The 288,358-nt window shown below is 40.4% G+C and overlaps 5 protein-coding genes and 2 long non-coding RNA genes across 22 annotated transcripts in view; 6 read left to right on the top strand and 1 right to left on the bottom strand.

The window, feature by feature from the left end:
• Positions 1–29,616: 29,616 nt before the first annotated feature.
• On the top strand, positions 29,617–79,048 carry RAP1B (RAP1B, member of RAS oncogene family). Of its 2 annotated transcripts, XM_036456652.2 has the most exons (8): positions 29,617–29,757; positions 68,235–68,317; positions 69,306–69,374; positions 70,570–70,626; positions 71,318–71,458; positions 73,368–73,511; positions 75,184–75,300; positions 77,716–79,048. In XM_036456652.2, the coding sequence occupies exons 2-7, from the start codon at positions 68,261–68,263 to the stop codon at positions 75,268–75,270; spliced, it is 555 nt and encodes a 184-aa protein (XP_036312545.1). In that variant the 5' UTR covers positions 29,617–29,757; positions 68,235–68,260; the 3' UTR covers positions 75,271–75,300; positions 77,716–79,048. The 2 variants fall into 2 exon arrangements, with proteins under 2 accessions (XP_036312545.1, XP_036312547.1); XM_036456654.2 differs by lacking the exon at positions 71,318–71,458.
• A 6,755-nt stretch (positions 79,049–85,803) lies between these two features.
• On the top strand, positions 85,804–87,332 carry LOC118729251. The gene is made up of 2 exons (XR_004991165.1): positions 85,804–87,022; positions 87,227–87,332. It is a non-coding gene; the product is annotated as an uncharacterized LOC118729251 (long non-coding RNA).
• A 2,151-nt stretch (positions 87,333–89,483) lies between these two features.
• LOC118729252 lies at positions 89,484–90,128 on the top strand. Its single transcript, XR_004991166.1, has 2 exons — positions 89,484–89,522; positions 89,876–90,128. It is a non-coding gene; the product is annotated as an uncharacterized LOC118729252 (long non-coding RNA).
• A 4,606-nt stretch (positions 90,129–94,734) lies between these two features.
• NUP107 (nucleoporin 107) lies at positions 94,735–144,095 on the top strand. 5 transcript variants are annotated; one of them, XM_036456633.2, is made up of 28 exons: positions 94,735–94,884; positions 96,425–96,516; positions 97,462–97,548; positions 98,173–98,288; positions 101,857–102,001; positions 104,570–104,673; positions 108,514–108,641; positions 114,333–114,381; positions 121,391–121,462; positions 121,866–121,954; positions 124,379–124,454; positions 126,662–126,775; positions 129,896–129,986; positions 130,136–130,212; positions 131,610–131,669; positions 132,503–132,648; positions 132,767–132,815; positions 134,770–134,839; positions 135,155–135,273; positions 135,937–135,975; positions 136,298–136,448; positions 136,766–136,878; positions 137,686–137,788; positions 138,262–138,422; positions 139,462–139,587; positions 141,529–141,642; positions 143,245–143,412; positions 143,736–144,095. In XM_036456633.2, exons 1-28 carry the CDS (start codon positions 94,877–94,879, stop codon positions 143,841–143,843), a joined length of 2,775 nt encoding a protein of 924 aa, XP_036312526.1. In that variant the 5' UTR covers positions 94,735–94,876; the 3' UTR covers positions 143,844–144,095. The 5 variants fall into 5 exon arrangements, with proteins under 5 accessions (XP_036312526.1, XP_036312527.1, XP_036312529.1 ...); XM_036456634.2 differs by having other exon boundaries at positions 97,468–97,548; XM_036456636.2 differs by lacking the exons at positions 121,866–121,954; positions 124,379–124,454.
• A 5,385-nt stretch (positions 144,096–149,480) lies between these two features.
• Positions 149,481–163,579, top strand: SLC35E3 (solute carrier family 35 member E3). 2 transcript variants are annotated; one of them, XM_036456650.2, is made up of 5 exons: positions 149,482–150,100; positions 150,952–151,062; positions 155,974–156,132; positions 160,722–160,804; positions 163,329–163,579. In XM_036456650.2, exons 1-5 carry the CDS (start codon positions 149,699–149,701, stop codon positions 163,513–163,515), a joined length of 942 nt encoding a protein of 313 aa, XP_036312543.1. In that variant the 5' UTR covers positions 149,482–149,698; the 3' UTR covers positions 163,516–163,579. The 2 variants fall into 2 exon arrangements, with proteins under 2 accessions (XP_036312544.1, XP_036312543.1); XM_036456651.2 differs by lacking the exon at positions 150,952–151,062 and having other exon boundaries at positions 149,481–150,100.
• Positions 163,580–195,353: 31,774 nt separating this feature from the next.
• On the top strand, positions 195,354–213,673 carry MDM2 (MDM2 proto-oncogene). Of its 9 annotated transcripts, none has more exons than XM_036456647.2 (12): positions 195,354–195,365; positions 197,700–197,707; positions 197,821–197,905; positions 199,021–199,095; positions 199,644–199,777; positions 201,376–201,425; positions 204,305–204,372; positions 204,495–204,591; positions 205,535–205,695; positions 207,776–207,931; positions 208,545–208,622; positions 212,434–213,673. In XM_036456647.2, exons 3-12 carry the CDS (start codon positions 197,825–197,827, stop codon positions 213,010–213,012), a joined length of 1,479 nt encoding a protein of 492 aa, XP_036312540.1. In that variant the 5' UTR covers positions 195,354–195,365; positions 197,700–197,707; positions 197,821–197,824; the 3' UTR covers positions 213,013–213,673. The 9 variants fall into 9 exon arrangements, with proteins under 9 accessions (XP_036312540.1, XP_036312541.1, XP_036312537.1 ...); XM_045588230.1 differs by lacking the exon at positions 195,354–195,365 and adding an exon at positions 196,879–196,993 and having other exon boundaries at positions 197,608–197,707; XM_045588229.1 differs by lacking the exon at positions 195,354–195,365 and adding an exon at positions 196,886–196,998 and having other exon boundaries at positions 197,608–197,707.
• A 12,440-nt stretch (positions 213,674–226,113) lies between these two features.
• CPM (carboxypeptidase M) overlaps positions 226,114–288,358 on the bottom strand; it is a 79,476-nt gene continuing 17,231 nt past the window's right edge. The window contains exons 3-9 of one of the 2 annotated variants that reach the window (XM_036456649.2): positions 258,679–258,776; positions 247,553–247,725; positions 244,995–245,179; positions 243,775–243,945; positions 239,809–239,961; positions 231,626–231,774; positions 226,114–230,060 (exon numbers count right to left, since the gene is read on the bottom strand). In XM_036456649.2, coding sequence (XP_036312542.1) covers positions 229,818–230,060; positions 231,626–231,774; positions 239,809–239,961; positions 243,775–243,945; positions 244,995–245,179; positions 247,553–247,725; positions 258,679–258,776 — 1,172 coding nt within the window. In that variant the 3' untranslated portion in view covers positions 226,114–229,817. Of the gene's footprint in view, positions 230,061–231,625; positions 231,775–239,808; positions 239,962–243,774; positions 243,952–244,994; positions 245,180–247,552; positions 247,726–258,678; positions 258,777–288,358 lie in introns of both variants that reach the window. The other variant, XM_045588234.1, reaches the window with a different exon arrangement.

The raw sequence follows: 288,358 nt of genomic DNA on the forward strand, positions 1-288,358 counted from the left end.
CAGCCTACAGGCTATTTCTTTAGCTACCTATCCCCAATGATCCTGTAAGCCTTTTTTTTTAAATAAATATTTTTACTGGTTTTTAAAGAGAGAAAGGAAAAAGGAGAGGGAGGGTGAAGAGCAAGAGGGAGAGAAACATCGATCGGCTGCTTCCTGTACACACCCTAACAGGAGATCAAACCCACACACCAGGCATGTGCCCTGACCAGGAAGCGAACCAGCAACGCTTCAATACACAAGATGACACCCAACCAAGTGGCAAGAGCTATAAGCCATTTTAAATTTTGCAATACATTCCACTCTGTTTCTGCTAGCTAGAGTTGATTCTGTCCTCTCAATAGTGACCAAGACTTCCATTTAATACATTGTTCATCAGACATACTATCATTGAAAATTTCTTTCATTTTTTTTCTTTTTTTAAGGCTTGGGGAAGTGGGAGGAAGAGGGCAATGGGGAAAAGAGGACATGTGTATACTTTCAACAATAAAGATTTATTTAAAAAGAAAAATAAAATTACTTTCTTTACCCTATCACAATTATAGTACACATATTTGGCATCATTTAATGGTCTGAATACACAATAATTTAATTTCCATTTAAACTTAGAAAGTGCATTGTCAGAAATTGACAAATCAATATAGAGATGGGATTGTTTCCTGGATTTTTGGTGTGATTAGCTTACTGGGAGACCTACTGAACCTACTCATCTCTGGTTATAGTTCTCAGATATCCTGAAGTCACAACATACCTTGAATTTATGCAGTGCTTTTATAGTTGTAAAAATGCTCTTATAGTTATTTTTACATGCATATCCTCGGTGAAAATTCACAACAATTGCAAAGCAGAAAGGCGAAAAAGAATAGTCACATCCATAGTTAAAATGAAAAACCTAACCCTTCAAGGGGCATAAGTAATTTTCTTTAGGTATCCTAGATAAAAGGTAGAATCAGGGCTAGGATGCAGCACATCTGTCTACTAGTTCAGTGCTCTTTCTTGAGTACTTCTCTAAAGCATGTATATTCTGCAGTCTCCATACATATACTGTGACATGGATCACAGCTGCTAATTAATAGCTATTCCCTTTTCTCTTTTAGAAATTAAACCCCAGAAACAGGGGATATCTGTAATACTATAGTATATTTTTATTTAAAAATATTTTTTTTAAAGAAATAAAATTCCAGTTTGATTGGAAGCAAAAATACACCTATTTATGAGATTATGTTTCTCATTGTCTCTTAAGCCTAGTAGGGCTGTGTGAATAAATTCCAGTCAATGAAATATGAGCAGAATTGTGAAGTGCATGCCCAGGCTACTCGCTCAGTGGTTAGAGCATTGGCCTGTGGACTGAAGGGTCTAGGGTTTGATTCCGGTTCAGTGCAGGTATGTCGGTTGCAGGCTTGATCTTTGGCCCCAGAGGGTCGGGTTGGGCAAGTATGGTAGGCAACCAATTGATTTCACACCAATGTCTTTCTCCCCCTCCCTTCTATTCTCTCTAAAATATAAAAATGAATGGAAAAAGTATTCTCAGGTTGAGATTAACAAAACAAACAAAAAGATGTGTGAATGTTTATGGAAAATGCTGATAAAAAAGAGCTAACTCAATTGGGAGAAGAATTTTTGTATTCTTCTGTTTGGAAAAAAAAAAATGTTTTTAGTTTTTGTTAGTGTGAGCAAGGTTCTCTCCTGGGCCTTCACTGTATCTGGGTCACCTCATGCACATCCCTGGGTTTAGTGCTCACCATTTTATACACAGTGGACTCTTTTTAAAAACATATTTTATTGATTTTCCACAGAGAGGAAGGGCGAGGGATAGAGAGTTAGAAACATCGATGAGAGAGAATCATTGATCAGCTGCCTCTTGCACAACCCCTACTGGGGATGTGCCCACAACCAAGGTACATGCCCCCGACCAGAATCGAATCTGGGACCCTTGAGTCTGCAGGCCGACACTCTATCCACTGAGCCAAACCGGTTTCAGCCACAGTGGATTCTTGATCCCATACTTCCCACCAGGCAATTCCTCTGAGCCATGCGCCTGCTTCCCAATCACTTCCCTGGCACTTTCCCTTGGGTGTCTTTAGGCACCTCAGACCCACCGTGTCCCAAAATGAACATCTTTTTTCTCAAATCCTTCCTGCAACCTGAATCCAGGTGTGATGGCAGGTACTCAATCAGCCATATTGAATCATGACACAAGAAGTCACTTTCTAAGGATGGAGTAGCAAAAAGTTAGAGAGAGCCTGGGTCAGTGACTTCACAGAGATGTGCTGCTCCTGCACTTCTTACCTCTGCACTGTTTTGTGTGTTTTGTTTTGTTTTTTACAAAAATATAAATAAATATCTATCTTGTTTAAGCTACTATGATTTAAGGTTTTCAATTATATGCAACAGATCTTAATCCTACCCTGATACACATCATTTTCCCAAATTATTTCTATTTTAAGGTTATGTTCTTTTAAATAAATGCTCTCACCAATGAGTAATAAGAGAAAGGAGTCATTATCTCAAGATAATAGCTGTCCCAAGTTACAGTCAACCTTTGGACATATTGTTAGATCTATATTAAATTTTCAAGAGTAAAAGCTAGATTCTCCTGCATGCATCCTTAAGAATAAAAACTTGAGTTGAGTCAGTGTGTTTTACATATTATATATTCCTCTCAAGCGGGGTACAGGAGTACTTACAACATAGGTAACCTTGTGTTTGGGTAGTTTCTTAGCATAGTGCATAGAAACACCATGTGGAGTCCACCTAGGTTCATGCCTAATATAGAAGCACTCTTGGCCATTGACCTCTGGGGCCTGCTCTCAGATCTGTTAAGCTGAGGACCAGTGATTCTTGCTGAGAGCTGGAAAGGCAAACGAAGATCTCTCCATCTTCCACAAGATTCTCTGGGCATCACACAGAGGTTTGGCTTGGAAGCTACATTTGACCACAGTGCTCTCGGTTCACACACCTTTCTTTGTACCAGCTCTCTAGGAGTTCTTAACCTATTTTGTTCACACACCTTTCTTTGTTCCAACTCTCTAGGAATTCTTAACCCATTTTGTTCCATGTACCCCTAAGAGGATTGCAAGCCAATTACATTGAAATACAATTATCAACATATCTTTTGAATTTGACATATGTGATTCTTTACTAAAACATTAAATTTTAAGGTGTTGCAGTATGTCTAATAATTACTATGAATTTAAAGTAGAGAGGAGAGTAAATGATATTTTGTGACATCAGTAACAACTGTAATATAAAAGGAAAATATATATAATTTCTATTAGAGTCGGAATCATGGTATTATCAATAGGTAATGTGGTTGTGGTTTGTGGCCTACATTTATAGGGGAAGAAAATACTAAAATAGTGCTACAGATTGGTAAAAAAAAAAAAAAAAAAAAAAAAAAAAAAATCAATATGTGGATTTTTCCCCATCAGGTTCATGGGCCCCTTAATTCTGAACGCAGATGCCTAGAGAGTCTACAAACCCCAGTTAAGTCTGTGAATCCTACCTTAAATCATAAGAGAATTCTGCATCAGAGACCACATAAGAATTCTGGTTTGTGATGATTAATGCCTGACAGGATTGGTCCTGTATTTTAGTACCTTTCACAGTTCACAAACTTTATGATAGCTGTACTGCGTGGATATCTAATTCCAGTCACGGTCATCCAGAAAGGCCTAGGTTGTAAAATGTTAATTTCCCTGCAAATGACAAATGACACCAGATTGCAGTTATAGCCAATGCATGGGTTAAAGGAAAAATGAACTACCAGCTAGCCCCTTAAAGATCTCTCCAGTGGAGGACTGAGACCTAGGAAAGAGGCTATACCTCTACTCTATACAGATGATGTTTCGGCAGATCCGCAGATAAAAATCCTCAGTCTCAAAGGCCTTATTTGAGACATCCTTCTGAATACTAAAATCAAGTGCAAAACTAAAAGAAATACTAATAAATTCCTTTGAAAATTCACCATAAACATTAAGCTCTACTCTCTCTCCAAAATCCAATTTAGTAAAAAAACTTTCTATAATAAAGTGGTGTCTTATGAGAACAATTTAAGGAAATATTTCTGGTATTTTTGTCTACTATTAAAGAGACATACACAAGTAAAATCTGATGGAGCGCTCATCACAAAGTATATGTTTTGACATTTTATCAAAACCGTAGGAGATTTTTAAAAAACAACCTCAGTGTTATCCATAAAAACAGACTATACCCCAGCCTTGGAGTAATAGTTGAAGCCTATATTCAAATCAGTTCGGTGAAATTAAGAAAAATAAAGGGAAAACATTTCTGATTTAGAAGATAGTTTCAAGTGGCCCACAATTGGAGGGTAAAATTAACTTTTAACAAAAAGATACATTCTGCTGAGACAATTCATTATTATAAATATCATTAATAGATGCAGAAATCTTACAGAAAATGTATATGTCCTGGCAATTCTAAACACAAAATACTCCACACAGCACCAGATTTAGAGTCAGAGAAACCTGTCTTAAACCTTGGCTCTGCCACCTACTTCACTGTGTGATCCTGAAGAAGTTACTTAGCCTCTCTGATCCTCAATTTTTCTCATCCTTGGAAATAATAACTGCACCTGTTTCTTATACTTGTGGTGAGAATTAAGTAAGTAAATAACTATAAGACACCTAGAACAATGCCTGGTATACCTAAGCACTATATATTTTTATCATGGAAAAAAATTTTGTGAGGATTGAATGTGGTACTGCCCACAAAATTCTTGGCATAGTGTCTGGCATATAGTTAACATGCAATAAGTGGCAGTTTGCATCAGAAATAATGGAAGTATCAGTATTGGCATTTGATAATGTTGGAACCAGTATTGATGTCAGAATTAATAGAGTAAAACCTTACCCTTTGTGACAGCATAGTTGACCTGGAGAGCATTATGCTAAGTGAAATAGAATTAATAGAATATTGCTATTAGTAAAGTGTGGGCATTGCTATTGGTTTGGCTATCAATACTGGGATCAGTGGAGTATGACCTTATGCTGGAATGCATGCCATAGTGGGAGCTCCTCCTCAACATGCTGTTGCTCTGAGAAGCTCTTTTCCTGCCTTGCCTCAAAAAAATGAGAGCTTGGACCCACCATCCTCCCTTGAGCATGTCTTAGAAGTGGATTTCAAACCAACAATTCCCTGTCTGTATACAGCATGGCCACCTACTCAGTGCCATTGTCTTTGGGTTCGGCAATAGGGCCATGCAGCCCTAATAATACAGTTCTCTTAATGGCAAGAATATCTTACTGGCAAGGAACTAAATATACCCGAGACCGTTTTACTGACTTTGGTCCTTACAGCCACCAGCCCAGTTCTGAAAAGGCCAGCTATTTCTGTGTTCAAGCTGGATTCATTAAGAAAAATATTAATAGCCCAAAAATTTACTCATTTGTTAGCTGTGAAAAAAAAAGTCCCATAAAATCCCATTACCTGGAATATCTAGAAATAAGATCTGGAACAGAGATTGCCCTGGAAACCGTCCATAACTCACCAATCAGCTCTACCAGGTCATGAAGAGTGTCCTGGTTTCCATGACCACCTTGGGGATTCTGAGCTATCTCATGTTGGCCAAAAGAAATGTGCTCATTATAATGACGATCTTAGTCACCATTAATTAAATGCCTGCTGTATGCCGGGTATCTTTCCTAAAATACCCCTATTTCTCACAACAATCCTGTGAAGAAGGCATTATTATCTCCCATTAGGGAGCAAAGTGACAAAGTCCCAAATCTGAAACAATTGGCCCAAGGTCACTGGGTTCCTAGAGGGAAGAGCTAAGATTCAAGGCCGATCTTCTCAGCTCCAAAACTTACTCCATTCTCCACTTGAAGGGCCATCGCTATTCAGGAGCAAATGTCTCTTCTAATTCCAGGGTCAGCTGAGTAAGAGCAGCAACTCTGAGCTAGCACATCAGCGCTGACAGCATTGCTGGTGGTGGCAGAAAAAAAAAGAAAAGAAAAGGAGAATAGAGAAAGAACAGTAAAAATGGCAACCTGAGTGACAAAAGGAACAGCGAGGCGGCCAGAGCTGGAACGGCAGTTGTGAGAAAGCTACGGTTGTCACCAGGCCCAAGCCATGCAGCCCAGAGGGGGCCCAGAGTGAATGGCAGAACTATGGGGAATGCCAACCTTGCTCTTCCCGGTGCCCCACTTAGATACACCCACGCTGACTGGGTGACCCGAATAAAGACCGAGCATAAGTACCAATTAGGCCCCAGCAGCCAGGTGCTGGGGAAATGTCACTAGGTGACAGAGCAGCTACACTGCTCCCAGACACAGGCAGAGCGTATCCTCATACTTTTGAAGAAATATTCACCTGCTCCTGCAAGTCATCCTGAGCCTTTCTCTGCAAAGGGATTTGCACAAGTCATTTCTGGGCGAGCCAGTTGAGCCGCCTCACCCCTCCAGGAATTATGTACTTGAGGGACTTGATCAGATTTAAATGCCCCCCCGTGGGGGGGGGGGGGGAGTTGTGTTTTTTGTTTTTTTTTGTGGTGTTTTTTTTGTTTGTTGTTGTTGTGTGAGGGTTTTTTTTGTTTTTTGTGTTTTTGTTTTTGGGGGGGGGGGGTTGTGGGGTGTTTTTTTTTTTTTTTTTTTTTTAGGTAGAATAGGAAGAGATGTGAGGGAAAGAGAGGTTCCAGGAAGATTTTGCAGTGCCCATGAGGTTTCTCTTAGAATCATACCTCCTCTGTGCATTTACACCTCTCTTTCTCTGGGCACATTTTCTCTTCATCCCTGCTATCTGGCTGACCAAAGTTCCCCTCCACGGCCCCAATAAAGGTTTCTTCTCCCCTAAAACTCCCACCACTCAAAAATGTACCTCTTTAAACATCTCTTCCCTCACTTCCCCACCTTCCTCAGAAGTCCCTTTCCCTCAGTTTAAGGATCCAAAAAAAAGCAATTTGATTAAACACATCTATTCCAGGTGCAAATGAAAGATATCCTACCTCAGGAAACCTTCCAGATAGATGTGTGGTAGAAAACAGTGAACACTGTGGAGAAAATACCTTTGAGCAGAGAGCCTTTCCCTGGAGCACATCTCATGCCCTCCTGCTGGGAGGAAGAGACGGAATTGGAACAGCTAAGGCTTTCTCCAAAGACTGCAGGAATGATTGTGCAGCCGCGTCTTCTAACCTGGCTGAGGTAGGGGTGCTCCAGCCAGGTGTTCTTTGCGGCCCTCAGCGCACCCATGCAATGACCACCAAGCCTTAGACATCAGAGCATAGTGATAATAGAAAATGGGGCAGTCTCCTGCTCTTCTTCGTTTTATTTTCGCCTTTTTCGTGGCTTGGTTGTTCGAAATAATTACAATGACCCTTAATATTGCTACTTACCATTTATGCCTTGTTATCTTGATGCACAATAATAATTATGGCTATCGTTAAATATATGTCTAACTTTACTAGGGTGTTATTTGACTGGAATTCTAAACTCTGTTCACAGATACTCCTATTTCATAATTTATTGCTCAAGTGGTGTAATCACCCGCTCACAACTTTAAAAATATTAGGGGAACCATTAATTAAGAGCCAGGTTCTAGTCCCAACTCTGATTATAATTAGCTGTGTGATTGTGGGCAATTCCCTTTGTCTCTTTGGGTCTCAATTTCCTCCAACATAGAATGAAGTCGTTGAACTAAAAGGCTCTCTAATTTACCATGCCTTTCTAAAATTCTGCAATGTTGTGATTACACTAATACTGAACATTCTTTAATATTATTAAGTAGATTTTTTACCTCAAAGGAGACATACACAAGCTCAAAAATGATTATAAAAGCTGCCTGTGTTATGTTAGCCTTCCATTTCCTGGGTATCACATCTGTCCTAAATGCTTCTTCAGGCATTTCGCAAAACATGCTCTCATTTAAACTTAACAAACATACTATTACTCACTTTAGAGATAAGAAAGCAAACTCAGGCTGTCAAAGTCAGCAGAGCTGGAATTCAAGTAACTGAAATCTGACTCCAAAGCCTGTGTCCTTCAAGTCACATTGTGATGCCTCCAAAATAATTTTGCATAATGTAAATGAGGTAAGAGATTGGTTTGAGTCTATCCTAATTTTAAAATACACCTTGTGATTTGTGTGTGTGTGTGTGTGTGTGTGTGTGTGTGTGTGTGCTTGTATTTTCCTCTTCTCTTTTCTCTTTTCTCCTTCTCCTTCTTATTTAGCTAAAATTTCCTGTAAAATAACTTTTTTATTATGTTTCTTTCTCATAAATTAAAAACTTGAGTGGCTATAAATATTCTTATTTCTGGAATCAATTGGTTGTTGAATATCTGATAAATTCAAATGTACTGGTTTATCCTAAAAGTGAATAATCATACAGAAAATGTCCTAAAGTTATTTCTATGCAGAGAAAGGATTTGGAACTAGATAGATAAGTTTAAATACCAGTCCTGCTGGTGAAAAGTTCTATGACTTGGGGTGGTTTACTAAACTTCACTGGTCATGAGTTTAAAAAGATGCAGTAATGCCTGCCTCACAAGATAATAATGACTGAAGGTGCTACAACAGTAAGAATGAAGGCTGATGAAAGGCCAGGCACTGTGCTAAATACTTTGTTGTATTATCTAATTAGCCCTGACAATTGCATATGAACTGAGTCCTATAATATAATTATCCTCATTTAACAGATGACAAAACTAAAGATACAGCAAGATTAAGTAACTTGCCCAAATCATGTAGGTAGAGAGTGGCAAGGTCCAGATTTCAATCTATCTTCAGGACCTAAACTCAAAAGTAAGATGCCTGAAATAGAAACTTGATAAAGGTATATTTCTTTCACCCCTAGAAATGTTTAAAGAAATTTGTAATAAAAAACTGCTCAACACATTATTTGATAAAGTGAATTTAATTTCTAGCCTTAAAAGTCCTAGATTTTGCAGAGAATATTGCATCTGAATGTTGGAAAGTATGGAATGACCTACTTTAAGCAACAAAGCTTTAAATAAGTTCTGTTTTAAATAGAGTACCCTAGAGTACTCACCACAGAAATTGCCAACTATTTATCAAGTGAGCTAGCTGTGTGTGTGTGTGTGTGTGTGTGTGTGTGTGTGTGTGTGTGAGAGAGAGAGAGAGAGAGAGAGAGAGAGAGAGAGAGAGAGAGAGAGAGAGAGAGGAAGATTTCACCTACTGGTTTTGTTTCTTCTGATATTGACTTTCGTTATTGCCTTTGTCTTTGATACCAAATAATTTAGTCTAAATTTGACCCTTGAGCTTGAACACAGTATGAATCAAGATTAGTCCATTTTAGAGGGAAATATTTAGACATCTGAGACTCTTATTAGATTTCTAATTTTATAACTTGATTTTTATCAATAGATACAAGTCCCACAAAGGAAAGGAAAGAAAGAAGGAAGGGAGGGAGAAAAGGAGAGAGAGAGGAGGTGGGGAGGAAGGAGGGAGGCAGAGAAAAAAGGAAGAAGAAAATGAAAGAAACTTGAACTAAAACAAAAGATATAGCCACAAATATCCAAGTCAATAGAAGAATATTTCTCAATTAAATTAAAAAGATAAATGCCTAAAGATGTTCATCAAATACTTTAAAGATAAAAATAAATGAAATCTTACTGAGACAAGAATACACTGTTCATATATTTATCTCATATATTAAAATGCAGGTATATGTTTTGTAGATCTGAGGGTAAGAGAGCAGGACGTGTTTTCAGTGGCAATAAAATGTACCACTTAGTAGGAATTGGGAAGGGAGACTGCAGACTTGTGGATGTGGACAATTAGACAAGCAATGGACATTTCATCACATGGAGAAAGCCAGAGGTGTCCCTTTGGTTAGAAATCACCAGTTCTGGGCTGTTTCACCCCTGCTGCTTAAGTTCCTGTGTGGTTTATAGTAAATTACTTAAATTCTCTTAATGCATCAGAAATGAGGATACAACCACAAGTAATCCATCTGAAACTCAATCTAGAAAAGCAGTTTGAATGAAATAGTGACATGATTTTCCATTTCTATTTGACTAAGTTTGTTTTCCCTGGACTTAAGGTGGGTGGAGGCTAGACATGTATATTACAAATATGGTGAATTGCTCCATGTTTGTGGGGAGTAAGAAGAGATGTAGGTAGATAATTCTTGCTAATGGTTCTTCTCCTGGGGTTATTCTTCATGTTCTAGGGAAAAACTGTGTGGAAGGAAATAGGAAATTCATTGAGTAAGGGTGTTAATCAAGAACAAAATTAGCCGGGACCGGTTTGGCTCAATGGATAGAGCGTCGGCTTGGGGACTGAAGGGTCCCGGGTTCGATTACGGTCAAGGGCATGTACCTTGGTTGCGGGCATATCCCCAGTAGGGGGTGTGCAAGAGGCAGCTGATCGATGACTCTCTCTCATCGATGTTTCTAACTCTCTATCTCTCTCCCTTCCTCTCTGTACAAAATCAATAAAATATATTTTAAAAAAAAAAAAGAACAAAATTAAAGCTCTAGGAAATTGCACAGCCTACATCTTCAATTTTGTTTTTCTGACTGAAGTTAGATATTAAAAAGTAAAAATACTAATTACTGTGAAATTCAACAGCAGGAAGGAGAGAGCAACCAAACTGATCACAATTTTTTTTTCATTTAAATCAGTTTGTTAATTGGGTTAGAAGCCTATTGCTGAAAGGTTTATTTTTAGTTGCTATAAAATTTTCCAGTGCTTCTTTCAGACTGGAGTCAAAAGAAGAGAAAACGCTTTTTAAAATAACAAAAGGTTAAAATTTATGTCACACTGGCAGCTTTGTTCTACAGAACAGAGAGTTTGATTTGAAGACATCAGACCTATGTTCTCTTCCTTGTACAACACAACTAGCCTCTGGCTTCTATCGGAGGAAGTTTTACCTTTCCCAGCGTTAATGTACTGCAGTTGAGTCTTTATATTTAAAACATGTACCACAACCTCATACGTATTAATTTCAAGCTATTTACCAACTCACTGTTTTTTTTTCTTCCATGAATAATGCATGTGAGAATGAAATAAATGGATTCAGTCTCTTATTTCTCCACCAGTAAAAACAAAAATGAAAAAACATACCGTTGAGCCGAGACCGGTTTGGCTCAATGGATAGAGCGTCGGCTTGGGGACTGAAGGGTCCCTGGTTCGATTCCGGTCAAGGGCATATCCCCAGTAGGGGGTGTGCAAGAGGCAGCTGATCAATGATTCTCTCTCATCGATATTTCTAACTCTCTATCTCTCCCTTCCTCTCTGTATAAAAATCAATAAAATATATTAAAAAAAAAAAAAAACAAAAAAACATACCGTTGAGAAACACCTTTCCAACAGTTAGTCACATGACTGGGACGTCACTAGTGATCTATCTTCCAACATTTCAATTCTTCCATTTCTCTTAAGTTCTCTTAAGACCCATCTCCTTGTCTACCTTGTGTTGTCACAGTTCTATTTGTCTTTATTCCCCTTGGTTAAGTCTTAAATTCCTTGAAGCACTGTCTATGCTTATTCCATCTTGATGTGCTTTTTAAAATATTTTTATTGATTTTTAGAGAGAGAGGAAGGGAGAGGGAGAAGGAAAAACATCAATGTGAGAGCACAAAATCGATTGGCTGCCTCCTGCTCACCCCCTATCAGAGACAGAACCGGAAACCTAGCCATGTGCCCTTGACCGGGAATTGAACTAGCAACCTCCTGGTGCCCAGGATTAAGACCAACTGAGCCATACAGGCCAGGGCAATTATTCCATCTTTGATTACTCCACAGGGCCAACCTTGGCGTCTTGCAGTCAGTGTATACTCACTATGTTTGGCTAGCATTTTTTTTTTTTTTTACAAGAGGGATTATCCTACTTTATAGGTAAGAAAGTTGAAGAATAACAAGACTTGCCCAAGGTCATACAGTAAAGGAGAAAGTTTCAATTTGCAAGGTTGCTTCATGGTCTTTATTATTCTATTAAATAAGCCAATAAAATTATCCCCAACATTAAGTATCAGAGAACGTTAAGTGAAACCTTCCAGATTTAGCTGGCTGCACTTGCATGACTTTGGCCCATTCATTGTAAAGCCGCAAACCTCTGAGGTCAGTAAAAGCTTTATTTTTAGTTTCACAGGGATGTTGGATTCTACTTACTCAAATCTGCCTCAAAGCATGATGTTGTCAAATGTCAGTTGTCATAAGGTGGATGTGGCTGGGCTGCTCTAACCAGTATTTGATGGAAGGCTTCCAAAAAGTCCAGGTAATGCAGGAAGTGGCAGGTGAGTCACGGTGAGTAGTTTTCATTCTGAATCTTTCTCCACTAAACTCCTCAGGACAGTGCTAAGAAAAAGGCTGAGCCACAGCAGTCTGACGATGGCCTTTTAAAGTTAATGCCCCTTCTCATTCTCTAATCCAAGGGTGACAAGCAGGCTTCGTCTTTTGTGTTAATTGCAGCTGGTTGGTAGTGGGGCCTGGGAGGCTGAGCTGATGGAGATGCTGAGCCCATACCTGGGTTCAGTGTTGATGGGAGCTTAATAGATAGCTGGTGCTCTGGGCGTGGGTGTGCCAGCCATGGATTTGTTAGCCCTGACCTCACAGGAAGTGCTTTTGGCTAATCCTCCCTTGAGGATATTTTTTCCATTGATTTTTAGAGAGAGTGGAAAGGAGGGAGAGAAAGTGAGGGAGAGGGAGAGGTAGAGACAGGGAATATGTGCCCTTGACTGGGAATTAAACTAGTAACCTCCTGGTGCCCAGGATTAAGTCCAACCAACTGAGAGAGGGAGAGAGGGAGAGAGAAAGAGAGAGAGAAACATCTATGTGAGAAAGACATATAATTCGTTGCCTCCCAGAGGTGTCCCCACAGGAGTCAGAGATCAAACTGCAACCCAGGTATATGCCCTTAACTTGGAATCGAACCTGCAATCCTTCAGGCCCACACTGCAATCCTTCAATCCCACTGGGCAACACCAGCCAGGACATTAAGTGCTTTCAATGGTGGAAATCTAAAGAGAATCTGGAGGAAAGGAACTACCATAGCATTCCAGTATGACTGACCTATTTAAGTAGAACAGACTCTGTGGCATCCTGCAAATTACTTAGCTCAAGAAACTTCAGACTCCACCACATGCAGGGCCAGTTTAAGCAAGAAATACTATCCAGCAGATATAATGTTCTTATGAGATTTTAACTCATATAATCTAAAGCATGGGGTGGGGGAGATGTTTGTTACATTCTTTTATTTTTGTTTCAAATATTTGTATTGTTTCATTCCAAAGTAAAAGTTGAGACTCCATCTTTTGGTCCTAGTTATAAATTGGCTAATTACTTACTGTTATTTTTTTCCCTGTTGAGTCCCAACTAGACACATTATTTTTTTTTAAATATATATATTTTATTGATTTTTTACAGAGAGGAAGGGAGAGATAGAGAGTTAGAAATGTTGATGAGAGAGAACTGACCAGCTGCCTCCTGCACACCCCCCACCGGGGATGTGCCCGCAACCAACGCACATGCCCCCGACCGGAATCGAACCTGGGACCCCTCAGTTCGCAGACCAATGCTCTACCACTGAGCCAAACCGGTTTCGGCTAGACACATTATTTTTTAATTTCCCTTTCTAAAAACAATGTTATCTGATGTCATTGTCTTGCTACCACATACCACGGAGCTGAAAATACCCCCCAGAGCTGAAATCAAGCAACCTTGATTTACTATGTATTCACAGAAATATAATATAAATATTTGAGAAACTAATGAATTCTCTCCTGTACTTTACAGATCTGATGTATGCTTCCAAACAAGTACTGGAGGCATATTTTCATAAAAAGACTCATAACTTGCATTTTCTTCTTTTTAATGTATGGAGATGTTGGAGGCACCCTGACAACAGCAGAGCCATAGCTGCCACCACCAGCGTTCCTGTAGCCACCTGTATGATGCTGGTCGTTAAAAAGGAGGCTGCTTCAAAGCCCGTCACTTTGGAATCTGCCAAAGCGGCCATTGCCAATGGATGCGCACCATGCCCGGCAGCTGAGAGCTCCTTGCCTCCACTCTCAGAGCTGCAGCACAGTCACAGGATCACCTGGAATGCAGCCTCCAGAAAAGCAAGGCCAGACTCAGAAAACCTGGGGCGTCGAAAAATGTGGCCAGTGCTGGGCCTTTTGCTGTCATCTAACAAAAATGCTAAGCTCTGTAAGGGTAAAGATCATAACTTTTCTTGCTCATTTTCACATCCCTAATATCTAGCACAGTGTATGGTACAGAGCTGGCACTCAAGAAATCACTGTTGAATGTGTAGCTGATGGATGGATGGATGGATGGATAAATGAATGAATACCGTTCCCACCAAGTGCTTTATGTTAACATGTTAGCATGAAACAAACAACAAAACCACAGATGGCTGCAGGCAGGGAAAACATTAGATAATTTGACACAGGAAGTGACTCTCAAGCAAATTATTATTCAAAATAAAAAAAGAAGAAGAAGCCTTTTTGATGTAACACTCGACCTGAAAGTTATTTTCTTCCTGTGAAGATTAGGGCAGTATAACCCACTGAAACGAGAGAAAAGAAATTCCTAGGCTTTAGCAGGCAGCTGTAGAAATCAACACTGGAGAATTTTCCTAGGAGAATGGTTTCTTACAGTCCAATAATGCTTGAATCTGTACAATAGCAAAGAGGAATGCACATACCTAGAGCTACTATATAAAGTTCATAAAAACTCCGACCCAGACTCTCAATGCAGAATACTCTTATATGCCATTGTCTATACATAATTTATCAACCCTGAAAATAGAAAGTCACCACTCTAGGGTGGATCAGTGAGGGAGATACGACGGGACTGGGTATAAAATGTTATGAATCAAAAAGAGTAGTGCTGGACTGCCAGAGATTTACTGTTATTTTTAGCAATAGTTTTGTATTGGTAATGCAGTCAAAATGAATATGGGAAAGAAACAGCTTATGAAAGTATAATTTACATACCATAAAGTTCACCTGTTAACAAGTATACATTTCAATTTCATAGTAAATTCATGAAGTTGTACACCCATCACCACAATCTAGTTTTAGGACATTCCTATCACTCTCAACATTTCTGCTTTCCCCATTTGCAGTCAATCCCCACTCCCAGGTCTAACCCAGGCAATTAACATTCTGATTCTCTGTTTCTGTAGATTTGCCATTTCCAGAAATTTACCGTATTTTCCGGCGTATAAGACGACCCCCTAATTTTACAGTTAAAACATAGGGTTAGGCCTATATTCGCTGTATAAGACTACCCCCCACTTCCAAGGCAACACCAACATGTACACTGTGTTCTAGTAAAAAGCCTGCTCAGATTGGCCAGAGTCAGAGAGGCGGTCTATTAAAAAAAGAACTGGTGTTGCCTCGGAAGTGGGGGGTTGTCTTATATACAGCAAATATAGGCCTAAACCTATGTTTTAACTGTAAAATTAGGGGGTCGTCTTATACTCCGGAAAATACAGTAATATAAACAGGATAATTCAAGATACAGTCTTTTGTGTCTGTCTGATTTTGTATGATGTTTTTTGAGGTTCACCAATGATGTGCATATATATCAATAATTTGTTTATTTTCATTAAATAGTATTCCATTGTATAATACTCATTTTGTTTAATCAGTCAGTAGGCATTTTTATTGTGTCCATTTTTTTTGCTATTGCCCCCCAGCTGCCCCCCTGCTGGTCAGCCTGGTCACCCCCCAACTACCTCCTTGCTCACCTGGTTGCTCTCTAACTGCACACACACACACACACACACACACACACACACACACCCGCCAGCCTGGTCACCCCCAAACTGTTAGGAAGGAAGTCAGACATCTGGAAGATGTCCAGTCACCCAGTCTAATTAGCATATTACCCTTTTATTAGTATAGACTAGAGGCCTGGTGCATGAAATTCATACATGGGGGGCTGTGTTCCTCAGCCCAGCCTCCACCCTCTCCAATCTGGGACCCCTTGAAGGATGTCAGATTGCCCATTTAGGCCTGATCCTAAATGGGCAGTCGGACATCACTCTCACAATCCAGGACTGCCGGCTCCCAACTGCTTGCCTGCCTGCCTTCTTGATTGCCCCTAACAGCTTCTATCTGCCAGCCTAATCACCCCCTAATCACTCCCCTGCCAGCCTGATTGATGCCTAACTGCTCCTCTGCCAGCCTGTTTGCCCTTAAGTACCCTCCCCTACAGGCTTGGTCCCTCCCAACTGCCCTCCCCTGCTGGCCATCTTGTGGTGGCCATCTTTTGTCCACATGAGGGCAGTCATCTTTCGCCACATAGGGGCAGCCATCTTGTGTGTTGGAGTGATGGTCAATTTGCATATTATTCTTTTATTATATAGGATTAGATAGGATAGAGGCCTGGTGCATAGGTAGGGGCCGACTGGTTTGCCCTGAAGGGTGTTGCAGATCATGGGGCATGGGGCAGCCTAGGTGAGGGGCCTGTGGTGGTTTGCAGGCCAGCCACGCCCCCCTGGCAACCCAAGCGGAAGCCCTGGTATCTGGGATTTATTTATCTTCTATAATTGAAACTTTGTAGCCTTAAGCAGAGGCTAAGGCAGGCCAGCGCAGGCGCAAAGCTTGGCTTCCTCCATTGCTGGGGAAACCCAAGCCTTCCTCCTGCTCTCTCTGTGGCTGCAGCCATCTTGGTTGGGTTAATTTGCATACTTTCTCCTGACTGGATGGTGAGTGTGGCTTGTGGGTTTAGCGGAGGTGCAGTCAATTGCATATTACTCTTTTATTAGATAAGATGAGTCTATAAACATTCTTACACAAGTCTTTTTGCGAACATATAATATTTCTTTCTCTTATATATATATACCCAGGAAAGAAATTGCTGGGTCACATGCAAAATTTATGTTTTACTTTTTAAGACATTGCCAAACTATTTCCAAAAGTGGATGCACCATTTCACATTCTCACCAATAATGTGTGTGCACTCCAGTTTCCCATATCTCCTGTACTTAATAAAGTCAGTTCTTTGGAGCACAGTCACACTAGTGAGTTTATTGTGATATCTCATTGTGACTTCTATCTTGCATTTTTCAAACCAAGGATGTCAAGCATCTTTTCATGTGTTTATTAGCACATTTTTGGTGAAATGTCTTTTAAATCTTCTGCCCATTTTTAAATTAGGCAATTTGTCATCATATTGACTTGTCACAAGCTTTACATCAGATATATGATTTACAAAGATTTTCACCTACTGTGGCCTATTGTTTATTCTCCTTTTTTTAAAAAAAAATAGTTCATTTCTTTAAATATAATAATTCTCTCTCTTCTCTCTCTCTCTCTCTCTCTCTCTCTCTCTCTCTCTCTCTCTCTCTTTCTCTCCCCTCTCGCTCTCTATATCTCTTTTTGTTAATCCTCACCCAAGGATATTTTTTCCATTGATCTTTCATAGAGAGTGAATGGGAGGGAGAAAGACACAGAGAGAGAAAGATTGATGTGAAAGACACACATCAATTGATTGCCTCCTGAACACACCCTGACTGGGGTCAGGGATCAAGCCTGCAACAGAGGTACTTTCCCTTGACCAGAATTGAACCCCACGACCCTTCAGTCTGCAGGCCTATGCTCTAACCATTGAACTAACTGGCTAGGGCTGTTCATTCTCTTATGACATCTTTTGAAGGGCAAACATTTTTCATTTTGATAATGCCCAATTTATCAATTTTTTTTTTCTTTCATGAACTGTGCTTTTTTGTGTTGCATCTATGCTTTTCCTTTTTTTTGGTTTGGTCTTAATTTGCTTTATATTTTTTGTTTTACTTCTTTTCTTTATATTTTATATTCATATACTAATATTTCTAAAGTTGCTGTACCTATATTTATGTCTAAATTAAACATAATCAGTATTTCACAACAAAGCGTTTATCTAATTATGCCCCTCTTTCTTTCATAAAATTACATGTTAAAAGAGCCCTACTGGGAATTTTTGCAGGCGTCTTCAAACTACGGCCCGCGGGCCACATGTGGCCCGCAGAGGAGTCTGATCTGGCCCACCAGGTTTTTTGGGCAGTGAGCGCAGCCGAGGTGTTACAGTAGGAATTAGTAGTTCATATAGTCCAGCCCTCCAGCTCTCTGAGGGACCGTGATCTGGCCCCCACTTTAAAAAGTTTGAGGACCCCTGTAAGTGAGGTGAGCCCATGTGACAATTTCAATAAATATTATGATGCCTCAAAGGCCAGATAATAATAGTGATTTCTCAAGGGCTTTTCTGTGTGCCAGGTACTATCTTGAGCTCTTTGCTGGTATTAACTCATTCAATATTAATGCTCTCCTGTAGTAGGTACTATTATTATTACCATTCTAGAAGTGAACAAATAGGCTCACAGATTATTTAAGTAAATTGCTCACAAAGTGGCAGAGTTGGGATTTGAGCTCAGGCCATCTACTATCCTGTTTCCCCGAAAATAAGACAGTGTCTTATATTAATTTTTGCTCCCAAAGATGTGCTAGGTCTTATTTTCAGAGGATGTCTTATTTTTCCATGAAGAAGAATACGGTACACATTTATTGTTAAATGAAAATAAAGGAAATTTATTACCTGTATACGGTACGGTAGTACGGTAGTTGTCAACACAAATCAGACAAACTGTGAATCCTACAGTATCAAGAATGTATTCATTTTTTCAATGACAATCATGTCATCATCTTCTGGAACATCATCATAACAATCCAATTCCTGAATTTCCTGGTGAATTTCTTGTGACTCCATTTCTTTCAGAATCAGTGGACCAAATCTCTCATGTTTAGCCTGGGGGGGGGGGGGGGCTTATTTTCAGGGGGATGCCTTATATTTCACTCAGAAGGAAACCTGTAAGTAGGTCTTATTTTCGGAAGATGTCTTATTTTTGGAGAAACACGGTAGTAGCTCATAAGCCTTCACTCTTAATCATTGCCTCTAAGCAACTTCCCCTACAGAATGACTCTCCAAATAAGATCTGTTTCTCTGTGTGGGTGTGTGTGTGGGTGTGTTTGTGGGGGGAGGGGGGAGTTCCCTAACATAATGTCATCCCAGCTCTTCTCTGGAAACTGCCTGATCTGTCCCTGGGGAGGGTTCCTGTTTCTGTTGTGTGAACTTCCCACTGCACTATCTCTTCCCTCCCTGCAACACACAACCATTGCTGATTAAGCCATCTGTGAGCAATGTAAGCTGAGCATATGTTGTCACTCTCACTTGAGGCTTAAGAAATAATGGAATTGCCCAGCTGGCGTGGCTCAGTGGTTGAGCGTTGACCTATGAACCAGGAGGCCATGGTTTGATTCCCTGTCAGAGAACATGCTCAGGTTGTGGGCTCAATCCCCAGTGTGGGGCATGCAGGAGGCAGCCGATCAATGGTTTCCTCTCATCTTTGATATTTCTATCCCTCTCTCTCTCTTCCTCTCTGAAATCAATTTAAAAATAGACTTAAAAAAGAAATAATGGAATTGGGAGCCAACTCAAGTCACTAGATGGCTAAAGGCTGGGATCTCTATCAGCTGCCACTGCAGTCCCAGGACTTTTCATGGCTTCTCCCTTCCTGAGGCCTGGCTGTTCTATAATTCCATGGTTCCCCCTGAGACACTCCTGTATTATTCTAATAAGAGCTCAGGTTGGTATCTGTTACTTGCAGCCAGCAAACCGTCACTACTACAGGAGGCCATGGTGGGGCTCACTCTGTCTGCCGGTGTCCACAGGCCGCCCATCTCCACATGGGTTTCAGGACCCTCCCCATACCCGCAGGCCTCACTGAGCCCTCACTGAGCACTGGTGACACTTGCTTGTCAACTGTGTCTTTGAGGGATAGGCTTTCTGGGAGACAACTCGCTTCTCTGATAAACTAAATTGTGCTAATGAGAGAGAGCTGGAAGAAACCTCAGGTAGCAAGTGTAAACTGTAACGCGGGATTTCTGAAGACAATAGCACTGTTGTTTTCCAAACCAAGGGGCTTTAGCAGTGGCTATTTTGGCTATTTTCGTACAGAAAAGAGAGGAGTAATAGGGGCTGTATTGTGCCCTTCATTCACGTCCTTCTTTCCTCCTAGCAGAGAGTGAGCTGGTGAGCAAAGAGCATCACTAAATTCCATTAGTGACTGCTATAGCTCCAGAGAGTGACTTCAGAACTGGAAGCAGCTCCAAAGTGACACTAGCTCCAGTGACAGTAACAACAAGTTTTGTTTGGGGCATGTGGTTTGAGAGGAAAGAGCTTGGGCACTGGAGCCAAATCAACCTGTGTTCAAATTCCAGCTCGCTGCACAATCAAGCAACTGCTGGGCCCATTTCCTCATCTTTAAAATATAGTTGATGATAGTAGCAACAATGAAATTTGAAGACTCATTTGTACAAAGCCTGGCGTACTGTCTCCCGTATATTATTCAGGTTTACCCTTTTCAAAAAACAGCAACTCCACCACTCCTTCCTCCTTCTATTGTTCCTCTCTCTCTCTCTCTCTCTCTCTCTCTCTCTCTCTCTCTCTCTCTCTCACACACACACACACACACACACACACACACACACAAGCACAAGATAATTCTCAAAAGAATCATAATTCTGAATATAAAACTCAGAAGTTTCACAAGTAGATTTGTGTAATTATTCAAGTCAGATAATACATGTTCAGCGCAGAGCTTTCTAAAAAAACCATGATCTAGGCTAGAGGAAATTTTCCTGTAGTTGCAATTTGGTGTATATCTCTTGGACAATGCAGCCAATGTTCCCAAACAATTGGAAAGCTATCTAAAGTTTCTGAATACTAAAAAAATCACTTTTTTTTGTGCTAATTTTCCAACAGTTGCAAAAAAAAAAAAAAAAGTGGCTGAAAATTTCACTTTCCAAACATAAAGGTATATTTTCCTAATTTTTTCAATACCTTTGTTTTTCTCCACCAAACCTCACAAACTCATCAGAATTTCATGTCATTCATCAGTTATCTCTAAATCTGCTACCTTCTTAGCTGATGTGGATACTGAAATCACCCACTGAAATAACATAATAAAGAGATGTGGAGAGCGCCTGGGAAGGCACATGGGCATTTCTTTAAATTGTCAGCTGAATCCAAGGCAGTCGGCAAAGCCACGCCCTGGAAACACATTCTGCCAAAAAGCAGAAGTGTTATCAGCTGGACCTTCATTTCAGCTCAGGTGCCAGGGTGTGGGTTTTATTATGTAAATCCAGCCTAGCACCAGGAACGAATAGGAAAACCTACTGGTATTTGGGGTATGAAATAAACACGCTGCTGCCTCGGCTCTGGGTTATTGTCTCTCCATCAGAAGAGGGCAGTGGTCCCACCCGGTCCCAGCTTTTTCCTTCTATCTTTCTGTCTGTCTCTTTTTCATTTTTCTCAATCCCCAGCCGCCCCTGCTCAGGAACTGGACCTGCTCTCTAGCCCCACTGAACGTGGAAAAGAGAGAAATATTTACAAAGGGATCTAAATTTGTAGTGAATTTCTAAAAACCCGTAGGAAAATCTACCAATGTAACCTTTAAAAGTAAATCCAGATGTAAATAAATAATAATGAGATCATAATGGCTAACATTTGAGTGCTGATTATGTACAAGGCAATGTGCAAAGGATTTTAAATAGATTTTTTGATTTAATCATCACAAGTCTATAAGTGCATACTATTCCTATTCCAATCTTTTTAGGTGAAGAAACTCAAATTTAAGATGTGGAAATAGCATGGTTCTCAGAGCTAGTAAGTTATGGAGTCGGAATTTGAACTCTGCCATCCTGACCCAGAACCAAAGTTCTTACCCAAGACATTTTTAAATTGTAGTAGAATATGCGAAACCTAAAATTTACTCATTTAATGATTTTTAAGTGTACAGTTTTGTGGCATTAAGTACAATTATATTGTTCTGTAACCATCCCCATCATTCATTTTCAGAACATTTTCTTCCTCCCTAACTAAAACTGTTGCCATTAAACACTAACTTCCCATTGCCCCCAGGCCCTCCCAACAACCATTCTACTTTAGTCTCTATGAATTTGAATACTACTTCATATAAGTGAAATATAATATTTTTCCTTTTGTGGCTGGCTTATTTCAGTTAGCAAAATGATTTCAAGGTTCACCCATGTTGTAGCATGTAACAGAATTTTTTCCCCCTCTAAGGTTGAGTAATATTCCATTGTAGGTATATACCACATTTTGTTTATCCACTTATTCATCGATGAAGATTTGGGATGCTTCCACCTTTTGGCCCTTGTGAATAACAATCCTATGAGCATGAGTGTAACCAATATCTATTCTAGTCCCCACTTTCAATTCTTTGGTGGATATACCCATTAACAAAGATATTTTAAATACTTTTCTTCTCTTAGCTATTGTTTGTGTTTTGTTTGCTTTTTATAAATGTCTCTATTCACAAAGCAATTAAAGATGCATAATATTTAGGGAGATGCTTGGGTCTTCTTAAGGCTTAAGACTTAAGCTAGTATATGGAGAACGACGGGAGGAGGTTGGGCTGGCTACGTATACAGCTTGGGTAAATGTAGGCACAAAGCAGGCTGACCGATAAAGCAGACAAAATTTTTCAGGCCAAATATATTTTAAATATAATTTCTCTCCCTCGGCTAACATGGCATTTTGACATGCTTTTTTAAGCATTACGGACATGAAAAGCCACTGAAAATTTTAGATAGAGACAGAAGGGGAAAGGAATACTAGTTTTTAAAAAATGTTGTGGTTCTGAGGTCTACTGAAAAGCCGGAAGGAAATGCATATGCACATTAGTGATGTGAAAAGCATCTTTAAAAAGGCAAAAAAGATGTAATTTAAAAAGAAAAAAAAAATGGTCAGAGTCATCTAGAGCAGGACACTGGGAGATAAATGCCCTTAGAAGGCTGCTTCTGCCACTGTTACACTTTTATCAAACTTCTGCCAGTTTTTATCAGAGTCACTTTTAGTAATTATTTTCTCAAATAATTACCTTAAGCCACAATAACCTACTGCCCCTGACGTACACCTGAGTAGGACTCTTTTATTTTTTTATCTGGATCAAGCGTCTACCAGAATTGTCCTTTGGTAGTTTTTCTCCTATTTAAACCAGTAGCATGGCAGGGGAGAGGGACCATGAGCCCTTGGGAAAGAGAGACCTGGGCTTCAATCCTGGCCCTGCCGAACACTGACTTTATAGTTTCATATTTTTTATTTAGACTCCCTTAATCTGTTCCCTAACCTGAAAACTGGGATAAAAATACCCAACTCGGATGATATTTTAAATGGATCATATGAGATAAGTTCCTAGTATATGCTTAATAACTGCACTTTTTGCCTGGATTTTGGGATGAATTAATAGTTTTCAATCTATTGTCCATATTTTTTTTACATAATGTAAATATCTGAGAGGGAGGTCCTTACTTTCTCAGTCTTGTATGTATAAAGACATGTAATGTAAAAGCTATAGGTTTTTGGAAGAAGAGGTAGCCCAAAAAAAGAGGTGTTGGGGGGAGGAAAGACAAATAAACAAGAGTTAACAAAAGTTAGTAGACATGTTGAAACTGAGTGATGTGTGCATTGAATTCTTCTATGTATATTTGAAATGTTCCACTATAAAAAAATTCTTTTAAAAAATTAAGGCCAGTATTGATACAATGGGTAGGAGGAGAAGCAAAAGTAAAAGTACATAAACCAACTAGACTATGGAAATGAAGAAGTGGTCATATTTCAATGATTTTTTATAAATAGAATCAATAGGATTTGGTAAAGCTATGTAGCGTGCAGTAAAGGGAAGTGTTCGATTTCCGTTTTAAAGAGCTGGTGCCATTCACTGAGGTGAGGATTTCTAGGGAAGAGCAGGTTTAGAGGAGGCCAGCCCAGAAAAGCTTCCAGGAGGCCGTTGGCTCTAAGCATCTGGAGCTCACAGAGAAGTCTAAACTGCAGATAGAGATCTGTGAGCCCTTGGCATTTGGATGACATATAAGAGCCTGGGGAAAGACTAGAATAGCCCAGAAGAAAGTATGCAACAAGGAAAGGGACCAGGATCAGGCTCTGTGGGACTCCCACCCTTACAGGTGAGGAGGAAGAAGAGAAGTACGAAGACCGTAGGAAAAAAAACAGCCATTGAGAAGAAAATCACAAGAACAAGGTGCTATGAAAACTGAGGGAACAGTGTTATAAATGCTAATTAGTAGTAGTTGAAATCGTACTTTTTAGTATCAATGGATTACAATAGGCATTTTTCAGCTTCCCTAATAATCAGCTCATGTTTTAAAATACGCATGCTATAAACTGTATAGCATTGTTTCCATTGCATAAATATTTTCAAATTACAAGCTACTTCAAAACATAACCAAACTTTGAGGGCTGACATAAGCAAACTAAAAGGAAAGGTTAACAAACATTTGTTGAATGCTTACTATATTTGCACAAAGTTTAATGGAGCCAACATTTATTGAGAACTTTTTAGACAATGATAGCTAACGTTTGCAGAGTGTTTACGTTGTGGTGGGCACTATCCTATTTGTGCTGATAACTCTTTTAATGCTCACAATAATCCCATCTTGTAGGTTATATTATTGTATTCATTTTACAAATGAGCAAACAATGGAGCCAGAAGTAAATTACCTAAAATAAATGGAGCCTGTATTTGAACACTTGTAATCTAATTCCAGAGCCAATCCCCTTAATAGCTACTCTGATGACTTCCAATTTTTACAACTTGTCTCTCTCCCTCTTTTTTTTTTTTAATGTAAAGCCCTACCCTATAGATATTATGTGCATTTATCTTAAAGATTTCTAAGAAAACTTGGAAAGGTTAAAAAATAAAACAAACAAACAAAAAAACTGCCAGAGGTCCCAAATCAACTGTAATCAGTTTGGAGAATCCTAATCAAGATTAGCAAAACCTTCCCAAACTGCATTTTATTATATGTCTAATATGCCAGATAGTATGATAGGTACAAAGAAGTATAAAATATGGTTTTTGTTCTCAAGGATCTCAGGATGGAGGGAAGACAAAAGCAGCTTAAATAAGACAAGTTTGCTAAGTACCAAATGAGTGGTACAAACAATTACTATTAGGGAAATTTTGAGAAGCAAGAAACCAGTGTCTGGAACAATTACTAACATTTAAATAAATACAAAAGAGAGAATAAATGTCTGCCTGCCAGTTAGCATTTATAAAGGAATAATAGGGCAACAGCGTATCTTAATACAAATTTCAACTCTGCCCATATATTTATATATGGCCTTGGTCAATTAGCGTTCTCATAGAAACTTACCTCTTAGAATTTGGTAATTATTATTGAAGTATGTGATTCACACACAGGACTTGGAAGGAGTAACTGGGACTAGAAGCTAAATACTGTCATCATGGTAAGGTCTGAGGGGATGCCGAACCTGGAGAATCTTTGGCAAAGTTTTATTGGCTGTTTGATTTAGGGACAGGCTAGATTCTGGAAATACTTTTATGTAGCTTTTGAAGATTTCCTTAATTTAAATTTCCTTTGACTATGTCATGACAAGGGGTATTTTTGTTAAGTTGGTTCTTCCAGGGGTGTTCTGCTTTGACACTCTTTTACATGATGTTTCTGGAAACGTCATTTTCATTTGTATGGTTTTTTTCAGACACAGCTTAAGAAAGGGGGACATTTTAAGTATTAACTGTTCCTTATATCATAGACATTAGCAATGACAAAATTATAGAACTGCTAGATTTATTTAATGTGGTTTAGGCAGGTCTGGTGGCCAAGCCTACAGCTGCTGAAATAGAGTACAGCAAGAATTTGAAATATATCTTGAGACAAGTAGGCAGTTATTATACTCAGTAGAAAACATACTATGTTGCCTCATTTTTCTTATATATATATAAGGAGTTGGTTTTCCCAAGACAGAAATCTTAAAGGAAAACAAAATAGCCTAGTAACATATGAGTTCTGAGTTCCTTTCCTATAATAGTAGTAGTATAATTATGATCTTACCTGGTCCCTCGAATGATTAAGTGCTAGAATTTTTTAAATAACTGCAAGAATTTGACCAAAGACTCTGACCAAGAAAACAGAATGTATTTAACTGGGGATTTAAGCCATGATTTTTCCTTTTTTTTTTTTTTTTTTTTTTTTTTGCATAAACAAGCAGTCTTCTTATCCTTCTCAACTTCCAAGTCTAGCTATGCAGGGTGCTGCAAAGGAATAGAATTATATTTCATACTATATACTAGATATACACACATATGCATGTATATCATGACAAATATAGCTAGTGTATACACATACACATATATATGAATACACACATATGCATAGACACACAACAGAGGGAAAACCAGTAAGAAAATGCCTTGAAAAAATCAATTTTCAATATTTTTTATGAATGAAATAACATAATGTTTAAGATTAATAACTATCAATCCTACTGATAACCATGCTTAAATGATGCTAAATAGCATGACTCTCATTAATGCCAATAAACATTGTTAATTAGAAAAAATTATAACTTTGGGTTCTTTTAATCTAATTTTGGATTTGCAATAAGATCTTTGCTTAAATGGACTTTTCAAATGAAACAAATGTGGTATAGATGTTATTTGAAATAAAACTATTAAGGAGGCAAATAACATGAATAATCAGAAATATTGTATCAGATTAAATACATCAAGAATTCTGGGTGAACACACTATTAATTCACTTCCCCCAAAGGGGAAAAACTACTGTTGAGCTTATTCTAGTCCCAGGGGCTAAGACATTGCTATGTTCTATATTTTATCTTAAAACAGTTTTGTAAGGCAGAGGTTATTATCCCACGTTATATTTGAGAAAACTAAGTTTCCACATGATTAAAGAATTTGCCCGATAGCACCCAGCTAATATGTGGTGGAGCTGAAGACCGGCTCTAGTGTTCACTATTTCAAAGTACCTTAGAAACAGAAAATTCAACGAACCCATTTTGGTTGCCTATTAGGTGAAAAGCACCAGGCCAAACATGAAAACTATCATCTTAATCTCATGGATTTTTTTAGTACCAGCAACACCAGCTATATCATTTGAGAGACCTAGGGCAAAATAAAAAAGCAGGTCTCTTTTCAAAATCATTAAAAATTTCAAGATGCTGACATCAGAGCATTAAACTGGTCATGGAGCCTTCCTAAGCCCAGAGCTTTGTCACAGGCCCATGAGATTAGCCCTGAGTGCTGGAGGGCAAACAATGGCCTCCTCGCCAAATCAAGCCTGCTGCCTATATTGGTTCCGCCATGAGCTAAGAACACTTTTCCCATTTTTAAGCAGTGGTTTTCTAAAAGAAGAATATTTGTGACATGTGAAGACGATGTAAAATTCAAATTTTAGTGTCCACAAATGAAATGTTATTAGAATACAGCTACACTCATTCTTTATGAAGCCTATGGCTGTTCTTGCACAAGAAAGGCAGAGTTGAATATTTGCAACAAAGACCATTTTGCTGGCCCACAAAGCCTTACATATTTACGATCTGACTCTTTACAGAAAAAGTTTGCAAACTCCTGTTCAGGTAGAAAACAAGTAACAAAGAAAAGGAGCCCTAGAGTGGTATGGGGATGGTAAACAGAAGAAACCACGTTAGATTGGAAATAGCAGAAAAGATGCTCTTTCTTGGAGAAAGTGACTAAATAATAGGCAGGGGTGGGAGAGGCATTCCAGGCAGCAGAAATCACCTCTACACACCAGACAAGTGGGAAAACACTATATATCTGGGCAAGATGAAAAGTCCACTCTCGCCGAAACCGGTTTGGCTCAGTGGATAGAGTGTCGGCCTGTGGGCTGAAGGGTCCTGGGTTCGATTCCAGTCAAGGGCATGAACCTTGGTTGGAAGCACATCCCCAGTGGGAGGTGTGCAGGAGGCAGTTGATCATTGTTTCTCTCTGATCGATGTTTCTAACTCTCTATCCCTCTCTCTTCCTCTCTGTAAAAAAATCAATAAAATATATTTTAAAAAAAAGTCCACTCTCTCTGAAAGACAGTTTTAAGTGAAAGAGAAAAGTAAGACACAAGAATTTTAACGTTATTTTGGTAGAGCAGGAAGTAAGTGAAAGCTCTTTGAGGAAGAGCCCAGTAAACTTGAATATAATGAATCTGGCGATGGTGTGTATAGAAGGGATCATAATAGGAACAGAGCCAGGACCAGAGCAGAGACCCAATGGCAAGGTTGGAAGGTAGGGTTTAAGTCTAGGAGTTGAGAAGTAGTGCCAACCTAAGCAAGTGTGATCTTAATAGGAATTAGTTATTATTTAACAGATGGGCCAACTGACTGATGGTTTTAAGAAAAGGCAAAGAACAGTATCAAGCTGGAAAACTAGGTAATCTCAAATATGGTAATACAATTAACAAAAGAAAGGACAGGAAACTGGTTTGGTGACAAAATGATGAGTTCAGTTAGCACATGACCAGTTCAGGTTGCCAGTGCAATATCCTGGTCAAGATTTCAAGGAGATAGGAACAAGGGGCTCAAACCCAAAAGTGATTCAATGCTAAGAGATGTAGATTAATAGTTTTATACAAGTGTAATGATTTCCAGTGTAACAGAGGAAAACAAATGTATATTAAATTAAAATAAACTACTTTACACTCTCTCAAATTCTAAATAATCCTGGCTTCAATCTTTTAAAATTGACTCTGAAAGGAAAAAAAAAAATGTCTTGCCTAAGGGAAAAAAACATCCAGGGACATCCCCAGTTGGGGGTATGCAGAAGGCAGCTGATCATTGTTTCTCTCTCATCAATGTTTCTAACTCTCTATCACTCTTCCTTCCTCTCTGTTAAAAAATCAGTAAAATATACTTAAATAAAAAAAGAATAACACCGGGCTCATGAACTATGAACTAAGCAAAAGTTAAGTCTTCAATGACACCCCCAACTCCTACTATCCCTGCTCTCTTGCTCTTTGCATCTCTTCGTCCATCAACACCTTGCTTCCTAAAACCTTGCACTAAGAGTAGTTGTATTTTAGGCTTTTCTCTAAGAAAGCCTAAATAAGTCCCCGCCCTTTTTGGAACAAGACATTTCTGGAACAGAAAGTACCTTCTGTTGCCCAGTACTGTAGTCAGATCATAAAACCTACCTGTGGGTAATCCTTTAAATTGCATCCAAGTATGCAATTTATCTTATTCCCATAAACAGTGATTTAGGTACAGAGCACCAAGTTGTTTGGGATCATCGACTTGTTAACTTGAGTTCAGCAAAGTGATTTGGAAAGAGTTCACCCAGGTTGAGACACCCGTGGATAACATACTTGCCTACTCAAAGGAAACCCCATTTCCAGAATGACAAAGACTGTGCCCCTGGCCTAGCGCCTGCAGGGAGCTCTAGAGGCGTGTGACACTGCGCTCTCCGTGACTTCTCCAGCCTCCCTCCCCAGCACAAAGGGGGCACCCACTGCTGGGTGACGTAGGTGACTGAACTCCAGTTTGCACCAAAGACACCTTTTGCGTTTTGGAGGGCTCCTGTCCTTAGCCCATCGCCTTACACTGAAGCGCTGGGGCCCGGAAGCCAACAGGCGAAGGAGGGAAACACCGCGCAGGAAACTGCGCGAGGGGCGCCCAGCAGCGTGTCCAGCCGGCGCCGCGGAGGCGCGGAAGCCCCGCCCCCGGCTCCCTTAGCCCCGCCCATCGGCCCCGCCCCTTCCCGGGCCGCGTACCCGCGCGCCCCGCCCGCGGACGGAAGCGAGAGCGAGACTGAACGCCTGACGTCAGGGCGACACGGCCAAACCTCGCCCAGAGCCAGGCGTGGACACCAGCCGGAGCGGCGGCGGCAGCGCAGGACCGCCGTGGCGCCGGGAGCAGCGACCCGGAGGGAGCGCGACGTGTGGGGCGACGCTGGCCACGGGGACCCGCTGACTGACAGCGTGAGAGGTGCGCGGAGGACGTGCGCGGCCGCCGAGGCAGGGGAGCGGCGGCGCGGCAGCCCCGCGGGGCGGGGGCCCGGGCGCCGGCTGAGGAGGGGAGCGAGTGGGGTGCGGCGCGGGCCGGGCGGGGCGGTCAGCGGCCCGCGGCCGGCGGCGATCGCTGTCGCCCGGAGCGCGGCAGGTGTGCGGGGGGCCGGGCGCCCGGCGGGCGGGCGCGCCTGCCTCTCGGGCCGGCGGGGGCTAGTCGCTGCCGCCGCCTCCGCCGCCGCGGGGGAGCAGCGCGCTTTTGCGGAAGGGGTCAAATGTCTGAAATATGGCGGAGGAAGGGAGAGCCCAGAGAGAGCCCGAGGACCCCCCCCCCCCTTCCCCTTTACCGCGCCCGATCCCTCCTGCCCGCGGCCGCCGCCGCCGCCGCTCGCTCCCCCGGCCGGGCTCCCCCGCCGCCGGCTCCCGGAGGACTCGTCCCCGCCCCCGGGCCCCCTCGCGGGCCGCCGCGGTCCCTCCCGGGTGTGGGTGGAAGTTAGAGCGGAAACCAGAAAGTTGTCTTTTGCGAAGACTCCGCTTCCCCCTCCCCAGCCCGGAGCCCGGACGGGGGACGTTCCGGGGGGGAAACCACTCCCCGGCGCCCCGCGGGCTCGAGCCTGACCGGGGAAAAGTTTGCCTGGACCGGGGCTGCTCTGCTCCGTTTGTTGCGGGAAGTGGCTGGAGGGCGGCGGCGGAGGGAGCCCCACCTAGTCTGGCAGCCGCCGCCGAGTTGAGGGAAAAGCTGTTAAAGGGGCCTTTCCCTTCGTCAGCAAGAGGAAATCTCTCTCTCTCTAACAGTGGAGGGAGGAAATCCAGGAAGTTTGTCCTCTTTTTACGCCATCTCCAAAGTGTCTGATCCTAAAAACGGACTGTCAGCGCCTTGAATTTTATGTTAAAGCTACCCCCGCCGTGAACCGGGCCTTCAGGATATTTCCTATGGGGGAGAAAAAAAAATACAAAACACAAACCTGATGGCTTTCGGAGAAGAAATCATCCTTGCTAGTTGAGGCAGATGATTTGCTTTCCCATTCTCTCTATTAGTTTGGGGGGAAGAAAAAAAAAATATATATATATACACACACACACACACACACATATATATATATGTATATATATATATATATATTTTGCCCTGTTTCTCATGAGCATCAGCAGTTGTTTTACAGTAACGGGAAATCGCTTTTTTTTTTTAAACGGGTAGAAAGTGTACCCTGAAGGTTGACTTTAATGTTTTAGAATTATCTCAGTCGAACTGGATTTTAGTTTTGCCAGTGGTATGTAACATAGATGGAGTGTTACAACTTAAAGCTTCTTGTAAATTTATTTTTAACCCTCTTTTTTTTGTTTTGTTTGTAATTAAAATGCTGTTTGGACTTGCTCAACAGAACCTTATCTTAGTAAGGAGTAACTTATAAAAAGGGAAGCTGAGCATTTAACTTCAAGTTCGCATCACTCCCAAAAGCTGACTCTTTGAATAGTACTTGAGTCACTATAGAGTCATGGGACTTTTTTCTTAAGGCCCGGAAAAAAGCTATTGAGATCATCCAGTCCCACCCTCTCATTTTATGGAGGAGGAAACTGAGGCCTAGGAAACAGAACTAGTCAGTGGTCCTGCTGACTTTTAGGACAGGAGTCTATCCCTAATAGGGAACCTAGAGGAAAAAAGGGGACATTTTACAGAGGATGGCATTCCCATCACACCCAAGGAAAGGTGGGTGCCTCAGTCAAATGGTGTGGGAGCACCACTTGGGTGATTTAATTCCCACGTATTAAGAGAGGACATTGCTACTCAGGAAATGAAATCAGTTTAAGGGCACAGAGCCCTGAGTGATAGTTTTATTTGATAGCTTTAAATCTCTGCACTATACGGTGTTTTCTCCTGCCATTTCTTGTTCGGCATTCACAATAAATTGTGAGGCTGCCCTATCTGAGGAGTCCCCAAAGTAAATCTTGGAAATACATATAGCTAGTTTGATTTTGGCATGTCATGTACCAGGATACAACCAAAAAGCCTAGTAAGAAATTGGCATAATTTTTAGATGTGGTATGGGACATAAAAAGTAAGCTCTTATCTTTTGCTTCCCCCACCCCCACCTAAAAAAGTCATCTCTTTTCCTGTCTATGACACATATCACTTCCTACCGTCTGTTATCTTTATATGTATTTTTGTTACGTATTCCACTAAATTGTGAAGTCCAAGGACAGGATGTGTTTCTTGTATGCCCCAAAGTACTGGCATGATACCTTGCACATAGAGAATACCAGTTTGTTAAATGTAAGCACCATGAGGGTAGGAACTTCATTCCTTTCATTCTCCACTGTATTCTTAGTTCCTATAACCTTGCTGTGCACATACTACTTAGCATTTAGATTTAGGGATTAATTGTAATGAACTTCAAGAGAGGATATTTGAGAGAAAACCTTGTAATCCTTCAAAAAGAAACATTTCCACAATGGCTTTGGAAAACAGTTCTTTACTATAGAATTTTGATATTTTCTCTTAGATATATAAGGAGAAGGAGGCCCCCATAGTAAGGACCTGTCTGTGTAGGAGGGCCTTGCCAAGTGTAATAAAGAAGTGGTCGTAAAAAAAAACCTTGATCCATGTACATAAAAATCTTACTAAATGTATCTTCCAATTTAATTCCTGGTTGGTAGGCCTGTGCATAGATTGAAAACAAGCTAACTAATTATACATGTTGTTTTAAATATAAAGTCTTAAGATTTGGATGAGAAACTGCTCATGTTCAGTTTTCTTTGTCTTTTAGTTGTAGGTGCTTGATAAATATCTGTAAAGGGAGTAAAATTAATCAGTGAAACTGGATCTGATACAAAGAGGATTTGGCTGATTTTACAAAGGTGTCATTTCTATACCCCTTCCCCCAAAGTTTAGTTTAAATAGACAAATTTATTATTGAATATCAAGATCTTACTGATATGCACTCATCATTTTCCTTAAGACTTAATGTTTTCCTGAGTGTGTATTGGTAGAAGGGTAGATATTGATCTATAATGTCTAGATTTAACTGGCACCAGGAATAGTTTAGTATTTATGAAATAAATATTCAAAAGCTGGTTTTTTTTCCATTATGACAATGATGTCACATGTTCAGTCTAGAAAAAAATATTGACCTTAAACTTTGTAAGGCTGTATAAGGTTGTGACTAAATAATGCCTTGATTTCCCCCCCTACTATCATTTATAGGACTCTGTGCTAGGTCTTAGAGATTAGAGTCAAGTTTTACTGTCTACCTTTCAAATTGAATTTCTTTTAGAAGTTAAGAAACAGACATTTGGCTAATGTAATGATTCATTGTAACATTGGAGAAGTTTTCCAATAAACAGGAGTACTTACCATGGCTTACCCTTGTGCTGAAAGCCTAATGTTTTTCCTGTCTTTGATATTTTGCACATTTATTGAAAGAGGATTAATTACCTTTTGAGGGCTAAAAACCTTTTATTAATTCTCTGGAAATTTCTTGAACAAAATGGAAGCAGTAGCTACACAGGATGAACTTATACATTTGCAGTTAAGGTTGACTTGATATATATACAGAGTGGGGCAAAAATGGGTTTACAATTGTGAATATTCGAAACACCATGTTTATTCTTGTATCACTATTTATTACTAGAAGCCTGGTACATGAAATTTGTGCCACCCCCTGCTGGCAGTCAGGGCCTATCAGCTGCCCACTGGGGCCTTCTTTCATCCCGCATGCCCCCTGGAGGTCAGCATACGTCAGAGCAAGGGATAAAACTCCCAGTTGAACTCCCGAGGGGACACTTTGCATATCAGCCTTTTATATATGTTTATATATGCACGAAATTCATGCACAGAGGAGGGGATTCCCTCAGCCCAACCAGGGACCCCTTAGGGGATGTCCAACTACCAGTTTAGGCCCAATCTCGCAATCTGGGACCACTGGCTCCTAACTGCTCATCTGCCTGCCTGCCTGATCACTCCTAACCTCTCTGCCTGCCTGCCTGATCGCCCCTAACTGACCTCCCTGCCGGCCTGATCTCACACCCAACTACTATTCCCTGCCGGCCTGATCTTGCCCCCAACTGACCTCCCCTGCCTGGCTGATCTCACCTCTAATTGTCCTCCCCTACTGGCCGGTTTGGTTCTGATTGGTTGGTTTCTATGCCAGTCATTGTCAAAAGCTTCTCCTCCTAGGCAACCATTTCACCTCACAGCTCACCCAGATTTGGTTCTGGTTGGTTGGTTTCTATGCTAGTCACTGTCTCTGGGGCTGATCACTAGCAGGGTCTCTCCCCCACCCCCACAGAGGCAGGCCCAGAGAGAAACAGGCGCAGCTGCTGGCAAAGCCCAGAAGGAAAAAGAGGCAATGGCTGATCAACAGCTGCACCGAAGGCTGCGGATCAGACCCTGCCTCTCTCTTCAGGCCTCTCTCTGGGCCTTATCCTCAGCCCCCACAACAGGCAACCCAGCACTGACTGCAGGACTGACTCCCAGTGTTCAGTCACGCCTTTGGTCAATCGTTATGGACCCCGAGGCTTTTATATATTAGAAAGGATTGCATTTTCATTTCAACTGTAAACCTCCTTTTGCCCCTATCCTGTATAATCTGTGACATATTTTATTGAACCTAGTTGAGCACTGATTTGTAAAACCAATCCCTTTAGTCATAGATTTCTATTATAAAGAAGAAAGGTTATGAGTAACTTTCGTGCTGCCTTTAAAAAATTTGAAGTCACTTTTTAAAATGTACCTCTAAAAAAAGGATACATCCTAACAATGGTTGTTTATTCCTGATGTTAGTCAAATTAAGGGTACACAGCAACTGATTATTATTTCAGTAGCAATTTAGAAAGAACTTTGCTTTGCTTCAGTAGAGTATCAAAACATTTTAAACTCTGTTTCCCAGGAACCTAAAAACTTATAAAAGGAAGAAGTGAAAATTCAGGAGAATGAATATACCAGGTTTTTAAATAATATTTAAATTATTTATCAAAAATAGAATACATACAACATGAATTGCAGAATTTCAGTCTGGTCAGTACAATATTCTAGAGTATTACCATGCTTTAAAAAATTGTTTGATTTATATGATGTGCTTGAGTACTAGGAATATATTCACTTTTAAATTAAGAATTTTAGTCTTTCTATTAGAGAGTAATTTTCTGGTGTTCTTATTTGAATTTTACATTGAGCTGGTTCCTTAAGGTTATCTTTGTAGTTATGCTATTTTATCATTTTGTAGTCCTGTCACTACATACACACACTGTCAGTGAGACTTTTTGAATTTAAACTGGATTCTGATCTTATGAAATAACTTGTTAGGTAATCTTTTTCAGTGTTGGGGGATTAAATGGGTTTTAATGTACAAGTATACTGAATAAAGATGATAAAGGAAAAGAGCATCTATTAAAAGCAGTTTTAAATTATTTTGATCACTAAACTGCTGTCTTAGAATCATCATTTTTACCAGTGAGCTGATTGCCCCATTGGTAATCTATTGGTGGATTAGCTGTATCTGTTGCTTCTTAATCTTGTTGGAAGGGAAAAAAGATGAAAGAAAATCTGTTTTGTTCATTAATAGCAGTTTTTGGCCAAAGCTTCTGGAGAGGAAATGGAAAATGTTATGTAAAATAAAATTCCAATTATCTGTAGCTTCTAAAATTTATCCTCATTTTTATATTTTTGAAGTAACTTTATCCTAAAAAAGGGGGGGGGGGAAATTTGTGTGACTTTGTAAAAGTTTTAGTTAATGGGACTGAGATGACTAATAAAAACTACTAATGATGATTAATAATTCTTTTCATTTAGTTAATAGATTTTAGGTGTCAAAATCATATCTATATTTCATCCAACTGTTACCTACTGGTATGCTTTTAGATTATAGTGAGAATATTACTGTTACTACATAGTTACTGCTTCTAAGATTAAAAGTTATTAGTGATATTAAGCACCCTAGCAACAATAGCAAAACTCAGGAACCTTTCAAGAATCTTGAATTTTGTACTATATAGATAGTAAGGAAGGATAGGGATGGAGTATATAAATGTGTGTATTATTTTCTTCGGCTCTTGAAATTTTGAATTTGTATTGGTAAAACTGATTGAGTTTTTAAATATGTTTGTCTTTCTAGTTTTCTTATTAAAGTGTTTAGAATATGAAAAAGTATAAAGAAAATTAATATCACTTGGAATACTACCAGTACAATGAATTTTTAGGGCAATTTGTATTTCCCTTTCTGAATCTTTCCTACCTCCTTGCTTCCTCAGTGGGAAAGAAGACACATACTAGAGTTGTTGAAGATTAAATGGAGTATTATTCACAAACTAGAGGCCCAATGCATGAATTTGTGGATGGGTGGGGTCCCTCAGCCCGGCCAGCAATTGGGCTTGTCTTGCCCAGGTTGGTGGGTGGTGGGGGGAGTGGACTGTGGGAGGTTAGCCAGCCAAGGGATGTTGGCTTTGGGAGCGCACTGACCACCAGGGTGCAACTCCCGTGTTGGGCATCTGCCTCCTTGTGGTCAGTGCGCATCATATTGACCTGTTGACCAGTTCCGTCAACTGGTCATAACAGTCACTCAGGCTTTTATATAGATAGATGGTAGGTAGGTAGGTAGGTAGATAGATGGATGTTTACTAAATATGCTAATATAGTATTACTTTTTATTATAATGTTCTTATTGCCCTGTAGCATTGCTACTCCCAGTTGAAGTTTATTTGGTTATTTGATTTTAAGATTCCCATTAAGATATGAATGAAAAAAATTATGATTGTGAAAAGCTTAACAAATAAATTATCTAGCTCAGTGATTTTCAAAGGTGGAAGGAATCCTGGAGATTGCCTAGACATTTTCAGGAAGTCTGCAAGTACAAAACTATTTTTACAGTAATACTGGGACCAGTTGGTTATAGTTCAGTGGTTGAATGTCAACTTATGAACCAGGAGATCACAGCTGGATTCCAGTCAGGGGCACATTCCTGGGTTATGGTCTCAGTACCCCAAGTAGGGTGTGCAGGAGGCAGCCAATCAATGATTCTCTCTCACCCTTTCTCTTTGAAATCAATAAAAATATATTTAAAAAATAATAATACTGAGATGTTCTTTGCCTTTTCCATATGTTGACATTTGTACCAATGGTACAAAAGCAATGGTGGGTAAAACTTCTGACACCTTAGAATAAGTCAGGTCAGAGCACCACACTGTGAGTAATCATTATATTCTTCACTACCATGCACTTACAATTTAAAAAGCAAAAACAGCTTTCACTGGTTTGGCTCAGTGAATAGAGCTTCACCCTGTGGACATGGGCTTAATCCCCAGTGGGAGGTGGGCAGAAAGCAGCCATCAATAATTCTCTCTCATCATTGATGTTTCTATCTCTAGCTCCCTCTCCCTGTCTGAAGTCAATAAAAATGTATTTTAAAAAAATTAAAAGCAAAAACAAAACTTAAAATTTTTGCCTAAATGCAGCTTTAAAAAAAAAAAAAATTCTTCACCTGAGGATATATTTTCCACTGCTTTTCAGAGAGTAGATGATAGGGTAAAGGAAAAGGAGAAGAGAGAAAGTGAGTGAGCAAGAGAAACATTGATGTGAGAGAAAGACATTAATTGATTTCCTCCCCCATGTGTCCTGGCCAGGCCAGGGATTGAACTTGCAACCCAGGTATGTTAAGCCAGACCCTTTGATGCTTGGGCCAACACTAACCAGCCAGGGGGAAGAAGTAAACATTTTTTAAATTAAATCTCAACACTTGACAAAATTCGAAGTATGCTTAAAACACTTTTTGTTGTCATTGTTGTCTCCAGGAAAAGCATTTATGTGATTATTTGAATTGCAAGTTGGACTGGCCATTTTTTTAATGAACACCATTTTTACTTGAAAGAATCCCTGACAAACTATAGTTATTTGGATTTGGGTATTAGGCTGACGTTTTTCTCAAAAATAAAGTGAGCCTGTTGCTTTCAGGAAAAGATTGATAGTATTTATGGCCAGTGATAAAATTAGAGGCCACTACGCTCTTGACAGCTTCTTGTTATTTAAAAGATTCTTTTGATGATGTTGGTGATGTTAATGAGTATGTTTTTGTTTTTAACACAATGTAATGAAGTGTATCAGTATTGGAAGATCTATGTAACTCTGTGAACCAGTATTTTCCAAGCGACTAAACATAATATTACAAAATCATGCTTAGATGAGAAATTTTTCCACAGTTCTACCTAGACCAGTGGATTTTAATGTTAAAGAGAATATCATTGGTACCGTTTCTTAGTTCAATATATTGCAACCAGTTGTCCAGTTTTGGTGTAGTAGTAAAGGAAAACATCCACAATTATCTGGAAAGGCTAATAAAAGATTCTGTCTATCTGGTTATTCACTTTTTTCTTTTTATATTACTCATTTTTTCCATGCTATGCTGAATGTCTAACATCATTTTTAAATTTTATTTTATTTGTTTATTTACTTATTTTGAGAGGAAGAGAAGAATAGGAACCATGGATATAGGCGAGGCAGTGTTTTCATGTGCTTTTATCTTGAAATCTTATTAACATAGAAACATTTTAAGTTTAATTTCTTTGCAGTCTTTTGATTGTCCATTCACCTTTTAATCACACAGTAGTAGATTAGGTAATTGATATTTTTAAGCCTTTTTTTGTTTTCATTCTTGTTTTGTACACCTGGTTACTCATAGATAGATTGTATGTGTGTCCAGGTTTTCGCATAATCTTAAAAGAGCAGTTTTGTTTTGTTTTATCCTCACCCAATTATACAATATGTTTGTTGATTTTAGAGAGAGGGGAAGGGAAAGAGGGAGAGAGAAAAATTGGTGATCGGTTGTGTCCCAAACACTCCCAGATTCTGAACAGGATCAATCCCTAAACCTAGATATGTGCTCCAACCAAGAATGGAACCTTTGGAAAGTAGGGGATGATATTCCAACCAACTAAGCCACCACGCCAGCGGATTTTTAAGATAATAGTTGACTTGCACAATTTCAGGATATGGGACAACTTTTTTTATAAGTGAAGCTATGGACTTTTTCCTATTGAAGTTTAATGTCTCTGTTTGACCTGAGAATTTGGTGTGTTGTCTACTTTCAGTAGATCCTTTTCCAAAAGAAGTGATAATGGATAATGTTCTTACCTTCTGGGAGATAACTGTTTCTTTTAATGTTTATTTAAGAGTTGTAGCTATTTTTGTTAAACAACTTTTTATAAACCTCATGTCATAGGACAATTCCAAATTTTAGGTTAAACTGCATTTGGGTCAAGTAATAAGTTGCAGATTATGAAAGAAGAAAGGTAAATTATAGTTTACACTCAATTTCTTGGAAATTTAGTGCCATTTATTTCCCTGGAGATAATAAAATTGGTGTGTTCTGTGAAGAACGAGGGTATTGAATCTGAGCATCACTATTTGATTATGGTTGACTTCAGAGGAAAAGGAGGGGGTGTAGAGTGATATAGAGAGGAATAAGTGTATTAAGGGTCTCTTCAGGCAATAAACATCATAGTACTCCTGCCTACTGGAGCTTGATCCCACAGGAAGGGGGGAATTTAATAAGGAGTTTTAGTTCTCCCTCTCTTACTTAATAATAGACAAACATGTAAATTGACCATACCTCTGCTACGCCCACCAACTGATCAGAGTGAATATACAAATTAACCATCAAAGATGGCAGTTAATTTGCATACACAAGCACCAAGCGATAGGGCGGGATGCTTTCCTCACCATGACACAACGCAGGCATTCCACCCCCTGTCTCAGGACCTCTGGGCAGTGTGGGAAGGCAGGGCCTAAGTGGAAAGAGGCAGCTCCCGGGGTGGGCCGGAGGGAAAGGCGGTGCTGGCAGCAGGGAAAGGAAGGCCCATTCTAGCACGAATCTCCGTGCATCGCGCTTCTAGTATTAAATAATCAACTGGTCAGTTGTTCTATCCCTTCTGAATTAGGGAACATACTGAAATGATATTTTATGTCCGGGGCATCCGTATTAGTCACAAGATTACCCCTGGCTATTGCTTATGCAGCTTTAGTTGCTTTTAGTTTAAAAAACATTTTTATGAAATTTTGTCTTATTTCAGATTTTTTTATACTTAAGGGTGGTGGTGGTTGTTGTCTTCCAAGAGCCCAGTCACCTTACTTCATCGCCTTAAGTAAAGAGAAGACAAGTTTGTAAGTTTTTCAACATAGAAGAGCATTTATAACGTTTTTCTATTGTTTTCATGAAAGTGATGATGGTGAATAATAGATCATGAAGAGGTGGAAAGGGCAATAAGTAGAGCAGAAAAGAGTGAGGATAGTGAGTAGGAGGGTCTCATTCTAAATGAACAGGGCTATCACTGTTTAGTTTAGAGTTCTGGTTTGAACAGGAAGGATAAAAACTTTGGAAAGCACTTGTGGGTGGGGGGGCTAGAAGAGGTTTATGGGGGCAAAGGAGTACCTAATACTTTCAACAATAAGTTTTTGGGGTTTTGTTTGTTTGTTTGTGTTTTGTTTATTTTTTTAGTAAAAAGAAGAACAAGCTGAGGGGGGGAAAGAAAAGCTTTTGTGATAGATCTTTTCCTCCAGAGGGCCCCATGTATATGACAAATTGATATTATCTATCTTAGAGATTATGGTGTTAAAGTTTCATTACTAAGCAGAGTGAGTTGAAAGTACCGTACTTTTCTTTTTTTTTTTTTACTTTGCAACAGGTCCTTATGTACTTTTCTCTGCTCTGTGTGTACACATTTCATTTTAGTCATAGTTTTATCTGATTTTTTTTTTTTTTTTTTTTTGAGCATGAGGGGTAAATCTGAAAAGTGATGTGCTAATTTTGATTAGTTGCTAGACCTTTGATTCCAACCTGTTGTCTTCAATATAGTATGGTTAGTGGTAATAACTTTGATCTGGGTGCCCTAAACTTCCCTTCTCTTTCTGGCACTGGCTGTGAAACCTTGAACAGGTAGAAAAAGTTTAAATGAATGGCTGTTAAGGCCTTTCAGAGCACTAAAATCCTGTATTACTGTGATGTTGCCTTTGATAAAGCAGGCAGTCATCTGTTGTCTGGACTCCTACAGGAGCTTCCTAACTTGTTTACATTCCTGTCCTCCTTTTACCTCAGTCTCCATCCAGAAGACAGTCCCTTTTTAAAAATGTAAATCAGATCATGTAATGCATGCCAGTCCCAGTTTCCCCCCATTGACTTAAAATAAAAATCAGATTCAGTTCTTACCTATTATTTCACTAGTTTACCTCCTTTCACTAAGCTCTAGATATAATGTACTTTCATTTTTAATTAAGTATAGTTGATATACAATACTGGACTTCTTTCTGATCTTGACTGGGGTCCTTTATGGCCTTTTTAGTTTGGGTGCTTACACCTACTTTCTATCATAATCTTTCCTCGTTGTCTGCAATTCTGCCTCAGTCTCAACATTGGATCTCAGTTCAGATGTCATATCTACAAAGTTTTTCCTGACTACCTTATATAAAGACACATTCCCCTTTGTTACCTTCATAGTTCTTATCACACTCAATAATTTTATTTGTCTGCCTGGCTGGTGTGGCTCAGTGGTTGAGCATCAACATATAATCCAGGAGGTCCCTGTTCGAATCCATGTCAGGGCACAGGCCGGAGTTTTGGGGCCGATCCCTGGTGGAGCATGCAGATCCCTGGTAGAGCATGCAGGAGGCACCGGATCAATTAATTCTCTCACCATTGATGTTTCTGTCTCTCTCTCCCTCTCCCTTTCTGAGATCAATAAAAAATATACTTAAATAATTATATTTGTCAATTTATCCTCTCTTTCCCTCTAAATTATTTGTGTCAGCAGGACAGGAATACCTTGTCACTTTTACTAGTACGACACAATCTCAAATGGTTACCCAGTTACTGGCACATAGTAAATGCACAAAAATTATTTTAATTGAAATAATACATAAAGTCGCGGAAACGGGTTTGGCTCAGCGGTAGAGCGTCGGTCTGCGGACTGAAGGGTCCCGGGTTCGATTCCGGTCAAGGGTATGTGCATTGGTTGCGGGCATATCCCCAGTAGGGGGTGTGCAAGAGGCAGTTTCTCTCTCATCAACATTTCTAGCTCTCTATCTCTCCCTTTCTCCTCTCTGTAAAATATCAATAAAATATATATTTTTTAAAAATACATAAAGTGTTCAGTGGTTTGTTTTTACCAATTTCCACCATAGGCTACCTTTATATAATTTTAAAGTGTTATGCCTATTTCCAACTGTAATTCCTCATTTAGAGATTCTATCTCTTGAGGACTCTTTCATCTGACTGCATGTTATTAAGAGGTGGTTCTCAGTTACTATTGGGTCTAGTAATAATGTCGTTTTTTAACATTCGTTTAAAATCTTGCTTGGCGTTGACTTGTATTGACATAACCTTCAAACACGTGGTATCTACAGAACGTGTGAAGTGCAATTAACAAGTTTTGCTTGAAAAAGTTTGTGTTTGGCTTGGTTTTTGTTGCAAAACTAGGGCTAAGAAGATGGCGGATGAAGAGCATATTTGGCACTGCATGCTTTACGAGTTCCAATTAGGAAGAAAAGCAAGTGAGGCTGCAAAAAACATTGTAGTGCTCTTGGTCAAGATGCAGTTAGCACTAGAAAATGCCAGCGTTGGTTTGAGAAATTTCGCGAGGGAAATTTTTCGTTAGATGACAAGAGTGGTTGAGGCCTTGTGTCCAATTTTGATCAAGAAGCTCTTCAAGCTCTTTTGGTGCAAAATCCTCAAATTACCCAACAAGAGCTTGCGACAACTTTAAATTGTTCACAAAAAAACAATTTCCAATCAATTGCGTGCACTTGGCAAAGTCCAAAAGTTTGGAAAATGGGTTCCTCATGAGTTGACCGACAACAACCGTAATCAAAGAGTCACAATTTGCAGTTCGCTCCTCTCTCGTCAAAACCGTTTGCCGTTTTTAGAGCAAATTGTTACCGGAGATGAAGAATGGGTGCTGTATGTTAATTTGAAAAGGCGGCCTCAATGGTTGGACAAAAATGAGGCTCCGCAGCCCACGCCAAAACCTGACTTGCATGCGAAAAAAGTGATGTTGTGTGTTTGGTGGAATTTTAAAGGAATTCTTCATTATGAACTTTTACCATCTACCCAAACCATTACAAGTGCAGTGTATAGTGCCCAATTGGAAAGGTTAGCCCAAGGTTTAAGAGAAAAAGAACCCGCGCTGATTAATCGGAGCGTAATTCTTCACCACGATAACGCACGACCGCATACTGCAAGAATCACTGCTGAAAAACTGCGCCAGTTGGAATGGGAAGTTCTCCCTCAACCTGTATATTCTCCTGATATTGCCCCTTCCGATTACCATTTGTTTCGTTCTTGGAAAAAAATTTAATAATGAAGAATGCCTCAAAAATGCATTGACCAAATTTTTTGCATCAAAATCACAAGAATTTTACAACAGAGGGATTAAAATGCTTCCTGAGCGTTGGGCACAAGTAGTAGAAAACAATGGCAACTATATTGTTGATTAAATTTTGTTGTATTGTTTAAATAAATTCGATTTAAAAGTATTAGAAAACGGCATTAATTATTACTAGACCTAATATTATAGGATTAAATTGAAAATTTAGGCACAAAGGGTTCTTAGCAAGGGCATGAGAAGTTCATGTGAAATGTAAATAGCAGTTTAAAATAAGTCCCCACATGAGTAATTTTGATGATTTCTTATAGAGTCAGAGAAAAGAACTGAAAACTCTTAGGTTCTCACAGTCCAAGAAGACTTTAAAAATAAGGTGGAGTCTTACATGATATTAAAGGGATATGTAAATTTTAGGCTAACTGTGAATCTTGCAAAGTATGTTCAAGGGAATGTGTTTCTGTAGTAGATATCCATCAAATGGATTATAGGTCCATAATCTTGGTGCCAGGTATTTTGGAATTCAGAATTTTGGGGAAAGATTTGTTTTGAATTTTGGTAAGATTATAATTAAGCACTTAATATTTCTAAAGTGAAATATGAATAGTCACACTAAATAGGATACATTAAATAGTCTCATACCAGTGCTTAGGTGAAGTTTTGCTGTGTATAAACTTTATATCAGGTCAGGTTTTGTCTCCAAATTGAGAAACTTTCAGGTTTCCAAAATTTTAGGATTTCAGAATCCTGAAGTCCAAAATCATTACTTTGTGTCTTTGGGAAGGACATGGAGACTTGAAAAATGTTACTTTAAAGCAACATTGCTTTTAGCTTAGAAACAGTCTCTACCAAGGAATTATTTTTTATACTGGGGGGAGGGGAGGTGGAGTGTACTACTAGGGTGATGAGCATTTAAGGGAATGGGGGAACCTCTTAATTCCATAGTTATATATCAATTAAATGATGCATTTAATTGATATATAATGATGCATTTGTCTATATAAAAGCCTGGAAAATAGAAAGTTTTTGGTGTTTTTTTTTAAATGTTCAGTGATTACCTCATATTTTAGCCACAATTTCTTCATATATATATATATATATATATATATATATATATATATATGTGTGTGTGTGTGTGTGTGTGTATATATATGTGTGTATATATATATATATATATATATATATATATGTATTATTGATTCCCCCCCCACACACACACACACACAGTAAGGGAAAGGGAAAGTTAGAAACATGGATGAGAGAGATGTGCTGGGGATGTGCTCACAACCAAGGTACATACATGCCCTTGACTAGAAATCGAACCTAGGACCCTGAGTCTGCAGGCCGACACTCTATCCACTAAGCCAAACCAGTTAGGGCCACAATTTCTTCTTGATAGATTTTTAAAGTCTTATAAGATTCTGTGCCATTTTTCTCTCAATTGATAAGTTTTCTAAGGATTATATGATGCATTTAATTGTAAAGTAAAATTAAGTTTTTACTTCAATAAAATATTAGAATAGGAATATTACAGGACTAACATAATCTCTATTTAAAAATCTATGATGGAATAAATCACTTGGTATTGACAGAAAAGAAGTTAAATAATTGAAAATACACTTCTGAAACAGGATTGCAAGAAGTGCCTGCCTACTTTTTGTGTTTTCTCCATATGCTCTGCTTATTCTAACAGCCTAATTAACATCCAAACTTCAGTTCTCATTGCCCTTCACCATTCATTTGATGTCACTAATGTCCAAGATTGCAAAAGCGTATGTGCTGCTGTTTTGTTTGTTTTTTGTGTGTGTGGTAGTTTTTTTTATGCTGTTTTTTGCATATCTCATTAAATTGCAAAGACAGGCATTTTTCAAAACTACTTTTAAAAAATATATATGTTTTATTGTTTTTTTTTACAGAGAGGAAGAGAGGGATAGAGAGTTAGAAACATCGAACAACTGCCTCCTGCACACCTCCTATTGGGGATGTGCCTGCAACCAATGTATATGCCCTTGACCGGAATCAAACCTGGGACCTTTCAGTCCTCAAGCTGATGCTCTATCCATTAAGCCAAACCAGTTAGGGCCAAAGCTACTTTCAAAAAAGTACTTACTGAACTAATAAATATCAAGTAAGTGAAATAATGTATTGAAAGCTAAATATAAGCATTATTTATGACTTATAATGTGTGGCATGTTTTTTATTTTTCTAAGTGATCTTTATTTTCCTGGATATTAACTGCATTTTTAAATAAACCGAAGAGGGTAGATTATAAAAAGAATAATTGTTAAGTTAGTTAAAACAACTTCATAAAGAAAATGAGTTGCACAAGCCAGTATGGGCATTAAGCAGCTAGCATAAACTGCTTGGATTGAGATATTTTAAATTATTCAAGAAAGTTATGGAAAGTACCTGGGCTTCCACTCGTTTTTTTTTAAGTTGGTTAATTTTTCTCCTCTGAACCTTTGGCGTGTTTACTGGGGAATTTTCCATTAAGAATGTCCTGATTTTGAAATTTTATTTAGAATATAATTTAGTCATGCAAATGATAAACCCACAACCTAAAATAATGGCGTTTTTATTATGGTTTCAAATGCATTTGGGGGCAGTCATGTTAAGCTTTGTCATTTCATTCTGGTAAGGTTAAAAGTAAAATGAAATAAAATATTTTTGTAGTCATTTGTTCCTTCTCTATTAGAAGACACTAATTGCATTTATTTCTGAATTTAGCCTTATGTTGAAACAGACTGTAAAATTATGTTTTAAAAGTTTTCCCATCCTTGTGGGGAGAGGTATATTGTAAAATCTGAGAATTTATATTAAAAGAAATATTTTGCCCGGCCAGTATGGTTCAGTGGTTGAATGTTGACCCATGAACCAGGAGATCATAGTTCAATTCAGAGTCAGGGCACTTGCCCAGATTTCGGGCTCAGTGGGGAGGCGTGTCGGAGGTAGCCATTCGATGATTCTTATCATTGATGTTTCTATCACTTTCTCTCTCTGAAATCAATTTTTAAAAAATAGAATTATTTGTGGCATTCTTCCATTCATCAAAGTTCTAATTAATCTGCTAGCACTAAAGTGCTTCACCTATGATTTCTTATACCTCTGCTCCAATAGCTCATAAATTATATTTGTATGTTTTTGCTTAAAATACAGGAAAACAAATAAGTTCCCTAATGAATGGGGATATCTCTGAGATTGATGTCATTATCTTATTCTGAATCTATTCAGCAAACATTGTCATTGAGCACTTTGTGTAGTGTTAAATTCTGGAGTCACAAATTCAGGAGACTTGGAAAAGTGGCTTCAGTAGGAACATAGACATCTAGTCTTCTTTCTCCCAATAATGGTTATCCCTTTGCAATGGTGGGATCTCTTTTCTTTTTTCTGTGATTATGGAAACTAACACATTAACAGCAGGCTATTTAAATTACTGAAGAATCTGCCCTGGCCCATGTGGTTCAGTTGATTAGACACCTTCCTATGCACCAATAGGTTGCCAGTTTGATTCCCAGTCAGGTCATGTGTCCGAATTGCAGACTCTATCCTGGTAACGGACATGCAGAAGCCAGCTGATCAATGTTTCTCTCTCTCTCCCTCTCTAAAAATCAGTTTTAAGAGAGCAAGCACAGCCCTAACCCATTTGGCTCAGTGGATAGATAGAGCGTCAGTCTGCAGACTCAAGGGTCTCTGGTTCGATTATGGTCAAGGGCACGTACCTGGTTGCAGGCACATCTCTAGTAGGGGGGTGTGCAGGAGGCGGCTGGCTGATGTTTCTTTCTCATCCACATTTCTGACTCTCCCTCTTCCTTCCTCTCTGTAAAAAATAATTAAAAAATATATATTTTTAAAAAGCAAACACACACACTCCCTACTATAATGAGAAATGTTACTAATGACCACTGCTCTCATTATTAAATCATTGAACTAGGCTTCTGGTTCTTCAGATTTAAATTTGATATGACCTTGACACATCCCCTGCCACTCATTCCCAGTAGTGACTGTTTTGCCACCTCTTCAAGTACCCCATTCATGGTTCCTTCCTGTCATGCCTCGGTGTAACTCCATATGGGCCAGACTACATCTTCCAGAAAGTTATATAGTGTTCACATTTATCTTTAGAGACTCACAGTGTCTGAGAAGACAGACTTAAATGAAACTTGGTGAGCAACCTTGCTTTATAAAAATGAAAGTGTCAGGTCCTAGCTTTCAGTTTCTCTTATAGCTGGAGTGCAAGTACTTGATATAGGTCTAGCAAACAAAGGAATAATCTGAAGAGAAACTGCCCTAATGGCATTAATGCTTTAATGTTAGACTATTTATTAACTATTTCCAGAATTAAAGTGGGCAGATTCAATAGGTTAGATTTAGCTTCATATGCAAAAATATCCTTTATTTTATCTGTCAAGTTGATGAAATTTTTTAATATGTTGGGGGCTTACCTTTTTGCCATAGGTTCTCCTAATAATACTACTTTATCGTCTTCATGAATGGCCTTAAACAACTAAATCTATTCACTGGTGAATAAGGTGCCTTTTGAATGAATGTTGTAAAAACAAGCAACATCGCTGTGCTGGAACCCAATCATTGTTTTTGGTAGACATTCTCCAAGCATTCAAGTGAACTATTCTCAGTGGTTTTTTTCAGAGTTCTTTTGTGGAGGTTTTTTGGGTTATTGTTGTTTTCATATTATTTTGCAGGTAATTCATCTTTGTAATATTCAGACAACAGTACTAGCTGTTTAAAATGAAGTAATCTACATTTTAAATAGATAGCACTAGACATTTTGAAATATTTTTAGAGTTTCAACCCTGATTCTCCTTCCCCTAAACCACAGTTGATATTGATAATTGAGAACTGAATTCTTTCCTTTTGAGTCCAGAGTTGGCCTCAGAATCATTCTGTCAACATAGGAAACATTCAAACTTTTGTTACCAGTTGGGGAACTTCCCTTGTCCCCACTTGTTGCCAGAGAACATGGGCTTCTTGCGATGTCATAAGCAAAAGAATTTTCTGAGATTCGCACAGGAGAATGAGATACTGCAGAAAGCTTTCTGTGGAATCAAACCCCTGAGTTCCAAGGTCCCATTTCCCTTTGTCCGCCAAGGAAGAAGCCCAGCTAGGATTAAAGGCGTTGCCCAGAGTTTCCATCCCATGTCTGCACAGTCCAGTCAGCATCAGGCTAGCTTAGCTTGTGTTCCCAACTGCAGTCCTTCAGTCCATTACATGGCCATAGGCCATGCAGCCTCTAAGGCCAGTCACATGGCTATGGAGGGAACATGGGCGAATGTAAGAGAGCAAACTCCTTTGGGGGATTATATATTCCCAAATTTTCATGGGCTTGCTGTGGCTCTGTTCCCCCTAGCCAATGATCTCTCTTCCCAGGTTTGACAGGCAGGCACCTTCCCTACCTCACTGCGTCACTGTGCTTGCCTCCATCTCCCCTTTGTTGGTTCCCAGGGGAGTGTAGACTTGCAGCTTCCTAGTGCAGCTGTCCAGATGGCTGTGCTTATAATATCTGGCTTCCCTTTTGCTCCTTATTATTAATAGCTAGCTAATTACAATGGCAAAACCAATTTTTTAATATTTTAGTTTATTTGAGCCAAACTGTCAACAATTGCCAGGAAGCAAAATCTCAATGAAATGAGAAAATGCTCTAGAGTAGGGGTGTCGAACTCAATCAGAGAAGGGGCCAAAATCTAAAATCCAGCCTAAATCGCGGGCCGAATGGTTTACTGAACAGTCATAAACTGTCATTGTGATGGAAACGCAGCGGAGTGCAGTGATGACAGCACGATGCGGGCCACATTGCAAGGCCTGGCGGGACGGATTTGGCCCGCGGGCCTTGTGTTTGACACATGTGCTCTAGAGAATGACAAGTGTTTGTTTGCTAATCCTCACACAAGGACATTTTTCCCATAGATTTTTCCAGGAAGTGGAAAATATGTAGGGAAGGAGAGAGAAACATTGATGTGAGACACATCATACCCCAAACGGGATTGGTTGCTTCCCACACATACCTCAAACGGGACCAGGCATCGAACCTGTCACCTAGTTATGTGCCTTTTTCCAAAATCAAACCCAGGATTTGGTGTGACACTCTAATTACTGAGCCCCATTAGCCAAGGCCAGAGAATGGCAGTTTTGCATCTTACTTTATATATTCCATCAAAAGAGGAGACATAAGTCCAGCCAGCCATGGTTCAGTGGTTGAGTGTCAACCTATGACCCAGAAGATCACAGTTCAGATTCCTGATAAGGGCACATGTCTGGGTTGCAGGCTTGATCCCCAGTTAGGGGAGCTGATCAGTGATTCTCATCATTGAAGTTTCTCTCCCCCTCTCCCTACCTCTCTGAAATACACACACACGCACGCACTAGAGGCCCGGTGCATGAGATTCGTGTGAGGGGCTCAGCCCTTGCAGCTGCAGCTTTGTCTAGAAGGTTGCCCCAAGGTCATCTGGTCTAATTAACATATTATGCTTTTATTATTATAGTTGGCTAATATGCATAGTGTATCCTTGGGAATTCGACCAGAGACCAGAGTTCAATTGCTCACTATGATTGTGCTGACCACCAAGGGGCAGCGTGGAATGAAGGAAGGCCCCAGTCGGCCCTGATCCCTGGCCAGGCCTAGGGACCCTACCCATGCATACTGGACCTCTAGTGAGTGAGTGAGAGAGAGAGAGAGAGAGAGAGAGAGAGAGAGAGAGAGAGAGAGAGAGGGAGGGAGAGAGAAAGAGAGAGAGAGAGAGAGAGGACACACAAAAAAAAGAGAGAGAGAGAAGAAGACATAGTGGGATAGTGGGTTACATAAAATCTATTGGTGATAAATTAGGAAATTGGGAGAAAGCAAAGAAACTTGGGATTGGATAGAAAGTAAAATGATAAGACATTTTTTTACATAGGTTTGTATAGGATGGTTGAAGTCAGCAATTAATAACAGTCAGGGAGTTTGTGGTCTCATCTCTGATGTAGTCCCTGTACTTTGAGGGGTCTAAAAAGAGAAATTACTTTGACATTTCAAAGGTTACATTATTGTAGATGCACAAAGACAATAGACAGGCTTAATTGGTAAGGTGAAAATTGACCTGTCAGGGAAAATTCTAGCCTAGAACATGATTACCTGCCATAAATTGCTTTTAGTTAAAAAGTTTTAATATCAGACCATCCTTTGTGATTATTTTAGGTCCTCAAGTGTGTAAGGCTACCATTCAGGCCTTCCCTGAGCCTGTCATGTTTAGTATGTGGACCCTTTTTATCCACAGTTCTTAATTTTGTTGTCCAGGTAACATAATGTTTTGAGTTGGTGTTTGAGCTAAAACCCACTGGCTACCAATGAATTAATGGGCAAAATCTCTCCTTATCTCTTCCAGGCTGTCTAGCGTGTAGGGCAGGTATCAGCAAATAGGCTTTGTGGACCATACAAGTCTCTGTCATAACCACTCTACTCTGCTAATGCTGTTTTGGGTAAACCACGGACAATATGCAATTGAATGGCTGTGTTTTGACATAACTTTATTTACAAAAAGATAGGCAGCGATGGGAGTTGACTTTGAGGGCTGGAGTTTGCCAACCCTTCCTCTAGGAGGGTAAGAAACTGGTTTTGATTCACTCTATAATAATTGCTTCTGTATTCCACGCACTGTGTTAAGTTTTAGTTGTACAGCAATTAGCATACACAGTGAGATATTTAAGCCCTGAGTATTTTTTATGCACATAGCAGATCCAAAGCAGGTTGAGGAAAAATATGGCCATATATCTGCCTTATTTGTGAGATCTTAGGTAAATACCCTAAGTGCCATGTTCTATGGTAATCATATTAACTAAAAGTAATCTCAGTATGCTTTAGATACCAGATGCTGTGGTATCAGTTAGCATCCTGTTGTGAAAAATAGGGAGCATAAGATATGTGCATTTCGTGTCTGCACTCTTGCACACATAGTATCTATTATATTTACAATAATATTCACACAATGTTGTAGAATAAAGCTGAAATTACCAGTTACCTTAACTGTCTTTTGTCAGTTTCTTATAGTTTTCTTCAGATCTACGCAGTGCATGATTCTGACCTCTTAATTTTGGTTTTCATCACCTTTTTGTAGGTTTTTGTTGTAAACCAATTTATGTACTTTAAGAGTATAGCATACTGATCATGTTTTTGTTTGTTTGTTTGTCTGTTTTTAAGTGATTTTAAATATATATTTTTTTACAGAGAGTAGGAGAGAGGGATAGAGAGCTAGAAACGTCGATGAGAGAGAAACAGCGACCAGCTGCCTCTTGCACACCCCCAACTGGGGATGTGCCTGCAACCAATGTACATGGCCTTGACCGGAATCGAACCTGGGACCTTTCAGTCCACAGACCGACACTCTACCACTGAGCCAAACCTGTTTTGGCTGATCATGTTGTTTTAATAAAATGTTAAATGAACATTTCTAGATGTATTGTCAAAACTTCTCTCAGAACTTCCTAAAAATATATATATATTTTTATTGATTTCAATGAGGGAGAGAGAGATAAAAACATTAATGATGAGAATCACTGATCGGCTGCCTCCTGTAGGCCCACTACTGGGGTCAAGCCCACAAACCAAGGAATTGAACTGTGACCTCCTGGTTTGTAGGTTGACACTCAACCACTGAGCCTTGCCAGCCAGGCAGAACTTTGTAAATTCATTTTTTTTTTTTAAATATATTTTATTGATTTTGTACAGAGAGGAAGGGGGAGAGATAGAAAGTTAGAAACATCGATGAGAGAGTGTCATCGATCAGCTGCCTCTTGCACACCCCCTACTGGGGATATGCCCGCAACCAAGGTACATGCCCTTGACCGTAATCGAACCCGGGACCCTTCAGTCCCCAAGCCGACGCTCTATCCATTGAGCCAAACCGGTCTCGGCTGTAAATTTATTTTTTAAGTACTTTTAGTTTTCTCAGAGCTGGTGTGTTTTTCTTCAAAATGTGTAGTAAGTACTATTGCTTACCAAATGAGTCAAGGCTCTTGACCAATACTCAGAGATCTCTCTTAATTTTAAACTACCGCTGTTTTTATTTTTCTGTTCCTTTGCACATTGAGATGCAGTCACACCCTACTTTCTATTGTTGTCTAATCTTATTCCTACATTTTGCTGCCTTTTATGCCTTTGCTGTCACCTTTCTTTTCCATGGTATGTTTTTTCCTATTCAAATGCTGTAACTTTCATTCATTTGCCACCTTCTTCATCAATCTATCTGGCCTTTCTTCTGAATTTCCTTAATATTCTTGTGTTACTCGTGGTAGTTTCCATATTTGTATGTCTCATCTTTTCTACAAAATTCTAAGCTTCTTGAGAGCAAGTATATTTTGTTTATCTTTGTAACCTTCATGGTGACTTCACTTAATGCATATTCAAATACTGAGTAGATGAAAGGTACACTTTTCTAATTAAGCAAGTGTTTCTTGGCATAAATGTCCTTGGATTTTATCCAAATGAGAAAATGCATGTCCAAAGTGTAAAGGCTATCCAGATATTGTCTGTTTCTATAAACACTCAAACGTGCTCTCAGTTTCTATCAAGATGTATCCACCCAAAATAACTAGCTAGGTTGTTTTGCCCTGGACTGAGGATTTTGTGAGACACAAGACTTTTCAGTACTAAAACCAGGACCTGTTGGTTACCCTGATTTCACTTAATGTAGCCATCTCCTTTACATATCACTGTGCTATAGTTCAAAGGAAATGTAATGAATGCCTGGTAACTAGGTGATTGACTTTGTAGGGGGGGATTATTGGGGCTTTTATTAATTAAATTTCTGAATATTATTTTAGACAGATATTCTTTAACGTTCAAATAAAAATATCAAAATACTTTATTAATTCATCTATTTAAGGATATGTTTATGATATAGCATAATTAATTTTTAATTAATAATTTCATACTCTTAGATAATAGTACTTTTACTCTTTTTTTTAATTCAACACATATTTTTTTTAATATTGTTGATTTCAGAGAGGAAGAGAGAGAGAGATGAAAACATCAATAATGAGAGAATCATTGATTGGCTGCCTCCCGCATGTCCCCTACTGGGGATCAAGCCGACAACCTAGGCATGTGCCTTTGACCGGAATCGAACCTGGGATCCTTCAATCAACATTCTGACACTCTTATCTACTGAGCCAAACATGCTAGGACACTAATACTTTATTTAAATGTGTTTTATTAGCTATAGCAAGGTCTGAGGCAACCTTAAAGTTTTCTTCATTGCCTTTAAAGGGGTTTAAGTTTTGGTAATAGATTTGGAGACAGTTTCTAAAGAAATGTCTAGGATGGTCTATCCTTGTCATTGTTTTCCTGGAATTAGCATTAGTACGTGATAATCCTCTCTAATAAAAGAGAAACATGCAAATTGACCGTACCTTCGCCACACTCACAAGCCACGCCCACCAACCAATCAGGGCGAGTATGCAAATTACCCCAACCAAGTTGGTTTGCATATCCAGACCTGAGCGAAGACTGAAGACAGCACTGCAGAAGGGCTCGAAGCTATAGAGAAGCAAGCGAAGCAGCGGAGAAGGTAGGGAAGCAGGTGGGGTGGGGAGAAGGGAGAGAAGCCAGCAGGCGGGGGGGAGAAAGGAGAGAAGCAGGCAAGGCAGCAGAGACCGCAGCAGGAAGCCCTATTGCAGGAATCTTTCTGCAAGGGGCATCTAGTGTTATATAAATCCATGAATTCTATGGTTTAGATCTAATAGCAGGAAATAAAGTGTCTACTAAAAATCCTTGCAAATTTTATCAGTTAAGCCGTAGTAGGATATAAACTATTCTGGGACAAACACTGTGCTTGGTGGTATTGCTGGAAAAGAGCTATTAAAAATATCGATACTCTATACCTAAAAGGACTTTAAAGACTTGGTTCCTGCCCTGGCCAGTTTGCTCAATGATTCAGAGTATCAGCCTAGGACTTAAGGGTCCTTTGTTCAATTTCAGTCAAGGGCATGTACCTCGGTTGCAGGCTCCATCCCTGCCCCTGATCAGGGTGCATGAAGGAGGCAACCAATCCATGTGTTTCTCTCACATCAATGTTTCCTCCTGCTTTGTAATGATTACACTTTAACATGCCCCTTGGGCTATGTGCAATAATAATAATAGTGCCCTTAATTTGATTAATCTGTTGACTAAAATAGGCCCCTCTGAGATGGTTTGTTTTAGTTTTTTTTTGTTTTGTTTTGTTTTTGTTTTTTTGGCTTTTGTTTCATTATTTTTCTTGTTTTAAGAATGTGAATAGTGCCCTAGCTGGTTTGGCTCAGTGTATAGAACGTCGGCCTGTGAACAGAAGAGTCCCTGGTTCAATTTCAGTCAAGGGCACATGCCTGGGTTTGGCTCAGTCCCCAGTGGGGGACTTGCAGGGGGCAGCCAATACATGATTCTCTCTTATCATTGATGTTTCTATCTCTCCCTCTTCCTTCCTCTCTGAAATCAATAAAAATATAATTAAAAAAAGAAAAGAGTGTGAATAGAGTCCTTTTGATGGTGTTTTAGGGTTCTTTTTGCCAGCTTGTGAGACTTGGTCACTTATATCCTGGACCATATTGTTGTAGAAAAATTACTTGTGCCTTTAAAGCAAATGCATCCAATCTTATATTCCTGTGTAGAAATGTAAAGATAAGATTTGGTTGATGACTTGAGAAGACAATAAAATAGAATGGTTTTTTTGTGGGGTTTTTTTTGTGTGTGTGTGTTTTGTTTTTTTAGGAGAAATGAGGGAAGGTACTTTTTTGCTTTTACTAGTAATAGTTTTGGATGATTTTATACGTATATATACAGAGACTAGACCTTAAAAGACTATGAAGTAAACACTGGCAGTGGTATTACCATACCAGTAATATCTGTTTAATCCTAGAGAAATAAAAAATAGGTTGTAAGATCCTACTCTTCTGTTTACAAAAGCCTTCAGAAAAAGAGGAAAAGGAGCAAGTCCAGAGGCACTGTATGGGCAGATGATTTTTATATTTTATGGTTTATTGTACAATACAGGCTAGTTACTGACTGTTTTACACTGAGAAACTCATTAAGACTAGAAAGGCTTTTGGTCTTATACAATATTATTTATTTTCATGATTTTATTTCTCATAAACTGGCAAAAGAATCCATCAGTTTATTTGAAGCCTTACAACTAAAACTATAAGATCTTAGATATTTGAAACAAAATTACACATGTTGCATTTCTAATCTCACTAAACAAGCCATTGTTCCGTGACTGAAGCCTTTTGAACACAGGCAATGAGCATCTTCCTTCTAAATCTCTTTAGTAATAAAATATTCTGCTGTCATGTCCATAACATTGTCGGCTTTTACTCCACTGTCTTTGAGACCTATTCCAAAAGATAAAAGATATCTACTAACCAGGTCTGTACCCCTAGGTGCGCTGTCTGGTTTAATGGCCTCATTGTCCATCTGTTTGATCATGGTACATCTTATTGTTCTGTTCACACCCATTTAGTCATTCACCATTCCCCCCTAATTATGACTTATACATTTCTCAAATATACCTTCTCTTTATTCCTTCTGTCACTGCCTTGATGAGGGTTATCATGTCTCACCTGTGGTAAACTTATTACTGAATTTCTAAAATTCAGAAAATTAAAACTTAGCTTCTATGATCATTTTAAAACAGTTATGTTTATACTAGAGTCCCAGTGCACAAATTCATGCATGTGTGGGGTCCAGCTGGATTGGGCTGGGCCTTTTGGGAAGAGGAGATGTGAGGTTGATCAGGGCCAGGCAACTGGAGGAAAGAGCTGCAGGTGATTGGCCAGTGGGCCTGCCCTCAATTGGGGTTGGGGCGATGATGGGGGGCCTGGGGAAGGGGCCATGGGTGGTTGGCTGGCCAGCCCTGCCCCTGTTCAGGATGGGGAGGGTGACCTGGAAGGGGGGCTGGTCAGGGAGAAGGGCTGCTGGAAGTTGGCCATTCAGCCCCGCCCCCTATTGGGGTGGGGGTTGCTCCGGGGTGGGCCAATCAATGTGGTGGGGGGCCCATCAGGAACCTGGCCAGTCAGGAGGAAGGGCTGCAGGAGGTTGGCCCTATGGGGGGGGGGGGGGGGGAGTGAGATCAGGTGCAGGCCTGCTAGGGGGAGGGGTTGCGGGTCAATCGTGGTGGGGCTGGCTGATTGGGGGTAGAGCTGGCCGGGGGGGGGGGGGGGGGGGGGGAGATGGGGGAGGGAGGTGGCGTTTGGCTGGCAGCTCGCTCTTGATTAGGGTGGCAGAGTTTTGATTAGTGGCAGGCTGGCAGGGGGAGGAACCACAAGGTTGGCCACCGAGCCCACCCTCTGATCAGGCTGGTTTGCTGGCCACAGTGGGCTTCATAGTTGACTGGTCATTAGGGTTGTTATGGCCATTATGGTTGGTGGTTTTTTATATATCGATATATAGATGATTTCCCAGCTTGCGAACTCTTGTCTCCATTTCTTATAAAATACAGGCCAAACTTTTAAGCAAAGGAAGGCCCTTTCTTCCTCTTCCACTTATCCCTGCATTGATGATCTGATGAATTCTCTCATGTTAATGCTTTTGCCCAGTAAAATCCTCATCTTCCTGTGAACATCATTATTCCCTTAAAAATGTCTTCTCTTCATACTTGCCTCCTCTATCTCCCTTGTGTGAGAAATAATGTGGGCCCTTATAAGGTAAAGTGAAGAGAATGAAATTGATTCCAAAGACACTAAGGTAGAATGAATCAGGTGTACAGTTTCATATAGTATAGTATAGTACAGTACAGCACCCCAACCCCAATCGAGGGCAGGGCCCACTGGCCAATCACCTGCAGTTAAGTTCATTGATATGAACTTAAGTGGCAGTTTACCTATGAAAGGTAACTTATTAATGATCTTTTAAAAATATAAATATTTATTTTAAAAATAGTCTTTATATGCTACTCACTGGTGTTAAACATTTTGTGTAGAATAAGTTATTTCATTTGAATCTTAAAAACTTTAAGTAGTGGGCCGAAACCGGTTTGGCTCAGTGGTAGAGCGTTGGTCTGCGGACTGAAAGGTCCCAGGTTCGATTCCGTCAAGAGCATGTACATAGGTTGCGGGCACATCCCCGGTGGGGGGTGTGCAAGAGGCAGCTTGTCAATGTTTCTCTCTCATTGACGTTTCTAGCTCTCTATCTATCTCCCTTCCTCTCTGTAAAATATCAATAAAATATATTTTTTTTAAAAAGATTATTCCAACGTATACTGTGACATGCAAATGAAGGTCATGTTTTCCAGTTTTATCTCTGGAGTTTTAACTGTAGTTACCTTTCAGTTCAGTACTTGATCACATCTCTGAGGCTTTATTAACTACAGTATAATAATTTATCAGTAATGTGACAAATGCAGAAGAACCAGTTTCTTTATAAATTTCTCAGCCAAGTCAATAGGTTAGCAAGGTAGTTAAGTGACAAAAGTTAAAAAAATAAAGATTTCAACAATGTTTCAAAACAGGCAAGAAGAAATAATGTGGGCTCAAAAGATCACTTCATTGAATTCTAGAAGATCATCTCACGCAAGTTGGATTTGTGTAGAATTCTCCCTGCTCCCAAGACTAACTTGGACATGACCTAAATATTAAACTGTCAGGCCCCCCCCCCTCAAATCTGATATAACTGTAAATTCTATTATATAAGCATACAGAGTGACTCAAAGATCTACTGTGTATTCCAAACATAATTTAGGTAACCTGAATACGAACATTAACTTGCCCTTGACTGGAATCGAACCCAGGACCCTTCAGTCCGAAGGCCGACGCTTTATCCACTGAGCCAAACCGGTTCCGCATGGAATAATTTTTATTTACTGGCAATGTTAATCATGGAAAGTGCAAGGGAATAATTTTTCCCTTACCTGAGGTATTATAAATGTGATCAAAATGGAGAAATTGCTATAAATAGTTTGACAGTCTACAAATTCTGCACTTGATTAGATTTTAAATTTTAGAGAAGACCTTTCTCAGCTGAATATAAAATTGGAAACATTTCCCCTTTGTCCTCACAATGAGAGTCAGACAACTCAGAAAGTAAATATGGTAAGCAATACTCTTTTAAACAGCTTTGTTTTGTAGTTCCCTGTTAGATGTTTTATGTTTAAAAGAGGTTATGAGAGGTAATGTTTAGACCTCTTATTTCCTCCTCTAAAAATAATTTTTAAATCTGGTCAGACATTTTAATTTCTATCATTGTGTCTAACAGATAACCCGGTTCTTCTGATATTTGAAGTAGTTAACTTTATTTGGGAGTGAGAAGAGAACACAGTAATTCTCTTTAACTGCTAACATACTACTTTGGGAATTGGGGACAAAAAGAAGAAATCAGGTATCATCTATTCCAGAAAGTGTTCAGTGGGAAAAGTAATGTCACTTGACTTTAGGAACCAGTAATTAAGTGTTTTTACTTAGCCCTTATCATTTAAGATAAAAGAATTTCAAACTGATGCAGGGGGCGGAGGAGAGGGGTGTTGAATATCTTGTATTGAGCTGACAAAGAAAAATACTGAGTGACATTTTTACTGAATAACAGTCCCTCATAAGAACAACTACATTTAGACTCCTCCAGAAATCTCATTTGTGTCCCTATTAGTAGAGGAAGAAGGGGCATTAAAGCCATGAGCTCAACAAAATCCAAATTTAACTTCAGCAACAAATTAATTGACATGTCATCCTACCAAAGATGTTGATTTAAAAATACTAAACAGAACAAAGCCTAATGACAGAGCCTTTGTTAAAAACAGGATTTAATAGCAATCCATTGAAAGGACTCTTTGGCAATAAGCTATATATTACTTTCTTCTTAACAGAGGTTCTTTATTACCACCCTTTATAAAACAATCCCCACATTCCCACACTCTCTCCCTTACCTTGCTTTTTTTTCCTCTCCATAGTGTTTATCACATCTAACATAGTTTGTGTTGATTTTGTTTCCCCTGCCCCTCTGGATTATATGAATTTTCAGAACAGGGTCTTTTGTTCATTGCTTTACTATCCCATTGCCTAGAACATGTAGTAGGCATTCCTTATATATTGGTGTTGAATATTCAATGCTATATTATAGTAATTATGATAAAAGTTATAATTCCTTAGAATTTATTTTTTAATCCTCAGGTTCTAGACATTTCTTAGATCAGAGTAGGTCCTTAGTACATGTCAACACCAAGTAAATAGCCAAAGAGTTTTAAAATATATATTTACTAGAGGCCCGGTGCACAAAATTCCTGCATGTACTGGGTGGAGGGCTGGGGGTCTGACTGATCGGGCCTAAACCAGAAGTCAGACATCCCTCTGGCCATCCAGGACCACTGGCTCCTAACTGTTCGCCTGCTTCCCTGCCTGCCTGATTGCCCTTAATCCTTCTGCCTGATCACTCCTAACTACTCACCTGCCTGCCTGATTGCCCCTTACCACCTCTGCCTGCCTGCCTCATCACCCATACTCACCTCTACCTGCCTCATCACCCCTACCCACCTCTGCCTGCCTGCCTCATCACCCCTAACCACTTGGCTGCCTTCCTCATTGCCCCTAATCACCTCTTCCTCACTCCTGCTGCAGCAGCTTCTTCCAGAAGGATGTCCAGCTATTTGGTTTAATTAGCATATTACACTTTTATTATTATAGACTAGAGGCCCGATGCATGAAATTCATGCACGGGTGCAGTCCCTGGCCGGCTACTGAAGCGTGAGGACAGTGGAAGGGTGCGTCCCAGCTGACCTCTGGGCCCCCAGGCCCCTGTGCACCCCCCTCTATCTGAGTCACAGCGCCCAAATCCCCCTGTGGAGACGCAGTGAACGCGGCCTGACACTTTAGCGTTGTCCTCTGAGCCATCCATGGTGCCACACAGAAGCCAGTGGGCAGCATGCTCTCTCCAGTTGGCCTTGCAGACAAGCTCTTGTGTGAACCCACAAGCCAGTCACAGCTGATTGGCCCCTGTGGTCTCTGCAGCTGCAGCCCAACTCACCCAGAAGAGGCCGTATGGGTGCAGGGCAAGTTCCTTATGGGCACCTGGCACATGAGTACCCACTGCTGGCGCCACATCACCAATGCCCAACATGTTCCACGCTGCCCCCTGGTGGTCAGAACATATCATAGCTAGTAGTTTATTGAGCACATTATATTATACTAAGGCACTGTTTTAGATTCTGAGGATATAGCAGTGATGAATAAACAGACCAATATCCTAGTTTTTGTGGAGATTACAATTTGTATATTTGCCTTACAACCTTATCATATGGCTATCTCCATTTACCCAATAAGGAAAGTGAAGCTCCGAAAGTTTTCATGACTTGCCTGAGGTTATACAAAACCAGGATTTAAAACTTCGGTGCCATGAACACTATGCTATGCTGTCAAAATTGTCCCTCTTTGAAGATCTGTGAAAGTACAATAATTCTCAATGTCTTAAACATTACTTTTATCTCAGATCGCCTTGAAATTCTGATATAACTCTTCCCATCTTGCAATTGTGCATGAAATTTTAGGAATTCACAGGTTCTCAAGTGCTCGTTCATGGCATTGAAATTAAGAACACCAGTACAGGACGGTTCTGCCTATGGTTCACAAATACATGGGTACCACCACTTTCCTATTCCTCTTACCCCCAACAAGCCAATGACAGACATTACTTATTGATCAGCATTATCTTCTGCTGAAAACTAATGGTCAGTTTTTGGAGTTGGTATTCACAATTAAATCAGGTTTTTTTAAATCATTCTTAGAATCTGGAAACAATTGTTCAGAACTGGTGTACTAAAAAGCACAGATTTGAAAAAATAATAAATTTTGGCTATTGTACTGTTAGGTTTTATTTTTAAGGAAAAAATACTTCTAGCATTGGTATTTAGCAGGATTTAAATTAAAATATTATGGTTGCTGGGTCCTTAAAAGGAAGTATTGAAAAAAATAAAAGATAATGACTATGTTTAGTTGTATTTTCTTCTTATTGGTGTTCCTTGTTAAAAAACAAAAACAAAAAAAACCCACAACTTATTAGTAAGTTAGACATGTTTTGTCACTATATTTTTAGATTTGGAAGTATATTGCTGACTTCAATCACATTTCTCTACTTAAAAATTTGAATCACTTTCAATTTCCTATGACCATTGGGCTCTGTGGTAAAAATTCTTCTTGGTTGAGTTACTAAAATTAAAACAAGCTGGAAGCAATCCAAATGTCCACCAGCTGGTGAATGGATAAAGAAAATGTCCTATACCCATGCAAAGGATCTTTTTTGTCAGTAATTAAAAAATACAAGGGCCCTGGCCAGTTTTGCTAAGTGGTTAAGAGTGCTGGCCTGTGGACAGAACACTCCAGTTCAATTCTGATCAAGGGCACGTACCTCAGTTGCAAGTTCCTCTGTTTCTCTCTCTTTCTCTCCCCTTCCCTCCCATCCTCTGTAAAAAATCAGGTGAGGATTAACAACAATAAAAATTTTAAAAAACACAGGAAGAATAAAATACTTACAGAAGTACTAATGTGGGTGAACATGATTCATTCTGGCAATAAATGATATTTATGGATAAATGAAGCAACTGGGAAAAAGAGTCCCAACCATCTCATTAAGAAACTAGAGGCCTGCCAAAACCAGTTTGGCTCAGTGGATAGAGAGTCAGCCTGTGGAGTGAAGGGTCCTGGGTTCGATTCCAGTCAAGAGCATGTACCTTGTTTGCAGGCACATCCCCAGTAGGGGGCGTGCAAGAGGCAACTGATTGATGACTCTCCCATCGATGCTTCTAACTCTCCCTCTCTGAAAAAAATAAATAAAATATATTTTTTAAAAGAAAGTAAGAAAGAAACTAGAGGCCTGGCACACAAAATTTGTGCGTGGGTATGGTCACTAGGCCTGGCCTGCAATCAGGGTCATTCTCCCCAGCTGCCCGCAGCCGTCCCTCCCGCCACCCGCCCCAGTTCCCATTTGCCATCCGGGGAAGGGACCAAGAGGTCGGCTGTTCCTGCCTGCTCACTGGCTCCACCCCTGCCATGGGCGGCCATCATCAGGTGATCTGAGCCTGCTGGCCAGAGAAAAAGACCAAGAGATAGTCAGTACACCTCATAGTGACTGGGTCAGCAGTTGTTCTGGTCATTCTACCGATAGGGTCAGTTTGCATATTACCCTTTTATTATATAGGATGTAGTTCTGCCCAGGCCAGTGTGGCTCAGTTGATTGGAACATCATCAAATGCACTGAAAGATTGTGGGTTCAATTCTCAGTCAGGGCACATCTCTGGTTTGTGTGTTCAATCCCAGATAGGGATGGGTGCGGGAGGCAACCCAATGTTTTGCCTCACGCACCCATATCTCTCAGCCCCCTCCTACCCCCTTCTCCCTTCCTCTCTCTCTAAAATCAATAGAAACATGTCCTTGGATGAGAATTCAATAAATAAATAAAATTTTAATATATATTTTATTGATTTTGTACAGAGAGAAAGAGAGAGGGATAGAGAGTTAGAAACATCAATGAGAGAGAGTCATCGATCAGCTGCCTCTTGCACACCCCCTACTGGGGATATGCCCACAACCAAGGTACATGCCCTTGACCAGAATCGAACCTGGGACCTTTCAGTCCGCAGGCCGACACTATCCATTGAGCCAAACCGGTTTCAGCAATAAAAACATTTTTTAAAGAAAGAAATGTAGTTTCCATAAATGTTTTATAGTCAATGTCGTCTTTTTTTTTTTTTTTTTTTTAATCCTCACCTGAGGACATTTTTCCATTGATTTTTGGAGAGGAAAGGATGGAGGGGGGAAGAGAGAAACATTGATGTGAGAAAGACACATCAATTGGTTGCCACCCACACATGCCCACCTGGGCTGGGGATGCAGCCTGCAACTAAGATGCATACCCTTGACTGGGAATTGAACCCCTGACCCTTCCTCTGTGGGCTGATGTTCTAACCACCAAGTCAAACCAGCTTAGAGCAATAGTCAATGTTTTTTAAATGGTAATTTTTATGTTGATTCAGTCAGTATTTTTGTTTTTCGGTTGTGTCACTGTTCTTATTTTTGGGTTTAGTAACTTTATAGTTGTGTAGTCACCACTACAACCAGTTTTACAACACTTCCATCACCCCAAAATATTCCCTTAAAACTTTATGTGTAGTCAGTCTAGTCCTACCTCTAGTGAGGAAAGGTCCAGGAATTACTAGTATTGCATTCTCAAGTTACCCTTGGAGCAGCATTATGGGATAGATATGGGATCTTTCTACTTTTGTTTCTTAAGTTAGCATGGAACATTGGTTCTTCCAAATAGCTCTACTTGTAATATGTACAGGTATCCTATTCCATAGGCTCCCATTTCTTAGAAAACAAATTTGGTTCAGTTTTTCTTTCTAGCTTGTTTACTTTGTGAGGGTCTCTGAAAATGCTTAGCCGTTGTATATTTTCTAAGTTACAATTTTAAGTTTCCTAGCCAATCAGAGAGAAGGGACTTGACTCCCTGTACCTCAGCCAGGGTCTACCACAAAATATTTTTTTAAATTTCCTGAAGTCAATTTTTTTTTCTATTAAAATTATTTTGTTTGCAACTTTAAATCTTGACCAACCTACCCCTACGAAAGACTTTCAAAATAGAAACTAAATAGGATATTGTTCTCTCTACTTCTGTCACTTTTTAAAAAGATAATTGAATCTGGTCTGTTTTTATCCTGCTGTTTTATCCTTTTTCTTTTATGGGAAATAAAATAATTAGTAATTAAGTTGGAATTCTGCACCAAATATCTGTCATTCTTCCTGAGATTTAGGAAAATCCTTAAACATCATTTCAACTAAATTCTAGGCCAGTGTTTAACTTCAATTTTTATAGCTCTGCTTTCTACTTAGACAATTAAAAGGGCTGTTCATTGTTTAGTGTAATTGTTCCTTTACTGAGAAACCCTCAGGTAGGTAGTTTGTTTCAGAGGTAAAGGGAAGGGGAGCAGAAGAAATAGAAGGTTTTTGTGGGTAGTATAAATAGAATGAATCAGGAAGGGTAGGTTTCCAAGGGTTTGAGCAGTAGAGAAGAAAAGAGAGACTATTTTAGTCGTATTTTGAAGCTCCAGAGTACCAATTAAAGAAGTTAATTATTTGGTGTTATTTTTGTCCCAAAGTTCTTCATATAATTTTAGTTCCTATTAAGGTATTAATTTTGACATTCCAAAAGTTGACCATCAGTCTAATTGTTAAGTCACAATTGTTAGTCAGTTTTTATCATTTACCAATTAAGTGCAAAAAACAAGATTGTATTGGAAGTTTATAAAAGACACAAATTCCACCTAGAAAAGGTTTTGGTTTTGACAAATAAGAAAGAAATCACTAAAGACAAGAAAAATGGTGTCATGATAATTACTTAAAAGAGGCACATTGGGAACTTTCTAGGTGATAAAGTCTTTTAGATCTTAATGAGGGCTGTGTTTGTGGTTGCCAGTACTAGAAAATGTCAACACTAATTTAACTGCAATGCCTAAGGTCTACTTGTTTCTTTTTTTTTTTTTTTTTTTTTTTAATATATTTTATTGATTTTTTTACAGAGAGGAAGAGAGGGGGATAGAGAGTTAGAAACATTGATGAGAGAGAATCATCGATCAGCTGCCTCTTGCACGCCCCCTACTGGGGATATGCCCGCAACTTAGGTACATGCCCTTGACCAGAATCGAACACTGGACTTTTCAGTCCGCAGGTTGACGCTCTATCCATTGATCCAAACCGGTTTCGGCAAGATCTACTTGTTTCATTGGATATAAATTATTCCTAAATAAAAATGATTAGAGTGCTTTAAAAAAATATTTTTAATAGATGTGTCCTTGCAAATAGATTCTCAGGTTCCTTAACCACGTAGAGATTAGGAAAAAGCCACATAATCAACAATCCTACTATAATGACCTTAATAATATGCCATCATGAAGGTTTTGAAAGTGACTCAATGTGAAGCTTGACAGTTGTTCACCTTTGCTTGGTCTCTGGCTAGTTTGAATTGAATTGGAAGCTTATTAGGCCTGTGCCTCCATCCATTCCAAACGGAGCATCCTCTATTCAGTGAATGAAACTAGACAGTCCAAGACAAAACAAAACACATTTTTCACAAATAAATAGACAACAGTAAATCAAACTAATAGCAAAAAAATATTTATCAAACAATATACCTCTAAGCCAAAACCTAAAGGCATAATTGCCTTACACAAAGATCAATTTGGTGCAAGTCCTAGGATAAAATAAATTTAGCAATGAAAGAAAACTCAAGGAACCTGTTGGAGCTCCCATCATTGTTAAGATAGACTCATCTGGCAGTAAGTTCAAAGAACAAACAGCAGTGGGTCATAAGCAGCCTATTTATTTAATACACTTGTTTGTCTAAGGTAGGGGTGTCGAACTCAATCAGAGAAGGGGCCAAAATCTAAAATCCAGCCTAAATCGCGGGCCGAATGGTTTACTGAACAGTCATAAACTGTCATTGTGATGGAAACGCAGCGGAGTGCAGTGATGACAGCGTGGTGCGGGCCACATTGCAAGGCCTGGTGGGACGGATTTGGCCCGCGGGCCTTGTGTTTGACACATGTGGTCTAAGGGCTTCATTTGGAATGATGCCAAATGAGGGTCTTAGGTCAACTGTCAAAGAATAAGAGTGACCATTCATATCTGAAACAAAAAACAAAGCTGAAGTTATTGAGTACTTTCAGAAACAGCTATCCTAGTCAGACACAGTCTTCCCTGAACAGAGCAGATTGCTAGTTTATATGGTTTTAGGGAATTAGAGTTTAAAGATCAACACACTTTCAAAGGCAGGAGTGAATTAATGTTAACGTTAGAAGCACTGTCACTCGAGTGAGACAGTTGTTGAGTGGTTTGCATTTTGATGTGTGTTCATTGAAGTGAGGTTTTTTCAAGTTGTAGATAAAGAAAAATGGCAGAGAAGTCATTAAAGAGTGATATAGACCTCCTACTTAATGGATAGAGGAATGCTGGAGATCAGTCTTGTTTGTATTAATGTAGTTAGTTTGTTCTTTGTGATGTTTAGGAAATTCTTGTCCCCAGAGTTACCACATTCCCTTTAATTGGATTCAGAAACACAAAATTGGAGGCATCTATCATCAGACTTCTAAGGGCTGGAATTCTATTTTTAAAGGCTTTTTTATGTTAAATAAATCTGGCTTTGTATTGGTCCAAAATTTATGTGTGCTATAGTATAGAACCGTGGTCGGCAAAATACCACAACTGGGCAAGTCTATGCGTTAGAAGAAGTTTTAAGTTTAAAAAATTTGGCTCTCAAAAGAAATTTCAATCGTTGTACTTTAAATTTGGCTCTATTGACTAATGAGTTTGCTGACCACTGGATAGAATATCCTTAAAGCTGAAAGTTGGCTCAACTTTATATCCTCTTTCCTAAAATTATAATCTGGTAAGAACTATACAGCTCATAAAAGTTAAGGATACTATATTCAGGAACTGGAAAAAAGTCTAGAGGAATGATGGGTTCACGTTTATAAATAAAGTATAGGGACTAGTAAATGGGAAAGTTTACAGCTAATTTTTTGTGAGGTTATAGGAGGGGTTCCTCATTCAGGAACAGAAAAATATATATGCAGATGCTCAACGCAGGAGCTGTCCAGCCCACAGGCAGCCTCTCAGTCCCTTCCCCCTGCAGGCAAGTTCTGATTGCCCAATAGGGAACGGGGGAGAGGGGATGGTCTGGCCAGCTGCTGGCAGCTGGGGAAGATGGCCCTGATGTGCACCAGGCCTCCAGAATGTATATTAGATAGGTAGAAGTGAAGGAGAAAGTTTTGAAAGGAAGTCCATGACAATAGACCTGGCATCTTGAAAAGTAAAGGAATGTCATAGATAGGTTAAACAAAGGATATTTTTTCTAAGAATATAGGCTGGAAGGAAAAAACATATAAAGAGATTTAACACAAAGAAATATACCAAAGTGAGTCCATTTGTGATTGACTGACTTTCAAAAGGGGCTATCAGATAGTGACTAGTTTACAAAATTATATTCACTAAAGCAAATGATTATTGGTTGATTAAATGTTTTAAAACCAGTTCTGGTAGTTACTTGTTGTTATAACTAAAGAACTATTATTTCTTGATTGAGAAGAAAGTTTAAAATCTGTTCTGGTGGCTACTTTTGTATCCTGGCCACTGACCAAAAATTTTCCCCCCTAGGAATGTGGGAGCTTTGTATTCTCATTTTCTCCCCTATCATGGAAACTTTTAGGGTCTTCTTTCTCTGAAATTTTATAGTGATAAGCCTTAGTATTGTTTGCTTCTTTTTGTTTTATTGTTATTGATACTTAGTATTTCATCATATTGAACAGAGTCTGGTCATTGATATTCAATTCTGCCACTGATTCCTGACCATTTTCAGACACCTTGTACCCCTTCCATTTTCAACAATGAATATTTGGTCTGCTTTCTCTGCTAGCTCAATTTACCACTCGTGTATCTCAGGTGTCAGCAATTTTTTTTCCTAAAAATGGCAAAGTAAATATTTTAGGCTTTGCAGACCAGATGGTCTCTGCTGTAACTTATTAACTGTCAATCATAGCAAGATAGCAACCACAGTCAATACACAAATGAATAGGCATGGTTTATTTTAATAAAACTTTATGTACAAAAACAGATTGTGGGCTGGATTTGTCTATAGACTTCTGCCCTATCCTATTTATTTTTCTAGAATATTAGCTCAGTGAAGGCATGATTTTCCCTCCCCTCACCCTAACCCCCAATTTGGTATATTCCTGTACTTAGTAGTCATTCAGCTACTTGTGACTCAGGATAGAAAGGAAGGTAAACATGTCTACTGCTGCCATCTTAACCAATAGAATATCCTTTCAAGTTTTTCTTCAGCCTCCTTCCCCCTTCATTTTTTTTTTCTTAATAGACTAAATATTTTATTCTAATTGAACTTAGGAAGTACTGAAAGTCATACGGTAATTCTGCAGTTTCTATCTCTGATATGTTAAAAGAGCCCATTCTTTAGTAATTCTGTTTATGGGATGCTCCATATTAGTGTGGTATAGTAATTATTTTTAAATAAATCTATTTGCTTAAAGGTCTTATTCATATAAGGACCACCTGATTACAGATATAATACTTAAGAATTTTTTGTCTTTTCTTTAATAGGTACTAGCTTTTGACAGGTTTGCACCATGCGTGAATATAAGCTAGTCGTTCTTGGCTCAGGAGGTGTTGGAAAATCTGCTCTGGTGAGTCATTCTCACTATACCTAAACTATTCACTCCAAGACATGTTTTTCTGTTGAATTTTAGGTTTTGATTATTTGTTTTCGTTTACATATTAAGGTAAAAATCTCAGTAATTTTAGAAGCAATGTAATATTTTTCTTACAATTTTAGTCAACTTTTAGTTGTATCTGGGTAGGTCATATTTTCTCTGAAACACTGGTTCCAGACCAACATGAAATATGCCAGAATACAGTTTGAGTTCAGCACAGAAGGTGAGAGCATATAAAAGTGTGCATTTCAGAGCCACATGGGAGTTTATTTGGTCTTTGTCATTATATATATATTTTTATGTTAGAAAATATTAAATAAAGCTTATAAAAATCTTTTTCAAATAACACCTCTGACTATACAGTTTCTACATTATTTTGACATTCATATTTTCCCCCTGTATCTGGGAAAAGTATAGTAAGAAAAAAGACGCAGCTTGATGGTGGTTGGGAAAGGGAAGAAGCTTAGGGAAAATAACTTGATGAGTAGTTGAGCGTTTAGCAAAGTTCCACAACAAGATAGATTAATTATCTATTTGACCACTTAGCACAGAACTTGACATACTGAAATCAAACTGAGAAATATGTATAACAGAGCATGAGCTGCTTTTTCATGTGTAATTATATCCAGAGTAATGGGGAAGTGTGTGTGCATACACATGTGTATACACAAAAACAAGTAGCCACTTTCTAATTAAAATCAATTAAGATAAACTGGAAATATTTAAAAATGTTTAAATATAGTATGATTTCTAAATTTAGAATTACCTAAAAAGAGCATAGTGATTACTTTAAAAAAACAAAACAAAACTTTCTAAGGTAATCTCACCAAATGCATGCATTCAAATGTGATTGTGTTTTTTACCAGTGGCATAACTACTATGTGAAATCAATAGCTTGAAATGTACAGATTTGGATTTGTTCTTTCCATTAGAAGTATAATGGTATGTTAATTTTTTTCAGACTGTACAGTTTGTTCAAGGAATTTTTGTTGAAAAATATGATCCTACGATAGAAGATTCTTACAGAAAGGTATATATTACTTTAAAATGCCTTTTGCCTTTGACTTTACTATAAATTATTGGTTTTAACTTTATAATTATTGAATGTTATTTACATAGTGGGAAAAATTTACACTTGATTATTTCTTGGCATTGCATGTCTACCAGTGTATGAGGATCTTAAAGACTTGGCTCTCACTGTCTCCTCTCTCTCTCTCTCTCTCTCTCTCTCTCTCTCTCAGAATTTTAAGTTTATCATGACCCCACCATTTTAATTTGACAAATATACTTAAGAGGTAGGCCATCCATTTCAAGTGTTCCATCCAAGCTTCATGTTCCATCCAAACCCCTCCCCAAAGATGAAAATATATTCTCTAGTCCCCCCCCCCCTTTTTTTTAAACTAAAGATGTGAGTACAGGAATATCCCTAACCTTTCTACTAATAACTCTCTCAGCAAGTGTCACTGCTCATAAAAGAAAGTTTATTATGATGTTCGCTAACACAGCATACAACACTAGAACTTTTCCCTAGAAAATGTTGGGTGAAAGGTGTTAACAGAGAAACACAATTTATTTTATAGCTGTCCTCTGCTTTCTTGCTACCAGAGATTTTTGAGGTAGACAGAATCACTTCTGATATCATTCATACTACAACTGGTTTCAATTTTTTAAGCTTTTTTTAAAAATAATTTCCTTTTTTTAATGAAGGGCTTTTTGTTGTTTTGTTTTTTTAATATATTTTTATTGATTTCAGAGAGGAGGAAAAGAGAGGGAGAGAGAGATAGAAACATCAATGATGAGAGAGTATCATTGATCAGCTGCCTCCTGCATGCTCCCCACTGGGCTCCGAGCCCACAACCCAGGCATGTGCCCTTGACTGGCATCGAACCCAGGACACTTCAGTTCACAGGCCGATGCTTTATCCACTGCGCCAAACCAGCTAGGGCTGAAATAATTTCCTTTCCAGAATTAAGTGTTTAGTGATTCATATTGAGCTTGAATCTTGTCAGTATCTATTTGAGTCAGAACACATGGTTTTTGCACCTAATACAAAGTTGGTGGACCTTAATTATCTAGCTTTTTTTTCTTCTGTTAAAGTATTGCTTGAGATTAGAGTTGCTATAATCTGTCACTGTTTTAAATATCATTAGCTTTTGTGTATATTAAGATATGTTGTTTATATATAAAAAAAATAATAAAGGTCTATTTTGACATTTTCCCGCCAGCAAGTTGAAGTTGATGCACAACAGTGTATGCTTGAAATCTTGGATACTGCAGGAACGGTATGTAAAATGAAGTACCAAAGTATATGCACACCTTATGCAGTATTCTCCTTGTAAATGCTAATATTCTATAATGTGGAAAATACTTGGGTATACTTATTTATTTCTATAAGATATATTTATTCCTCTGTGGCTGTGTGAAATATTTTGAATGATATTGATCCTCCTTTAAAGTATTTACGAACCAACTAAATTTGTTGGTATCTGGAAGATTTATTCTGGATATATGGTATTCATTCAGTTAATGTTTGAATATCTGATATGTGCCATGGACTGTGTTCTTACCCTAATGGAAGAGAAAAGGTATGGGAAATGGCAAGATGTAGGTAAGCATGCTGGTGGATCCCATAGAACTAGAGCATTGTGAGGTAGCTGTAACTTGGGGACTTATTTGGGTGCCCTACAAGTTATAAAATATTAAAAAGCTTCCTTTAAGTAGCTTTTAGAGAGAATATTTCTATTCCTCTTGAGTATAGTTATTGCACATAATTCTGCTTTGGTGTATCACTTTTAAATTAAAAGCTTATTTTTTGAAATATCAACTTTTCAAATAGCATCGTGCCACAAGATTGTAATTTAAAGATATGTTACATAATATTACAATATTCTTCATTGAGCTCTAATTATAGTCTTTGAAAATTGTCAAATTAACTGTCACAACATTATTCTTTAATGATTCTTTCTATTGTAGGAACAATTTACAGCAATGAGGGATTTGTACATGAAAAATGGACAAGGCTTTGCATTAGTTTATTCCATCACAGCACAATCCACATTTAATGATTTACAAGATCTGAGAGAACAGATTCTTCGAGTGAAAGACACTGATGATGTAAGCTGACATCCTAATAAATAAATGTACTTTATTTTGAGCTCTTATTGTTGTGATATCCAATTTAAAACTAAGAATTTAAAGTTGATGTATTTATTGGGGGGAGTGGAGGCTTGTATTTCAAGAGCTTTTTCCTTGAGAGGCCAAAATATATCTTTAACCCTCATACCTATTTCAAATATATATATAAATATATAATGTGGAAAGTGAAAACACTCCTCTCCCCTTAACCTGTGTAAAATAAAATTTATATCCTCTCCATTTTTAAATCATCCATTTGATGGGGAGGAAAGACAGATGTGCGTGACAAATGTTAACTAATAGAGCGAATTATGTTCTGACCACATTACTGGTAGATTTAAGAGACTTTAACATGTAAACACACCTAAAGAAACTATGACAGAAAAAGAGCATAATAGTAATTATTTTTCAGGAAACCAACAAACATATTAGATTCTAATGTTAATTTACATGCCCCTTCAAAGTGTACCATATGGAGTTTAATCCCTGTATTCCAGAAACTTCAAAAGGATTCTTTTAATTCTTCATTTTACTCTACATAGCAGTGATTCTCAAAGTTGATCTTTCTGTAAATCACTAGCTGAAACTGGTTAAGACAGATTGCCAAGCCCCAACTGCCCCATTCTCAGAGTTTCTGATTCAGTAGGTCTGGGATTGAGCTCAAGAATTTGTATTTCTAACAAGTTCCTAGATGGTGTTGGTGTTGCTGGTCTGGCCCAACGCTTTCAAGAACTAGTATGATATCTATAATTAAATTATGATAAATATTGTCAGACTTCTAGGAAATGCTGTTGTTTCTTAGACTTCTGAAATAAAAACTATAGGGCACCCTATATATTTATAGTGACCTCAATGAAGCACTTCTTAATTAGTAAATCTGTTTTGTTTTATCCGTAGTAACTACTGTATTTTTCTTCTAAAAGTTGCATTAAACAAGTATTTATTAATACAATACTATACATCTTCCTAAAAAGCCAAAATTCTTGATTTTCTAATTTGGATTTAAAAAAAAAAAATTCTCTAGAAAGTCAACTTCTAAATGATTAAAGGGAGTTTTAAAGAGTATTATTTTTCCATGGTGTTCTTTTAAAATTACAACATCACATGCATCCAAACACATGAATAATGAGGTCTAGATTTTTTTTTTTTTTAATATATTTTATTGATTTTTCACAGAGAGGAAGAGAGAGGGATAGAGAGTTAGAAACATCGATGAGAGAGAATCATCGATCAGCTGCCTCTTGCACACCCCCTACTGGGGATGTGATCGCAACCAAGGTACATGCCCTTGCCCGGAATCGAACCCGGGACCTTTCAGTCCGCAGGCCGACGCTCTATCCACTGAGCCAAACCGGTCCCGTAGATTTTAGCAAATAAAGATGATTGTAACTTTATAGCATTTTAATTACAGACTCTAAATAAAAATTTTCCAAATTTCTCCTTTTTAAGTTGTAAAATTGAGAATAATCATTTGATAAATGCGTGTCAGAAAACTTGAAGTTGATTCACATCTCTAAGAGAAATATTTAAAATTTTTGAGATATACTGGCTTTTTACAGCAACACCTTTTGGTACTTCCTTTTTGAAAAAAGTTTTGTATTTTGCTTATTATAATCAGTTATAAGTCCATTGTTATATAATCTTAAGGGTTATTTTCCCCTTTCATAAACAGATCCTAGCTTGTTTTATAAAATTTTCATGTGAAAGGTTCTTAAATTAACATTATTAAGGCTTTCATATTTAAGTGTAAATTTTATTACAAATTATTAATTTAATATATTTCTCTGATATAATGTAAAAAATAATCCTTAGTGTTGACTCTAAGAACTCTTTGAATTTATAGCATATATTTATTTACTTCTTTTTACCTTCACAAATATATTTTTAGGTTCCAATGATTCTGGTTGGTAATAAGTGTGACTTGGAAGATGAAAGAGTTGTAGGAAAGGAACAAGGTCAAAATCTAGCAAGACAATGGAACAACTGTGCATTCTTAGAATCCTCTGCAAAATCAAAAATAAATGTTAATGAGGTATGGTGAAATATACATTAAAAACTCTATTTGGAATTCAACATGCAGAATGGAAAATAATGTATGTGTATTAACACAACCCCAAGTTAATGTGTACTCAGGGTGCTTTTTTTGTTTTTTCCCCCCCCCCAATATATTTTTATTGATTTCAGAGAGGAAGAAAGAGGGAGAGAGAGAGAGAAACATCCATGATGAGAGAGAATCATGGATCAGCTGCCTCTTGCAAGTTCCCCACTGGGAATCGAGCCCACAACCTAGGCATGTGACCTTGACCATAATCAAATGTGGACCTTTCAGTTCACAGGCTGATGCTCTATCCACTGAGCCAAACCAGCTAGGGCTTCTTTTTTCCTTTAATATTTTTTATTGACTTCAGAAAGGAAGGGAGAGGTAGAGAGAGATAGAAACATTGAAAGAAAATCATTGATTGGCTGCCTCTTGCACTCCCCCTACTTGGGTGAGGATCAAGCTTACAACCCAGGCATGTGCCCTTGACCAGAATCGAATCCAGAACCCTTCAGTCTGCAGGCCGATTATCCACTGAGCCAAACTAGCTAGGGCTTAGCGTGCTTTGTTAATTCTTGTAGGCAAAAAATCTTATCTACACTAATAAAAGAGAAAGATGCAAAATGACTGTACCCTCATGGTGTCTACCAGCCAATCAGGAGTGAATATGCAAATTAACCAAACAAAGATGGCGGGTAATTTGCATACGCAGACACTGAGCAGCTTGGGGAAGTGGGACACTTGCAGCAACCCAGGCATTTCACACCGCCCCACTCAAGGTCTCTGGGCAGCATGGGAAAGTAGGGCCATAGCAGAAAGATGGTGCTGGCAGCCAGGCAAAGGAAGGCCTGTTCTACACGAATCTTAGTGCATTGGGCTTCTAATATTAAATAATATGCATGTTAATAGTCAACAGTGTATTTTAACCTCTTCATTAAAGTGGAATAAACCATGAAAAAAAGAAAGGCTGGAAAAAAATGAGAGAGGTGGGGAAGACAAATTAAGTCTTTGGGTATATGAAAGATGTGTTATGTAAAAGAGCAAATTTAAAAAAGCATGCACGATTCTTGCCTTGAAGGGTCTTAAAGTCATATTGTAAAAGTACTTGGAAAGATCTGAAGAAGAGTAAATGTTCTATCAGTGGTCGGCAAACTCATTAATCAACAGAGACAAATATCAACAGTTTAATGATTGAAATTTCTTTTGAGAGCCAAATTTTTTAAATGTCTTCTAACGCCACTTCTTCAAAATACTCTCCCAGGCATGGTATTTTGTGGAAGAGCCACACTCAAGAGGCCAAAGAGCTGCATGTGGCTTGCGAGCCATAGTTTGCCGACCACAGTTCTAACCGAACTAAGGTTAAGATCTCCACAGTTCCTTCAACTCGGTGCTTATTTTAAGGAGAACAATTTTAACCCTCCCAAAAAATAAACAGAAAAGAACTTAGCATTTATAAGAATACCTGGTTTTACTCTTATTTCTTAACTGAAAGAAAAAAAAAATGCTTTCTTGGGTTCATTTATATCCATGGAAAGTTCAGTTTTTTAATTTTACTTTTTCATTTTTTGGTGGTTATTTTTGTTTTTTTATTCGTTTCTTTTTTGTTTTGTTTTTTTAGTTTTTTTTGTCTCCTGTAAATTAAAAATATGTATATATATGTTTGCAGATCTTTTATGACCTAGTGCGGCAAATTAACAGAAAAACTCCAGTGCCTGGGAAGGCCCGCAAAAAGTCATCGTGTCAGCTGCTTTAATATACTAAATGCATTGTAGCTCTGAGCCAGGTATGTTCATTTCTTTTCCTCCTTTTAAAAATATTTTCCTTTAACTTGTAATCTCAACTTCATTTTGGGCACTCTTGTTAAGACAGCAAGTATAGAATTCTTTGTTGTTCTAAAAAAGAAATAATTACTTCTCTTTTAAGATATTCATGAGTTAAAAAAAAAAAAAAGATATTCATGAGTTAGTGTAATATCTTAGTGATTAAAATAATTATTTCATTTACATATCATCTGAAGTAAAGTATTATACATAAGTGAATATGCTATTTCATTTAACATATGTTTATGCTCCAGTGAGACACTGGTTCGTGCTGACAATACAGTGATGAACAATACTGACCTCTCTTTGCCTCTTCATTGCCTTAATTGAAGTCTAGTGATAGAGTTGGACAAATAATTGCAAAATATGATAAATGCTGTTATAGAATAAATCCAGCCTAGTACTGATAATAAGAATCCATGACACATTTATCATGTACCAGGCACTCTTTAAATACTGTCTATGTTACAAATGAGTGAACTGAGACACACAAAAAATTGTTACTTGTTTAAGCCCTGCAGTTAATAAGTACGAAGCCAGGATTTGAGTCCAGTGATCTGGAGTACATAATTTAAGCCATAGACTGGCTGCCAAGTCCATGCTTAGTTATTAATGAGTACTATAGGAGCATGTAACAGACACCAAACCAGGTATGTCACACGAACTGTGGATTCAGGAAAAGTCTAAGAGACATCTAAGCTGAGATATGAAAGTCAAGTAGAATTGTGTGCAGTGTTTCCCAAACTTTTGACATATGTGTACCCCTTCTATAATTTTCGTAACGCTGAGTACCCCTAGTACTCATGAGAATGTAGAATTAGGCGCAGCTAAGAACGGTGCAGTGCATATCCCCACCAAACTCCAGTGCAACGCGTACCCCCACCAAACTCTTCCCGTATCCCTGGGGGTACGCGTACCACACTTTGGGAAACACTTGTGTAGGGAATAGAGAATTCAGCCAGAGAGAACCAAAAATTTAGCCCACAAAGGAGGGAGCAAAGGAAAACTGAGCATATAACATTTTTATATAATTTTTGAAAATAACCATATTAAATGAGTTAAACCTTATAAAGCAGGTGATCAGTGCCTGGCACATGATAAATCCTCAACCATTTTAGCTACTGCTGTTTGCCAATAATAATGGTTTCCTGCTCAGGGTTAATTAAATCATATTGTATTGTACTCTTATCGTTGGGCACTTTATATGTTTGTGGTTCTGCTTCTTCCTATGTTAAATGGCCCTCTACTTCCATAGCACTCTGGTTCTGTATCTTTTGGGGGATTTTGACCTACTCTCTGTTTAAGGCTTTCTGTTTTAGAGACATATCCTCTCACTTCTGATATTCTCTCTTTCCTCGCTACATACATGCCCATTTTCTGCACATATGTGCTTGAACTCACACATTCCCAGCTGTCCCTTCCAATTTGCTACTTTCAGTCTGCTAGGAAAACTTAGCAAACTCAGACTCTAAAGGAGGGCTTAAAGTTCGAAGCATTTGGGAAATCAGCAAACACATGCATATTAACAGCATTTCTGGAGCTCGCAACAAAAACAGTAAAAAAAAAAAAAAAAAAAAAAAAGAAACATTTTTTTAGCCCAGACATGTATGGAGAAAATCATCCAAAGTAAATAGATATTTGGCAATGTGTTTTGACTTTATTTCTTTTATTTACATCACTCACCATTTTTTAAGTTTACATAATTTTAGTGTAATACCAGCCTTTTTCTGACATTCATCTAAAAATTGATAGAATGTGTATAAATATGGAATTAGAAAGTATATATAACTCAACTTAGAGAGCCATCATGAAGTAATTTCTTGTCTACTCTGAACCAGCTTTTTAGCCACTCTTATTGGAAGAGTGGGGAAGAAAGGCCTTTGTTTTCTGATACTGGGACCCTTAGTGAGCTGTGAATTCCACACTTTAAGATGTAATTCTAGGATTGTGAACACTTGTAGAGTCACCAATTTTGTTAATATTGCTGTCTTTTCATCTTAATTCTAATAAAGTTGAACTGACCTAAAATTTTAATGAGATTTTCTCCCACCTCCGCCCACTTTTAATCTTTGGAAGGTAATACACAGAGATTTGCATTAAGGGATACTCCCTTTTTTATCTAAGACTTTCATTTAACTGACTTTCAAGATGGCAGCAGGTTAGATGAAATCATTCTAAAAAGATCGAAATATCTACCCTTGCTTTGCTTTGCTTTGCTTTGCTATGAGTTGTGGTACATTGTCATTAATGTAATGAAGACAAGAAGCCTGCATTCTATTCATTTTTAAACCTTGAACACTGTGTCTTAATGTGTTCCTTTGGCTCTTTTGTGTGCTATTTTCATCCCATGTTTACAATTTATTTTTTTCTTTTGACAGGTCTGAAGAACTGTTGCCCAATTCAACAGTGCCAGCATTCCAACTTTGTTAAACCTACCAACATCTTAAATGGACTTTCTGTGGTGGTACCCTTTAAGAGGCGGATGAAAGCTACTACATCAGTTTGCACATTCTAATCACTTTCCAGTATCACAAGAGAGATTTTTACTTATATAATAGCCCTAGTGTATGCATCTGGTAAAACCAGAAGCTACAATCCAGTATTACTGCTAAGAGACATTTTCATCCACCAATGTTGTACATGTATGAAAATGGTGTACTGTATACTATAACACGCCCCATACTTTGTTTTGGAGAGTACAATAATGTAAATCCTAAAAGCACCACTATTTTAGCATAATAAAAGAAAGTCCAAAGAGCTCCTATATAGACTACTCCAGATAACTTCGCTTCTTTGATACTTGTAGCTTATTGTAATTTTTTTTAAGAAAATCAAGGTCATTATCATTGTATTGTACAAATAAGCGCTTTGATTAACACAGCTATATAGTTTTTTTAATTTTTAAAAAACCTGTGGAGACAGTGATCTTGTCTTTAAAAATACAATAGTCCTTTCAGTATAATGTCTTAGATTAAAGACGTTGCCTTTAATATCTGTTGGGAAGGAAATGTCCAGATTTTTCAAATCTCTTATATGTTTCCTTTTTTGTTTACATAGGGAACAATGTTTATAGTTGTGTGTACAGTGGGGGTCTACAACAAGAAGTGTATATTTTCAAACAATTTTTTAATGATTTAACAATTTTTGTAAATCATTTTCAGGCTTCTGCAGCTGTAGATTCTCACTGTGAATCCCTTGCTTGCTCATGCATAAGTGTATTTGCAATACCAAATATACAGGTTTAGTATTTTTGCCTGTTAGTGATTGTTTCACATGTGTAACGTTTTGGTTGAGATGTTAAATGGTGGACGAGTACTGTGGATGTGAATGTGGGAAGTAATTTTAATCATGTATAATTGGTCACAAGGCCCAAGTTGCAGTAACTATTGCTGTTTTATTTAACAATGCCTTGTTGCTTTGTATGCATTAATGTTTGGGTGTAAAGATTGTGTGTCTATCCAAGAGGGAGCCACAGTATTTAAATTGACCAACCTAATGTTACAACTACTTAGAGGTGGCCAAATGTAAACTAAAAGCCTTAATTAAAGTGGTGCAATTTTGTATAACTTAGCATCAGTAGTTCAATAAATTTGGATTGCCATGCAAGGGCTTGCATTATAATTACTTGCCACTTGAATGTGTTTTGTGTAATGTTTAACAGTGCTAGTAAATAAATATAGATTTAACTTCTTTTTAAATCTAATAGGTGTATTTTACGTAGTGTGGTTTCATAATTTAACATTTGGGCAAGCAGACTCATATTCATTACATACAGAACTGATAAGTGAAATATGTCATTTTCCCCCTTAGTATATTATTTGAATATCCATATAACAACCTTTTGAATTTTTCCTTGGGAAAGAATTTTGTAAATCAAGCAATATTACATATGAACATATGCCTTCTGCATAATATTTAATAGCTCTTTGAGGTGTAAGAGGAAGAATTGAAAATACATTCACAGATGTTACACATTTGGATTTTTAAAAAATATAGGACAAAGTTAGAATATTATGGTTATAAAAATTTTTGAATGAAGTGGACTAAAGTACTACTTTCTTTTTAAATAATAGATCTGTCTTTGTCTTATGTGTACTATAATTCAGTTTTGGGTTTTTTTGGTGGGGGGGTTGACACTTGAAAACAAATGTTAACTCAAACTTTCTTGAAGTGTTTGTCAGCCACTGAAGTATATCATCAATTAATTACTGCTACCATCTAATTTAGGGATGTCTGCCAATCCCCTAAATAGATGCTATTTGAATGGGATACTTAAAGGCTTTCATTTAAAGAAGTCTTACTCCTTACATATTTAGCTCACAAAATTCCATATATTTAAAGGTTCCATGGATCTATTAAAAAAATAAAAAATAAATGTTTGTCCTTGCAGTAGCCCCACTTAACTAAAAAGACTTACTTTGGTAGAATTGGTTTTACTTATAGTCATTCGGAGAAAATTAAACCCAGAAGACATGGGATTGTGGAGCCTAAAGTCACTTCAATTTACTGTGTCCTGTTGCATCCATTTGACCCTATTTAAGGCACTCTCTCTTTTTTTTTTTTTTTAAATAATATTTATATTTTTATTGATTTCAGAGATGAGGGAGAGGGAGAGGGAAAAACATCAATGAGAGAGAATCATTGATTCGCTGCCTCCCGCACACCCCCTACTGGGGATGGAGCCCACAACCCAGACATATGCCCTTGTCCTGATTCGAACCCAGGACCCTTCAGTCCACAGGCCAACACTCTATCCACTGAGCCAAACCAGCTAGGAGAACCCTCATTAATTCAAATGTTTGTTACCTACCATCTGTATATCAGGCTCTGTTCTAGGTTCTTAACAGAAATTCAACAGATAAAATTTAAGTACTTCCATTTTAAGCACTGTTCTAGGTCTGACAGTAGAGCAGTAATGAGGTTAACTTGGTACCCTGACCTAGAATTTATATTCTGTTGTAGAGTTTCTCGGCCAACGCCATGGATGTTTTGTGCTGGATAATGAAGGAGCGGGGGAGGCTGCCCTGTGCATTACAGGATTCTTGTAGCATCCGTAGTCTCCACCCACCAGATGCCAGTAATGCCATTGCCAGCTGTCTTCCCCACTTAGATTTAGGGAAGGGGTAGGAGAGCAGGTGAAGGGCGAAATCACCTTGATTGAGAAACACTGATCTGGTAGGAAATACATTAATTTATTTAAAAGTAAAAATACACTCCAGTGAGTGTGAGGGGTACAAAATGGACAGCTTAGGAATAAGAATGTAGCCTCTGAAACCAGATTTCCAGGGTTTCTAATCCCAGTTCTGCCACTTCCTAGCATGTGACCCTAGTTAGATCCCTCTATTTCCTTATCTGTAAAATGGGAATGATAATAGCACCTACTTCATAGGAGTTAAAAAGTGAAATAAATGCCAATACCACCCTCTAGGCAAATATATACTAATATATATATTTGTATTTTGCTGATAAAGGGCTATAGTTACACAGAAAACACCATTATCTCTCATACAAAATAGTAACTGCACCTCAGGAATGCAAATCATATGTAGAAAGACTTATGTGCTTCAATATAAAAATGCTAAAGTAATTCGGTCAGAAAACTCAAGTTCCTTTTAATGTCCCTAAGGATACTTGTAGAAACTTGAATTTTAGGAGAAAACCAGAAGGGTATTTCACTTAATTTTTCTGAAAAATATAAAAAAACATATTTTGACTTTAATGTTGGCTCAGCTTTTTTTTTACAAATAGAAAGTTTTAAAACCTATTTTTGAAAGTAAGTTTTGCTTTGCCTTTTTAATCATCTTTACTTTAGATGTGGGGCAGCAAACTTAGAATCAATGCAACCTGGTTTTCATTCACCTCAATCTGTGTCTTCATTGAATTTAATCCCCATATGTTGTTCCCTCTCCTCTCTATTAAATCTTGGAAATATAGGAAGGAGTTATAGTATTTTTATTTTTATTTTTTTGTTAATCCTCACCAGAGGATATTTTTCCATTGATTTTTTAGGGAGAGTGGAAGAGAGGGGAAGATAGAGAAACATCGATGTGAGAGAAACACAAAGATTGGTTGCCCCCTGCCCAAGCCCTAACCAGGGCCCAGGCTGGGGAGGAGCCTACAACCAAGGTTGCCCTTTACTGGAATTGACCCCAGGACTCTGGTCTACAGGCCAATGCTCTATCCATTGAGCCAAACCAGCTGGGGCAGAGTTAATGTATTTTATAATTAATATTTCTATGACCTTAGAAATCTCAAGTGTTTACAGGCTTCTCTCTTTTTAACATGTTTTTATTGATTTTTGGAGATTGGAAGGAAGAGGGAGAAACATTCATGAGAGTGCAACATCAATCAGCTGCCTCCTGTATGCCCCCTACTGGCTTCAAGCCTGAAACCTGGAATCAAACCTGCAACCTCTCTGTGCGTTCGTTGAAGGATGCTCCAGCCAATTGAACCACACTGGCCAGGGTTTATATCTCTTAACCTGTCAGTGAGCCTTAACAAATTGGGATTTATGGGACTCAAATTATTTTTAAAATTAGTTCTGTAATTTGTTTCAGTGCATTAATGCAGTGGTATGTTATGAATGCATGAGAAAAGTGTAATAAATTGAGAATAGAACTAAATTTATGTTCTCAACTGATATTAAGGGAGGTAAGTATGAGTTTGTTGGGATATTGGTACTTGTCAAAATTGGCTACTTAACCTATTAATGGAACAACTAAGTTTGTAGGTTTGATATTTATCTCTGGAAGTCTGTTTTCTAAGTGCTGATTTTAAAAATATATTCCACATGTTGTACATACTTTGAACTTACTCCCTTAAAACATCCTTCTTAGTGGCCTGTAGATTACTGACTTAAAGAATTAAAAATTTTGACCAAAATTAGGAATAGCTACCTGATTTTTTTTTAAGCTAAGAATCAACAAACAGCCGAAACCGGTTTGGCTCAGTGGTAGAGCATCGGCCTGTGGACTGAAAGGTCCCAGGTTCGATTCCCGTCAAGGGCATATATGTTGGTTGCGGGCACATCCCCAGTAAGGGGTGTGCAAGAGGCAAGCTGGTCGATGTTTCTTTCTCATCGACGTTTCTAGCTAGAAAACTGGTCAATGTTTCTTTCTCATCTCCCTTCCTCTCTGTAAAAAATCAATAAAATATTTTTTTAAAAAAGAATCAACAAACAAAAAAATAAAAATAAAGAAAAAAGAAACATTCAGTGTTGCATGTCTACCTTGTTTTATCATTTATAGGCAATCAATATCTCTTGTCTGAAAGGGGGTGAAGACATTTTCTACTATTTTATATTCTGAACCTAGTTTGACATGATTTTTCTTATACAGTTACATAAATGAGATAATGCAGGTTCAGTATTTGGGTCAAAATGCAGTTTTTTGTTTTCTGAAAATAAGCACAGATCTTTACAGAATTTTTATGTGAACAATATATTCATTATGTCAAAAAGTTTATGTTCTCTATAAGCACTACGTTCAGAACAGGAAACAGTCATGTGCTGCATAATGTTTCCGTCAATGATGGCCTGCATGTACAGTGGTATACCTTACAGGTGAGGTGTGGGTAGTAGGCTAAGCCATCTAGGTTTGTGTAAGTGCAATCTATGATGTTCACGTGACAAATCGTCTAACAAAGGATTTCTCGGAGCATGTTGTTATGCTGCTCATGACTTTATTATCCAACTTTTGAGTGTGCACCTTTCTGTGCTTGGGGCAGAGGGAAGTAGCAAAGAGTAAATGCTAGCCCAGCCTCTGTGACTCAGTTGTTGAGCATGGACCTATGAACCATGAGGTCATGATTCAATTCCACCATCAGAGCACATGGCTGGGTTATAGGTTCAATTCCCAGTGAGGGGCCTGCAGGAGGCAGCCAATCAGTGATTCTCTGTCATCATTGATGTTTCTCTCTCCCTCTCCCTCTGAAATCAATAATGTTTAAAAAAAAAGGGGGGGGGGGGGTAAATGCTAAACCCCAGTCCCTGCAAGATGCTTAATGCATCAATGGTGGGTACAAGTGACATAAAAGTAAAAATTCCTTTCAAATGTATAATTACTAGTTTTACTCAAGTCAATGTTAGATTCTCTGAGCAAATCAACCAGTGGTGGAGAACTGCATGGCTGGCAGAAGGAAAAAAAAAAAAAATGAGTATCTACATACTGGAATGGAGTGCAATCAAATTGGTGTGGTATAGTGAGTGGTTACCAGGAGCCACTCTTATTGTTCTAAGTGAGTACTACGACTAACATTTTGACAGCCGTGTGAAAGATAGCCAGAGAGGAGTAATGATAGAGCTGGAGTTAACCCAGTAGCCGGCTTGTAGGCTGCTTGGGTCTGGAAGCATGAAGTAAATATGGTTGGAGCTCTGATGAGAAAGGAAGCCCAAGGAAATTTTTAAAGGAATAACTGGAAAACTGGTTAATGGCTTAGATGCAGGGGCTGAAGGAAAGTAAAATATCTGATTGTATTAGCAGAACCAGAGTGAGCACCAATGAAGATAAATTGAAGAAACCAGGAAGTGGTTTTTAGTGTATGAGCAAAAGAATTTTTTGTTAAGAAAGTTTTTAAGTTAAATGAAATATTGTCATGAGCATCTTCTGAGGAGAGGCAAATGTAACAGTTGAACCTTGAAGTCACTGACATACAGGAGGCAACTGAAACCATGAATGTGAATGAAACTATTTTCATAAGGGTTAAGCATGAGAAAGAAAAATAGGACATCCTGACCTAAGGGGGCTGGGGATGGAGAGGGGAGGGTTGGAGTACAAAGGGCTGCTCTTACAGGTAAGATAGCCTCCTTTGGCCTGAACAAGATCCTGTCCCCTCTCCTATGCTATAAGTCAGCAGTAATTCCATCCTTTGGACATGTCATAATTTGTATCTGTCTATATATACTTCTTAGGGGAGAACTAGCTACTAATCTAAGGGGATGATAAGATAGTTTTGGAAATATCATCCTCTAATAAATTAGTACCAGGGCTGTGGATGTGGGTGCAATGATTAAAGTCTGTTTCAGAGCCGATGTTGATAAACTTCAAATTGAGCAGCAGCAAGGCCACACAGCATCTTTCAAATACATGTCATTGAAATATTTCTCCATATACCTTTCCAATAATACAAACATTTTTGTTCCTCTCATTTTTCTTAAATGCCACTTTGGTGCTTTACCCACAAAAATATGTTACGGGATTCTTACTAATTCTTATTAACTAGGTTCTCATGTTGATCTATTATTTTCTAAAAAGATGAATGCCCTAAATAGTATTAATATATATTAGTTCCTAGGGCTACTATAACAAATTACCACAAATCTGGTGGCTTAAAACAAACTTGCTCACACTTCTGGAGGCCAAAGGTTCAAAATCAGTGTCAGCAGGCCTTGCTCCCTCTAGCGGCTCCAGAAGAGAATCCATTCCTTGCTGCTGGTGTTCCTTGTCATTAGGCCACAACCCAAACTATGCCTCCATCTTCATATCTATGTGTTTTATCTCTCACTTCTCTAAGAACATTTGTGATGGCATTTAGGGCCCCTCAGCACAATCCAGGATATTCTCAAGAGTCTTAACCACATCTGCAAAGACCTGTGTGTGTGTGTGTGTGTGTATTTTATTATTATTACAGTTGACATTAATTTCAGATACCTCAGTAATTAGGCATTATAAAACTTCCTAAGTGATCATCCCCCAAAAAAACACCTTTTTAAAATAAAAGCAACATGCATAAGTTTGGGCATTAGGAGGGAGACATATCTCTGGGAGACATTAGCTCACCACAGTGTTTTACTAATTTTGCAATAACAGAGACTAGCATGGGTCTACTCTAGAATTACCCAAAATATGTTGAATTAAATCAGACCTAGGAAAGCTCCAGAATTAAGCTACTCTGCAGTGATTCTTCTGAAGGAAGCTAGAATCAGACAAAACTTGCAGGAGTCAGTGAGAGGTCTAGTCTGGGCTAGTTTTGCAATTCAAGAACCAATATAGTGTCTATGGAATGCTGTGGAAAGCATTTTCCCACTGAATTACCTTCTACTGGTGTTAGCGTACATCCTGTGTACCACAAATATTTTAATATTTTTCAGTAATGACAGAAATATCCCCCTTTCACTGAGTGATGTAAATAGCAAACTTGATTTTCTTTATTATTTTCAGCCACAAGAGAGCTTTTCCTCCACTTCACCCCCACCTTTACTCAGACATACATGATTCATATTAGAAGACAATGAGTGCTGCTGAAACCAGTGTCATAAACAGTGTTTCCCAAACTTTTGACATATGTGTACCCCTTCTATAATTTTCGTAACACTGAGTACCCCTCTTACTCATGAGAAAGTAGAATTAGGCGCAGCTAAGCACGGTGCAGTGCATATCCCCACCAAACTCCGGTGCAACGTGTACCTCCACCAAACTCTTCCCATACCCCTGGGAGTACGCGTACCACGCTTTGGGGAACACTGATTTAGAAGATTGTAGTCAATTTCTGCCTGAATTTAATGTTTTGTTTATGTGTTGTTTTTGTTTTTTGGAAATGGGAGGAGTGTGCAGGCACAAGAATTAAATGATAAAAGTCATATGGTTAGATGAAGTAAGTACATTGAACATTCAAACGAATTAAGGATAAATTCAATGCAATGTGTTTGGTTTTTTTAAAAAATATTTGTTAGTACACACCATGCACAGGGGTGAGGTTTCTGTCACTGGACCTTCTCCAAATAGGCCTTATTTATTAATTATTTGAAGCAATGGTGTAAGGAGATGGTTATTATCTGTGCGATTTACATATCTAAGACACACGTTCCCAGAAGTTGATCCAATCATCCTTTCCTAGAACTATTCTGGAAATAGTTTTCATCACTCATTCTTTCATTTGAGTTTTCTGAATTCATTAAAATAAAGATTTTAACTGAAGAGTTATAGAGTGTATTTTATTAGACTGAAAGACAATACCTGAACAACATCTTGGGCTCCTTGTAGAAACTGAACCAGCTGGTAGTTATTATTTAGCAAAGTCCTGACTTGATTTTTCAGCCAGCTCCTAATTTTTCAGAAACAGCCACCACCGTGACCCTTACTGATTCCTCTAATGCTGTCATGGAGGATGTCCCTAAGGAAGAGTGGCGCCCACTATCTCTCCCCTTATCCTCCCACGCTGAGCGAGTACAGGATACTCCTGTTATCGGGGCACTCTCCCCTTAGCAGGATGTGTCTAATGCCGGATACAGAATTAATGATTTTGTTGCCCTAGGCCCTCTGCCAAGGGTCTCCTTGTTTAGTGACAGTAAAGAGAACAGGTCTCAGAAAGTCATCCAAACAAAATAAATGTAACTTGTCAGCCCTGGAAAGTGAAGACAGTTTACAGTGTTACCTCCCCCACTGTCTGTCTGCTGCATCTCCCCAAGAGTTCAACTACCCAAGGCCATTACATCATCAGGAAGGAATTTTTAAATCAGTTATTGGTAAAACTTACTGAGAGGAGCCATAGAATTTGTCACAATTGGCTCAACTGCTTTATCACTTTGAAGAAGAAAAGTAAATTCTAGGAAGCAAAAAATTTTAACAGGTCTTGACCTGCACAAATAAACCATAAAACACCTTTTGAGTAAAACCAAAATATATTCAATATCTAGCCTTAATCTTAGTTAGACTATAACTTTTCTTTCCCAAAGGAAAATAATCTGAGGTTGATATATATATATATAATTGATATTTTACAGAAAGGAAGAGAGAGAGATAGAGAGCTAGAAACATTTATGAGAGAGAAATATCAACCAGCTGCCTCTTGCACACCCCCTACCGGGTACATGCCCTTGACCGGAATCGAACCTGGGACCTTTCAGTCCGCAGACCAAAGCTCTACCACTGAGCCAAACTGGTTTCAGCTGAGGTTGTTATATTGATAACAATTTGCAGTACCATTTCCAAACATGGACTGTTTCTCTGCTCTTCTTTCTGGCTAACCTATTTTGAGAGAATCACAAAAGGAGAATAGTGAAAGAATAAGAAAAAACAGCAAATGACAGCTTAATTCTTGGTTCTTCAGCATGATGTTTCTATGAAGAACTCAGGAGCTCTGATAGTTAAAAAATAATAATATTAGTTATCTCTTGGACCTCCTACTATGTGCCTCCCACAACTCTAAGGACTGTGTTTGTCTCAGCCCACAAAACAATGCCAAGAAATAAGGGCTATTATAGTACTAATGGTGCATCAAATCAATAGAATAAAATATTCATTATAAACACTGGAAATGAGATTAGTTTTGCTGATCCAAATGAATACTTCAACACTCAAAATATCTAAGAACTCTCAGGAAGTTGAAATGTGACTGTATACAAGATAAATATGCCAAAGACAAATAGTTGTTTTTTTTCCCTATAGGCACAATAAGCACTTAGAAGTTGATACAGAAGGAAATATTTATGGCAGATAAAAACTATAAATGTCTAAAGGAATAAAGCTAACAAGAAAGAGCTATTATAAAGTTTTATTAAATGACATAAATCAAAATCTGAATAAATATTTTTATGCCATGACAATGTCATAAAACACCAATTCCCCCAAGTTAACAGTTAATGTAATATGATTCTAATTTGAATTTCAACTGGGTAAGATTTTAAGACTGAAATTGAACTAAATGATCTTAAAGTTCAAGGGAAAGAGGAAATAGCATTGACCAGTAGATTAGAATTGAGTCCAGAAGCAGATTCCAGTACATAACAAAAATTAACATATAACAAAAACATTTCAATAAGAAAGAATATTTTGTAAATGATGCTGGCACAACTAGTTTGAAGTAAATATTCAAGCTAGAAAATATTTATTAAGAAAAAAGTTTTGCCAAAACCGGTTTGGTTCAGTGGATAGAGCGTTGGCCTGTAGACTGAAGGGTCCCGGGTTCAATTCCGGTCAAGGGCATGTATAATACCTTGGTTGCGGGCACATCCCCAGTAGGGGGTGTGCAAGAGGCAGCTGATCAATGATTCTCTCTCATCAATGTTTCTAACTCTCTATCCCTCTCTCTTCCTCTCTATAAAAAAAAAAAAAAAAAATCAATAAAATATATTTAAAAAATAAAAATAAAAAAAAGTTTGACCCCTATATCACACCAAAAGCACATTGTAGATATATTGAAAATTTTCAAGCTGTAAGTAAAACAAAAATTTTAGAAGAAAATCTAAGAGACCGGAAGTATAATCTAGAGCTAGGAGACACCTTAGCCCAATTTGAGAAACTTGGAAGCTATTTTAAAATTAAAGTAGTTTACATAAACTAAATTACTAAGGGAGGGTAGGGTGAGCAAGTTAAGGAGATCTCAGTAGGTGAGAGAAGAAAAGCAAAAATACAGTGATGGGGGAACAACAGGAGGACAAAGGAATAGAGAATCTTCCTTGTCAGTAGCAACTAAATAAGGTTTTGGGATGTAAATATTAAAAGCTATACGAATGTTATAAGAAAAATACGAACGTAAGCATGTGAGGAGACTAATGGATAATTATAAAAATTGTGCTAGCAGTAATAATATGGATGCCTTTTGAACTACTTTGCCCTAACATTGTTTTGCTACCTTTACATACAAATAAATTTTTAAAATTTTGTCATTAAGTCATCATCATAACTTCATACTTAAATTGGGGAAGAAGGAGGTAATCATAATTCAAAAAGTCAAAAGAGTTTAGCTTTATTTTACTACCTGAAATTCAACCTTGGTGCACAGCTAAAAAACTTCCCTTGGTCTTGTGAAGCAGAAGGGCTCCCCTAGGGTGGCAAGCAGTTTCCTAAAGATTAAACCCAACCATTTACAAATTGCAAATAGGAAGCCGGGATGGAGTTTGAAGCACAGATTTACCTACTCCCCTTTGGCAGCACAGGCTCAGATTTCAAGGGCAATGTTCAAGACAGGCACAGCTTTTCCCTGGCATTATATTGTGCTGCCAATATTTACATCCTATCATTTTATGCTTTTTAATGCACTTCTATTAATAGAATCTGCCTAGTTTGCTCTTATATGTCAATATGTTTAGAGCTCAAAATACACTCCAAGTATTTTAAAAGTCAGTTCCTGGTCTTGATTTGTGTAATAAATATATTACACTTTTAATCATTAAAATAACACCTTGAAAATTTTGTTATTGTTAAAGAATAGATCTTTACTTAAAGACAAAGAAAGCTGTACATATATGGTAATTATCTATTCAAAAATTTAATTATTTGTTGCATTGTTTCTTTTTAAAAAAAATATATTTTATTGATTTTTCACAGAGAGGAAGGGAGAGGGATAGAGAGCTAGAAACATCGATGATGAGAGAAACACCGACCAGCTGCCTCCTGCACACCCCCCACTGGGGATGTGCCCACAACCAATGTACATGCCCTCAACCAGAATCGAACCAGGGACCTTTCAGTCCGCAGGCCAACACTCTATCCACTGAGCCAAACCGGTTTTGGCTATTTGTTACATTGTTTCTTAAAAGGTTATCATTAGTCAGATGATGATGTATGTTTCCCCCTCCCTGCCCTCTTCCAACTATCTCAGCATGCAATCAGCACATGCCTCCCCCTGGAGCCAAACACTGAGGTCTGGACATGACCCCCATTAGATGAAGGGGACTGAAGTCTACATGTCTTCATCTGTGATCTTTGCTAAGAACACAACAGCCATCCTCTGGATTCTTCTGCAAACCTCAGAAGAGGAGAAAACCCCCATGCTAGACGGGGTTGAATTTCCTGCCTTCACCCCACCAAACCTTGGAGGATGAGGAGGGCTCAGTCAAAACTAAGACCACATATTAAAATGTTAACGTGTTTTTCTTACCCAGTCAAATTTATGAGGTAAGGTTCACACTAGCTACCTTCTTTTCATCATAAAGTCTAAACAACCTAAATTGTACTACTTAGAGAAGGCAGAGAATGTAATAAGTCATTCTTCAGAAATGCAAATGTGTGTTTGATTCAAAGATTTCTATGCCAAACAGAGAAGTATGTGAAAACAGCAAGGTAAAATGTGCAAGCTGCGATAAAAATTTGTGGTTTAGCTGGGGAATGCCATATCAAGAGGGAATCATGATTTTAGTTTTTCAATGGCCCCCAAGGTCATCTTCACCATTGATGGGGCCTAAGATGTCTGTAAAGAGGAGTCATTGCAATTAATGTATTTGTCTGGCAAACTTTTTATCAGCAAATCCCCACTACCTTGAAAATGTCACTAATTACTCTTCGCTTAAGTCTTAAGACATTAGAAAAGTGGTTCCCAACGAGGGGCACACACCCCATAGGGGGGCAATTTGGCTTTTAAGGGGGGCAATTTGAGAATGAGTTACTAACAGTGAATTTTTTGTATTTCTTATGGTTCTAGGAGCTCAATATACAGTATATAAATATATATTGTGACAAATTTATACATTCCAGTTATCTATTATATGTTTTGAAACTTTATTGCTATTTTTTTAAATACATTTTATTAATTTTTCACAGAGAGGAAGGGAGAGGGGTAGAGAGCTAGAAACATTGATGAGAGAGAAACATCGACCAGCTGCCTCCTGCACACCCCCCACCAGGGATGTGCCCGCAACCAATGTACATGCCCTTGACCAGAATCCAACATGGGACCTTTCCGTCCAAAGACCGATGCTCTATCCACTGAGCCAAACAGGTCTCGGTTATTGCTATTTTTTTCATATCACTTCATGTTTGTTTGTTTTTGTTTTTGTTTGGTTTTTTTAACAATTCCTTCCTCAGTACTTTAACTGTCCTTTCATTCTTTTATTTTTCTCTTTCATGGATGCCAGGTTCTTTGGTAGCTTGTTTGGACAAAGTGAATGGCCTTTTAGGCTTCTTCCACATGAATAGGAGTTCACTTTTTGAATAATAAGAATTATATCTCATAGGGGGGAGTTCAGAATTTTAGTAATGCTTAGGTGGGGCTTGGCCAAAAAAAAGATTGTTAACTTCTGCACTAGAAGCACAAGCCACAATGAAACCTATATTAGGCTAACCCTTACTGTTAGAATTTTATGAAGCAATAATATATTTATGATTTCATGATTAAAAATCTTCTAGACATCAGTGTTTAAATCACAATCCAGCAATAAAGGAGTAACTTGAAATTGGAAAGTTTTACATTTCACCATTCTATTTTCCTCTTCAAATTGAACACAGTTTGAAAGAATTAAGAGAAGCTATAACACATAAATTACTCAAGGGTTCTTTCTGTTTTTAAGATCTACAAGATTTAGATGATAAACCTTTTGAAATGGTAGAGAATATGTGAAGTGTCATAGAATTTAATATCAATAAGAATACATTCAATCTGATTATACAAATGTAGATACTCTTTCTAGAATATTTTTTGAGACATTGGAAGTGACCCACTCGCTCACAAAAAATTTGAGCACCTGCCAAGTGACAAAGGTGGGGGCGAACGAAACAGACAGGGTCCCTGCCTTCTCGGTGCTGAAAAAAGGCACAAACACTTATACTGAATATTCACTTTATGTGATGTGTTATAACAGTCAATGTTCTCTGAGTGGTTATTATATACCAAACGCTGTTCGAAGTAATTTATCTGTTTTTCTTCCTCACCTGATTCATAAACTTCTTGAAATCTACCTTTTTTGGCTGCCTGATGTGTCTGGATCAAACTTATATCTTATTTCCTTTGCTACTCCATAACTGTAATTTTGCTATTGTTATGAATCGTAATGTCCATTGATGCCTATTGTACTATTTTACAGCTTTCCTGTAGTTCTGAAATTTTTCAAAATAAAAACTCGGTGGGGTACGGGGGGGCAATGATGTTTGGTCTTCTCAGCTGTTGGGGGTGAGAGAGAGGAAATGGTGCTCCCTGTCAGGCAGTTCAGGTTTGAGTGTTTTGAGGATGGCTGCTAACTTACTAGACCCGAGTTCCTGAGCAGCTGCTCTTTCCCAAGCCTTTTCTCCAGCTTCTCCACAATTCTGTGAGCTCCTGATGGGCTCCTAGTAAAATCCCCTTCAGTTGGCTGCAGTGAATTTCTGTCACTGAAACCAAAAATCCTCAAAATAAACCTAGTGTATACAATATGCACCACACAAGGATTTATTTCAAGTTGTTTTAAATAAACCAAATGAATATATTTTGAAATATGTTAGGATAGTATGGTACTTAAATCTACTAACTGTGCCCAAAAAAAATGAACTCCAGGGCACTTTTCAACAAGTGTCCACTCTTTGCCTATGAACAGAACATTGGGCTAATCCTTTGCCCAACACTGCTCTTCCTTTTTCATTGTGTGCCTTACAGCCAATCGCTTCAAGTACATTATGGGAATAAAACACACGAATTGCATGCCTGGGAAACCATGTTAAGAACCTGAGCCCCTGGCTCACACTTTGAGTAAACTTGCCATAACACTGACAAAAATCACGAGGGTCACAAAATCCACTTTCCAAAAGAGAAGAAGTGCATTTTTGTCCAGGAAAAGGAGGAGATGGGAAGAAGGAGAGAGCAGAGAAGAAAATTACCATTTCGATGACGACTGTGTGCAGTGTACATTTGACATCTCATTTTTAATTCTCAGAAGAACTCTAACGTAAAGGCCTTATCTCTATTCCAACGATGAGAAATGGGCAATTGCAGCAGGCCGATCGGGTGTTTTTTCCAGAATGCTCAGTTGTCTCAGCGGGAACAGGTGTGAAGAGGCCTTCCCAGGAATGGCTTTCCCAGGATAAGAGCAGAATGGAAATAAATACCTAGGACAACCCTTCCACTGCATCCCTCGGGGCCAGGATACCCTGCGTTTACCTACATTGCTCTTTGAAGTACTTTTATGCTTTTTAAGGCAGATAAGCCTTTTCTCCTTCATAGGGAGACATACCAAGTAAAGAACAAATAGCCATTATGAAAAACAATTTCACCTTAACTGGTTTGGCTCAGTGGACAGAGCATCGGCCTGCGGACTGAAGGGTCACAGGTTTGATTCCAGTCAAGAGCATGTACCTTGGTTGTGGGCACATCCCCAGTAAGGGGTTTACAGGATGCAGCTGATCGATGTTCCTAACTCTCTATCTCTCTCCCTTCCTCTCTGTAAAAAAAAAATCAATAAAATATATATTTTTAAAAAATTTTCGAAAACTGTAGGGGTCTATGTTGTGGGGTAGAACCCTGGGTTCAAAATAAGACCACCGGAGGCTGATGATTTATTAAAAAAAAAAAAAAGCAGGCAAGAATTTATTGAACTGGCCAGGGCAGCCGCAAGAGTACCACACGCAGGTGGACCCTACACGACTATGCCACTTTAGGGGCAAGCAGTTATTTTTAAAGGGTCTGAGAAGGAAAACCCCCATTCTGCAACAAATTGTTGTTTGGAATTTTCTGCTGTTCTTCCTAGATAAAATGTTGCTTTCTAGTTTGCTTTCGCCCGTTTGAAGAATGATGAAGATAAACTTAGCTGTCTGACCTTGCAGGCCAGAGACCAGATACCATGCCAGATGCACTTTCTCAATTGGATAGAACAGCGTTGTTTTTCAAGGCCAGCATGGAGATAACCACTAAGTGCACATAGGGCTGGCTCTTTAATGAAAAAAAGGAAGCTCTGCCTGTAACCTTGCTTAGAATTTGAATTCATCCTATTTCAGTTTACACTACAGTTCAAACAAAGTGAGAGACATCCCCAGTAGGGAGTATGCAGGATGCAGCTGATCAATGTTCCTAACTCTTTATCCCTCTCCCTTCCTCTCTGTAAAAAAAAAAAAAAAATCAATAAAATGTATTTTAAAAAAAGAAAAAGATTTCAAAACCTGTAGGGGTTTACACTACAGTTCAAACTTTGGGGTGTCGAACTCAATCAGAGAAGGGGCCAAAATCTAAAATCCAGCCTAAATCGTGGGCCGAATGGTTTACTGAACAGTCATAAACTGTCATTGTGATGGAAACGCAGCGGAGTGCAGTGATGACAGCGCGGTGCGGGCCACATTGCAAGGCCTGGCGGGACGGATTTGGCCCGCGGGCCTTGTGTTTGACACCTGTGGTCAAAGTGAGTACAGTGAGAGAGAGACAGAGACCACTGAGGTGTAGGGCAGAGCCCGCACGTCTGTATTCCAACTCCAGGCTCGCTCGCTCTCTCTCTCTCTCTCTCTCTTTCTCTCTCTCTCTCTCTCTCTCAGGAAATACCAGAAAATGACTTCATGTCTTTTCTAAACTATCAGTATAAGTCAAATTTCCCAGTAGGATAACCAGGCGCCTCCATCACGCCCACCAACGCCAGTCTGACCCCGCCAGGCCCCGCCCCTGACGGACTAGCCCCGCCCCTGCCCGACTAGCCCCGCCCCCACGGGCACACTTGGCGCCTGCGCAGATGATCCCGCCCTGAGCCTGTAAGGCTAAGCGGAAGTTGCCTCGGAGCTCGCATCCTTTCCGCCCCGCCCCCTCTCTTCTGGGAGGCGACGCAGGCAGAATATTCTTCCGGGTTGAAGGGTTTGCTTCCGGAGAGCGGGAAGGCTGAAACGCGGTGGCCGAGCTGAAATACAATTAACAAGGTTCTGGGTGGAGAAGGCTGTACCCATGGACAGGTCAGTTCCGGTGGTGACCACTTGAGCTCGGAGACCCGTCCCTCCTGCTTGTTGGCGGGACGAAACCAAGCAGGGCCCGGGCTGAGCCGGGACTCTCCCGAGCTGGGGGACTGCGGCTGATGGAGGAAGGCCCGCTGGGGTGGGAGAGGGATGCGGAGGATGCTGATCCCGCGGAGGAAGCTGATCCCGCGGCGTCTCTGCTGTCCGCTCTGCGCCTTGGCCGAGCACTTTTCGGCTCCTGGGGCGGGCGGGGTAGAAGGTGGCCCTGCATGCGAGATGCCCAGTGACCGGCCCGAGATCACAAAGCCAGTCAGTCAATGGCAGAACTAGGAATCCCAGACCAGACTTTCAGATTACAAGTTACAGCAGCAGGTAGTGATTGACTTGCGTTTTCCTCTGACCCTGACACCAAGCCAGCCGCCTTGACAAAGATGATGTTCAAGGTTTTGGCCTTCGGGGAATTAGGGCTGTGGTGGAGGAGACAACCGAGCAGTACAGGCAGTTTTGCCCTGCTCTGTGGGAAAAGAAATGCAGCAGTTAAGTCTCCCTGTCACGGACCGTGTCGTGAAGACTTCTCAATGGAGGTAGTGGGTCTCTGAATAATAATAATAGTAGCCAAAGGTTGAATGCCTTAAGCACTTCACATATGTTATTGGCTCATGATCCTGTGATCCTCTTCTCATAGATAACACTGGACTAAAAGAGGTTAAGGAACGTGGTCAAAGTTAGGAAGCTGTTAAACAGACTCCCGGTGGCTGTTTGGTGTGTAAGTGTGAACCAGGTAGACCAAGAGGGCCACCTCTGTAAAAGAAGCACGTACAAAGGTGTATGGATATTTATATGAGGGTGATGTTTGTGGCCGAATATAAGGTTGAAATCGGGGTCAGATTGTAAACACCATGGGATGAAATGTGGACTTGATTCTGTGAGCCAGCAGTAGTTACCTGAAGGTTTTAAGTGGAGGAAAAAGCTCATGCCAAGTGTTGAAATAATTGCAAAGGAGAAAATGTACTGCGTGCTAGAAAGCCAAGAAGTCTGTGCAGGTAAAATTTTAGCAGGACTTTGAGGGATAAGCAGGATTTAGAACTAGAAGGGCATTGTCAACAAAAAGAGCAAAGACGAGCTCTGGCCAAGATTGCTAAATGGTTAAAGTGTTGACCTGTGCTCCGAAGGGGTCAATTCCCGTGGCTGCAGGTTCAGTCCTTGTGCACCGAAGGGTCATGGGTTCAGTCAAGAGCACCTACCTCGGTTGCAGGTTCAATCCCTGGCCCCGGTTGGGACATGTGTGGGAGACAACAATCACTGTGTCTTTAACACATCAATGTTTCTCTCTTCCCGCTCCCTTCCCCTCTAAAAATCAGTGGCAGAAATATATATCCTCAGGTGAGAATTAACAATAACAAAAAGCAAAGACGTAGCTACTGTGATGATTTATATACCTTGACTGGTTCAGGATCCTTTGCTCCAATCGTGATGATAAAGTTCTGTGCAAATGCTACATTCTCATTTCACTCACATGAGCTTGGTTCTGCTGTTTTAGGAGTGGCTTTGGAGAGATGCCATCCCCCGTGATCCGGGAGGCAGAGGTGACACGGACTGCACGGAAACAGAGTGCTCAAAAAAGAGTTTTAAGTATCCTTTGCATTTTAAGTATCATTATAAAAATTGCCGCATGTTTGGGATCAGGATTATAGAATTTTCTTATTATAAGATATTAAACAATAATTGTAATAATAAAATGCTGCAGAAATTAGTTTTTTGCCTCCTCAGATATGTTATTTGGTAAATATGCTGAAATTCAGTGATATTAAGATTTATGTCTTCCTGAAAATAAGGATATTCCATTTTACTGCTAACTGTCATATTGTGATTTGCTCCTGCTGAGATTAGATATCTTTTTTTTTAATTTTTATTTTTTAATATATTTTATTGATTTTTTTATGGAAAGGAAGAGGGGGATAGAGAGTTAGAAACATCGATGAGAGCTGGGACCGGTTTGGCTCAGTGGATAGAGCATCGGCCTGCGGACTGAAAGGTCCCGGGTCCGATTCGGGCAAGGTGGCAGCTGATCGATGATGATTCTCTCTCATCGATGTTTCTTTTTTTCTTTTTTTTTTTTAATATATTTTATTGATTTATTCACAGAGAGGAAGAGAGAGGGATAGAGAGTTAGAAACATCGATGAGAGAGAATCATCGATCAGCTGCCTCTTGCACACCCCCTACTGGGGATGTGCCCGCAACCAATGTACATGCCCTTGACCGGAATCGAACCTGGGACCTTTCAGTCCCCAAGCCAGCGCTCTATCCATTGAGCCAAACTGGTCTCAGCAGATATCTTTTTTTTCAAATTTGAAATATGACTAAGAACTCTTAGTTCAGTGTGCAGTAATCTAAGACTGATATCTGAGAACTTAAATGGTAGAAAGAATTATATACTTTTTGCATAGAAAACATGATAGACATAAATCCCTTGTCCTTGAAAATTGTATTCATATATTTGTATAGTGTAAATATGGTTAATTCTCACTTTAATGGTGTATTTTGTACGTGGAAAATTTTTCTTAACTTCCTATAGTTCGGGCATCCCAAGATGAAAATTTTGCCAATACCACTCCAAGAAACCAGGTTACCCCTCGAACTCCCAGTTCATTTCGACCGCCTTGTAAGATTTTCTGCTTATAAAACATTTAATAGTAGTGGTAGTAGTAGTAGTAGCTAACTTATGATACACAAATTATATTTGGTTGAAATAGCAATAATTAAGAATAAATAATGATTGCAGTTGCTATTTGTAACTCTGTTTACATAAATACACAATAACTATGATGTAGGTATTATTTTTATTTTGCCACAACCGAAAGTGAGACTTGGAGAAGTTAATGAATGCTGATAACATAGCCAAGTAAGTATGTAAGTAACAGAACCAAAATTCAAATAATGATCTGCTTACTCCAAAGGTCATGCCCTCTACACTGTACTGCCTTTTCGGTGTGCTATTTTATAAAATTAGTATATGAAGAATCCATTGAGTCATTAGTGTTCTTTTTTTATTGCTCAGTTATGCTATTATGAAGCATCTTGTTTGCAATAAAATTTTTCTTGATGGACTCAATATTACCAAAATAAGTTAAATTCTTCATATGGAAATGAATATGTAAAGTATTTACTTGGTTATAATTGAAGTAATTGAAAACTGAATATTATTTGTTCTTTATTGTTTGCTTGTTCTGTTTTCATGACCAACGTTTATGCATCTGGATTTTCTTTACTAACTTCTTGTTTGTAGTTACTCCACCAAACCGAAGCTTTCTCAGGCAGCCAGATGTTTCCTGCATTCTTGGAACGGGAGGGCGGTCTCCCCGGTTTACACAGTCTTCAGGGTTATTGGGAAATCTATCTATGGTATGTTGAAAAATAAGACTGAAATTTTCTCCCTTTCATAAAAATATGATGTGCTCTTTAGGAATCACTATGGTATAGTATTTAAAATAGCAGAAGAAATGTCATATAAACTGTGATATAGAATGACTTGACCTAGTTTAAAATACTACAGAAAAAGAAAGAATTGTATCTCATTAGGAAGAAAGATAAAAACAGAAGAGTTTTGTTGGGAGAGTAAAGGACTTAGTAGGCACATTTAATTCCAAAAACGAGATAAAAACAATTCTTGTGTATTGGGCTCTGTGCTTATTAAAAAGGCACAAATTTTACACACGCTTGAAATTGTCTAAATTTGGTGTTTTCTGAAGAGCGGTTTTGCTTGTTAAACCTATCTTTGACTTAGAAGGCTAACTTGATCTTTAAAATGTTTATTATAGTCCCTGTAGATTTATAGAGTGAAAAATGATCTGGTCTTTGAACAGTTTACTCTGCTTATGAAACTGGTTTATTTTAGCAAGACTTAGCTTGTTGTACTTAAAAACACGAGTGACCCAGATGGAGTGTCTCAGGTGGTTGAGCATCGTCTTGTGCACCAAAAAGTTGCTGGTTGATTCGCACTCAGGACACATACCTGGGTTGTGTGTTTGCTCCCCGATTGGGGCACATTCAGGGGTTGGGGAGCAGCCAGTAGGTGTTTTTCTCTCATGTCAGTGTTTCCCCGCCTGTCCCCCTTCCTCTCTCTAAGCATTTCCTCAGGTGAGGATTAAAAAAAAATTAATGAATTGATTGCCTCTTTATTTAAGCAAAAGATGACTTTTATTATTTACTGGCTTCAGAGCTGAAATATTAATAGTAAAATTGTTACTCTCAAAGGCAAGGGTAGAATAAGGTGTGTATTGATTATTATAAAATGTTTAGGAATTTTATAAATTCCATATATCTGCTTCTCAAGATTTGATTGTGGAGCAAAGTATTTTTCTGAATGCAAAATGTCATTGCTGTGTAAGATTTCGCTTGATCTTTACACTAATGATGATAAATACCCAGAAGGGAGTGAACTATTAATCTCAATATCAGTCTCTAATAGCTAAAACTGAGTTCTCCTCAGCCCATAGTCACTATCTCATGAATATATAGGTTTTCACCACCCATCTTTAGCATTTTCCTTGGGAGACTGATTTAAATGTATAGTTTTATTGTTGCTTATGCCTGGATTTTAAATAAAGGTGAATTTTTAAAAGCCTTTCTATGGACCTGGCCAGTGTGACTCAGTTGGTAGGAGCATCATCCTGTATACTGAAAGGTCTCGGGTTCAATACCAATCCTGGTCCAGGTGAGTGCAGGAGGCAATCAGTATATGTTTCTCTCTCACACTGGTGTTTCTCTCTCTCTAAAAATCAATGGAAATGTTCTGAGATGAGAATTAAAAAAATACTTTATTATGGATCTTTTAATATATATTCAAAAATAGAATCCTATCTAATAAAGAGGGAATATGCAAATTGATCATCACACCATAACAAGATGGCTGCGCCCACAGCGGAGGCAGGGATCCTGTAACACAAGATGGCTGCGCCCATAGCGGAGGCCAAGTTCCTTTAATGAGCAATCAGCAGGGACCTGAGGTTGCGTGGCACTGGGTCAGGCAGGGAACCTGAGGCTGTACCCCTTGCCTGGTGGAGCTTGACAGGGGACTTGAGGCTGTGCCCCCTGCCCGCCAGGGCTTGATGGGAGACCTGAGGCTGCACCCCCAACCAGCAGTGATTGATGGGGGTGGGGCCAGCCAGGTCTGGATCTAGCCCACTGAGTGGGATGGGACCAGCTGGATCTGGGTCTCATGCAATTTTGAGGTGCATGTGGATGGGTGGTGACTTGACTCTGGATCCTGTGGTGAGCCCCAGTCTCTGACAGGAGGAAGGTTTTCATATACATTTTACTAATTTTCTTTCATCTCTGACACTTCTGTTATAGAGAAAGGCAAATAGCAATATTAAATTATTTCCTCTAATTTCTTTTTAATGTGCACAAATTTTGTGCACCAGGTCACTAGTAGTAGCATAAGCCCCCATGTGCTCATTCCTCAGTTTCAACAGTTAACAATATGTGGCTGATCTTGTTTCATTTATACCCATGGCATTTCCCCTAAATTACTTTATAACTCTCAAATTTCATAAACATTCTCCTGTACACTGAGAGGGTGTTGTGGCCTGACTGGGAATTTCATTCATAAATACTTCAGTACACGCCTTTGAGACAGAGAACACTTTCTGTAACATTATCACAGTACATACAGGTCATATATCCTGTATTGTGCTTCACAGATACTGCATTTTTTTACAAATTGAAGGCAAAACCCTCCACCAGGAAAAAATTATGACTCACTGAAAGCACAGATGATTATTAGTATATTTTAGCAATAAATATTTTTTGTTAAGTATGTGCATTATTTTTTAGACATGTTGCTGTTGAACACTTAATAGACATGTGTAAACATGATTTACATATACTGAGAACCTCAAAATTTATGTGACTCACTTTATTGCAGTAGTCTGGAACTAAACCTACAGTATTTCTAACATTTAAACCTCCCCCAAACATATGGAGACTAATTCCTTTATCATTTCACATATCTACTTTATATTTTTATTATATATTTGTTAAGTGTTCATATTTACTCACTTGTGTCAATTTTTTTTTAAGTTGGTTGGTTCAAATTAGGAACCATACAAGGTCACCATATTGCATTTGCTTGATATGTCTTTTAAATCTCTTGAGTTTCTCTCGTCTTTTTTTTTTTTTCTTTTTTCTTTTGTTTCAGAGAGAAAGAGATAGAAACATCAATGATGAGAGAGAATCATTAATTGGCTGCCTCCTGTACACCCCACACTGGGGATTGAGCTAGCAATCCAGGCATGTGCTCTGACTGGGAATTGAACCTTAATCTCCTGATTCATAGGTTGACACCCAACCACTGAGCCATGCTGGCTGGGCATCTCCCTCACCTTTTTTTAAAATTACCATTTATTAGTTGAAGAAGCTGGGTCATTGGTCCAGTACAATTTCCCCAAAGTGGAAAATTGATGTGAATTTAGAGCGGTAGGAATTCTTTACTTACCTACTTATATCAGCTTAAATATTATAAGATGTAGACTCTATTGGCTTTTTTCTTTTCTTTTTTCTTTTTTTTTTTTTTAAGCTGGAGTAGTACAAAGAAGAAAGCAATTTTAAAAAGCCACACTTTCCTTAACAAATAGCCCCCATGGCTATCTTTTGAAAATGGAAAATATACATAATGTTTTAAAAAATGTAACAGGCCAAAACCGGTTTGGCTCAGTGGATAGAGCATCGGCCTGCAGACGGAAGGGTCCCGGGTTCGATTCCTGTCAAGGGCATGTACCTTGGTTGCGGGCACATCCCCAGTAGGGGGTGTGCAAGAGGCAGCTGATCGATGTTTCTAGCTTTCTATCCCTTTCTTTTCCTCTCTGTAAAAACTCAATAAAATATATATTTTTTAAAATGTAACAGTATTAATGTCTTTATTCACTCAATGGCAATAACTTTTTTTTTTTTTATCTTCCTTTTTTATAAGGTAACTAATCTGGACGACAGTAATTGGACCGCTGCATTCTCAGCTCAGCGTTCAGGGCTCTTCACAAACATAGAGCCCCATGGTGTGACAGAGGACGTTACTCTTAGTGCTGTGATGTTACGTGAGGATGATCCTGGAGAAGCTGGTAAATGGCTTCGAGCTTTGTTTGAAGCAGTGGGTGGCTTGTCACGTTCCTAAGGTCAAGGAGGCTATCCCCTCCTGTTCTTGAATGTCGCCATTAAATATTTTCTTTGTTGAGCTAATTAGCTCTGATAATGGCTAAGCCAATTGATACAGTAGCTCAAGAAGTTTGAGAACTTCACCTTAGTTCTCAGTTGAAGCAGCATCTTGCCATTTTATCCTTCAGCGTAAAGAGCAACCTGTTAGCTTATTATTGTAGTAGACAGATTTCTGCTATTTTTAAAAAAATATATTTTATTGATTTTTTACAGGAGGAAGAGAGAGGAATAGAGAGTTAGAAACATCGAAGAGAGAGAATTATCGATCAGCTGCCTCTTGCACCACCCCCACTGGGGATGTGCCTGCAACCAAGGTACATGCCCTTGACCGGAATCGAACCCGGGACCTTTCAGTCTGCAGTCCGACTATCCATTGAGCCGAACTGGTTTCGGCAGATTTCTGTTATTTTTTATTCTTTTTCTTATTTGTACTGTTGAAAGAACTTCTTTTTCTTTAAGTTTAGTTTTATCTAACACTGCTGACATGTCTTGCTTTCACCTGGATGTTGATGTTGTTTTTTCAAATAGTATTGAGACCTTCCTAGTTTTGTGTTTTTTTTTTGTTTTTTGGTGGTTTTTTTTTAATATATATTATTGATTTTTTTACTGAGAGGAAGGGAGAAGGATAGAAAGTTAGAAACATTGATGAGAAACACCAATCAGCTGCCTCCTGCGCACCTCTTATTGGGGATGTGCCTGCAACCAAGGTACATGCCCTTGACCGGAATCGAACCTGGGACCTTTCAGTCCGCAGGCCGACGCTCTGTCCATTGAACCAAACCGGTTAAGGCGAGACCTTTCTAGTTTTAGGTTAGTTATTACCATTCCCTTTTGGGGAAATTTTTTGCTTTTAGTGTCTCTGTATCTACACATTATCCTATAAGTTCTTTGCAATTTTATCATCATCATAAGCCAGCATGCAAATGCTATATATTTTTGGAGATTAACTCCTTATTAGGTATATGGTTCATAAATATTTTATCCCACTCCATAGGTTGCCTTTTGATTTTATTAACTAGAGGCTGGGTGCATGAAATTCATGCATGGGATGGGGGGGGGGGGGCACGGTCCCTCAGCTCAGTCTGCACCCTCTTCGATCCAGGACCCTTTGGGGGCTGTCCGAGTGCCAGTTTAGGCCCGATTAGGGATGTCAGACATACCTCTCACAATCTTGGACCACTGGCTCCTAATCGATCACCTGCCTGTCTGCCTGCATGGTTGCCTCTAACTGTCCCCCACTGATGACCAGGTCACCTTCAACTGGCCCCTCACCGCCCCCGTCAACATGGTCACCTCTTACTGCCCCTCCCCTGCCGGCCTGCTTGCCTCCAACTGCCCCCCTCTGCAGGCCAGGATGCTCCTAACTGTCCCTTTTCCTCTCCCATCCCCCCTATTACTCCCCCCCCTCCCCTTCACCGCCAGCCTGGTCACCTCTTACTGCCTGCCATTCTGGCCTGGTTGCCTCTCATGGTCCCCCCACTAACCTGGTCACCCCATGCAGCCTGCTTATTCAGTTGTTTGGTTATCCCCTCACTAACTCCACTGCTGGCCTAGTTGCCCCACACAGCCTGCTTGACCAGTTATTTGGTTGTCCCTCACTAACCCCCACTGCCGACTTGTCATAGGCAGCCATCTTATGAAGATGTGAGGGTTAATTTGCATACCTCTTTTATTATATAGGGTTGTTTCTTTTGTTGTACAGAAATTTTTAGTTTGATATATATAGTCTCACTTGATTTTTGCTTTTGTTGCTTATGCTTTTGGTGTCATATCCAAAAAATTACTTTCAAGACTAATGACAAGAAGGTTTTTCCCTATATTTTTTCCAGAAGATGTACATTTTCATGTCTTATGTTTAAATCTTTATTTTTAATCATTTGTATGAGTGGTGTCCAATTTGTATGAATAGGGGTCCAATATTATTTTTCTGCTTGTGGATATCTAGTTTTCCCAATACCATTTAATGAAAAGACTGTCCTTTTCCCATTGAGTATTCCTGGCTCCTTTGTCAAATATTAGTTGATTATATATGTGGGAGTTTATTTCTGGAGTCTCTATTCTGATCCATTGGTCTGTGTGTCTGTTTTTATGCCAAAACCATACTGTTTTGATTATTCTAGCCTTGTAGAATAGTTTGAAATCAGGAAGTGTGATGCCTCCAGCTTTGTTCTTTGTTAGGGTTGTTTTGACTATTCTGAGTTTTTTAATTTTACAAGATGAAAAGAGTTCTGTGAATGGACGATGATGATGGTAGCACATCAGTGTGAATGAACTTAATGCCACTGAACTATACACTTAAAAATTGTTATGATGGTAAATTTTATGTGTATTTTACCGCAATTATAATTTTTTAAAACATATTGCAGTAAAAAAAAAAAAAAAAGACTCATAGCTATGCTTTTAAGTTTTCAAACAATTACCTAGAAGTATGTAATTTAATGTTTTTTATTTCTTTTCTTTTTAATGTGTTCTAGCATCCATGAGTATGTTTTCTGATTTCCTGCAGTCTTTTTTGAAGCACTCTTCAACTACAGTTTTTGACCTTATAGAAGAATATGAAAACATTTGTAGTGTTCAGGTATGTTAATTTACTCCATTGTTGGTCAAACTTCAGTATGCTTAGTTTTTTGTCTTTGTTTTATGAACAGAATCAAATTGTGTATTTCTATATGGTATTTAAAGGAGATGTTTTAGGTATAATGGCAGGGATGGCATGGTTGGACATAGCCAAAGTAGCTCTGCTTTTTACCTACTGAGGGTTTTATATATGTTTTTAGGGTTGTTTCTTTTGTTGTACAGAAATTTTTAGTTTGATATATATAGTCTCACTTGATTTTTGCTTTTGTTGCTTATGCTTTTGGTGTCATATCCAAAAAATTACTTTCAAGACTAATGACAAGAAGGTTTTTCCCTATATTTTCTCCAAACCTTTTATTTTGGAGACAAAAGGATTCTGATGCTTTCAAAAAGGAAAATCTAAAATAAAGAACTCTTAGCCCTAGCCAGTTTGGCTCAGTGGATAGAACAATCAGCAAAGGGACGTAGGTTCGATTCTGGTCAAAGGTACGTTCCTCAATTGCAGGTTCGATCCCTGGCAACCAGTCATTGTGTTTTTCTCACATTGATGTTTCTCTCTCTGTGTGTCTCCCTCTCCCTTCCACTCTTTCTGAAAATCAGTGGAAAAAATATCCTCAGGTGATGATTAGCAAAAAGAAAATAATAAAATATATAAAGAATTCTTAAAATGAAATAATAAGAAAATGAGCAATCCAATTAAAAATAGACAAAACATGTTAATAGACACCTCATTAGAGAACATATATAGGTGGCAAATAGCATATCGAAAGATACTCAACATTAGATGTCACTAGGAAATTGCAAATTAAAACAATGAGATGGCACAATATTATTGGTATGGCAAGAATCCAAAATACTAACAACTACCAGATGCTGGCAAGGATGTGAAGCAGCAGGAACTCTCGTTCATTGATAGTGGGAATGCAAAAACAGTACAGCCACTTTAGAAGATAGTTTCTTATAAATCTAAGCATACTGTTAGCATACGATCCAACATTCATACTCCGGTATTTACTCAAATAAGTTACAAATTTATATTTATACAAAAACCTGCATATAAATGTTTGCAGCAGCTTTATTTATAAGTAGAGGCCCGGTGCACGACATTCATGCACTTGTGGGGAGTCGTCTGAGCCTGGCCTAAGCCCTTTCGCAGATCAGGGTCCTTGGCGCTGCCATGGAGGCGGGAGGCTCCCGCCATTGCTGCTGTGCTTGCCAGCTATGAGTCCAGCTTCTGGCTGAGTGGCGTTCCTGCACTGAGCATCTGCCCCCTGGTGGTCAGTGCACGTCATAGTGACTGGTCGTTTCCGTGGTTTGGTCTATTTGCATTTTAGGGTTTTATTATATAGGATTGGCTTAATTTGGAATCAAGCAAGATGCCATTTAGTATGTTAGGAATAGGGAACCTTTTTCCTGCCAAGGGCTAATTGGATATTTATAACATCATTCACTTAATATAAATTTATGCTGCTATGAAAACTAGATTTATTTATTTTATTTTTTAAAATATATTTTATTGATTTTTTACAGAGAGGAAGAGAGGAATAGAGAGTTAGAAACATCGATGAGAGAGAATCATCGATCAGCTGCCTCTTGCACACCCCCAACTGGGGATGTGCCCACAACCAAGGTACATGCCCTTGACCGGAATCGAACCCGGCCGACGCTCTACTGAGCCAAACCGGTTTCGACAAAACTCCTAGATTTATTGAATTTTGAGTCCCACCTGCAGTTGCCTTGGTAAGACCAGACCAAATAATTTTGTGGTTCTTATATGGTCCATAGCAGGCAGGACATTCCCCACCCCTGCAGTAGGTAGGTGAATGGATAAATCAACTGGTACATCCAGACAATAGAGTAGTATTCAGTGTTAAAAGCCTATCATGCCATAAAGAGACAAGAGCGTTGGGAGGATTGAGAAAAAGAAAACTCAAGAACACTGATGGACAACAGTGGTAATTGCTGAGGGTAGGGGTTGGGGGAGGTGGAGGATGTTATCCTATACTAGAAGCCTGATGCACAAAAATTCATGCACTTGAGGGGGTTATCCTTCAGCCCAGCCTGTATTCTCTCCAATCTGGGTCCCCTCAAGGGAGATCCCTCTCACAATCTGGGACTGCTGGCTCCCAACTGCTTACCTGCCTGACCACCCCCTAACCACTCCCACACCAGCCTGCTCCCCTGACGGCCTGATTGCTCCCAGCTGCCCTCCCCTGCCAGCCCAATCGCCCCAACTTACCTTCCCTGCTGGCCTGGTTATCCCTTATTGCCCTCCCCTACCAACCTGGTCGCCCCCACCTGCCCCCCCTTGGAGGTCTGGTTGCCCCCAACTGCCCTCCCCTGTAGGCCTGGTTCCTCACAACTGCCCTCTCCTGGAGGCCCAGTTGTCCCTAATTGCCCTCCCCTGCAGGCCATTTTGTAGCAGCCATCTTTGACCATATAGGGGTGGCCATCTGGTGCAAGGGTGTGAGGGTCAATTTGCAGATTACTTCTTTATTATCCTATATAATAAAAGGCTAATATGCAAATGGACTGAATGGTGGAACAAATGGTTGCTATGACATGCACTGACCACCAGGGGCAGATGCTCAACACAGGAGCTGCCCCCCGGTGGTCATTGCACTCCCCCTGGGTAAGTGCTGTTCAGCCAGAAGCTGGGCTCATAGCTGGCAAGCACAGTGGCAGTGGTGGGAGCCTCTCCTGCCTCTGCAGCAGCACTAAGGATGTCCAACTGACATCCCTGTGGGGCAGGCCTAAGCCATCAGTCAGACATCCCCTGAGGGCTCCCGGACTGTGAGAGGGTGTAGGACAGGCTGAGAAGGCCCCCCTGCCCCCTCAAGTGCACGAAGTTTATGTACCAGGCCTCTAGTAGCGGAAATAAATGGTAATGAAAGGAGACTTGCTTGTGAACACACACTATAGTGAACAGATGATATATTGTGGAATTGTGCACCTGAAACCTGTATAATTTTGTTAACCAGTGTCACCCCAATAAATTCAATGAAAATGAAAAAAAGAATTTAATGAATGAGAGTATAGATAACACTTTTATTAAAAACTGGCCTTAAGACCGAAGTAACATTACCTTGTGAATACTTTTCAAAGGGAGGGAAACCTGTTGTGATAGTGGTTCTTCAAGTTTTGAATGAGAATAATCATGTTTCTTTATTCCCCTTGATAAGATAAGGGGATATTCTTATTGTGCCAGCTCATCAATACCTTTGAGAAAAATTTCCTTCACCCAGAGTACTTATACCTCCTGATAAACAAATTTTGTGTGTGTTTCTGGACAGAACATGTATATTTTTCATTAGTTTTTCACACATGCCTCAGTCCCAGAAAGGTTAAGAACTGTTTAGAACAAGGAGGGACTTCCTTTGAAGTTTTGGCTAGAAAAGGCATTGTTTTGGTGCCAATCTTAAGAAAACATTTTTCTTGATTTGTTATATGGTATAAATTTATCAAACATAATTTGAAGATATCTTATTGCTACTCATTGGTTCAAGTTATGATTTTGTCAGGTGTAGGTTAAATTTAGCTTATCTTCTGGGTAGTATACAGAGAGAAAAAAATGTACCTCAAGCTGTTCTTGTTGAGTGTAAGTTATGTTAAAATTTTACATATAACTCACATAAACACACCTTACTTTAAGGCCATTTCTAGTGGAAATGTTGTATTACATTCAGTTAAAAAAGACTGTAGATAGGCAGGACACATTTATAATATAGTTATGTACATACATACTAGTTATGTAATGAGTTTTAGCACAATGTACTTGAAGAATACAAACTTGTTACTCAGGATTATAGAAAACTTCTTTATGTCTGTGTTTATAATCCAGGTGAATATGCTGAGTAAAATAGTGAACCGAGCAACACCTGGTCTTCAAAAATTTTCAAAAACAGCCAGTATGCTCTGGCTTCTTCAACAGGAGATGGTCACGTGGCGGCTGCTGGCTTCTTTGTACAGGTAAAGAAGTCATGAATAAAATAAACACAAACCAACTGGAATATTAATTTAAAAGTTAGAGTAGGATGTGTTGGAAATAGGTTCTGCTATTTTTATGCTGCTCATTTCTGATGCCTTAGTTCAGGGGTCCTCAAACTTTTTAAAGTGGGGGCCAGATCACGGTCCCTCAGAGAGCTGGAGGGCCGGACTATATGAACTACTAATTCCTACTGTAACACCTCGGCTGCGCTCACTGCCCAAAAAACCTGGCGGGCCGGATCAGACTCCTCTGCGGGCCGCATGTGGCCCGCGGGCCGTAGTTTGAAGACCCCTGCCTTAGTTGTTAGGAGTGAGTTAGGGAGGAGGTGAATATGAGGTCGTAAAGCTAGTGGCTACTAAATATTGGATGTTTATAAAGATTTAAGGAAAGTGCTAAAAATACTGTAAAACTTGGAAGAGAATAGATTAAAAGAAAAAACTGAAAGAGGATTTATGTAATGTGGATGTTTGAAAGAAGCAAACCAAATTTTCCTTCCCTCAGTGCTCATTGCTTTCAATTCATTCTGTTACTTTCTCATCCTTGTGAGAAAATCTTGAAAGAAAATCATTATTTTTATCATATGAAAACATTATATTTAAAAGTTAGGTGTATGCATTAGCAGGTTGTTAAAGACTATAGGGTAAGCATGTCAAACTCAAAAGCTAACATGGGCCAGATAAACACGGTTTAAGTTTATGTGGGCTGCAAAAAAACTAAAGCTTCAATTTTCATAGAAATGTACGTTTATTTCGATAGTGACATGCTGAATACAAACGGCTGAAATAAATGAGTAATTGTTAACATAAAATAATAGAACATTTTAATAAAAAAAATATATATATATATTTTTTAATAAACCTTTATTGTTCATATTATTACAAAAGTTCCTCATTTTTTCCCCCCCTGCACCAGGTTCCTACCCCACCCTCTGCCCTTTCCCCACCCCCCATTGTCCTTATCCATAGGTGCACAGTTTATGTTCAGTCTCTTCCTGCACCCCCAACTCCTCTTTTCCCTGAGAATCATCAGTCCACTCCCCTTCCATACTTCTGATTGTATTATATTCCACAGTTAATATTGTTCATCAGGTTTTTTAATTCCCTTGGTTTTTAGATTCACTTGTTGATAGTTAGGTATTTGTTGTTCATAATTTTTATCTTTATTTTTTTATTATTATTTTTTTAATAAATCTTTATTGTTCATATTATTACAAATGTTCCTCTTTTTTTTCCTCCTCTCCGTTGCTCTCCTCCACCAGGTTCCAACCCCACCCTCTGCCCTTTTCCCTCCCTCCATTGTCCTCATCCATAGGTGCACAGTTTATGTTCAGTCTCTTCCCACACCCCCCTCTCCCCTTTTCCCCAATAATTGTCAGTTCACTCCCCTTCCATACCTCTGATTTTATTATATTCAACAGTTAATATTGTTCATCAGATTTTTTTTTTAAATTCCTTGGTTTTTAGATTCACTTGTTGACAGTTATGTATTTGTTGTTCATAATTTTTATTTTTATTTACTTTCTCTTCCGAAAGAACCCTCTTCAGCAATTCATATAATTCTGGTTTGGCGGTGATGAACTCCTTTAGCTTTTTTTTATTAGTGAAGCTCTTTATCTGGCCTTCGATTCTGAGTGATAGTTTTGCTGGATAGATTATTTTTGGCTATAGTTCTTACTATTCATCACCTTGAATATTTCTTGCCATTCCTGTCTGGCCTGCATGGTTTCTGTTGAGAAATCAGCTGACAATCATATGGGTGCTCCTTAAAGGTAACTACCTGCTTTGCTCTTGCTGCTTTTAATATTCTCTCTTTGTCTTTTGCTCTTGGAATTTTAATTATGATTTGTCTTGGTGTGGTCCTCTTTGGATTCCTTTTGTTTGGAGTTCTTTGCGCTTCCTGGTCTTGTAAGTCTAATTCCTTCACCAGATGGGGTAAGTTTTCTGTCACTATTTCTTTCAGTATGTTTTTGGTATCTTGCTATCTCTCATCTTCTGGGACCTCCATAATTCTGATGTTGGTTCTCTTGAAGTTGTCCCAGAGGTTTCTTATATTATCTTCAACTTTCTGGATTCTCTTGCCTTCTTGCTTCTGCGGAGAAGTGTCTTCTGGCTCTTTATGTTCCAAATTTTTGACTTGATTCTTGCGATCTTCCATTCTGTTTTTAGGACTCTGTATAATATTTTTTATTTCAGACAATGTATTCTTTATTTCTTGTTGATCCCTTATTATTTCTTGTTGATACCTTATTAATTCTAGTTGATCCCTTTTCATATCCTCATAGGTCTTATCGACCTTTTCTAGGAAATTCTTGAAAAACCTTATAAGTGTAGATTTGAACTCTATATCCAGTTGCTTTTTGTCCTCCATTTTTTTCGTTTGTGATCTTTTTCCTTGTCTCAGTATTTTCGCAGCTTCCCTGAGTTGGTAGCCTTAAAAGTCTCTGTGTTCTGCTTGGATGTAGTTTCAGGGTGGAGCCTACAGCCTTGGCTTCCCTCAGCCCTGCCCTATGCAGCTCCTGAGTCTCAGTATTCCTTAGGGTCCTTTGGTACTCGTTTTAACCACCTCTGAGAGAAAGGTGGCCTCGATTTTCGCCTGCTACCAAACAGTCTAGTCTCTCCCCCAATGAGCCCGGTACTGGGATTCAGTTCAGTTGGAAGTGGGGTTCAGAGCAGTCTGGAGCTTTTGTCTCCTTCCCACCAGGGCAATCCCGCCAACCATCCCTTCTCTGCATGCAATGTGCGCGCCTCCGGAGGCTCTGCCTTTCGCCCCTCACCTGGGATTCCGCCTCACAGCCCAGGCTCCCTCTGTTTGAGCCTGGGTCCCCAGGGTCTGGCCTAGAACTGGGGTTCAGTGCTGTTGGGTCTGGGGTTCAGCACAATCTGGAGTTTTTATCTCCTTCCCGCTAGGGAACGCCAGCCAGGCACTCAGCCTCCCCTCTTCTCCGTCTCCGTCCTCTCCGCGCGCAAGCGCAGTGTGTCTCCGTACCTTAGGCTTTTACAGCTCCTCTGATTTTCCTTCTGGTTTTCTCCTTGCTTCTCGTTGTAGAATTTCCAGTCAGTCAACTTTTCTGTAGTTCTGGGTAATGTCCATTTTATATTTTAGTTGTATTTTATTGAGATTGTTGTATGTGGCTGCAGTTAGCCATCTTGGATTCTCTCCCATAATTTTTATCTTTATTTTATTTCTCTTCCAAAAGAAACCCCCTCCCCCCTTCAGCAATTCATATAATTCTGGTTTGGCAGTGATGAACTCCTTTAGTTTTTTTTTATTAGTGAAGCTCTTTATCTGGCCTTCAATTCTGAGTGATAGCTTTGCTGGGTAGAGTATTTTTGGCTGTAGGTTCTTGTTATTCATCACCTTGAATATTTCTTGCCATTCCCTTCTGGCCTGCATGGTTTCTGTTGAGAAATCAGCTGACAATCATATGGGTGCTCCTTAAAGGTAACTACCTGCTTTTCTCTTGCTGCTTTTAATATTCTCTCTTTGTCTTTTGCTCTTGGAATTTTAATTATGATTTGTCTTGGTGTGGGCTTCTTTGGATTCCTTTTGTTTGGAGGTCTGTGCGCTGGTCTTGTAAGTCTAATTCCTTCACCAGGTGGGGTAAGTTTTCTGTCACTATTTCTTTCAGTATGTTTTTGGTATCTTGCTATCTCTCATCTTCTGGGACCTCCATAATTCTGATGTTGGTTCTCTTGAAGTTGTCCCAGAGGTTTCTTATATTATCTTCAACTTTCTGGATTCTCTTGCCTTCTTGCTTCTGCGGAGGAGTGTCTTCTGGCTCTTTTTGTTCCAAATCTTTGACTTGATTCTTGCGATCTTCCATTCTGTTTTTAGGACTCTGTATAATATTTTTTACTTCAGACAATGTATTCTTTATTTCTTGTTGATCCCTTATTATTTCTTGTTGATCCCTTATTATTTCTTGTTGATCTCTTATTATTTCTGGTTGATCCCTTTTCATATCTTCATAGGTCTTATCAACCTTTTCTAGGAAATTCTTGAAAAACCTTATAAACATGCTTTTGAACTCTGTATCCAGTCGCTTTTTGTCCTCCATTTCTTTCGTTTGTGATCTGTTTCCTTGTCTCAGCATTTTCGCAGCTTTCCTGAGTTGGTAGCCTTAAAAGTTTCTGTGTTCAGCTTGGATGGGGTGGAGTTTTAGGGTGGAGCCTACAGCTTTGGCTTCCGTCAGCCACGCCCTATGAGGCTCCTGAGTCTCAATGTTTCTCAGGGTCCTTCATTACTCACTGCAAGCACCTCTAAGAGAAAGGTGCCCTCGAGTTACGCCTACTACCAAACAGTCTAGGCTCTCCCCCAATCAGCTTGGATCTGGGGTTCAGTTCACTTGGCAGTGGAGTTCAAAGCAGTCTGGAGCCCCTGTCTCCCTCCCGCCAGGGCAATCCAGCGGCACAGAAAACCACCCATTCTCTGCGGGCAATGTGCGCGCCTCCAGGACTTCCTTTCACCGCTCCCCTGGGTTTCTGCCTTACAGCCCACCTCCCTCTGTATGAGCCTGGGTCCCCAGGGTCTGGTCTAGAACTGGGGTTCAGTGCTGTCGGATCTGGGGTTCAGCACAGTCTGTAGCTTTTATCTCCTTCCCGCTAGGGCAATCTTGCAACAGAGTCAACAGTCCGTCCTCTGCTTGAAATGTGCGCGCCTCCAGGACTGCCTTTCGCTGCTCCCCTGAGATGCCGCCTTACAGCCCAGACTTCCTCCTTAAGTGTCTGGGTCCCCAGGGTCTGGCCTAGAACTGGGGTTCAGTGCTGTCGGATCTGGGGTTCAGCACAGTCCGGAGCTTTTATCTCCTTCCCGCTAGGGAACACCAGCCAGGCACTTAGCCAGCTCTGTTCTCTCAGCGCGCCCAGCGTGTCTCCATACCTTAGGCTTTTACAGCTCCTCTGATTTTCCTTATGGTTTTCTCTTTCCTTCTTGTTGTAGAATTTCCAGTCAGTCGACTTTCCCGTAGTTCTGGGTAATGTCCATTTTATATTTTAGTTGTATTTTATTGAAATTGTTGTGTGAGGCTGCAGTTAGGTGTTACCTATGCCGCCATCTTGGATTCTCTCTTAATATTTTTCTTGAACATTAACTTACCAGACACTGAATAACTGCACAAATTAATAAGCGTAACAAATAAACCTATTTTTCTTGTTCTCTGAAAGCGAAATGTTTTTTGTTGCGCACAACCAACAAGTCAGTCTAAAACTAATGATGTGGCAGTCGGCTGCTAAAATATTCGCTGCTGGTATTAGTGGAGAGATATGGTGTGCCTGCACATAAGGCATGTAAGGGAAATGAATGCAACACGATTATAGTAATTGTCATTAGCAAACATTGTAGTTTGTTATTAATAATTATGTATAACAGGATATTGTAAAAATTAAGTTATGCAATTTTTATTAAAATGTTTCTTACATACCGTTATATTGGCTGGGCTGCAAAAAATATTTATTGGGCTGCGAGTTTGATATGCTTGCTGTGGGGTGTATTTTTAAGAAATATCAGTTTTATTCAGGTAAAATTCAGAAGGCATTTACTACTTGCATCTTGTGTTTAAAGCATGATGGCTAAGGTAGTTGAAACCCACTTTTTAGATTGTAGGTTTGTGCATGCATATAGCTTAAAAGGTGATTTTGTATACATATGTGAAATTTTGTGTTATTTTCCCCCAGAGACAGGATACAGTCTGCCTTAGAAGATGAAAATATGTTTGCAGTTACTGTAAGTTTTATATTAATTTTTTCTTCATATATGCTTAAAATTAAAATGTTTCTAGTAGTAGAATTTGGTTTTTGAGTTTCTTCATTTAAAATTTTTCCAAGTAAATAAAAAGATATAGTAAAAGATAAAAATAATCAAAATTTACTTATATTATAGAATAAAAGGTAAAAGTCCACTTTATTTTTTTTTACTATTCAGTCTAAGAGTATGGTATTGTAGCCTACCAGATATTTTTCTATGCATTTTTATACATACACTAGAGGCTCAGTGCACCAAGTTTGTACGTGGGGGTAGGGAATCCTCAGCCCAGCCTGCGCATTCTCACAATCTGGGACCCCTCGGGGATCAGGCCTAAACTGGCAGTCAGAGATCCCTCTTGAAATCTGGGGCCGCTGGCTCCTAACCACTCACCTGCCTGATCACCCCTAACTGCTCTGCCTGCCTGCCTGTATAGTTGCATGCCATAGCCACCAGCCATTCCACTGTTCAGTTGACTTGCATATTACTCTTTTATTAAATAGGATATATACAAACATAGTTTGCTTTTTTGTTGTGATTGTTTTGGGATTTTTTAAAAGACAAAGATGAGTGTTTCACTGTGAAATGCTTGGTTAAGTCTTGAAAAAGCCACTGTGATGCTCTAGAGATCTCTTCCTTCAGACAGGGCCCTCCAAGGTGAAGAGAGGCATGTTTCACTTTCTTCTCTATCAAACATTGAACCTCTAGAAAATTTAAGGGGGATTGCCTCTCAGGCTGTTCAGCAGAAGCTCAAGGGCTTATTTCTTATACAATCTGGGTAAAGTGTTGCAGGATTCAGTATCTTGACTTGGTTCCTAGGAAGGGTATTAAGTTAAATTGTGCAGATTCCTCAGCAGTGCTGGAATGTATTCCTTTCTTGACTCAAGCAGAAAGAAGATAGAGCCTGAAAGGAATGTGTCCCCTTGCTGTGTTTCATTCTATAAATAGTTCCCCATATTTTTCTTTTCTGCCTCCTAGTAGACTCAGAGGAACTTATAAACTGCTCCCCTTCAAGAGCAAGCACCGTTTTTAAAATTCTACTTTAGTCTAGTCTAGTCTTTTCTATTCAAGCATCATTACTCAAACTTGCCAGAAGTCAAGCCCAATTTTGTCGTTTTTTGTTTTGTTTTTTAATATATTTTTATTTTTTACAGAGAGGAAGGGAGAGGGATAGAGAGTTAGAAACATCAATGAGAGAGACATTGATCAACTGCCTCTTGCACACCTCCTACCGGGGATGTGCCAGCAACCAAGGTACATGCCTTTGATTGGAATTGAACCTGGGACCTTTCAGTCCACAGGCTGATGCTCTTATCCACTGAGCCAAACCGGTTAGGGCCCAATTTTGTCTTTCACTGGACAGCACCATAGCCAGTTTTCCAAGGAACCTGTATGTTCTCTAAATCAGTATTTCTCAAACTGTTTTGTGCACATGAGTCACCTGGGTATCTTGTTAAAATGTAGATTCTGATTGACTAGTTCTGGTGTGGGGCCTAAGTTCTGCATTTTTTTTAAAAAAGGATTTTTTTTTTTTTAATGATTTTATTGTTTTAGAGAATAAGGGAGAGGGAAAGAGAGAAATATGGATCAGTTGCCTCCTGCACAACCCTCTACCAGGGATTGAGCCTGCAACCCCAGGCATGTGCCCTGACTGGGAATTGAACTGGCAACCTTTTGGTGCTCGGGACCTCCAACCAACTGAGCCACACTGGTCAGGGCATACATTCTGCATTTCTTTAAAAAAATATTTTTTTATTGATTTCAGAGAAGAAGGGAGAGGGAGAGGGAGAGAGAGAGAAACATTAGTGGTGAGAGAGAATCATTGATCAGCTGCCTCCTGCAAGCCCCCTACAGGGGATCAAGCCCGCAACCCGGGCATGTGCCCTTGACTGGAATCGAACCCAGGACCCTTCATTCTGCAAGTCGATGCTCTATTCACAGAGCCAAACTGGCTAGAGCAGATCTGCATTTTTAATAAGCTCCCAGGTGATGCTGATGCTGCTGTTCTATATACTACACTAGGAGTAGCAAGAGTGTAGATCCTAGTCTCTGTCTCCTCTCCAAAATGTGATCCATTATCAAGTCTTGTTGACTCTCTTCTATCTCTTCAGTCCCAACTGTGACCACTCATCTCTGTTTCTGTTGCCACCACTTCAGCCTGAAGCCACCATGATTTTTTGCAGGGATTATGGCAGTAGCTTTCATCTAGTCTCCCAGATTCTATTCACACAGATTTTTTTTTTTTTAACATAAGGTATGATTGAATTTGTATATTATACTGGGAGTTTTTATTTATCAGTATTTTTAGTTGCTTTTCATGTTCATTTACTTAAATTTATATGATTTTTTATAGTATATCAGAGCACAAATGTACCATAATTTTTTTCAGACATATATGTTGTTTTCAGTATTTTCTGCCATAGCAATCAATAATGCAATGAACATTCTTCTACATACTTATGTATTTGAGTATTTTCTATATCTCTAGAAGTGAAATTGTTGGGTCAGAGTTTGGTAGAAATTGTTATATTACCTTCATAATGGAATGTACCATTTACATACACTCTCGCAGTGTGTGAAAATGTTTACTCTGATAGTAATCATTTGGATTTGCCAATTGGAGGGAAAGTACCTCATTATTTTAAGATACCTTATCATTGACCATTAGTGGTGAGGTGGGATATTGTCATTCTTAAGGATTTATATTATATAAATTCTATATTCATATCCTTAACTTGTTTTCCTAGAAATTCTTTTCTTATATATATTAAAGATAATCATCTCCTTCTGTCACTTGTCTTTCAATTTTGTTTAAGGGGTCTTTGAGAAGCTGACATTTCCATATCTAACTGATCACATTTGTCATATTTTCCTTGTCATTCACTATCTTCTGTCTTGTTAAAGAAGGCCTCTGCTATCTATTTAAAAAAGTATTTTCCAATGTTTTCTTCCAGAATTAAATCTTACTTTCTATATAATAAGCTCTTGAATTCATCTGGAATAAGTTTGTCTCTGAAAAAGCAAAGGATTTAGCCCAGCTGGCATGGCTTAGTGGTTGAGCATTGACCCAAGAACCAGGAGGTCCCGGTTCAATTCCCAGTCAGGGCACATGCCCAGGTTGTGGGCTCGATCTCCAGTGGAGGCATGCAGGAGAGCCCATCAATGATCCTCCTTTCTTCTCTGAAATCATAAAAATATTAAAAAAAAAAAAAAAAAGTAAGGGATTTAACTTTTTCATATGGAAAGTCATTTCTCCCAACACTATTAATCAAACAAATATATTTATCATATTTATCCATGGATCTTTCCTGTTTTATTTAATGATTCATTTGAAAGATGATACTACTCACCTGAGTCACTCTAGCTAGAAATTTTAGTATCTCAAATGGTTAGTCTCCTTCATTTTAAAAAACATGTTTGGTTGTTTTTGCACACTTTTTTTTCAGGTGAACATTACAATTTCCATTTTTTTAAAAGTTAATTTAGATATTTATTGCAGTAATATTGAATTTGTAAATTAATTTGAGGAGATATGACATTTTCCTGTTTATGATCATTGCATGTCTCCCCATTTATTTAGACCTTATATAGTTTACATAGATTTGTGCTCTTTATGAAAGTATATAAATCCTATTGTAAGTGGATTCTCTTTCCTATTACATCTTATAATTAGTTATAATTGTCAAATAGGTCACTGGTTTATGTGTAAAACTTGCAATTGGCCATTTTTTGGAGCTTTTATTAGCTCTAGTCAATTTTTCATTGATTTTATTGGACTTTCTATGATGGCAGTAATTTATAAATAGTTTGCCTTAATCCTTCCTAATCTCTTACTTTTTTTCCTTCTTTAGTCCATTGACTAGGAGCATCCATATAATTATATCAGTTAGTTTGACTGAGTTTTTTTACTACAGATTAAGGATTTTTTTTTTCCTAACTAGCTAATAAGAGTTAGGATAGATGTTGAATGCAGTCAAATGTTTTCTTTTTCTTTTTTTAAAATATATTTTATTGATTTTTTTACAGGGAGGAAGGGAGAGAGATAGAGAGCTAGAAATGTCAATGAGAGAGAAACATCGACCAGCTGCCTCTTGCACACCCCCTACCGGGGATGTTCCCACAACTAACGTACATGCCCCTGACCGGAATTGAACCTGGGACCTTTCAGTCCGCACACCGATGCTCTGCCACTGAGCCAAACTGGTTTCGGCCAAATGTTTTCTTTAGCTTCTATTATATCTGCTTTAATTTATTAGCTTCTATAGCTAATTTTTAGCTTCTATAGTTATATTTTAATTTTTAATTGTAATAGCTTGCACTAACAGTTTTCCTAATATTGAATTATCCTCAAATAGAATAAAAAGAGGCATGATATATTCCTTAATATATACTACATTTTCTTAGTTAATATTTTATTTAGAACTTTCCCAAACATATTGTCTTTATTTTGAGACTTGCCCTGATTCATTTTTTGGTATCTAGGATTGTGTTAGCTCTGTAAGACAAGTGCATAAATCTTCTGTCATTTTTTGTGCTGGTTAAGGAATGTAGGAATTACCTGTTCTTTGAAGGCTTGGTAAAAATATGCCTTTAAAACCATAAAGACAAGATGCTCTCTGTGGGTTTAATTACGTTTTATTTTCTGATTACAAAAGTAATTCATGTTTGAAGCAACTATAATGAAAAAAGGAGAAAATAAGTACACATTTTTATAATAAACTAGAGGCCTGTTACATGAAAATTCATGCATTGGAAGTGGGGGTGGTCCCTCAGCCCGGCCTGCCCTCACAGTCCAGGAACCCTCGGGTAGGAGGCGACCTGGCGATCAGGGAAAGTTGACGCCTCCATCATACCTTTGCTGCTGCCACTGCCAGCTGTGCAAGCCTTGGCCATCCCTGGTTACCTGAGCCTCGGGTGGCCCTGGGCAGCTGGGCAGCCATCATCCCAACCTTGCCTGTGCCTCAGGCCAGCCCTGGGTGGCTGGGCAGTCAACAGCTGAGGCTTGCCTGTGCCTTGGGCCAGCCCTGGACAGCTAGGGGGCTGAGGGGATTGGGGGACTCCAGAGGCAAATGCCCCGGCGGAGCTGAGGGGACTGGGCGCTGCCATCTTTGAAGGCATGGCAGTCAATTAGTATGTTCCCTCCTTATTGGCTGTGGGTGCCACCATCTTTGAGGGTGGGTCAGTCAATTAGCATATTCCCTCATTGGCTGTGGGCACCACCACCTTTGCAATGGCGAGAGGGTCAATTAACATATTCCCTCTTTATTAGATGGGATTCTTTCATGCCTGTTAATATGCTTTTTCACCTAAAATATTTTTTACTATCTTTTCACTCTTTGTTTATTATTTGCTTATTTACTTACTTATTTTTTGGCTTTCAAGCACTCTTTTTTTGTTGTTATTAAGGTTTAAAAGATATATTTTAAATCTGTTTTTATTGATTTCAGAGAGGAAGGGAGAAACATCAATGATGAGAGAGAATCATTGATCGGCTGCCTTTTGCACACCGCTACTAGGGATTGAGCCTTCAACCTGGGCTTATGCCCTTGACTGGAATTGAACCCAGGGCCCTTCATTTTAATTTAACTTTTTAAACTAAAATTATTGGGTGACATTTATTAAAAAGATTCTTGAGGTTTCAAGTGTATATTTCTGTGATACATCATCTGATACTGCATTGTGTGTCCACCATCCAAAGTCATCATCTTCAGTCTCCATTTACTTAACCCCTTTACCTTTTACTATTCCCCACCCCCTTCCCTCTGGTAACCACTATACTGTTGTCTGTTTATGAATTTTTGTTTGTTTATTTTTTGTTCATTTGTTGCTTTCTCAATCTTTTAATTTATTTTTTTCTGCAGATACTTATTTTATGCCAATGAAATGGTATATATGTCTAGGAAGATTATTTATCTTACTTGTGGCTATTTAATAGTTCTCCACTGATTGTCTTGGTTTTCTGGTAGGCAATCCTATTAACTAAAAATAGTGACAACTTGTGTTCTTCTGTATTTACTACTATTTAGGTTTTTGTGGGTGGTTTTTTTCTGGTTTTAGAGATAAGTGTAAAAATTGCTCTGGGCTTTAGCTAGATAGTAGTCTATCATGTTGGAAAATATTCTTCTATTTGTAATTTATGAAGATAATCTTTATCAAGTGACATTTTGTCATCTATCCAGATACTCCTATGGCTTTTCTCCTTGAATTTTTGAATAAGATTGATAATAGGTTCCATCACTACATATTATCCTTTTCTAAAATGTATGTTTGTTTTTTTTATTGGTGTTTTAGAGAGAGAGGAAGAGAGAGAGAGGGAGGGAGAGATAGAAACATCAATGAGAGAGAGAGAAATCATCGGTCAGCTGCCTCCTGCTTGTCCTCTGCTAGAGATTGAGCCCCAAATCCTGGCATGTGCCCTGACTGGGAATGGAACCAGCGACCTCTTGGTGCATGGGTTGGTGCTCAAACACTGAGCCACATCAGTTGGACTATTATTCTTTTAATATACTGTTTAATATAACTTACTCATATTTTTTTCAAGTTGCTCTTAAAGTTGGTCTTAAGAGCTTTGGATTGTTAAGTTATCACCTGTCAATTTCTGCTGTGTAGAATAGTAGATTTTTAAGTTTCTAGATGTTAATTTTCTAACGTTACATAACTGAATCCTTCTCTTTATTATGCTTTATTATTTGTTTCATTTTGTTCTATATTTTATTTTCCCCTAAAACAATATCTCTGGGGGAAAATAGATATTTTAAACTCCAAGTAAAGCTAAAGAACTAAAATATCAAGTAAAAGCAATCACATATTGATATAACAGTTTGAAATTTATTTACAAGAACTTTTCTTAGAAAAATATACCAGTTTGCTATATAGTAAGATGTTTGTGGTGGTTGAATATTCTTATTTCAGATATGTTTTTACCTTCCTGTTGAAATAATATTCTTAGATCATCTTTTTTTTTTCCTTTCCTTTAATATTTTTTTAATAGGCTCTTAATGCTAGTGAAAAAGCAGTTGTGGAGGCATTATTTCAGAGAGATTCACTTGTCCGACAATGTCAGGTATGACTAAAATTTTTAAATATATTTTATGAAACATAGAAAGAAAGGTAAATGATAAAATAAATGAAGGTATTTAAATTTTAAATTTTTATTTCTTAATTTTTTTCTTTTTGATCTTTTTATTTTTAATTAACAGGAATTAAGAACCTTATTTTTGGTTTTCAAATAATAACCCTAATATTTCCAGGAAAACCTATTAAAAACTGTATTATTCCTGTGGAAAATTTCATTCTTTTGCCATAAATTTATATGTCTTTAAAAAGTAAAAATAGCAATTAGAAAAATTGTTATTTGGTATTTTTGTATCAGAAACTTTTTTTTGAATTAAGGGTAAGAGTACTACAAATAAAATACTAACAGATTTTATAGTTAATACTCTTTCTTTTTTTTTAAACTTTCCTAGTTGGTGGTGGATTGGTTAGAGAGCATTGCCAAAGATGAGATTGGAGATTTTTCTGATAATATTGAGTTTTATGCAAAATCAGTATATTGGTAAGTTATTAAAACTTTTATTCCAAAATAGTAAAGTTGGTTTTGTTTATTCTTTCAGTAAAACTGAAGGATGAATATTCACTTATTAATTCTTTAATCAGTGAGCAAAGTAGATAAAAACCCTGCCTTTATGGGATTTGTAACTGTTTTTGTTTTGTTGGTTTTTTTTGTGTGTGTTTTTTTTAATATATTTTATTGATTTTTTACAGAGAGGAAGGGAGAGAGATAGAGAGCTAGAAACGTCGATGAGAGAGAAACATCGACCAGTTGCCTCTTGCACACTCCCTACCGGGGATGTGCCCGCAACCAATGTACATGCCCTTGACCGGAATCGAACCTGGGACCTTTCAGTCCGCAGACCGACGCTCTACCAATGAGCCAAACCGGCTTCGGCGGATTTGTAACTGTTTAAGAGAAAAGCAGATGCATATCACGTTAGGTATTAAAAGCTTTGGAAAAAAAGAATCAGAGTTGCTGGATAAAGGATAATAATGGGTTCTACTTTTAAGTAGAAGTGATCAGGAATGGCCTTTCTGAGGAAGTAACAGGTAGTTAAGAGCAAGAGGCTTTTAAGAAATAAAGGTGGTGAGCTATGCAAAAATATGGGGGAACAAGTATCCTGGTTGAGAACGGAAACTGCCAAGACCCTGGGGAGGTGAAATGTTTGTTCACAAGGAGGCCAGTATGAACATGGCAAAGAAAAGAATAATAAATGAGATAGAAGAGAGCCAGCTCACGTAGGACTTTTACAGGCAGGCAAAGGTTAAGTGTTTGGAACTTTTAAATGTGATAAGAAACCTTGAGAATAAAAGAATGTGGCATGGTTTGATTCACGTTTTCAAGTAATCACCTGCTATATTTTCTTAATAATCATAATTTGATCAAAAAGACACTTTGGTCCTAGCTAGGTTTGCTCAGTGGGTAGATTGTCAGCCTATGGACTGAAAGGTTCTGACTTCCATTCCTCCATTCCGGTCAAGGACACATACCAGGATTGCAGGCCCCCAGAAGCGGGCGTGCAGGAGGCAGCCAATCAATGATTCTCTCTCATGTTTTTATCTCTCCCTCTACCTTCCTCTCTGAAATCAGTTTTTAAAAAGTGTTTTGTTTTGTGTGTTTTTTTAAGTCACTTTGTACCATGTTTCTAGCTATGTGTAATTATTTTTTTAATTTTCTTTCCCCCATTTTCTTCAATACTTTTAAGTTATTGTATGCCCTTGTAACCAGAAAGCAACATTAGGTTAAAGGTACATTTTATTTCAAGATTTAAAGAAAAGCCGAAACCGGTTTGGCTCAATGGATAGAGCGTCGGCTTGGGGACTGAAGGGACCCGGGTTCAATTCCGGTCAAGGGCATGTACCTTGGTTGCGGGCATATCCCCAGTGGGGGGTGTGCAGGAGGCAGCTGATCGATGACTCTCTCTCATCGATGTTTCTAGCTCTCTATCTCTCTCCCTTCCTCTCTGTACAAAATCAATAAAATATATATTTAAAAAAAAAGATTTAAAGAAAAAGTTCAGATTGCCTTTGAATTCAGTAATATTATATGTACAAAGTCTGCAAGTCAATTATATCTTTTCTCTGTTTAACTAGGAAATTAGTGTTACTGAATGTTTATTTAAAATTAAATCTTCAATATTTGTGATTTTTCTGAGCAAAACTGGAATTTTCATTCTCAGAAAAGAAAAAGAAAAAATGTTAAAATGCCCTGTTAAGGTCTTCACAAGTTTTAAATAAATACAGAATAGAAAACCCCAAAATAGACACACTTATAAGGTCATTTTGTTTTCAACAAAGCAGTCAGATAAGGAAAGACTGTCTGTTCAACAAACTGAGAAAAATTGAATATCTGTGTGAAAAAAAAGGTTGATATTGACACCTCTCTTGCATCATACTGAACAATTAATTCAAGATGGATCATAGTACTAAATGTAAAAATCAAAACCATAAAGCTTTTAGAAGAAAATATAGGACATCTTTATGACTAAGGAAGGGATAGGCAAGTGTTTCTTAGGTCACAGAAAGCAATAATCAGGGGTCAAAAATTGATTTGACTTCATCAACTAAAACTTCTCACTAAAAAACATCATTGAGAAAATGAATTAGTGGTAAGCCACAGACTGGAAGAAACATAGAACCCATGTTCATAAAGAACTGTAACAGTAATAAAGGATAACCCAGTAATAAAAAGAGTCAAGATTTGGTTGGATACCTCACAAAAGCATATAGATGAATGGCCAATAAAGACATGAAAATGCTCACTATCATTAGTAATCTGTGCTAAAATATAAAATGCCCTTTTATACTTAGCATTTTTGCTTGTTTTTCTGAGTTTATACTCTTTTTAACTTTGACTTGATTTATTTTTTAAATAAACCTACTATGAGAATTGCTCCTTAAAAAGAAATTGTTCTTTTTCTGTCAGGGAAAATACTCTGCACACCTTGAAACAGCGGCAGCTGTCTTATATAGGAAGTGTTCGTACTCTTGTCACTGAATTGGTAAGTGCTCTTTGAAATGAAAGTTCTCTTCAAAAAAAAAAAAAAAAGAAAGAAAGAAAGAAAAAGTGAAGAAAAACAAGGAAATTTGTTTTTTCAAAATTAGATGATTTTTTTTTTAAGACTTGGAACTTTGTTTTTGTTTCCGGAAGATTTGCACAAACTATTTAACTCTAAAACTACTAAGTTGCTTTTAAATTTGATAACATATGTATTTGAACATTTCTATGACCTATGAATTATAAATTTTAAAATAAGGTATAGAAAGTGTTCCTGATTTTCGAGCATTAAAAATAAATTAGTTTTGGCCGAAACCGGTTTGGCTCAATGGAGATAGAGCATCGGTCTGTGGACTGAAAGGTCCCGGGTACGATTCCGGTCAAGGGCATGTATCTTGGTTGCGGGCACCTCCCCAGTAGGGGGTGTGCAAGAGGCAGCTTGTCGGTGTTTCTCTCTCATCGATATTTCTAACTCTCTATCCCTCTCTCTTCCTCTCTGTAAAATATCAATAAAATATATTTAAAAATAAAAAATAAATTAATTTTGATCTGATAGCAAGGTTTGACTCTTGAACTATTTGATGGTGACCTATGAAAGCTTTTCGTATAGAAAGCAGGAGGAAAAAAATAAAACTTCGTGAGTTAGCTTGAGGTTAGAAAGGTCATTCTTGGACATGAATAACTAGATTTAAAAGAACAGGAGTCCATAGAAATAAAGGAATAGACAAGAGGCAGCATGTGATAAATATTGATAGTGAACAGTTAGAGAAATAAGTAACAGTTGAAAAAATTGTTAACATTGTACTTGGTAACAAAAGTGAGGGAGAGGGAGAGAAAGAAATGTCGATGAGAGAGAATCATTGATCAACTTTCTCCCTCTAGCCCCAACTAGAGATCAAGCCTGTAACCCCAACATGTGCCCTGACCAGGAATTGAACCATGACCACTGATTCATAGTTAACGCTCAACCACGGAGCCACATCAGTCAGGCACAAAAGTGATTTTTGACGAAAATTGTTTGGAAACTATTAGAAGAGTTTGGAATAAATTATAGCTAAACTACTAAGTAGCAGGCAACTGAGAGTCATTTCCTCTTATCTGAAAAGTAGTGGTTACCTTTTTCTAGAAGGAGACTATATTCCAAAATTGAATAATTATATCTGTCTGCAAAATATTTGTGAAAATAGCCAAACCTATTATGCATTCCATTTTCTATATATTTATATCGCCATAAACAGTAGCATTGGAATAAGAATTATTTCCTTTTTTAAGTCACATTAAAATAATTTTCATTTAAAATTCAACCTGCAGATCATAGTGCTCTGCTTAAAAGTGAGATTATATTATTTAAAATGTTAAAAAGTACATTTCTTTCTAACTGTGAAAGGAATAACTGATGGATTGTATGGTGTGTGTTTTTTTTTTGGGGGGGGGTGGATTTATTTATTCAAAATCTGTTTGTTTCTTTCGGTGTTGGTGTATTTTATCTAGAATGAGCCCCATTATGGGCTCTCTTCACATAGGTTATTAGAAACTACCAACTAGCCTTTTCTAGTCACAAAATAGATTGAGATTCCTTCAGTTTCTCCTCTGTGCCCATTTTTTTAGAATTAACTTGTCCATGTAGTTGCTACTATATCAAGGTAAAGATCAAGTCATTTTGAATTATGAGTTTCATCCTACAGTTACTTGTTTGGGCTGGGTTAAGCTAGTGGTATTTCCTCTTTTCCTGACCTAGGCATACACCTTTGTGGGCCAAAGGAGTCTATTTGAAATGGGCAGTAGGCAGTTGTGTGGCCATTTGGAATACTTGTGACACTTTCATTCCTGTTGTTAATGAACTAAATTGTAAGTGAATTTATTTCAGTAATATATTCAGGAAAGATTTATCATCTCTCATACACACACACACACACACACACACACACACATATATATATAATTGATTTTTCACAGAGATGAAGGGAGAGGGATAGAGAGTTAGAAACACAATGAGAGAGAAACATCAATCAGCTGCTTCCTGCACACCCCCTACTGGGGATGTGCCCGCAACCAAGGTACATGCCCTTGACTGGAATTGAACCTGGGACCTTTCAGTCCACAGGCCTGCGGTCTATCCACTGAGCCAAACCGGTTTTGGCTTATCATTTCTTGATGTGTTTAAATGTATGTGTGTACAAAGGACTTACAGTTGGTGATTTTTTTTAATAGGACCCTGATGCTCCTATAAGACAGAAAATGCCCCTTGATGATCTGGATAGAGAAGATGAAGTTAGACTACTCAAATATCTTTTCACTCTAATCCGTGCTGGAATGACAGAAGAGGTACGTTGTGTACTCTGTGCTTGTCCAATTGTAAAAAGGCATGGACTCTTCTTAAGTTGAAAGGGAACTTTGTGACCACCTATGCCTTCTCAGTGTATTAGATCTAACTGCTGTTGAACACTTTCAGTGATAGGAAACACATTGCCTCAGCAGGCACTGCACTCTTAGTTTGCACAACTCTTAATAGAAGAAAACTTTAAAAAGTCAGACTTCGCCTCCCTAGGCATATTTCCGGTTCTGATTTTTAAGAGTTGAGAACAAGTCTGACCAAAATTGCTCTTTCAGGGACACTGTTTATGCATTTGAAGACCACCATGACCCTCAGACTTCCTCCTTTTAATCTCACCTCTTTAAAATCGATCTCTCTTGTGCTTTTTAAGATCTTGTATGTATAGGCATACCTCTGAGAGATTGCAGGTTCCATTCTAGAACCGACAATAAAGCGAATGGTAATCTTATTGCTGTTAGAAAGAGGGTCTTGCCTTCAATTTGTAAAAAATGTGACATCTGTGAAGTGTGTTAAAGTGAAGCACAGTATAATGAGGTATGCCTGTAGAATGTTAAGTTTCCAATCAGACAGCTTACTACAATAGATGAGGCAGTCTGATGCATGGGAGCTTCAAGCTTTAGATATTATGTTGTGTATCTTTTGCAGCACTCTTGGTGATGGCCTTTTTGAATTCATATTGTTATTCTGGGTTATAAATCATTAGCATATATTAAGTAACTTCTTATATTAGTAGTCTTGGGTTATTAAATAATTATTTTTTTTATTAATAAAAGATGATATCATACATCATTTACTCAGAAAATATTTAAGTCCCAACCATTCTGCCAGGGGTGTGTAAGATACTAGGAAATGTAAGGACAAACAAAAAGCAGAAAACAGAAAATGATCACATTACTGAAGGCATGAGAAACAAAAACTTTCAGGCCCCTCTGCATTCATATTACCACAGTTCATAGATTTTTGTATTTACTTAAAACTCTTTTTCTGTATAACTTTTTTTCCCCCCAAAGGTTTTTTTTGTGTGTGTATATATATATATATATATATATATATATATATATATATTATTGATTTTTTACAGAGAGAAAGGGAGAGGGATAGAGAGTTAGAAACATCGATGAGAGAGAAATATCGATCAGCTGCCTCCTGCACATCCCCCACTGGGGATGTTTCCACAACCAAGGTACATGCCCTTGATGGGAATTGAACCCGGGACCCTTGAGTCTGCAGGCCTATGCTCTATCCACTGAGCCAAACTGATCAGGGCTGTATAACTCTATTTAACATAATTGTAATCATAGTATACATTCAGTGTTTGTTTTTCTTTTAACATCTTTATTGAGATATAATTCACCCATTTAAGGTACACACTTGAATGATTTTAGTATAATATTTCTTCTTATTGAAGCAATATATATATATATATATATATATATATATATATATATAACAAATTTGTCCTTTTAACTATTTTTAAGTGTGCATTTCAGTAGCATTAATTACATTCACAACATTGTGAAACCATTGCCTCTATACCCAAAAGTTTTCATCACCCTAAGCAGAAATTCTATTAACTATTATGCAATAACTCCCCATTTCCCTCTCCCCCCAAGTGCCTGGTAATCTCTAACCCACTTCCTGTCTCTATGAATTTGCCTCATCTAGATATGTATAATAATAAAAGTGTAATATGCTAATTAGATTAGGACATCTTTCCGGAAGAAGCTGGGACTGCGAGGGAAGCCCGGGTCCCGGGTGCCAGAGGGAAGCCAGTGCCAGCAGCTGGGGGAAGGAAGGTTTACTCTTGCACCAATTTTGTGCATCGGGCCTCTAGTTACATATAAGTGGAATCATGTAATATTTGCCCTTTTATGTTTGTCCTATTTCATTTAGAATGTTTTCAAGGTTTTAGATTCAATTTTTAATCTCATTTTTATATAGCATATCAAAACCTTTTTCTATGTTTCTACATAGCTTTTATAATTTATTAGTATTTATTTCATAATCTTTTAAAGTCACCAATCCAGAGTAATGTTTGAGATTTTCTTTAACGGATTGTATTCATTGGGTTTTTTAGGTTCAAGAAACCCAACTCAGTTACTTACAAGAGGGAAATTAATTGGCTCACAGGACAGGGAGGTACAGAGGGTTAAGTCTGGCTTAAGCAGGATTCAGGGACTCAGAAGATGTCATGAGGATACTGTCTCTTGGCTCTGCCTTCTTCTCTGACCTCATTCCAAGAAGTCACTCCTAGCATCTCTGATAGCCGCCAGCAGTTTACATCTTCCTGCCAGCTAGCAATCCAGCAGAAGGAGTGTGTCTTTTTCTCAATATCTTAAGCAAGAGCCCTGGGGTGATTCTTGTTAGATCACATGCCTAACCCTAGAGTTCAGACATGAAATTAGGCCTGCTCAAACCGTATAAGCTAAGTTAGAATGGGAAAGAGAAAGTTCCTGAAGAGGTGATGGAACAACAAAAACCTATCTGTCTTCCTGTCATTATAAGCTCATTTGGCCACATTGAACATAAAAAAATATTGTCAATAGGGTGAATGAACAATAGCACCATGTCATTCTAGAAACAAACAATGTTTTGTTTGTTTGGTTTTTTTTGTTTTTTTTTTAAATATATTTTATTGATTTTGTACAGAGAGGAAGGGAGAGAGAGAGAGAGTTAGAAGCATCGATGAGAGAGAGTCATCGATCAGCTGCCTCTTGCACAGCCCCTACTGGGGATATGCCCACAACCAAGGTACATGCCCTTGACCGGAATCGAACCCGGGTCCCTTCAGTCCCCAAGCCGACGCTCTATCCATTGAGCCAAACCGGTCTCAGCAGAAACAAACAATGTTTTTATAATGCTTTTACATAAACCAAGGGCTCCATGGAAACCTGTTAATAAGTCCAAAATCAGAGCAAACGGATAATTAAGAAAGGCAGAGAAAATAGTAAGACATGCATATGGTGATAAAATGATATCCACATTATCCTTTATAACATGTCGTAAGTTACTTAAACTTATCATACGTCACTTACACTTTTCTATGAAGCATTAGGACTGTGCCAGCACTGCACTGGTTATATGACTAACTGCTCTTCTTGTTTCTGAAGGCACAGCGGCTCTGTAAGCGTTGTGGTCAGGCATGGAGAGCTGCAACGCTTGAAGGCTGGAAGCTCTATCACGACCCTAATGTTAATGGAGGTATTTTAGTAGATTTTATTCTAAGAGGTGGGGACATATAGTTTCTTAGCTCTAAATGCCATTCTTTGTGAAATATAGCTTTTGTTTTTAGAAATCACAGAAAGATTTAATTTTAAACTATGTATTTTATTTCTTTAACTGTTTTACAGGAACAGAATTAGAGCCTGTTGAAGGGAATCCATATAGATGTATTTGGAAAATAAGCTGCTGGAGAATGGCAGAAGATGTAAGATATAATAAAACATTTACTCTTACTGCTTTTTAATCAATCGAAGGTGCTGCGATATGCTCACAATAGTGTAAGGTTCTTGTTTTCAAGAACTCCCACTCATATTGAGGAATTGGCAGAATTAAGTACTAATTAGAATTATTCAGGCACTAAGTAATAAGGATTAAAAATAGATATAATTCATCTATTTTTAGGTGAGGGATCGGGACTAAACTGGCAGCTTGACGTCCCTCTCACAATCTGGGACCACTGGCTCCTAACTGCTCACCTGCCTACCAACCTGATCCCCCCCAATTGCCCCCCTGCCAGCCTGGTTGCCCCCAACTGTCCCCCCCATCCTGCTGTCCAGGTTACCCCTCACTGCCCCCCCTGCTGGCCTGGTCACCCCACTCAGCCTGTTGTTCAGTTGTTTGGTCATCCCTCACTAACCCCCCTGCCAGCCTGTCTACCCATTCAGCCTGTTGTTCAGTCATTACTGTGAGGGAGTCCTAATCAATTTGCATACTACCCTTATGTTTATAATTGGTTGGACTAAAGGCCAAGAAACTAGTTAGGAGCCTGTCAGAATTATTCAGGTACTCAGTAATAAGGACCTGTCCTAAAATAATATTGAAAGTGGAAAAGGAGGGAGCAAAAATGGTCCGGACAAGTAATTGGAGACAGAGGCAGAGGAGGACTCAGATAGTGAGTCTCTAAAGTCTCTTGTGTGGATGATAAAACTGCAAGTGCCATTAATAGATTCTGGAAGTAAAATGGAATCATTTAATGAATATAATGAATTCTGTTTAGAAATTTGATACAAACTGATGAGGTTCCAAGTGCTTTGTTTTGATATTCTTAGGTCAGTATCAGGTAGTATTAGATATTTAGAAACTTTCTAGCTGACAACACTTATACACATTCTATTTGGATTAAATTTGGAATCCATTAGACTTGGTTCTGCTTTTACTCTGTATTTGAAAGTTCAGATGTTTGTCTTTTCTTGAAGATTTCAGCATTGACTATATCATCAGACTAAGGGATCCTCTCTTTTTTTTAATATATATATTTTTATTGATTTCAGAGAAGAAAGGAGAGGGAGAGAGATAGAAATATCAATGATGAGACAGAATCATTGATTGCTGCCTCTTGTAGGCCCTCAAGCATTGAGTCTGCACCCAGGCATGTGTCCTGACTGGGAATCGAACTGTGACCTCCTGGTTCACATGTCGACGCTCAACCACTGAGGCACACCTGGGCAAGATCCTTTCTCTTATTACCCCATCAGATCTTTTACTGAAGTTTAGAAACTATCAAGTAAGTTCAGTTTAGAAGACATTGCCATACTCGATTATGAAAGAAACTGACATGTTAAGAAAAATAAGTTTTCCAAATTTATTTCTATTGTATTTCAGGAGCTTTTTAATAGATATGAGAGAGCAATTTATGCTGCTTTAAGTGGGAATCTCAAACAGGTATGCAATCTATTGTAATTTTTTTTCCTATTTAATGAAATCAGATATATGAAATATTCTAATAATTATATTAATAAATTATAAACTTAAGCTACTTTTTTAAGAGTAGCAATGACAAAAATAATCATGCAATAGAATGGCTCAAGCTGCTTGATATGATGTGTCCCATACTCTAAATCACATGTGTCAAACACAAGGCCCGCGGGCCAAATCCGTCCCGCCAGGCCTTGCAATGTGGCCCGCACCGCGCTGTCATCACTGCACTCCGCTGCATTTCCATCACAATGACAGTTTATGACTGTTCAGTAAACCATTCGGCCCGCGATTTAGGCTGGATTTTTGATTTTGGCCCCTTCTCTGATTGAGTTCGACACCCCTACTCTAAATAATGCTTTAATACATGAAATCAGATTTCTGTTTCTAAGAACTATAAGTTTAATTACAATCTACATTTACTGATGACTTATAGTATGCATAGCTTTATACAGAATGTACCGCTGAGGCACAGTGACTGAATTGTCTAACAATTCTGTGTGTAACCCCATTACCCCATGCATTTTACAGCCATTTTGAGCTATGCTATATTAGTGGAAATTCTATCATATAGCAGTATGGGAAATTGTGAACTCAGTATGGAAAAATCTTAATAGTTCAAACTTACAAGAAGTGGTTTGGCAGGGAGTGGTGGGTTGTTTGTTATGCTATTTTATATTACAATTTACAATATTTTGTGACTGTAGTGACCTTATAGTCCATATCAATGGATGTAACTTCTTTCCTTGCTTTTTTTGTTGACTGTGTCTACATGTTTTTGTTTTGGATTGGGGGAAAAGCTTCTTCCTGTCTGTGATACCTGGGAAGACACAGTGTGGGCCTACTTTCGAGTGATGGTAGACAGTCTGGTGGAACAGGAGATCCGGACATCAGTAATAACTCTAGATGAAACGGAAGAACTCCCTAGAGAATATTTGGAAGCAAAGTGAGTTTGTTGGTTTGTTGTAGTCATGGTGATTTTTAGTATATTCTAAAGATTTATTTAAATTCCTTGTTCATATTATTAATATTATTTTATCCCTTTCCTGTTCTTTCTCTTGAAGTTGGACCTTAGAAAAGGTTTTTGAAGAACTTCAGGCTACTGATAAAAAGGTAAATATTAATATGAATAGTTTACATTAACTGAAATAGGAAACAAAACTGCTGTGCTAAGAAGTTTTCCTGTTTATTGACCATCTGTGAATTTCCTGTTCAGATGTTTTACCTATTTTCTATTGTGTTTTGTCTTTTCCTTATTGTATAATGAGTTCTTTATATAGTTAGTAAGAAAATTAATGCTTTTTCTGTCAAAGGATTATTGCCAGTTTATTATTTTGGAGATACCAGTTAAATGAAAATAAAACAAAAAAGTCAACAAATAGATTTAAATATTGGAAGGCAGCTATGCTCACCACTATACGACCAACGCTAGATTTAAATATTGGAAAGGAGGGAAATTTTTCATGTGATAAAAGGGTAAATATAGAAACTCAAAACTCCATATAATTAATAAAATAAGAATTTGTTCATCTAAAATTCAAGAAAAACTTACAAAAAAATCGTAGCCTTTCTATACTGGTTACAACCAGTTAGAAAAGGATATAGCTTTCCTTCCCAATAGTGCTATTTAAATTATTAACTGAAACTATAAGATACCTAAAAATAAAAGTTAACCAAAGGTTTGAGAACCTTTCTAAAGACAACTATAGAATCTGATTGAAAAACATGGTGGCCCTGGCCAAATAGTTGATTAGAGCGTCATCCCAATATGCCAAGGTTGCAGGTTCAGTCCCCAGTCAGGGCACATATATAAAGCAGCCAATGAATGCATAAATAAGTGGAACAATAGATCAGTGTTGCTCTCTGTTCTCTCCCCCCCCCCCCAACACCCCTATGAAATAAGTAAATAGAAATTAAAGAGAAAAACACAGATAAATAGATATACCACATTCCTAGAGAAGACTTAATCATTAATAAATGTCATTCATTCCAAAATAGAAAGCTATTGTTTTAGGAGATTATTTCTAGACAGAAATTTTCCAAATAGAAGAATAAGAAAAAGAAGAAAGATTAGAAAAGAACAGTAGTTATGGGATAGTTTTCTTCATAATAAAAATATAGAGATAACAGCAAAACAGACAATAGTGGTGTAGGGTGCAGGGACAGACTGGAGGGGGTCATTGAGGAAAGAAAGGGGGACATATGTAATACTTTCAACAATAAAGATTTTTTTTTAAAGGAAAACCATATAGCATTGACACAGGAACATAAAAGTTCATATGAAATCCAAGTGTAGATGAGAACTTAAATGATATTGGTGACCTTTCATATTAGAGAAAAATGGATAGTTTATTTAGATTCACAGTATGGGCATGATTGATTTCCTATCCAAACAGAAAACAAAGAAAGATCTCTACCTAATGCCAAGTACAATATTAAAATAAATTCTAGATGAAGCAATAGTTCAAATGTAAAAAGAATAAATACTGAAAGAAAATGTGGACAACTAAATAAAAATTTTAGATATTTGACAAAAAAATAACTATTTGCTATAAGAAATCCATCTCCCAGTGATCTGTAAATGTTTTTTTCCTCCTCTGTTTTCTAATCACTATTTTGATGTTTGTTTGTTTTTTTAATTACTCTTAATGCCATGTGCTGAAGAGACTACCCAAAGAACGCTGTTCATGTTGATAGAAATCTTTTATAATTTATTTCACTAAAGCCCTTCCTTTCTGGTCCACCATGGAGTGCCAAGGAAAATAGTAGTAAAATATAAAAATAAAAGTTTAATAATAGCGTTCACAGAGATTACCGTAAGTTGTTTTATCATAGTTCTCTGCTTTTAAAAATACTTTTCAGTCCTAGATTTGTAAGTCTTAAATATATTCAAAGGCAGGATTCATCCCATATCTTATTTTGTTTTAATTTTCTAAAATCTTTTATTTCCAACTTCTTTTTAAAAATATATCTATCTTCAGAAGTTTGACATTTTTAGTTTAACATTGAGTACATACTACAGAATGACCACTAGAAGATTTATGAAAAATGTAAAAATATTTTTCAGAGAGTTCTGGAAGAGAATCAAGAGCATTACCATATAGTTCAAAAATTCCTTATCCTGGGAGACATTGATGGTAAGATATTATAATTTATTTTACTTTGTATGAATTTCTTGTTTTCTTACAATAATGTTTTAAAAGTTGTCAAAGCAATGCATATGACTTACCTCATCTTTTAATCTGTAGAAATGTCAGCCTATTTAAATGCAACTATCTACTTAATTGTTATAAGATCAAGTTTGGATTTCATACAGTGACTGTGTTATGTGATGGTTATTAACAATGAGATTGTGACTTCGTAGTACTAGAGGGATGTGGTAAATGTTCTTAGCATTATTTTTTGTTTTGTTTTTATGCCTATTATTGAATCTTTGCTTTGATGGTTTGTAGGTTTGATGGATGAGTTTAGCAAATGGCTTACCAAAAGCAGAAATAATCTACCTGGACACCTCCTCCGCTTCATGACTCATCTCATTTTGTTTTTTCGCTCGCTGGGACTACAGACAAAAGTAAATAAAAGTGAACCACTTACCCTTCTCTGGAAGGCCGACGCTTTACACCTGTCATCAGGAAAACACTGCTTTTTGTTGTGGTTTTCTAGAATTGGTGATGGGGGTGCCAGAGTCTTCTGTACAGTCTCCCTGTGGGTGACCCCTTAGGGTTCTAATCTGCGGCTGCAGAATGCTGATGTTCATCTGGTTTCTGGTAAATTCGGAACTTTAATCCTCGGGAATACCCAGCTCTGAATCAACCAGCTAAGCTAACTGAACCAGACTAAATTCTACATCAGACTGTAAACCTTTGTTTTCTTTTTCTCTTTTCCTAAAAGATTAATAACATTTTGGTTAGAGTACATGTAGGAGGCAGAATGATACAGTAGTTAAAAGCTTGGGTTTTAGAGTAAGAATCCTGGGTTTACAGCCTTACCCAGCAGCTTACAGTTTTATAATTCTGAGAAAATAAAACCTCCATAAGTATTAGTTTCTTCCTCTGTAAAATGTGAATAATAGTAACTACTCACAAAGAATATGGTATGGTTAAGTCAGGCAATGAACTTTACTAAGCACTATTGAATCATTAAGTCATGAAGTAGCAGAATTTTATTAGATATATTGCTGATACACATAGGCAGTTACGTTTATAATTGAATTATATCTTTTTTTCCTATGAAGGAAGAAGTTTCCATTGAGGTCTTAAAGACATACATACAGGTAAAACTTTAAAAATCCACAATATGGTTCTTTTTTTATTTTTACTTTTTACTATTTTAATGAAAAAGAATGACAATATTTTAATACCCAGTCGCAGGAAATTCATTAGAATCCATAAGAAATTAGAGTTCAAAATTATTATGTTTAGCAGCACAAATCTATGTATGTATGAATTTCTCCTAAATATGTTTGAAATTCTGAAATGAACTTGTTTGTTTGTTTGTTTGTTTGTTTGTTTGAAACGAACTTTTAAGGAATGTACAATTGATCCTAAAACTTTTGTTTAACTGGTTACATACTTTGATCTTTTTCTGTTTTTTAGCTTTTAATAAATGAGAAACATACAAATCTTGTAGCATTTTATACCTGTCATTTGCCTCAAGACCTCGCTGTTGCCCAGTATGCATTATTTTTGGAAGGTGTTACAGAATTTGATCAGCGCCATCATTGCCTGGAGCTGGCTAAAGAAGCAGGTAAGAATGATTGAGAACTTCATGTATTGGACTTTCTAGGCAAATTATCATTTTGATTTTAGTAACATTTATCCTTCTACTTTAAAATCTTATTTCTCTTGAGAGAATTTCAGTGAAATTCTTTTTTAGGAATAAGATACATTGTAACTCATGTATAAAATATCTTTTAATTTTGGCATTTTAAAAATAATATGTTTCATTTCATGTTATATTTTTAAAAAATTGTTATCCCAAATTTACCAAATTAATGTATCTGTTTAGAGAATGTTAGTAAGAATAATTAATTCTTGCTTTTGTTTCTTCAAAAAATTCTTTAGATCTGGATATTGCTACTATAACAAAAACTGTAGTTGAGAATATTCGAAAGAAAGATAATGGTGAATTTAGTCATCATGACCTGGCCCCAGCCCTGGATACTGGCACTTCTGAGGTAATATGAGGCGGAAGGGAAGTGCTGTGTTTTGGTGAATTTCTACCTTAAAATATTCTTTTTTTTTTTTTTTTTTCCTTTTTAAAGAATTTTGTTTTGTCAGCCAAGCCTTTTAAATTATAAAAACTGGGAGCAAGCTTAAGGTCTTATGTAAGGGCTTACTTGTATTAGTAGTATATTATAGGAAGCTTAATAGAAAAAACCTCAGCATTGGATATATATATATATTATTGATTTTTTTTTTTTTTACAGAGAGGAAGAGAGAGAGATAGAGAGTTAGAAACATCGATGAGAGAGGATCATCAATGAGCTGCCTCTTGCACATCTGCTACTGGGGATATGCCCGCAACCAAGGTACATACCCTTGACCGGAATCAAACCTGGGACCTTTCAGTCTGCAGGCTGATGCTCTATCCACTGAGCCAAACAGGTTTCACCTGAGCATTGAATTTTTGCTCATCAGGTTATACTAGATACTAACCCTTATGTAGCTTTCTTATTACTATTTTCAGAAAGGAATGAAAGTTTTGTCTAGGAAAGAAAATAAGTTTAGAGTAATATTTAAAGAAATCACGGTCAAATTGGTGGGTTATATAATATATAATTCCAGATTCTCAGTCCAGTAATTTTTTCTGTAATTTAATAAAAAGCTATTAAATGTGAAAATACACATTTTTGTATAACAGGAGGGAAAATGATGTTCACTAAAGTGCAGGTATAAGTTAATTTTACTAATTTGCAGAATATCTTAGAAAATAATAAAGTTGATGTTTTGTTTTGTTTTTTCTTTTTCAATTAAATGAATAGGAGGACCGTTTAAAAATTGATGTAATTGACTGGTTGGTATTTGACCCAGCACAAAGGGCAGAGGCATTAAAACAAGGCAATGCAATAATGAGAAAATTCTTGGGTATGCTATATTTATTATATTCTTTTTTTATTTTTGAAGTATTTGTTCAAATCCATATATTCTTGAATTTTGGGTTTTGTTTTTCTAACCCTTCCAATAAGGAAGGGTACAAAACAGCCTCTCCTGTACCTGATGTATGAAACAAAATGTTTACAGTGAATTTCAACATCCTACTCAATTCTGCATATAATCTCAAGACTTTGAAAAATGTAATCCTTTTTTTAAAACACAGAAGTATGTAAAAATAACTGTATTTAATAAATCCTTTTGTAATTATGTCATTGAAGTAAGAAAAAACTCCAGCCATTAGATAGAAAGAGCACCCAGACCTTTAAATATGTTGGTACCTGAAATAGTTACAGCTCACGGTAAAAGCTGAAAACTAATTTTTAGACTTCCTTTTATAAACTATTGTACATATATTGAAAAAAAGAAATCTACATATATTGAAAATGTTTGTATCTTTTTCACAGCATCAAAAAAGCATGAAGCTGCAAAAGAAGTATTTGTGAAAATTCCTCAGGATTCTATAGCAGAAATCTATAATCAGTGGGAAGAACAAGGAATGGAAAGTCCACTTCCCCCTGAAGATGATAATGCTATCAGAGAATATTTGTGCATTAGAGCTTATTTGGTGAGTATGTAAAGAAGACAAATGAGCCTATCTTCATGATGATTTTTCTGATTTACTCTCAGACTTTGAACTGTTTCCAGAAATGGTAATTGGCTCGTTATCATCTCTCTTGTAACTGTGGTACTGACTGACCCACATGGGCATTGAAGTCATGACCTTGTTTTCATTAGCATGAGCTGCTAATTAAGAACATCTCACATAGCACATAGTGTATGTGATATCTGTAACTTAAGTTTTCTTAAGATTCTTTGAATGCTTTGTCTTGACTTTAATATTTGTTTTTGGCAATAACTGAGGAAAGCAATATATTCTCTATTTGTTATGACTAAAATAATAACAAGCTCATTCAAAATCTAGTCAACAAATAATGAACTGATTACAGTGGGCTATGTTCTAGGGCTAAATCTGTGGATGACTTTCTGTCCTTGCTTCTAGAAACTAATAGACCAATAAAAAAGACAGTAAGCATATATACATCACAGAGTGATAACATTACAGAGTGACAAATGTAAGTACACATGTGATCAGGATGCTAAGATAGGAATAAGTGCCAGAAAATACATATCTATATATATAAAAGCATACGTGTTACCATTATGACCAGATGACCGGCCAGTAGCTATAACGCATACTGACCACCAGGGGTAGATGCTCAACACAGGTCAGTGCGCTCCCACAGCCAACTTCCCACCCACTCCCAGCCAACCTCCCAAGGTTTTGATTGGCTCCAATCACCAGCCAGGCTGAGAGACGACAACGACACCACCACCGCCACCACCACCACCACCACCACCATCACCACACCCCCCCCCTCTGGTGTATGAATTCGTGCACCAGGCCTCTACTATATAATATAAACCTTACTGGTGTTTGTCACTCAACAAAACATTTATTCCAATGATGATTTTGCATAAAAACAAAATATTAAAGTTTCATTTCTTGATGCTGCAAAATTATTTCTAAGAACCAAATTTGAAAAACTGTTGAACATATGTGAAAACTTCTCTTTTTTTGTATTTCTATTTTATTTCATTTTTAGGAAGCCCATGAAACCTTTAATGAGTGGTTCAAACATATGAATTCAGCTCCACAAAAACCTAGTTTGATACCTCAAGCAACCTTTACTGAGAAAGTAGCTCACGAACACAAAGAAAAGAAATATGAAGTAAGTTGAATTTAGCTAAAACCTGTGTATTGCACCTTAACATACATGCTGTATACTTTAAGAGGCCATTTTTCAGCAACTATTCCTATTATAACAGGTGATCTTGCTGTTTGTGTTCTACTTTGAAAAAGAAAAAACAACTTTCTCTTCATCAGTTATTTTTCTGTAGAGAATTAATTAGACCTAAAACCTACCTTCAGGTGATAGTAATATTCATGTACAAAGCTAATATTTTAGTGTTTATTGCAGTTAAATATAGTCTGTTTATGTTTATTTTTATATTTGGCTAACTGAATATCAACACTTTAAAACAGTGATTTTTCAACAGGTGTGCCACAAGAATTTTAAAAACCTGTAATACCTGACTATTTAGTCAGGGGCACTGACCTCTTTTTCCTTAAATTGTCAAATAAAAAAATAACAACAGCCAACACAACAATGGCCATGTGGTGTGAATGCCCTATCTCGAATCATAAATATATAGATCATATAATAGAGTTGTATCTTATCGATCATGTTGCATAATAAGGTTGCATCTGATTGGATAATTCTTTTTTTTTTTTTTAATCTCATCCTGAGGATATGTTTATTAATTGGAGAGAGAGAGAGACAGAGAGAGAGAGAGAGAGAGGAGAGAGAGAGAAGAGAGGGGAGGGGAGGGGAGGGGAGGGGAGGGGAGGGGAGGGGAGGGGAGGGGAGGGGAGGGGAGAGGGAAACATCGATTGGTTGTCTCTTGTACGTGCCCCAACAAAAGACAGAATCCACAACCTAGGTATGTGCCTTGACCAGGAATCAAACCTGAAGCCATTTTTGTTGTACAGGATGATGTTCCAACCAACTGAGCCACACCAGCTCGGACTGATTGGTTAATACTTGGTATCAGAAATCCTCTTATACAAGTATAGGCATCTGACTTCTTTAGAATGTAGAGAGGGAGCCGAAACCGGTTTGGCTCAGTGGATAGAGCGTCGGCCTGCGGACTGGAAGGTCCCGGGTTCGATTCCGGTCAAGGGCATGTACTGTGTGGTTGCGGGCACATCCCTGGTGGGGGGTGTGCAGGAGGCAGCTGATTGGATGTTTCTCTCTCATCGACGTTTCTAGCTCGCTCTCTCTCTCCCTTCCTCTCTGTAAAAAATCAATAAAATATTTTTAAAAAAATAAAAATAAAATATAGAGAGGGAGAGAGAGCTAGAAATATCAATGATGAGAGAGACTCATTGATTGGCTACCTCCTGCACACCCTACAGGAGGCAGGGAATCAAGCCTGCATGTGCCCTGACCGGGACTAGAGTGGTGACCTAGTTCCTAGGTCGACAGTCAACCACTGAGCACCTGGCCAGGCTAGGCACCTGATTTTTTTAAATGTCACTTTGGAGCAAAAATAGTAATAACTGCCGGGACTGGATTGGCTCAATGGATAGAGCGTCGGCCTGTGGACTGAAAGGTCCTGGGTTCGATTCTGGTCAAGGGCATGTATCTTGGTTGTGGGCACATCCCCAGTAGGGGGTGTGCAGGAAGCAACTGATCAATGATTCTCTCTCATCGATGTTTCTAACTCTCTATCCCTCTCTCTTCCTCTCTGTGAAAAATCAATAAAAAATATATTTAAAAAATTAAAAAATAGTAATAACTTTCTTTTTTGGTAAATCAATAAAAGTTATACTCTTTTTTTGTCAGATGGGCAAAACTATAGTTTTGGTGTGCTATAGAATTTTAGTAATTGGTTTATGTGTGCCATGAGATGAAAAGGTTGAAAATTGCTGCTTAAAAATGATGTTCCAGGGGGGGCAATGGAAAGATATGTACACATATAATACCTTATTAAAAAAATAAAAAAAAAATTATGTTCCACATATATATTCCTGTCTATACTTTACAAATACATTATTTAGCGGTTTTCATCCATGATATATTAATATTTGTCTTATGTTTGTTTTACAGATGGATTATAGTATTTGGAAAGGGCATTTGGACGCCCTAACTGCAGATGTGAAGGAAAAAATGTATAATGTTCTGTTATTTGTTGATGGAGGCTGGATGGTAGATGTTAGAGAGGTAAGCTGTATGTATTGTTTGTAGCTAAAAGCAAAAAACAAGTTTGTTTTTTAAAAAACATTTTTATTAATTTCAGAGAAGGAGAGAGAGAGAGAGAGAAACATGAATAATAGAGAGAATCCTTGATTGGCTACCTCCTTGGATTGAGCCTGCAACTCAGGCATGTGCCCTGACCAGGAATGGAATCATGATCTCCTCGTTCATAGGTTAACGTTCAACTACTGAGCCATGCTGGTTGGGGGTTTTTTTAGGGTTGTTTTTTTGTTTTGTTTTGTTTTGTTTTTTCTGAATAGGAGCATCTATACTTCTGATATAACCTTTATTTTTTTAACTGAACATCCCATAATTTAAATTAGCTATTGTAGAAAATGAAAATATTCGACTCTTGGGTAAACTACACTGAGTGGCCAGATTATTATGATCTCTGAACGCATAATAATCTGGCTACTCTGTGTGTGTGTGTGTGTGTGTGTGTGTGTGTGTGTGTGTGTTTTAGAGACTCAGTGCATGAATTCGTGCATGGCCAGGGGGAGGGGACAAGGGCGGTTGGGGTCAATTTGCATATTAGCTTTTTATTATATAGAATGTACACTGAGTGGCCAGATTATTATGCATTCAGAGATCATAATAATCTGGCCACTCAGTGTATTTCTTTAGATTTAATATGTTCACTCAGGATACTAAAATCTAATTTTTAAAAATTCTATACCTAATTTTTAAAAAAATTTTTTTTTTAACTTGCTGGTTTTTGAGAGAGAGAGGAAGGGGTAGGGAAGAGAAAAACTTTGATTTGTTGTTCACCTTATTTATGCATTCATTGATTGATTCTTTTATATGTCCTGACTAGGGATTGAACCCAAAACTTGGCATATCAGGGTAACACTCTAACCAACTGAGCCACCTGGCCAGGGCCTGCACCTAAATTTTTAATTATACATGTGTTCAACTCAGTTTAGGGATATGAAGATAAGTTTTAGTAGCATGAATTACCCTATATAATAAAATGCTAACATGCAAATCAACCAAACGTTGGAATGACCAGTGCTATGACACACACTGACCACCAGGGGGCAGATGCTCAACACAGGAGCTGCTCCCTGGTGGTCAGTGAGCTCCCACAGGGGGAGTGCTGCTCAGCCGGAAGCCAGGCTCCCAGACTGCTAGAGGGTGCAGGCCTGGCTGAGGGTACCACACTCTCCACCCCTCCACCGCCATCCCTCCTCTGCAGTGCACTAATTTTGTGCACCTGGCCTGTAGTACATATATAAAGCAGTGACTCTCACCTCTGAGCTGTCCATTTAAATGACCTTGGAAGCTTTTAAAAAATACTCAGTTCTACACCCACAGTTTCTAGTTTGATTAGTCTAAGGTAGGGCTGGGTTTTTGTTTTGTTTTGTTTTTTTAACTGCCTAGAGTTTTAATGTGTAGGCGGGGTTGAGAATCAGTTATGAAAGTACTAAATGCCATGAGAAACACACATATTGAGTATTCTGTAAATTCCAGAAATAAAAAGGTTACTTCTACCTGGAAGATATCTGGACAGGATGCTTGAAAGGTAATCATTTTTGACAACTTTGTGACTATATTTATGTCTGTCTGTAGGATGCTGAAGAAGACCATGAAAGAACACATCAGATGGTTCTACTGAGAAAGCTTTGTCTGCCAATGTTGTGTTTTCTGCTTCACACCATTTTGCATAATACAGGTCAATATCAGGAATGCTTGCAGTTAGCCGATATGGTATCCTCTGAGCGCCACAAACTGTATCTGGTAAGTTCTATTGTATTTGTGCTTTTATGTTTTAGTGATTTGGTCAGCTATACTTAGATTTTCTTAAATCTCATTTTAATGATTTTTGTTTTGTTTTGTTTTTCAAAATATGTATACATTCCTAAGCAGGTAGAAGTATATATACTGACTCAGAGGAAATAGCTTTGAAAATTCCTAACCATGCTAACATATTGGTCTCTGGCTACATAAATATTAAAAAATAATTTATTCTTGTATTAACCTAATCAAGTTGATTAGTTGACAATAAGTTCCTACTCTTCTTTGTTCTCATTCTTAACATTTTTCTCTTTTTTAAAAATCAGGTATTTTCTAAGGAAGAATTAAGGAAATTGCTACAGAAGTTAAGAGAATCCTCTTTGATGCTTCTTGACCAGGGACTTGATCCATTGGGATATGAAATTCAGTCATAATTAATCTATTCTGTATAATATTACTAATTTCCATCATAAATGGGAGTTTTTTGTAAAATATACATTTTTGTAATTACTGGGGGTTTTCTTTTGCATTATCATGGTGAGAAATGTTTTTAAAATGTACACATTTGAATTTTGTACTTTTCACAATATTATGGTGACACTGAATTTTAGTGTATTATATCAGTATTTCCCTGTGTTTATTAATAAAATTATATAAAAATTAAAATTTTCTTTTCTTACAAATTCCAAGATTGTTTCTGTTATTTAATAAGTAATTAAAATTCCTATTATTTCACTTTTTTCCTATGATCATAAGTACTCTGGTACCTTAAAATTATGAAGAGAATGGAAAGTAGATTTAAGCCAGGTATATAATTTCTCATAATAAAATTTAGTATTTTAAAAAATATTACAGATAAGAAGATGAATATAGGAAGAATGTTTTCTAAAATAACATTAATCTATTATTTTCTTTATTTTGAAGCATTTCTAGTTTACTAACTCTCAGCAAACCTGCCACTGAAATGGCACGTGTGCACACTTGGTGTGGGACCCGACACAGAGTAAACTGAATAACTTTAGGAATGCAAAACAAGTAAAATCTAATCCAGTTTTTTAGGAGGGGAAATACTATCTTACCTAATAATAGACAAACATGTTGCCGAAACTGGTTTGGCTCAGTGGATAGAGCGTCAGCCTGTGGACTGGAAGGTCCCAGGTTTGATTCCGGTCAAGGGCATGTACCTTGGTTGCGGGCATATCCCCAGTAGGGTGTGTGCAAGAGGCAGTTGGTCGATTATTCTCTCTCATCGATGTTTCTAACTCTCTATCCCTCTCTCTTCCTCTCTGTAAAAAATCAATAAAATATATTTAAAAAAATAATAATAGCCAAACATGTAAATTGTACCTCTGCTATGCCCACAGCCAATCAGGAGTGATATACAAATTAACCCAACAAAGATGGCAGTTAATTTGCATACACAGGTGCCAAATAATGGGGCAGGTGGGCGAACTGCCCACCCTGATCTCTCAGGGCCTCTGGGCAGAGTGGGAAGACGGGTCCCCCAGAGCAGAAAGAGGAAGTTCCAGGCTGGAGCAGAAAGGGGCTGGGCCGGAGCGGAAAGGGTGCTGGCAGCCAGGGAATAGAAAGCCCATTCTAGCACAAATCTTCATGCATCGGACTTTAGTCAATATATATTGTAAATGCCGTCAGTCTGAGCAGGAAGAAACTATTTCCAGCTAAAAGGTCTCTGAGGAAGTTGCATTTGGGCTGGGATTTGAGTAATGCACTCAATTTGCAAAAGCAAAGATAAAGCACAAGAAGGGTGAGCAAGGCCACAAGATAGTACTGTATGTTTATGAATCAGCAAATATGCCACCTTGACTATAGTGTAGGATTTATAAATGGGAAGAGACAATAGGAATCTAATAGGAAACATGATCCAGGCCAATAACTCCCCAAACTGGCTATTATATAATAATTGGAATTGTTAAATATGTATTTGTTGATGCCACCTCTAGAGATGGGGGCCCTGCGTGGGAGGCCTGGAATGGCGTCATAGAATTTGTATTTTGTAATAAGCAATGGGTGATTTCTAAACAGTTAAGTTTGCGTCACACTGGCTTACATCAGAAATGGGTATTGGTCCTCCTGAGCCTAAAGCAGACAGCAGTATACTGTTGATTATAATAGAGGCATGGCCTCTGCCTCATTTTCTAGCTAAAGTGATTCAAAGATGAAATATTTACTTATCCAAACCTCTTTAATTTTTATACTTATCCATTTTAAAATGAGGTAGAGCCATATGAAATGATAAGAATAAATCGAACAAAACATGTATAGGATTTGTATGTTGAAAACTACAAAATACTGATGAACGAAACCAAAGAAGTGTAAAATAAATGGAGGGACATGCCATGTTCATTAACTAGAAGACAACATAGTAAAGATATCCCTTCTCAAGTTGACATTCAGATTTAACATAATTCCCATCAATAGTCCAGCAAGAAAATAGAGTGCATATTAGTTAGGATTCAATTAATATTAATTTTCTTAGGTATAATAATGGTATTGTAGCTAAGTAGGAGAGATACATGCTGCAATATTTATCAATGAAAGGTCATGAAGTCTGCACTTTAATTCTAAATGGTTTAGGCTGTAATATATAAGTTTACAAAGATAAAACAAATACAGCCAAATGCTTACTAGTGAATCTACAGAAAGGGCACAAGAATGTTTATTATACTAGTCTTAACTTTCCTATAGATTTAAAATTTTTCTAAATGAAAAATTTGGGTGGAGTTTGAGAAATTGTGACAGAACAATAGAATATCTATATGGAAAATAAACTTGACCCCCACTTTATACCATAACTGTCCCTAGGAGAATGACTAAACAAATTGTGGTATCCTATATAATTGCGAGCTAATATGCGTGTAGTTGTCACGCCCTCATGCCATAATGACTCATACACTCAACACTGGGGAGAGGAATGGGGGCCAGCCAGGCTGCGGCCAAGGAGAGGGACAAGCCACCCATCCCAGGGTCCTGGGCGTCAGCACCTGTGGCTGCAGCCCAGGTGAAGCCATCCACAGATGGTCCCCTGTGGCTGTGGCCAGCCCTAGTGAAACTGGCCTGGGTCCTGGGTGCCTATGGCCAGCCAGAGAAGGGAGTCCTGGGTCCTGGGTGCCTATGGCCAGCCAGAGAAGGGAGTCCTGGGTCCTGGGTGCCTATGGCCAGCCAGAGAAGGGAATGTCCCGGGTGCCTATGGCCAGCCAGAGAAGGGAGTCCTGGGTCTGGGTGCCATATGGCCAGCCAGAGAAGGGAGTCCTGGGTCCTGGGTGGCCTATGGCCAGCCAGAGAAGGGAGTCCTGGGTCCTGGGTGCCTATGGCCAGCCAGAGAAGGGAGTCCTGGGTCCTGGGTGCCTATGGCCAGCCAGAGAAGGGAGTCCTGGGTCCTGGGGGCCTATGGCCAGCCAGAGAAGGGAGTCCTGGGTCCTGGGTGCCTATGGCCAGCCAGAGAAGGGAGTCCTGGGTCCTGGGTGCCTATGGCCAGCCAGAGAAGGGAGTCCTGGGTCCTGGGTGCCTATGGCCAGCCAGAGAAGGGAGTCCTGGGTTCCGGGTGCCTATGGCCAGCCAGAGAAGGGAGTCCTGGGTCCTGGGTGCCTATGGCCAGCCAGAGAAGGGAGTCCTGGGTCCTGGGTGCCTATGGCCAGCCAGAGAAGGGAGTCCTGGGTCCTGGGTGCCTATGGCCAGCCAGAGAAGGGAGTCCTGGTCCTGGGTGCCTATGGCCAGCCAGAGAAGGGAGTCCTGGGTCCTGGGTGCCTATGGCCAGCCAGAGAAGGGAATCCTGGGTCCTGGGTGCCTATGGCCAGCCAGAGAAGGGAGTCCTGGGTCCTGGGTGCCTATGGCCAGCCAGAGAAGGGAGTCCTGGGTCCCGGGTGCCTATGGCCAGCCAGAGAAGGGAGTCCTGGGTTCCGGGTGCCTATGGCCAGCCAGAGAAGGGAGTCCTGGGTCCTGGGTGCCTATGGCCAGCCAGAGAAGGGAGTCCTGGGTTCCGGGTGCAGGGTGAGGCAGAGGCAGGTTAGCGGCGATCAGGTCAGCAAAGGAGCAGTTAGGGGCAATCAGGCCGGTAGGGGAGCTTACCATACTGTTTTAACTTCGCACAAGTTTTTCCATAACAAAAAGGAAGAAAATGGGTTAGGGAGCCAGAGAAATTTGGGTTTGAACCTTATCCTCATCCCATTTTAGCTGCAAGGAAACATCCATGAACCTCTATTTTCAACATGTAACAATGAGAGTAAAACAATCACATTTCAGGTTGATAAGAGTTAGGAGTCTGTGCTTTGCTGAAGGGAATAAAGAAAGCCACTTAACCAACTAAACCAGCCTGGAGAACAAGTCTGAAATAGTGGGAAACTGGATGGAGGTCAAAGGTGGCATCAGACTAAGGGAGGCCTTGATAGGCAGCTGGAATCTGCAAGATATTTTTAACTTTATTTAATGATGTTGAGTTATTTATATTGTTAATAGTTAACTTAGAAACATATAATAAAATTTCACTAAGGACAGAACAAATAAGTGGACTTTAAAATTTACTGTTATTATTTTTAGCCTGATGACACATGATTTCCCTGGGAAACAACACTCTGGTTCTTATAAACTAGCATTTATTTGGGGAGTGAAAAGGGCATGGAACTCATTGAATGTGTCAAATTGGGTTAACTGGATATGTTAAACTATGAGTTCATAAACTATTTTTAAAATACAGTATAAGAGAAACAGAAGAATGATAAAAAAAAATATAACTTACCATCCATGCTAAGATTATCAGTCCAAATCTATAATCACTAGGAGACAACCAAGATAAGCTAATTAAAGCCTAGGCTTTTAATTGGAAAGCAGGTGAGGGTAAACATGATAAATCCTTGATCAGGTAGTGGTCTGTAGGTCCAAACTGGAAGGGAGGATGGCAATATAAATATACAATGGAAAAGCACATAAAAGTATGATGACAGAGTTTGGTGATTTGATAGGGAAAAAAGCATATCAGAAAAATGTTAAGAAAGCTATACTTTAGACTTTGTCTAATTAACTACACTCATTCTCAAATGTTAGTTTGAGTCATTTCTTGGGGGAAGACTTTGACCACCTTTGCCTCCCCAAGTTTAGATCAAATTCTCTTATACATTCATAGGACCATATTTTGTTCACACTTTCATTTATTATGGTTTATAATTGTTGGTACCAGGTTTCTCTCCCTAAGTTCTGTAAGAAAGGGTCTGGATTGGTTTTACTCTCCATTATCTCCAAGTGCCAAATACAGTGCTAGGTACAAAGCAGGTGCTCAATATCTGAATAATTCTTAAATTAAAATTCAGACTTAGGAAATAAGGACAGTGAGAATATTACATTATCTGGAGGACTGCGGGCAAAGCTATTCTTTAGGGGGAAACGCACAGCTTTGAATCCTTTACAAACGAACATTCATATTCAAGAGATTAGGGGAGGAAAGTTGGAATTTGTAGTGTGTAGAAACAAAATCAGTAGAAGTAATTTTTGAAAAGACCCATAAATAGACAGATCACTGACAAGGCTAATCAAGGAATAGAGAAATCCCAAATGCATAATGTTTAGAAAAAGTAAAGTGATATAACAACAGATTAAATAAATTCAAAATATGATAGAATATTATCTACTACTTTAACCAAGTATATTAAAACACTTAAGTAAAATGGACACTTTTCTAGAATAATAAAAGGGCAAACAAAAAGAAAATCTGCCTTGTTTGCGAACCGTGATGAATATATGAAGTTTCATCACACTGACTAATCTGTATATTTGGAGGACTAAAATTGCTCAGCATCTGTCTCAAACATAAAGCTGACCAACCGTGTGCATAGCCCATTCCATCAGCTTGAGAGCAGCAGTCTGGCAAGTGGAGTCAACTGACACACAGAAAATACCGAACATCCTAAGAAACTCAGATGGGTCCAGATTAGGCGACTAAGAAGGAACAGAGAACGAAGAAAGCAGCTCCGCGCACCCAGAGCCCAATGCGGCTGCGCAGGGTAGCGGCTGCTCGGCTCCCAGCTGGGGGCGGAATCGCCGGCGCCCCGAGTCACGTGGCAGGGGGCGGGGCGCGGGACGTGCTGTCGCGTCGCCGCGGGCTCCATGGGCGGCGGCGGAGCATGTGTACTCTGCTGTGGCTCGCCGGGGACCCTCTAGGCGGCCAGAAGCTGAAGCCGGCGGCTGCGGGACCACGGCCGCGGAGGAGGAGGGCCAGGGCAGCCGGAGGCAGGCCGGGCGTCCCTCTCGGGGACCGAAGGGCCCCGGCTTCGCGGGAGTCATGGCATCGCTGGCGGAGAGAGTGAGGGGCAACGGGCGCATTGCCGCCGGGCTCCTGCTCAACCTGCTGGTGTCCATCTGCATCGTGTTCCTCAACAAATGGATCTACGTGCACCACGGCTTCCCCAACATGAGCCTGACCCTGGTGCACTTTGTGGTCACCTGGCTGGGCTTGTACCTCTGCCAGAAGCTGAACATCTTTGCCCCCAAGAGCCTGCCGCCCTCCAAGCTCCTCCTCCTGGCCCTCAGCTTCTGTGGCTTCGTGGTCTTCACCAACCTTTCTCTGCAGAACAACACCATAGGCACCTACCAGCTGGCCAAGGCCATGACCACGCCGGTGATCATAGTGATCCAGACGCTCTGCTACAAGAAAACCTTTTCCACCAAAATACAGCTCACGCTGGTGAGTAGCTTCAGCGTCGCAAGGCGCTCCTCCAACATCCCACCTCCTGGACTGTCCTTTCCCCCGGGAATTTTGAATGTTAAACTCAGGCCACGCTTTTTTCCATCATCTTGAAATCCACACAGGTGTGAGCATGTCAGTTGAAGGCTGATTTGGGGGAGATGGGGAAAAAAGCCATCCTGACACTCCATGGGGCTCTTAGCTTAGAAGTGTGCTTGTGCATTTTAATAACTACTGTTTGTTGATATCCTTAAATGCTGCGATCGGTAAGAAAAGAAAGCTGTATTGGGTAATGCAAGTCAGTGAATCAGATATTTGCAAAATCTCAAACCAGAAACTACCCATCTCCCCCAGGGGAACCAAACCATGTACGATAAACGTTAAAGGTTTAAGATAAAATATGTCTCAGACTATGTCAGCAGCCACATTCTGCACTGATTTCTGCATCTATACATATAGGGAAATAGACTAAAATAATTTTAACACTTAATAATTTACAATATTTAAGATTCAAATGCTGTTGTTATATGTTTATGTTTATATGTTGTTTAGACACCAATTTCGGGGTTCTTTTCCACCTATGTTCCTGCATTTGGTTTCCATTTCTTACAAAGTGCAATGCATGAACTCATTACCCAAATCTTTAAATAGACTTAAATGTAACACAATGAGAACTATCATATTTAACTTTGAGGAAACAGGATTAACAATGTTTTCAAATAGGAAAGAAAAATGTATAGAGGTTCATTGTTTCCTAGTGATGTTTTTAAAAAAAGTTAACTTTGTAAGACACCATGAAAGAAATACTCTTGAACTTAATCTGAACAACATTTACCTCTTTTTCTTTACAGATTCCTATAACTTTAGGTGTAATCCTAAATTCTTATTACGATGTGAAGTTTAATTTCCTTGGAATGGTGTTTGCTGCTCTTGGTGTTTTAGTTACATCCCTTTATCAAGTGGTTGGTAATTTTCTTTTTCTTTATGTGCCTTTTTAGCAGATTTCATAATTGAAGCTGTATCCCAAGGTTTATAAAATACAGTATAGAGACAATAGACTGTTAGGAAGAAAGCATCATTGCATAAATTGTCTGACTCAAGGTGAAGAGAAGAAAGGAGACAGAGAAACTTGGGTGTGTGATGCTCACCAAATACCTACCCACCTGTTTGTAAGTGTATGATACCCATGCTTAACAGTTTGAGTTTGGGGTGGTGTTACATTATTTTCTGGGAAGTCTCCACAAAACGAGTAATAAGACTTTTTGCTTGAGGACTGAGTTCATTGGTTACATGTATCATTTACTCTTTAATTATAACATTATGAAAGGAGTGAGTACACTTTCAAAAATTTGAATGGAAAAGGAAAATTACAGATTTATAAATCTTTGCCCAAAAAATATGCTACGGTTACAACTTGTATATTGGCTTCGAATAATTTATCTATATAATGTTTTATAGCAATGGGTATTTCGCTTCTTGTACTGGCACAGTGTCTTGCCTATATAGCAAGGCATTCATTAAAAATTTGTTCAGGGATCCACTTACTTCATTACCATAAAATCTGAACAAGCATATTTTTTGTTTTTCATATTGGGCGGGGAAGTAACTTGGTGTAGGATACAGTGTAACAGTATTTTCTCTATACTGAAAACCTTGGACTGAAAATTCTGGGTGTGCCTGCATGGGGAAATTAGAGTAAAAAATGCGTAACCAATTTTACTTTTCTTGCAAGTATCCACTAGTTATAAACTAAGGCATTCTTACTGAGTGTTAGGAGTTTAATGAGACAGCCTTAGCATCTTAAACTTTATAATACTGATCACTCAGAAACATTGTTATGTAAACATTCTGGGGTTGAATACATATTTTAGTGATAAAAAAGACACCAGCTGAAACCGGTTTGGCTCAGTGGATAGAGCGTCGGCCTGCGGACTGAAAGGTCCTGGGTTCTATTCCGGTCAAAGGCATGTACCTTGGTTGTGGGCACATACCCAGTAGGGGGTGTGCAAGAGGCAGCTGATCAATGATTCTCTCTCATCAATGTTTCTAACTCTCTATCCCTCTCTCTTCCTCTCTGTAAAAAATCAATAATATTATATATATATATATATATATATATATATATATATATATATATATATTTTTTTTTTTTTTTTAAAGGCAATACTATATAAAAAAATAAAAAAAAAATACACCACAGGCATGAAAGGATGAGCACTCACTCAGTCTTGTCACTTGGCTCCCAGAAATTGTCTTTTCCTGCAGAGAGTAACCAGAGGAAGCTCAGCTTTGTGCTTTAAGAAAATCATACTGGGTGTACTTCAGAGAGTTTAAATTTTGTTTTAGATAAAATAAATGAGCATTCTTTTCTGCTAAATGAACTTTTTTTTTTTAGCCCAGTGCGGATTAAATATCGATATTTATTAGTTATGGCAAGAACTTTTATTTGTTGGACATTATGCTTTTTTATATTCATTATATATCATTTAAATTCGGAGCACTGACTGTTCATGCCAATACGAACATTTTTGTTCACACAAGTCCCAACATGTTATAGATTAAAATCAAAGGGTTCTATATCCCTTAGGTAGATATTTGAAATGAGCTTGACCAAGGAATGATTGTAGACTAACAAATGGGCAGAGTTCTCCATTATTGGTAGGTGGTAAAAGTACTGTTACAAAATAGGTGTGTTTCCCAGAAATTCATTTTAAAGAAAATTGTAACCAGGTGTTATTTCTCAGTTATTTCTGCTGGAGCATTAAAAGGAGTTAAAAGATGAGTGATGAGCTTTATAGAAAGACGGTTGTAGAAAGACTGTCGTTCATTCATTCCTTCAGTAGACATTTCTTCTGCTTTATGCTTCTCCTTGAGGGTACAAAGATGAAAAGCAGCTACAATTCAGTATGGTCGAAACACGTGTAGGATAGCTCAGGGTCTGAGGAAAGTTCTGAGGCTCACCAGGGAGGAAGTGGCAGTTCTACCCAGAAGGTGGTGAGTTAAGTCTTCATGGAAAAGTGAACAGTTTGCTTAGCAGATAAGTATAGCAGAGGTCTTTCTTTGCTATGATGGGGGCATTCTTGGAGAACTTGATTTGTTTGGTGAGACTGTATGCCAGTGGGACAGCATACACGCTGCATTGAGGAAGGACGAGGCTGAGGGGTGGGTGGGACCAGAGGCAGAGTCTTAGCTGTCCTGAGAAGGACGTGTGCTCTTCACCCTGCAGGCACTAGGAGCGGAGTGTGGAGAGGAGAGTCACTTGATCATTCTCTGTATTTTAGAAAAATAACTCGTGGTAATGAAGAATGAAAAGAGAGGGAAGGAAGGGTGACAGTTCATAGCTCTCTGTGGTTCAAGGCGAAGACAGGAGGGTGCTGAACGAGCATAGTGGTAGTAGAATAATAGATCAGGAAAAACACTCCAGAAACCTTTTAAAGAAAGAATTAGTGGGACCTGATTGAATCTGAAGAGTAAGGAAAGCAAGGAGGCTGATTGTTGGAGGAGATTATATCAATTATTGGACCAACACAAGAGGAATTGATTTAGGGAAGGAAGAAATGAGCTTGATTTTAAACAAGTCCTGACTCAAGCATGTCAAACTCGCGACAGGTGGGCCACATGCCTCTTTTTAAAAATATATATATATTTTATGGATTTTTTGCAGAGAGGAAGAGAGAAGGATAGAGAGTTAGAAACATCGATGAGAGAGAATCATCAATCAGCTGCTCTTGCACACCCCCTACTGGGGATGTGCCCACAACCAAGGTACATGCCCTTGACCGGAATCGAACCTGGGACCTTTCAGTCTGCAGGCTGACGCGCCATTCACTGAGCCAAACCGGTTTCGGCTGCATGCCTCTTTTAAATAAATGTGTCTAGAAAGGTGTGTGAGGCCTTTCAGTTCACTTTAAAAAGCCCAGGCAATGGTAAAAGGAATTTTCCTCTTTAAATGAACGAGGCATGTGGCCCACCAGCCATGAGTTTGACATGCTTGCGGGTGAAGATGACTCATAAACCGTTGAAGATGTGAGTGAAGGAAGCTCTAGGAAAGAGGTCAGAGCTATAGATGTTAGCAGATAGTATTAGAAATCAGTTAGGGAGTTCAAAGAGGAAGGCCAGACACCAACCTTAAAAACAGTAAGTGAAGGAAGAGGTGAGGAAGGAAGCAGTGCGAACCAGAGGTCAGGTTCTTCCAAGAGAACTTTTCAGGGTCTGCAGAGAGCTCCAGCAGGAGGAGACTAGAAGGGAGCCCTTTTGATGTAGCTGTTGGAGTGATGGTGCCCTTTGAGGGAGCAGTTTCAAGAACAGGAAGTAGAGGCCCTGACTCACCAGGCGGTTCTGTGCCAGAGATGCCCAGCTGCCTGGCGAGGCTGCCAGCGCGATAGCGTACACTCTGCATTCGTTTTTTGCCCACTGCGGTGCCTCAAGGAGCCAGCAGCAGCAGAATCAATTCTTTGTCCTTCATCGTCACAGAAGACTGTTAGTCAAGGCTGGCAGGAGTATGTGTCGGATTTCCTGCTCTTTTATTTTTGTGTTGGTGAATTTCTATAGACTTAGAGTATATGTAATAGGATACCCAGACCAACAGGAAAAAGAATTATGTAGGAATGGTTTTCAAAGGCCTGGCTGTTTTTGCCAAATCTTTTATATATATATATATATATATATATATATATATATATACACACACACACATATACATATATATATATACTTATACATATATATGTATGTATGTATATATATATATATGTGTGTGTGTGTGTGTGTGTGTGTGTAAAATTGATTTTTTTTTTTTTTTACAGAGAGAGAGAGGAATAGAGAGTTAGAAACATCGATGAGAGAGAATCATCCATCAGCTGCCTCTTGCACACCCCCTACTGGGGATGTGCCCATAACCAAGGTACATGCCCTTGACCAGAATCGAATCCGGGACCCTTCAGTCCACAGGCTGACTCTCTATCCACTGAGCCTAACTGGTTTCGGCTGTTTTTACCAAATCTTATTCAAATGGTCCTATCAAGCTTTCTTTAAACAGTTATAATTGCAAAGCATTTAGAGGACTGATGGGATTTGGCTTTGAAGGGTTGGTTCTGCTGAATGATATAGTTGTTTAGGGTTTGTGATCATCTCATTTCTTGCATGTATTATTGGGAGATTACCCACAGAAAAGTCATCCATAAAGAGAAAGATTCCTTTTACCATTGACTAGGCTTTTTAACGTAAATTGAAAGACCTCACACACCTTTCTAGTCACATTACATTGGCAGCCACATGGGGTAACTGAGGTTCCTGTCTGTCTCTAATTAGTTTTCCCTGTCGCCCAGTTTTTTTGTTTTGTTTTGTTTTGTTTTTAGAAAGAAATGAAGTCAGACACTGCTTCTGTATTCCTACTAATGACTAAAATTTCCATTCCTGCCATATTTTCCTGAGATCTATTATGCTTGTGAGCTCATGAATGCATGGACTTCCCCTTTTACTAGAATAAGAAGGGGAGAGAGGATCTTCTTCTTTATTATAATTCAGAAGAAAATAGATGATCAAAAGAAAGAAAGCAAAGAAAAACTAAAATGAGAAAAAGAAGAAATAATTCCCGGAGTCCACTAGTGTTAATAAACAAGAAAGTAAGGGACTTGCTTTCTCCAGGAAAAAAATACATGATCAGACACTGAATTAATAAAGTTCCTCCCATCCAAGGTGCTTTAAGAACATTTGTATATGTTATTGACCTTTAAAATCTTGTAGAATAATCAGGTGTTTCCCCTTCCCCTGTGCCCCACATTCCCATCTTTGTGGCTAGAGTTGCATCTCTGCTTTACAGTGAGTAATGCTATTTTTTTTCTGCCTAACTGGTTTTATCTCCTAATTTTCAGTGGGTTGGAGCCAAACAGCATGAATTGCAAGTTAACTCGATGCAGCTGCTGTACTACCAGGCTCCCATGTCATCGGGCATGCTGCTGGTCGCGGTGCCCTTCTTTGAGCCCCTGTTTGGAGAAGGGGGGCTCTTCAGCCCCTGGTCAGTCTCTGCTCTGGTGAGTTCTAATGGCTTTTTGTGTCAAAGAAACAAGATGATAGCAATCCCTCTATTATTAACGCAATTTTAGTGTTCAGAGCACTATTTCAGATCCATTCTCACATTTAATATTCATTATCCTCTCAGGGAAGCAAACTAAGGATTATTTTTTAGATGAAGAAGCTGAGGCATGAAGGTTAAGGGATTTGCTTAGGGTCAGACAGATAGTGACAAAACCAGGCCTAAAATTCAGGTCTGCTGATTCCTGATTACCGTTCTGACCACTCAAAGCCATAGCCCACAAATAATTCAGGCATCTATTTTTATTTTAGTTTTTTACAGTGAAAATATAGGCTTACTGATTTTGTTTTTGTTATCTTCTTTCTTCTTGAAGAAGTCCATTAACATTTCTTATAATGTTGGTTTAGTGATAATGAACTCCTTTAACTTTTTCTTATTTGGAAAGCTCTTTATTTCTCCTTCAATTTTAAACAATATCCTTGGTTGGAGTAGACTTGGTTGTAGATCCTTGCTTTTCATCACTTTGAATATTTCATGCCATTCCCTTCTGGCCTGAAATGTTTCTGTTGAGAAATCAGCTGACACTCTTATGGGAGCTCCCTTATAGTTAACTTTCACTTGCTGCTTAACTTTGTTTTGATAATATAAAATAGTACATGGTCATTGTTTAGGTTTTGAACATACATAAAAATATAAAGAAAGTAAAGGTCCTCTAGAACCAAGATAATCACATTTATTATTTTCGTGATTATTTCATGTATCTATTTTTCAGATACATAAGCACACACGTATGTGTGTTCGTATGTGTGGATGTATAATTTTATATGCATGGATCCTTACTATATATGCTTTTTTAAAAAAATCATAGATTCCTTTTCCTTAGTACTCTTACCCATGCACACTTCCGCATCTCATTATCCCATTCCTGTTCCTTGAAGTAAGTCATGTCAACATTTAGTATTTGTTTTTTCATATTTTTCTCCTTGGTATACACACCCATATATCAACATACACAAAGCACACATGTATTTATATGAAATAAACATTTGTTTTGTTACAGAAATGGCATTATATCACATGATTTTTCTGTATATAACTTTTCTCACGTAATATCTCATGGAAATATCTTTTTTTAAAGCAACTCTTTTTAAAAAATGTATATATATTTTATTAATTTCAGAGAGGAAGGGGAAGAGAGAGAGACAAAAACATCAATGATAATTGGGAATCATTGATTGGCTGCCTCCTGCACGCCCCCTACTGGGGATCAAGCCTGCAACCCAGGCATGTGCCCTTGACCAGAATCAGAACCAGCGACCCTTCAGTCCATAGGCCGATGCTCTAGCCACTGAGCCAAACTGGCTAGGGTGAACTGGTACCTCTTTTAATTAAATTAGAATCCTAAGGGTAGAATTGTAGATCAAAGGGATATGTACTTTGGTGACATTTTTAAAATATGTATATATATTATTGAATTTTTACAGAGAGGAAGGGAGAGAGCTAGAGAGCTAGAAACGTCGGTAAGAGAGAAACATCAACCAGCTGCCTCTTTCACACCCCCTACCGGGGATGTGCCCGCAACCAATGTACATGCCCTTGACCGGAATCGAACCTGGGACCTTTCAGTCTGCAGACCGACGCTCTACCACTGAGCCAAACCGGTTTCAGCTACTTTGGTGACATTTTAAGTTAGAAAGTATAATCCCCACTTAGGGAAGGAATGTCTGCTTCCCATGTAACCTTTGGAACACAGTCAATAGGAATGTTTTTTTGTTAGTAGTGTTAACTTATCAAACTTACTTAACCCTTAGTCTATTTTAGGCTCTTTTCTAAGCATTTTGCAAATATTAACTTACTTACAACAATGTTATTGTGCGGATCCATGCTATTTTCTCCCTATATTGACTGATGAGGAAACAGACAGAGTTAAGTAACTGACTTGAGATCCTACGCTAGAAAGCAGAGCTAGAATTTGATTTGATGTTTCCTGGCTCCAAAGTCCATATTCTTAACCAATCCACTGTGCTGCCTGTAAGCAGATTGATAGTTGTCTTAAATTCATGTGCTTTGACATAACCCCCCCCCTTTTTTTTATTATCTAAAATTTTGCATGTCTCCTTTTTCCCCCGCTTGACTCCCCCCTCCCCAGCCATTCCCACCCCGAGTAAGCCCCACCGACATAAACTCTTTTTTCCAAAGTAGAAATGGCCGTCCCCTCTGTCATTTTACAAAAGTGATAAATAATTTTACAAAAGTGATAAATAATGATCTGGTCTTCAAACCATTGCAGCTTAGACATCTTACATTAGAAAGGGAGAGGTTTTTGCCATAGGTCCTCTGACGGATTTGAAAGAAGAGGGCATTATCCCAGCAGAAAGGCCATAAGGGCAAGGCAAAGAAACTTAGTGCACAGCAGGCCCAAGGCCATTTAAATTAAAGTCACCTTCCTTCTTTAATGTCCCTAGAGGGCATCGTTGCCTCAAAGTAGAGCTTGTAATTGTATTTTTAATGCTAAGTCATCAAAAATAGGTATGTAATATTCTGTGAACTCAATAAAATTAACAATGATATATTTCTAGTAGCAGTTTTTAAAATCTTCAAGGAGATGCCCTAACCAGTTTGGCTCAGAGTATAGAATGTCGGCCCTTAGACTGAAAGGTCCAGGGTTCTATTCTGGTCAAGGACATGTACCTTAGTTTGCTGGCTCGATCCCCAGTAGGGGGCGTATAGGAGGCAGCTGATTGATGTTTGTCATCAATGTTTTTAACTCTCTATTCCTCTCCCTTTCTCTCTGTAAAAGTCAATAAAATATATATATTTTTAGATATTTAAGGAGCAAGTTTCTCTTAATTAAAAATTTATGACCAGTGTCATCCCAATCAATTTATTTTAAAAAATAAGATAAAATAAAGAAAGAAAATGTAATGGGCCTCACTTTTGTAAAACAAATGATGGCTTACTGTCTTTACCTAAATAAGACACAAATCCAACTCCATTAGGCCTCTTATGACTGTGCTGATCTGAAACTGAAAAAACCCACGTGGGACAAAAGAATCTTCAAATATGACTTATTCATCTCTTTGGAATGTAAACTTCTTACTAATTAAATCATAACTGATATTTCATCTAAACTCTCTTATTTTAGAAATAGCAAATAACTTTATAACTTTTAAAGTAAAATTGTGAGGTAGGTTTGAACAGAATGTTGTATATGTACACAGTGGTTCAGCTCACTTTGTTCCCCAGTCCTCAGCCAAGTTCATCTTATTCACTGTCCCATGTCTGTACCTTTTGTTTTCTTGCCTCCATGCTTTGGCCCATACTGTTCTCTCTGCTTGAAACCCTGCCCCCTCTTTTTTCTTTAATGGACATTTGAAATCCAAAGACTTTTCTCATTATTCCAGATCCAAACAGTATGTCTTGCCTAGAGATTCATATAGATCATATATTATCTGTTTGCCTATAAATGAGGTAGGTCATGTTCTTTTACTGCCTGAGCCAGAAATCTTGCATTGCACTCTCACTGTCATGTGGCTAAGAGGCAGCATAGCAGAGTGTGCTAAGAGCAGGATTTCCATTACCAGATCGCCAGGTTTTAATCTCAGCCCTGCCACTTCTTGGCTCTGTGATCTCAGGCAGATCACTTCATTTCACTGTGTTCTGTTTTCTCATCTATAAAAAGGGATAATATGTTACTACCTCATATGGTTTGTGAGGATTAAGTGAATTAATATATGTCAAACATTTAGAACGATTCTTGGCACGTAATAATGTCTATGTAAGTGTAAGCTATGATTACCATGACTTTGTGTCCTTAAGTGTTTTCTAAGCTCTTTGAGAATAAGAAAATACTGTGTTCCTCACAAGGCATAGCCTTGTTTTGTAGATATCCAATGAATACATATTGATTTATTGTAAATAAGAACAAATATGATCAATTCAATAGAAGAGAGATCTGGAAGGATGTATGCTAAAGTATTAATAGTGGTTGATGGTTGGGGTTATAAGAATTATTTTATGTTTATTTTCTGATTTTTTTATAATAATACATTTTTTTAAAAGTAATTTTTCTTCAGATGGATAAGAAAATGAACCTGGATATTCACATTCAGAGGCAGGATATTATTGGAGAATTTTCCTCTGAGTTTTTTAGACAAAATTACATTTCTGAACATTATTCATTTTATTCTTTTACCTTTAATTCTTGTTGTCTTTCAAATTAATTTTTTTTTTTTTAAAGAATAGTTTATTGATTTTTAGAGAGAGGAAGGGAGAGGGAGATAGAGAGAAACATCAATGTGAGAGCACAACATCACCGATCAGCTGCCTCTTACACACCCCCTACTGGGGATCAAGCCCCAAATCTAAGCATGTGCCCTTGACCAGGAATCAAACCAGCAATTTCCTGGTGAAGGGACAATGCCCAACCAACTGAGCCACATCAGCCAGGGTATAAATTGATTCTTTTTAAAAATTTTGTTTATAATGGTTATATTTGAGTTTTTAGAAATGCCTAATGAAAGGTATTTTCCCTTGAAGATTATAATGATTGAAGCTGCATTAATGATTCTTTTGTTTTATTTGTAGCTTATGGTGCTTCTATCTGGAGTAATAGCTTTCATGGTGAACTTATCAATTTATTGGATCATTGGGAACACTTCACCAGTCACGTATCCTTTTCCTAATGACTTACAAATGCATAGTCCTTTATATTTTCTAATACACCATCACATTAACTTCCTTTACTGCATGGCCTGAATTGAGTAGAGTGAGTTATTTTAATCTTTAATTATCTCATTCCACACTAAAGTCTATAGAAATTTAAAGAAATGAAATCTGGGAAAATGGATTAGCTTTCTGTATCATGAACATTTTTTCATTTTCTCAAGTCATAGATGACTATTTCCCTTGTAAAAATTAACATAGAAAAACCATTTCTTGCACAGAGGGGTTAAATAAATATTTGTAGTTGAATATGGGATGGATGCTTGGGTGGTCAGTCAATTCTCAGTTATCTATAGTAATAAAGCAGAGGTGGGGTTATACATATAACAAAATATAACCAGGCTTCTGAAATTGGCATGTGACCTCTGAATTCCATCATATGTTTTTAACCTTATATGGATATGGGTGTGCCTGTTTTTCTCAGTATTTAAGAAATGAAGTCATACCCTGCAGGTCTGAATCAAACTCTTAATATTCTGCTTGTCATTCTGTTTCTTTTCTCATTTCACTTTATTCCACTCTTAGGCAAATGCAAAGAATGGATTTTTTTTATATCAGAGAGGTAGTTTAGTAATGTCATGTCATTGTATACTGATGTCATCAAAGTAAAAAAGCATCCTACTTGCCAACTATCAATAAATAACAGCAATAATAATAATTTTTTTAAAAATAAAGAAATGTTTTTTTTTGTGCCAGGTACTTTTCCAGTCACCTTGGGTATGTTAGGCATTTAGTTCCCACAGCAGCTCTGTGAGGTAAATTCTGTTAACTTTATTTTGCAGAGGAGGAAGTTGAGGTGCAGAGAGTGTCAATAACCCGAGGTCGAGTAGCTGAGAAGTGTTGCATCTAGATTTCAAACCATGCAGTCTGGTCCCCAAACTCCTGCACCATGCTGCCACGTCAAGGCTTCCAGTGTGTGCCCTTATGCATTCAACAGACATTTATTGAACACCCACTGTAAACTGTTCAATGACTTAATATTTACATATTGAATATCTACTGGAGCTATAATGAAATAGACAAAAAAAACAACTTGGTTCTCATTGGCTTAAACAGGCTATCAACAAAACACAAAAAGAAAATATACAGATTTGTGTTAAGTGCCAGGGAGGAAAAATAAAGCAGGGATGAGGATATGAAATGTTGTGGACAGAGTGAAATTTTAGGGAGAGAAGTCAGGAAGGCCTCTGTAAGAAGGGGACTTTTGAGTAAAGACCTGAGGGACAGAGGTTACTCCAGGCAGATCAGGATGAATAGCATTCCAGGCGAGGGAACGAAAGAAGGGTAGGTGAGGAGCCCTAAGGAACAAGGGAGCCCTCGTGGTTGGAGCAGGAAGTGCAGAGGGAGGTGTGGCATAGGGACTGAGAAGTGACAGGGAGTCAGGTGGGGCAGAGCTCTTACAGAGGACTGTTCCTCTGAGTGAGAAGGGAAGCCGCTGGAGTTTTGAGCAGAGAAATGACATGATCTTACTTACGTTCTAGCTAGAGGCCCAGTGCACAGATTCATGCACATTGAAAGGAAGTTAATTAGAAGAAATACTTTAGAGGCTGGGGAGGGACTGTAAGAGATTGGCCAGCAGGGCAGAGACAGTGAGAGGGCTCCAGGGCATGTCCGGCCTGTCTCGCCCAATCCCGATCAGCTGGACCCCAGCAGCAAGCTAACCTACTGGTCAGAGCATCTGCTCCCTGGTGGTTAATGCACATCAGAGCAACTGGTTGAATGGTCAGAGGGACACTTAGCATATTAGGCCTTTATAGATAGGTAGATAGATAGATAGATAGATAGATAGAGTTACTCTGGTCCACTGTGTCAAGAATAAAGCAGGGTTTCCCAAATCAGTGCTATTGACTTTTTTGGCCAGACAGTTCTTTGTTGCAGGGGCCTATCCTAGGCATCATAGAATGTTTGGCAGCATCCCTGACCTCTGTAGATACCAGTCACACTCCCTGTCCCCAGTCATGTATCAGACCTTGTCTAGGTGGCAGAATCCACCCCTCACTAGATCCACTGCTTCCATCCTGCAGCCAAACCACTGGACTACATGAAGCAAGGCAGGAAAGGAAATTGCCAAGGCCATTGTAATATTCTAATTTGGAAATAACAGTGGTTTGGTTCCAAGATGGTAGCAGTGGGTACAGTGAGAAGGTATTGGATTCTGGGTATTTCTTAAAACATTTTGGTTTTTTTTTCTTAGAGGAAAGGAGAGGGATAGAGAGAAATATTGATGTGAGAGCAGAATACCAATCGACTGCCTCCTGCACAACCCCTACCAGGCATTGAGTCCTCAACCAGGGCATGTGTCCTCACTGGAAATTGAACCATTGACCTTTCAGTGCGCAGGAAGACGCCCAACCAACTGAGCAAAGGAAGCTCTTGCTTCGCACACGTGTGTGTGTGTGTGTGTGTGTGTGTGTGTGAGAATATAGCACCTAGCTTGTTACTCCTTTTTATCCTTATCCCAAACCTCAGCTACAACATGTTTGGACACTTCAAGTTCTGCATCACTTTATTTGGAGGCTATGTTTTATTTAAGGACCCGCTGTCAGTTAATCAGTGTCTTGGCATGTTGTGTACATTATTTGGCATCCTCGCCTATACCCACTTTAAGCTCAGTGAACAGGAAGGAAGTAAGAGTAAATTGGTACAACGTCCTTAATTGGGTTTTTGTGGAGAAAATAAAACCATCCCAAGATTAAAAAATGTTAAACCTGCAAGTTGCTTTCAAAGAAGAAAAAGAATTACACTGCAGAATTCATTGAATGATGGTTTACAAGAAGTAACACAAAGGGAATTTTATATGACTTTTTCAGTTAGAGTACTTTTATTTTTAAGAACTTAACTCATGACTCTTTTGAAAGGTCACAATTGTATGAAGTATGTAGGATGGTTTGGTTATACTAAATGAAGTACATGAAATGAATTAAAGTTCTGTAACAGTGACAGAGGACTTCATGTCACTAAACTACAGGTGTGTCCTGGTATTAAAGTGTCCATACTCTTCCGAAGAAGACACATAGGACTTCTCTCCTTGCTTGTGGATGGTCCCCAGTGTGAGCTCTCTTATCATTTTGGCCAGCATTCAAGTCAGAATTTAAATCTATCATTTCTGTCTTAGTTGGTTTAGTGTAACTTCCTGCTTAATTCATTTGTAGAAATGAAATATAATTTATATAAAACAAAGTGTAGGACAGAAAACCATAAAACAAAAATTGAATTCCAGTGTACTGTTTTTCCAGTGGAAAATTGATGTAAAAAGTTATACATTATCCAAAAAACTTTGCAGTCTCTTGTTTTTGAGCTCTCAGTGAACTCTACCAATGATATGTGAAGTTAAAAAACAAAATAGTTCCATGTTCAAATGGCCCCAAAAAAAGACATTTCTTTTTTCTTCTTTTTAAATCCTCACCTAAGGATATGTTTTTCATTGATTTTACAGAGGAAGGAGAGAGAAAGAGAGAGAGAGAGGGAGAGAGGGGGGGGGGAGGGAAAGGGAGGGAGGGAGGGAGGAGAAGAGAGAGAGAGAGAGAGAGAGAGAGAGAGAGAGAGAGAGAGAGAGAGAGAGAAACATTGATGCACAAGAGAAACATCAATTGGTTGCCTCCCATATGCGCCCCAGGGACCAAACCTACAACCCAGGTATGTACCCTAACCAGGAATCAAACCCACAACCTTCCTCTGTACAGAATGATGCTCCAGCCAGCTGAGCTACCCGGCCAGGGCTCATGTTAGTAATTTCTTAATACCACCCCTCTGCTATTACTTCCTACTGCCCCGATTACCCCGGCCCCCATTGGAGGCATTAGCGGGCCTTTCTTTGGCATTGAGTGTTTGAGTGAATTGTCCAGCCTTCCAAAGGTGGCTAAGGAAAATTCTTACACAAAGGTCATGGCAAATGCTATCCAAACATGAAGCAAAAACTTGGTGAAAATGTTAGGAAATATTTGAAAGAGAAGTAGAAAAAGGATCAATGTTTAGATCTATGAGTTTTTAAAGGAATCAATTTTTAATTTTAATTTTTTTTTTCTTAAATGTTATTGACTTTTAAAGAGAGGAATGGGGGGGGGGGGAGAGAGAGAAACATTGTGACAGAGAAACATTGATCAGTTGCTTTCCATACACACCCTGTCCAGGGATCGAACCCAGAACCTTGATATGTGCCCTGACCAGGAATCCAACTGCCACTTTTTTGGTGCACAGGACAGTGCCACACCAGCCAGAACAGGAATAATTGTTTTTTTATTAGGCTATACGGGAAATACAAAAGTCCCACCCTAGGAGATACATAGTGCCATGTATTTACTTGCAAAATTTATTTCTGCCTCCCAACTTCTTGACATTAGTACATTAAAAGCAATTGTTGTTAAATCTCACAATAAGTTGACTGAGACAGCTAAACCCTCATAATAAATAATTCTTTTTCTAAATACTATTTTTAAACTTTAAATGAGAAAGCAACTCTTAAGAGGACAAAGAGCCATGTGGGTTTTTTAGGATTTTTTTTTCCTGACTTGTTTGAAATGAAAGCCTCGAGGAAAATCTATTTTTGACAGAATTTCAGTGTATCGGTCAATATGTTGTATGATTGGTATGTGTGATTTTTCCGCTTGTGTTTTAAATGATCTTTGGTTCTCAGTTTCTAAAAACATATCTTACTGTGCTAAGAAGTACAGAACAATTTGTCTTAGCAGATGAGCGTCAAGCATTGTTTGTTTACTGCGGTTCTCAGTGTACATAATTATTTCCCCAAAGCTGGAGGAAAATATCCCAGCACAGTGAGGATCATGTGATGTCTGTGCACTAGCAGCTGAGTTAACCTGTGCCATGTACACATTCTCCAAAATTGTAAATACACGTTGGGGAGGGAGGTATAGTAAATGCTGGGGGAGGGTTATAATGAATGACTGATGTCAGGAGGAATGCAGTGAGAAAGTTGGAGCAAGACAGGCTGGGGTCCATATACTAGTAGTATGTAATTGAATAAAATATGTGCTCCTGGACCTAAAGGCTGGTAAACAGGTTGGACCCTGAGGATGTCTTCCCATCGACAAGGAAGGAAATTCCGGGGGAAATGTTCCAGATGACCAGGACCAGCCCAGAGGCACGCCGGAAGCTCGTTGCTGTGGAGTTCACCCTCCGTCCTGTTACAGATATAACTGCACTTGTTTCTTACCCTCTGTTACATGACTGAACTTCCGTTTTTCCTGTAAAATAAAGAGAACCTGATGTTTTTACTTTCGTGTTGCCTATTAGAACCAGTGGGAGAACGATAGCATCACACACTGTGTTCGTGCAGTGGGAACGCTGACCAGTCCAGCTCCCAAATATGCGGAATGTAATGAAGCAAAAATCCCCTTGTCCCTTTTAAAATAACTGAAAGGAGGAATCTCTCTCTAAAGTGAGCCAAGCTCTCCCGTTTCATTTTTTTAAATATTTTTTAAACATTGCTATATTTATTTACTTATTTTAAATATATTTTTATTGATCTCAGAGAGGAAGGGAGAAGGAAAGAGATGTAGAAACATCAATGATGACAGAGAATCATTGATTGGCTACCTACTGCACTCCCCCTACTGGGGATCAAGCCTGCAACCTGGGCATGGGCCCTGCCTGGGTAATAAGTTGACGCTCAACCACTGAGCCACACTGCCACGCTTATTAGTCATCATTTATTTATTTATTTATTTATGAACAATAGCATTAATCAAGCACTCCACATTGGCTCTACCAGTAGTTGTTGAGCGAGTGAATATGCAGAATGGCCAAAGGTGAAAGTCTGATTAAAAGAATGGAAATCAGATTTACTAAACATTCTGTTTTGCGTTTCTGTTTCCAAACTTGTACTGGATTATACTTTCTAACATTAGGAACACAGTAATTTCATTCGCTCAACAAGGTTTTACTGAAGGTGTGCTATGTGCCAGGTACTGCGCCAGACAATGTGCAAATACAGCCCTATGTCCCCAAGAGACATCTGTCTAGCAGAAAAGATAGACATTAATTAAGTAAAAACAAAGAGTTTATTATGCTGACGAGAACATGGTTTTCTGGAGCAGATAACCAAATAATTTGGCCCACGATTGGCGTCAGTGAAGGCATCTATGGAGAAAGGATGGTTGAGCTGAAATCCGATGAAAGCATAGAAGTTAGCTAAGCAAAGGGCACAGCACAGAAAAAGGCCTATTGGTTGGAGGAATTACGAGTGTAAAGAACTGCAGAAAGGATGGCTTATGGGGAAGGGGGAGAGAGAGTGTGACATGAGCCTGGAATGCAGGCCGGCCTGAAACCACAGAACATCTTGTAGGCTATGGGAGAAATCGAAGAAGAGCAAGCGGGTGTGTTCTTCAGTGGAGGGGTGTTCTGATGGACGGCACAGGCAGCCCCATTGGTTTTTTTGTTTGTTTGTTTTTTAAATATATTTTACTGATTTTTGTACAGAAAGGAAGGGAGAGAGATAAGAGAGTTAGAAACATCAATGAGAGAGAGTCATCGATCAGCTGCCTCTTGCACACCCCCTACTGGGGATGTGCCTGCAACCAAGGTACGTGCTCTTGACAACCAAGGTACGTGCTCTTGACCGGAGTCGAGCCCGGGGCCCTTCAGTCCCCAAGCCGATGCTCTATCCATTGAGCCAAACCGGTCCCAGCAGCCCCATTGTTTTGAAGCAAAAGAAGGAGAACCAGAGGGATGCCAGGAAACCAGTTGGGTGATGACCATAGTAAGAAGTGATTGCTTGGAAGGGTGGTGGCGAGAGGATAGAATTAGATACATTAAAGAGAATTTAATCGACGGAATCCACTGGACTTGAGATGAACTGAAATGAAGGGCACAGGAGAGGGTGAGTCAATAACCCATGTGTCTGATTTGCACAGCTCGGTAGAGAATGGTGCCATCCTCTTAGGGAACACAAGGACGGAGGAAGGTGATGAGTTCATACACAGCCGTCTGGACTTCCAGGCATCGATAAAAGATGTGAACTAAATAATCGGATAAACAGATCTAGGAGTTAGGAAGTATTTGACTTGGAGTGGAGATAAATCTTGGAGAGTTAATGGTGTATACCCAATAAGGATGAAAACATAGACCAGGATGAATTTGGTATCTAGCAAAAAGTCTACTGAACCTTGAGGAAGGTTCAGCAAATACTGAGAGGAAGCTAATTCTGCAAAGGAAATTGAAAAGGAAGAGAAGAGGAGAAGGAAAGCGAGGATGATGATGTAATGGGAGCGAGGGTAGACAACTGATAATATTGCCGAGAAGTCAAGATAGACATGGACAGAAAAATAGACATGGACAGAAAAATAGCAATTGTATTGGCAGTTTGTTAACCTTAGTAAGGCTGCTTCGGTAGAGTGACGGAGGCGAAAAAGCAGATTGGATTGGGCTTAGTCGATGTGTGAGAGGTCAGGATAGAGAGTCCATGAGTATAGACAAATTCTGTGGCTAATAACACGCAGTGTTACAAGCAGAGTTGAATGTTGCTTAACAAAAACTGGGGGCTCTTTGGGTGTGAGCCTAAGACTTACTGTAATGGTAACTTTTCATTACAGAACTGAAGTTGTCAAGTGCCCAATATCCTGGGTGCTTCTGTGACAGCGATGATCTTTTGCTCTGAAAAGATATTTCTGGTTCCTGAGCTCCTGAATGTATTCTTGTCATATGAATTGCTATTAATAAAATCAACAGTTACTTTTTCCAACTGCAGATACTTTGGAAAAACAATCTTGTGAACCACTGAGGGCTGATCCAGTCATGCATGTTCTTGCTTCTAGTACTGCTAAGGTTAAAGAGAAAATGACACCTGCCCGGAGAAAGGCCGGTGCCAGCCTGGGAACAGTGGGTGCTGTGGTGGGAGGCAGTCCTGCGCATCAGGACTGTGGCTTCCAGTCCAGACTCGGCCGTGCACTGGGCTACCCTTGGCATTAGGCGAGTCACCTGACTCTCAGTTCTGTTTCATCTATGAAGCGAGAGCTTGGATCCAGATGATTTCCAAGGGGCCCTCAGGCTATAAAACCGCCTGGCTCTGCTTTTTAGACTAAAGTTATAATTTCTCATTTATTTTTATGGAGAGCAGATTTGATTAAGTAAACGAGAAAGAATTTATTTAATGCTTCTAAGGATTTTCTTGTTCATGAGCATTTCTTTACTCAGAGGCTCTGTTTTTAGAAACTATATGCAAAACATTGAATGTGACTTATTTTCATATTTTTTATATTACAAGACATGTTTTGATTCATTTGACAAGCTGCTTCACACATCATATGAAGTCACTGGGAGGTGAATTATTGCCATTCAACTAGTTGTGGTTTTTGCTGTGCTGTCTTTAATATGGAAAACAGCATATCACCCAAACCATAGTAATTCACATTTTTCTATTTAAAAATATCTCATAAATACTATGTATGCCACAAGAACAAGCCAGTATAATTATTTAACCAGTCAGAGTTATGCATTTTTAAGGACTTTATTTTGTTTGTTTCTTTGTTTGTTTTCTGCCATCAAGAGGTAGCTTATTCTCAATGATTTCAAAGAGGAAGGGAGAGGGAGAGATAGTAACTTCAATGATGAGAGAGAATCACTGAGCAACTACCTCCTGCATACCCCACACTGGGGATCAAGCCCGAAACCCAGGCATGAACCTGGCCCAGGAATCAAACCGTGACCTCCTGGTTCATAGGTTGACACTCAGCTGCACCAGCTGGGCAAGGACTTTATTTTTTACCTGCATTTCTAAATTTTGAGATTTTTCGTTACCCATAAGAGATTATTTTTCCTTTTAAAAAGAAATGATCTGTGTCCACCAAATGTCATCCTTTTCCTTTTCCTGTTTGTGCTACACTCCCAAAAAAGTCAGTTTCCTGTTTTCTCAATTCTCCTTTTCTTAAAATTACTCCTGCCGTTTGGTGCAGGAGTGTGACAGTGGACCTTAACCCAGAAGGTGGGAAGCTAAAAAAAATAAATAAATAAACAGCTTTTTGAGATCTCCAGGACCTCTGAAACAGAGTGACTACTTACCTGACAGGGGAGGTACCATGATCACCAGGGACAGGACAACTCACCAAGAACATAAACAATCATGAGTAACATAACAAACTAATAAAATTAAAAGAAAAATTGAGATTTTAAACATAACTCCATTAGAAATTGATAATGCAACCTGGCCGGTGTGGCTCAGTTGTTGAGCATTGACCTATGAACCAATAGGTCATGGTTTGATTTCTAGGTCAGGGCACATGCCTGGCTTTTGGGCTCAGTCCCCAATAGGGGACGTGCAGGAGGCAACTGCTCAATGATTCTCCTTCATCGATGTTTCGCTTCCTCTCTGAAATCAGTAAAAACATTTTTTAAAAAAGAAATGGATAGTGCGAGTAGTCTGAAAGTTAGTGAGCTTGTCTAATAAGCTGTGTCGAGGACCCTGCAACTCAACAAGCAAAGAACACACATCATTTCAGGTGTCTGTAACATTGACAACAGTAAAGATGAGCGGAGATGACATCATAAAGTTGTTAAGTTTAAGTGAAGAGTTCTTTTGTTTGTTTCCTGGGCAACTATCAAATAACTTATGTAAGCCATCTTTTACTGTTTTAAGATACTTGAGGTTGAGAATGTGCTGGAATATTGAATGATTCCATTTCAGGGCACAGGCAGAGGCTTCGGGAGCTACTACTTCGAGATTAAGTGTTTGGTCTGGATCCTGCCCCAAGATAGGCGGCTGGAACCAGATTAAGCAGGAGAACAGCTCAGGAGGAGAGGACGGATGAAGCCATATGCAGGAAAGGTAAAAGAATAAATAAATGTGGTTAATAAATACCGTCCACTCTTGAACCACCCAGGTTTGAACTGCACAGGTCCACTTATCCATGGATTTTTAAAAAAATATATTTTATTGATTTTTTACAGAGAGGAAGGGAGAGAGATAGAGAGCTAGAAACGTCAATGAGAGAGAAACATCAACCAGCTGCCTCTTGCACATCCCCTGGGGATGTGCCCACAACCAATGTACATGCCCCTGACCGGAATCGAACCTGGGACCTTTCAGTCCGCAGACCGGCTCTCTACCACTGAGCCAAACTGGCTTCAGCTATCCATGGATTTTTTCCCCCCCAATAAATTCTGTAAATGTGTTTTCCTCATGGTTTTCTTAATAACATTTTCTTTCCTCTAGCTTATGTTATCGTAAGAACATAGTAATACATACTACCTGTAACACAAAAATGTGTTAGTCATTGGCAAGTCTAGCCAACAGTGGGCAGTGAGGAGAACCAAACTTTTGCCACCCCCAAATACTATGCCTTTTGGCAAATATGTTTTAGGCTGTTTATTTATATATTATGTTTTAAATATATTTTTATTGATTTCAAAGAGGAAGGGAGAGGGAGAGAGGATAGAAACATCAATGATGAGAGATAAGCATTGATTGGCTGCCTCCTGCACGCCCCACACTGGCGATGGAGCCCCCAACCCGGGCATGTGCCCCTACCCAGAATCGAACCATGACCTCCTGGTTCATAGGTCAACACTCAACCACTGAGCCATGCCAGCTTTAGGCTGTTTATTAAGAAGTAAAAGACTCAGAAAAGAACTTGGACTTTCCCCCTTATGTGCTAAAGGAATTTAGATAGAAAAAAAAAACTGCTTAAAAAAGGAAGGGAACATCACCTTAGCATTACATTAATGAAATGTGGCAGACAGAGAGAAGTCTAGCAGAGTCTGCCCCCTGACCTTCCTCTCTGAACCGTTGTTTGTGGGTGGCCCAGCAAAAATGTGTTCATTGCATGTTGCTCTTTTCTCATCTACCTGTGAATTACCTACTTTCCCTTTGAAATCCTAGACCCCTGTCCCCCTTCTCCTTTGTTCAAAATGGCCTATAAATCAGGACTTAGATTCTTCTTATAGCACCCCCACATGTATAATCGTAATAAATGTTGGATATGTTCTGTTAGTCTGTCTTGATTTGATTATTAACCCAGCTAAAAGAATTTAAAAGGTAGGGGAAATATTTTTTTACATTCCCACAGCTATTAGCTATAAAGATTTGGGGGAGTCAAAGGTTATACATGGATTTTCAGTTGTGTGGGGGAGAGGGGAGGCATGCCCTCCTCTGCATTGTTCAAAGTTCAACCGTAAATTTGGGTTGCTGCTAAGCATACAGGGAGTGACGAAGAAGCAGATTTTGGGCCATTTCTCTGGCTCCAATTTCTAATATCTAAAATTCTTTAAATTTTTTACTGTAGTGAAATACACATAAAATTTAACATCTTAACTATTTTTTAAATTACACATTCAGAGGTATTAAGTACATTCACATTGTTGTGCAAAAATCACCACCATCCATTTCTAGCACTTCATCGTGTAAAACAGAAGCTATTAGTATATCTAATAAACAGTAATGCCACATTCCCCCCTCCACCCAGCTCCTGACAACCGCCATTCTACTGTCTGTCTCTATGAATCTGACTACTCTGTATTTCCTTTGCTGTACCACTATTTGGCATATTTCCCTGAGCATATGTCCTCGAGGTTCATCCATGGTGTAGCATGGGTCAGAATTCCCTTTCTTTTTTTTCTTTTAGTTTATTTTTCAATTACAGTTGACACGCAATATTATATTACTTTCAGGTGTACAACATAGTAGTTAGACATTTATATACCTTGCAAAGTACTCTATAAGTCTAGTATCTGACACCATACATACTTATTACATTATTAATAACTATATTTCCTATGCTGTAGTTTACATCTTCATGGCTTTTCTGTTATCAATCCTCACCCAAGGATTTTTATTTTTAATTTTTAGAGAGAGTGGAAGGGAGGGAGAGAGACAGATGTGAGAGAGACACACCTGCACCCACCCTGACTGGACCCAGGGATTGAGCCTGCAACCGAGGTACATGCCCTTGACCAGAATCAAACCTGGGACCCTTCAGTCCTCAGGCTAATGCTCTATCCGCTGAGCCAAACCGGCTAGGGCAAAACCTTTCAGTTTGATGTAATACTATGTGTTTATTTTATCTTTTGTTTCCCTTGCCTAGAGACAAACAAAAAATATTGCTAAGAATGATGTCAAAGAGTTTACTGCCTATGTTTTCTTCCAGGGATTTTATGGTTTCAGGTCTTAGATTTAAGTCTTTCACCCACTTTGAGTTTATTCTTGGATATAGTGTAAGACAGTGGTCTGGTTTAATTTTTTTCTTTTTGCATGTATCTGTCCGTTTTTCCAAATGCATTTATTAAAGAGACTGTCTTTAACCCATTGTATATTCTGGCCTCTTTTGTCATTGATTAGTTGGCCACATAAGCATGAGTTTATTTCTGGGCTCTCTTTTATCTTTCATTGATCTGTGTGTCTGTTTTTATGTCAGTACCATGCTGTTTTGTTTACTATAGTCGTGTAGTATAGTTTGATATCAGGTAGCTTCAATTTTTTAAAAAAAATATATTTTATTGATTTCGTACAGAGAGGAAGGGAGAGAGAGAGAGAGTTAGAAACATCGATGAGAGAGAGTTATCGATCAGCTGCCTCTTGCACACCCCATACTGGGGATATGCCCGAAACCAAGTTACATGTTCTTGACTGGAATTGAACCCGGGACCCTTCAGTCCCCAAGCCGATGCTCTATCCATTGAGCCAAACCGGTTTCGGCTCAGGTAGCTCCAATTTTGTTCTTCTTTCTCAATATTGCTTTGGCTTTTTGGGGTTCTTTTATGGTTCCATATAAATTTTTGGGTTATTTGTTCTGTGAAAAATGCCACTGGTGTTTTGGTAGAGATTGCCTTGAAACTGTGGATTACTTTGGGTAGTATGGACACGATAATGATGCTAATTCTTCCTATCCATAAGCACATCTCATGCTTCCATTTATTTATATCTTCTTTATTTCTTTCTTCAAAGTCTTATACTTTTCCAAGTATAGTTCTTTTACCATTTTGGTTAAATTTATTCATAGATATTTTATTCATTTTTATGCAATTGTAAATTGAATTATTTTTATTAATTTCTCTTTCTGATAGTTCATTAATTGGTGTATAAAGTAGAACCAATTTCTGAATATTAATTTTGTATCCTGCTATTTTAGTGAATTCATTTATTAATCCTAATAGTTTTTTTGTGAATCTTTAGGGCTGTATCTAGTATTATTTTTAACGCAGAACATCTGACTATTGTAGGTCAGCTCCTCCTTTTGTGGCTGGTGGAAGTGGGATTGTGGTGTCACAGGAAAGCATTCCAGGAGACTCATTGGGGGAGAGAGGGGGAAATAAGATTTACTTGTGGCACCAGATGCGAAATCAAAGGACTTTCCCTGGGTTTCCAATGCCCCATCTCCATCCGTCTCACCATGGAAAGAGTCCAAGCTTGCCTTCATCAGGCCCCAAAATAGGGCCAGTGTCCAGAGATTCCAGGCCAAGGCTAGTCCAGTCTTTCTCCCCATCCACCTAGCTTAGTCTGTGCTCTGGCTGGCACTGGGTCGGGTCCTCACTCGGAGCCTGTGTGGTGTCTGTAGGCCCCAGGAAGTTGCTAGGGTCACATGGACACTATAAAGAAAACATGCCAACAAATGGGATGAGCAACAGTTACAAAGTGAGAGAGAAAAAAAAAGGGGTTTGTTAACTGGGATTATGTTATCTCAGGCTTGGGAAGGACCAGGTGCATTTAAAAAAAAAAAGTTTGTTTTTTTAGAGAGGAAGGGAAAGGGAGAGAGAGAGAAACATTGATGCAAGAGCAGAACATCAATTGGCTACCTCCAGCACGTCCCCCACCAGGAATCAAGTCCACAACCAGGGCATGTGCCCTGACCTGAAATTGACATTCCAGCAACCTTCTGGTGCATGGGACAATGCCCAACCAACTGAGCCATACATGCCAGGGCAATCAGGTGCTTTTTCAAAATAACCAATCAACTTCCCAAGCTTCCATAGGCTTCTGATGGGTCCATCCGCTAACAAGTCTTTTTCCTAGATCTTCTGCGTTGTTTCTTTTATCCCATCTGATCCTTTTTCCGAAGTAGACGGCCACGCCCTCTGGTGCCATCTTGGTTCTTACTGCACATGTGCTCACCTCCCTCTTTGTTGTTCTATCCCTTCCTGCTGTGATCTGGGGGAGTGGGCCAGCAGTTCCCTGGGGAGTGTGTGGAGCTGTGAATTCCCAGGGAAGTGTATTTTCCTAGTAGATTGTGTTAAATAATGTCTGATTCCCTTCGCTCTCTTCCTTCATTAATGTCTAGCTATCTATGCTAACACTTTTACTTAAATTAGTCCTATAGTTTTGTTTTAAAATATCAATACATAATTTTTAAAGTCACACCTTTTATTAAAATAAAATAAAAATTAGTATGCTATTCTGAAAGCCTTGCTTCTTTTTTAATTTAGAGAACTTGCTCCATCAGACCTAAGGTTGAACGAGTTTATTTTGCTGCCCTCAACCTATGAAAGGGAGGCTTGTCTTCTCCAGCACCTACCTCGTAGACAGAGCATTGATTCAGAGGGAACAAACCTGGACTCTGGGCTAACCCAAAATGAATGCACATTCACAACACAGAGGGAGAAAGAAGGAAAAGCTTGTTTAAACTGTGGTTGCGGTGAACATCCTTGAGGAAGAAAAATTCAGGTTGAATTTATCATGAGCATTATTTTTAGCCAAAACCGGTTTGGCTCAGTGGATAAAGCGTCAGCCTGCAGACTGAAAGGTCCCGGGTTCAATTCTGGTCAAGGGCATGTACCTTGGTTGTGGGCACGTCCCCAGTAGGAGATGTGCAAGAGGCAGCTGATCGATGATTCTCTCTCATCGATATTTCTAACTCTCTATCCCTCTCTCTTTCTGTAAAAAATTAATTATATACAATATATATATTTAAAAGAGCATTATTTTTATTTTTTTTATTTTTTGAAACATATTTTATTGATATTTTTTTACAGAGAGGAAGGGAGAGGCATAGAGAGCCAGAAACATCGATGAGAGAGCAACATTGATCAGCTGCCTCTTGCACACCTCTACTGGGGATGTGCCCGCAACCAAGGTACATGCCCTTGACCGGAATCGAACCCAGGACCTTTCAGTCTGCAGGCTGACACTCTATCCACTAAGCCACACCGGTTTTGGCAAGAGCATTATTTTTTAAAGTATAAGATTTGTGATTGCAATATAAACTTAAGTGACTTTGGATGAATATGGCAATATGTGTACGGAGACATGAAAAGCTAATTACCATTCTCATTGTAAATTTGACCAAATCTTTAGAATTGGGAATGTCTGTGGTGTTGCCACTTTCCAATTAATTCTAAATGCCCTCATGTTGAAAACTCTCTGGATAAGCAAGAATTCTCTATTAAAGGAAAAAAGCAAAATCCTAAAGAATTAGTATAAGTAGAGAAGAAACCAAAATTCTGCCTCCATGAAGTTGCTTTTTTAAGATATTGACTTTAAGCTGATTTATTAAGAAACAAAAGACTCAGACCCTTTGACCTTCCCCCGCTTTCCTGCCCAAGAGATTTAGACAAGTAAGATACCTCAGGTATTTCAGGCAAAGCCTGATGGCAACTATGCGGCTTGACTTCTTAGTTTGGGGAATGTAATTAAAGTTCAGCCTGGAGATTCCTTGTGAGATCGCAGTAAAGCTGGTTTAAGGGAGACTTTGTGATCAATTACTATTCTTGTTATATTTATGCAAATAATTAGGCCGAATTGAAACTGGACTGAATGCAATAAGTAAATTAGACTTAATTTGGCTATCCTATATAATAAAAGCCTACTATGCAAATTGTCCCCTCGGCTGCCGGCCAGGGCCTTCCTTTGTTCCACACCACACCCTGGTGGTCAGCACACAACATAGCAAGCAATTGGTCTCCCCGTTGAACCCCCATAGGGACAATTTGCTTATTAGTCTTTTATATATGGAGAGAGATAAGACAAAAACTTCAAAGAATCAATGCAAAGTTGACTGGCTGCCCAAGCTGAGACCCTTTTCAGGGTAATTATTCAGAGAACCTCCTTTCCACTGAACTTTGGCTATTCCTCAAGTGATTGAGCTTAGTTCCCAGACCCAAAGTGAAAAGGGATACATTAGATATTATACACACACACACACACACACACACACACACACACACACACACAGTAGCTTTTATATGCACTAACAAGGAAGTTTTTAACCCAATGAGCGGTTGTTTTCTCAAAAAAGAGTCTCTGAACATTGTGAGTATGGGTTCTGTGGCCAAACTGCCTCGGTGTTCTAGCTCTGACACCCACTTTCCTATTCTCTGCATGCCTCAGTTTCCTCATCTGTAAAATGGGAAATAATAACAAGATTGTTGCTAAAATTAAAGTTAATGCATTCAATGTTACCATTTTTCAGAATAATAACACGAAATTCCCCAAAGAAATGCTAAGGACCATAAAAAATACTGTCCTATCCAGATCCGACTGTCTTCCTTCCTCCATATCTCAAATGCCAGTTCCTGCCACAGGGCTTTGGGCCTGGCTGTATCCTGCTTCCAGAAATCTCTCCCACATGCTCCTGGCGGTGGAGAGCCTCTCATCCCCAAGCTCTCCTCTCCAAGGCCACCCCCTGGGAGGGCCTTCGCAAAAGCAGCCCCTCCCCAGCCCTAGTCCCCGGCTCTCCCTGCCCTCGTTTATTCTCTTCATGGAATTCATTGCCTCTGAAATCACCTCGTTACTTCTCTGCTTGTGGATTGTCTGCCATTCCTGGGATTTGAGCTCCACCTGAGGCAGGGACTTTGTTGTTTTGTTCACTGTGGCATCCTGAAAGCTGAGGGCAAAGGTTTTCAGAGTGTGGTCTATGTACTCCCTGAAAGGCTCTTGTAAAGTCTAAGTTGTTTTCATAATAATTTTAAGACTTTATTTGCTTCCTTTTATCTTGTTGACATTTACACCGATGGTGGGGAGGGAATGCTCGGCAGCTTGGATGAATCAAGGCTGTGGCATCAGTCACACACTCACAGTAAAAAAAAAAAAAAAAAGAAAAGAAAAAAAAGAAAAGGAAGAAAGAAAGAAAAGAAAATGAGCCAAAACCGGTTTGGCTCAGTGGATAGAGCTTCGGCCTGTGGACTGAAGGGGTTCAGGTTCGATTCCGGTCAAGGACGTGTACCTTGGTTGTGGGCGCATCCCCAGTGGGTGGTGTGCAGGAGGTAGCTGATCAGTCTTTCTAGCTCTCTATCTCTCTCCCTTCATCTCTGTAAAAAAAAAAATAAAAAAAAAATCAATAAACAACAACAACAACAACAACAATGAAAAAAGATGGTTTCCCTTAAGAGTCAACTAAGAATTCCTTGAAGAAATAGTCAAACATACCCATTGTCCTTAGCCTTGACTCTTGACTATCCAGCTTGCCAGTGTTCTGTGTGATATAACGGGAAGTACACATAAAGCACTCTGCTGCACACCGGAGTGGTCGTCTCAAGGAGAAACTCCCCTAACGCTGCTGTGAGCTGGAGTAAACTGCTTTAGAAACATCTTTTCTTCTTTAGTGCTGAAAGTATTACAGATAAGACCCCTGTTTCCCCAACGACCCGCTCTCCCCTGCACCATATGACACACACACTCCCCCTTACCCCCCTCCCCTTTTAGGAATTCGTTGCACTATTGTCTGTGTCCACGGGTTATGCATAGATGCATATCAATTCTTCGGTTAATCTCTTCTCTCCACCCCTGAGCATGCGCCCAGCAGAGGAGTTTCTGCTGTTTTATTTCTCACTAGCTAATCACAGCTAATGACCAGTAACAAGCCTGCCCGCTTGGGGATTAGGTCCCCAGGGCAGAGGATGCAGTGGTCTAGGCTGCGACTTCCTCGTGAAGCAGGATTACTGTCCACTTCAGGTGCCTGGTTTATGATGTTTAATGTCTGGTTCCCTTTTCTTCTTTCCTATTAATACTAACTAGCTACCTACACTAACATATGCAGGGAGGCAGAAGATTGTGTAACTCCCTCTCTAGGTGCAAACGTCACCTTAGACCCACAGGTAAGGGGACCCAACTGTCAGCTTTGGTATGAAAGAGCAGCCTTCCCCCAAACAAAGACAGTGAGACCTCGCTTGTCACATTCTTGAGTGCCACCCACAGGCACAGGGTGAAGGATCAAACCTCGAGGTCGGCCTTAGTTCCTGGTTCTAGGCACTTTAGCATCTGGACTGCAACAGAACCAGGTTCCTTACTAACAAACTCATCTCAGCCCAGGGTTTCGCCATCCATACTTAGCCCTGGTTCCCACTCACCCAGGAGCCCTGCTCTGAGCTTCTGAAAACTATGTGGGGTTGCACATTCAACTCATTACAACTCAGGCAAAGAAAAATATAACACTTTAATTTTGCCTACAATTATTCCTGAGGGAAACTAATGATTTAAATCTGATTGGATCTGATCATTTTTTAAACGGTTCATTTGGACAATGTCCAGTCTCTTTTAAATAAGAATATTCATAGATGCTTGTGATATTTAACAGTTTATCTTAAGGATTTTAATAACTAGCTGTGCAATAAATGTTCTGATTTTTAATAGGTAGATAGGAAGAAATGTTCAGTCTTTGGTTTTATATTTCTCTCATCCCCTGCTTTTCTAAGTTGCTATTCTAGAATTTGGGGTTGGGAGTTGCTCTTAGCCATGTGCTGTTTTGTCAATTCTGCTCTCACCCTCTTTCCAGCCCGATGTCCTTGTCCACCTGGTTAATCCACACTCTGTTGGCTTCTGATGCTGCAGCCCACAGGTTACTGACCAGTCCCTACTAATGAAGTCTTGTTCTATTCCCTTTTTATTTCTGCTACAAAAGAAAATCTCTAGTCCTGGTTGGTGTGACTCAGTTGGCCAAGTGTCATCCCATGCACTAGAACACATGTGTCAAACACAAGGCCCGCGGGCCAAATCCGTCCCGCCAGGCCTTGCAATGTGGCCCGCACCGCGCTGTCATCACTGCACTCTGCTGCGTTTCCATCACAATGACAGTTTATGACTGTTCAGTAAACCATTTGGCCCGCGATTTAGGCTGGATTTTGGATTTTGGCCCCTTCTCTGATTGAGTTCGACACCCCTACACTAGAAGGTCTCAGGTTCAATTCCTGGTCAGAGCACATGTCCAGGTTAAGGGCTTGATCCCCAGTAGGGGGTGTGCAGGAGGTAGCTCATCAATGTTTCTTTTCTCACATTGATGTTTCTCTCTCTCTCTAAAATTAAAAAAAAAAAAAAAATTCTTAAAGAAAAAAATCTAATCTGGCCAGCATGGCTCAGTGGTTGAGCATTGATCGATCATCCTATGAACCAGGAGTTCAGGATTCAATTGTGGCCAGGACACATACCTCGGTTGCCAGCTCCTCTTCGGCCTGGGCTCTGGTCAGGGCTCGACAGAAGGCAACCAATCGATGTGTTTCTTTCACATCAATGTTTCTCTCTCTCTTCCACTCTTCCTAAAAATCAATGAAAAATATCCTCGGTTGAGGATTAACAAGAACCAAAAAAAAAAAAAAAAAAATTAAAAGTAAAAAATTAAAAATAAAAATGAAAAAAATCTATTTCAAGTTATGCTATACATGTATATGTGTATATATTTAAATTAATATTTATAAGTTTATACTATTTAAATTTTATTTGACATTTTAGTCAGCATCTTTATATGTTTAAAGGGAGTATACATATTTCATTTATACCAGTTATTGACCAGAAAATTGACTTAAACAAATAAATCCTATGTTAGTGGTCAGCAAACTGTGTCTCACAATTGTGGCCCCTTGATTGTGGCTCTTCCACAAAATACCACAACGTGGGCGAATCTATTTTGAAGAAGTGGTGTTAGAAGAAGTTTAGGTTTAAAAAATTTGGCTCTCAAAAGAAATTTCAATTGTTGTACTGTTATATTTGGCTCTGTTGACTAATGAGTTTGCCAACCACTGTCCTATATAATAAAAGGGTAATCTGCAAGTTGACCCTAACAGCCAAATGACCAGAATGACCGTTTGACCAGTCACTACGAGGCACACTGACCACCTCTTGGTCCCTTCCGCTGGATGGCAGGCTCACATTGCCCAATAGCAAACAGGGAAAAAGGGATGGGTGGTGAAGGACATGGGCGGCACCAGGCCATGGCCCCTGCCGGTCACCCCACACACAGAGGGAGACACGAGGCCGGGTGGGGCTGGCGAAAAGGGGAACTGGAGGTGGGTGGCGGCGGCGAGGGGCAGGGCCAGCTGCTGTCAGCAGAGAAAGATGGCCCTGATTGCAGGTCAGGACTAGGGACCATACCTGTACATGAATTTCATGCACTGGGCCTCTAGTTTTAAATAAGTAATACATAAATTCTCCTTGTGAAAAAAGAGAATTACATTTGAAGGGGACCAAAGTTTTGCCATCCTGATGCTGCTTTTTGGGATATTGATTTTAAGCTAGTTATTAAGAAACAAGATCAGCCGAAACTGGTTTGGCTCAGTGGATAGAGCATTGGCCTGCGGACTGAAAAGTCCCAGGTTCAATTCCGGCCAAAGGCATGTACCTTAGTTGCAGGCACATCCTCAGTAGGAGGTATGCAAGAGGCAGCTGATCCATGATTTTCTCTAATTGTTGTTTCTAACTCTCTATCACTCTCCCTTCCTCTCTGTAAAAAAATCAATAAAATATATATATTTTTTTTAAAAGAAAGATACAAGACTCAGAAAGAACCTCTAACCCTTACCCTCTATCCTGGCTAAAAGATTCAGACAGAGCAACCTGCTTCAGAAAGGAGACCTTAGGACGCCCCCTTAGCCTAATTTGAATTAAGTATGGTAGATAGAGGGCTTCACACAGGGGCCTCAGATAACCTCTGTGTTCCATTGTTTCTGAGTTGCCTAGGAAGAACTTTTCTGCCATGTGTGTTCTGTTCTTCCTCAACTCCCTGTAAATTGCTCCTTCTCACTGCTGAAACCTCTTTTCCCTTTTGTCCATTATCTTTGCCTCACTATCTTTGGCATTTTCCTGCTTATGTGAATTCCCCATGCATACTAGATTTTCTCCTGTTTATGTGTCTCTGTTAATTTTGTATTAGCCCAGCCAGAAGAACTAGAAGGTAGGAGGGAAAGTATTCATATTTTATATCCCCCACACATTATAGCTAAGGACAGATCCCCTTCAAGCCCCACCCCATCCCCCAGAGGAAATCTGGGTTATCAATTAGGTTAGCCTCCTCTCAGTGCTTCTTTCAACATTTACATATATTTACACATCTCCCTTAGGAAATATGTAATTTAGTCTGTGGTGTCCTTTATTTTCTTTTCACATAGAAAGTAATATATTTACAGCTTGCTTTTTCGCCCAGCTGGATGCCATGAAGAGCTATCCAGTTTGACACAGGCCTACCACATTCTTTTAACTCCTCATACCACTGCACATAGTTAGAGTGCACCCTTTCTTAGTCATTCGTCTATTCGTGGTTCAGTTTTTCCAGTTTCTCCTTAGGAGGAACTCTGCAATGGACAAGTTTGTACATGTTTTCTTGTGCAAAATCTCAGTGTTTTTCAAAAGTGGACACTGATACCTGGAATTGCTGGATCATAACCTATTTGTACTTTTATTTTACTCAATATTGCTAAATTGCTCTTCAACATGGCTATATCAATTTTATATTCCCATTAGCAGTGTGTGTATGCTTTCCCACACCCATGTCAGTATTTTATTAATGTGTTTCATTTTTGCCAATGTAATGGTTGAAAATTACCTCAGTGTTCTAAATAGAATCAATTTGTTCCTGGTGGGGTAGCTCAGTTGGTTAGAATATTGTCTCCCTACTCTATGGTTTTAGGTTTGATCCCCAATCAGGGCATATCCAAGAATCAATCAATGAATGCATAAGTAAGTGGAACAATGCATCAATGTTTCTCTCTCCCCACCTTTCTCTCCCTCTCTCTCTCTCTCTCTCTCTCAAAATCAATAAATAAGCATTTAAAATATATAATCAATCAATTTTCTTGATAATTGGTGAGGATAAGCTACCATATGTTCATTGTTCATTGGCCAATTGTATTTATTTTCCTATAAATAACTTCTACTATTTTTCCATATTTCCATTGGTTTGAGTTTTTTTCTTTCTTTGTTTTGTAAGAGTGCTTTATAGATCTAAATACTAGTCCTTTTGTATTATACATGTGGCAAATAATATCTCCTAATCTGTCACTGGTCTTTTAACTTTGCTTAAACATGTTCGTGTTGTTGAAATTTATCAATCTAGTAACTTTGCTTATGATGCCTTTTGTAGTAGAGAAGTGTTACATGCTGTTCACAGATATCAGTCTCAATGGAGTCAAACTTATCTAATTCCTTTATGTCTTTTGCATTTAGGGTTTGATTTATAATGACTGAGTTTCTCAAAACCATAAACATAATCTCCTATTTTTTTTTTTCTGATATATTTAGAATTTTGTACTTTATGTTTGGGTCTTTAATCTTTTCAGCATTTATTTTTGGAGCAGTGTTAGGTAGAGAATCTAACTTCGTTTTTACCAAACAAATGATCAATTGTTCCAATGCCATTTACTGAATTGTGAGTATTTCCCTAACTTGGGTGAACTAGCCATCTTTAGGAATCACCCACTCAGAAAGGGCACACACATAGAGTGCTGAAATTAGACAAATACCCCAGATTTATCTAAGTGAGCAGAATGTGTCTTTAAAATGAAAATTGTAACTGTTATTTTAGAGCCTGTATGGAATAATATATAGTAAAGGTGGGTTATGTTTATATCCAGGAAGTATGTAAAAAGGGAAATTAAATAGTAAGAATTTGATCATAATTGTCTGGCATGGGAATAATCAATTCACAAGAGAAATACATAAAAATTTCCAAGCTTTTCTGTGGCTTGAAAGAAAGAAATAGCTTTTTTAAAATATATATATATTTTATTGATTTTTCACAGAGAGGAAGAGAGAGGGACAGAGAGTCAGAAACATTGATGAGAGAGAATCATCGATCAGCCGCCTCCTGCACACCCCCCACTGGGGATGTGCCCGCAACCAAGGTACATGCCCCTGACCTGAATCGAACCCGGGACCCTTCAGTCCGCAAGCCGATGCTCTATCCACTGAGCCAAACCGGTTTTGGCAGAAATAGCTTTTTATATTAGTAGTGGGGTTAAAATTGCAAGCATTTGGAAGTTCTAAGCAGGACGTCTAAAAGGAAGGAAAAACCAAGCTATTTGTACTCAGAAATAAGAGAAGACCAGCAGGCGTTAACTGGTGAGGTGCATGACCTCCAGGGTTTCGCCTAACGGACTGAAAGTCAGATATTAAGTACCAAGTAAAAACCCCAGGCCTTTCCAGAAAACTGGGGAATCACAAAGATTACTGGACCAAGAACTATGGGACATTTAGGTGATTTCCAATTTTTTGCTGTTATCAATAGTTCTGGGGTAAACTTCTCTGGACAAAAGCCCTTGTGTACATCTTAACTTCCCTACAACCAACTCCTTTCTACCAATGAATTCTCTGGATCAAAGAAAGGGTATGCCATTTACAGTACAATCAGCTACAAGTGATGTAAAGGGTTTCTTGTTTTACCCTTTGGTATACTAAATTGGAAAGATATGGGTTTATAGGTTTTCATGAAAAATAAAACAAAATGTTTAACAATTTTATAGCTTAAAAATTCCCATTTCAGGGCTATTTTAGACAGAAAAACTTGTGGGTTATGTTTTTACAGAAAGGAATGTGTTTCACATTATATTGTAGTTACCACTCGGGTCCAAGTAGAAAGTGTTCGCCTGGTGCTTTTACTGGTGAGCTTAAGGAAGAGGTATGGCAGAAGGGAAAAAGAGTGGCAGAAAAGGTTAAGAAAAAAAAAGGTAATATGGTAAGAAATGATGGCAAAAAGACAGGAGAAAGGAAAACGGAGGAACAAGAGGGCATAGACTCCTGTCCTTGTCTCTGCCCAGGCTTGTCCATCTTCTTGTGTAATTGTCCTGTTTGATGTTTTCAACTCAAACGTTTAGCAATTGCAGCTTCCTTTATCATCAGAGGAGAAATTAAAGGGCAAGCACAATTATAGGCTGACACGTAATTACTGGGGTCAAAACGAGAAATCAGTACAGAATGTTTCTTTGTGGTGTGTGTATGTGTTGTTTTTTTCAGAGAAAAATCCATGTGTTGCAATTTGCTAATTCACGACGATCTTAAGGCTCTGACCCTGAAAGTTTAGTCATCCTTCCTTTTAAAAGGTTCTTTCCCTCATTTGCTAATGTCTTGTTAGTAGTGAACACAGCAGGAACTTTAAACCTCTCTGAAAAAATCCAAAAATATATTCAAATTCTGATAGGCAGCGTTCCTGTGTTTTACAATGTTAGTCAATCAACTACCTTTTTTTTTTTTTTTTTTTTTTTTTACTTCTTTCTATGTCTTAGGATTGTTGCCATTTAAGGGAAGTCACTGAGCTAAAATCTAATTTAGATACTTTAAAGAGACTTTGGTTTTAAGAAAACAGAGACTTTTCTCTATAAATAAGTAAGATTTAGAAAGCCAGTGGTAGCAATGACTCCCTCTAAAGACCAGAATATGGCGCAATCTAACTGTGGTTTTGTTTTCAAGTTTGAAGTTTGTGGTCTGTTTTAAAAATTTCAGTAAAGAATAGATGTTTTCTGTACCTTATCTTCTAGTGTCCTCATTATATGTAAGTTATTTAAAGACATAAACCCACAAATACACCACATTAAAATAGGAACAAAAATTAATGGGGTTGTTTTTTTAATTAAATGATGGTGGTTTTTTAAAGTAGGACTGGGGCCATTGGAGAGTTGGTCAAAGGGTAAGAACTTGCAGTTAGAAGATAAATAAATTCTGGAACTCGAAGGCACAGCACAGTGATTGCAATCAACAGTGCTGTATTATGTATGTCAAAGTTGTTAAGAGACTTGATATTCACTGTTTATATCACACACGATGGTGGTCATCATATTGCAATATATACATGTGTTAAACCCACACACTGTATACCTTAAACTTACACAATGCTGTATGTCATTTACATCTCAATAAAAAAAGTTAAAAAAACAATTATATGTATTTAACATATAATTTTATAATTTGCTTAATTTGCGGTATGTTTTCTAAGTCAGTGGATCTTTAAATGTTTTTCCTAAAATTTTAGTAAAGCCAATATCACTTAAATCATTTAAAATTTAAATACCAATTTTGAAAAGCAATCTAGAGTCTTTATCACAATTATAAATAAATAAACAAACAAATAAGATGTCTTTGCCCAGCACAGGGGAAAACAGTCTTTTAGCTTAATGTAGAAGGATATCCTGTGCGACCAGTCACATGGGGAGTTTCTTGCAATACCACTGCAGTCTTCTCAAACAGGTATCCAGGTATCTAACGCGGGACTATGGCTGTGATTCTTTCCCTCCCCCACCACCCACCTCCACCCCAGGCGCAGGAGCTGCCCTGTTTGTGAATCTCTTGGGGAGGTGGGATGCTTATCCCCAGAGGGAGACGGGCAGGTGTGGGAGGAGAATGGAACAAGATATTCTGAGGAGGTACAACTTTCTGAGCAGGCCAATTTAAGTGACTTTACAACCATAAAGGATAGTTAACCTACAAGTTTCGATCTGGACCCAAATTATTATGGTGTTCTTGGTGTGAGTGTTTCTCCATTACTTCCACATTTTCAGAAATTTCACATTTGACTGAGTCAGAAAGTTCAAGAATTCTAAGAAAGGCCTTTGCCCCTCCCTCCACTGCTCAGATAAGGAGGCCTGGAGGCAGAGGGGGCAGACCTGGTAACCATGTCCCCACCTCCCACCCAGAGCTTCCTTCCTCTCTGGCCTGGCCACCCCAGGCTCGGAGCTCCCTGGGCTGGTGGCCCTTCTCCACAGGACACATGGCCTTCCATGGGCTCCCCGTTCCTCAGGGCAGATCCCAGGCTTGTCAGCTCCTGGGCAGGTTCTGCTTGGAAAGGGAAGGGGAAAGGGCGAGGGTGGCTCTCTCCTGCTCCAGCCTGACTCTGAGCTCAGGCCAATTGGCTGGGGAAGGGGGTACCTCTGGGAACCAACCAGGCAGGCCCTGGGGGAGGGAGCACGGACGGACCAGGGCACAGCTGTGGGGGTGGGGACAAAGGGGTCTTCAGGGACAATGGAGCTGAGGTCACCCAGAGACCTGGGGCACCTGGGCTGCAGTGGCAGGGGTCACTCCCACAGGAAGTGCACCTACCAGATGGTCTGTTCTCCAGCTGCAGCCCAAACGGGGGTTCAGCTGCCAGCATGGCCATGAGCCAGAAGAGGGAACAGTAGACAGCGGTGGCCACCAGCATCGTGATGATCTCTCGGTGGTGGGATACCTTGCTGCTGGTGAGGTCCCAGAAAGTGAAGATGATGATGGGTACCTTGATGCTCATGAGGCCCAGAAAGTGGTGAAGATGATGACCCGAGAGCAAAGGAGTGCGCCCTCCTGGCGGGGCGCAGGGCTCCCAGAATGGAGCCGGGCCAGCTGCAGATCTGGCTGTGATCCTTCATTCATATCTTCAACAAATATTTATTGGTACAGTGCAAGGCAATTGACAGATAGACTGATCAAAACAAATTACAGCGGGAAGGTTAGGGAGAGGTGGGGGAGATAAGAGATCAACCAAAAGACTTGTGTGCATGCATATAAGCATAACCAATGGACACAAAACTCTGGGGGGTGAGGGCATGTATGAGGTGGGGGTGGGGGGCAATGGTAAGATATATACACATATAATATCTTAATAAAAAATGAAAAGAAAGCCGGGACCGGTTTGGCTCAGTGGATAGAGCGTCGGCCTGCGGACTGAAGGGTCTTGGGTTTGATTCCGGTCAAGGGCATGTACCTTGGTTGCAGGTACATCCCCAGTGGGGGTGGTGCAAGAGGCAGCTGATCGATGATTCTCTCGCATCGATGTTTCTAACTCTCTATCCCTCTCTCTTCCTCTCTGTGAAAAATCAAAAAAATATATATATATATATATTTTTTTTTTTTTTAAATGAAAAGAAGGAGGATCCAAGATGGCTGCGCCCAGGTAAACACCTAGTCGCAGCCATACACAACAATTTCAATAAAATACAACTAAAATATAAAATGGACATTACCCAGAACTACAGGAAAGTCGACTGACTGGAAATTCTACAACGAGAAGCAAGGAGAAAACCAGAAGGAAGCGCGGAGGAGCTGTAAAAGCCTAAGGTACAGAGACACCTGGCGCGCTCGGAGAGGATGGAGCTGGAAAGGAGTGAGGCCGAGTGCCTGGCTGGTGTTCCCTAGCGGGAAGGAGATAAAACTCCGACTGTGTTGGGCCCCAGTTCTGACTGCTCTGAACCCCAGTTCTAGGCCGGACCCCAGGGACCCGGGGACCCAGCCTCATTCATAGGGAGCTGGGCTTTAAGGTGGAACCCCGGGGAAGCGGCAAAAGGAGGTCCCGGAGGCACGCACACTGCGCGCAGAGAAGGGATGGTCGGGCTGTGCCGCAGGATTGCCCTGGCCGGAAGGAGACAGGGGCTCCAGTCTGCTCTGAACGCCACCTCCAACTCCACTTCCAACTGAACTGAACCCCAATACCGGGCTATTAGGGGAGAGCATAGACAGTTTGGCAGCAGGCGAAAATCGAGGGCACCTATCTCTCAGAGGCGCTTTGCAGCGAGCAATGAAGGACCCTGAGACACAGGAGCCGCATAGGGCGGGGCTGACGGAAGCCAAGGCTGTAGGCTTCACCCTGAAATCCCGTCCCATCTGTAACTGCGAAATGCGACAACGAAATAGATCACAAACGAAAGAAATGGAGGACAAAAAGCGACTGGATATAGAGTTCAAATCTACGCTTATAAGAGTTTTCAAGAATTTCCTAGAAAAGATGGATAAGACCTATGAGGATATAAAAAGAGATCAACTAGAATTAATGAGTCAACAAGAAATGATAAGGGATCAACAAGAAATAAAGAATACATTGTCTGAAATAAAACATATTATACATGCCGAGACCGGTTTGGCTCAGTGGATAGAGCGTCGGCCTGCGGACTGAAAGGTCCCAGGTTCGATTCCGGTCAGGGGCATGTACCTTGCTTGCGGGCACATCCCCAGTGGGGGGTGTGCAAGAGGCGGCTGGTTGATGTTTCTCTCTCATCGACGTTTCTAACTCTCTATCCCTCTCAATTCCTCTCTGTGTAAAATCAATAAAATATATATATTAATAAAACATATTATACAGAGTCCTAAAAACAGAATGAAAAATTGCAAGAATCAAGTCAAAGATTTGGAACATAAAGAACCAGAAGACACTCCTCCACAGAAGCTAGAAGGCAAGAGAATCCAGAAAATTGAAGATAATGTAAGAAACCTCTGGGACAACTTCAAGCGAACCAACATCAGAATTGTGGGGATCCCAGAAGATGAGAGAGAGCAAGATATCAAAAACATACTGAAAGAAATAGTGACAGAAAACTTCCCCCACCTGGTGAAAGAATTAGACTTACAAGTCCAGGAAGCGTACAGAACTCCAAACAAAAGGAATCCGAAGAGGACCACACCAAGACAAATCATAATTAAAATTCCAAGAGCAAAAGACAAAGAGAGAATATTAAAAGCAGCAAGAGCAAAGAAGGTAGTTACCTATAAAGGAGCACCTATACGATTGTCAGCTGACTTCTCAACAGAAACCATGCAGGCCAGAAGGGAATGGCAAGAAATATTCAAGGTGATGAATAGACAGAACCTACAGCCAAAGATAACCTATCCAGCAAAGCTATCACTCATAATCGAAGGTCAGATAAAGAGCTTCACTAATAAAAAAAAGCTAAAGGAGTTCATCACCACCAAACCAGAATTATATGAATTGCTGAAGGGGGTTCTTTCAGAAGAGAAAGTAAACAAAGATAAAAATTATGAACAACAAATATGTAACGATCAACAAGTAAATCTAAAAACCAAGGAAATTTAAAAAATCTGATAAACAATATTAACTGTTGAATATAATAGAATCAGAGGTATGGAAGGGGAGTGAACTGACGATTCTTGGGGAAAAGGGGAGAGGGAGATATGGGAAGAGACTGAACATAAACTGTGCATCTATGGATGAGGACAATGGGGAGTGGGGAAAGGGCAGAGGGTGGGGTGGGAACCTGGTGGAGGAGAGCAATGGTGGGGGGGGGAAGGAACATTTGTAATAATATGAACAATAAAAACTTATTAAAAAAATGAAAAGCAAAAAAAAGTCTTCTTGTTTTTGGAGCTTATAGTTTAGTAAAGTAGAAAGACTAGAATCAAATAAACAAAAAAAATATGTAACTGCAAATTGTATTTTTCTGAAGGAAATAAAATTTGTGTTTTTTCAGGAGGAAAAGAACTGGGTTCTTGAAAGAGAGACTAACAGGGGCATGTAGACACAGATACAGACACAGACTGTGAGCTCAGCACAGGAGGCGTTATCGTGGCAGAGGGCGGGGGGAGCTTGGTGGGCAGATGGAAACTCTGACAGACACATTATGAGTAATGATCACTGAATTACTCAGAGAGCTTCAGTGTTTTGGTTCAGCTGTTGGTATATTAATATTTTCTAGTTCATGAATGTGTCATTACACGACAGTTTAGTATTTTGCACCCGGCAGTGTTCTCTGGGCTTTGGATTGAGGGCTCCGTGATGAAAGGAAATGCATTCCATTTCTTTGCACTTTTCTGGGGTTAGTACAGTTATGTGCAGAGGACTCGAGTCATTCTACCCACTGAATAAAGAACTACATCTTTGACTTTACCTAGTTGGGAAAGACTCCTTGGTTAGATTATTTCACCCAGGGGTTTTGTACTCCTAGCATCTGACTGAGCATCTGTCATAATAAGTGCTCGGTAAATATTTGTGGAGAGTGAATAAAAAACCAAGTGAATAAATATATATATATATATATTTTTTACCACATATTTCTGTGTTCATGTGTCCGGTTAAACCATTCATTTAAGCATTCAATCATTCAACAAACAGTCATTGAAAACATGCTGCCTGCCAGGCGCTGTGTCTGTCCTGGGGGTACAAAGGTGAGCATAAACAGTCCAGAACTAGCCCTTGTGGAGCTTATAGTCTCTACCAAGTATAACACAAGTCAGAGGTAGAAAATGGATCAGGCATGTCTGTTCTATATTTTCTTTATTGTCAGGAGAGAAGGGGAATGGGGCAGGGGTGGGGAGGTGAGAGGGAGGGAAAATCCACAGGGATCCGAATGAAGCTGAAATTATGCCCCAACTCAGAACATCCCACCAACAGACATTCCAACGCCATGATCAAATAGAACTCCTGCTGCCGCCAAGATTCTATTACCAAAGCAGTGGCCGTCTTTGGGACCACAAGCGAAATTCCTTAAGCCCTTGCCATTTGCTGCAGGAAACCCTAGCAACCTCTCTCCGCCAAAGGAGGGTGGAGGCTACCTAACCTCACTTGTCTTCTCTGCCAGTTAATGAGCTCAGCAACTTTCATACAAGATAGGATTGTTACAGAACAGAAAGAGTTCATTCATCTTGCGCTAGCAAAGCCAAACAGTAAATTCTAAGAATTGCAGTGGAGAAAGATTGGTTATTTTATTATGTACTAGAAGCCCAGTGCATGAATTTATGCACAGGTGGGGTCCCTCAGCCTGGCCAGCGATCGAGGCTGGGGGGAGGGGGGACCTGCCTGCCAGGGGAAGGGATCGTGGGAGGTTGGCCTCAGCAGCAAGCTAACCAGCAGCCAATTCAACAGGGAATTGGGCTCCCTCCTTCCTCCTGTCTGGGTCTGGGGTGTGGGTGAGCCAGATTTGGGGCTGTCAGGGCCCCAGCAATAAGGTCCGGGTCAGTGTGCGTCATAGCTACCAGCCAGTCATGTGTTTGCTCCCGTCGTTTCAGTCATTTGGTCATAATGGTTGCTTAGGCTTTTATATATAGATGGCACCACCCAGGAGAAAAGGAAGCTGATGATCAAAGTCCAAACCCTCTGGTTCAGGGTTTGGGCAGGAATTTAAAGCGTTTCAGTGGAACACTATGATATGTGGAAACATTGGTGAGGCAAGTTTTATCGGAGGACTTTGGAGCTTGGCCATTTACGGTAAGGAGCACCTACACAGGATCTTCCTGGACAACCAGACCCTCTGCTTCCGAAAGCGTTCTGGTGTTCAAGGTCCGGTTATACCTTGGTCCTTTGGTTCCATGTGTGGGAGTGTAGGGGGTGAAGTGAAGGGTGGTGAAGCAAGGCTTTGGCTCCTGGCTTCTGGAGATCAAAGATCTCTCCCCTGCAGATGCTGTAGCTGCATGGCTTGAAGTTTTGGTCTGTTGTCCCCAAAAAGCAACTTAGTGTTTCATTAAACAGAATAGCAACTTTGAGCTGGTTCTGAGGTCACATGATTACAAGTGTCAGATTTGGTTGGGGGATGTGGGGGCCGTAAACTCATTATTCCTCCAAAAGGTGACCTATACTGCTCCTGGTCCTCCCTAAAAACTTTCTGTGGTAAAAGTTACCAAACTGGTTGAGTTCATTGTACCCTTGTGGGAACCAGAGGGCCAGATCAAGAATTTGGCTTTATTTGAACTTAATTTTGAAGAATAGAGTAACTGTTTTCAACAGGATAATATCCCCAAAGAAATCCCTGAAATATTTGGTAACCTCTAAGAATAGGATATGATATCAATTATGCTCCATATCATTCTATTACCTTATTCTGTTAAAAATTTGATTCATCGCTATCTTAAAAACCCACTGATTATAACTAAGTAGAGTTTATTACAGTAAGTACAGGATGGTTCAATATTATAAAACCTGTCACTATAATTTTACGATATTAACAGATTAAGGAAAAAAGCCACATAATTATCTCCATATGCATAAAAATGCGTTAGATAAAACTGAACATTTACTCATGTTTTTAAAATTTCAAAGAAATAGGAATAGAAGGGAACTATATATCCTATCTAATAAAGACAGAATATTCTAATTGACCATCACATCCTCACAAAGATGGCATCACCCACAGCCAATAAGGAGGGAATTGACTGCCACGACCTCAAAGATGGCAACACCCACAGCCGCAAGACAGTGATGCCCAGGACCCTCAGCCCGCCAGGGTGGCAGGTGCACAGCATGGCTGGGCCCTTCCCCAGGCGGGTCTGGTGGCTCTGTACGCCTGCCTCCAGAATCCCCCAGTCCACTCAGCCCCCCAGCCACTTCTTCCTCCATGTATAGTTCCACCACTAGAAAAGCACTAGTCCTGTCCATTCTGCCCGTTGTTTATGCTTCTACAAAACGTTTTGAACAGAATTTTTTCAAAACACAGGGCTAATGAGAAGGGGGAAAGTTGGTCCAGAGAGGGCTGGCCAGATTATTCAGAGCTTGAATCTGTTTGTGGTGGTCTTTTAAGAAACACAATTGGAAGCAATTCTCCTGTTTACATTCCTCCAACCTGTCTATTACCTTCCCTGTCCAAAGCCCCCATTCCCTTGCTTTGAATTTAAAGGAGCCTCCAGGTTCTTAAAACATTTTTTCTTGACTTTTGTGTAAGTCAAGTTAATTTATTGTTTCACCAACAGCTCTTTACACTTTCGTTTCTGGACTTGTTACATACTATTTTTTTGTGTGTGCCTATAATATTCTCCTCTGTTTTAAGTCTTACGGTCCTTCAAAGCACTAACTACTCTGATCCTCTCTGAGGCCTTTGTGACTACTGGGATATTCACTCATCAATCCTGACTTTGAACTTTACATCACACACCTGTTTCTTCAATGAACAAATGCCAACTTGTATATTTTATATTTTTATGCTTATTTTTCTTCATCTCTTGTGATTTTCTCTTATCCTGTGTCAAGCACATGCTCTCACAATCAGAAGCTTCATTATATTTGTTGTGATAAAGGTCAGAGTTTGTAAAAATTTTTTATATATTTTTTTATTGTTTAAAGTATTACATATGTCTCTTCTCCCCCCCCCCCCCTCCTCTCATCAACCCCTCCCTGGCCAGTCCTACCCCCCAGGACAAACCCCCACTGCCCCAGTGTCTGTGTCCACTGGTGATGCTAATATGCATGCATACAAGTCCTTCAGTTGATCTCTTACAACACTCTCCCATCCTTCCTTCTGAGATTTGACAGTCCATTCAGCGCTGATTCTCTGTCTCTGGATCCATTTTTGTTCATCAGTCTATGTTGTTCATCATATTCCACAAATGATTGAGATCACGTGATATATATCTTTCTCCGACTGGCTTATTTCCTTTAACATAAAGCTCTCCAGTTCCATCCATGCTGTTGCAAATGATAAGAATTCCTTCTTTTTTATAGTAGTATTTCATTGTGTAGATGTAACAGTTTTTTAATCCACTCATCTGGTGATGGGCACTTAGGCTGTTTCCAAATCCTAGCTTTTATAAATTGGGCTGCTATAAACATAGGGGTGCATATATCCTTTCTGACTGGTGCTTCTGATTTCTTGGAATATATTTCTAGGAGTGGGATTACTGAATCAAATAGGAGTTCCATTTTTAGTTTTTTGAGGAAACTCCCATACTGTTCCCCACAGTGGCTGCACCGGTCTGCATTCCCTAGCAATGCAGGAAGGTTCCTTATTCTCCACATCCTTGCCAGCACTTGTTGTTTGTTGATTTGTTGATGATAGCCATTCTGACAGTGTGAGAAAGATGGTATCATATTGTTGTTTTGATTTGCATCTCTCAGATGACTAGTGACTTTGAGCATGTTTTTATGTGTCTCTTGGCTTTCTGTTTGTCCTCTTTTGAAAAGTGTCTATTTAGGTCCTTTGCCCATTTTTTGATTGGATTGTTTATCTTCTTTTTGTTAAGTTGTATGAGTGCCCTGGTTAGTATTTTGTTAGTAAATGTTGGAGATTAAACCCTTATCAGAAATAACATTGACACATTTGTTCTCCCATGCAGTGGGCTTTCTTGTTGTTTTGTTGATGGTTTCTTTTGCTGTGTAGAAGCCTTTAATTTTGATGTAGTCCCATTTGTTTATTTTCTCAAGTTTGTAATTTTTTTAATAAACAAGTTTTTAAAAAATAACTTTTATTTTTCAATTACAGCTGGCATACATTATTACCTTAGTTTCAGGTGAACCATATAGTGATTAGACTTATGAAGCGATCAGTCCGGGAAGTCTAATGCCAGTCTGACACTATACAAAGTTATCACAACAATATTGACTATATTCCATATGCTGTACTGTACAGCCCTATGATTATTTTAATAACTGATAATCTGTACTTCTTAATCCCTTTTCCCTTTTTCACACACACTCCCCAATCTGGAGACTACCCATTTGTTCCTTGTATGAGTTTGGTTTGTTTATTCATTTATTGTTTATTTTTATTTTATCCTCATCTGAGATTATGTGTTTTTAAAATATATATATATTTTATTGATTTTTTACAGAGAGGAAGGGAGAGGGATAGAGAGCCAGAAACATCAATGAAAGAGAAACATCGACCAGCTGCTTCCTGCACGCTCCCTACTGGGTATGTGTCTGTAGCCAAGGTACATGCCCCTCACCGGAATCAAACCTGGGACCCTTCAGTCTGTAGGTGGATTCTCTATCCACTGAGCCAATCGGACAGGGCTGACAATATGTTTTTATTGATGAAAGAGGGAGGGATAGACAGACAGACAGACAAAGAGGTTGGCTGCCTCCAGTACATGCCCGGGCCAAGGATGGGACTGACACCGTAGGTATGTGCCCTGACCTGTAGTCCAGCTGCGACCTTGCAGCCTTTCTGGTGTCTGGGACATGCTCCAACCAACTAAGCAACCGGCTGCGTCTCTGTTTATTTTTTTATTTTTTTTTTTAAATATATTTTATTGATTTTTTACAGAGAGGAAGAGAGAGGGACAGAGAGTTAGAAACATCGATGAGAGTCATCGATCAGCTGCCTCTTGCACACCCCCTGCTGGGGATATGCCCGCAACCAAGGTACATGCCCCTGACCGGAATCGAACCCGGGTCCCTTCAGTCCCCAAGCCGACGCTCTATCCATTGAGCCAAACCGGTCTCGGCTCTCTCTGTTTATTTTTATTCTAGTTTTAAAAACCCCCCAAAACCCCCACCAATCATCCTTGAATAATGCTGATTAAATCAACTGAGTGGCCACTATGTTTAAGGGCAGGTTCTTTTCTAGAAAGCTAGGGCGTGGAAGAAGGCAAAGATATAAAAGGTTCTTGTTCATAAGCCAAAGAAGCTGGTCTTTGCCAATGGTCGCGCTTTCCAGGTTGAACCCACTCAGTTCTTATGTCCTTGTTCATGTTTGAGATTGCCACGTCAGTGTACCCAAAGGGGCAGGTCGGTGGGTCGGTATTGAGTGCCGAACACATTTATATTTTTAATGGGTATGATGAACGCATATATTATATACACAAAGCCAAATACTCTAGAATCATACAATGAGAAGTAACCTCTCTTCCTCATCCTGCCAGCCTCTTATTTTTGTAGCTAGAACGTTTATACGCCTCCGTGGTACAGGCCCACGTTGTGCTAATTTTAGTCGTACCTTTGGAAAAAAAACACACACACACACACACACAGACACAAAAACCACGCAAGTCCCCAAATATTATAACTCCTTTGTCTACGGCTCCAGCAGCTGGCGGTAAAGGCTTAATATAGCGCCCAGCTGTTCATTCCGGTTTCTTTTTTGGTAGCGGCCCTAACCTACGCATTTGCCTGTAGTTTCCATCCCGGTTGTGAGGGGGGTAAACACAAAAAATTAAAAAAAAAGCACAAAAAATAGCAACACAAACACGTCCCGAGCGCCGAGCGCCCAGCGCCAAGCCGGGCGGCAGCGGAAATGCGCGTCCCCGGGTGCGGCTTGCGAGCGCCCGGCACCCCTTCCCCACCTGCCGGGGGCGCGCACTGACCACCGCCGCCCGCGCGGAGGACCCGCCCCTCCCCGGCCCCCATTGGCGGTGGCGGCGAGCCCGGGACGCGCGCCGAAAGGCCCGGATGGGCCGCGGCTTCCGGCGCGGCGCCCTCGGGCGGTAGGGGTCGCCGTTTCGCAGTTTCGGTGCCCCTGGTCCAGCTCGACCCCGCCGGGGGCATGTGCGGGCTTGTGCTTCCAGAAGCAACATGGAGCCGGAAGCCGAGCCTGAGGGGCAGCCCTGAGCCCTCCGGCCGAGGCCCTGCCGCTTCCCAGGTCAGGAGCCTCCTTCTCCGCACACAGTAAGGTCAGCGGCCGGGGCCCGCGGGAGGGCGCTCTGGGTGGAAGGGGGCTGCCACACGCGCCCGGGGAAGGCGCCGGGTCACCTTGGGGAAGCCCGCACCCCCCTCCGGGCGCGGGAAAGCCGGCTCGGCGGGGAGCAGGTCTCCGCCGGGAAGCGCGCGGCAGTGGTGGGCTCGGTGCTGTCGTGGCCGGCCTCCTCCCTGGCGCGCAGGCGGTGTGCCTTTTGGGTGCATTTTGTGGCGGGGGCCGCAGAGCGTGTGGGCTCGCGGAGGTCCTGCTGGAAGGAGGCGGGCTGGTTGCCACCTGGGTGTCAGGCCGCGCGCTCCGGGCGGGCGGGTGGGCGGAGGGCTGCGCGGGCGGCCGGGAGGGGGCGGGGGAGAGGGGGTTGGTCACGTGGGCGGGGCGGGGTCACGTGGGCGGGGGGCGCTGCGGCGCCGGGGGCCGGGCCGGGGGTCATGACAGGTGCGGGTGCCGTGGCCCCGGAAGCGGCGCGGAGTCTGGGCGCGAGTGGGCTGGGTCTCGGGCCGGTTGACTCAGCTGGTGGCCGGGCCGGTCAAGTTGGGACACGTCCCGAGGCCGCCGTCCCGGGAGCTAAGCCCCGACTTGTCTGCAGCCGGGGATTTAAACCGTGACCTTTGCCGGCTGCGCTCACTCTGGCATCAGGCTCGCAGCGCTCGCTCGCTCGCTCGCTCGCTCCCCCCCCAGCGATCCAGGTAAGGACCCGCTTGCAGATAGATACCTTTACTTTTTTTGTAAACGCATCGCTATAGAAAGGTATCGTGTTAAGCATTGATGGTGTTTTATCTTTTTTGTCCCTCCTCTTTAGGCAGATGTGCAACACCAGTATGTCTGTGTCCGCTGATGGTGCTGTGAGCACCTCACAGATTCCAGCTTCTGAGCAAGAGACCCTGGTTGGTATTTTACTTTAAAGTGTAACTTTTAAGGATATTTTTACTTTATGATGTGATCAACTAAATTATGTTGATACCCCACCCGATCATAGCATGGCTCTTTAAAAGAGTGAAATTCTGTGTACATAGCTTACATTCTGCTGCGTGGGCATCGCTGGGTGTGGAATCAGAGTTACTGTAAGAAACAGTCTTTTCTTTGCTCTTTGCCACCCTGGATGTAAAGATGAGTTCCACGGCATGCTTAGGCACGGGTGCTGATGTTCATTACGTGACAGAGGTTTTTTCTGTTTTGACTCGTTAGTATTTAACTTTTTAAGTGGTTCCTAGAAGTCACAAAAGTAATTCATGCATTGGCAGAAATGAAGAAAGTCACAAATGAAAATTCTAGTCTTCTGATTAGTATCCCCAAAAGCAGCTTCGGGGTAGCAAAACTTTGGTTCCCTTCAGTGTAGCTGACTGGCCCCTGGAATACAGGAGTAAATATTTATAAAGTAGATAATTGAAATGGAGACCAACTAAGAGGCAGCATGATATAGTTGGAAGAAAATGGTGGCTTGTAATTGAGGGGCATAAGTGGCAGTCTCAGATCTGCTCTTAATTACCTTGTCACCTTGGTTTGGTTATTTAAATTCTCCATTCTTCAGGAACCTAATCTGTAGACGGAAAAGATTGGTAAAAGGCCCCACACTAAAGGTTTATTTATTTTTCTTGGATTTTGTAATTTAGTTTACAGTAAGCACATAGGGGTATTTCATTTATGGCTAAGTTTGTAAGATAAACAGATGACAGAAATAACTGGAGGGAAAAAAAACATAATTTTCACTGCATTGCCATGGATACCTGTTTTGATGACAACTGGTAATAGTTGAGAAGTCTGACTGTTTGTGTAATAATTTGGTCCCAGCATTTTTTTTCAAACTCCTGAGACAGTCTGGTATTCAGTTTAAATAGTATATTACATTAGTGAAAACATTATGGCTTGTTTTTTGAAGTATAACCTCATGAGATTGTTAAATGCAGTGTCTGCTACCCTTATTGAAATTATGGACATGTTTGCAGTGGGGCTTATAGTTATGTAATAAATTTGGAAGTATAATAGCAACTCTTTTTCATAGGTTAGACCAAAGCCATTGCTTTCGAAGTTGTTAAAATCTGTTGGTGCACAAAAAGACACTTATACTATGAAAGAGGTAAGCTGAACTAAGAGTTAATGAGATAACTAATATCTTACTAGCATTTTGCTGCCTTTTCCTTTCCTAATGTGTAGTACCTAGATATCTGGGCAGTTAAGGTCTGAAAAAGTATTTTTTTTTTTTAAATATATTTTATTGATTTTGTACAGAGAGGAAGGGAGAGAGATAGAGAATTAGAAACATCGTCGATCAGCTGCCTCTTGCACACCCCCTACTGGGGATATACCCGCAACCAAGGTACATGCCCTGGACCGGAATCGAACCCGGGACCCTTCAGTCCCCAAGCCGACGCTCTATCCATTGAGCCAAACCGGTCTCGGCTGAAAAAGTATATTTTAAAGTTTTATTTAAATCAGAAGCAATGTCTCTGCATCCACAGATTAGAAGGAAAAGATTTAAAAGCAACTTTTTATTTTCGATGGGTATTTTCGATGGTTATGAATGTGGTTGCTGGTTTAACCCTCTTCAGATAAATATGATATTGAATATATTTGAAACTAACGTTTAATTTTTATTAATCCTCAGAAATCATATTTCTATTTCAGGTTATATTTTATCTTGGCCAATATATTATGAAGAAGCGATTATATGATGAGAAGCAACAGCATATTGTATATTGTTCGAATGATCTTCTAGGGGATTTGTTTGGAGTGCCAAGTTTCTCTGTGAAAGAACACAGGTAAATTTTTGGACCTTTCAGTCCGCAGGCCGACGCTCTATCCACTGAAGCAAACCGGTTTCGGCGGAAGGCCCATTCTTAAAAGTATTGCACTCTACTTATTGTGCCACTGGCGCTCCTGGAAGGAAGGCCATTCTTGCACAAATCTTCATGCATCGGGCATCTAGTTATATATAAAAGATGCTAAATTTTAATTTCTTAGCAATCCTTACTAATAAGAACCTAAGTAGTCGTCCTGCTGTGATGCCCTCACACTGTCACAAGATGGCCTGCACATAGCGGGCATGCGAAGGTGGGTGGGGCTGGGCTTGATGCTGCGTGCATGGCACAGTGCCTGCCGGGGAGTTCCACCTCCACGAGGCGAGGCCTGCCTGCGGGTCCTGCCTCCCAGCCTTGGATGGTGTGGAGGCGCGACCCCAGGCTCTGGCCTACCTCTGGGGCAGTCCATCGAGGATCCCCTGATGTGTGAACGGGGCCTACCTCTTTGGGATGATTGATTGTGGGGCTCCTGCGCTGTGACAGAGCACAGGTCAGGGTGGAGGATCCCCACACCCCAAGTGCATGAATTTTATACACTGGGTCTCTAGTATAGCATATAGGGTGGGGCAAAAGTAGGTTTATAGTTGTGAGTACAAGAAACACAGTTTATTCTTGTATTATTATTATTTCAGATGTAATTCCTGGCATTAAAGTTACCTTTGACTTGAATTCTGATATGTTGAGAGGTTACATACTAGGGAAATTGCTGACTTAGAAAAAGGATATGAAAAAGAATGTTGACTTGTGAGTTTAAGGAGCTGAATCATCAGTCTGAAGGGTAAAAAGAAATAGTTGGATTTGGCACTTCTTTCTTAACATTGAGAATTAGAAATGATGTCTTTTGACCAAACACATTCTCTAAAATCTTTGGTTTAAAAAAGCACTGGAATGAGTGAAGACTGGAATAAGTGAATTGTCTTCCTATTAGGATGTAAGTTCAGTGAGAGCAGAGATTTGTTATTTATTTATTTATTTATTTATTTATTTATTTATATTCTTTCCTTCCAGTTTATAGAACAGTGATTGGTACATAGTAGGTTCTCAGTCTGTATTTATGAAATGAGTAAATACTGTTTTATCTTCAACACATTTTAAGGTCAAGAAAGAAAAGCCATTAAATGACTGGTCAAGGGTTGATGAAAGTCAAAATTATAATCAAGTTTCTATAATGGTTTTTTTATAACACACTATTTTTTTTAGGTAGTCTATTTCTAAACACAGAGCCAGAAATTTTCTCTTTCAAAATAAATACATATGTTAACCCGCGTTCTGCATTTATACCGGTTCTCTGGGATTGTGTAGTAAAGTCCAAGCAAGGCACATTTCAAGAGATGGAAACATAAAATCTTTGGAACACAGAGACTTTAGTGATCGTAAAAGGTAGCTGTATGTAATCATTCTACAACTCATTATGTGCTTTTTAAGACCTAAAACATTGATATAATATGAATTCAGTGATTTAAAATTTGGTCTTTGTGCACTTAAATATAATAATCTTTTAAAAGCCTGGTTAAGGCCAGTTTGATAAATATACGTTTCTTATTTTTTCTCCCTACAAGGAAAATATACACAATGATCTACAGAAACTTGGTAATAGTCAATCAGGCGGGTAAGTTAATTTTTGGATATCATAAACATATACCATGAAAATATTTTCAGACATTTTGTGTATGTTTAGTCAATTTTGTAATTATGATTCTCTTTAAAAGTTGCTTTAGTAATATGTTTAATTGTAATAAAAGAATATGATAAATTTAATGGGAAGAACTATATATGAACTAAAACAGCAGTTCCCAACCTTCGGACCTCATGGACCACCAGTGGTCCGCAGACCACCGGTTGTCTACTGCGGAACTAAACAACATAACACTAAGGCTCTAATGCAGATTTATGATATGTAAGCCTAAATGTCTTGTTACCTCTGTAGAGAAGTGATCAAACCTGAAATGTATTGAAAGGCTTTGAGAAGTAATATATATATACCTAGGTAGGACCATTTGAAAGGATGGGTATTTTTCTGTGTGTGTGTGTGTTTTTTTTCTGTTTGTTTTTTTACTTTTATAATAGACAAAGCTTTGTTTATCAATTTGTTTAGGCAAGTGATATTGTACTTTCTTGCTTTTAGACGTATTGTTCTTAACAGGTTATTTTTGGGTCACTTACCCTTTAAATAATCTGACAAAAGCAACTGGATTCTCATTCTAGAAAAATATACATATATAGTAGTATGCTGGTAAGTGTTTACTCTCCAGGGGAAAAGGCCTGGTTTATAGTGGTTGCTGATTTCCATGGTGTAAATACTCCCACCATGTCCATTTTTAGGATACAAACCCAGAATTGGGAAGAGAGGTGTGCACAGTCTGGGTTTGAGTGATGGTAGGAGCTGGCTCCAATACACCACAGATTTCCTAAAGCCCATCCTAGAAAAGTCAGTTAAAAACTCTTCTCAAAAAACAAAAACAAAATTACTATTCTATACTTAAGTTTTATTTCATCCCCTTTAGTGCACTGCCTCTGCTCTCTTCTCAAAAAACAAAAACAAAAAACTGTTCTCAGAAGCTTATTTCCCAGGATGAACAGTCCATTCCTTTCTGCTCTTACTATTCTATACTTAAGTTTTATTGATATGTTGCTTTTAATAATTGTTTATATTGCTTTCTTATGTCCTGTTCAGGTCTACATTCTGCGTCACATACACAGTACAGTATTTTATTAATATGGTGTTTAGTAAATGTGTTAATATATACTTATTCTTCCAAAGTTAGGATTTAAGACCCAGAAAAGGGCATCACCATCTATCCTATTTTGAATAGAGGTGATTCGTAGTCTGGTGACTTTGTTTTACAAAGCTCTTTATGAAATCAAATGAAGGCAAATAAACAACTATAGGTAGTGTTTGCAGTTTTCTGAAGTATTGTCTCTGATGTATTCATTTATGTAAATTAATCTTGGTAGGCCCAGCCATTGTGGTTCAGTGGTTGAGCTTCCATCTGTAAACCAGGATGTCAGTCGATTCTTAATCCAGGCACATGCCTGGGTTGCAGGCTCACCCCAGTAGGGGGCGTGCAGGAGGCCGCTGTGACCAATGGTTCTCTGTTATCATTGATGTTTCTCTCCTCGTTCTCTGAAATAAAAAAAATATATTTTTAAAAATTAACCTTGGTAGAATTTTGAAAAGAACAAAAAGTAAATAAACCTCGGTGGATTACTAGCAAAATTTTGTTAATGAGATGGTAGTTTGTAAGTTTCTTATGTTATTTCCATTCTGAGTTTGTTTTAGGTTTCAGTTTAGTGGCATTAGCTTTAGAACTCATATTGTTCTAATCCTTGTCATACGTAGTGCTTCCTTTCTTATTACATCTGCTTTGTAATGCCTGTTATACTAAAAATATGAAATGTACATGTACAAATTAAGTATAATACCTTGCTCATAATATGAAGAAGAAATAAACTGTTATGACATTGTATATAATTTCAAATTGTTAATGCTCAGGCCTGACTTCCCTACTAAGGTGAAAATGTCTCAGGGAGCAGTAAAGTGCATTTGATTAGGATGTTTGGTAATTTCTGTAACTGAAACTGACTTTTTGAGTGCCATGTCTACACATCCAATCAAAAACTAAACTTACCCACCTCAGTGAGCTTCATCCCCTTCAGTGCCCTGTCCTCCCGTCCAAAGCTATTCATCTTCCGCAGTTTCTGTCTTGGTGAATGGCACCACCCATTTATGCACCCAGGGTTGAATCTTGGAGTCCTTAACTCCTTTCTCCCTTTGCCTTGTGTGTCAGACACCCTGGTTTTTATCTTTTTAATTTCTCTGGAATTCATCTTTTTTCCATGGCTTAGTTTAGATTTTAATACTTATTTATATGTATTATTGCAGTTGCTGTCCAATACTGGTTTTCCTGCCTGTGCTCTCTTTTCCTTATATTTTGTCTGAGTGATTTGTCACTCCTTTGCATAAAAAGACCATTGCTCAGTGGTTGATTCCCAGTGGGATGGAAGGGACATATACCTGAGTTGCGGGCTTGATCCCCAATGTGGGGTGTGCAGGAGGCAGCCAATCAATGATTCTCTCTCATCACTGATGTTTCTATCTCTCCCTCCCTCCCTTTTCCTTCTTTTCTGAAATCAATAAAGATTAAAAAAATTATAAAAAGACCATTTAGGGAAGGATTGCTTGTTGGATAAAATACTTGCTGTGCACTGGCAAGTCAGTTTTTAAAAATATTTTTTAGTTTTTAATGTGTATATTTTTTATTGATTCCCAGTAGGAGTTGAGCAAAACCTGGGCATGTGCCTTGATCGGGAATCGAACCATGACCAGGTCCATAGGTTGACTTTCAACCACTGAGCCATGCCAGCCAGGCTGGGAGACTCATGATTAATATTTGTTGAAAGGTTAAATTGTGAGAGCATTTTGTCCTGGATTATATATTGAGTAGCCCTTTCTTAATTTGTGTTTTTCTATTTTTTTTTTTCCACCAGAACCATCAGATTCAGGCACATCTGTGAGTGAAAACAGAGGTCACCTTGAAGGTGGGAGTGATCAAAAGGTAATTTTGAAATGAACTCATTCTAGTATAATTGTTAAAAATAGGAATGTTTATTACAGTGGGGAATTAGCTCTCTGGTGTTACAAGTTAAGTTTGTGGGTCTTTTCCCTTTGAATTCTTAGGACTCTGTACAAGAGCTGCAGGAAGAGAAACCTTCATCTTCAGATTTGGTTTCTAGACCATCTACCTCATCAAGAAGGAGAACAATTAGTGAGACAGGTAATGTGAATATTTAATTGACATTTTCAAACAACTTTTTAGTGTTCATTTTCTTAGGAAATTAATACATTTAGGTTTAATGACATTGTGTTTTTGGTTTAGATGAATTAATTTCTGAGTTTTAGTCTCAGTTTTATGTGACTTTGTAAAAAATTGCTTTCTGAGCAACATTTTTCTGGTTTACTGCAGACACAGTTTACTTTGCCCCCCTGGATTTTATAGTTAGCCAGTTTTCTATTCAAGATAATAGAGGACAAAGATGTAAACTCTGTTTTATTCATTATTCTTAGTCATCTTAGCAGTTGAAGTATTTTAATTGTTTTTAATAAGTGATAAAATATCAGTGAGTTTAAAATGGTAAATAGCGTCTTAGAAATAAAAACAAGATAAAGAAAATAGCTGAACAGTTTTGCAGCTAAAAGATAGTGGAGGAGGAGGCTGTTGCCTAATCAAAAGTCATTATAGCAAAAAATATATGAACCAGGTGAAAGAAGATCAATGAAATAGTTATACCCAGATTAAAATCTTGTATGTGAGCACAGTAAGGGCAGAGGAGTCATTAAATACATGGGACTGGAACAAAAGGTTAGTTATTTTGGGGGGAGAGAATCTGTTTATATTTGTATTTATGCTGAAGTGAATTCCAGATGTACCTTCTAAGTATATTGACTTATGACAGAGAAGTCCTAGATTGTTTAATACAAGTTAGGGATAGATTAAATTGTGATTTAATGGTGATAACATTCTGAAAGAAGCTTAAAAAAGCTTTTAAAAATACTATTCTGCTATTATTCTGGACAGATCCAATGAAAATGTTAACTGTTGAAACGGAGGTTAAATTTCAGAGGAACTGAATTTCAGTACAAATAAACACTCATGACAGCTCAATTTCTAAATAAACTGTGTAGCAATTTAATTAATTTGTTTTTCCTTACATATTCAGAAGAAAACTCAGAGGAATTACCTGGTGAACGTCAAAGAAAGCGCCACAGATCTGATAGTATTTCCTTTTCCTTTGATGAAAGCCTCGCTCTGTGTATGATAAGGGAGATACGCTGTGAAAGAAGCAATAGCAGTGAATCAACAGGGACTTCGTCAAATCCGGTAATCTTCTTGCTTAAGTAAAAAATGACTTACCGGTAATATATACTTGATTTTTAAATCTGATTTTGGAAGTTCTAATAAGCTTTCAGGTGGGATGTACATGTCTGATACACGATTACCACTATACAGTGGTAATTTTTTTATTTTTTATTTTTATGAGTTTGTTTAAGCCAAACTGGTGACATATCCAGGGAGCAAGATCTCAAATGCTCCCACTAAGTTTTTTGTTTCTTTTTTTCTAAATAAACAAGTATAGATCTTCCCCACCCCAATCCCAGATTTAGAGAGAATGGTGTAAGATAGCAGAGTAGCATTGAGGTTTGTTGGTAAAATTAGTACCAATATTAATAGTTACTAATGTCATCCTATATATTAGAGAATCTTGTAGGCTACTGCACCAATAGTAAGTTCAAATAAATTGGGATATAGGGTAGTCTGAGAATTTAGATTTTTTTTTTTTAAATATGGAAACAACCTGGCTGGTGTTGCCCAGTGGTTGAGTATCAACCTATGAACCAGTTCGATATCCAGTCAGGGCACACGCCCAGGTTGTGGGCTCCATCCCTAGTGTGGGACATGCAGCAGGCAGCTGATCAATAATTCTCTCTCATCATTATTTAAAAAATATATATATTTTTTATTAATTTCAGAGAGAAAGGGAGAAGGAAAGAGAAATAGAAACATCAATGTTAAGAGAGAATCATTGATTGGCTGCCTCCTGCACACCCCTTACTGGGGTTCAAGCCTGCAACCTTGACATGCTCTTGACTGGAATCAAACTCAGGACCCTTCAGTCTGTAGGCTGACGCTCTATCCACTGAGCCAAATCAGCTAGGGCTCTCTCTCATTATTGATGTTTCTATGTTTCTGTCTCTCTCCCTCTCCCGTTTTTTCTGAAATCAATAAAAAAATGAAAAAGTAAGGGAACAAAAATTGAAATTTGATTCAGTTAGATATTTTAGTATTCTAAGACAAACTTGTGTTAAGTATTTAGAATAAATTTTTTTTACTATAGTTGTCAGCAAGTAAATTGGCAGAGTCTGAACTTTAAATTTGGGATATGTAGGTCTAGACTTCAAGAAGGTCTGATACAGACGAAACTGGTTTGGCTCAGTGGATAGAGCGTCGGCCTGCAGACTGAAAGGTCCCGGGTTCGATTCCGGTCAGGGGCATGTACCTTGGTTGCCAGTAGGGGGTGTGAAAGAGGCAGCTGATCGATTGTCTCATCGATGTTTCTGACTCTTTATCCCTCTCTCTTCCTCTCTAAAAAATCAATAAAAAAAAAAATATATATTTTTAAAGGAGGAGGTCTGATACAAATGCTATGAAATAGGTGTAATATTGCATGGATGACACATATCAGTACATTTGATTAATAAAAATTCCAAAGTATTAGCCAGGAATAAAATTCTTAAGAGATGTCACTGAAAGAAGTTTTGTAAAAATGTTTTTGTTAGCAATAGTACTTGAAAAATGGAAGATTTTTTTCTTGTCATTTAACATGGTCTTTAAAATGTAATTAAAATTAGAACATTTATTTTTATATGACAGTGCCTCATGATCACTATTCTGGATCCGAATGATCATTTTTTAGTTCTTTAGAATATATAAGGGACTGATCCAATTATGATATTAGCCCTATTCTTGTTGCTTGTATTTGTTTTTCTTTGCCAAAGCACTGATTTTATGGATACAGATGTGAACTTTACAGTTATTATTTAAAAGAGCTGTTACTTATGTAGGCCACTAGATGGCATGAGTAGAACAAGTTTATTCAGTAGATATTTAAGTGTCTTCTATTCCAGGTTTTATTTGGCACTTGAGATACATTAGTCAAGGTAGATATGATCCCTATCCTTATGGGGAGATAGACCGTCTTGGTTCCTGGGTCAACACTCAATTGCTAAGCTCCACTGACTGAGGGATCCAGAATCTTAATTTAGTGTCAGTGTGCAGAATAGAATTAAGGAAAAGTTAGGGGCATAGGGAAGATTTAGGAAGCTGTTAGAGGCCAACAACCAACAAGTAATGTACAATGTCACTCCCTCCTCTTCTCTCCCCCCGACCCCCCTGATTTTAGGATCTTGATGCTGGTGTAAGTGAACCATCAGGTGATTGGTTGGATCAAGATTCGGTTTCAGATCGATTCAGTGTAGAATTTGAAGTTGAGTCTTTGAATTCGGAAGATTATAACCTCAGTGAAGAAGCACAAGAACTCTCAGATGAAGATGATGAGGTAGTTTTATTTTCTCTAATTATATTCTAAATGTTTTTTCATTTATTGACTGATGAGACTGAAAGAATGTATTCAGAATTCACTTGAAATAGTTGAGCTTGATTTATTCAAACTGGAATATTATTATGTGGAATTAAGGCTTTTTAGTTCCTTGTCTGTTTTATATTTTTATAAATATGCCAAGAAGTATGTAGGTCTTAATGAGCCTTGTTATAATAGTCTGCTCATTAAAAATATTTAACTCAGTTCATCTCTATTAATATTAATTTAATTTTTATAAATGTGACGCATGCATGCAGTTATATAAAGTCACATAGTATCTCAAGATCTATTGTCTTACATTTTTAGCTTTTTCATTGTTATTTAATACCTCCATATTTATAAAATAAAATGCTTGTACTGCATATTTTGCTTCATTCATTTTATATATCTTATCTGAGTTTTTACCATATTGGCTCAGGATTTCACTGATCTCCATTTCTCCCCCTTTATACTCACTCATTCCATTTGACTTTTGTCTCAGAATTTCTAATATATAGTAGCGCATGCTATTCATTTAGGACTTACCATTAAACCTTTCTGGTTGAAAAAAATTATGGATTTATTTTATTAGGTATATCAAGTTACTGTGTATCACGCAGGGGAGAGTGATACGGACTCATTTGAAGCTGATCCTGAAATTTCCTTAGCTGTAAGTATACATCTATTTTTAAGGTGTCAAAAAATAACATTAAAATCAAGATTAGAATATATCTAGTCTACTTCCTGATGAAGCAATTTTTATAAAGTTAAAATCTTTAAAATTTTAGTTATTTAAAGTGTTTTGTTCTTTTGTTTGTTGGGTTGGAATATGTTGCTACATTTTTTTAGCTTTTTGAGCTGAAACTTTTAAAGAACATTATTATGAAAGGTGATCCAAGATGGTGGTGGAAAGGTGGAAGGTACACCCAGGACCAAACAATTAAAATATAGAGCAATCAACCTGAATAACCAACTGAAGACCAGCTGAAGAGAAGTCTTATAACCAGGGATTTACAGAAGAGTCCACATTAAGACTCGAGACTCGTAGGAAGTGCAGAGAGCAAAAGGACTGACCCTGCTCCCACAGGCGGCAGTTGAGGTTCCAGGAGAGTATCTCAGCTGCAGGGGGATTCCCTGATAAGTTTAGGTTCTTAAGCCCAAGCCAGGTTCCCCAGCCCAGAGCACCAGAGCCTGGAAGAGCTGCCTATGTGACATCTGGCTGTGAAAAGCAGCGGGATTTCTGTCTGCCAGGGAGAGGCAGGATTCCACTAGAAACAGGCAAATTTTGTTACACGGCTCTCGGACGGGAAATTTTTTCCTCACGTCCAATTGGTGCAGAGCCTTCCTTCCACAGGGCCAAATCTTGTCTTGTTTAGGCCTGATAAACTTTGCTGGCCTCACCCTGCCGACTCCCTGAGGCCCTGCCCACCATGAAGGTGTGCAAGCACCCACAGGTACAGCTAGACTTGGTATACCCTGGGGCATTTGCTAGTGTTCTTAGACCCAGCTTGGCACCATGATTGGACGCATGTAGATATGGAGAACACCTCTCACATTGTCACTCACTAAGAACCTGTTGCATGCAACCTGAGTACTGTTAGAGGCCCTTTCAGTGATAGCCTAACAGGTGGAGGCAGACCTGGAGGTTCCTAGGAACTTTTGCTGACTGGCCCCTAGGTACAGTGCTGGTATAAGTAAGCCTTGGTGCACAGCTTAATTCTTCCCGAGCACGCCTAAGCCCAGCCACAAATTGTGAATCACTTTGCTGCTTTAAACAGGTTGCCCTGAGCCAGTCATTGGCAGCGTCTGACATTGACCTGTACCAGAGTTCGTGCCAAGAGGCCCCAGATCCAGTACACCCAGTGGCCAGTGTCAGACACCATCAGAGTAGGATCCAGTTAGCTTCACAAGCAACATATCCAAGAAAGTTCTCTGAAGGTACCAGATTCTACTGAGGCAAATTCCACTCTGAGTGGTTAGCACCTGCACAGCAGCTCATGCTCTGTGGTCAGGATCGATCCTCACAGCCAGCCTAAGGGTTGACCCCACATATGAATAGGCCAATCAAGAGACAGTTACAACAGGAGGGCTCATGTAATCCATACAAGGGACATTTGTGGAGCACCCAGCTCAGGTAATCAAGGACTCTGCCACAGGATCCCACAAGACACCTAGTAGAGAAGGCCACCCTACCAACACAGTGTCCTAGCAGGTCTACCTAATATGTAGAAGCAAACACAAAGTGGCAGCCATAATGGGGAGACAAACATGCCCCAAATGAAAGAACAGAAGAAATCCCCAGAAAAAAAGCTAAATGGAGGCAAGCAATTTACCAGATACAGAGTTTAAAATGGCTATAAGAATGCACAGGGACTTAGGAGAAGAATGGATGAAATCAATTAAGACTTAACCTAAAAGATAGTAAACATAAAAAGGCACATAGAAACCATAAAAAAGAATCGGTTAGAAATGAAGAATACACTAGAAGAAACAAACAGTAGGTTGGATGATGATGAGGATCAAAGCAAGAAGAAAAACCCCAATCAGAGCAGCAAAAGAACATTATTATAGAAAAATTGTACAGCATACAAAATATCTCAAACGTACTTATCACCAACTTCTAATAGTTACCAACATTTTGCCAATCTTGTTGAATATAAACATTTTGTTATTAGAATATAGTAGGATTTGCATTAAAAAAAAAAAAATCAGGACTTGCCTGGCTGGGATGGCTCAGTGGTTGAGTGTCAATCTTTGAACCAGGAGGTTTGATTCCTGATCAGAGCACATGCCCAAGTTGTGGGCTCGATTCCCATTGTGGGTGTGTGTGGGAGGCAGCTGATCACTGATTTTCATCGTTGATGTTTCCATCCCTTTCCTTTCTGAAATCAATAAAAACATATTTTCTGGAAAGAAGAAATCAGGACTTAGATATTGCATGCTTTACTGGGTTCCTGAGGTATTTTTAACTGAATATTTGCTTTAATTTCTGTTAATGTTGCCTTTTTTGTTTGAATAGGAAATCTCATTTTTCTTTTCTGGGTTGAAACAATTACCCAGATGCAAAAGTAAACTTTTTTGCTATATTCTATATAATAAAAGCCTAATATGCTAAGTGTCCGGTTGACTGGTCAGTTGTTCAATCAAAGCGTAATATGCTAATGATATGGTAAGGCCACTCAACCACTCACTATGATGTGCACTGACCCTCGGGGCAGACGCTCCGACCCATTGGTTAGCTTGCTGCTGGGGTTTGGCTGATGGGGACTGAGCGAGACAGGCCAGACACGCCCTGGAACTCTCCCACAGTCCCTTCCTGACTGGCCAACCTCCTGCATTCCTCCCTGGCCTGATTGTGCGCTGGTGGGGTCCCTCAGCCTGGCCTACACCCTCTTGCAATCTGGGTCCCCTCGGGATTTCAGAGAACTGGTTTCAGCCTGATCCCGCAGGCCAGTCTGCGAGACCCCACTGGTGCATGAATTGGTACATGAGTCTCTAGCTAGAAAATAATTCAGGTATCTAAGCTCATTTGATATCAAGTTGAGTAAAATGTTTCAGACATAGATCTTGCAAATTTTTGGACTTTTTGAAGTATCTCAACTCCTGATATTATAAAACCTTTGTCTTTGGTTTTATCAGTTATAAGAATCCTACTTTAACAACTTGAAAGAACCAAGGTGGGAGAATGAACATTCTCCACCCTTCTTGCTAATGTATTATGTCATTTGTTAGGCAATTTAGAAATGGTACATTATTCATGGCAAGATAGGCAGGACCTCTGATGGCAACTGTTACGTATACAGGGTCCTCAGGGAAAACCATGCTTCAGTTAAGAGAGGGAGAGAAGGATATGTTTAGTGAAGAGGCTGAAGATGGAAAGTTTTGGGTAATAAGTTAGGATAAAGAAAAAACAGTGAGCAGTTACAGAGTGAGAACACAGGAAAGGATAAACAAGTATAAAAGGCATACATTTTGGATAGTGACAGTGATAGATTTTAGCTAACTGATTATTAAAGAATGTTTCCACATTGCTTTTGTGGGTGAAGTTAGGGAACACTCAGCTGCGCCCTGAGTTCTAGAGCACTGCTGAGGGAGTCCATGGCAGATTGACAGAGCTTCATCTATATTGATGGGTGGACTCTGGCACAGTATCCTGGATTGAGCCTTTAAGGGAGTGGAGTGATTACAAGTCTCATTCCAGATGGTAATTGATGCCGTGGCCCTTGTTTCAACTCAGAACCAACTTTGTATCTGTGTCCTCCAACAGATAATTTGAGGTGCATGGTCAAGAGGTTAGCTGGGAAAAAAAAAGTACTTAAAAATCTCATACTTGAGGAAAGACTGTTTAAATATTGAATGTTTTCTATTAAACATGAAATGCTGAAAATTAGGCCTTGTGATACATTTTACCTAGACATATTAAAGTTAGTGTTAAAATGACTAGTCATTAGAGGGTAACAGATTGTCTTATTTCATTGAAGGACTATTGGAAGTGTACTTCATGCAATGAAATGAATCCTCCCCTGCCATCACATTGCAACAGATGTTGGGCCCTTCGTGAGAATTGGCTTCCTGAAGACAAAGGGAAAGAAAAAGGAAAAGGAAGCATGCCTGAGGAAACCAAACTAGAAAACTCAACACAAGTAGAAGAGGGCTTTGATGTCCCTGATTGTAAAAAAAGTACAGTGAATGATTCCCAAGAATCATGTTTTGAGGAAAATCATGAAGAGATCACCCAAGCCTCCCAATCCCAAGAAAGTGAGGACTATTCTCAGCCATCAACTTCTGGTAGCATCATTTATAGCAGCCAAGAAGATGTCAAAGAGTATGAGAGGGAAGAAACACAAGACAAAGAAAGTGTGGAATCTAATTTTCCCAATAATGCCATTGAACCTTGTGTGATTTGCCAAGGCCGACCTAAAAATGGTTGCATCGTCCATGGCAAAACAGGACATCTTATGGCATGCTTTACGTGTGCAAAAAAGCTAAAAAAAAGAAATAAGCCCTGTCCAGTGTGTAGACAACCAATTCAAATGATTGTGCTAACTTATTTCTCCTAGTTGACCTACCTATAAAAGTAGAATTATATAATAAAGAGGTAATATGCAAATGGTCATTACGCCGTAACACAGGGCAGCGAGCTACAAGTGTGGAGAGCTACAGGAGGGTGAGGCAGCAAGCTACCTGTGGTGGAGAACTGAGCGGTGGTGGGCCGCAGCCACCTGAGGCAAGCAGCATCGAGCTACTCACACATGGATTTGTGCACAGGACCACTAGTATAATTCTAACTATATAACTAAAAATTTAGAGTGAAATATTTTTTTACATGTATAAAAACAAATTATAGTACATGTAGGTTTGTTTTGTGTAATTTCTCTACTTTGCAAGTGGGAAAATTTCACTTCTGTTTATATTTTATATTTAAGTTTTAATGTAATTTTAACTGAATATATAGCTCATTCTTTACCCTTGGCCTTCATTTTAATAATAATTTCTTTCTCTTAAATGAGAAGTTTCTGAATTAGAAATAGTGAATTGTCCTGGAAGGGATGTAGCCTGGACGCAGGAAGGAGAGTTAAGGTTAACTAGCCACGTGCCATTTGTCGGCATGAAAAGTCCCTATTGTAATTTCTTTGCGTCATCTACAAAACTACATTTTTGAGGCCAAGAACTTCTGGGATACACTTATAGGTGCTCAGTAAGAATTTATTTATTTATTAATCTTTATTGTTCAGATTATTACATATGTTCCCCCACCCCATAGCTTCCTCCCATCCGGTTCCCACCCAACCCCAGGCCCTTGTCCCCACACTGTCCTTGTCCATAGGTATAAGATCTTTGTCCATTCTCTTCTGTACCCCCACACCCCCTTCCCCCCCAAGAATTGTCAGTCTGCTCCCTTTCCATGCCCCTGATTATATTAAACTCACTAGTTTATTCTGTTCATCAGATTTTTATTCACTTGATTTTTAGATTCACTTGTTGATAAATATGTATTTGCTGTCACTTTGTTCATAATTTTTTATCTTTACCTTTTTCTTCTTCCTCTTAAGGAATATCCTTCAACATTTCATATAATACTGGTTTGGTGCTGGTGAACTCCTTTAGCTTTTTCTTGTCTGTGAAGCTCTTTATCTGACCTTCAATTCTAAATGATAGCCTTGCTGGGAAGGGTAATCTTGGTTGTAGGTTCTTGCTATTCATCACTTTGAATATTTATTGTCACTCCCTTTTGGCCTGCATAGTTTCTATTGAGAAATCAGCTGACAGTCGTGTGGGTATTCCCTTATATGTAACTTTTTCTCTTGCTGCTTTTAAGATTCTCTCTTTGTTTTTTGGTCTTGGCATTTTAATTATGATGTTTCTTGGTGTGGTCCTCTTTGGATTCCTCTTGTTTGGGATTCTCTGCTTCCTGGACTTGTAAGTCTATTTCAGCAGGTAGGGGAAGTTTTCTGTCATTATTTCTTCAAATAGGTTTTTAATATTTTGCGCTCTCTTCTGGCAACCCCATAATTTGGATGTTGGTACGTTTGAAGTTGTCCCAGAGGCTCCTTACACTATCTTCATATTTTTTTATTTTATTTTTCGTTTTGCTCCCAGTTGAATGTATTTTTCTTTCTCATATTTCAAATGTTTGACTTGATTCTTGGGATCTTCTAGTCTACTGTTGAATCTCTGTATATTATTATTTCAGCACAGTTTGGGTGGGGTTATTAATTGGGTGGGGTTATAAATTGGGTGGGGCAGGGTCTCGGAATCACTAAGGCGGAGCAACAGCTATGATTGTCAGTCAGCCTGCACCAGAGTAGTCCCAGTGCAAGAACAATGACCGCCGTGAGCACCTCCATCTGAAAGAAAGCTGCCCTTGTGTTCATGCCCCAATGCCAAACAGTCCAGTTTGTCCCCATGTGAGTCTGGGTCCCCCAGAGACTTGCCCGGAACTGGAGTTCAGAGCAAGCGGGAGCTTGTATCTCCCTCCCAATTAAAAAAGCAGCACATCTGGGTGCCAGCCGGTTCCATGCCTCCGCACCTCCTACCAGACTTGTGCTTTCTTTAAAGCTCTACAGCAGCGGTTCTCAACCTGTGGGTTCCACAGGTTGAGAACTGCCAGCTGGATCACCTAAGACCGGAAAACAGATATTTACATTATGATTCATAATAGTAGCAAAATTAACAGTTACGAAGTAGCAACAAAAATAATTTTATGCTTGGGGGTCACCACAACATGAGGTACTATATTAAAGGGTCATGGCATTAGAAAGGTTGAGAATCACTGGTCTAGGATATTACCAACTTACAATTATATATAATAGAGAATTTTTTTTTTAATATTTACAAGTGATGCTTTACAAGGACAAATGTCCAAAGCATTAGTACTCAGAAGTGTTGAATATATTAAATTGTTAAATGGACTATAAACAAGATCTAATAAATACCAACAGAAAATAGAACAAGAGTAGTATGAAGTGACAAGCAGGTAGAAAACCCCATGTAGGTAATGTACTCGGAATGATAGCTTTAAAAATATTGTTAGGCCGAGACCGGTTTGACTCAGTGGATGGAGCGTCGGTCTGTGGACTGAAGGGTCGCAGGTTTGATTCCAGTCAGGGGCAAGTACCTTGGTTGCGGGCACATCCCCAGTGGGGGGTGTGCAAGAGGCAGCTGATTGATGATTCTCTTTCATCGATGTTTCTAACTATCCCTCTCTTCCACTCTGTAAAAAATCAATAAAATATATTTTTAAAAAATATTGTTAGAATAATGCTATTTGGAATAAGAGAACCATAATAGTTCAATTTTTCCATTACTGTCAGGTGAATTTTATTCATTTCTTGGCTCAATTTTAGGACTCTTGTGTGTTTTTGATTCACACCCGAACCCAAGCCACCCTCAAATTAGGCCTTTCTTCAAGAATACGGTAATATCTGCATAAATTGACCACTTCCTTTGGTCTCCTCCATTTTTTGGTTCATTTATGGAAAAAAAACTTTAATTTCATTCCTTGATGGATATTAAATGTTATGCCTGATTATTTTAGACTTTTAGCGTTCTATGAAACAGGTGCTTTCTTTTCACCATAATCACCATTTTTAGTGCAACAAAATTTGTTTGCATCCTGACTTCCAAGAGTTTTAATTTTCATTCTGTAGAATGAGAAGAGCTAAGTTCTAATAGCAGTTGTGCTACTTGGTCAGTGCCCTCAGAATTAGAGATAATAAGTGTACAATAAATCCTAGGATGGGATCTGGCAGGTAGTAAGACTTCCAATAAATCACAGTTGTTTAATTGTATTGTATCCATTCATGACCATTATTTCCAAAACTCAGCTGAGTTAACCCTATCTTTTTTTCCCTGCGTTGTTTCAGCTCGGTGCTTGTCACATTCGCTGACATGTTGCTTTGTACTCTCCCACAGCAGATGAATGTAACATCCTTTCATGTCACCTTCCCCCAGGTGCCTAGTCTATGCATTATATGATAGTAGGCACTCATTAAAGAATACTAATTGGCAAGGAAAGCCACTAAGCAGTTTTTCCTAGTTTACACTAGGAAAAAAAAAACAAAAAAAACACAATTTACAAAAATTCCTGAAAATAGTGATCTTTATTTTTTAAATATATTTTTATTTTTTATATTTTATTGATTTTTTACAGAGAGTAAGGGAGAGAGATAGAAACATCGATGAGAGAAACATCGATTAGCTCCCTCCTGCACACCTAATAGGGATGTGCCCGCAATCAAGGTACATACCCAACTGGAATTGAACCCAGGACCCTTCAGTCTGCAGGCTGATGCTCTATCCACTGAGCCAAACCAGTTAGGGCTAAATATATTTTTATTGATTTCAGAGAGGAAGAGATAGAAACATCAATGGTAAGTCATTGATCGGCCGCCTCCTACACACTCCCTACTGGGGATCGAGCCTACAACCTGGTCATGTACCCTGCTGGGGAATGGAACTGTGACCTCCTGGTACATGGGTCAAAGCTCAACCATGGAGCAACACCAGCCGGAAACAGTAATCTTTAAAAGTCGGTATGGTGTCAGATTTATAACAATTGAGAAAGCTTTTCTTTTCAATTTTATATCTTTATTGTTGATAGTATTACAGATATCTCCCTTTTCCCTCCAATGCCCCCCTTCACTTGGTTCCTACCCCACCCTAGGCCTTCACCACCCTAGTGTCTGTGTCCATAGATAAGATCTTTGGTTAACTCTTCCCACACCCCACCCACCCACCTGCAGCTCCCTCTCCTCTGAGATTCATCAGTCTGTTCTATGCTTTCATTTTATTCACCAGTTTATTTTGTTCATTAAATTTCTTGTTCATTTGATTTTAGATTCAATTGTTGACATGTATTTGTTGCCATTTTGCTCACATTTTTTATCTTCATCTTTCTCTTAAAGAATATCCTTCAACATTTTATGTTTGGTGGTGATGAACTTTAACTTTTCCTTGTTGAATCTCAATTCTAAATGAGAGCTTAGCCAGGTAGAGTAATCTTGGTTGTAAGTACTTACTACTTGTCAATTTGAATATTTATTTTTTTAAATATATATTTTATTGATTTTTTACAGAAAGGAAGGGAGAGAGATAGAGAGCTAGAAACTTCGATGAGAGAGAAACATCAACCAGCTGCCTCTTGCACACCCCCTACCGGGGATGTGCCCGCAACCAACGTACATGCCCCTGACCGGAATCGAACCTGGGACCTTGCAGTCCGCAGACCGACGCTCTACCACTGAGTTAAACCGGTTTCGGCCAATTTGAATATTTCTGACCACTTTTGACCTGCAAAGTTTCTGTTGAGAAATCAGCTGACAGTTGTATGGGCACTCCCTTATAGGTAACCAACTCCTTTTCTTTTTTATTTATTTTTATTATTTTTAAAAAATATATTTTATTGATTTTTTTTTTTCAGAGAGGAAGGGAGAGACATAGGGAGTTAGAAACATCAATGAGAGAGGATCCAAGATGGCTGCGCCCTGGTGAACACCTAGCCACAGCCGCACACAACAATTTCAATAAAATACAACTAAAATATAAAACGGACATTGCCCAGAACTACAGGAAGTTGACTGACTGGAAATTCTACAGCGAGAAGCAAGGAGAAAACCAGAAGGAGGTGCGGAGGAGCTGGAAAAGCCCAAGGTACGGAGACGCGGCGCAGAGAGGATGGAGCCGGAGAGGAGGGAGGCCGAGTGCCTGGCGGGCATTCCCAAGTGGGAAGGAGATAAAACTCTGACTGTGCTGGGCCCCCGACTGCTCTGAACCCCAGTTCTAGGCCAGACCCCGGGGACTCAGGCTCAGCCTTAGGGAGCCGGGCTGTAAGGCGGAACCCCGGGGAGAGGCGAAAGGGCGTCCCGGAGGTGGCGCGCATACTGTGCGCAGAGAAGGGATGGTCGGCTGTGCCGCGGGAGTGCCCGGGCGGGAAGGAAACTGGGGCTCCAGACTGCTCTGAACGCCACCTCCAACTCCACTTCCAACTGAACTGAACCCCAATACCGGGCTCATTGGGGGAGAGCATAGACTGTTTGGCAGCAGGCGAAAATCGAGGGCACCTTTCTCTCAGAGGCGCCGGCAGGGAGCACTGAAGGACCCACATAGGGCGGGGCTGACAGAAGCCAAAGCTGCAGGCTCCACCCTGAAACCCCGTCCCATCTGTAACTGCGAAATGCGACAACGAAATAGATCACAAACGAAAAAAACGGAGGACAAAAAGTGTCTGGATATAGAGTTCAAATCTACGCTTATAAGGTTTTTCACGAATTTCCTAGAAAAGATGGATAAGACCTATGAGGACATGAAAAGAGATCAACTAGAATTAATAAGGAGTCAACAAGAAATGATAAGGGATCAACAAGAAATGATAAGGGATCAACAAGAAATAAAGAATACATTGTCTGAAATAAAAAATATTTTACAAAGTCCTAAAAACAGAAGGGAAGATCGCAAGAATCAAGTCAAAGATTTGGAACATAAAGAGCCAGAAGACACTCCTCCACAGAAGCTAGAAGGCAAGAGAATCCAGAAAATTGAAGATAATGTAAGAAACCTCTGGGACAACTACAAACGAACCAACATCAGAATTATGGGGGTCCCAGAAGATGAGAGAGAGCAAGATATTGAAAACATACTGAAAGAAATAGTGACAGAAAACTTCCCCCACCTGGTGAAAGAATTAGACTTACAAGTCCAGGAAGCGCACAGAACTCCAAACAAGGAATCCAAAGGACCACACCGAGACACATCATTATTAAAATTCCAAGAGCAAAAGACAGAGAATATTAAAAGCAGCAAGAGCAAAGAAGGTAGTAACCTATAAAGGAGCACCTATACGATTGTCAGCTGACTTCTCAACAGAAACCATGCAGGCCAGAAGGGAATGGCAAGAAATATTCAAGGTGATGAATAGCAAGAACCTACAGCCAAAAATACTCTACCCAGCAAAGCTATCACTCAGAATCAAAGGTCAGATAAAGAGCTTCACTAATAAAAAAGAGCTAAAGGAGTTCATCACTGCCAAACCAGAATTATATGAATTGCTGAAGGGGGTTCTTTCAGAAGAGAAAGTAAACAAAGATAAAAATTATGAACAACAAATATGTAACTATCAACAAGTGAATCTAAAAACCAAGGAAATTAAAAAAATCTGATGAACAATATTAACTGTTGAATATAATAGAATCAGAGGTATGGAAGGGGAGTGAACTGATGATTCTTGGGGAAAAGGGAAGAGGGGGGCATGGGAAGAGACTGAACATAAACTGTGCATCTATGGATGAGGACAATGAGGAGAGGGGAAAGGGCAGAGGGTGGGGTGGGAACCTGGTGGAGGAGAGAGCAATGGTGGGGGGGAAAAAAAGGAAAATTTGTAATAATATGAACGATAAAAACTTATTTAAAAAAGAAAAAAAAGAAACATCGATGAGAGAGAGTCATTGATCAGCTGCCTTCGATTAGCTGCCTCTTGCACACCCCCTATTGGGGATATGCCCGCAACCAAGGTACATGCCCTTGACCGGAATGCGAACCTGGCAACCAACTCCTTTTCTCTTGCTGCTTTTAAAATTCTCTTTTTGTCTTTAGCCCTTGGAATTTTAACTATGATGTGTTTTGGTGTGGTCCTCTTTGGGTTCCTCTTGTTTGGGACTTTCTGTGCTTTCTGGACTTGTAAGTCTCTTTCTTTTACCACATAGGGGAAGTTTTCTGTCATTATTTCTTCAGATAGGTTTTCAATAACTTGTTCTCCCTCTTTTCCTTCTGTCATCTCCATAATGTGACTGTTGGTATATTGGAAGTTGTTCCAGAGAACATAACACTTATCTTCATATTTTTGGATTTTTTTTCTTTTTGCTCTTTTGATTGGGTATTTTTTGCTTCCTCATATTACAAATTGTTGATTTGATTCTTGGACTTCTCTACTGTTGAATCCCTGTAAATTATTCTTTATTTCAGTTAGTGTATGCTTTATTTCTGACTAGTCCTTTTTCATGTCTTTGACATTCTCACTAAGATTCTTGAAAGTCTCATGCAGATCCTTGAGTAACCTTATAACCATGGTTTTGAACTGTATCTATAAGTTTGCTTGCTTCCATTTCTTTCATTTGAGGTGTTTTTTTTTGTGTTTTTTTTTGCATTTTGTCTGCTTCTTTGTGTTTATTTCTATGTATTAGGTAGAGCTTCGATGTTTCCTGGATTTGGTAGAGTGGCCTTATGTAGTAGGTATCTTGTAGGGTCCAATGGCTCAGTCCCCCCAGTCACTGTGGATTCTAGGTATGCTTTTGTGTGGGTTGTGTGCAGACTTTTTGTAGTTGAATTTTGATTGCTGTTTACATCACTAGGAGGCATCATTAGGAGGTGTCAACCTTCAGATCAATTGTCTGTGAGGGCCAGCTGCGATCACAGTGGGAGAGCTGCTGTGCGGGAAACTCCCCTGTGGAGCAGGACTTGCTTTACTGGTGCTTTGGTGCTCTCTGAGTCTGCCTCTTGAGTGTATCATTTATGGCTATGTAAAATTGTAATCTGCTATGGGCTGAAGCTGTCCATTGGGTGCACTGACTTTAGGGCCTCCAGGGAGGTGCAAAGTCAGCCACTGCCTAAGGCCATCCGGTAGGAGCTGCAGAGGAATCTGCAGATGGCTGGTATTTACTATTTGTATTGGGTTTGAAGGTGCCCAGATGAGGCCCAGCTATAAAGCAAGGTAGGCTGGTGCTAGTACCAGGTCTTGAGTTATTTATTTATTTATTTATTTATTTATTTATATTTTAATTTAAAAAATATAAACCCTTCCCATTTTTTAAAGTGTCATTACTATTTTTTGTTAATATCCTCACCTGAGAATATATTTTCATTGACTTTTAGAGAGAGTGGAAGGAAAAGGGACAGAGAGAAATCGATGTGAGAGAGACACATGGATTGGTTGCCTCCTATACACACTTGCAACAGAGGTACATGCCCTTGTCTAGGATCGAACCCAGAGCCCTTCAGTCCATGGACCAATGCTCTATTCACTGAGCCAAACATGCTGGGGCTTGGGCCTTTTATTGATAGGGCATATGTCCTTGACTGGAATCGAACAGTCCTTGACTGTTTCCAGCTACAGTTTATTTGAGAGATTTTAGCAAAGTGTGAAGCCTGAGCCAGGGCAGGCATGCATATGGAAAAGCTGCTGTAAACAGCTTGGGTGGGGCTTCAAATTGGATGGGGTGGGGTCTCAGGGAATCCCCAGGCAGACAAACAGTGTGAGCAAAGCTGATGGAAACAAAGATATAGCAGCCAGTCAGCCCTGTGACAGGGTAAGTCCTAGCACAGAAGCAATAACCCCAGAGAGCATTCCAGCCTGGGAGAAAGCCTCCGCCTAGTTTCTGCCCTTATGTCAGACAATTCAGTTTCTCCTTGTATGTGTCTGGGTCTCTTGGAAGAAGTGAGACCATGTAAGCTCACTCACTGGCTCTTTGAAAGGAACAGCTGAGTCTTCAGCAGCCTCTGTCTCAGCTACAATCCCCGCTTGTTTTTATAGCCTGTAGTTGTGGGGACTTCTCTTCCCAGCTCTGGCGCCCTGTGCTGGGGATCTGGTATTCGGCTGGGACCCCTGCTTCTCACAGGTGGCCTCTGCAGAGACGGTCTCCCTCCTGATTAAAAATATAGCACATCTGGATGTTAGGCCAGTCCATTCTGCACCTCTACTCCTGCCACCAGTTTATCATGCTTTCTTTTTTACTTCTCTAGTTGTAGGACTTCCATCCAGCCAGCTTTCAGGTGGTTCTGAATGATGGTTGTTCTGTATTTTTGTTGTAATTCTGATGTAGCTGTGGGAGTCTGCAAGTCCAGGCATTTACCTATGCCACCATCTTGGTTTTTCTTGTCCTGTTTTGATTCGGGAAAGCTTTCCTTAAAAAACAAACATCCCTCTGAAATAAAAAACTTTTCATCTTCTATCACAACCATTTTTTAGTGGCACGAGAAGACCAAGTCTTTTTAATTACGCATGCTTTAAATCAGGGTGGAAGCACCACATTGGGTTCTCTAAAGACATTCAGAGGTAGATCTAACTATGGGCAGTCTACTCCAGGAGAGAGATTGCTGAGCTAGACAAGAGAAGAAATGATGAGCCCCAGCAGGTATGGCTCAGTGGATAGAGTGTCAGTCTGTGAACTGAAGGGTCCTGGGTTTGATTCCAGTCAAGGACATATGCCCAGGTTGCAGGCTCAATCCCCAGTTGCAAGAGGCAGCTGATCAAATGATTCTCTCTCATCATTGATATTTCTATCCCCCTCTCGCTCTCCTTCCTCTCTGAAATCAAACATATATTTAAAAATAAACAAAAATAAGAAATTATGAGAATTCTGTTCCCAGGTAAAGCAAGTTTCACATTTCAGTCCTGAAATCCTTCATAGTTTATCTTCAGAGTTTCATGAGACACTTACTATGCATAAAAATACTATGCTTTAGCATTGACAGATCTTAAATCAATTAGAAAATTTACTAACTTTGACCTAAGTTAATCTCTAGTATAAATCTTTAGTGAATATGTAAGAAGGTGTAGTGATTGTGTAAACTGGTGCTTCTAAAATTTGGGGTTCCATTCTTTAAATCAGTTGCTTTTCATTATGAAACTAGTAAATAGAAGTTTTTAAAAAATGGACTAATCACTTGTTTATACTTAATTTTCTTTTACCTTTTCCTCTATGTTTAATATTTTAAAATTTAGTTGATTGAAAAATTGTACCTTGTTTTTACATGAAGAAAAATTTAAACTAGACCAACAACGAACACCAGACACAAGAATAAACTCAAAATGGATGAAAGACAAATGTAAGTCATGAAACCATAAAAATCCTAGAAAAAATTAAGCAGCAAAATATCAGACATCTCTTGTAGCAATATGTTTGCTGAAAAATCTTGTAGGGCAAGAGAAACTAAGGAGGAAATAAACAAATGGCACTACATCAAAATAAAAAGCTTCTGCACAGCAAAAGAAACCTCAACAAAATGAAAAGGGAACCCACTCCATGGGAGAACATATTTGCCAATAATACATCTGATAAAGGGTTAATTTCCACAGTTTATAAGGAACTCATACAATTTAACAAAAGGAGGACAATCCAATTAAAAAATGGGCAAAGGACCTAACAAATGCTTCTCCAATGTGAACATACAGATGGCCAAGAGACATGAAAAAATGCTCTCAAAGTCAGCAATCATCAGAGAGATGCAAATTAAAACAAGGTATCCTGTCATACCTGTCAGAATGGCTACCATCAACAAATCAACAAATAACAAGTGCTGGCGAGGATGTGGAGAAAAGAAAACCCTAGTTCACTGCTGATGGTAATGCAAACTGCTGTAGCCACTATAGAAAACACTAGTTTCCTCAAAAAAATTAAAAATGGGACTCCCATTTGACGCAGCGATCCTGCTTCTAGGCATATATCCTAAGAAACCCGAAACACCAATCAGAAAGAATATATGGTGTGTGTGTGTGTGTGTGTGTGTGTGTGTGTGTGTGGAGAATGAGGGGGGCTAAGGACACATATGTAATAACCTTAATAAAGAAAAAAAAACCTTCTTGTAGAAAGTTGAGATGATGTACTATGATGATTTCCCACGGCCAACCTAAAGTTTTAGAGGTATGTTTTTTCTATAAGTACAAAACTCAATTTTCAACATTTAAATAGCTGTTTATTTGTACATAAACAAGTTTTTAAAACAAAAAGAAAAAGAAATGCACCCCTATGTTCATAGTAGGGCAATTTGCAATAGCTAGGATCTGGAAATAGCCCAAGTGCTCAACAGTAGTTGAGTGGATAAAAAAGCTGTGGTACATTTACACCATGGAATACTATACAGCAGTAAAAAAGAGGGATTTCTTACCCTTTGAGATAGCATGGAGGGACGTGGAGATTATTATGCTAAGTGGACTAAGCCAAGAGAAATATAAGTATCACATGATCTCACTCTGATGTGGAATCTAATGAACAAAATAAAGTGGTGAACAAAGTAGATCCAGAGACATAAAAGCATGGAGCAGATTGATGAGTCTGAGGCAGTGGTCAGAAAACAGAGCCAAATATCAACAGTACAACAATTGAAATTTCTTTTGAGAGCCAAATTTTTTTAAATTTAAACTTCTTCTAACACCAAAATAGACTCACCTAGAGCATGGTATTTTGTGGAAGAGCCACATAAGGGGCCAGAGAGCCACATGTAGCTCTCAAGCCACAGTTCGCTGACCATAAGTCTGAGGGAAGGTAGGGGTGGGGAGGGAGAGAGTAACCAAAGAATTTATATGCTTATATACCTAGCCCATGAACACAGACATTAGTGCAGTGAAAGCCTGGAGGTGCCGGTGGGGTGGAGGGAAAATAGGACATCTGTAACACTTTCAACAATAAAAATAAAAGCATGATGATCTTGGAACATTTTGAAAAAGATTGTGCCTTGTTTTTTTGGGTGGAGTTGGGATAGAAAGTAATGGATGTTCTGAGTTGCAAATTTAAATTTTGAAGTTTATCTAAAATATACCAGGAAATTTCTGCCAATGAATTCTCTTTTGGAAATAGGAAAACTGTTCCCAGTTTTTCCACTCTAAATGGAAAGAGTTCACTTTTAGAAATTGGTACCTGTAAATTAGCTATTTCCTAATGGCCTTTTCTCATTTAAACTTAACTTTTTTTTTTTAGCATGTTTCCGAGGGCAGACATACTCAAGCCCAATTTCTCTGTGACTAGAGTTTTGACAGGATTACATGGACATAGGGTAAGGGCTATTTTCCAATTCTTGTATCAGGCAAGTTATAAGTACACTCTGAGTTTCAAAAGTACTTTGTTATTTAGGACACTTATTTACTTAGATAGCAATTAGGACTAAAGACTTCTCTCTATATCAGCATTTCCCAAAGTGTGTTTGAAAATCTAGGAAAGTTAGTTCCTGGCTAAATTATTTATGAATGGTTCCAAGGTATGTTTGGGAAATCCTATTTCTTTGTTGCATCATTTTTCAGACCCTTTAACTACATTAATGTGCATTGTGAATTTTCCAAGTTTTTTGTTTGTTTCGTTTTGACCAGAAAGCACTTTTCATTATCTACCCAGGGTACAAATTAATTTGGAATATAACATTAGGATGAGTATCCTATATAATAAAAGCCTAATATGCAAATTAATTGAATGGCGGAATGACCAGTCACATGAGGTGCATTGACCACCAGGGGGCAGACAATGCAGGAGCTGCCCTCAGGCCACAAGGCAAGTGCCAGCAGGGCCCCTGTTCTCCCCCTGATTCTCCCCAGAGGGAGGCAACTGGTGGGTGGAGGTGGGCAGGGCTGGTGAATGGGTGGTGACAGGCTGGCCAAAGCTGGTGCCAGTGGGGACCCCATGATCACCCCACTGGTCACCCCCACAGATCAGTCCTAATCGCCGGCCAGGGACCCTACCCGTGCACAAATTTCATGCACTGGGCCTCTAGTATATCATAAAATTATAAGAGAACTACCTGGGCTTTGAAGAGTTGCCTCATAAAGGGTCATTAAGTCTGGCCTTTACCAGGCTTTATTCAGTGGTAATCGGTTCTCTAGTATGTGGACTTTATTACACTTGTGTAAGTAATGGTTTTCAAGGTAATGCAATGGAAAAAAACAGCATCATATCATTTACATGATGAATATTAATTTATTGAGAATAAGATACACTTTAGGTTTATTGAGTTCAGAGGTAGTCATGGCCAATACCCAATAAAAGTTTACATTCTTAATTTGTACACTTAAGGTTCTTAACTAGAAAGATACTGAGAAAACTGCAAAAATCGTCGAGAAACCATCTATAAAAAGCCGTGGAATAGTTAATATGCTAAAGCATGACACAAGTTTGTAAGTAATACCATTCAATACCTGCTTGTTGGTGATACAAAGTGTATAATGAAGTTGGACTTTCCCCAAACTTCTGTTTTAGGTGTTAACTTTTTTTTGTTTTTCTTTAACCAGTTTCTCCCTCTCTCCCAATCTAAAATCATGAGGAAGATAAAAGGGATTTGTCATAAAATAGACATTAACTGTATTTTCACTGTGTACAATAAGAATCAAACTTTTCCGAGAGCAACTTATCCTGTTGCCATGAGACAATATGCTAGGCTCATCTTTCTGGATTTCCAAGGGAAATATATTTCCAATCAAATGCCAGATACCTTCACTTTCTGCAGGTAGAACATGCACATTTGCTTTTGGAACATCAAGTACATGCAACAACGCAAGTCTGAATGTGGCAAATGAGGCACCAAAATTAACACTGACACCTGCAGGGATTTAGCCACATTTCTTTAAAGATTTGCTCATGTTTACATAATTCGAGCACGTACATCAGAAAAACTGTTGCTTCATGCAAGTTTCCTTAAGTGTAATTAAACGATCATGCTAGCTAACCAATGTCTCATTTTTTTCCCCCCAGATCAATTCTGTTTGTATCTGAGGCAAAAGATTTGGTCCTGGATAAGTTACACGGCCTTTAAAATATTGACCACTTGGGTGTTAGTTATCCTTCCTTCATCTGGGCGAGCACTAAGAACAGCACCAGTGTGGCTGCCACACTCCCTTCTGACAGCCACAGAATCAGGCAAGCAGAGCCTTCGTTTTACAGGTAAAAAAACTGTATCCGGGTTGGGCTTGAACCCAGGGCTCCTACCTATCATTTTACTGCCACATGCTATCTTTTCTTCTAGCTTGGAAACCTGTACCATATTGGTTTCTCTATAAAAGGAGTTATATCTGGACTTAGAACCTGAGGAACGTTCTGCAGGGAGATGTGGTGATCTGGTTGGAATTCCATAGTGTTTCTCCTCTTGGACACTTCACAGGATTAGCGGAGGGTGTAGCTCTGCTTACCAAACTCTTGCTACAAACCGTAGGGCATTGCTGAAAATACGTACCCCAAACCTGCTCAGAATTAAGTCCAGGTTTGGTGTGGATTTGGTTTGGAGATTATTTTAATTGTTTTGCTCATCTCTAAATAATTTTGATTCTGATAAAATTTCTGATTTAAAAAAAACATTTCCTTAACGTTATGGCTCATGGACCCAATTCAGATTTTGGTTCTCATGTTTCTTAAAAAATCGCTACCATGATTTTATTAGTCAATGTCACTCCAATACATTTAATTTAAAAATTAACAGTAAAAGAGTAAAAAATAATATTAAAAAGGAAAAAAAAAATCGCTGTCTTGGGAAAGGAAAAGTTAGAACTCAGAATGCCCGATTGAAAGATTCTTTAGGGCTTAATGACAAATGAAGCCAAATTTCATATACTTTTATATGTAATATACCAAATTATTTTCTATATTAACATAAACTTTCACATATAATAAGTTATTTAAATGAAAATGATCAAGATATTTAGCTTATTGCCAGATTTTAAAGAAGTGATTAAGAGATTATAAATGTTATTTATATTAAACATGTATGATTTTGTATAGATAGAATAAGCTTGGCACAAGAATAGGTCCTAAATGCCCATGTATCTCCCATTCATGTATGGTTCTCAAGCATTCAACATGTACCAAGCCAAGTATAGTTTCATTTTTTGTTTGATACTTCTCCTTATATAATGTTTTAAGTTAGGTTAACTGTCATTATGGTAAAGAATAATTACTTCATATTCAGTACTAATGATAAAAATTTTGTTTTCCAATAAAACAAAAGTAGCCTTAGAGTTAATAGGTAACATAATACCTTTACTATGAAGCTTAGGATAAATGCAAAGTCCAGTAAAAGCACCGTATTGGAATTTATTTCTTGTTACACATATGAAAACACTCTCCTGTCAGCGTTACTGGGAACCAGAAATTGCCAAAGCATGAGATGTAGTTTAACTCAAAGCCCTATACAATTTCTGGGAGACACTGGGAGTAGCAGATTGCTGGATTTGTTCATTCATTCAATTTCTAATATGTTCTCTGAGGATATAAAAACGCCCTTTTCAAACAAATTAGCCCATTGGTCCCAAAGAGCTCACGCTAACAGAGAAAACTCAGACCTGGCAGTAGAAGACTATAATACAGTGTTATAAATCCAATAGTAGAAGTAACCTGTTTTATTTGGGGAGAGGAAGGCCCCCAGATTGACTGGGAGGAGGCGAAATGGAAAGGAACGGAATGATGGTCAGCAAAGGCTTCTTGGAGGAGTCGATGCCTGAACTGAGTTGTAAAGAGGGAGGAGAAAGAAAATGTGGGTCAGAAGGGCATTCCAGACACAGGGACTCAACAGGACATTAGGTGTCAGTAGGTTGTTGATTTTTGTTTTAAAGAGACTCCCTTCCCCAGTGCTGTGTGGAGGATGGATCTGAAGAGGAGGAAGCTGGGAGCAAGGGACGGACGGTCCAGCTGTTGCAGTGGTGCAGGTGAGCTGTGACAGCCAGAGCTTGGCAGTGTTAGTAGTCCTGGAGGGAGGGTAGAATTGATATTTATAGTCTTTAGTGATTGAGGGGATATATGGGGTAACAGAGGAGGAAGAAGTATCAAGGACGACTCCCAGGTTTGGTGGGACCAGGAATTGAGACAGGATACAGGAGGAAGAGCAGCTCTAGGGAGAGTTCCATTTTCGCATGAGTTTGAGGTACCTCTGGGTCACATCCAGGTGGATAGATATCCAGGGGGCAGTTGGATGTGAGTCTGAAGCTCAGGCAACAGGCTAGAATCATAAACTTGGGGTTATCAGCACAACAGAGGACTGCTGGCATCCAGGTGCTGAACGGCAGGGACACTTAAAAAGACCCATTATTTTGGGACTCTGTAGGCACCACCTTGTCATACTATTAGGACCATATTTTCTTGGGACACTGAGACGTGGTTGCCTATTTTCTCTCCTATTTCCTTAGAACATTTGCAAAGCTAAGTATGCCCAGTCTTGTTATCATTTTTCCCTGCCCTGAGAACTAACAATATATGGCACTATCTCTTCATATATAGCACTCATAGCAAGGTCTTGTATATGATAGGTGATCAATAAATGTCCATGTTCATCACTTACATTCATCTGTCCGTACACAGATTTATCTTTTTTTTTTTTTTTTTTTCCCTTGCAGGAACTTCATTTTTGCTCCTCAAGTTTAACTTCTTACCAATTTCTAAGATGCGTTTAAAATTAAGTGTAAGTGGGCAGTGCTTGATAGTTGGGTGTCTTCTTTTCATCATCAAAGCTAAATAATTCCTTTCGTTATCACCACACATTTCTCGTTACAGGATTTAACCATTTGTCTTCTTAGGGAAGGATGGTGGAGTTTGTCCAGTTGTCTCACAGAGGGAGTTAGATTTGCAGTAACCTGGCATGAGTAATCCCTGATTCCAGGTGGTGATGGGGTTGAGTTCCACATTTTGCTTCACTTGAACAATATGTGAAAAAGAGTCACTAAAAATAAGAACAGACTAGGCTTTGTTGCAGCTGAGTGGTTTGGCAAAATACTGTATAGAGGAATCATAGGACATGAAGGATTTGATAGTAGGCTAGAATCCAAGTGCCCTCTGAGTGGAAATACAATATCCTTTTTAAGAGCACTGAAGTCCTGGGATTTTTTTGGGATAATCACCTTTGTGAGGTATGGCTCTTGTCCAGGGACTGTAACCTGAGAAGAAACAAACAATCATCTGAATGACTTCAGATGTTTTGTGGTGCAAACACTAATATCCACCACCAAAATGCAGCCTTTAGGAAACGCGTGGAACAGCCTGCCAGGCCTCCTAGGCTAGTAACCACTTCAGTTCTGCTCATTGAAAGCGTTACCCAATGTCTGCTGATATGGACAATAGTTGTTAACGCTGTTGCCAAGAATTACAAAGAGAAGTAAATAGGGCCTTTATTTAGAGGTGTAAGTCAGGAGGAGGAAGCAGTAGACTGATCCTGCCCATCATTTTCATGGAGATTAAAGGTAAAGAGCTGTTTCTCTTATTCCAAGTCTGTACTTAATATCCTGATTGGGTATCAAGATCCCTTATAAGTAGGACTATTTTCTTAATTTATTCCATTTCCTTGCAACTGATCCAAGTGTACAAGTTTACTGCTTCCTTATAAAGCTTTGTTTTTACTTAAGACACAATCTGGACAACTAAATCAGATACCTATTCATTTAGTTCATTTACATATTAGCTTACCTGGGCTCAAACCAGTCCATGCTTCCTACCAGGGAGAAATGACTCAGTAACATGCATCTTAAAATTAAAACCTGTAATTTTACTTGCATTGGTTGGAAAACTTATTTGCTTTTAGAAGGACTGCAGAATATGTCTATGGCTTAGTATAGTGCTAAATTTTGTGCATCAAATTTTACTTATAATGAATCTTAAGGAAATTGTGTCCAATTTTTTTTTTTCTTCCAAAATATATTTTGTTGATTTTTTTTTTTTTTTTTTAAACAGAGGAACAGAGAGGGAAAGAGAGCTAGAAACATCTATGAGAGAGAAACATTGATCAGTTCCCTCCTGCACACCTCTTACAGGGGATGTGCGTGCAACAAAGTTATGTGCCCTAGACCAGAATTGAACCCAGGACCCTTCAGTCCGCAAGCCGATGCTCCATCTACTAAGCCAAACCGGTCAGGACCAAATTTTTTTTTTTTAAAGTATTTTCATTGATTTCAGAGAGGAAGGAAGAGAGAGAGACATCAATGATGAGAGAGAATTATTGATTGGCTGCTTCCTGCAAACCCCCTTCTGGGGATGGAGCCCACAGCCCAGGCATGTGCCCTGATGGGGAATCAACTGACTTCCTGGTCCATAGGTTGACACTTAACCACTGAGCAACACTGGCCAGGCCAAATCTATTTTTTAATAGCAGAAATTATGTTTCATGAAATGGGCATTAAAATGGTATTTCATAAAGCTTGCAAGTACTCTAGCTACATTGTTTATTATTAATAATGGTTTTTTTCTTTTTTATAATAAAAAGTATAACAAAAAATAGGGTTTAGCCTTTATTAAAAATATTAACTGCCAGAAAAAAACCAAGATTTTTTTTATTTGTTCCGATCATGCTCACCTCTCTCAGTTCCTGCCACAGGCAAGTCTGATGTCTTTTCCTTTGTCCTGATGTACTACTTTGGACTTGCCAGGCATATTTTATATTCCTCTTAGGTGAGTAAGTATTGTGAATTTTGTAGTATTTTAATACCAATACCTAGAACTGTGTACTTACATTTAACGTATATGACCCAGGCAAGAGAAGGAGGTAATACTCTCCAAATTTGTTGGTTTTATAGGGACAGACATGTTTTCTGTCTTGGACTTCTACGATTACATTGGGTAATGGATTTCCCTTTTGATCAAAAACTTGACCCTTTATACCTGTGAGACAAAACGAGAATTAAATGTTAACACCATGTATGATGGCATATGAAAAAAATTTCTTCTAATTACTTAAATAAAATATGCCCAATATTTATGAGCTGTTTTGAGTTAATGTTTGAGGAAAAAAACTTTTTAAAAAATTGAGATATAATTGACATATAACATATTAGTTTCAGGTATGCAACATAATGATTTGATATATGTATATACTGTGAAATGATGACAATATGTTTAGTGAACATAGTTACAATTTTTTTTTCTTATGATGAGAACTTTTACTCTCTTAGCAAATTTCAAATTACAATACAGTATTTTTAATTATATTTACCACACTGTGCATTACATCTGCAGGACTTAACTTATTTTTGAACTGGAAGTTTGTACCTTTTGACAACACGTTTCTCACACCTCGCCCTGCCTTTGGCAACTATCAAGGTGTTCTTGGAATCTTTCTCTGTCTGACTTATTTCACTTAGCATTATACCTTCAAGGTCATGTTGCAAGATTTCATCCTTTTTCTATGACTGGATACTATTCCAATGTAATACCACATTTTCTTTATTCGCCCATTGATAGACACTTAGGTTGCTTCTATGTCTTGCCTATTGTAAGTAATGCTGTAGTGAACATGGGGGTGTAGAGACCTTTTCAAGTTAGTGTTTCCCCCTTGAAGTAGAATTGCTGGATCATACAATAGTTCTATTTTAACTTCTTTTTCTTGTTGTTTAATGTATTATAAATAGTAGTACATATGTCTCTCTTTTTTTCCCACTGACCTCCCCCATTCAGTCACCCCTACACTCGGCTCTTGCCCTTGTCCCCCTGCCTCCAGTGTCTTGGGTCTGTTGGTTGTGCTTATATGCATGCATACAAGTCCTTCGGTTGATTTTTTACCCCCCTTCTCCCAACCCTCCCCTTCCTTCCTGTTGTAGTTTGACAGTCTGTTTGCTGCTTCTTTGTCTCTGTCTATTTTTGTTCAACAGTTTGTAATGTTGTTTATTTTCCATAAGTGAGTGAGATCATGTGGTATTTATCTTTCACTGGCTGGCTTATTTCACTTAGCATAATGCTTTCCAGATCCATCCATGCTGTTGCAAATGTTAAGAATTCCTTCTTTTTTACAGCAGCATAGTATTCAATTGTGACTGTTTCCCAAAGTGTGGTACGTGTACCCCCAGGGGTAAGGGAAGAGTTTGGTGGGGGTACGCATTGCACCAGAGTTTGGTGGGGATATGCACTGCACCGTGCTTAGCTGCACCTAATTCTACGTTCTCATGAGTACGAGGGGTACTCAGCGTTACAAAAATTATAGAAGGGGTACACATATGTCAAAAGTTTGGGAAACACTGCTAGATGTACCACAGTTTTCTAATTCATTCATCTGCTGATGGGCATTTAGGCTGTTTCCAAATCTTAGTTATTGTAAATTGTGCTGCTGTGAACATAGGGGTGCATATATCCTTTCTGATTGGTGTTCCTGTTTTCTTGGGATATATTCCTGGAAATGGTATTACTGGGTCAAATGGCAGTTACATTTTAATTTTTTGAGGAAACACCATACTGTTTTCCACAGTGGCTGCAACAGTCTGCATTCCCACTAGCAATGCACGAGGGTTCCTTTTTCTCTGCATCCTCTCCAGCACTTGTCATTTGTTGATTTATTTACAGCTATTCTGACACCTGTGAGATGGTACCGTATTGTCATTTTGGTTTGCATCTCTCGGATGATTAGTGACTTTGAGCATGTTTTCGTGTGTCTCTTGGCTTTCTTAATGTCCTCTTTTGAAAAGTGTCTATTTAGGTCCTTTGCCTATTTTTTGATTGGATTGTTTACCTTCCTTTTGTTAAGTTGTATTAATTCCTCGTAAATGTTGGAGATTAAACCGTTATTGGAGATAACTTGGCAAATATGTTCTCCATGCTATACTACAAAGCCACTGTTCTCAAAACTGCCTGGTACTGGTACAAGAACAGACATACAGACCAGTGGAACAGAACAGAGAACTCAGATATCAACCCAAACCATTATACTCAATTAATATTTGACAAAGGAGGCAAGAGCATACAATGAAGACAAGACAGTCTCTTCAATAAATGGTGCTGGGAAAACTGGACAGATACTTAAAAAAAAAGAAAAGAAAAGAAATTAGACCACCAACTTATACCATATACAAAAATAAACTCAAAATGGATAAAGGACTTAAATGTAAGATGGGAAACCATAAAAATCTTAGAAGCCATAGGCAACAAAATAGCAGACATTTGTCGTAGCAATATCTTTGCTGATACAGCTCCTAGGGCAATGGAAACTAAAGAAAAAATAAACAAATGCGACTACATCAAAATAAAAAGCTTCTGCCCAGCAAAAGAAACCATCAACAAAACTATTTTAACTTTTTTGAAGAACCCCCATGCTGTTTTTACACAGAGTCTGTACCACAAACGGTGTAAAAGTGTTCCTTTTTCTCTACATCCTTGCCAACACTTGTTCTTTCTTGTCTTTTTGGTAATAGCCATTCTAACAGGTGTGAGGCAATACACTTCATTGTGGTTTTGATTTGCTTTTCTCTGATGATTATTGATGTTGTGCACCTTTTCATGTACCTGTTAGCTATTATTCTTCTTTGGGGAAAAAATCTCTATCCAGATCCTCTGCCATTATTTTAGTCACTTTTTTTTTTTTTTTTTTTTTTTGGCGGGGGGGTGGGGGAGGTTTGAAGGGGTGTGTGGAGATACTGGCAAATAGGAGAGAGGTGGAATGATGGTACCTGCCGGTCTCCATCTGTGGAGAACATTTCAGTAGGCACCTAGATGTGGGTAAATTAGAGGCCTGCCCCTCGGGTTGAAGCTCTAGGACAAGCAAACAGGCTTCTTTCAAAGAAAGACTGGGCATTTCTCAGCTGGCTGTCTTTGCGGGGGATAGCCAGATGAGTCTTGCGAGCCCTCTAAGAACTGTTTCTTCGTGTTCTATATCTTTGTGGGTTTCATTGATGCAAGACCCACATCTTTCGAAGTTAGATGTTTTGGGGGCTCATCTCTCAAGTGCAGTTCTTAAAAGATGGGGTGCTAGATGTAGGGTTCAAACCCTTCACATCTCAGGGAACAGAGTTGTGAGTTCCTTCCTGATTGAGGGTGCTGTACTTGGAATAAGATTTATGGTGAGATCGTGTCTTAGCCTCTCCAACAGTTTCAATGTTGTGTGTGTGTTTTTCCCCCCTCATTCATTCAATATGTAGGAGTCTGTCAGGTAGTTTTTGAGTTTCTTTCAGAGGAATGTTTCATATGTGGCTGTAGATTTGGTATCTGTGGGAAGAGGTGAATTCAGGATCCCTCCTACATCACCATCTTGATCCAGAACTTGGTAAACTTATGTTTAATGTAATTAAAATACAATCAAGCTACCAATCTGATTTATAGGTTAAGTATGTTATATCAAAATCAGAAAGCATAAAATCCTAAATCCATTCCTGTCATTTTCAGTCACCAAACTGCACTGTGACTTTGCCACAGGTAGACTCCATAAAATCCTAAACAAAATGCAATAATACCAATGCATCACTTTACAACAGGGTAATTATCTATTCAGGGATTCAACAGTGTTGTCTGTCTCGCAGTCATGCAAATGACGTGGGTAACAAAATTATAATCACAGGGTTCATGGAATCAATTGATGGAGTCTTATCATTACTAATAACTGAATATTTATTGATCAGTTAGTATATTTCAGGTTCTATGCTATGTGTTTAATGTGCTTTTTTCATTGAATCCTCACATCAACTGTATGAGGTAGGCAATGTTATTACTACCACAGCTTTATACAGTGAGGAAACTGGTATGGATTACTCAATAACCTTCTCCAACACACACAACCAGCTACATGGCACAGCCTAGCTGTGAGTTCATGCTAGTCTCCAGGGCCCACACTGAACCAACACCAGACCCATTTTCTCAAAATTTCAGAACTATGGTTAGTTAATAAAAGGCTATTTACATTTCAAACTCTTCTCACTTCACATTCCAGACCTAGAGACAGTTCTTCAAGCTAGGGAAGGTTGGGGTATTTAAGTGTCACTGTTGCTGAACAAACACAGGCCATGCTTAAATATGCAGTTTCTATTGGAGGGAAACCCCATACATCAGCCAAATGAAAGCTGTCCTCCTACCTTACATGCCTGTACAATATTCTGTCCAGGCACCATCATACCTTTCATTTAGAGGGGAGTAATTGTTTTACCAGAAGACAATTTATTTTTATATGTTGAAATTGAAATATTGGAAAAAGACCAGTAGCTCCAAGAGATGCAGAGAGAGCCAGTACTATTACATCAGGGGAATAAAAAAGTAAAATTTTGAAAAAAGCTCAGATAATAAACAAAGGAGAATAAGACCTGAGATTTAACTTTTGTGGGCCCACCTGAAAACGAGGTAGAGAAATGTAAAGCTCTCATTCCCTTGGAAATGTATCAGCTTCGTGAATGAAAAGCCCTTTTCTGGCAAGAACTGGAATTCTGCATCTGGAAAGCAGAGTCCACGCTGGGTGGCACTCGGAGACAGCGTGTCCACTCCCTGTTCCCACCGAATGACCACCGATGCCACCTATTCGGATGACAGATCGACAGATATCGATCTGTGACCCATCGGCTTCTGGAGCTCAGCATGAGCCAGATGCTCTTTAGGACAGATTGCTTAGGTTTCTGGGTGCAGTGGGCCATCCCCCAAGCCTCAAGGTTCAGATCTGCTTTGAGGAGAGAGGACAGCAGCGGGCAACATTGTGTCCTGCTCATCTCTGCTTCTCCCCAGAGCGGGGACAGGCACTCCAGGCCCCTAGAATCAGACTTGCCCTCTTTTGCTACCTTGGCCTTAAGGTCTGCCATCCCCATTAAAATACTAACGGCATTCTTCTCAACTAGAACCGATCCTAAAATGTATATGGGGTCACGGAAGACCCTGAATAGACAAAGAAGCCTTGAGGAAAAAAGTGGGAGGGATCTCGCTTCCTGATTTCAAATTGTACCTAGAAGGTATCATGTCAAATTAACATGGGATAACGGATATATAGGTCAATGGGGTAGGCAGAGAGCCCAGCAGGTGACCGAAGCTGCCGTGTGGACAAGTGGCTTGCTCAAGGTATTGCATGGGCAGATTACAAAACAGCGTGGGAGCCAAAACCGGTTTGGCTCAGTGGATAGAGTGTCAGCCTGCGAGCTGAAAGGTCCCTGGTTCTATGCTGATCAAGGGCATGTACCTTGGTTGAGGGCAAATCCCCAGTAGGGGGTGTGCAAGAGGCAGCTGATGGATGATTCTCTCATCAGTGTTTCTAACTCTCTATCCTTCTCTCTTCCTCTCTGTAAAAAAATCAATAAAATATATTAAAACAAACAAACAAACAAACAAACAAACAAAAAACACAGTGTGGGCCTTCCTGTTTTCTAGGCCAGGCCCCTCCATTACAGGGAGACAGGCCAGAGACTTCTGGCGGGTCAAAATCTGAGGCTTCTGCCGAAGCCGGTTTGGCTCAGTGGTAGAGCGGCTTGCGGACTGAAAGGTCCCAGGTTAGATTCTGGTCAAGGGCATGTACCTTGGTTGCGGGCACATGCCCGGTGGGGGTGTGCAAGAGGCAGCTGGTCGATGTTTCTCTCTCATCGATGTTTCTAGCTCTCTACCCCTCTCCCTTCTGCTCTGTAAAAAAATCAATAAAATAAAAAAACAAAAAATCTGAGGCATCTTACTCAGCAAGTGGCGAAACTGTACCAGTAATGTGACTGACAAATATCAACAATTTCCTTAAACCAGAACAATCCCAAGGAGGAGGTGTTTGCCTCCATCACCCACAAACAAAGATGTTCTTTGCTGCCTATTGGGCATCAGTATAAAGAGAACCTTTCTTCCTCTCTATCAAGTAACAATAACCACACTGTATCAGTGTTTTGAAATAGGGTTTCATGTTATGCTAGAAAACAAACAAGCACCTCTGTATTAAACCACAAGGGGGCAGGGTTGATGTGCTGATGAATATATGTGCATATCTGGTTATAGAGCCAGCCAGACAGACACAGCTTCTTTATAAGACCTGGTGTCAATGGACTTGTTCCCCTTCCAAATTGATAATGGCAATAGCTATGCTATAGTTTGTACGCTACTGAACAGCTTACAAAGCTCCTGCACTGGCAACATTATGCCAGCACGACAAGCTGCATCAGGGCCTGCCTTAATTCAGTGCTTGGGGAGTAACCTTGACAAGTAGATTGAAATTCCGAAAAATAGGGGTGCAGTTCCATGGGGCCATTGCATGTCCGTTACCCTCCACTGCTGATGCTGATGAGGAGGAATTTTAGAAAAGAATAGGCAGAGTACATACGAAAGGATCAATATAGTCCTAAATACAATAGAAAGGTTAAACAGGGTGTGTGTCTCATGAGGAAATGTTGTGGATAAATAATAGGATATTAAGCTAGAGTAGACCCCAAACAAATTTTGATGACAATTAGAAAGGAGAAAGACACAATAATAAGCTTAATAAATGTTATGCCCTGGCCAGTGTGGCTTAGTGGTAGAGCGTGGGTCTGTGCAACAAAGGATCTCAGGTTTGATTCCTGCTCAGGGCACACACTCGGGTTGCAGGTTCGTTCCCTGGTCCCGGTTGGGGGTGTATATGGGAGGCAACCAATCTATGTGTCTCGCTCACATCAATGCTTCTCTCTCTCTCTCTTTGTCTCTCTCTGTCTCTCCCCATCTCCCTACCTCCCTTCCAACCTCTAAAAATCAAATGGAGGAAATATCCTCTTGTGAGCATTAACAACAAACAAATAAGCAAATGTTATTAATATGCTAGTGAAAAAGATGAAATTCTGTAGCATCTGCCACAGGGAATCAACCTACCCTATATATGTCTCAGCCAGTTAAGCACAGTCCTGGGAATTCACCAGTAATCCCCGTGTACTCACGTTGGGGCAGGGGCATGGGAATGGGAAAATAGGTATGCAAGGTGGAGGGCCACCCATGCTTTGGATAAGCGGTCAAGGAAAGCTCTTAATTCTCCTTGTCGTCAGTCCTGTGCTTCTGTGCTGCATTGCGTTCCCCCCTTGGTAGCAGGTGGGAAGCATCTACAGAGCCACAGGAGGGATGCAGTTATGCAGCAGGCACACCCTGCAAACCTCTTCAGCACAGACAGACTCCCCAATGTGGCTGGATGTGGCAGCATAACTTTTGTGTCAGTTCTTGATGTTTCTTCCCCCAAGCCATTCTGGATGGAGAAAAATAACTTCAATTCTGGCAACAAAGAGCCTTCCACATCCCGCCCAGAGAGACGCAGACTATCAAATGAGCGTGAACTGTGAGTGACTCCATCACCACCGCCCGCAGTGTCGGCATTCCCCGGGAGATGCTAACCGTTCAGGACCCACTGAGTCACACCCTGGGGTGGGACCCTGGGAGGGGACCGAAAAGCCTGTGTTTTAACAGCCCCCCAAAACCCCAGGGAGTCGACTGCTCACGTTTGAGAACCACCACTCTTCCCACAGTTGGTCTGTCCATCCATGATAAAGGCAGAGAGCTGTCAAAACACGGGCTGGGAGGATTCCCAGTGCCAGGCCATTTGGCAGAGGGAAGGATGGGTGGGAAGGGTGAGAGTCAGTGGTGCCCCGTTGGCATGTCCACTGTTCTGTGAGTCTGGGACATGGCCTGGCGGATGACAAGCAAACTTGGCTCTTTCCTAACTGGGTGATGATGGAACAACCCGTTTTCCTGATCTTCTGCCAGCTCTCCAGGTCACTCAGCCTGTGCAGTTAGAAGTGCTTGGTATCACGTGCCCACATGAAAGCAGCACACACCGTGCTTTCTCTCAGACGGACCTGCGGGCACGGCCTTTCTCACGGGCTGCAGATGCTCCCGCAGAGAATTCTCAACCGCTAGTCCTGTGCGGAAGCGGGGCTGGACTGAGAAGACACAAACAGGCACTCGCACTTTCCCAGCCCGGAGGTTCTGCTTGATGTCATGTGCTGTAACGGGAATGAATCAGGAAATCGTACAAACCTAGGTGCACCTGTTTTATGTATTCAATCAGCGAGGCTTTGTTGGAATCCCAGAACAATGGAAGCTTCTCCTCGCGAGGGTATTTGCAGCATGACAGCTCCAACGTAATTTCAAAGCACTGGGCCCAGATGTAGTTATAGTCCTGCATTCCACCTAAAGCACAAGCACAGTCAATATTTTTAAGGTCTACAATGGGAGTGGAGCCGAGCGTCCCAGCCCCTGAGGACCAGTGAATCAGACAGCTGCACAGAAAGTATGTGTAAACAGGAAAAGGTGAAGTGGGCATAGTAGCACACAAAATCAGGGCTTGGCAACTCATTACCCAGGCATGACCGGGCAACCCTAAATCTTCCCATATGGGTGACTAGATCACAGCTGACTGAAGTTCAACTGTGTCTGACATTAAGTGAGGGGCAGGGGAACGTTCCAGTTTGTGATCATACATTACAAAAAGGATGTTTCGAATTACCTTTCTTTCCTAAATTACATTTTAAACAGATGTACACTACGGTGACACTTCTTTAAAAATATTCCTACAGCCCTAGCTGGTTTGGCTCAGTGGATAGAGCATCAGCCAGCGGACTGAAGGGCCTCTGGTTCGAGTCTGGTCAAGAGCACACTGCTCAGGTTTCGGGCCAAAAGGGGGTGCAGTGGAGAGCTGATCAATAATTCTCTCTCATCATTGATGTTATTATCTCCCTCTCCCTTCCTCTCTGAAATCAATAAAAATATTAAAAAAATTTTTTTAGATATATTTTATTTATTTTTTTACAGAGAGGAAGAGAGAGGGTTAGATGTTAGAAACATCGATGGGAGAGAAACATCGATCAGCTGCCTCCTGCACAACCCCCACTGGGGACGTCCCGCAACCAAGGTACATGCCCTTGACCGGAATTGAACCTGGGACCCTTCAGTCCGCAGGCCGACGCTCTATCCACTGAGCCAAACCGGTTTCGGCTTAAAAAATTTTTTTTAAAGCTAAGTAGTACACTAATTTGGAGGAATAATCATGGTTAACATTTAATGAGTGTTCACTATTGCTGGGTACTGTCTAAAGAGCTTTGTATTGACTCATTTAAGCCTCACAGCAATTATTATCCCTGCCAGAGGCACGATGCAAATTCGTACAAGAGTAGGCTTTCCTTCTCCTGGCTGTTGGCATCGGCTTTCCTCTGGCATCCAGGACCCGAGCTTCCCTCGCAGCCCCAGCTTTGTCCACAAGGATGTCCCGTCTAATTAGCATATCACGCTTTTATTATGATAGATTTTACAGATGAGGAAACTTAATCAGAGATGGTAACATGCCCAGGGATTCTGGCAGAGGTGACAGAGCCGCGCGCTCTCAGCCAGGACATCGCGCTGTTTCTGGAAAGGAAGAGGGTGCTGTGCTGACCGAGTCAAGAGGCCCAGGCCCTCCTGTGCTGGGGTTGCTGGAATCCACACTTTCCAGTTCTTCTCCCTGCAGAGCCTGTTTTCAACGGGTTAGAATCATATTTCATCTTCTTTGAGATGCAAAACTTTTCACATTTTAAGATCTCTGAATTAGGATGTGTCTAAAATTTGATAGCTAAAAAAACATCATTGTGTCATTAGTTTGGCTGGAAGCATTTTTTTTTTTCTTTCTTTCTCGGTAGTATATTCTATTTTACAATCAATGGCATTTTTGATTTGATGAAATAAAATATAGTAATTCTGAAGGAAGTAGTTTCTGCCAGATTCTAATTTGTTATACTTGATATCTACCCAAAAAAATACATATTCTCGCCGAAACCGGTTTGGCTCACTAGTAGAGCGTCGGTCTGCGGACTGAAAGGTCCCAGGTTCGATTCCGGTCAAGGGCATGTACATTGGTTGCGGGCACATCCCTGGTGGGGGGTGTGCAGGAGGAAGCTGGTCGATGTTTCTCTCTCGTCGACGTTTCTAGCTCTCTATCTCTCTCCCTTCCTTTCTGTAAAAAACATATTCTCAACTCCATCAGGGTATTTGGGAGGTACTAAAGTAGAAAAAAATTTCATGCTAAAACAATGGCCAGAATAAATCAAAATATTATTTAAATGTTAAATAGTATCTATGTAGGTCCAGATTCCAGCCAGGAAGAGTTTCTCTGTTCTATTTTTTAAAATAGAGTTTTGTGTTTCTCTGACCTCATTTTCACCATGAAATGGAAGAGGGGGAAAGTGGACAGAGAATCAAAACCAGCGCTTGGCAGATGGCTATGTCTCAGGCAGATAGACCTTTAATGGGAAAACAGGTGTGCAAAGCATGCGGGACCGAGAAGGCCCAGTGTGGAGAGTGTGTGCACCTCTGGACAGGGCCCGTCAGGCCCGGCTGACAGATAGCCAGGCCGAGCCAGAACGCTTTGATCCAAGCGCCTTCAAGTAGCTGGCTCTGCCTGCCTTTTCCTCTCTGAAGGATACACAGCTGACACACAGGCACACTTGGGAACATTCCTGGCAGCAAGGTTGGGTTCCGAGCTAATTTCCCACACATCTGGATCTGCCTGGAAACGTGCAGTGTATCTGAGGCACCGCTCTGCCACTGGGCAGGAAGGGCCCTCCCTGTGATGAGCAGGGACTAAGCAGGAGCCCCGAGCTGGAGGCGGGGGGGGGGGGGGGGGGGGGGAGGCTGTAGGACAGGACAGAGAAGTCTGGGACGTCATGGTGTCTAGCTGGCCCTGCTGCCTCGCACTCGTGGTCTATGCTTATCTGTATTTCCTGGAAAGCTGGAGCAAGCCACCCAGACACCGCAGTGGCAGCATACGCAGGACTTCCTCACGGCCTCTGCTCCCAGAGGGACACTGGGGAGTGGCCCGTGTGAAGAAGTGTAGCCTGAAGCTCGCAGCCGGGAGGGTCAGGCCAGCCAGCCTCGAAGGGGCACTCTCCCCTGATGCCGTGGAAACCGGTTCCAGCACCGTTTTCCCTCCCACCCTTCCATCCTCAGTCCCTTCCGTTATCTCTCAGTTCCCTGACAACCCTTATACCAGGGCTTCTGCTTACATTGCTCCTTCTGATAAGAGCATCCCCCCTCCCATGTTCCCTGCCTGGCAGTCCCCTACCTTCCCTCCCTCACTGGCCATCCTGTTCCAAGGTTGGAAAACTGGAGCCACCCCCCGCCACCACCCCCCTCTCCCCCACTGTATCCAGTCTGAAGAGTATTTTGTTTAGCTTGCAAAGTGGCTTTAACACCACGAGCCCTCATGTACGAATCCAGCTTGCTCTATCCACTGGAAGATCTGGCAGCACTGGGACTCGCTGTGGCCTGACAACTGTTACACCTGGATCTCAGCAGCAGCTGTCCCCATCAGACGAGACGTAAGCATTCCTTTTCTCCGAGGTCTTTACCGCGTCCTATTGTGTTTTGTCTTTTCACCCCAGTACACTGTACTTTTCCTCATTTCCATTTCTATTTTCATTAGACTGCCATGGCAATGCTTTAATTGCATGTTGCTCTTCCCTATCAAACTGGGGGGGTGTGGGGGGGGGGAGAGAAGAGCTGTGACCTGTTCATCTTTCTTGGCACCATTCCTGACTCATCATAGAAAAAGCGGAACAAGCCGAAACCAGTTTGGCTCAGTGGATAGAGCATCAGCCTGCGGACTGAAGGGTCCCAGGTTCGATTCCCGTCAAGGGCATGTACATTGGTTGTGGGCACATCCCCAGTGGGAAGTGTTCAGGAGGCAGCTGATCGATGTTTCTCATCAATGTTTCTAACTTTCTATCCCTCTCCCTCTCTGTAAAAAAAAAAATCAATAAAATATATATATTAAAAAAAAAAAAAAAGCGGAATAAGCATTGGAGTGGATGAGGGCAGCCTTGGCAGTGAGGAACATGTCTGAGCACCTCTCAAACGACCATTCCCGCCACCGCTCTAGTGATGGACGGGACCGCACGGTGCCTGACACACCTGACAGCCAGCTGGTAGCCCTGGGCAGGCAGGAGGAGCTGGCAGAAATGGAGAGAGACTCACCTTTGAGTGGATACCACTCATATCCATTTACAATTCCGTTCCGAAAGTTCATTTTGTTTTTACAGTGATCTCCTTTCTTCATGTTGACATTTTTGGAGGCGTAGGAATTTGCAAGGTATTGAAAGACATCATCATCAGGGGTTACGCTCCGGGAGTGTACTTTCCCCGTTGCTGTACGTGAAAGACAAACCAAGACCGCTGCGTTGACATTAGAGTAAGAGGCAGCACACAGTGCCATAGGAGCAGGAACCACCACCAGCGCATCCCACCCAAAGGCTCTCGTTGCTTAGAGAGAAATCCTCTACCCACTTCCGTGAATGCTCCCTCCCCTCCCTTCCTAGTGTGTAATGAGCACACACCAGGTGACATCACACAAAATAAACCCTCTATAAATCCAAATCCCTCCTCAATCAGCTGAACAGTTAAATGTCCTCTTAGTCACTCTTGCTAATTTCTGGAGGTCAGTCAAGTTTCCTCGGGTGCCGTAGGGGTAAAATGAAACCACTGTCATGTTTTAGGTCCTGGGTATACCTCATCCTTCAGAGTTTTAAGAGGAGTCAGCAATTATTACTCATACTAGAGGCCTGGTGAACAGAATCATGCACCAGTGGGGTCCCTCGGCCTGGCCTGCAGGGATCTGGCTAAAACCAGCTCTCGGACATCCCCTGAGGGGTCCCAGATTGCAAGAGGGTGCAGACCAGGCCAAGGGACCCCATCAGTGGTCAGGTCTAGGCAGGGCCTGTGGGAGTGCTCCAGGGCGTGTCCAGCCCATCTTGTCCAGTCCGGATGGGTCAGACCCAATCAGCAAGCTAACTTACTGGTCGAAGTGTCTCCCCCCTGGTGGTTAGTGCATATCATGACAATGGGTAGAATGAATGGTCAGACACTTAGCATATTGGGCTTTTATTCTATCAAAGAAAGGTAAGTTGCTCTGGTTTTATTTTCCCTTCGCTATGCTGCCTTTTGTGAGGTCGTCGAAATCCCAATTTTACGGTTTCACTGGCGAATGTCAAGCAGTCCTGCTGTTGCTTGTCCGTTCAGCCATACTGCCCACCTACTGTTTACACGTTGTAGGAAGGATGGGCTCAGGGTTGAGAAAATGAGGCTCTTTCTCCCCCTGCCGGAGCAGTTATATGGGGAGAGAGCTTATCCCCATTCAGAGGCAGAGTTCACAGTTTCACCCCGGGCTCAGGCAGCCAGGGCCAGCCCAGTTTGCTTACCTGAAACGCCGTTATCGAATGGGTAACTGGCCACCAGGGCACCGCCGTGGAGGTTTGCTGAGAGGACAAACGTCTCCGTTTTCAGCCACTCCATGACTGCCACAGTTTCAGGCTGCCTCGATTCATTATTAAATTCAAAACCATCGGGGAAATTTCTGTTCAGGTCGTAGAAGTTATTATTTTCCCTTTAAAAGAAAGAATTTTGGGGGGTTTACTGATGGCATGTGCGGGAGAGGATTCGCGTAAACGTTTTATTGGGCTCCAGGGGATTTTCCCAGTGAGTGCAGGGGCGGTGGGCGGTTGCCATGGCACCACCAGTGAGCCACACCCGGCACTCACACACTACGCAGCCCCCTCTCCTGGGACTTGCTCTCACCAGCAGGACCAGTAGCTACTGGGATGTAAGCAGAGGTTTGAGTGTTTCCATTGGGGGCTGTTGCTCTTTCCACCCCGTTGGGAATCCCGAGATCCCACTAGAGCACGTGTGTCAAACACAAGGCCCGCGGGCCAAATCCGTCCCGCCAGGCCTTGCAATGTGGCCCGCACCGCGCTGTCATCACTGCACTCCGCTGCGTTTCCATCACAATGACAGTTTATGACTGTTCAGTAAACCATTCGGCCCGCGATTTAGGCTGGATTTTAGATTTTGGCCCCTTCTCTGATTGAGTTCGACACCCCTACAGGCGTGAGGAACCCAGGTGACCATCGAAGTGAGACTCCAGACGTGTGGTCCCACGTTAGTGGTCTCAGCCAGACCCCAGCGGAGGCCCACACCACGGCCAGGGGTTCAGCCACCCTCCTCTCCGCTGTGCTGCCCAAATCCCTAACATACAGAACTGAGAGTCAGTAAAAAAGAGCTTGCTTTAAGTCCCAATATGTTGGTTTGTTACAAAGTATTTGATAACAGAAACCTCTGGGAAATGCTACTTGGGAAGGGGACTGGCCATGTGCAAATATGCTAGAAAACCTCGAAGGGGGTCACATGGCGAGATTCTACTTATTTTGGGTAGAAGCAACCAAACTTTTAGTTGCACGAATATAAACGTACATCAGCCAAAACCGGTTTGGCTCAGTGGATAGAGCGTTGGCCTGCGGACTGAAAGGTCCCGGGTTCGATTCTGGTCAAGGGCATGTACCTTGGTTGCGGGCACATCTCCAGTAGGGGGTGTGCAAGAGGCAGCTGATGGATGATTCTCTCTCATCGATGTTTCTAACTCCCTATCTCTCTCCCTTCCTTTCTGTAAAAAATCAATAAAATATATATTTTAAAAAAATAAATGTACATCAGACATTTGAGAAATTTCAAACTGCCCGAGTTGAAACCAAATTGTTTAAGTCAGAAACACTACTTTCCACCCTGACAGTGCTCTCGCAGACACGGCGAATGTTCCTACAACCTGACAACCCGCCGGACTGCCTGCCTGTGAGCGCGGCAGCACCACCCCCACAGAGTGATGGGGGCGAGGGCCGGGGCCCTAGGCGTTGGGACAGGAAGCGGAGTGGCTAAGGCGGGCGGACGAAGCCGATTTTTCCACAAAAAGGCTAACAGCACAGAGAAGATGGTGCCGAGGCTTCGAAGCGATGACCCCAGCTGCGGGCCTGAAAGAACGCTGGCCGCGCCGAGATGCCCGCGTTGTGAACTGGGAGGCGATAAGAAGAGAAAGGGCCACGTGACCCGGTTCTCAGCTTCCTACTTTGTTTTATGATGAAGAGGGGGGAAAAAAAATCTTGAGGATCTGTTCACTTAAAAACAAAAATACTGTAAGACTCATCTTCTTTTTGTTGTTATTAGTTCTTGTCCTGGCGTAATACCCCCAGAGGTACTTGTTGAGGGCCTCGCGCTTTTGCGGGGCGCTGGGGGTTTAACAATGAAGAACGCGATGGACAGGGAGCTGGCAGTTTGGACGTTGGAGATGGTGCTCTGGGAGTAAAGAGCCCGGTGACATGGGCATCGATAGGAGCCTCAGACCCGCTGGGCCAGGGCGGGAGGCTTTGAGGACGTGCTGTCTGAGGAGTGGGACGCGCAAGACGCCCGCGGTGAGGAAGACCAGGCTGTGCGAGCTGCGGAAGCAGGGGAGGGAGGAGGAGCGGCAGATGGAGCAGGAAGGAGGGCACAGGAGGAAAGCAGCCACATTCGGATTTCACTTTTCATCCTGAATGCCGCTGGCAGGCAGCCCTGGAGAGTTCTCAGCGCGGCGGGGATGGGGCACCGGCTCCGAGGTGGTTCCCTCTCCTTGCACAGGGCCCAGGGATGCTCTTACGGGGTGGGGAGCTTTTTGTTATTTTGTTTTATCTTTTTTTTCCCCCCCCTTAAATATATTTTACTGATTTTTTTTTTACAGAGAGGAAGAGAGAGGGATAGAGAGTTAGAAACATCGATGAGAGAGAATCATCGATCTTGCACACCCCCACTGGGGATGTGCCCATAACCAAGGTACATGCCCTTGATCGGAATCGAACCCAGGACCTTTCAGTCCGCAGGCCGACGCTCTATTCACTGAGCCAAACCAGTCTCGGCATATTTTATCTTAAATAAAGATTGACTAGCCCATCCTTACCTTCCATTAGTGTTAAAACAGTCAGGCTTTTTGACAGCTTCGAATCCATCTGGGTTCATGGAAGGCATGATATGTATCCGGGTACTATTGATTAGACGGGTGATTTCAAAGTCTTTTCCGTCATTGGTTACGAGATAGTCAATTAAATGGAGCAGCAGTTCCCGCCCTACAGTCTGTGTGTGGGGAAGGGGACATCATTAGGTCAGAGAACAGTTGGAATCCCCAGCAGGGGACTCCACACGTGGTAAATGTTATCAAACCAGCTGTGAGAGAGACACCTGTTTCCCAAGCACACGGACCCTCTGGCGAGTGACAGTCAACAACGGGTGTGCAGGAAATTGTTCATTCGTAGAAGTTCTTTGAAAAGTTAATTTTAAAAAGACCCACCTGTAAATAAGTTACTTTAAAAAAGGGAATTAGAGTGAACCCAAAACACTAATCTGAAAGAATATATGCACCCCAGTGTTCACTGCAGCATTATTTACAATAGTCAAGCTATGGAAGGGACCTAACTGATAGACCAGTGGATAAAGAAGCCATATATCAATCACTTGACCATGAAAAAGAATGAAGTATTACCATTTGCTCCTCTATGGCTGGGCCTAGAGGGTATTATGCTAAGTGAAATAAGTCAGAGAAAACAAATACATTGCCAGAGGTGGGGGGTGGGGGGATGGGGTCCTAATATATGGAGAGAGGAGAATATTTCACTTTGGATTGTGGGCACATGGCACAATATACAGATCTTGTAACACAGCAACCCACACCTGAAACCTGTATGTTCACGTGGACCAATGTCACCCCAATAACGTCAATAAATATTTTTATAAAGGAAAAACAAATACCATATTATTTTACTTATATGCATGTGGAATCTAAAGAGCAAGATAAATGAACCAACAAAACAGAAACAGACTGATAGATACAGAGAACAGACTGAGGTCGCCAGAGGGGTGGGGGCCTGGGGATCTGGGTGAAAAAGTACAAATGATAGCTACAAATAGTCATTAGGATATGCAGTACAGCACAGGGAATATAGCTAATAATACTATAATAACTATCTATGCTGCCAGGTGGGTACTAGAAATATTGCTGTACACCTGAAACTAATACAAAATATTGAATGTCAAAATAAATTAAAATAACGGAAAAACTGTGTCACTACCATTTTGCTAGATTTGTTTCTAGTGCATATTTCAATAAAAGCACTAGCCAGTTTTGGCTCAGTGAATAGAGCATCAGCCTATGAACTGAACGTCCCGGTTTTTAGTCTAATCAAGGGTACACCCTCAGTTGCAGGCTTGGTCCCTGGCCCTGGTCAAGGAGCCAGGGAGCATGCAGGAGGCAAGCAATCCATGTGTCTCTCTCACATTGATGTTTCTCTCTATGTCTTTCTCACTTTTCCACTCTCTCTAAAAATCAATGGAAAAACATCCTTGGGTGAGGATTAATTAAAATTAAAAATAAAATAAAAACATGACTCTGAAAATAGAATGGTCATCACATCTACTTAAAATCATCGTATGCACCAAGGATTGGTGAAGAGATCTTTTTTTTTTTTTTTTTTTTTAAATAATTTTATTGATTTTTTACCGAGAGGGAGAGAGATAGAGAGCTAGAAACGTCGATGAGAGAGAAACATCGACCAGTTGCCTCTTGCACACCCCCTACTGGGGATATGCCCGCAACCAAGGTACATGCCCTTGACCGAAATGGAACCTGGGACCTTTCAGTCCGCAGACCGATGCTCTACCACTGAGCCAAACCGGTTTCGGTGGTGAAGAGATCTTGCTTTACAATTCCCAAGGAAGAGATTTCTTTTAAGAAGTAATTCACATTTTAGCCTTATTATGGAGAGATTTTATTATTGGTCTCTCCCTGTAAGCCTGGCTTCAAGGAGCCTGTTTCTGAGTGAGGAATGTCTGCTTCTTCCAGAAGATCAGGTGCTGCTGGGGGCTCGGAGATGGGCAGCAGGCGATTAAACGGAGACAGAGCTGCGGAGGCATTGATGTGGGCAGGGCAGGAAAAGACCTCCCGTTACCACTCCGCTGTGGGGATTCATCGCTGGGACCAAGGATGAGCAATTCCTTTCTGCTCCTCATTGGCAAGCAAGAAAGAGACCACTTTTTTTTTTATCCGAATGAATAAACACAAAAGAATTGGGACTAAGAACATTTGGCATATGCAAATTATTTATTCACAGATAGCCATGAAATTCAGAGCGGAAATATTTAACTCTGACTTCAATTTCTTCCTACTAGTTTCTATCTTTTCCCCCTAGTGTGATTTCAGTTTTTACAATAAAAATTGTCACTTGAAAAAATCCTTACAAACTAATAACCAGAAAAGTCAAGCGAGTCATACCCTGGGTTTCCAATTCTGCGTTTTGGAAACTCAAGCACTTTTGGAAGTAACCTCCATGGGCTGTCTACTGGCTGCCCTAAAACCAGCGAGAGGGGGCTGGGAACTTTCATTTTATTTAAAAAACAACAACAGTTTTTATTGATTTCAGAGAGAAATGAGAGAGAGAGAGAGAAAGAGAGAGAGAGAGAGAGAGAGAGAGAGAGAGAGAGAGAGAGAGAGAGAGAGACATCAATGATGAGAGTGAATCATTGATTGGCTGCCTCCCGCATGCCCTCTACTCAGGATCGGGCTGGAAACCTGGACCTGTGCTCTGACTGGGAATCGAATCATGACCTCCTGGTTCATAGGTCGACATTCCAACCACTGAGCAACACTGGCCAGGCCTTTAGTGTCCCGTTTAAATGAAAGAAAATCTATGTTACTGGGGGGGGGGGGGGGGGGGGCATGATTTTTCTGTTTGTCTCCATATGCCAAAACAAACCACAAGTTCTTCACTGCAGAGGGTAAATAAAAATCTTGGAAACACAATAAAATGCTAACAAAGAGTCAGATGATTTAAAAAGAAATGCTGAGGTAAACAGATGAAATTTCAGAGTGAGTTACACAAAGTCCTCTTTTTTTTTTGGTTGGGCCATATCTTTGCTGCCTCTGTAACAGTTGATTTATGCCAAATAATATTCAAATAAATTCTTCCCAACTTTAATATAAATGTCTCAAACACTCATGTTTTATGTATAAACTTCCCTTCACTTAAAAGTAAGTCTTTGAATATGAAACCTTAGAGAGTACAAATATTAGTAAGAAAGAATGTGGTCAAAACAGTGTTGAGTAGCTTAAGCGGCCTTTCATTCAGCCGCTCACTTCCTTCGGGGGAGGGTGGACTTAAGGAGAGAATCCCTAATTAAGAAAGCAAGCCTTAACCGGTTTGGCTCAGTGGATAAGTGTTGACTTGCGGACTCAAGGATCCCAGGTTCAGTTCCGGTCAAGGGCAGGTACCTTGGCTGCAGGCACATCCCCAGTAAGGGGTGTGCAGGAGGCTACTGATTGATTTTTTTTCTCATCTATGTTTCTACCTCTCTCTCCCTCTCCCTTCCTCTCTGTAAAAAATCAACAAATATATTTTAAAAGAAAAAGAAAAAAAAAGAAAGTGAAAGGCTGAACACAACAGCTTTGGGAGCCTTTCCCTCAGAGCTCATCCGGCCGTTGAACCTGCCATAACACAGAAAACAAAATAATGCCCCATCCGTTTTCATTCAATTCGGTCATGCTGGAATTTACTGGACAGACAGATAAAACTGAGCGTTTGAGCTCTTTCAAGAATGTTTATAAACAATGTAATCATTTTTTTAGGAGCAACCCATGACACAGGCAGTGCTGTGTGAGAGCTCATGAACCAACATGAGCTCCCCCATGCTGGAGTCTGTTTTGGAAATGCTACCCTGAGAGCTCTGAGGTGCCACAGCGGTGCTACAGATTTAATTGATGATTGATTACCTAAATCCTCGTCAACTAGCCTAACGATGACTGTCTGGCACACCTTTGCCTGGCCGCCCAGCCTATGTGGTCCCACAGCCCTGCACCTGTGTGCTATCCCAACCCAGCTCACACAGGCGCGATGGCCTGACCGACCCTGACTGGCCACCCTGCCCCCACTCTGCCATCTCTGCCTGGGGGCAGGGATCCTGCTTGCTTTCCGGGTGGCCCTCGGATCTTACCCAGCTCCTGGTATATCATGGACCCAAAAACGACTGTTGACAAGTCTGTTCCAAGGTCAAAACTGTGCCAAAGAGGAATTTTCTGGAAAGATGAGCACTTCCGTCCCTTAGCGAGGGGAGACATACAAATGCTCAAGTTATTTCCCTCCTTTGAAGGGTTTTCAATATTGAACAAATTTCATGGGGGTGGGGCTAACAGTTCTGTTCATGCTGAAGGCTCAGGATTTCTGCTCACCCAGCCCAGCCTCACCAAAAAGGGGAGGAGACACTTCATTTGGAGTAAAGATTAGTTCTGTCTAAATCCAAAAAGAAGATTTAGCCCTGGCTGGTTTGGCTCAGTGGATAGAGTGTTGGCTCTCAGCCTGAAGGGTCCTGGGTTTGATTTCGGGCAAAGGCAAGTACCTCGGTTGCAGTCTTGATCCCTGACCCTGGCTGGGGCACGTGTGGGAGGCAACCATCGGTTGTGTTTCTTTCACATCGATGTTTGTATCTCTCCCCTTCCTTCCACTCTCTCTAAAAACCAATGGAAAAATATCCTTGGGTGAGGATTAACAACAATAAAAACAAACAAACAAACAAACAAACAAACAAACAAAAACAAAAAGAACTAATTATCCAAAGCCACACTGCAAAACTGAGGACACTCTGCTGCCATTTGGATAGGGGTGGAGGGAAAACGTGGGAAGTGGCATTTGGAAGGACAAGCGCTAACGTTTTAAGCTTCTGTTTTGTTTTACTAAGTTTGGAACCTCTACTGCATGCTGCCCACACACCCCAGACCGTCCGGGCAGGCACGGCTTCAGACAGGATGTCCTGTGGTTCAGGGAAACAGGAGCACATCCTCCAAACGCAAACATGTGAGACACACCAACTGCATCTCATACGCCGTCTCACCTCTAGAGAGCGTGTGAAAATTACTTGTCTTTAAAGTTGAAAAATAGGGTCACTATTATGCAGGGACAGTTTTCCCCTTCAACCGGTATACCTGGAATACAATTAATTACATAAATGAATGCCACCAAATGTGAAATTCTAAGTGTGATGTGGATATTTCAAAAGTCTATACCCGAATAAACCGTCATAGTAAAAAAAAAAAAAAAAAAAAGCATTGATGTTCAAGAAACAGAAGTTTTAACTCCCACCTGGCCCCCCCAAAAAATCAGAATTGGTAATGCAGTTAAACTTAACAAACGCATATTGAACATTGACCACAATACTACTTATGGACACGGGCCCTGAGGTCAAGGGCACCTTGTGAACCCAGCCTCTGACCTGTGCTTTGCCTATGGCTGGATTAGTTTTCAATCTACGGGCACCCAACTTTTTAAGCGCATGGTCAGGCTTCACTTTAACATCTGTATTAGAGAGGGATTAGACATGTCTTAGCAGTCTGGAGATTACCCAAGTGTAACATCTTTTTCTACAAAGGTTTTTTATAAAAGGTTTTTATAAAGTGGGACAGAAGATAGGCGCAGAACAGGGGAGGGGGTGGAGGGCTGAGGAAGGAGGCAGCAGCGGTTTCCCAGCTTCTCTCCTGCACCCCTCTAGGCTGTGGGTGTTAGTGGTCCCAGTTCTCAGCAGAGCTCTGATTGTAGACATGAGGTTACAGTTTACTACAAAGCCAGCCAGGAGCTGAATGAGGTGGAGGGACAGGGCAAGGAGGCAGAGGCCCCGCTCCCAAACACTGGGACTATCTGGAGTGAGAGAGTGGCCCAGACACTCAGTGCGCGCTGCATCATCCCTCACAATTAAAAACAGTTCTTAGACTTCAGGTGTGGCAGCACTGCCACGTAGGCGCTTGCATAAAGTAAGCCTAGAATCAGGGCTTCTCCCATGCACCACCCCAAAGGATGTGCAAGGAAGGCCAGACTGGGTGGAGAAACACCTGCTAGTCTCATTAAAATGAGAAAGGTAGAAACTCAGAAGTGTTCTCCCATGTTCTGAATCAGCATGCACATCAGCTGACCACAGCTTATCCAGTGTCAGTTAGCTACCCAGTGTGACTTCGCTGCAGTCAGGGCTGGGGGTGCGGAGTGGGGAGAGGAAAGGGGCAGCCAGCCTGGCTGGCGTGGCTCAGAGGTTGTGTCAACCAGGAGGCCACGGTTGGATTCCTGGTCAGGGCACATGCCTGGGTTGCAAGCTCAATTCCCAGTGTGGGGCGCGCAGGAGGCAGCAGATCCATGATTCTCGCTCATTATTGATGTCTCTTTCCCTCTCTTGTCCTCTCTGAAATCAATTCATCAATGAAAGAAAGGGACAGAGAGGGGTGACTGGGAGATGTTGATTCCAGTGTTCTCTGAGCTTGCTAGCCCAAATCTTGTCAGATGGCACTGAAACAGCTAGGTATCCGTGCAAACAAAATTAATTTGGTCTCTATGGAAAAGTAAACCCTAGACCTACACGTGAAAATAAAGACAGTAGAAACAGAACGTTCTGAAAGCAGCAGAGAGAGTCAAGGAGGCAGAGCTCAGGGCTCCGGCTCTGGGTTCAGACAGCTTATGACCAGACACACACCTGAACGTGGTTCCTGGTAAATGTGCTAACAAACACGCCTCCTGCAGAGGTGAGCAAAAGAAGTGACACCCACAAAGCCCCATGCGGGTAGGCTGCTTTTATACTGTCCTGTAAAGCATGTACAGAAGCTGACTTGCCAGGCTGCTCAGGGTGGCATAGTGAGCCAGTGCCATCAAAAGGGTATGAGCCAACGGCAAGGTGACTGAGGCAAGTATCATACAAGAGCAGATTTAACGGCACTGCTTCTGTTACAATACTTGCTTGGAGATGGGCCACTTTGAGGTGATTTTTAAAAAATAATATATTTTATTGATTTTTTTATAGAGAGGAAGAGAGAGGGATAGAGAGTTAGAAACATCGATGAGAGAGAATCATCAATCAGCTGCCTCTTGCACACCCCCAACTGAGGATGTGCCCGCAACCAAGGTACGTGCCCTTGACCGGAGTCGAACCTGGGACCTTTCAGTCAGCAGGCTGACGCTCTATCCACTGAGCCAAACCGGTTTCAGCATGAGTTTATTTTTTCTTTTGCTTTCTGCATTCCTGAGCGTAGCCAGGCTAATTAGCCAGAACCCTCAGGATCAGCCAAAACAAAACAAAACAAAACAAAACAAAAACCCATCTTCACAATTCCTAAGATATATCAAGTATATTTCACTTAAATTCAATAAACCTTTAGATCTAACTTTTCGTTTGAGGTAACCAGAGGAACCATATGTACTAATGCAATACTACAATAAGGAAGGAAACAAAATATTCCGAATGTGGGACATTTTGCAGGGCGGACAACTGATTAGCTCTTTATTAAATCTAATGTCATGAACAGGTTCTTTAAATCCTAGGTTAAAAGAGATTCAAGGGATACATCAACCAAATGTGATGCATGGTCTCAGACTTGATTCTCATCTGGGCCATTTGGGGGACGTTCTGAGGAAAATTGGAGGAACTACAAAGTGGAGTATAAGGAAAAGATAGAATAAAGGTTTAGAGACATGAAGTGAGATTCAGTGTTAACTTAAAATATTATAAATAGCAAATTAGTGTAGCTCATTTGGTGAGCGTACAAGCACATAACGCACATGCAAATATCTGGAACCATAAATAGTAAGGAATTAATAGTCCTACTTTTTGGAAGGCCAGTATACAAGGTGTGTTAGCATATCTGTATTTTTTTTTTTGCATTTTAATTTCTTTATTGGATAAGGTACTACATATTTGTCCTCATCTCCCCCCATTAACTTCCTGCATATCTGTATTTTTAAAAAAATATATATTTTATTGATTTTTTACAGAGAGGAAGAGAGAAGGATAGAGAGTTAGAAACATCGATGAGAGAGAATCATCGATCAGCTGCCTCTTGCACACCCCCTACTGGGGATGTGCCCGCAACCAAGGTACATGCCCTTGACCAGAATCGAACCTGGGTCCCTTGAGTCCCCAAGCTGACGCTCTATCCATTGAGCCAAACTGGTTTCGGCTGGGCTGTATTTTTTCTAATGTGCACATATGTTGGTTTTGTAATAATAGCTTATCTTTAATTTAAAAATGATCAGACTCTAAAACAAGGCAAAATGAGGTAAGGTAAAAATTCATGGCAGGTCTGATGAACAGAATTGAATCTTTCTGATGCTGCTGATGCCGCTGGTGCCGCTGTCATGTAGGATGGCATTCGTGTGGAAACACACACACAGGGTGGTGGTCCAGGGAAAAGAGGAAACGTTTTATTTATTTTTTCTTTTTAAAAATATTTTTATTGATTTCAGAGAGGAAGGGAGGAAGGGAGAGAGATAGAAACATCAACAATGAGAATCACTGATTGGCTGCCTCCTGCATGCCCCAGATTGGGGATCGAGCCCATAACCTGGGCATGTGCCCTGATCAGGAATTGATCGACCTCCTGGTTCATAGGTTGGCACTCAACTACTGAGCCACACCAGCCAGGCAAGAGGAAACATTTTATAACAATGAGGTCAGTTCTGTCCACCACACTACTCCGTGCACATGTGCTCCTGCTGGAGTCTCCACACGGGGCCCACAACTCCCTGGAGAAGCACAATCCCTGAGGTCAGCATTCACAGTCTGTGCAGAAGAGTAAGATTCCATCCAAAGAAGGTTAGGGACCACTGCCCTAAGATGTGAATTACGGTGCTTTTTAATAGTGGGTTTTGAAATGTTCTTTCTTTCTTTTTTATTTTATATTTATTTTTATTGATTTTTTTTTTTTTTTTTTACAGAGAGGAAGAGAGAGAGATAGAAACGTTGATGAGAGAGAAACATCAACCAGCTGCCTCCTGCACACCCCCCACCGGGGATGTGCCCGCAACCAATATTCATGCCCCTGACTGGAATCGAACCTGGGACCTTTCAGTCCGCAGACCAACGCTCTACCACTGAGCCAAACCTGTTTCGGCTGAAATGTTCTTTCAATTACAAAAGATCTGGGAGAAGAAGAAGGATGAGTCAAGTGATAGACCTCAACCTCAAGTGACTCCTCTGCTCCTGGGTTAAGCCACCACATACCCCTGATCCTAGTGGCACCAGAAGGGCCGAACAGGCAAGATCTCAATGTCAGAATAACAAGGTTCTCAATGGCCCCTAGCGCCCACAAATACTGTTCCCAGTGGGGACACATAGGGGGTAACGGGACTTCAGGTCCTCACTCCAAAACATCCTGGGACTTTCCCCTGCCTGGTCTCAGTCCTCAGACCAAAGTGGACTGGAGAGCCTGATCTGATGGGGTTCGCTGACTACCTGGAGAGAAAGTGCCAGACGTTTTGGAAAGTGCATGGAAGGAATGAGCACAGTCAGAGGTGAGCGAGGGAAAGGACTCTTGCTTACCTTTGGAAGTCTGGGTCCAGAGAATTAATTCTGGGTCCAGAGAATTAATTTTGGATCAACAGACTGCAACCTCTGAAATGTCAGGAATTCAGTAATAACTAACAACTGAAGCCAATGAGTGTCATGTGTCTCTTATGAAAAATGGATTGCACGGGACCTTGATCAATAGGCCAGATAGCAAAAGGCAAAGGAACTCTGGGCTGCTGTCTATAATGAATGGTTGTTTTATTAAAAACAACTTTGGTCAGACTCCCAGCGATACTAAGCCTTTTAAAGCACAGCCCATGATGCTCAAAAAGTCACAGAGGGATGACCTTCCACCAACTACAAGGCAGGGTGAAAGGTCAGCCCCTTTCTTGGAGGCAAGTGTTTGCATCGTAGCTGCAGATTCGAGAAGGACCGTCTGCGGCAGGACAGGTTGGGCAGCATGCCTGCGTGTGTGCGCGTGTCCTGTCCCTGTGAGCCCCAGTTCGGGGCGGGGTGAGCCTCCACAGGAAGCTCAGCATTTGATGAGAGTGTGCCACCCACACGATTGCAACTTCAGAAGGGTTTTAACAAGCCTGCCGGTTGCACTTACTGGATATGCACTTACGTTAACATTCCTTAACATTAAGTGCGCTTTACAGGGTGTTACACATTATTCCTACGTAAACTTTCTTGAATGCAATGACTAGAAACTGTCTGCCTTCCATCTGACTGCCTAGTTGTATGAAGACCTGGCGAACAAAAACTATTACAGTTGTCAGGTTCTTTTTTAAAAAAATATTAATTGATTTTATATTGATTTCAGAAAGGGAGGGAGAGATAGAAACATCAATGATGAGAGGGATTCATTGCTCGGCTGCCTCCTGTGGGCCCCATACTGGGAATTGAGCCTGTAGCCTGGGCATGTGCCCTTGACTGGAATCGAACCTGGGACTTTTCAGTCTGAGCCAAACCAGCTAGGGCCAGCTGTCACATTCTTAAAATACTCTGAGATGTAGGACGAGAAATAGCAGTGAGCATTTTCAAATGCCTAGCAAGAATGGCAGGGCAGGTAGGAGTAGTAAAGGGATATTCTGCAAAATATAAAATAAATAACAACAAAAAACAAACAAAATAAAAATGGAGTTTATCCCTGCTAAGTTGGAAAAGAGACAGAGCATTATGGAATTTTAGAGTGTTTGTAGAATGATGGCTATGAGAGAACCCTGACTTGGATTTTCTAAACTTGAGCATGGAAAACATTTGAGTATTAGATGAAGAGCAAGTGACAAGCGCATTAAAAACCCAGATATTATGAGTTTGAATAGCGATTTGGGATCTTCGGATTGCTTGGAGTTGAAAACAGAATATAGCTCCTTTGCTGGGTCACCTTGTTGCTGATGGGGTTGGTGGGGGGGTGGGGGTGAGAGGGGAGGGTCAACCCCGGAAGGTGCTCAGGGCCTTGGCTGGCAGTTGAGTCCGGGCACGGCTGGTCTTCCAGACCCGACACAACAGCAGCCCTCGTCGCCCTCGCAGGACACTGGGTACACAACCAAATGCCTGCGATGGTTGCTGGGCCCCGGCTGCTTAATTCTCTCCGAAGGCCCCACAGGAAGACCCTTCCAGGTTCTTTGCTGTAGTTTATGCTGCCTCTTGGCACTTAGGCAGAGCTCAAAAGACCTGAGCGGAGTTTCTGTGGTGACAGTTCACCTATGCAGGCCCCATACATACCTCATCTCCGTGCATATTGGCCACGTACTTGAACTCTGGAATCCCGATTCTGTGTTCCCTTGGTGAGCGTCCCACGACAAGAACCCACAGGTTTCTGCCTTTATAGAGAAGAAAAAGACCGGAAAATAAATTGTCTTTAAAAATGACACGTGGACTCTGGGAGAATGACCAAGGGAAACCACCGCTGCCCCCAGTTAAAGCTCCGTGATGCTGCAGTCACGACGAGCACCACCAGGCTTAAAGGGCCCCCGTGTACTGCCAGCCCAGACCCTGCACTTCACACAAATATGTAACTTACTGTTTCACAATGTGATATTTAAAAACTGAAGACTAGCCCTAGCTGGTTTGGCTCAGTGGATAAGAGTGTTGGCCTGCAGACTGAAAGGTCCCAGGTTCGATTACAGTCAGGGCACATGCCCAGTGGGCAGACTCGGTCCCCGGTGGGGGGTGTGCAGGAGGCAGCTGATCAATGATTCTCTCATCATTGATGTTTCTTTTCTTTTCTTTAAAAAAAAAATATATTTTATTGATTTTTTACAGAGAGGAGGAGAGAGGGATAGAGAGCTTGAAACGTCGATGAGAGAGAAACATCTTCCAGCTGCCTCTTGCACACCCCCTACTGGGGATGTGCCCGCAACCAATGTACATGCCCTTGCCCGGAATCGAACCTGGGAACTTTCAGTCCGCAGGCTGATGCTCTATCCACTGAGCCAAACCGGTTTCGGCTTATCATTGATGTTTCTATCTCTCTCTCCCTCTCCTTTCCTCTCTGAAATAAATAAAAATATATTTTTAAAAAAACAAACAAAAAACCCCTAAAGATTTGTTAGGTGACATAGATCTCATTTTTCCAAAATGCTTATCATATGCTCTGCGCTGAATTTCTAGTGCCTTATAGGAAACTGGCGGCCAGGTGCACAGAGTCGTGCACTGGTGGGGGTCCCTCGGCCTGGCCTGCAGCGATCGGGCCCAAACCGGCTCTCTTACATCCCCCGAGGGTCCTGGATTCGGAGGGGGTGATTCTCAGGTGATGCACCCCAGAATCAGGCTCCCTCCTCTCTGCTTCCAGGTGTGTCACCCGAGAAACGCAGTTACTAAGTCACCACAGCTCAGCAGCTTCTGTGTTGAGCATCTGCCTCCTGGTGGTGAGTGTACATCTTAGCAACCTGTTGGAGCGTCTACCCCCTGGTGGTCAGTGCACATCATAGCTACTGATCGGATGGTTGCGTAGGCTTATATACATACTAGAGGCCCGGTGCATGAAATTCATGCAGAGGGGTGTCCTCTCAGCCTAGCCTACACCCTCTCCAATCCAGGACCTTTTGGGGGATGTCCGACTGCCGGTTTAGGGACTGGGTCTAAACCAGCAGTCGGACATCCCTCTCACAATCCTGGACCACTGGCTCCCAATTGCTCACCTGCCTGCCTGCCTGGTTGCCGCTAACTGCCAGCCAAGTCACCCCCAACTGGCCCCTCCATGCCGCCTGGTTGCTCCTAACAGCCCCCCCCCACCCCCGCCTGGTCACCCCTTAATAGCCATTCCCCCTCCCCCCCGCTGGCCTGGTCACCTCCAACTGCCTCCCCTGCCAGCCTAATTACCCCCAACTGCCCCTCCTTCCCACCGGCGTGGTCACCCCTCATGGTCCCCCCACTGGCCAAGTCTCTCCTAATTGCCCCCCCTCACTGGCCTGGTCACCCCTTACTGCCCCCCCCCCCCTGTCAGCCTGGTCACCCCCAATTGCCTCCCCTGCTAGCCTAATTGCCCCCAATTCCTCCCCCCCCCCACCAACCTGGTCATCCCTCACTAACCCCCCTGCTGGCCTGGTCCCCTCATAAAGCCTGCTTCTTCAGTCATTTGGTTGTCCCTCACTAATCCCGTTGCCAGCCTGATGGTAGCCAGCCATCTTGTGAGGGCATGAAGGTTAATTTGCATATTACACCTTTATTGTATAGGATATACTAGAGGCCCGGTGCATGAAATTCATGCACGGGTGCTGGAGGAATGTCCCTCAGCCCAGCCTGCACCCTCTTGCAATCCGGAATCCATCGAGTAGGGTCCCCAGGCCCGTCTGACAATCGGGGCTTATCCGGGCTTTCCCATCGGCTGCAGGCAGCTGGCCCCACTCCTGCCGCTGCCACTGCTTGCCATTGTGCAGCACTGCCCCCCACCCCCCACTGGTCGCCTCCCTCTGCGGGGGACAGGCATGGGGTGCGATTGCTTGGCTGGCCTGGGTCTTCCTCTGCAGGTGATCCCTGGCCAGCCCCTCACACCCGCCCCAGCATTGCTGGCCGGTGACCTGTGCCTCCCTCTATGGGTCAATCAATTGTGGGACCCCCAGATTGAACACCCCATAGAGGGAGGCCCCACCCACCCGCCACAGCACCTCCTGGTCATGTAGCCTGGGCCCCAAAGAGGGAGGCCCTGCTTACCCGGCTGGGGCTCTGCGCAGAGGGTGGCCCATCACTCATGGGGTGATGGCGGGGAGGGCCCCCCAACCAATCACATCACACCCGTTTTGGCTGGCCTGGCGCCAGTGTGTGTCATAGTGTGGTCAGCCAGAAGGTTGTCCAGACAATCATTCTGCTGTTTGGTAGATTTGCATATTAATTTTTATTAATGTGTGTGTGTGTGTGTCTTTCTAATTCACACTATTACACAAACTTCAATTGTAGTTGATGGTTGACTAGAAGGTACCATGATTCTCAGGGCAAGGAAAGGGAAAAAGATAAAGAAAAAAAACAACAGCCGCTAAACGTGTAACTCAGAAGGGAGCTTGTTCTTGAGGTGAGAAACTGACTCTTGTATTCATATGCTGGTGGGACACACTCCTTTGCTACGAGTGTCAGAGTATCCGTGAAGTGCATCATTGATGTGCAGGAGTCTTGTAAACTGGGAACCACAACGTACCCTAATAATCCCTCCTAACAATACCTCTAGGTCCCAACTGTGTCACAGAGGGTGTGACGTGGGCAGGAAGGACAGAGACTATGGTCTCTGGGGATTCGCTCTGTGCAGGCATCACGGTCTATCTATACCCCAGCCCACAGGTCATCCCTTGTCAAAACTCACCGACGGGGGTCTTTAACCAAACTTTACAAATGAGAACACTGATCTTCAAAACATATTAAGTGAATTGCTTGTGACAACACAGCCAGCCAGGAGGAGACTGGGTTGAGCCCCAGAGCCAAGACCAGAATCCTACCTAATTGATTTCAATTCTGGCGCACCTTCCACTAACGAAAACTGCCCCTCAGGAGGCTCGGCTTCCTAACCAGGAAACGGAAGAGGTCCCTTTCAATTCGATAGTCCTCTGGCTCTTTTACTGCAAACATTTTAGAATTAGAGATTGGGGATTGTGTGTTTGAATTCTATCACATATATACATGGTTCAAATATCTGTGGTAGCCAAGCCTTCTGTGGAATGTAAGAGCCAGGAAAGGAATTTAGCAGCAGCTGATGGGCTAATGTAGAGCAGGTTTCCGCAGAATTTCAGCTCTGTTCCTTAAATTGGGGGTCCCACAGGCTGGGGACACACAGCTGCCAGAAGATGTTGGACTTATCTTTTGCACAATTTATTCCTTTTGTTGTTATTATTGTTAATTCTCATCTGAAGATACTCTTCCATTGACTTTTAGAGAGAGTAGAAGGGAAGAAGGAAAGAGGGGGGGGGGCGAGGGGAGAGAAGAGGAGAGAAGGGGAGAGAGAGAGAGACATCGATGTGAGACACATCAATTGGTTGCCTCCAGCATGTGCCCTGACCAAGGCCAGGGCTGGAGCCTACAATCGAGATACACACCCTTGACTGGAATCGAACCTGGGATCCTTCAGTCCGCAGTCTGACACTCCACCCACTGAGCTAAATGGACTCGGGCTTCAGCATTTATTCTTATATAACAATATTTTAGAGAAATCTGTCATGACAAGGTGATAGCTTTAAATTTGGTAACTGTAGAAAACAACCCCAAGATAAAGTTTACCTGACTGATGCCACTTGTTCATTGCAGATTACTCATTCACACACGCACTTATTTAGTACCGCTCTCCCCAGGCATTTATCCAGGCGATTAGACTGTACAGATAAGCAGGTCACACTCTATGCCCAGGGAGTTTCTGATCCGGTGGACAAGAGCAACATGCAAACATATCATTACACTGGACTGTGACAGAAGATCATGGAACGGTTGCGAAAAGGTCTTGATGGCGGTGGATGTCGAATAAAAGAAATGGTTAGCTTTTTCCAAGGAAAGGGCGCATGTAAGACTTGGTTTTAGATCCGATGTCTGAACAGAGTTCTGAAGAACGATTCTGAGTGTGCCATACGGACAAGGACAATCCGCCAGAACCATTTCATTAACCAGCACCTCCTATTGGCCCATAACACCGATTTGCAGGTCATCCGGAGCCAACTGTACAAAATTAACATCTGCAGGGGAAGCAAGGAAGAACTTTTCCTGAGAAGTGAGCTATCCAACCGGGCTCTTTGGGCTTCCTTCTGGGGAATGCTTTCAGGTAGCGCTTCGTGCTTTTAAAGCTAGGACAACCATAGGTTTGTACACAATAAGGTGACCAGACAGTCCCAACTTTTAACAATTTGTCCCATGTCCCGCTGAGTTTTAAAAAAGTCCAAAAGATTGAAAAGAATCTTTCCAAAAATCAGGACTTTCTAAAAATGCCGTGGGACGCGGGACAAATTGTTAGAAATCGGGACTGTCCCGCCAAAAGCGGGACGTCTGATCACCTTAGTCTAATCCCCTCCTAGGTAAGGAAAAATGTCAAAGTCATCTCAACAAAATATTTACCAACGGTTATACTTATCACCCTGCCTCTGTGACAGCTGGCCTGCTACACAGAGGACAGTGTCAGACACAGAACCCTGACCTGGTACGGAGAGCCAGTATTATTTCGTTTAAAGGAAGGAGAGAAGCTAAACCAATAAAACCTAAGAAATATTTTAATGGGAAACTCACTTCCCATCACGTTAGCACAGATGGCCCCTACGTGAACTGCAAGAGGAGACACTGACCTTGAATAAGCCTCAGAGGCACAAAGTCTCAGGAGGAAACCCAGCGATAAATCCGGAAGATGGTCACACAAAGCTTTAGGAGCGACCAGCCTCGCGAAGGGCGCTGACCACCCTCTCCAACGAACACCGGCTGTCTGGCTTAGACATCAAGGCACAAAAGGAGAAACGATTTACTTTTCACAGCCTGGTTGCCAAGGTGAGGGTAATTTATTTATTTATTTATTTTTTAAAATATATATTTTATTGATATTTTACAGAGAGGAAAGTAGAGAGATAGAAAGCTAGAAACATCGATGAGAGAGAAACATCGACCAGCTGCCTCTTGCACACCCCCTAAACGGGATGTGCCCGCAACTAATGTACATGCCCTTGACCAGAATCGAACCTGGGACCTTTTAGTCCGCAGACCGATGCTCTACCACTGAGCCAAACCGGTTTTGGCCAAGGTGAGGGTAATTTAAATAAGATTTTTTTTTCTCTCTCTCTATATCAAGGTTGGAAAGGTTATTATTGCTAGTACCAGGTGTGCTTAAGAGTTCTGAAGTGCCGGGACTCTTTCTCCTCGTTACAAAGTAAACAAAACGGGGTTCCAAGTATTTCAGTGTCTGTATTCAGGAACTCACGTGGGGCTTGACACAAATCCCAGTGCTCTGACGGGGCCGGCTGGGAGGACTGGGAAAACTCTAACCATTCAGAAGGCTTCATCAAGACCCACACGACACAAGAAAGCAGGCAGGAGGTGCCCAAAGTTCTCTAGGCATTGAGAAGGAAGTAGGAGAAGCTCTGTAAATTAAGGTAGAAATGGGAGGAGTGCCGTTCCCACGTTGGAATCACCTGGATCCTTGTAAAAATGCCAGCCCCTGAGCCCCATCTCCTAAACTCGAGGCAGGAGGCCTGAAACCTGCATTTAATAGGCTTCTTTGGTGATTCAGGGCCCATTAAAGTTTGAAAGCTGCTGAGACTGGGGCGGTAAACGACCAGGTAGATCTGGGAGGCAGTCAATCTTTTGGTAAAATCATCTCATTTTACATATAATCAAAAATATATCTCTCTGCTAACAAATAGACTTCTGCTATATCTTTTTAAATGGCTGCTTAATGTCTTATACATAAATGGACTACCATTTACTCAACCAATGCTCTGTTGGTAGGTGTCCAACAATAAATGATCCTACCTAATAAAAGAGTGATATGCAAATTAACCATCACTCCACTATTCTCACAAGCCACACCCACCCACCAGTCAGAGAAAGTATGCAAATTAACCCCAACCAAGATGGCTGTGGCCACAGAGAGCAGGAGGGAGGCTTGGGTTTCCCTGCAATAGAGGAAGCCAAGCTTCTGCAGCCCTGCCAGCCTAGGCCTCCACTCCAGGCTACAAAGTTTCAATTATGAAAGGTAAACAAATCCAAACAGAAATGGCTGCTGGCCATGGAGCGAGCAGAAAGCTTGGCTTTGCTCCAGACTACAAAGTTTCAATTGTAGAAGGTAAATAAATTCCAGATACCAGGGCCTCTGCTTGGGTCATCAGGGGGCATGGCTGGACTGCAAACCACCACAGGCCCCTCTCCCAGGCTCCCCCACGCCCCAAAGGAACCCCCACCCTGATCCAGGACACCCTTCAGGGCAAACCAGCTGGCTCACACCCATGCATCAGGCCACTATCCTAAATAATAAAAGAGTAATATGCAGATTGACCATCACTCCAACACACAATAGCTTCCCCCATGTGGTTAAAGATCCTGCCCCCAATGTGGACACCAGATGGCCACCACAAGATGGTCACCAGGGAAGGGCAGTTGGGAGGGACCAGGCCTGCAAGGGAGGGCAGTTGGAGGTGATCAACCCTGCAGGGGAGTGCAGTTAGGGGTGACTAGGTCAGCAGAGGAGGGAAGTTGGGAGCAAACAGGCTGGCAAGGGAGCAGTTAGAAATCAATCAGGCTGGCAGGGGAGTGGTTAGGGGGTGATCAGGCTGGCAGGCAGAAGCGGTTAGGGGCAATCAGGAAGGCAAGCAGGTGAGCAGTTGGAAGCCAGCAGTCTTGGATTGTGAGAGGGATGTCCAACTGCCCGTTTAGACCCGATCCTGGTGGGTCTAAACAGGCAGTCGGACATCCCTCAAGGAGTCTCAGGTTGGAGAGGGTGCAGGCTGGGCAGTGGAATACCACCCCCCCACCCCATGTATGAATTTTGTGCACCAGGCCTCTAGTTTTATATAAATGTCAGCAAGTCCACTGAGATTATGCACAGAATTTATAACATAAAAACATTTAATCATTTGAAAGAAATCAGAAAGCAAAATTATATAATGACAGCCACCTGAAACAGACTGCTTGTTTTAAAAATATCAGGAAAGGAAATAGCACCATAGCATATAAAGCCGTAAATTAAATAATGGATGAGTCCCTTACAAGATTTTTTATTTTTATTTTATTATTTATTTATTTTTATTGATTTCTTACAGAGAGTTAGAGAGAGGGATAGAGAGTTAGAAACATTGATGAGAAAGAATCATCGATCAGCTGTGTCTTACACACCCCCTATTGGGGATGTGCCCGCAACCAAAGTATTGTACATGCCCTTGACCAGAGTCGAACCCGGGACCTTTCAGTCCACAGGCCAATGCTCTATCCACTGAGCCAAACTGGTTTCGGCACAAGATTAAAAAAAAAACACATATATTTTATTGATTTCTTACAGAGAGGAAGAGAGAGAGATAGAGAGTTAGAAACATTGATGAGAGAGAGACATCCATCAGCTGCCTCTTGCACTCCCCCTGCTGGGGATGTGCTGGCAACCAAGGTATCAAACCTGGGACCTTTCAGTCCGCAGGCCGACACTCTATCCACTGAGCCAAACTGGTTTCGGCCTTACAAGAATTTTTTAAATGATGTTTTTAAATAAACCATATAAATTATGCTACAAAAAAAAAAAAAAAGAAAGAAAGGAACAAAGAATTATTGAAAATAACCCATTACTTAAATCATGTTATAAACTCAGCTTCTAAAGTTCACACCTGCTAAGCGGCTCATTACAAAAAGAACAAACAAACAACAAAACAACAACAACAAAAAAAGGCAACAAAAATCACCCCCCAAAAACAACAAAAACCTGACACACAAAACAAGGACAAAAAGCACGGGCAAAAGTTTCCAGAATGGCTACGCTTGCAGAGCAGTATTCACAGCTCAACGCATTTTACCTACATGCACTTAACAATGACCGACACAGCAGGAGGCGCTGGAATGACCTTTCGCACAGGTGGGCACAGTCTTAAGTGACCTAAGGCTGCACCCCTCAGGCACTGAGTCAGAAACGGGGTGGGCTGGGGGGGTAGGGTGGGGGTAAGGACCTGCAGTCTGCGGTTTAATCAGAATCCAGGGACTCTCACTTGCACTAGTGTAAGAACCTCTGTAACCAGGAATGAAGCTGGGTCACCTACACACAGAATCTGCTCAGTTCTTAACCCCTCAGCTGCATGCTCTAGACACCTAAGGGATGAAAAATAGTGCATTTATTTTATTTTTTATTTTTTTTATTTTTATTTTTTAAATATATTTTATTGATTTTTTACAGAGAGGAGGAGAGAGGGATAGAGAGCTAGAAACGTCGATGAGAGAGAAACATCGACCAGCTGCCTCTTGCACACCCCCTACTGGGGATGTGCCCGCAACCAATGTACATGCCCTTGACCGGAATCGAACCTGGAACCTTTCAGTTCGCAGACCGACGCTCTACCACTGAGCCAAACCGGCTTTGGCGGGATGAAAAATATCAAAGACAAAAATCACGGAAACCTGACCCAAACCTGACCTGTACCGCTTCTGGTGCTGAGGCCTTTTTCTTCCTCCCGGCTGAAGAACTGGGAGGAGGAGGCTGAAGGGCCGTCGGGGAGTCTGAGAGAAGTTAAAGCTATCGTTGCTCCCGTTGGTGTGCAAACCCAAGAGCGGTTTGCCAGCCGGTATATCTGTGCCCCTAACACTGCTCTCTGTGTGAGGGCACCGCAAGCCCAAAGCTGTGGAGTCTGGAGGGGCTGTGCTTCCTGGGATCTGGCCACCAGGTGTTTTCCCTGCGATACATTTGGCCGCTGGTCAACAAAGAGGCTAAGAAGTAGAGTGGATGAGGCAGCCACAGAAGGAAAGACATAGACAAAACCCATATGCTGCCTACATATCCTGTTTCTGCAACCCAAAATTCATGCAAACGTCTCTGCTTCGTGGCAAACTGCCCGGGGCTCACTGTGGCTTCTGCACGGACTTGAAGGGTTCTGGCCAGCCCGTGTGAACCCCCAGCCCATTTCGGCACTCGCAAAGCCGAGAACCCACACTTACACAGACGCAGTACCCTCCCCTCACCTACACCCCCCACAGCAGCCAAGCAATCCCATGTCAGCCATGCAATCCCATGAAGTTTAAACTGCCGTTTCCTGTGCACTGGGCCTGGAATTCCCGGCCTTGTTCGTGAACACAGGAGCTTGTCAAGAAGGGGTCTGGAAGGGAATCGGGGGTCCCGGGAGTCCTGCTGCTGCTGCTGTTACAAAAGCCAGTGCTCTGCTCCGCTCTGCCTGGAAGCAGCGTGGGCTGGGCTGTTTTTTTTTTTGCCAAGGCGACTCTATTCCACATGATCACCTGCTAAACTTGTCCAGTTTTGTTCTTACAGCACTGTAAGGTGTCATGCACATTCACTGTACTTGTCGACTGATCGTGGACGGTCAAGAAATTACCATTAAAGGTACGGAAAGCACTATCTTAACATAGAATACCATAGTTAAGGCATCACTGGCAAAGCCTATCTCGGGAATTTTTTCCCTGGGTAATCTCATTATAAATACATGCACCATCAAATAGTATTCGTATGTGGACAGATACGATTCCAGAGCTGATGTAATGCTTTGAATTCTAGGAGTGTAAATTTGAGCATGAAGAGAGAGAGAGAGAGGGAGAGAGAGAGAGAGAGAGAGATACCAAAAGCACCTAAAAACTTGCCCCATGGTTAAGGAAAGAGGGGCAACCTCAGCGAGGTGGGCAGGGAGGCGGTTAAGGATGAGCCAAGACACGGTGGCAGGCAAGGGTGGCCCAGGAACGTGCTGGAACACAGCGCCTGGCCAGGAATTGGGGACTGGACGGCAAAGACGGGCTGACCACAGGCCCAAGATGAAGCTGCAAGTGGCACCTGCACTGTCACCTGCACCAGGTGACTAAACGCAGTTCCCCACGGTGACCAGACTCAGTGGATCCTCCAAAAAAATCAGATACATCTCCATAGTGTCAGAGACCATCCTACACAAAGACTTAACTCCGTTTTCTCACACACTCATTCATCACTAGGTACTGCCTGCCTGTCCCGAGCCGGTTCTCGTCAACTGAAACAAATGTAAATCCCTCACCCATTATATTGCCAAGAAAAACACCAAATTTTGTAGTTCTGACATCACTTTCATCACTTGCCTCCCACCTTCCCACACACCAGGCTCTAGCCTCTCGCTCTCTTATTTTTAATGCTCAACAGGATCTTACACTTATTGAGAGGCTGACTAGCGGTCAGAATAAAGGCAGTGTCTTTTCCTCATTGGCTGAACAAGAAGCTGAAGAATCATTCACTGCGCTTTACAAGATTCCAAATGCATTTCTGTGAACAAGTCACCCCTGTTCTTAGCTGCAAAATAAAGCTGATCCTGACACAGGCAGTGCAATGTACAGGACAGACCTTTTCTCGGACTCCCAGTCCTGTAAGTGCGTACAAAGGTGTCAGAGAAAACGAACCACCTTTCCAAACACACCTCGGGGAACACTGTTAAATTCTCCAAGACAAAGCGTCTTCATAAACATGTTTTTCCAGTTCGGAAGGGAAAAACAGAATTCCCGCTTTCTGGAGTGTTCTCCAGGTGCAAATGTAAACATTTGGGGGAGGAAAAGGTTTAAAAATGAGAGAAAACTGTATGTACGTACGGATTTTAAAATCGGGAAAAATAGAATAGTAAAAAACAAACTAAACAAGAACCCAAAGCATTATGCTCTGAAATCATAACCAATGGCAAATTAAAGGAACTTTTTTTTTTTCCACCTAAACTCCCGAGAGGGTTTTTTTTCTTCTTCTTTTTTCCATTTTCCAGTTAAGTCCTATGTCTTTTGTGAAATTCCAATACTTACACTGCAATTCTGCAATTATCTCTGAAGTCAATGAAATTAAGAAAAAAGTCCCAATTCTCTGGAAGGTCATTTCCCCGCCCCTTTGGATAAGCAGATGCAGACGTAGTGCCTGAGGAAGTGCAGGTCTGGCCTGGCAGTGTGTGCATTATTGGGGTGTTGCCTGCGGACTCAAGCAAGGTTCAAAATCGTCACCACTTCACCCATCCTTTTGGGGCACAGATCCATCTTGTCCTTTGTTTCCTTGACCTTTTGGTCTCTGCTCCAAGAGGCTGCTGGCCAATAGGGCGGCTGGATCCTCATGGATGGTTTCGACTACTATTGCTTTTGTCCCTCGGGGCAGAGGGCACTGGGCCTGTCATTCTTAATTATGTGTATTTCCAGAAAGAGCCAACCATCTGCCTTATCTTCAACGCATTCTCCTTCTTCTGCATGAATAGTCCTTTGTCCACCCAATCAAGGCTCAGCCGAAAGCCCCCTCCACCCAACACCTTTCTGACCCTCCTCCTCCTTGGGACCATCCCTATTGGCCTAGTTATTCTCCCCTCTGAACGCTGATGGCACTTCTGCAACCCGGCCCCGAACACTTCCGGAAGCCACGGCTTTCCTGCTGTCCAGGGAGTGTGATGTCTGGGCTGGCAGCACAGCATAGCCTGCCACATACCTAATTGATTGGCCAATATTGCTAAATGAATGAATGACGGGATGAAATAATAAGCAACTGAGGAAGTCCAGCTGGATGCCGGGTCACCTTTGATCCAGAGATTAGATTATTTCCATTTGAAAAGCAATCTAATTGATGAAAAAGTCGGCAGCCACACTGAGGTGGCCTCTGAAAAGAACACAGATCATTCCCGAGCAATGCACCTTCTTGGAGGGCTTCTGTATGAGAGAGTGCCGAGATCTAAGCCAGTGATACGGCTTTGGGTTCGACCCTTAAGATATCAGGGGGAGATGAGGTTTCGTTTGCTTACACATTTGCCCCGTGGCACCGATGTTTCTCACTGAGAAATGTAGATGTCAGGTTCTGTTCTATTTCTTCCTGAACAGGTGAGTGGAGAGGCTTAGGGAATCTCCACTTGTAAATCAGGGATTCTTTTTCAATTGAGGAAAAAGAAAGGACAAATCTGAAGATGCATTGAGCTGGAATACATTTTCTTTTCTTCTTTTTTTAATTTCAAGAGTCAAGACTCCCAGAGAAGTGGCTTGTCTCATTAGTCACCCACCATCAACCCAAACAGGACTCTAGAAGATTCCTCCGCTCCCTCCTCTGCCAGCCCCACCCTCTCTCTTCCTCCCACTCTATTCCCAGGTCAGAGGCTGATGAATCTGTTCCCCTCCCTCTAAGAATTTTAATTTTGAAGCTATAAATTAGGACATTATAAGGAATTTTAAAAAATTGAGTTCTAAAAACCAGCCACAATTCTCATGTCCCAACCATCATGATTTCCCTATGTTCCCTTCTCATCTTTTTTTTTTTTTTTTCATAGAGACAGGAAACTTGTTTTTAAGTCACTGAAGTGAAACTCCCTAGAGGCCTCCTACTATAAAAAGCTGAGAACTTCTGCTTTTGGTCCCTGGGGAGAGAAAGCAAACATAATCACATCATCTTATCTAATAGTACAACAAGTACTTAAAAAGATTTCTTTAATGTTATTTGATTTTTATTTTAAAATATATTTTATTGATTTTAGAGAGGAAGGGAGAGGGAGAGAGAGATAGAAACATCAATGATGAGAGGGGCCGAAACCGGTTTGGTTTAATGGATAGAGCATCAGCCTGCGGACTGAAGGGTCATGGGTTCGATTCCGGTCAAGAGCACGTACCTTGGTTGCGGGCACATCCCCAGTGGGGGGTGTGCAGAAGGAAGCTGATCAATGATTCTCTCTCATTGATGTTTCTAACTCTCTATCCCTCTCTCTTCCTCTCTGTAAAAAAATCAATAAAATATATTTATTAAAAAAAATGATGAGAAGGAATCATTGATTGGCTGCCTCCTGCACGGCCCCTACTGGGGATCAAGCCCACAACCCAGCCATATGCCCTTGGCAAGAATTGAACCAGGGACCCTGCAGGCTGAGGCTCTATCCATTGAGCCAAACCAGCTAGGGCAGTGGTCAGCAAACCTCGGCTTGCAAGCCACATTAGGCTCTTTGGCCCCTTGAGTATGGCTCTTCCACAAAACACCACGTGTGGGCGCTCACGTACAGTGCGATTGAAACTTCGTGGCCCATGTGCAGAAGTCAGTTTTCGGCCTGGGTGATTCTATTTTGAAGAAGTGGTGTTAGAACACTCAAGGGGCCAAAGAGCCTCATGTGGCTCGAGAGCCACGGTTTGCTGACCACTAAGCTAGGGCAATGTTATTTTAAAAAATATGACAATTACAGCTAACCCTATACCTGGATCGTCCACTTGAAGGCTCTCTTATGGTTGGTCAGGGCCATTCTGGCTCAGTGTTGGGGTTCTGGTTCTTTCTCCCCAGTTGGTGTTTTTATCTCTTATGAGTTCCTGCGGGTGTCACATGGCTATCATTTCTGATGAGGTCAATTCATACCCATTTGACCTAAAGAAAAGCAGTTTGTTGGAGTGCTTTTCCTTATTGCATATATTTGCTACCATTGGGCTCGTTTTGTTTTGTGTGTGTGTTTTTTTTTAAATATATTTTTATTGATTTTGTACAGAGAGGAAGGGAGAGAGATAGTTAGAAACATCGATGAGAGAGAGTCAACGATCAGCTGCCTCTTGCACACCCCCTACCGGGGATATGCCCGCAACCAAGGTACATGCTCTTAACCGGAATCGAACCCGGGACTCTTCAGTCCCCAAGCCGACGCTCTATCCACTGAGCGAAACCGGTCTCAGCTGGGCTCGTTTTTTTAGTGGCAAAAAACAAGGGTAATCTCTAGCGTCCCCATGGACTGCTTTGGAGATCTCCGGCCTCTGCTTCAGGGGACCCTCCGATGGAGCCCAGGCCACGGGGCATACGAAGAGCATGGACATTTGATCATTGTAAACAATTAAGTCTTTTCTTAGGAGAAGATTTTCTTCTGCTATAATATCTTCCCTTGAAACTTAGTTTTCATTTTTATAAAAAAATTGATTTGAAAACAAAAGCCTATATCTCAGCTACCCATGTCTTTCTTTTCTTTTCTTTTTAAAAAAAAATATATTTTATTGATTTTGTACAGAGAAGAAGGGAGAGAGATAGAGAGTTAGAAACATCAATGAGAGAGAGTCATCGATCAGCTGCCTCTTGCACACTCCCTACTAGAGATATGCCCGCAACCAAGGCACATGCCCTTGACCAGAATCGAACCCAGGTCCCTTCAGTCCCCAAGCTGACGCTCTATCCCACATGTGTCAAACACAAGGCCCGCGGGCCAAATCCGTCCCGCCAGGCCTTGCAATGTGGCCCGCACCGCGCTGTCATCACTGCACTCCGCTGCGTTTCCATCACAATGACAGTTTATGACTGTTCAGTAAACCATTCGGCCCGCGATTTAGGCTGGATTTTAGATTTTGGCCCCTTCTCTGATTGAGTTCGACACCCCTACTCTATCCATTGAGCCAAACCGGTTTCGGCAGCTACCCATGTCTTTCTAATGGGTTTTGTAAAATGCTTTACTTTGCTGATAGATATTCTCCTATTTATTCCAGTAAGCTAAATGATTGTAATAGAAGGACAACTCCGGAAACACACACACACACACACACACAAAACAACAACAAACAAAAAAACGTTTTCTTTCCATCATCCTACTTCCTGTGTCTGTGCCCTAAAAGGCTTTCATTTGAAAGTGAAATAAGCCAGAGTCTAGACCAGGATGCTGAGCTCCGGACAGCAGGAGAAGCCCTGGCATTGCCAAGATGAGATTCCACAAGAGCTAAAGTGAACAATGGTGGGCTTCTCACTAGCAACATTGCTCTGGGGTTTAAATCCATCAATGGCTCAATAGTTTAGTAAGGACATCAAAACCAGTATTTCAGCAACACACTATCTCAAAACAGCATCTAAAATTTCTTATAAGGTGCCAAAACCGGTTTGGCTCAGAGCGTTGGTCTGCGGACTGAAAGGTCCCAGGTTCAATTCCGGTCAAGGGTATGTACATTGGTTGCGGGCACATCCCCGGCAGGGTGTGTGCAAGAGGCAGTGGTCGATGTTTCTCTCTCATCGACGTTTCTAGCTCTCGATCCCTCTCTCTTCCTCCCTAAAAAATCAATAAAATATATTTTTAAAAAATAATAAAAATAAAATTTCTTATAAGGTATGCAGTATCCCTTTAGTGGCACCTCATAAAAAGATGAAGATGCAGGTTCTAGAATCAGGTTTAAAGCCCTAGCCCAGTGGTTGGCAAACTGCAGCTTGAGAGCCACATGTGGCTCTTTGGCCCCTTGAGTGTTCTAACACCACTTCTTCAAAATAGAACCGCCCAGGCCGAAAACCGACTTCTGCGCATGGGCCACGAAGTTTCAAACGTACTGTACGTGTGTGCCCACACGTGGTATTTTGTGGAAGAGCCACGCTCAAGGGGCCAAAGAGCTGCATGTGGCTCACGAGCTGCGGCTTGCCGACCACTGCCCTAGCCATTTTGTAGTGGGCAAATTACAATACTATTAAATTCTCTCTGAGTGGATCAGTTTTCTCGCTTGTGTTATGGGATTAATTTTTCCTGTACATTATGGGGTTGTGATCTCATTCAGTTCTCACACTCTTTACAGAAGAGTGCCAGGAACATGGTAAGCTCACATTTGTCTGGGGGCTCGAGAGCACCGGGTTGGCTGTTGACAAACTCTAGGCCCTAACATATGACACAGTATTAGAGCAATTAAAGAAAAAAATTCAAATATATCTAAACTGCCTCCATAAAATTTAGAGAGGTCACATGCCAACAGTTAGCAGCAATGCATGTTCCAGAGGGTCTGCAGATCAGCTCAGATAGACCAGACACGTGGGAGGTTTTTAAAATGTGACGTGTGGATTCAGAAAGCAGAAGGGGCTACCTTCAGAGCATGTCCTTCAAAACCTAGTAGCACAAAAACAACCAGGTGGACTTACTTTTTAAGTCCAAGGACTGCGTCTCACTGAGAATTCCCAGGACAACATGCCCGAGGACAGTGCTGGGCCCGGGAGCAGGTCACCTTGGCAAATTGCGCTGAAACATTAACCATAAACACGTCTTTCACAGTATTTCCCTGCAGGGCCTGTTGCCAGAGTGATTGAAGCTATTGCATAGATTTTAACTATCTCCAGGCTCACCCATGTAAGATTTCCAGCCTGGCCCTGCCGGGGAGAGATTTCACCTCGTTACTGTGCGAGGGCAGCCTGGGAACTTGGCAATGAGGGATAGGTTCATTAGGAATCAGTCAATGACATAAAACTGACTCAATCCGAGCCCGTCAATGGCAACAAAAGGCAGGGCAACTGTCCCAGGTTAGGAGACAAAAGAGATATGACACTCCGTGCAATGTGTTTCCAATCCTTGATTGGATTCTAAGAGGGGGCAAAAAGTTATAAAAGGCATTCTTGGAACCACTAGAGAACTTTAAAATGGTTTATTGAATGATCATTATTTTTCTTAATTTAATAATGGTGTGTGGTGGTGAGGTGGAGAGAAGTCATTTTTAAATGGTGCATGCTGAAGGGTTTAGTAAATAAGCATGCCATTTACCAGGTCTAATGGTTTAGCAAAAATCTGTAGATGGAGCTTATGAGAGAGAGAAAGCAAATGTGGCAAGAGTGAGACCTGGAGGACTTACAGGAAGACTATTCATTTTACTATTTTTACAAATTTTCTATAGGTTTGAAAAATTTAAAAATAAACAGCTGAGAGGGAGAGAGGGGAGTTTAAAAATGGTTAAGGTAGAAACATTATGGTTTGATCTGGTTTCTGGCTTCTGTAGCTTGTCAAGGTGAGATGCGGGATCAAGAAAAGTCAGAGCTGATCACCTGAAACGAGAAGTCATGCAAAGGGAATGAGGCCCCACGTGAGAAATTCACAGGCTGCCTCTTCCCTTCGAAAGCACAGAACTGTACTAGGGAAGGGGTAAACATTACCACGGAAGCTCTCCAAAACGAAGGCACCTTAGCTGATTAATCTCCCTAACTATTCAGAAGGAAAAGTCATCTTGATGCAAATGTCAATGTCAACTAAAGAACAGACATTTTAATTTTTATACAACAAGAAAAAAAACTATAAAAATATCTTTAGATTCTATGATTTATGTGATCATTGAATCTTCTGGTCACCAAGTCATTCATCTAATCAAGTCCAAGTGATTAACATAGGATGTGAATCAGGAATCAGTGAAGCTGGAGTTTGGGCAATTGAGTCATGACTTTCATCTCGTCCTTAAGATTGGACTTTGGGTCACGGAAAGAGAAATGTAGATGCTTGAAATTGTTCTCTCTGCCTCAGTTCTATCACCACTCCTCTTGGGCTTTGATTAGAACATCAGCAAGACTATTGCAGGAGACGGAGGGAGGCGAGGCAGCATCAGTGGCTACTGAGGAGAAGAGTGTGAGAGAGAAGGGCCTGAATATCATGCAGCCTGTGTACTTGGATGCAGAAGCTCTGCTTTATCCAGTGGACATCAATGAAGGGCCATATATTTGTGGCTTTCAAGGATTCTTTTAATTTATCCCTTAACAAAGTCATAGCTTATATTTATTGTCAACAAACTTAAGAAGCTATATGATAATTACTCAACCTCCTTCAAATGAGTGTTAAGAATTAGATTTACTTCATTTATGTTGTTCAATTAAAAGAATATTTTTTTGCCGAGACCGGTTTGGCTCAATGGATAGAGCATCGGCTTGGGGACTGAGGGGTCCCGGGTTCGATTCCGGTCGGGGGCATGTACCTTGGTTGCGGGCATATCCCCGGTAGGGGGTGTGCAAGAGGCAGCTGATTGATGACTCTCTCTCATCGATGTTTCTAACTCTCTGTCTCTCTCCCTTCCTCTCTGTACAAAATCAATGGAATATACTTAAAAAAAAAAAAAATAAATATATATATATATATATATATATATATATATATATATATATATATTGATATCAGAGAGAAAGGGAGAGGGAAAAGGAGATAGACACATCAATGATGAGAGAGAATCATTTACCGACTGCCTCCTTCACATCCTTCACTAGGGATCATGTTGGCAACCTGAGCATGTGCCCTGGCCAGGAATCGAACCATGACCTGCTGGTCCATGAATGGATGCTTAACCACTGAGCCGGGCTGTCTGGGTCTGTTGTTCATTTTTAATAAAGCCAAGAATATGAGCATACTTTAACACTATAGTCCTAGATCATTTAAACCAACTAACAAATTTCTGTAACAAAGTAGCTTGTTAAATTTGCTGTACCTACCGTTGCCAAGTCAATACAAATATATTGACTTTTTACAAAATGCCCAGCCAGTGTGGCCCAGTGGTTGAGTGTCATCCTATGAACCAGGAGGTCATGGGTTCCATTCCCAGTCAGGGCACATGACCGGTTGCCAGCTCAATTCCAATGTGGGCGTGGAGATAATCGATTAATATTCTCTCTCATCATTGATATTTCTGTCTCTCTCTCCCTCTTCCTTCCTCTCTGAAATAAATTTAAAAAAACACAACATTTTTTAAAATATATTATATTGATTTTTTTTTTGCCCCCCTCTCTCCCTCCCACACATCCTCTCCTCCCCAGAGTTTTGTGTCCATTGGTTGTACTTATATGCATGTATAAAAGTCCTTCGGTTGATCTATTATCTCCCCCAGATCTTCCTCCCCTCCCCGCTGTAATTTGACAGTCTGCTTGTTGATATACTGTCTCTATATCTATCTTTTGGTTCATCAGTTTATAATGTTCTTTATTATCCACAAATGAGTGAGGTCATGTGGTGTTTCTCTTTCATTGATTGGCTTATTTCACTCAGCATTTTTTAAAAAAGAACCAGTGCCTACACATTCATTTCATCACAACACCCTACCTTTTCAAAATTATCAACAGATTTCCCAAGCTTACAAAACAATTGATGCTTTCAGTAGACCCATTGACAATGACCACTCACCGAGAAGCATTATAAGATAAGCTGCTTTAGTAGGGATTTTCATGATTTGGGACTTTGCCAGCATTTCACTGATTATTTTACTATTAGCATTACGAGAGGGGGTAGCATATTTAAGTGATGTCATAATCATGGAATCTGAGGAAAATCTCAAAGATTTCAGAAAATCGTATCTGCCTAAAATGCTAATATTTAACATAATTTCCAAAGTATTTTCATCTACTTCATCTTATTTAGTCTTCAAGAGAAACCCTATGGGACAGGTAAAGCAGATGTCATTATCCTCACTTTACAATTGAGAACACTGAGTTCAAACCAGTAGCTTTGAACTGGTTTTCTGTTTACTCAACTCTAAGTTTAATGTTTGCTCTACATTCCTCTGAAATCACCTTAGGTGCAATAGGTTTTTGTCTTTCTGAGAACAAAAACTTGAGGCATCTAACTCCCAAATTAACGAGGTATCTCTAACTCCCAAAACAAAGCAAGAACTTCCTCTCCCAGGTCCATCTCCCCACCAGACAAAAACAACCATTACTAAGTCACTTCTCCAATCGTGGCATTAGATTCATCAACCAGAAGATGCTTTCAGGAATGCCATGGGCTTACTCTCTTTTGTGTCTATAAGAGCTCTGATGCCAAAGCTGGTTTGGCTCAGTGGACAGAGCGTCGGCCTGCGGACTGAAGGGTCCCAGGTTCGATTCCCGTCAAGGCCATCCATGTACCTTGGTTGTGGGCACATCCCCAGGAGGAGTTGTGTGAGAGGCAGCTGATCGATGATTATCTGTCATCGATGTTTCTAACTCTCGATCCCTCTCTCTTCCTCTCTGTAAAAAAATCAATTAAAAATATATTTAAAAAAAAAGAGCTCTGAGACACTAACTCGTCATCACTCAAAGCCAATGTTAGCTGCCAAGTAGGCCTGTGCACTCAATGACAAAGAAACCACCATTTATATTGGAAGATACTAAGTTTCCCAACAGTGTCTCTGGCTGCGTATTTATTGTACAATGGATCGATCGATCATAAGTCTTTTCTGCCCTGAAGATCCTAGCTTCAACTGTGCACCCACAACTCGCCTTTTGCTCAGTCTGTCTCAAAGAGCAACACTGACTGCTTAGGCCCAGAACTGCCTGCCAGAGCAGACCCAAGATTCCATGGGCCACCGCCAATGAACATCGGAAGGTCAAAGCATCTCCCAAGCCCAATGTTCTGGCTTCATTCAATGCTATAATTAGCTTCATCTCCTATCAGCTCCTCCCTGAAAATATGGGCTGAGCTGTGCCCATTTCGGAAGAAGCATGAGGAAACGCAGTTGTTAATAAGCCACCTGAGCTTACTCACCCATTAAAGCACATCTTATCTCGATCTTGGCTAGTTTGTATACGTTTAATGAATGATTCATGCCCTGCCAATTTCACAAAGGATATGAGGCAGCGTGGTCACACAGCACATTGCTCACTGGCAAGCTATTCCCAAGAAAGAGTGGGCCAGATGCCTAGAATTGATTTCACGCACATAAATGTATGATGTAAGTCAGGCCTCTTAAAAAGCACCTACGTTTCCAAGGGCTGTGACACAGGAACCTCACTGAAAAGTCCAAATAAACATTAGGAGCCGCTTCAGCTGTGCTTTTTGACTCCATGAGGCACTTTCTCACCATGGGTGGAGGTAGCCTCGGTTCCTCTCACAGTCACAGCTCTGCACCCATTGTGTGCAGCACGTGTGGGCCAGCCATTATCCTTTCTGACAGCGTGCCTCTGTTCCCCTCAACTGAGGTTAAGAAATTGGTAGACAGGGACCTCATTCACCTACACTCAATCAGATGATTGGACTGAAAGATTGTGGCGGATTCTTAAGAGAAGATGGCCTCAAGATTTCCCAGGGTTTTCTCATTGCTCAACAAACACTTCGGCAATACTCAGCCAAAGGATTACTAATGGGGTAATACTTTGAGACATGCCCAACCACTACTCAGAATTAGATGCGCTCTCACAGGCCAATAATAAGGTATGGTTCAAGCCACACAGGTAAGCTGGCATAAAATGGTATGACAAAGGCCCAGCGGAAAAGCTGGGAGAATCGGTTCAGCTGTGGCTTTTGCATGTGAGTGGGAGGGGAAGGAGAAGAAAACGTGGAGGGTGTGGATGGTGATCTAGTCACACAAGGATGACTTCTACCTCATGGAGATAAGCTTGGGCAGGCTAGAGCCACACCGTTAAAATGCAGGAAGATTGTTAAACAGCTCTCCTATAAGCATCAGAGGGGTTCAGAGAAATCTTATTGCAGGCATTTTATATAGTGTTCCTGCATTTTTGTGGGTTTTTCAGGTAAGCTGAATCTTACAGTGTGGATTCGGTCATTCTCAAAAACATCTTTTGCTCAGCTTATGCAATCCTGTCGCCGCCAGAGTGAAGCTGACCGACAGCAGACGAGGCCAGTGGCATCACCGAGTTTCTTACAAGCGTATTTCTGCATCGCCTACCGCTGAACCACCTGAGGCGTTTATCACACTGCAGACCCGGGGCTCCACCCAGAATGGGACTCTCTGGATGTGAGTTCAGGAGTCTGAGTGTTTTACAACACCTCAGCTAACTACAGAATATACTATTAAAAAAAAAACAAAACTAAAAAACAAAGCACCACTCTTCAGTAAAATAATATAAAAGCGTGTATACTATACAGCTCACTATGGATTTTATTTATTTATTTTTAAATATATTTTATTGATTTTTTACAGAGAGGAAGGGAGAGGGATAGAGAGTTAGAAACATCGATGATGAGAGAGAAAAACATTGATCAGCTGCCTCCTGAACACCCCCTACTGGGGATGTGCTCGAAACCAAGGTACATGCCCTTGACTGGAATCGAACCTGGGACCTTCCAGTCCACAGGCTGACGCTCTATCCACTGAGTCAAACCGGTTTCGGCATCACTGTGGATTTTATAAAGTGGACATACAGTTGTGCAGCCAGCACCCTAAAAGTACCTTCATCCTCCTTTCAGGCACTACTCCCTGTGGATTCATTCATACTGTTCATTCTCAGGGCTGTAGAGTACTCCACTGTGTGATGCGAAGCAAACTGAGAGCCACTGCCTTCCAGAATGAAGTGAGCAGGAGCCGTCCCTGCATGGATGTGCCACCACCCATGGCAGAAGGCACGCTCCTCCACTTCTGCCACAAGGTCAAGCTCCACCAGGAACTGTGGAACTCACACAGTGACCGAAGTCAGATGGGCCGCGGCAGCAGCTGTTTTCCACCTTCTCACAGGCTCTGATAACCCGGAGGCAGTACATACACCTTCTCCTGATGGGCTTTTCGGCGCTGCCCCAGGAAGGCTCATCAGAGTAGAATTCTGTTCTGCTCACTGCCTCTGCCAAACCAGCCCGTTTGGAGTCATTAACATAGTGGCTATGCTTACTGGGAGCCAGACTATCTAGTTCCAAACTGTAAATCTGCTGCATCTTATGTGGCCCTGGCACCCTGCTGACCTCTTTGGAGCCTCAGTTTCCACATAAGTAAAATAAGGCTATGATTTATATCTCAGTAAGCTTTGAAAATATGCCCCCCCCCAAACAAAACAAAACAAAACAAAACAAAACACACACACACAAAACAAAACAACAACAGCAAGACTAAGTGTGTACCTCTTGGGCTTGTTATAGGAAGTAAATGTTCGAAAACACATAGAACAGGGTCTGGCATGTAGCAAGCAGGCAAGCAGGACTGAGAGATGAATTGGTGTTTCTAAACTCATTGGTGTAACAGACACCAAAGGGCCGGGTGGGTTTCGTGCCAGAGGAAGAAAGGCCCTGAGATGACTGAGTGGATCAGCCCAGACCAGTTCCTCTTTAAAGAATTGTATCTTCTGAAGGTTTGTTCATTTGTCACCCCTATTCTGTCACAACATTCTCTTTCTTAAATCTAAAAGGTGCTAATGAACATGCCTGCACACTTTAGGAATGCACTTTTAACCTCTGGTAGCCAGAACTAATGGGAATCAAGTAAATCATTAATCCCGGGTTCCGTTATTTTTAAACAGGCTGCTATTCCAAACTCGATTGTGTCCCAGATGATGGATTCATAATTCCGTCACGACGGGAAATACTGCAGCATCCACTCTCTGGTTCATTTTATCTTGTTTTCTGAAGCTATGACCTTTTGCGTATTTGAGACGGCTCATTATTTCCTGCGCTGCTGCGACAGCCAGGACACAAGGCCAGGCGCGGGTTCATCTTTTCGCCCCGTCCCTATCCAGATCCCTGAGGACCAAATCTATTCCACAGGCCACAGCCTACTGTCCCCATCCCCACACCTTTGCTTCCCTGGACAGTCACTCTCTACGTGTCTTTCCAAAACCTGCACAGCTCTTTCTGCTTACAGAAATCATACATGTTTTGTTTTGTTTTTTAACGTGAACATTCAAAACATATATGCTGTAGGATATGAAGTCTATCCATACACCACTCAACTCACAAAAATAGATTCCAGATGGATTCAGGTGCTAAATATAAAAACGAAAACTATAAAAATATTGAAGAAAAAAAAAAGTACAGGCTATATTTATGGTCTTGGGGTAAAAAAGAAAAAGGCCTTTTAAAATGAGACATAAAACATAAAAGCATAAATAAAAAGATTGATGAGTATGACCTCATAAAAGTTTAAAAGTTCAGTAATGCAAAATACATTGAAAATAAAGCTTAAAAGACAAGCCACAGAATGGGTGAAAATAGTTGCCGCATATATAATAATGTCTAAGAAAGCCTACAAATGAGAAAAATAAGAGTGTTTCTCAGGGCACAAGGAAGCAGAAATGGCCAGCAGGCTTTGCAAGTAGGTTCCACAGGGCAGGGATCCGTGCTTGGTCACAGCATCTACAACACAACCTCCATATGTACAGAATGTGAAATGGAGTAAAAACATGACCATTCTGATTCTTCATGACGAAAATACAATTTCAAATGGAGGTTTTTATTTTTACCCTTGGATTGGAAATTAGGATGTGGGGCTGGGAGTGAAATAACATCTCACCGAAGAGCAATTTGTCGGTATCTACCAACTGCAAAAAGGCACGTACCCTCTGACGTAGCAATGCCTACCTTGGGAAATGAGAGCTCATGTGCTGTTCAAGGCTGTGGATCACAGCATTGCTTGGAAATACTTGAAAGTTGTAAGTGCCCTAAATACTCATCAATATGGAAATTATTAAATAAGCTATGATAAGATCAGACTGGGAATAGTATGAAGTAGTTAAAAATAGTGAGGTATGCCTACATGTACCAACCCCCAACATACAGAGAGAAAAAAATGGTAAGTTGAGTGACATGGATAAAATGAAACTATATTCATGTGCCATCTAGGTAAATGCATACAAAAAAGTTTGCATATGAACTTTCTTCCCTTCACAGTATATTCTGGATATTTCCCAAGTCATAACATAAAAATATATCTTTTTCTTTTAAAAATATATTTTCATTGATTTCAGAGAGAAAGGTTAGAAGGAGAGAGGGAGATAGAAACATTAGTGATGAGAGAGAATCATTGATTGGCTGCCTTCTACATGCCCCCTACTGAGGATTGAGCTCACAACCTGGGCATGTGCCCTTGACTGGAATCGAGCCTGGGGTCCGGTCAGTTCACAGGCTAATGCTCTATCCACTGAGCCAAATCGGTTAGGGCTTCCTCATTCTTTTTTTAGAAAGTTTGTATAAAGCTCTATTGGCTGGGTATAACATTAACTAATCAAATCTCTATTGATGACTCTTTTTAACAGCTTTATTGAGATAGAATTCACACACCATACAATTCATCCATTTTAAGTGTACAAGTTAATGGTTTTGGAAAGCTTTGTTAGTTTTTTAAAAATTGTGTAAAACAACATAAAATTTGTCATTTTAACCATTTAAAGTATACCATTCAATAGCATTTATTAGGCAACTATCATTCATTTCATACTATTATAAATAATGCTCTAAATCCACCCCTCATATTTTGTAGAAATGTGTTTCTCTATAGCATAGAAAACTCATTTGCTGAGGGCCAGTGATAAGAAACTTGGGATGGTCTTTTCCTGAGTACTACATTATTGTTCAATGTGATTCTGAACCTCATAAAAACATAAGGGATTTTTCAAAGCAAATGCACAAGTGGAAAAACAAAAACACTCTTATTTTTCTATGTTCATTCACATTGTTGCGTGTAGAAATACAAGCCAATAAAAGCAAAAGATGATTCGTTACCCAGTATCTGAGTGTACATATGCTAGACCCCAATGGCATCCGTTATCTGGTATCTGGCAGCTTATCCGGAGTCTTTTTGGCCAACCGTACCACAAGCCACTGGCCCCTCAGAGAGAGACACCTCCTTGATATTAGATCTGGTTTCCCACTCTGGACTTCAGTCTTATTAGAGGGTGACACTCGGCAATTCACGTAAAATCCAGAGGCCTCAGGTTCCTCTTCTGAAAACTGGAGGCACTAGCCTGGATGCTGTAGCTGGTATGGCCGCAGGAGTGCTGACAGGAATGAGGTCAGCCTACACCTGCGGGTGTGGTGGGAGGGGGAGCCACGCTCTGCAGACTGGGAGTTCAGGTCTGAATCTGCCAGCTTCTGCTTTAGGGCCCGGGGCAAGTCACCGGCAAGTCAGTCTCTGAAGCTGTCAGTTGGTACTTATCTTACATGACACTGTGAAACTCAGTGAGATAAAGCAGGCGTGTTGCTTCTCTCGTGCCCGACACCAAAGATGCCCTCAGTAAATTTCAGCTTCAAGTATTTTAAACATCAAAGCACGTGATGGTGCCTCTTTCCTAGATTGCCACGTATCCTGTTCCTGTGATAGCAATGCCAGCAGCACAGACTTCGGTAGCATTTACCACGTGCCAATCACATTTTGAGCATTTAATATCTATTAATGTAGTCAACTTATGGTGTCAACACTATTATTTCCATTTTACAAAAGAGGAAATAGGCACACCAGAAGGCAAGAAACTGATCCAGAAAAAAATAGTTAAATAGCCAAACCAGGATTTCAGCCCAGGTTGTCTGGACTCTTCAGAGTCTGTGTCCTCAGCCACTACCGTGTTTCTCCGAAAATAAGACATCCTCCGAAAATAAGACCTAGCACATGGAAAGATAAGACATCCCCTGAAAATAAGACCTAGCGCAACTTTGGGAGAAAAAATTAATATAAGACTCTGTCTTATTTTCGGGGAACTAGGGTATTAACCTGGAAGACCATTGTTTCACAGATATCTGAGGAGTGATGAGTGTGGGCATAAATATGGCATTTCCCCCTATTCTGGAATTCCCCAATTTCAATACCTGATCCCCAGATCTTTTTCATACCACAATTTTTTAAATTAAGATTATTTTAATAAACACTGAATTTATGTTTAAAATGCCTGCCAGATGATAACTTGTTTAAAGGTGGCGATAGTAAAGGAACGAAGATAAGAAAAGGCATTATTACACTTCCATGGGCCACTTAGGACCTTAAGATCACACCAGGGTTCCTAGGAGCCTAAGATGTTTTTGGAACTCAAATGCTTGGAGAGTTACCATCTCTCATGATGGACAGCACTCTGGTCCATTAGCTGACTATTTCCCTAGAGTTTCCACCTTAAAATGGAATGGTTTCTCACTAGACCACATGCACTATTATACCAGCTCATATGTCCCTGAGAGGAAATAATGGTCTGGTGTGCTGCTGCATGGAGCATGTCCCAGTGCTGGGATTCTGTTAATTTACCCAATGTAAAAGGTTATTTTGTTTTCTTTAATTCACTTCTAGCCCCATCCCTAACATGCAGGGAAAAGCTTTCCCCTGCTAGCAAGTGGCGAGGAATGACAGTTCCGTGTTAACCCGGCCATCTCACTCTTACCCACCAGGAGTAAGGCTGGTCAGCATACCTCAAATGCCCCTATCCTGCACCGCCATCTTCTCTCCCCAGATGTTAAGGATGCTGAGTGGAATCTGTCCTATCAGTTGGGTGGCTTGATGTCTTCCCTCCCAGGTTCTGCAGCCTGGGCATCTGAGGCATCTTACACTGTGCTCTTTGGAAAACCCAAGTTCCCGATGGCCAGGTTCAGCTCCCTGCTCCCCAGTTCCACCTTGTCAGTCAGCAGAGTCTGTGTAAGTCTGAGTCTCAGTTGTGCGGAGGGAGCTCCTCAGCCCAAGAAAACCAGGAAAGGTGGTGAAGTGTTTCTGAGCATTTTGAGATCTGTAGAGAGACTGTAACTGCTCCGAACAAAGCAAGGAAGTGGGTGAGGGGAAGGCCAAGAGACCTGTTGCCCAGCTCAACATACAGGTGACCAGCCTAGACACTCTGCTATTTACACACGCTCCTGGCATTCGACTTGGCATGTAGAATGCATTCAATATTTTCTAATAGATACAGTCTTGCTCTGACCTGTTTCAGAGGGCACTGAACCTCTGTCAAGCATCACTTATACACGTCCCACTAGAATACTGTGTTCCAAAAGGTGGGAACTGATACCCCTGGCACACGCCAGAGTGGCTGGCACATCGCCTGGCCTATGGCACCTCCTCAGTCTGTTCTTGCAAAGGTACCACGGGCAATGGGAGTTTTCGTGCTACCCGCTCCTGTTCCTGGAACTTTATATGATCAGGTCCGTGTGAAAATCCCATGTAGAAAGTTAAAGCTGAGCAGTTCTGGCTTAAGGAAGGGAGCCCCACACTGCCAGTGTCCCCCCCACCCCTCACCCCCCGCTGAAGTGCCCCGTGTCTCCTCCACAGAAGCCGGTAGCTCTAGAGCACATGTGTCAAACACAAGGCCCGCGGGCCAAATCCGTCCCGCCAGGCCTTGCAATGTGGCCCACACCGCGCTGTCATCACTGCACTCCGCTGCGTTTCCATCACAATGACAGTTTATGACTGTTCAGTAAACCATTCGGCCCGCGATTTAGGCTGGATTTTAGATTTTGGCCCCTTCTCTGATTGAGTTCGACACCCCTACTCTAGAGAGCATCTGAAAACAGAAAGACCTGGGGCCTTGAATCCTGACAGACCTGGGTGTGAGTGTCCAGCTCTGCCACTTTCTAGCTCAGTTGTCCCGGGCAAGTCACCTTTCCCTGAGCTCCAGTTTCCCATCTGTAACACCGGGCTAACACTACCCAATTGGTTCCCTGATGCCAGGGTTCCAAAGAACATGTGAAAGTCGCTAGTACATAGTAAACATTCAATACCGTGTCCCAACTTCATGACCGATCCTCAGGCACCCCTTTTTAATCCTTTTAAAACACTTTCCCAAGGATAGAGAACAGAATGTCCCATGTAAACAGTTCTCTTGGGGCTACGTTTCCAGTGAAGAGTTACGTGAGTCAAAAATACTTTCTCTATTTATCACTGTTCTTTGAACAGCCCGTTTCTAAAAAGAAAACCACCATGATGACGAGTATCCTCCTAAAACTCGGTGTTTCCCAGGGAGCACAAGCTCAGATCCCTCCGTGCTGAGGCCCGTTAGAAATGGCCGTCCACTCTCTGTCCTCGTCCATAAGCACAAGGGCTGTTCCCTCTCCTCTGCTCACAGGGCTCTGGCTGCTTCCCGATGCACCAGCCCACCGGCCCCCAGGCTCCAGTCTCTTGTCCCTTCCGCTTTCCCTGGAATCCCTATCCCCGCACCAATCTGCCTGGTAATGTCCAAAGCTCTGTTCCAGCACCAGCTTCCCTGAAAAGCCTTTCTCAGCTGGACCTAGCACCCCGGAGGCCAGGCCCGTTCCCGTGCTTTTCCCGTCGCAGGGATGGCGCCTCAGCTCCTGAAGAGGAGGCCTGAGTTCTCCTCTGTATCCTTCCACACAGACTCCGATAGACCAGCGTGTTTCAACCGCTGTTCCGCGGCACATGTTGCCTGGTGTGCCGTAGGCGCAGACAAGACAAGAATTTTATAATTTTTCACTATTTTGTTTACTTAATATTTCATAATAAAGTAATTATAAAATACTTTCTTTGTGTTTATTTGATTCCTATTCAAGAGAATTACTTTATATATAGTCAATATAGGCACAGAGTTAAATTTTTTAACATTTTCTAATGGTGGTGTGCCTCGTGATTTTTTTCATGAAACAAGTGTGCCTTTGCCCAAAAAAGGTTGAAAAACACTGCGATAGACAACAGGAGCGCTCAATAAATGTGTGTTGAACAAATAGGTAAATGAATTAAAAAAGACAAATTTGGGTTAATGACTCAGATTCATCAGTTACCAAGATATCATTTGGGATCCTTCGTTTACTTTATCTATAAAATCGATCTGTTCTTGGCTCTCACACGGGAATGTAAATAACACGTCACAGAGTTTTTGTGTAGTTTAAAGGAGAAAAGTCTGTCAAGGGCCTAGCCCAGTGTGCCTGGCATATCATAGGTACTCAGTGAACAGGAGTTGCTTTTCTTTCATTTTCCCACACTCATTGCTCGCATTGAATAGCCCCAACCTCATTGCTCATGTTGAATA

Source organism: Pipistrellus kuhlii, unplaced genomic scaffold (assembly GCF_014108245.1).
Source record: "Pipistrellus kuhlii isolate mPipKuh1 unplaced genomic scaffold, mPipKuh1.p scaffold_m20_p_3, whole genome shotgun sequence".
Taxonomy (NCBI): Eukaryota; Metazoa; Chordata; class Mammalia; order Chiroptera; family Vespertilionidae; genus Pipistrellus; species Pipistrellus kuhlii.

What these genes read in the sequence shown, in the direction of transcription:
- NUP107 (XM_036456633.2), top strand. An exon ending in GGAGCTGGCTAAAGAAGCAG is followed by an intron (nt 136,449 to 136,765) that starts GTAAGAATGATT and finishes AAAATTCTTTAG; the next exon opens with ATCTGGATATTGCTACTATA. An exon ending in TGTGCATTAGAGCTTATTTG is followed by an intron (nt 138,423 to 139,461) that starts GTGAGTATGTAA and finishes TTTCATTTTTAG; the next exon opens with GAAGCCCATGAAACCTTTAA.
- SLC35E3 (XM_036456650.2), top strand. Translation starts at nt 149,699, where the DNA reads ATGGCATCGCTGGCGGAGAGAGTGAGGGGCAACGGGCGCATTGCCGCC. An exon ending in TTACATCCCTTTATCAAGTG is followed by an intron (nt 151,063 to 155,973) that starts GTTGGTAATTTT and finishes CCTAATTTTCAG; the next exon opens with TGGGTTGGAGCCAAACAGCA. An exon ending in CCTGGTCAGTCTCTGCTCTG is followed by an intron (nt 156,133 to 160,721) that starts GTGAGTTCTAAT and finishes TTTTATTTGTAG; the next exon opens with CTTATGGTGCTTCTATCTGG.
- RAP1B (XM_036456652.2), top strand. Translation starts at nt 68,261, where the DNA reads ATGCGTGAATATAAGCTAGTCGTTCTTGGCTCAGGAGGTGTTGGAAAA. An exon ending in GTGTTGGAAAATCTGCTCTG is followed by an intron (nt 68,318 to 69,305) that starts GTGAGTCATTCT and finishes AATTTTTTTCAG; the next exon opens with ACTGTACAGTTTGTTCAAGG. An exon ending in TAGAAGATTCTTACAGAAAG is followed by an intron (nt 69,375 to 70,569) that starts GTATATATTACT and finishes TTTTCCCGCCAG; the next exon opens with CAAGTTGAAGTTGATGCACA.
- MDM2 (XM_036456643.2), top strand. Translation starts at nt 196,872, where the DNA reads ATGTGCGGGCTTGTGCTTCCAGAAGCAACATGGAGCCGGAAGCCGAGC. An exon ending in TTCTCTGTGAAAGAACACAG is followed by an intron (nt 199,778 to 201,375) that starts GTAAATTTTTGG and finishes TCTCCCTACAAG; the next exon opens with GAAAATATACACAATGATCT. An exon ending in GGTAATAGTCAATCAGGCGG is followed by an intron (nt 201,426 to 204,304) that starts GTAAGTTAATTT and finishes TTTTTCCACCAG; the next exon opens with AACCATCAGATTCAGGCACA.